The following is a 288358-nucleotide window of genomic DNA, read 5'->3' on the forward strand; positions in this document are numbered from 1 at the left end:
GTGGCTGACGATGTCAGCTCTTCCACAGACGAGCAGATGCTGGGTTGGTTGGACAGGTGGTGGGCAGAGGTTGGGCCCTTGTTGGACAGAGGTTGGGCAGATGCTGGGCAGGTGGTGGGCAAATGCTGGGTGGAGATCGGACAGATGTTGGGCAGAGGTTGGGCCATTGTTGGACAGGTTGGGCAGATGGTGGGCAGAGGTTGGGTAGTTGTTGGGCAGAGATTGGGCAGGTGTTGGGCAGGTGGTGGGCAGGTATTGGGCAGAGGTCGGACAGTTTTTGGGCAGGTGCTGGGCACAGGTCGGACAGATGTTAGACAGATGTTGGGCAGAGGTTGGGTAGTTGCACGGGAACACCTCCCTCGGCTGGTATAGTCCACGTCATGTACTGTAACTCGGGGACGTCCCTCCTTCCCTTCATCATCAATGCGCCCAATCCCGGCATCCACTCATTCCCAAACATCTGCCCCAAAGGACAGCAGCAGTTCATTAGTTACCCCGCACACCAGCACACACTTTGCATGTTATGAAGCGACCACCTCCCATTGTTCTGAACCTGTATCTATGGCCAACCTGCCTATTCTCACCCCAGGGATAATCCTCCCACGGCACGAGTCTACATTCCAGCGGTGACAAGTGAAGTGTTCAGGGTGCGGTGGTCTCGCCGAGGGCCTCAACAATTCCACTTTATATCCATCGACACTGCAATGACCATTGCAGTTCTCTTTGCTTGCTAGACCTACCTGTTAACGTATAATGAATTAGGCACCCTTGTCTCTGTAATGACTATTTGCAATGTTACATTTTTAGCAATGAGATCATCGATTCAAAGAGATCCATAGTTATACCGCACGGAAACAGGCGCTTCAGCCCAATTTGTCCATGCTGACCAAGAAGCCGCCTAAACTAGTCCATGTATCTGAATTTGGCTCATATACCTTTACAAATGGCGTTATCCGCTTGCCTGGCAGATTTCCTTCATTGCACCTGCCTCTATATCTCCTCTGGCAGCTGGTTGCAGATACCCCCCACCCTCTGTGTGGAAGCTTAGAGTCATGCCGCTTAGAAACAGATCCCTCTGCTCTCTCACCTTCAACCTAAAGCTTCCAGGTCTGGGTTCCTCTCCTCTACCGCCCTCCACCTCATTGTACAAACCCTACAACCCCACCCCACCGTCTCCAGGGAACAGTTCCAACCAATCCAGTCGCTCCTTACAACTCAAGTCCTCAGTCCGGGCTTCATCTCCGGCTGAATCATCTTCCCCCTTGGTGTATAGCGTGGCGACCACAAGCTCCAGGTGGATGAGGTAGATTTTAAACTTTAGGCTCTAAAGATACAGAGTGGAAAACAGGCCCTTCGGCCCAAAGAGTCAATTTATGGTTTACAGAGCCAATTAACCTACTGTTAATTGACCTAAGTAGGTCTTTGGAGTGTGGGAGGAAACCGGAGCACCCGGAGAAACCCCACGTGGTCACAGGGAGAAGGTACAAACTCCGTACAGGCAGCAGCCGTAGTCAGGATCAAACCCACGTCTCCAGCGCTTCAAGCCGGGACCTGCACACACCGGGTGAGTTGTAGTGACAGATTCAACTAAGGCCAGGGTGTCGAGAAAAACAGTAACCACAAAACCACGATATTGTCGCAACCCCCATTTGGTTAGCTCAGACCCCAGGGAAGGAATCTGCCATTTGGGGCCAAATCTACCAATGTTGTTGACTCCTGAGTCCAAGCACAATTCAGGATGGACAATAAATGCTGGCACAAGACCGGAAGACACAGGAACAGAATGAGGCCATTTGGCCCATCCAGCCTGCTGCCCCATTCAATCATAGCTGATGTACTTTTCCCTCTCAACCCCATTCTCCTGCATTGCAGCGAGCTCGCATCTTGTGAGTATAATCAATACAAAGAGGTGCAACATTGGACACTGTGCGTGTAGAGACTAACTGATGGTAACAACATTGTTTGTGTGCGAGATGGTGGAAGGGCTGTAGGAGACTGATGGACAGATGAGGGCACAAGGTGCAAAATGACTAGAGTCGACACAAATGAAGTGGTGGTGCATTTGAAGAGGGGATATGAGACAAGGGAATGCAGGGTCAGTGGTAGGTGGGAACAAAGAACTGCAGATGCTGGTTAATGCACTAAAAGAGCCTGAACAAGGGACTCGACCCAAAACATCACCTATCCATATTCTCCAGAGATGCTGCCCTGATCCGTTGAGTTACTCCAGCACTGTGTGGCCGTCAGTGATAGAGTACAGGAACAGAGCAACAGACTCTCAGGATGCAAATGCACAGATCATTGCAGGTCACAGGAGCAGGTCAGCGGGTTAGGGAAGGCACGCTGGGTTCTTGTCCTGAGTGGCAGAGGTTTATAGCTGGGAGGGTCATCCAGAGCTGTACAGATGTTCCTCGATTCGCAACAGGGTTGCATTTCTGGGAAACGTTTCATTGAAGCAGAATCTCACAAATCAGAACCAGGTTATGAGTACGTGCGGAGAGCTGTGTGCAGAGAGTGTATATTGTTCATTAGAGAAGGTCGGGGGCATGTACTCCAAAGAGGCAATGACAACGAGGGAAATGTTGTGAGCTGAGGGATTCCTGTGTGGAAACCCTGGTGACATTGAAGCAGTGTGTGGCTTGGGAACCAGCACCACAGGAATCACAGCTCTGGAGGGCGCAGAGCAGTTTTACGAGGATGTTGCCGGGGCTGGAGAGTTATAGTCGTGGGGAGAGAATATTAGGCTGACATCGTTTTCTTCAGAACAAAGGAGACAGAGGGGAGATTAAAATAAGATGTAAAATCACTGCAGGCCAAATCAGGGTGAAATAAGATGACATCACCCTCAGGAGAGCAACTCTAGTGATTGGAGGCTGTATGTTTGAATGAAATGATTGAGGAATTAGAGGCAGTTGAGGACTGTCCTTTTCCTCTCATTGAGTGGCCGGGGCTGGAACTCACTACATGAGGTTGGAGTAACGGGGAGGCCAACACACATCAGTAGGAGTGGCTGAGCTTGAGATGAGCTTCGCCCTAGGCTGGGGACAGGGGCAGAGTGAGGACAAACACCTCCCTCTCATCCGTACATTTGCAAGATTTCAATGGCCATAAACTCCAGATGGAGTAGATCTCAACCCAAACCATCACCCACTCCTTCTCCCCAGAGATGCTGCCTGTCCCACTGAGTTACTCCAACATTTTGTGCCTAACTCCAGGTGGATAACAGAACAGTTAACTCTCAGTAAATGATCTAATAAATCACATTCCTCTCATTAGTAAAAGCCTTCTGAAGACACCACCATCCAGAGTTCCCCCTCATCTACCAGTCACCCTGGCACGAAGTCGGCAGTGGAATGTTCCTCTCAGAATTCACATCATGGTGCCCTGTGTTATTCATTTCTAGCTGCTTTGTTGTTACATCCCACATCACCAATCGAAGCATTTCCCTCACTGATAATAGGCTAGCTGTACTTCCCTGTACTTCCCTATCTTCCCTCTCCATCCTTTCTTCCCTCCAACCCACAGGGTCATTTGCAGGACCGTGGAGGGTGAGAACTAATGTATTGACCGAGACACAAAGAGTGGTCGAGTTGTTGACAGTGTGGAGGGTAGTCTTAGGCTGGAGAGTGATATGGATGTGTTGGTGGAAAAGGCTGAGACATGGCAGGTGGAGTTTAAATCTTGCCACATGCAAGCTGATGCACTTTGGAAGTGCTAATGAGGCCAGGACAGACAGCATGCTTGCTGGGGCTCAGGGAGAACTGGGGAACAGAGGGACCTCTGTGTACATGCACGGGTCCTTAAAGGTGGCAGAACTGTCTGATGATGAGGTTAGGAAGGTACGTGGGATGCTGGCTTTCATTGGTCAAGACATTGAATACAGAGATTGGAAAGTGTTGCTCCAACTTTGTAAAACATTAGGCAGATCTCAACAGTTCTGGTCCCCGCACTGCAGGAAGGATGTGACTGCACTGGAGAGGGTGCAGAGGAGATTCACCAGGATGTTGCCTGGGATGGAATGTTTCTGAGGAGGGACTAGAGAGGTTGTTCTGTTCTCCCTGGAGCAGAGGAGGTTTAGAGGGGACATGATTGTTGTATTTAAAATGATGAGTGGTGTCGATAGGGTAAACTTCAGGGAAATTTTCCCCATAGCAGGGGTAGATAAAATTAGAAGATATTCATTTAGGACAAAGGAGAAGAGATTCAAAGATGATCTGAGGCTGATCACCCAGAGAGTGGCGAGTAGCTGGAACAGAGAACACAGAGCTCCAACAGAGAGAGTGGTGGGGGCAGAGCTGCTGATTGTGTTTACATGGCTAGTCCAACACTGGAATCACCCAGGTACAGAGGGCGACAGAGCAAGTACTGAGAGGTGGGGTTAATACAAGTGGGTGCCCACTGCTGGGTGTGGGTGTGGTGAGTCGCATGCAATCTCCCCACCAGAGACTCCTTCTCCTATACAGTGATAAAGTCATACAGCATGGAAACAGGCCCTTCGGCCCAACTTACCCACACCACCAACATGTCCCATCTACACTAGTCCCACCTGCCTGTGTTTGCTCCAATCCCCTCTAAACCTGTCCTATTCCTGTACCCGTTGCCATGACTCTTCTTTCAAAGTAATTTGGTAATTGCCATTTATTAGCTTCTAAGCTCACCAACCTGTTGAAGGCTATTTTCTAACTAACACTTTGTTCCTTCAGATCCTTATTCTCACTCAATTCCAGTTCTGTAACGTGTCCTGCAGGCTTTGTGCCTCTTCTTCTGGGAAGACACTCACAAGGTAATTGTTTAATTCCACTTCCATTTTGCTATTTCTCATCACTTCCTTCCTCCGTCATCATTGGCGAGAGGCCATAGCTTTAAGGTGGAGAGGGACTAAGTGTAAAGGAGATGTGTGGGGCAACTTTTTTACATAGTAGGTGGTGAGTGTCTGGAACGTGCTGCTGGGGTGATGCGGGGGACAGATACAATAGTGGTGTTTAAGCGACTTTTGGATAGGCACCTGGATATGCAGGGAATGGAGGGATATGGATTAGGTGCAGATACTGTAGATAAGAGATGTTTTTGTCATCATGAACAGCATAGACATGGTGGGCTGAAGGGTCTGCTCTCTGACAGCTCGTTCCATATACCCACCACCCACTGTATGAATGGAATGGAATGGAAGACTTTATTGTCACATGTGACAAGGCACAGTGAAATTCTTTACTTGCGTACCCAAGGTATACAAATAGTGGCCATCTACGGTGCTGACAAAGTTACAAAGTACGCCGACTCCTCCTTTGTTCTCTTCTTCCCCCTCCCCCACCGAAAATGTTGCCTCTTATGTTCTCTTCCTGTGCCAGCATAAACCATCGCCTCCTAGTTTTAGATTGCCTACACTCGGGAAAATACTGCGACCGTCCACCTTATCCATGCCCCTTATGACTATACGCTCCTTGCTCCCAGCCTATCCAGTCTCTCCTTACCACTCAAGCCCCCCCAGTTCTGGCAACATCGATGTGAATCTTTTGTGCACCCTCTCCACTCAACCATTTCCTCCATCTCAATGGGTGACCAGACAACAATGAATGGAGTTCAGCTTCAGATCATCAGCCGCACAGAATGAAGTATCTGGAGTGTTCCCTGTTCCAATTGACAACAACGTGACCGTTCCAGTCTGACCTGCAGGCAAGAACAAATAGAGAGTGGAGGCGTGTATCTCCACCCTCCTGTCCCCAACCTGAGCCTTCTGCCAATCAACCCTTCTTTATCCACCTATCACTTACCAGCTCTTGCTCCATCCTGTCCCCTCACTTCTCTCCACCAGCTATCTCCATTCATGAAGAAGGGTCCTGACCCAGAACATCATCTGTCCATTCCCTCCACAGGTGCTGCTGGACCCACTGAGCTCCCCCAGCAGTTAGTTTTTTTGCTCCAGATTCCAGCATCTGCAGTTCCTTTCTAGAAAAGTGTCTTTCTAACTCCTTTCTGCTTGGCTCCCATAGCACGCTCCACACCCTTTGAGAATTTTGTGTAAACACTTCATGTGCACATTTTGTGTTGGATGGTTGAAGAAATGGATAAGGAAACAGAGTGTGGGGCCCAAGAACATGGCCAGGTCCAGAAGGGTAGGAAGGAACAGATCCAATTTTTGTATAACTTTATATAACCTGTTTCAAATTAATAGACATTTCCAAATGAATGACAAATAAGTAATGATCAAAGCCATCAATACACAAAAGAATAGAGTGTTAATGAACAAGTCGTCATTACAGAAGGAAGGGACAGTTCTGGACCGTTGGTTGAGCTTATTAATAACTCCAGCCACCACACTCAGTCTCCTGGGGTGTGGACCATCCCTCAGATGCAGTGTTGGACTCTGCCAATGGAGACTCAATCCTGCACCAGCAACGGTCAACGCAGAGTGATCCATGAGGGGGAGCAGGGTGAAGGTTCTCTGCCAACCTTCTCCCACCGCTCCACCCTGCCTCCAACAGTAAATATTCATGACGAGACACAGGGAACTACACATCATATCTCGGTGAATCTCCTCCTGGCAAATGCCATCCTTGAGACGACATTCATCATCACCTTCAATGCCAACAGAGAGTCTCTTGGCAAAGGGATTGAATATCGAGGCCTCAGCCCTGGCACAATACTCTGGGCAGTGGTGACAATGCCCTCTGAGATGCTCTGGACTTGGACTACCTCCAACAGGGGGAAGGACAAGTGAACCAACATCTTCTCTTGGGTAGCATCTCAGTACTGTGGCCAATGGAATCAGTAGCTATGGCGACTCGATGGACAGCAGGGCTTTGGTGGCTGATGCCATGATGGGCTGAAGGGCCACACAGTAAGATCATGCTGGGCTGAAGAGCCTGTTACTGTGCTACACCATTCTGGTCCCAAATACCATCCAGAACTTCTCATCAAGAACTTCGCATTTCTCTGATGAGGGAGATGGTGGGGAGCGAGGTTCAGATAGTTGAGGTGCTCCACAGAATGGAGACAGACACTAAGCTGGCCAACTCACTGACCCCTGCAGGACAAAAAATGACCTCTTATGACCCCACACTGACCTCTCATTGACCCCAGCAGGTCAAGTAATGATTTCTTGTGGACCCCAACAACTCCACATTGATCTCTCATTGACACCAGCAGATCTAATAATGACCCTGCACTGACCCCATCGACCCCACATTGACCTCTCCCTGACCCGGGATGTCTCACCCATCAGGTGTTGAAATGGCCAGATCAATGGCAGATGGAATTTAATGTTGATAAGTGCGAGGTGATGCACCTAGGAAGAATTAATACGGTTAAGACCAATGCAATGGATGGTTGTGTCCAGAGGAATATTGAGGAACAGTGACCTTGGTGGTGGATAGAGTTGGAGAAGATATGAGAGACTGGTCCTAATCAGCTGGGGCAGGGGCAGAATGGGCAGGGCACCAAGTGAAGTGAAATTAAAAGTGTCGGAGTAACTGGGCGGGTCAGGCAGCATCTCAAGAGGACATGGATGGCGATGCTTTGGGTCAAGACCATTCATTGAAAGATAGAAACATAGGTGCAGGAGTAGGCCATTCTGTCCTTCGAATCAGCACAACCATTCAATATGATCATGGCTGATTGTCTAAAATCAGTACCTCATTCTTACATTTCCCCCATATCCCTTAATTCATTAAGCCCTAAGCGAAATTTAACTCTCTCTTGAAAACATCCAGTGAATTGGCCTCCACTGCCTTCTGTGACAGAGAATTCCACAGATTCACAAAGTTCTGGGTGAAGAAGTATTTCCTCATCTCAGTCCTAAATGGCCTACCCCTTATTCTTAAACTGTGACCCCTGGTTCTGGACTCCCCCAACATCAGAAACATTTTTTTCTGCATCTAGCCTGTCAAATCCTTTAAGAATTTTATACGTTTCTATAAGATCTCCTCTCATCCTTCTAAATTCCAGTGAAGACAAGCACAGTCGACCCATTCTTTCATCATATGTCAGTCCCGCCATCCCGGGAATTAACCTGGTGAACCTACGATGCACTCCCTCAATAGCAATAATGTCCTTCCTCAAATTAGAAGACCAAAATTGCACACAATACTCCAGATACAGTCTCACCAGGGCCCTGTACAACTGAAGTGGGATCTCCTTGCTCCTAAACTCAAATCCTCTTGCAATGAAGGCCAACATGCCATTAGCTTTCTTCACTGCCTGTTGTACCTGCATGCTTACTTTCAGTGCCTGATGTACAAGCACACCCAGATCTTGTTGCATCTCCCATAATCTGACACCATTCAGATAACAATCTGCCTTCCTGTTCTTGCCACCAAAGTGGATAACCTCACAGTTATCCACATTATACTGCATCTGCCATGCATCTGCCCACTCACCCAACCAATCCAAGTCACCCTGTAGCCTCATAGCATCCTCATCGCAGCTCACACTGCCACCCAGCTTTGTATCATCCACAAACTTGGAAATGTCACATTTAATTCCCTCGTCTAAATCGTTAATATATATTGTAAATAACTGGGGTCCCAGCACTGAGCATTGCGGCACTCCACTAGTCACTGCCTGCCATTCTGAAAAGGACCTGTTAATTCCTACTCTTTGCTTCCTGTCTGCCAACCAGTTCTCTATCCATGTCAATACCCTACCCCCAATTACATGTGCTCTAATTTTGCACACTAATCTCTTGTGTGGGACCTTGTCAAAGGCTTTTTGAAAGTCCAGATACACCACATCCACTGGCTCTCCCTTATCAATTCTACTTGTTACATCTTCAAAAAATTCCAGAAGATTAATCAAGCATGATTTCTCCATAATAAATCCATGCTGACTTTGACAGATCCTGTCACTGCTTTCCAAATGCGCTGCTATAACATGTTTAACAATTCGACTCAAGCATCCGATGCAAGGCTAACTGGTCTATAATTTCCCGTTTTCTTTCTCCCTTCTTTCTTAAAAAGTGGGGTTACATTGGCTACCCTCCAGCCCACGGGAAAGGATCCAGAGTCGAGAGAACATTGGAAAATGATCACCAATGCATCCATGATTTCTAGGGCCACTTCCTTGAGTACTCTGGGATGCAGGCCCTGGGGATTTATCTGCCTTCAGTCCCAACAGTTTACCTAACACCATTCCCCGACTAATGTGGATTCCCTTCAGTTCCTCCCTCCTACTAGAACCTCGGTCCCCTCGTATTTCCGAGAGATTGTTTGCGTCTTCCTTAGTGAAGACAGAACCAAAGTACTCGTTTAACTATTCTGCCATTTCCCATTATAAATTCACCTGTCGCTGATTGTAAGGGACCTACATTTGTCGTCACTAATCTTTTCTTTTTTACATATCTGAAGAAGCTTTTAGAGTCAGTCTTTATATTCCTCAGCCTCCTCGCGTGTGCGGTCTGTCAGTTCACCGCGGGTGGCCATTGAAACTGACAAGCGGTCGCGTCCATTGACAGTCGGGCGATGATACTGTGTTCAACCATGTAACTAACTGCTTTCACTATTTAAACGTATCGATTGAAAATCCATTTATTTTTGAAAATCCTGCGGGGAAAATATCATTGTTGTTGTGAATCTTGAGACTCTCTAACTCCCTTTTCCCATTTCACACAATGTTCTTTCTAGCGCGATGTTTCTGTAACGCGAGGATTCTAACCTGTGCGATCATCTTTCATGAGTACAGCGGAGAGTGAAAAGAGAAGAAAAAAAACGGTGCAGAACGGTGTTACATTGTAGAAAAAGTACAGATAGAAAACAAATACAAGGGCCGCAGCGAGGTAGATGCGAGATATACGCTGCCCCGATGGGAAGTTCGATCATTAGTCTGACAATAGCGGAGAAGAAGCTGTTCCTGGATCAGGTGGTACGCGCTTGTGTATCTTCTGCCCGATTGCAGAGGAGAGGTGAGGAGAGGAGAGGAGCGAATGACCGGGGTGTGAGCGGTCCCTGATTCTGTTGGCTTCTTTCCCGAGGCAGCGTGAAGTGTAGATGGAGTCGGTGGTGGGCAGTCTGGTCTGTGTGGTGGACTGGGCTACATCCACAACTCTGTGCGACTTCTTGTGGTCTTGGGTGGAGCAGCTGCCAGACCAAACTGTGATAGGATGCTCTCCACGGCGCATCTGTAGACATTGGCAAGTCATTGGAGACCTGCCAAACCTCCTTGATCTTCGGGAGAAGTGGCGACATTGATGCGCTTTCTTGGCCATGGTGTTAACCTGGTTGGAGCAGGACAAATTAAAACAGTACAGCACGGGAACAGGCCATTCTGCCCACAAAGTTGTGATGGTTACACCTAGGAATCAAGCCAATGTCCACAGTCATGTCTGGGATTGCTGACTGCCCATTGTCCAGAGGAGCTGGAGGGTCAGTGGACCAGTCTGCATGGGTGGAGGAACACAGATTCGGTGCTTCAGGTCGGGCCCCTTCTTCACACTGAAGGAATGGAAGGGGGGTCGCTGGTAGAAGTGAGGGCAAGTGATAGGTGGATTCAGGCAAGGAGGGGTTTGTTGGCAGGTGAGGCAGATGGGAGTGAGAAGGGTGGGGATAGTCACAAAGGCTGGAGATGATGAGGAGAGAAGTCTAACGGGTGTATATGATGGAATATGATAAGAAAGGAAGGCGGGGAGTGAAGTGGAGACGCAGGGGGAGGGATGGAAGGGTGAAGGGAAGGGGGGGGGGGGGGGGGGGGGGGGGAGGAGGTTTGAAGAAAACGGGGGACCCAGAGCAGGGAGATGTGGTTGATGAGTGGATGGAGGAAATGAAGGAGAGGAACGGAACCGGGTGTTAGGGCTGGGAAAAGAGATAACTGCAGGGGTTGGGAAGCTGGGTAAATAAGAAAGAGGGTGTCTGAAGTTAGAGAGTTCCATGTTCATACAGCTGGGTTGTAAACGACCCCAGCAGAAACTGAGATGCTGTCCTCGCAATTTGCGTGCGACCAGCGTCGAGGAAACTCCGACCTAATTCTGTGTCTATGGTTAGATTCCGGTGAACTGGGTCAGGGCATGGATGGGCTCCGGTACCTGGGCCCCGGTACCGGGGCTCTGGTAACTGGGCTCCGGTAACTGGGCTCCAGTGTACCGTCTTCCGGGTAATTTGGGACCGGGCTCCATTTATAGGGGCCAGGGTTGGTTTCCAATGTCCCGTATTTGGTATCACATGATAGGCATCTGTCGTCCAAAGTGTCTCGTCCATTGACCAATGTCCAGTTTGGGGCTTGAGTGTCCAGAGGCGAGGCTCCAAGGTCCACGAGTTGGGCCAGTGCCCAGAGTCTGGCCTGGTCAGACCTGGTCTCGTGTCAGTCTCCAATTACCCGGGTTTCTGAGCCTGAGTCCCACACCCCAAGTCTGAAGGTCGAGGCTTCAACGACTGGAGACTTCGCCCAACAAACGGGGTCCACTGTCCAGTGACAGAGTTCCGGGCCAGTGTCCGGAGTGTGAGTCCAGGATCTGGAGGCGGGAAGTCATCCTAAAGTGATGTCCACCAGTGTCCGGGCAAACCTTCGAGTCAGTAACCATTTCGAATCCTGCCCTGGGTTCTTATCCAGAGGGCGATATCCAGTGTCCAGCGCTAGCTGTCCAGAAGTGAAGTCTGCGACCCAGTGTCCAAGGTCAGTGTTTGGGGTCAGACTCACATTCTGGCCCAGTGTCCGGTGACTTGTATCCAGGGTCCAGTTTACTGTCTCCGGGCCATAATGCCCCAAATCCAGTAACCAGTACCGGGTCCTGCGTCTAGTCTCCAGTGTCCAGTTCTATATCCAGTGTCCGGTCAGCGCCCAATGCTGGATCCATTTTCCAGTGTCCGGCCTCCAGTGTCCAGCCTCCAGTGCCCAGTGCTGGATCCAGTGTCCGGGTGCAGAGTATGTTTTCCAGTCTCCAGAGTCGTCCGGGCTCCAGTATCCAGTGTCCAGTGAGTGTCCAGTCTGCGGGATCTGGTGTCCGGTTTCAGGGCTATAGTGTCCGGCCTCCAGAGTCCGGGCTCTGGCCGCTGCTCGGCTTGTGTCCGGTACGGCGCGGGTTAAGCCGGGGGCGGGGGGAACGTCAATCAGCGGCAGACGCCCCGGGACCGGATATTTAACCCGCGCCGCGGCTTCGGTGCCGAGTCTGTGCGGAGTGTCCGGGACACCGGGAACATCGCTGGGGACTGTGGCACCGGGAATATCACACCGGGAACGGGAGCATCACCGGGAGCGTAACCGGGAGCAAGAGCATTACCGGGAGCGGGCATCGCATTTGTCGGCCGGGGGGAGCGGCTGTGGACGGAGCCGGTGTCGCGCCGCGACCGCTCGCTGTCCGGGGCCATTCGGCCGCCGCCGGCCCGACTAGACACCGGCTGGCAGCGAGCGGCGGCGACGGCGTTGCCATGGAGATGGGCGGCGGGCCGAGGTGAGGCGGGAGCGGCGGCGGCGGCGGCGGGGACAGGCGGCGGCGACACAGAGCGCCGGGAGCAGCTAATCGTGCTCCGCAACCTCAGCACGTCCTGTGCGTCCCCGTCACTCACTCCACACTCGTGCTATTAAAAGTAGCCGCGTGTTGGCCCGGCTGCCTATTTATAAACCTGAGGGCTCGCCGACTGGCCGGGGCAAGTCATGGAGCCGCCGCACTGTTTACTGAGCTGCCTGTGTGTCTTGCTGCTCCGACATGGCTTGTGTCAACCATACCTGCACCTCCGGCCGGTGCCCAGTGACAGCCTGCCCGTGCTGGACATCATCGAGCAGCCGGACCCAGACAGCGACCCGAAGGACAGCGACCTGGACGAGCGCACGCTGCGGAAACGGCTGGGAAGTCACTTCGACCCGGGCTTCATGTCCATCACTCTGCCCGACGCCGACCCCTCGGCGCCCCGAGACCCCGGCGGCCGCCTCAAGCCGCTGGGCGCGTTGCCCAACGACATCAAGAGGCTGGATGTGTCCGAGACGCCTTACGGCAGGAGGATGAAGCTGGGCAAGAAGGCGCGGCGGAGGTTGCAACAGTGGCTCTGGTCGTATACCTACTGCCCGGTCGTGTACACTTGGAAAGACCTGGGAGGCCGCTTCTGGCCGCGCTTTGTCAAAGAGGGGAACTGCTATAACGAGAGGTCGTGCTCATTCCCGGAAGGAATGCTGTGTAAACCTGTCAAATCCATCAGCAAAACGTTCTTGAGATGGTATTGCCAGGGCTGGTCCAAACCGCGCTACTGCACATGGATACCTGTACAATACCCAGTCATTTCCGAGTGCAAGTGTACGTGCTGATGCGGCGAACTCATAAACATGGTCTATAGTATAACAGCGCCGTTAGTCAAATCTATTTTTATATATCGCATCCTAAAGAAGCCCCTGCTTTGTATCTATATAACACAGAGATTTAACGTTGGCGATCATCGTGGATTATTTGAGGGGCAGCGAACGGACCAGACTCAGACCAGCCCAGAGGAGAGGGAATAATGGTGCACCTCCCGGCGCTTCTGGACTCTCGATGCTGCCGAGATATTTTTTGTAATATAATTATTATTATAAAAAGTTGAGGTGAAGATATTACAGAGCTTAACTCAGCTTTCCAATACATAGAGTGTAGATGAGTAAAAACGTGTCCAGTTATTTATTTCTTTACCGTTTGTTGATAATAACCTAGGCGATATCGTGGCATTGGAGATGTTTACTTGAATATACTTTCTAAAAAACATATCAATGTAAATATAATGGTTCACTGTTTTTAGCAATAAAGTCTCATCTTTGAAACAAAGGTTTTGGAATGTGATCGGATCCGAAGTGGAGTGGATCCCGGAGCGATGGGGGCTGTGACCGTCTCAGTAACTCGGAGCGCGGCTGAGACGTCCCAGTCCCCCGTGGGAAACGCGCTCCGCTCCTCACCCCCGGCCTGGGGCGGCGAGTGTCGGGCAGGCAGGTGAGGCCGGATACTAGTGTGAACGGAGCGCGGGGTTTGCGTACTCCGCGCCCGTCACTTTCAACCATCGCCTGTGTAGTTGGGGATAGCAAGACTAGCAGGAGCTGGGCCGAGCGGCCACGGGGGTCGGTTTCAACCCAGACTGGCCACCGAAGCGACAAAAATTGCTTTAAACTTTGCTGCGGGGAAAGAAATTGCATCGCCGACACTGGAGAGATGGGTCTGGGCGAAGCTGAGGGCAAAAGCAGGTGAAAAAAATATCAGAATCGTGAAATATAAACAAATAAAAAAAGATGTTTTTAATTTGGAATGCGGCCAGTGAGATGGGGACACGTTGTCTGGGCATTTGCGCGGGCGCGCTCTCTCTCCCCCCTCGCTCACAAACAGAGATATTTATACAGCCAAACACAGTGGAAAGGAGAGGTGCGCTGACAGAACGGGCGATTGATAAGACGCCCAGTCAATGGTTTTAACGGACTAACTGTTCCTCGCATCCGCGTTGTAATTTGCTAATTAAAGTACACATTGAGACCAAGACGAGACGCTGCTGATTATATTCGCCACTCGCTGCGCGTTGCTTTTCACATTTATAAATACGATTATTTATTAAGAAGCCCTTGGACACGTCAAGACGCTGCGAGAGGGAGACGGAGTCGGCTGCTGTCTGGTATTTCTGGGCCTGTGTGCGGTTCTCTCATGTCTCGCAGCGTTCTAAAGCCCCGAGTTTGATCCCTGGGTACAGTTGCATGGAGACTTTCCGCCTGGCCTCGCAGCAGATGCTGTTGACTGCCTTGCAGGCGCCGCTCAGCCGCCCCCTCTCGACAGCACGGAATTTAGCACTAAGACCCTACACACACAGCCCATTAACCCTATCCTCCCCTCCCACATGCCTCTGCCTCGATTCATGAATGCTGCCTGTCTCACGCAGCGCAGAGTGTGAATGGCGAGGTCCCTTGTATGAACCACGCCACATTCCGCCGTGTCGCCACTGCCCGGTGGCGGGGAGCGATTAACGTTCACTGAGTGTGGGTGTGGGACAGGGCGGCGAGGCGGAGCGGGTATCAGCACCCGGTGTGACGGCTGTAGTGTGAGGGCAGCGGCTGCCCGCTCGGTGTGAGAGCACTCCGACCTAACCCCCGCACCGGGCAGCAAACATGAAACCATTTGGCAATGGGCGCCGTGCCAACTCTCCGCTTTTTAATTGTTATTCGTTCTTGGCATGGCGGTGGTAACTTATGAGTCAGGTCTACATGGGTGTCAGACAAGGGGGCAGTGGTTGAGGGGAGCACATCTTATATTGGAGAGAGGGAGTTTCACTCTATGTCTGATCCTGGGAGTGTGTGATGGGATGGTGTAGAGGGAGATACATTCTGTACCTAACTCCGTGCGTGTATATGTTGAGCTTTTCTCTATGTCCCTGCTCGCAGCGACTGCCACAGGTCGAGGCCGATATATTGTGTCTAATGCACTCCCCGGCCTGCGAGTGTGTGAATGGAAGTGTGGGATATTGCACACTATGTCGGGTGTGTGCAGGCCTGCCCCGGGAGTGTGTGAAGGACAGTGTGGGATATGGCCCAGGCCTGCCCCGGCTGTGTTTGAAGGAAGGCCGACATGGCATCTGCTTCAGTTTGCTCCTCTCTGATCCAAAGGACGCACACGTGCAAGGGGCTCGATGCTTTTACTGACAGGCATAATTCTAGCTTTGGTGGTGAAGTGATTGGTTATTGTTGAAATATGTGTTTGAAGCTTACACAATTCACCAATACTGCCCCCCCCCCCTTTCATTAATGCTCAGTTCTGACTTGCTTGTGACACAATATTCTCTTCAGTAAATTAAAAGATCCGGAAATATCTTGGAAAGTGTTCGTGCTCACGCGGTCAGTTGGCTTGGTGGGTTTGTTTTTGCTTGGTGTTCTCTGTAATTTGATGTGGGTGCCGTTCAGACCAGAACTGGGACTGACGGGGGGGGGGGGGGGGGGGGGGGGGGGGTGCGTGCATGGGACACGGAGTGCAGCTCTGCTCTGCTCGCTGCTGCGGGGTTGGACAAGGCAATGTCTCAGCGTTGATGCTCTTGGTTCCTACCTCACAGGACAACAGGTGATGAGGGGGTGTTGACAACAGCAACACCCGTGCCCACTGACACGTGGCCTTTGTACAGATCTTGGGGGGCGGGGGGGGGGGAGCTTTAGTCCCCAACCCCCCGTTACAGAATAGCTAAACGTGATCCCTACTGAAACTGTTGTGGGTAACACGACAAAGCAACTGCCTCTGAACCCTCAAATGTGGAGGGGAGAGCGGGTTCACACTGTCTGTGTTTGTGTTTCATTGACATATCCCCAGGGGTCTCGATCACACACACTCTCTCTTCTATGTAAACTGTGGTTCTATCTTGCCGACAATCTGCCAAAATACCATAAGTTCAAAGATGTAATAATGTAAACCAGCTTAATGCTGGAACCTTCCTCGGTAGTTGAAAGGCTGTAAGAATAAACGGCCTCAGCTTGGTGTGTTTGCAGACTGGCTCTGAGCTTGGGTTGGTGATCGCTGTTATTGCTGATCATTGTGGCCAATGTTGCCCACAATCAGCGCTCGCTGCGGTGGGAGAGGAGGGCGGGGGAGCGGCGGTGCATCCAGTATCTGCTACATGTGGCTTCTTTGACAGCTCCTCCTCCGCTGTGTGCTGTCTCCGTGATCCCGCAAGCTGCCAACTCGCCATGTCTTTGTGTGCTTTCGGTTCTTTATATTTTCAGTCATTTTACTTCAGAGATCCAGTTGTTGCGTTTGGCATGAAGACGGCAGTGGAGCAGCGGGAGTGCCCACCAGTCGCAGAGACCTCGGGGACGGAGGAAGCGTCCCCGGGGACATTAGACCCAACGGGAAGCCTTGGCGTGAAAAATGATGTCAATATTGACATTTGCCAAGAGCCAGCAAGGCGCTGAATCTGATCAGTAGGATTGAGATTACAAACTGGCAATTTAAAGTCCAAGGAGTGGGGGACGTTTCACAAAGGCTTTATATTAGAAGTAGTTCGGACCATTTGAATACTATATAATGGGAAGTCATTTGATCCACTGGAATTATAAAAATTGGGAAACAGATTGAGCTGCAGATCCGGCTCTGGAGTGGTGGGGAAGGGTCGGACCCACTGAAATACCATGCATACACATTCAAGTAATTTCCCAGTGACATTGCAAGGATTGCTGAGATATTGATGATATTCCAACAATGATGTAAGCGGGCTGTTAGCAGCTTAGGGTGATGTTGAGAGAAGCAGAGAGACTGCTCTGCAGCAACACATGCACATAATGCCAATTACCAGCCGGCAATCAGCACTGACATTTCTAAGGGCTGAGAACAGTTGCCAGGGCATTCAGTGCTTTCAAGTCATTAGAATTTGAATAGCAGAGCAGTCTGGCTGATGATTCAGAAAAACCCTCTAGAAAGTGGACTGTAGGTAGGGCTGTTCTGTAGCTCTCCCCACACAACACTAGTTTGGGAGCATCAGTCTGTGCCCCAGTCTGTCGCAGGAGGACCACATAACGTTCTGGCGCGGAGGTCGGTAGTGAGGGGACTTGAAATTCAGATGGGGAAGTCATGCATCACTTGGAAGAAGGAGCCTGAGGGGCAATGTTTCTGCACAGAGGGTGGTGGGTATGTCAAACGTGCTGCCAGAGGGAGTGGCTACAATTACAACGTTTAAAATACATTTCAACAGGTTCTTGTATAGGAAAGGATCAGAGGGTGGACAGACACAAGCAAAGCAACTCAGGTAGGCCATTGGGTTGACATGGACGAGGTGGGCTGAAGGGCCTTTTGCTGCACTGTGGGACTATCATAAGCTCAGCTCATGAGGAGAATGCTGCAATTTCCAGTTGTGGTGTCTGGGTGCAAATCACAGGCTGCATCATTCACCTTACTGGTGCATTCTGTAGGTGATTCATAATCATACAGCGTGGAAGCAGGCCCTTCAGCCAAACTTGCCCATACCAACCAACATGTCACATCGACACTAGTCCCACCCGCCTGTATTTAGCCCATATCTCTCTGAAGCTGTCCTATCCACGTACCTGTCTAAATATTTCTTAAATGTTGTGATAGTTACCTGTTTCAACTACTTCCTCCAGCAGCTCGTTCCATATACCTACCACCCTTCGTGTAAAAAAGTTACTCCTCAGGTTCCTATTAAATCTATCCCACCTCACCAAGAACGTATGTCCTCTGGTTCTCGATTTCCTTACTCTGGGCAAGAGACTGTGCATTTAACTGATCTATTCCTCTCATGATTTTGTGCACACCTATATGATTGCCCCTCATCCTCCTGTGCTCCAAGGAATAGTGTCCCAGCCTGCTCAAACTCTCCCTATAGCTCAGGCCCTCGAGTACTGGCAACATCCTCATAAATCTTCTCTGCACCCTTTCCAGCTTGACAGCATATTTCCTATAATATGGTGCCCAAAACTCATCACAATGCTCTAAATGTGGCTGAACCAACATTTTATATAACTGCAACATCACCTCCCAACTTCTGTACTCAATACTGACTGATGAAAGCCTTTTTAACCACCCTATCTACCTAGGACGCCACAAGGAACGATGTACCTATGTACCTAGAACCCTCTGCTCTGCCACACTCCCCACAGCTCTACCATTCACTGCTCATGTTAGACATCCCAAATTGCAACACCTCGCATTTATCTGTATTAAATGCCATTAACAATTCCTCAGCCCACTTGCCCAACCAATTAAGATCCAGCTGCAAATGTTGGCAACCATCTTCACTATCTACAATACCACCCACTTTATTGTCATCTGTAAACTTACTATTCATGCATGTTCTCATCCAAATCATTGATGTAGATGACAAATAACAATAGGTCCAGCACCAAACCTTGAGGCAAACCACTAGTCACAGACCTCCAGTCCGAAAAACAACCTTCCACCATCACCTCAGCTTCCTTCCATGAAGCTAAATTTCTACCCATTCAGCTCTCTCTCCTTGAATCCCATATGATCTAACCTTCCAGAGCAGCCTACCATGTGGAATCATTGAATGCTTTGCTGAAATCTATATATACAACCTGCCCTGATCAACCTTTTAGGTCACGTCCTCAAAAAACTCAATCAGATTCGAGAGACACGCTCTCCCACGTACAAAACCATGCTGATTATCTCCCATCAACCCTTGTCAATCTAAATGCATATTTTTATCCCTTAGAATACTCTCTAGTAACTTATTGACTGCAAATGTGAGGCTCATGGGCCTGTGGTTCCCAGGCTTTTCCCTGCAGCCCTTCTTGAAAAGATGCACATTTGCCACCCTCCTGTCTTCTGGCACCTCACCTGTATTTAATGATGACTCAGTAAATCTCGGCCAGTGTATTTGCAATTTCCTCTCTAGCTTCCTAGAGTGCCCTTGTTCTGCATGGGCCCCACACACAGCACACACCTGGACCACCATAGGAGGGGCTTTATCTCTGCCTCACAGGAGGTGGGCGTTTCAGCAATGCCTATGTCATTGGCTGTCACAGAGCGGAGGAGGAATTTTGGAGTCAATCCCACCACAGTCTGGAATTGGGTTTACCTACACAAGGTGAGAGCCAGAGTCATGGCTGGAGGGCATCGATTGCCAGGGGAGTTGGGCAGTTCCACGCTGCTGATTCTGGAGTGAAAATGGCAGATTGTGAAAGTCGTGTGCTAAGCAACTCCATCACTGGTCCCCGTTCCTGCTGTAATTAAATAGCTGGTCTGTGAGGCTGGGAGACATCCTACATCTGGTCGGCAATATGCATCAACAGTGACATGCTCACAATTACAGCAAAGTCGCAACTTACAAGTACCAGCAACGTGGATCCAAAAACGAGTCCATCTCAACAACATCGCTAAAATGATGGAACTATTTCATTACTCAGAAAATGAATCAAGTAGAATAAACAATTGGGCAACTGGGATATAAAGAGATGAAGAAAAACTAGTCACGGTGTTACAGCATAGAAAACGGGCCCTTCGGCCCATCAAGCCCTACTGACCATCAATTTACACTAATCCCACTAACCCCAGATCCCGCCCTTCAACTAAACACTGGGAGTAATTTCCAGTGGGCAATTGGCCCACTGACCAGCATGTCTGGGATGTCGGAGGAAGCCGGAGCACCCAGAGGAAACCCAAGCGTCACATGAAGAACGTGCAAACTCCACGCAGACAGCACCCTGGGTCAGGATTGAACCTGGGTCTCTGGAACCGTCAGGCAGCAGCGCTAGCTGCTTCACCACCCAAATACAAATGCTGGTGAGCAATACGGGAATGTGTGCCCTCTTGTTTTATAAACGTTGTACAAAAGGTAAGTGCCCCACCCAGGACAGTTCCTGGCTCTGGGGGAAGCCTTTTATTGCCACAGTCTGAGGGTTGCAGTCCATGTGGTTGTTAACTTATAAAACCATTATACAAGGAGCCAGCAATTCTCCTGGACATGGTTAAAGGTTAACATTTGGATTCCTCAATTATCCCCGTGCCCCCGGGCGTTAATAGACAATTCTGCAAGGCCACACAGCATCACTTGCACTGGTCATCTGAAATGAATCATTCACAGATCACACTCAGGTGAAGTGTCGGCGTGGTAATCCTGGAGACTCTTCCCCACAAGGGCAGCAGCTCACGGTACACAGGGAAAGAAAGAGAACTTTCAGGGGTATCAGCTACAAAGAGAAGTTTGATAGACTTGGATTGTTTTCTCTGGAATGCCTCAGGCTAAGGGGAGACCTGCTAGATATATATAACATTATGAGATGCATAGAAAGTGTGGACAGTCAGAATCTTTGTCGCAGGATGACAACATCAAAGACAAGAGAGCATAGTTTTAAGGTGAAGGGGAAAAGTTTGAAAGAGATGTGCGGGACAGGTTTTTTTTCACACAAAGTGGTGGGTGCCTGGAACACACTGCCAGGGGTAGTGGTGGAGGCAGATACGGCTCTTATATAGGCACATGGATATGCAGGGAATGGAGGGATATGGATATTGTGCAAGCAGAAGAGATTAGTTTAACTTGGCATCATGTTTGGCATGGACATTGTGGGCTGAAGGGCCTGTTCCTGTGCTGTACGTCACTTCCTATTACACCTTACAAGCCTTAGCCTGCCCAAGCACTTCACAGTAATAAATACTCCTGAAGTGTCACCACCATCCGGAAAGTGAGAGCTGCCTTTTTATTAATCAAAAAATGTATTCAATTTATTAAAAATGATACAGTACAATAAAACAAACCAGAACCCACCACCATAATACACAACAAACAAATGCATTCCACCCCCCGCGATGCCCAGTGGTCCCGGATATCCCCCAGGGTGCCCGTGGACAGCAGGGTGAGAGCTGCCTTGTCTACAGCAAGTTCCTGATGACTCTTGGATGCTCTGGCCTGGTGATGGGGATGCCCCCTTGGTGTGTTACACAAACAGTGCTGATATCTAATCTAGATCCTCAACGGTATGGGTGAAATTGCGCAAATATTAAAACTACCCAGTGGCTTGCAGCCACAACTTTACTCTGAGCCAGGGCCGGTGTGTCTGATGGACCCAGCTCGGCTCCAGTGTAATCGGGGAACGTGATGTCAGGCCCCACAGTTAGTGCTCAATAACCTGGACCTGAGGCCTGGGGAGCTGTGTTACTGAGTTGCTGGAGGCGGCAGCGGAGAGCGTGGCGACTCCAGAGGTTCACACAGGGAGAGCAGGAGGGAGACCAGGCAGCATACTCACCAGAAGAAGGATTAGAGATGGTCACATCATCTACCCTAGCTGTGTGAACCCTGTACCAGATACTAAACCCAGACAGTCCAGATCTCACAAGGTGAATCTCGTATTTCACATGACGTGGAGGCAGGCCATTTGGCTCATCAAGTCTATACCAGCTTCCAGTGCAATCGTAACCATCCCATTCCCCCACTGACCTCACCAGACCATCACCTTACCTCTGAATCATAATATCATAAGTGATATGGACAGAATTAGGCCATTCGGCCCATCAGGTCTACTCCGCCATTCAATCATGGCTGATCCATCTCTACCTCCTAACCCATTCTCCTGCCTTCTCCCCATAGCCCTTGACACCTGTACTAATCAAGAATCTCTTACCACCACCAACACATTTTACAGCATTCAACTAACCCATCCATTGGGACATGACAGGAAACTGGAGCACCCGGGGAAACACTCAGTCACAGAGAGAGCATGCAAATTCCCCACAGACAACGCAGGAAATCAGATTGAACCCAGGTCTGAGGTGCTCTTATCAAAGTCAGGAAGTCATGATGCATCTCTATAGGACTTTGGTTAGGCTGCATTTGGAATATCGCGTGCAGTTCTGGTCACCCCATTAAAGACGTCGAAGTTTTGGAGAGGGCACAGAGGAGGTTTACCAGAATCCTGCCTAGATTAGAGGGTTTCAGCTACCGAGAGAGGTTGGATAGACTTGGGTTATTTTCTCTGGAATGTCAAAGATTGAGGGGAGACTTGATAGAAGTGTATAAAATTATGATATGCTTAAACAGGGTAGGCTGTCAAAACCTTTCTCCCAGGTTGGAAATGTCTAACACTAAAGGACATTGCTATAAGGTGAGAGCAAGAAAGTTTAATGGAGATATGTGGTGCAAATCTTTTACATAGAGGGGTGGAGGCCTGGAACGCATTGCCTGTGGTAGTGATGGAGGCAGATATGATAGGGGCATTTTAAGAGGTTTTTGGACCAGGGAATAGAGGGATATGGATCACGCACAGGAAGATTATGTCAGTTCACATACATGATGTTCGGCACAAACATTGTGGGCTGAAGGGTCTCATAAGGTCATAAGGAATAGGAATAGAATTAGGCCATCAAGTCTACTCAGCCATTCAATCATGGCTGATCTATCTCTCCCTCCTAACCCCATTCTCCTGCCTTCTCCCCATAACCTCTGACACCTGTAGACAGGGTCTGTCCATGTGCTGTACTGTTCTATGTTCAAAGTGAGCTCCAGACCGATATAAATCATGTTGTTATAATCTTTAACTCACATATTTGCATGTGAATACACACACACATGCATGTGCACACACGGATACTTACACCAATTACACGCACATGTGCACACGGATACTTACACCAATTATAACTACTCACATTCAATCCCTCTGGCCCGCACTATTGATATGTCAGTGCTTGTACTACCCAATGCAGAGTCAAACCATATTCAATGTCGTGGTCCAGTCTTTACTTTACATTAACAACACTAATGCCTGTACTAACTCCAATCACTTGATATACAACTAACAATGTATAAGTCTCTGCCTGCATCTGCTCAAGGACTGGTCCTCACTGCCCTCTGGTGTAGAGAAAGTGAATGGTTCACTATCCTCTGCATGATGAAATATCTTCCCCACTCGGCCTTGAATGGCTGGCACCTTATTTTCAGGCACTGCCTCCTGGTTCTAGACTCCCCAGCCATTAATGTTACGTTTCTCAAGCCTCTGTCAGTTTAATCTCTGCTCATTTGACAAACCTACCATCCCAGGGCTGTCTGGTGAGCGATTAACTCCCCTGACTGCAAGTATCTCCTTCCTGAGGGAGGCAAATCCAGCCTTCACATAATTTCCCAGTGCAACCTAACCAGCAGCCTACAGTATATAATTAGAGCGTCCTCCGACCCCAGTCCCCCATTTTTATGTGTTATAATTTATTTAATAACTATTTGCATGCCATCTTATCAGAGGCCTTCTATACGCCGTCACACCAATGGAGAGGGGAAGGAGCAGTCAAAGGCTCTTCATTGGCAGAGGCTTATGTTTAGTGAGCAAGAGGAATCTGACCAAGTAACATGGGATCAAAGATCGGCAACTAAAACTGAAATGGAACAATGGGCGATCTTCAAAGAGCAGATGCTTGAGGGGCTGGCTGATATGATGAAGCACGGCAGGGAATATATAATCCATCCTGTGGGTATACGTCAAGTGAGAACCAAGCTGCCAGTCTGAGGAAAAAGCACAAGGGGGCTCCTTCCCCTCTCCATTGGTGTGTGGACCTATGTAAGGCCTTTGATAAGAGTCAGGACCCAGACAGGCTAGATGGTCAGCTTGTAGACACAGGATAGACAGAGTCAGGATGGCAGACACAGGCTAGACAGTCAGGATGGCAGACACAGGCTAGTGGAGTCAGGTCTACACACAGACCAGACGGAGTCAGGACCCTGAAACATAGGCTAGACGGAGTCAGAACCCAGAAACATAGGCTAGACAGAGTCGGGACTGCAGACAGTTTAGACAGAGTTAGGGCGGCAGATTACCTGCTTTGAAGAAGGATGTCTGTGAACCAAATGGTTTTATGGTGAACCTTTCCAGGTTAGGTTTATGAGACAAGACTTTTTTAAATCTTAGCGTATAGATTCCTGAGTGGTGCAGTGGGATGCAGATCAAGGGTTGGAACTCTAACTGTAGGCCTGGAACAGTGACCACAACATGTTCTCATTGATGGGGGCAATGGTAGGGAGTCTAGGCTGTGTGACATACTGGGCTACATCCACAACTTTCTACAATTTCCTAGTCTTGGACAGAGCTATTCCCAAACCAAGCTGTGATGCAACCTGATAGGATTCCTATGAGAGTGCATCTGTAGAGGTTGGTAAACATGGAGACATGCAGAAGTGACAATACCTGGGATCCGTGTGAACACAGACACATACCTGGGACCCATGTGCACATAATCATACACTTGGGACCAGTGTGTACATGGACACATACCTGGGAGCTATGTGTACATGGAGCCATTCCTGGGGCCTGTGTGTACATAGACACATACCTGAGACCCGTGTGTACATAGACACATACCTGAGACCCGTGTGTACATAGACACATACCTGAGACCCGTGTGTACATGGGGACATTCCTGGGGCCTGTGTGCACATGGACATACACCTGAGACTCATGTGTACACGGACATACACCTGGGACCAATGTGTACATGAACATACACCTGGGACCTGTGTGTACATGGACACATACCTTGGGTGCTTGCAGAGCCTGACACTGTTTGGTAGACACTAAGATACTTAGGAGTCCTGTGCACATGGTCTCTCATCTAGGATCCTATATTACAAAAGCTCCAAACCACGTGCCACCAGTTTAAGGAACAACATCTTCCTCACTGTTATCAGACGACTGAATATATGCTAAGGATGATTTTCTGATCTTCCAACCTACTTCCTTGTGGTCATCACACTTTTTTCCTGCACTTTATATATATAAGTGAAATTAGAGTGTGGCCATTGTGGTGTGGGTTTCTGATGATGCTGTCCACCTTTCTGAGGCAGCGACCCTTGTAGCTTTATAAAACTTTGGTTAGCGCATTTGGAGGGTTGCTCAGGCCTGAGAATTTTAAGTGGAAGCCTTGAGAAATGAAGAAATGATTTGGGGTAATTCGGGAACTGTGGACTAGTAATTTTACTGTGAAAAGTTGGAGGCATCTACCAATCTAAGCATAAAGAAATGACAAGGACTTGCTGGGAGGAAGGAATCTGGGAAACACAGGCACTCTGGAAGTTCGTCATGGTTATTATGCTGGGAATTCTCTGAAGAGATATGACAAGGCAAAATAGATGTCATACAGTGCCCTCCATAATGTTTGGGCCAGACCCATTATTTATTTATTTGCCTCTGTACTCCACAATTGGAGATTTGTAATAGAAAAAAATCACATGTGCTTAAAAATTTTAATAGCCAATTTTATGCACATTGTCAGATTTTAATAGCGAATTTTATACATTTTGGTTTCACCATGTAGAAATTACACCAATGTTTATACATAGTCCCCCCATTTCAGGGCACCATAATGTTTGGGACACAGCAATGTCATGCAAATGAAAATAGTCATGTTTAGTATTTTGTTGCATATCCTTTGCACGCAATGACTGCTTGAAGTCTGCGATTCATGGACATCACCAGTTGCTGGGAGTCTTCACTGATGACGTTCTGCCAGGCCTGTATTGGAGACATCTTCAGGTTATGCTTGTTTTGGGGTCTAGTCCCCTTCAGTTTTCTCTTCAGCATATAAAAGGCATGCTCAATTGGGTTCAGATTGGGTGATTGACTTGGCCACTCAAGAATTGACCATTTTTTGGCTTTGAAAAACTCATTTGTTGCTTTAGCAGTATGTTTGGGATCATTGTCTTGCTGTAGAATGAACCGCCGGCCAAAGAGTTTTGAGGCATTTGTTTGAACTTGAGCAGATAGGATGTGTCTATACACTTCAGAATTCATTATGCTACTACTATCAGCAGTTGTATCATCAATGAAGATAAGTGAGCCAGTACCTTCAGCAGCCATACATGCCCAGGCCATAATGCCCCCACCATCGTGTTTCACAGATGAGATGGTATGCTTTGGATCTTGGGCAGTTCCTTCTCTCCTCCATACTTTGCTCTTGCCAACACTCTGATATAAGTTAATCTTCGTATCATCTGTCCACAAGACCTTTTTCCAGAACTATGGTTACTCTTTTAAGTATTTCTTGGCAAACTGAAACCTGGCCATCTTATTTTTGCGGCTTGCAGTGTAGCCTCTGTATTTCTGTTCATGAAGTCTTTTGCGGACAATGGTCATTGACAAATCAACACCTGACTCCTGAAGAGTGTTGCTGATCTGTGGGACAGGTGTTTTGGGGATTTTTCTTTATTATAGAGAGAATTATTCTGTCATCAGCTGCGGAGGTTCTCCTTGGCCTGCCAGTCCCTTTTGCAATTATTAAGCTCTCTTTCTTCTTAATGATGTTCCAAACAGTTGATTTTGGAAAGCCTAATGTTTGGCTGATGTCTCTAACAGTTTTATTCTTGTTTCTCAGGCTCATAATGGCTTATTTGACTTTCATTGGCATCACTTTGGTGCTCATGTTGATAAACAGCAATAAAAGTTTCCTACGGTGATGGAAAGACTGGAGGTAAGACTAGGTGCTGAGAGCTCTCTTATACCTGCATGAAGGAGGCAATTAAACACACCTGAGCAATTACAAGCACCTGTGAAGCCATGTGTCCCAAACATTATGGTGCCCTGAAATCGGGAAGACTATGTATAAACACAGCTGTAATTTTTACATGGTGAAACCAAAATGTATAAAAATGGCCTTTAATAAAATCTGACAATGTGCACTTTAACCACATGTTAGTTTTTCTATTACAAATCTCTAATTGTGGAGTACAGAGGCAAATAAATAAATGATGGGTCTTTGTCCCAAACATTATGGAGGGCACAGTATATTTTGATTTTCATGAGGCATTTGACGTTGTCACATGGTAGGGTCCAGCAAAACCATGTGGAGATGGTAATCAAGCTGCTGAGTTACATCAAATTGAAACAAGATGTTAGAAGCAGAAAGGAAGAGCAGGGTGTTAGCGAGACTGGGGCATTGTAGGAGTTATTTCACAAGGATGGAACCCTGTTATCCGTCATTTAGTGAATGGCTGGACTCAGGTGCGAGAATCTCAGCATCAATGTCCGCAGCTGGGAGGGAGTGGAGGATAAAACTGACACCAGACACAAAGCCTGGAAAGGTTGCAGCCTCTGAGCTGGTTGTTTGGGGCTGTCTGCCAGCTCTGTGAGAATGCTTCAGTTAATCTCATAGCCCTGCTCTCTCTTCACTGTATGCTTTGTGCCTGCTTATCCAACTCTGCTCAGGAAGTCCGGGTGGAATCTCTTTCACCGACCTTCAGACGAGTATTACAGGTCACCTCTCCCTGTGGACACACACAACCAGGGGGGATAGGAGAAATGACTCAGTGCCACCTTTCACCACAAATCCATTCCTCTCACAACCAATCCCTCTTCTGAGTAACTCATTGACTGAGGCTTTGTGGGTGGAGAAGACCAGAGATTCACCAAACCTTTCTTCTCATCACTGTCCTGAAAGGCTGTCCCCCAATGTTAGGACGGTGACCCTTGTTTCAGATATGCCAGCTGGGGAAAGGGCAATTCCACAGTCCCTTGTGGCATGGAATGAGGCCATTCAGATAATCGAGTCAATGCTAGTTTACAGCGCATTCACATCAGTGCCATTCCCATGATTAGACAAAGTTACCAGCAACACTAAGTCATCAGGAACGCATTGCTTGGAGGATCTGGGACCTTTTTATTTTAGGGATCTGGGGTAAACCAGATTTTATTGCCTGATTATCTGGCTTCAAACTGAAGTTCTGCACAGGTGGGTGCAGGCAGCACAGGGGCAAGTCGGAGGGAGTTGGCGGGGTTCTCCTCCTGAACAACACTGGTGACCAGCTAGTTTCTGTGACAGTCTTGTAGTCAGCATTACTAATGACTATTAGTGACTGAATTAATTTCCACAGGTGTTATGATGAGTTAGATCTCGTATCCACTGAACTAACTTGGAAATGCAACTGTAACAGCCCGGCTGGAAGTATTCTACTCTTCAAACTATATCGGGATTTTCCCTTCAAATTCTTACAAAAGAGCGGATTTGCACAAGGAGACATGAAATAATCTTCCTGAGTGTGGGAGGATCCAGAGCCAGGGATTAAATTAAAATGTTGTGAATAACTCAAACAGGGATATGGGAAAATATCTTGGAGTGAATGCCTTTCTTGGTGAGAATGAGGGAGAGAAAAGGAGGAAGATTGAGCAGAGGTCTCTGGTCTGGGTGGACCCTGGAGTGACTGGATAGACACAGAACATAGAACAATACAGCACAGGAACTGTACCAAACGTGATGCTGAGCTGAAGTGATCTCATCTGCCTTCAGGTGATCCAAATCCCTCTATTTTCTACACTTCCATGTACCTATCTAAAAGTCTCTTAAACGCCACTATCGTATCTGCCTCCACCACCACCACCTCCAATGCGTTCCAGGCCCTCACCGCCCTTGTGTAAAAAACTTGCCCTGCACATTTCCATTAAACGTGCCTGTGTCCCCTCTCACCTTATAGCAATGTCCTGCAGTGTAATCATTATTATAGGCAATGTAATCATTACATAATATTTTTATTATTCATGTATTGATAAATTATTATTACATGACACGAATAATCCTATTGAAATCTTAAAGTGACAATTTGCGAGCCTGTTTCTCGCACAGTACTGACCACGTTTCACAGCAAACATTCTGCACTCTCCACACAAGCACGGGTACTGGGCGCCATCAAGTGGCAGCCCGCAGGATAGCAGGAAGTACGGGGGGTTTCTCAAAATTGTGGCCCCATAGTCTCCATGAAGAATGTTTTGGCTCTCTCATAGGAGCAGGATAGAATTAGTTTGACAAGGATGCCGGCATTAATAGAGTTTGGTGCCTCTCTATGTCAGGTTCTTGCCCACCAGGTTAATTCCCGGTACACAAAAATGCTGGGGAAACTCAGCGGGTGCAGCAGCATCTATGGAGCGAAGGACATAGGCAACGTTTCGGGCCGAAACTTTGCCAATTTCCTTCGCTCCATAGATGCTGCTGCACCCGCTGAGTTTCTCCAGCATTTTTGTGTCCCTTCGATTTTCCAGCATCTGCAGTTCCTTCTTAAACACAAAGGTTAATTCCCGGGATGGCGGGACTGACATATGAGGAAAGAATGGGTCGACTGGGCTTGTATTCACTGGAATTTAGAAGGATGAGAGGGAATCTTATAGAAACATATAAATTCTTAAGGGATTGGACAGGCTAGATGCAAGAAAAATGTTCCCGATGTTGGGAGTGTCCAGAACCATGGATCACAGTTTTAAGAATAAGGGGTAGGCCATTTGGGACTGAGATGAGGAAAAGCGTTTTCACCCAGAGTTGTGAATCTGTGGAATACTCTGCCATAGAAGGCAGTGAGGGTCAATTCACTGGATATTTTCAAGAGAGAGTTAGATTTAGATCTTAGGGTTATCAGAATCAAGGGATATGGGGGAAAAGCAGGAACGGGGTACTGATTTTGGATGATCTGCCATGATCATATTGAATGGCTGCGCTGAGTCGAAGGGCCGAATGGCCTACTCCTGCACCTATTTTCTATGTTTCCTATGTTGAAGAGTTGCCCTGGGTTTACAGCGTGTTGGAGTCTACATTGTGATCCCATCAGAACATAGAATAGTACAGCACAAGAACAGGCCCTCCGGCCCACAATGTCAGCGCTGACAATCGAAAACAAAGACTGCTGGTTGTCCTGCGTGCAGTAGATGGCTGAGAGGTTTGAGGTGAGACCCTGCAGCAGAGAGTTTTAGATTAATTCCCCAACCAGGGCTGTAGAGATAGGGAGGAATAATAAAACTTTACAGTCCCGACATGGGGGAGCTTTGCAGTGTCAGAGAGATGCAAAGAGTAAACAGCTGATGCAAGATCTGAGTGAGAGTGGTCAGGAAAGAAAAATAGAGCAAAGCTGGTGCATTTTTACTGCACAGAATCCCACCAGATAACTGGGGATGAGACATGGAGAGAGACCTGGGCACATGCAAGGGTGTCCTGAGGACGAGTAACATCATCACACCAGGAGCGGTAAGAGCCCAGACAGGGTGGTTGATGCCGGAGTGGGGAATAAGCCGAACTGTGAGGTTACAGACAGTGTGGGGGCAACCTTTTCTGCTGCTGTGGCTCAGTGAGGCTGGCTCTGAGCTGCCAGATCAGGTTTAAGTCTCTCCCATGTAACATCATTGTTGTGTCACACACGATGGAGGAAAGAATCGCTGAAAGATTAATGAGGAAATTAACAAGCAGAAGACAAAGTTGACTCGGAACACAAGAGGGAAGGAATGGAGTGACATTCAAACCAGTGCAGGCCGGTGGATTGGCATTAATTGGTGGGCCAAAGGGCCAGTGCTTGTGTTCTCTGTTCTAAAAGTTTCTATAAGTATTTAAAGATAATAAAGTGAGTGGGACAGACAGTATCTCTGAATAGAAGGAATGGGTGACATTTTGGGTCGAGACCCTTCTTCAGACTGAGAGTCAGGGGAGAGGGAGACACCGAGATAACATAGAAACATAGAAAATAGGTGCAGGAGTAGGCCATTCGGCCCTTCGAGCCTGCACCGCCGTTCAATATGATCATGGCTGATCATCCAACTCAGTATCCTGTACCTGCCTTCTCTCCATACCCCCTGTTCCCTTTAGCCACAAGGGCCACATCTAACTCCATCTTAAATATAGCCAATGAACTGGCCTCAACTACCTTCTGTGGCAGAGAGTTCCAGAGATTCACCACTCTCTGTGTGAAAAATGTTTTTCTCATCTTGGTCCTAAAGGATTTCCCCTTTATCCTTAAATTGTGACCCCTTGTCCTGGACTTCCCCAACATCGGGAACAATCTTCCTGCATCTAGCCTGTCCAACCCCTTAAGAATTTTGTAAGTTTCTATAAGATCCCCCCTCAATCTTCTAAATTCTAGATCTCGCCAAAATATTGGAGTACACACCTGGAACAGCGGATACAGTAGATGAGGTTCGAAGCAAGTGAACTTCTGCCTCACATGGAAAGACTGTTGGGGTCCTTGGACGGAATTGAAGCCACTGGGGTGTGAGCTCCCCAAGAGAAATACGAGGGGCTGTTCCTCCAATTTGTGCTAGGCCTCACTCTATTCCACATTTTTCCTGAGCCTCATCTCTGTTAATAATAATAATAATCATACCGTACTTTATTAGCCAAGTATTTTTTGCAACATACGAGGAATTAGATTTGCAGTACAGCCATATTAATAAAAAGCAACAGAACGCTCAAAATACATTTTAACATGAACATCCACCACAGTGACTCCTCCACATTCCTCACTTTGATGGAAGGCAAAAAAAAGTTCAATCTTTTCCCTTCATTGTTCTCCAGCAGTCAGGGGCTTCGAGCCTTCCGTTGACGGGATGATCTTGACCACTGTAGCCGGCAGCGGGCCTCCTCATCAGGGCGATCAAGCTCCTGCATCGGGAGGATCTCAGCTCCCCGCGCCGGGTCTGGGCTAGTCGACGTCGTCCAGTTTTGGAGCTCCCGACTAGGTCTCTTTCGAGACTGCAAGCTCCTTGATATTAAAGTCCACAGACCTCGGTTGGAGTGTCGATCCCAGGCAAGGAATCAGCTCCAATGGTAAGTTCACACCCCGCGGTGGGGCTCAAATTCCGAGAGGCTGCACGGTGCACATTAACTCCAGCCTCCCACACTGCCTTAATCCACTGAAATTCACGCACTACTGCAACAGCTTCCTGACAGGCACCATCTCTTTGGCCCTACACTCATTGCTGGAACAACTGGATAACAAAGACACCTACATCAGACTCCTCTTTATTAATTATAATTCTGCCTTCAACACCATGATCCCAACCAAACTTATTTCCAGACTATGAAGAAGGTTCTCAACCCCAAACATTACCTATTCCTTTTCTCCAGCGATGCTGTCTGACCCATTGAGTTACTCCAGGTTTCTGTGTGTATCTTCTTACTTCCAGATTCCTGGACCAAGAGGAGGGTGATGACTCCTGCCACTGGACCCTTGGCTTTTTAACCTTGAAACCACAACCAGTGAGGGAAGGTGATAATACCTCCTCTACAATAAACCTCAACACTGATGTCCTGCAAAGTTTGCAGATGCCACCACTGCAACCTCTCACTTCTGAGGTTTGAGGTCCTCACCTGCTTTAAAAGGGCATCAATTATACCGGTGCCCAAGAAGAGTAAGGTGACGTGCCTCAATGACTATCGACCTGTGGCACTAACGCCTGTGGTGATGAAGTGCTTTGAGAGATTGATCATGGCGCAAATCAACTCCTACCTCATCAAAAACATGAACCCACTGCAGTTCACTTACCGCCACAACAGATCAACGGTGGATGCGATTTTGCTGGCCCTCCACTCCACTCTGGACCACTTGAACAACAAAAACTCATATGTCAGGCTGTTATTCATTGATTACAGCTCGGCATTTAACACAATCATCCCCTCCAAGCTGGTTACCAAACTTGCAGAACTGGGTCTCTGCGCATCCCTCTGCAATTGGATCCTTGACTTCCTCATTCACAGACCACAGTCTGTTCGTATTGGTGGAAATGTGTCAGCCTCGATAACAATCAGCACGGGAGCACCTCAAGGCTGCGTGCTCAGCCCCCTGCTATACTCACTCTATACTCATGACTGCGTAGCCGGTCATAGTACGAATTCCATTATCAGGTTCGCTGATGACACCACTGTTGTGGGACGTATCACTGATGGGGATGAGTCAGAGTATAGAAGAGAGATCGAGCGACTGTCCTTATGGTATCAGCACAATAACCTGGCCCTCAACACCAGCAAAACCAAGGAACTGATTGTGGACTTTGGAAGGAGTAGGATGGGGACCCACAGTCCCATTTATATCAATGGGTCGATGGTTGAAAGGGTCAAGAGCTTCAAATTCCTGGGCGTGCACATCTCTGAAGATCTTTCCTGGTCTGAGAACACTGATGCAATTATTAAGAAAGCACATCAGCGCCTCTACTTCCTGAGAAGATTACTGAGAGTTGGTTTGTCAAGGATAACTCTCTCCAACTTCTACAGGTACACAGTAGAGAGCATGCTGACCGGTTGCATCGTGGCTTGGTTCGGCAACTTGTGCGCCCTGGAGAGGAAAAGACTACAAAAAGTAGTAAACACTGACCAGTCCATCATCGGCACTGACCTCCTTTCCATCGAGGGGATCTATCGCATTCACTGCCTCAAAAAGGCTGGCAGCATCATCAAGGACCCACACCATCCTGGCCACACACTCATCTCCCCGCTACCTTCAGGTAGAAGGTACAGGAGCCTGAAGAGTGCCATGACCAGGTTCAGGAATAGCTACTTCCCCACAGCCATTTGATTTGATTTGATTTGATTCCTTTATTGTCATGGAGAGGAAATAGCCATCAGGCTATTAAACCTGGCTCGGACAAAACTCTGAACATTAATAACCCTTTATCTGTTATTTGCCCTATCAGTTTATTTATTCATGTGTGTATATATTTATATTACGGTATATGGACACACTGATCTGTTCTGTAGTCATGCCTACTATGTTCTGTTGTGCTGAAGCAAAGCAAGAATTTCATTGTACTATCAGGGACACATGACAATAAACTCTCTTGAATCTTGCAGTGGGCTGGATCTTGAGCGATGACTGGCTGGAGTGAAGGAAGGAGATACAGAGCTTGGTTAAATCATGTCAAGGCAACAACCTCTCCTCAAAGTCAGTAAGATGAAGGATCTAGTTATTATCTTCAGGATAAAAAGTAGTGTACACGCCCCAGTCAGTATCAATGATACCGAAGTGCAGATGGTTGTGAGCAAGTTACTGGGCATAAATATCACTAACAATTTGTCCTGGACCAACCACACAGAAACTACAGCCAGGACAACACACTAAGGCCTTTATTTCCTCAGAAGACGACGGAGATTCGGCATGTCTCCAAACAATGCTTACCTATTTCTAGAGATGCATCGTAAAAAGCATCCTAACGGAATCCATCACTGCTTGGTTTGGGAACAGCACTATCCAAAACGGTAGAATTTGCAGAGTTGTGAATATAGCCTAGTTTATCACAGACCAGCCTCCCCACCATCGACTCCATCTACACTTCAACTGCCTCAGGAAAGCAGCCAACATAATCAAGGACTGTTTAGACCTCCTCCTGTCAGGCAGAAGGTAGAAAAGCTTAAAAGCACGTGCACCAGATTCAGGAACAGCCTCTTTCCCATTGATATCACTTGGACAGTTCTCCCTTAAGATAGGGTGTAGTTCCAATCTCCCAACCTACCTCATTGCATCCCTTGCACGTTTTTGTATCTGCTCGTTCGCTGCAACTGATGTTATAACGCTGTGAGACTATATTCTGCGCTCTGATTTTCTTTTCTTGCGCCGCCTGTTGTACGCGTGCATGGATTAATTGTAATTGTGTAGTATGATTTGATTGGATTGCAGGCAAACAAAGCTTTTTTATTGCATATCGGTGCACCTGAAATGAATAGACCGATACCACAAAACTATGCCCTCAGTCTATCCTTTGTCATTCCCATCCTGAGAACAAGACTCGGATTGTCTATCCTATCAATGCCTCTCATAACATTGTTAAGTTCTGTGTAGATGGAGCGGGAGAGGTGGGGTCGGGTGGACGATGCGGATCGGAGAGGAAAGGGAGCAGGGGAGAGAGAGAGCGGAGGAGAGAGGGAGCAGTGGGATGGGGAGCGGAGGGAAAAGGGACAATGGGAGAGGGAGCAGAGGATTCAGGGCGGGAGAGTTATGAGGGAGTGGAGGAGATGGGAGAGAGAGCAGAGGCGGTTGCGGGAGGGAGCAGGGTGAGGAGGGAAGGGGAGTGGCCGCGTGGGTTGAGGGGAGAAGGAGCCAGTGGGAGGAAGAGTGAGCGGAGTGGAGGAAAGGGAGCGGGTGGGGGCGGTAGGATGCAGCGGGGAGAGAGGGACCAGAGGAGAGGCAGCAGGGCGGGGGCGTTGGTGTCAGTGTTGGGAAAGCGGGCAGAGGGAGAGGGCGGGGGGCGAGAGCAGTGCCGCCCCCGCACGGGACGCCGCAGCCCACCCAGCGAGCAGGTCGCCCCCTCCCTCTCTCCCCTCTCCGCCCTGCGAATTCCTTTGGCGAATGTAAAATTAAAATAATAAACGCAGTTGGTGAACCGCCGGCGAGGAATCTGCAGCCGCCCCTCGGGATAATATTTGGACTGGGGGAGGAATTCCTCTGATCCGTGTTTACTTTCGGTTCCACACCGACTGTTGCGGCCAGACACAGGCGGGGAATCCGCTCCTGATCCGGGAAGGAGGGAACTAACCCGATCAGGGTGGGGTGGGGGAGAGGTCAGACCCGGGATAGGAGGGACAGACCTTGTATACAGGTGGCTGACATGGGACAAGGGATTGACTCGGGATGGAGCGGCCGGACCCGGCATAGTGGGACAGGCAGCCCATAAAGAAACAGGTGATATCTCAGATTGATGACCTGACTGGAAGCGTTACAGAGTCATATTCCACATGGCACGGAGGCCATTCAGCCCATCGAGCTACACTGGCTCACTACAAACACATAATTTCCCTTTTTCTCCCATTTATCCATTCTCTGCCGATCCACCCACACACGAGAAGCAATTGACCCACCAACCGACGGGATGAAACCTACCCGGATACAGGGGAGTGTGCAAACTCTACACATTCAGCACCGTAGGTCAGGACCAAAGTCAGGAGGCTGTAACAGTTAGACAGCTGGGGGTGTGGGTGAAGGACACAAAAGGGGTGATCTGGGGTAGGTAGGTGGACCCCAGGAGAGATTGCGGGGCTTATAGTGAGTGCAGCGACGGAAGCCAAGAGGTGGTGAACATGCAGAATTATTATCTGAAAAATGCAAAGTATTGAGGAGGAAAATGCGAGAGAAGATTTGTAAATCCTAATCAGTGGACTTGTTGAGATCAGACGACGGCAGGTCGGAATCAGAAGACGATGTGTCCTTTCTGCTGGGGTAAAGCCTCGCTGGAACAGCGTTGGATCGCAGGGGGCAGGAGAGAGGTTACAGTGAAGGCTGGGGTGCGATCAAGGTGTTGGTCCGCGTGGAGGCTCAGGTAGAGGTCTGTCAACAGCGAGCACAACCCATTATTGATAATAATTCCGATGAAAGCTTAACAACCTGAAGTATTACTTCTGCTTTCATCTCTGTCCGATGCTGACTGATCCACTAAATATTCCCAGCGCTTTTAGATTTTTTAGAGTATATTTTCTTTCAGTTCCAAGGCCAGCATTTCTTGCTATTTCCTAATTTGAGTCATGGTCACAGCACAGAAACACCCTCTTCAGCCCAGCATGTCCATGCCGACTTTTCTGCCCATCTTGCTTGCATTAGGTCTATATGTTTCTATGCCCTGCCTATTTAAGAGCTTATTTGAATGTCTCTTAAACATAATGATTGTATCTGACTCTAGTGACTCCTCCGGAATTCCAGATACTAAACACTCTGTGCAGAAAAACTTCCCCCTTTACCATAATTGGGATAAAGAATATTGTGATGAATTGCTGCAGTCCTTCAGTGTTTGAATCACCATTAGTAACTTTCTAAGACAGTGGCCATTGCCAGAATGTCTACATTTAAGTGTATATATCTTGAAAGAATGCTAACAAGTCACAGATTATTGCAACAATGAAACTGGCTCCTTGGCCCACCATGCCCATGTCCAATACACATCAATACTATCTCCTTTCTCCACATTTGGTCTGTAGCATTTGCAGCCCTGGCAATTCAAGTGCTTTTCTAGACACTTCACCTCCACTCAGGCAATGGTTTGCAACCACTTGCAGGGGCAAAATAATCCGCCTCAGATCCCCTCTTCTTACACCTTATCCTAAACCTGGGTTCTTTAATTTTAAACACCGCTGCTAAGAGGATAACCATTGACCCATACCTTTCATAATTTTATAAAGTTTTGTCAGCTGCCCCCTCAGCCTCCTTCACTCCAAGGAAAACAGAATTAACCTCTCCAGAAATTCCTTGTCCCAGGCAAGATCCTAATGAATCTCCTCTGCACCCTTTCCAGTGCAGTCACATCCTTCCTGCAGTGTGGTGACCCAGAATTGCTCACAGTATTCTTGCAGTGGCCTAACCAATGTTTTATAAAGTTATACTTTGACCTCTCTCTATAGTTATACCATATGACCTGGGTAATGAAGGTTGAATCCCGTATACTACTTCACTTTATCTGTTTGTGCTGCCACCTCCAGAATCCTTGGACTTGTACACCAAGGTCCCTTCGTTCCTTAGTACTTCCTCAGATCTTACCATCACTCCATATAGCCTTCCTTACAAAATACAGTGCCTTACAATGATCAGAGTTAAACTGTGCCTGCCATTGCTCGCTGCATCTTACCGAATGATCAATATCTTTCCACAACTAAGCTCCTCACTATCAAGAGTGATAGTCCCATCAAGGATAGTCCGAGGGTCACCAATGAGGTATATAGTAGTGCAGCACTGCTCTCTGGTTGAGGTAGGATGATTCAGTTGCCTGATAACAGCTGGAAAGAAACTGTCCCTGAATCTGGAGCTGTGCGTTTTCACACCTATATCTTTTGCCTGATGGGAAAAGGGAAAAGAGGGAGTGGCCAGGGTGCGACTCGTCCTTGATTATGTTGCTGGCCATGCCGAAGGAACGTGAGGTATAAATGGAATCCATAGAAAGGAGGTTGGTTTGTGTGATGGTCTGGGTTGCGTCCACAATTCGCTGTAATTTCTTGCGGTCTTGGATTGAGCTTTTCCAAAACTAAGCTGTGATGCATCCTCATAAAATGTTTTCTATGCTGCATCTGTAGAGGTTGCTGAGAGTTGTAGGGGACATGCCGAACTTCCTAAGCCATCTAAGGAAGTAGAAGAGTGGTGTGCTTTCTTCGTTGTTACTTCAATATGGGTGATCCAGGAGTAGTTGTTGGTGATATCAATCATCTCTACTTCGTCAGACCAATGCAAACTGGGGTATGTGTACAGCTTCGCTTCCTGAGGTCGATCACTATCTCCTTTGTTTTGCTGACATTGAGAGAAAGGTTGTTGTCTCGACACAAGTTTCCCCTGGGGTCTAACCCATTGTCTCCTGGGATCTAACCCATGGATCCCTTGGGATCAAACCATTGTCCCATGGCATCTAACCTGTGGATCCCTTGGGATTTAATCCATGAATACCTAGGGATTTAACCCATTGGACCAAACTCCTATGTGGGACCATGTCAAGCACCTTACTGAACTGCCCAGATTCACGCAGACTTCCTCGATCCTAAGAGATTAATTCTGCACCTTGGATATTTTCCCAATAATTTCCACACACACGCACTCTCTCTGTCTCACACACACACACACGCCATCCTCTGGAAATCTCTCCAAAGTGGCCTGCAAGTTGGTTGGTTTCCTTAGCAAAGGTTACATCCTGCATCCAGCCTTAAAGTCCTGTAAGTTTTTCAAGATCTCCTTTCATTCTTCTAAATCTGGAGAATATACAGTAGGCCTAGTCTAATCAATCACTCCTCACAGTGTGCTGTCCCTGGTACAAATAATAGAGATTATAGATGACACAACATGGAGCATATAATATTCCACATATGACATGATTTATAACGTTTTTCAATTATTCATTATGGTTTCTCTTCTTCTGAGGCAGTAATAGACTGGGATGGAAGAGTGTGGTGACTCTTTGCATGCTCTTCCTAGAGACGGATCTACTAACATCCGACAGAATTTCTCCACTCTTTTAAATCTGTTACTTGTAAGTAGAGAACTATATTCTGCACTCAGTATCTTCTCCTTTGCTCTAATGTACTTGAGTTTGACTTGATTGTATTTATGTATAGTATTAGATAGAATGCTAAACAAAGCTTTTAACTGTACCTCAGTATGTTACAATAATAAAATTAAACCTAGAGCCTTAGTGTAATTCAACACGGAAACAAGCCCTTGGGCCCAACCCATCTGGCAGTGGGCGGTAGTGGCACAGCTGCTGCCTAACAGCACCAGAGACCCGTGTTCAAACCTGACCACAGGTGCTGTCCATGTGGAGTTTGTACATTGTCTCTGTGACCACATGGGTTTTCTCAGGGTGCTCCGGTTTCATCCCACGTTCCAAAGATGTGCAGGTTTGTAGATTAATTGCCTTCTGGAAATTGTCCCTAGTGTGTAGGACATATCTAGTGTGAATGGTTGATCGATGATGACTCATTGTGCTGAATGGCCTATTTCCATGCTGTATCTTTAAGCTCATCCATACTGACCAAGATCAGTTTCACATAAAGATTAGAGTGTTGTGGTAACATGACTGCACCAGTCGCCCAAGTTTTAAACCACTGATCGAGAGACATGAATTCAAATGCCACCAAGGCAACTGAGGAACAAAACCCTGAGTGGCCTGACTGGAGTCTGGTACCAGTCGCAGTGTAAGCAGCTCGCTGCACTCACACAACGGCTCCAACAGATGGTCTGGTCCTGCCCCTTGCTCTGCAGCATTGAGCTGCCACTGTTATCCAGACATTCGCAATCTGTAACAATTACTACCCACTTACAAAATGAATATTGTTATCATTTAAACGATTAACATATACAGTTCTTTAAAGCATTGAACAGAAATCAAAAGTTGTATCTGCCTGACGTTCGCCTGGGAGGCACTGTCTGCCATTCAAGGCCCTGTTTTACCCGGTTTAACCCAGCACGGGCATCAGAGCAGAACATCCGTGCTGGGAAATGCCCAAAGATCAGGAGTCTTGTCAGAGTCCACGATGACCCATCAGCGCAGCACAGGGGAGAACTCCTGTGGGTTACTCCAGGAATGTGTATCGATAATACAAAGATTATTTGTGATACAGTTTGTATGACAGTATATAAAGCAAATTCATTGCAACAGAAATAAGATGGGATATAATTTGTAGGAAAGAACTGTAGATGCTGGTTTAAATCTAAAGACTCAGTCTGAAGAAGGGTTTTGATCCGAAACATCACCCATTCCTTCTCTCCAGAGATGCTGCCTGTCTCGCAGAGATGGCATATATATTGTATTGTGATGGAAGTGCATGTGATATGCAGAGAATATATGTGACAAATGTAGGCAGTTACAAATGTAGGCACAGTAGCTCAGGTACTCAAGTCCTGGCAATATCCTCTTAAAGCTTTTCTGTGCTCTTTCCAGCTTAATGGCATCTATCCTACAACAGTGGGATCAAAACAGAACACTATAATCTAAGTTCAGCCTCACCAACATTTTGTAACATAACATTCCAACTTCTATACTCAATTACCTGATTGATGAAGGCCTGTGTGCCAAACGTTTTCTTCACCACTCTACGCACTTGCAATGTCATTTTCAATGAACTATGTACATGTACTCCTTGATCCCTCTGCTCTACAATACTCCCCAAGTCCCTACCATCCACTGTGATGGTTCCGCCCTGGTATGAATACTCAAAATACAATACCTCACACTTACCTCAGAGAAATTTCATTAGCTATTTCTCAGCCCACTTGCCTAGCTGATCAAAATCCTTATAATTCTTGATAACCATCATCATTATTTACAATACCGCCTATTATAGTATAATCTTCAAATGTACTAATCATGCTTTGTACATTCTCATCCAAATTGTTGATATAGATGGCAAACAACATTGGCCCAGCACAGATCCCTGTTCTCATATCTGCTTCCACCGCATATGGCAATGAATTCCTGGAACCCACCACTCTCTATATGGAAAGCTTGCCTCACACATCTCCTTTAAACATTCTCCCTTCTCACCTTAAACTTACGGCCTCTAGTATTTTACATTTCCACCCTGGGAAAAGGACTTTGACCATCTATCTTATCTATGCCCCTCATCGTTTTATATATCCCTTAACCTCTGGTCCTCCAAGATTGGGAAGCACTTGGGAAAACAATCCAAGTTTGTCCAATACCTCCTTACAGCTAACACCCTCTAATCCAGGCAGTACTCTGGTAAACCTATTCTGCACCCTCCCCAAAGCCTCCACATCCAGGGTGGAAATGTAAGAGACTAGAGGGCATTTCTTTAAAGTGAGAGGTCAAAGTTTAAAGGAGAATTGCAGGACAAAATTGTTATACAGAGTTATGGGTGCATGGAATGTGCTGCCAGAGATGATGATGGCGGCAGATGGGACAGTATAGTTCAGCAGACTTTTAGATATGCAGGGAATGGAAGGATATGGATCATGTGCAGGCAGAGATGTGATGCCTGTTTAACTTGTCATCATGTTTGGCACAGACATTGTGGGCTGAAGGGCCTGTTCCTCTGCTATACTGTTCTATGTTCTGCATAGTCAGCATTCTCACTATTCCAAACCCAGACATGTGGCCCACCGAGTGGTAATGGGGCCAGCCCCTTGGACAGCTGAGATTTTGCAAGTGCAGACATAAGAAAATAAATGTCAGTTTGGGCAAATGCAAAATATAGCATTCTGTCAGTCGAATATGGGCGTTTATATACCCATAAAAAAATCACATCTAACTGGGAAAGCGGGACAGTAATGTCTACGAAAGGTTGTGAAACATTCCATGGCCATAAAAAAGGCAAACCCATAAACGGAGTTTATTTCTAAAGCAGGGAAGTTAGTTTAAACTCACAGAGAAAGTTGGTTAGATCACTCTGTGGCACAGTGAACATTTCTGATCACATCCCCTCAAGGACTGGAGGCACTGGAGAGGGGGCAGAACAGATTCATAAGGAAGATACCTGAATTTAATGAAAATACTTATCAGAGTATAACACTGAACAGGCTAGGGCTGATTTCTCCAGGAAAGGAAAGACAGATTAAACATAAGAGTACACTCTGCATGTTAGAAAGTGTAGTAATAAATATCGTCTGATGTACGGGAGGGAAAGCTGATTAAAGACAAAGGACAGGTTTGAAACTTCCCAAGTGCTTTGCAACCAATGAGAAGCTTCTGACATTGAGGCACTATTGTAATGCAGGGAAGATAATAGGCAATTTGTACAATGCCCGATGTGAACAGTCTACCGTAAAACCAGAAATTAATTGAATCATTTCATAACATATTTGAAAAGAGAAATAGAATTCTGGATGGCATGCTAAACATTTCCTGCATTTTCTTTTTTTATTGTTAAAGATTTATTGCATCTGCAGAATTTTGGTTTGACCAGATGTGATCTTAATTGATGGATAAATATTTGCTAAGACATTGAAGAACTCCACGGGAAATTGTGTCAGACACAATTGCCTTTAAATCCACAAGGGCATCAGTTTAACATCTCATCCAAGAGATGGCGCCACGACTGTTCTCCTCCATGTGTAAGAAGGAACTGCAGATGCTCGTTTAAACCAAAGATAGACACAAAAAGCTGGAGTAACTCAGCAGGACAGGCAGTATCTCTGGAGGGAAGGAATGGGTAATGTTTCAGACTGAAGAAGGGTCTCGACCCAAAACATCACCCATTCCTTCTTTCCAGAGATACTGCCTGTCCCGCTGAGTTACTCCAGCTTTTTGTGTCTATCTTCTGTTCTCCTTCATGTTGTCCCACCAAGGCAGTTGGAATCACTCCTCTAATAATACAGCACTCCCCACATCCTGCCCACAGCAGTGCCCAGCTCCCCAACAGACTGGCACTCTCTCAGTACTATCACATTAACAGTAAGGCACTCATTTAGCAATATCCCTCGCAATTCAGTGTTTCCTAAGTAGGGCTCTTAAAAATAGTGGTCAGGGGATATGGGGAGAAGGCAGGAACGGGGTACTGATTGGGGATGATCAGCCATGATCACATTGAATGGCGGTGCTGGCTCGAAGGGCCGAATGGCCTACTCCTGCACCTATTGTCTATTGTCTACATCCTGTGTAGAAGATGCGGCCATGTAACAGTGCTGATCTCCCGCATTGTCATTCCTACGGGGCAATCCAATTCTCCGTTAATACTGGTTCACTCGTGTTCATTTTGTGTTGACCATTCATTAAAGTTGTGTCAGTGGTGCCTTTCCAAGATGCCAGCTTTCTTACACTGCCCCTGCATCAATGAAACACTTTCTTTGTATGCCACTACAATATTGGATTAGATATCGTGCAGTCATCTAATTCAGAGGCCCAGCAGCAGCCACTGAGACAAGGCTGCCTCTCTGCATCTTATAATCTGTTGTGATTGTTGGGAGCTGAAGAGAATGTGGTGTTCAGTGAGGCAATAGATTCATTAATCCACAGCTTCCACTGGGCTGGGCAGTGTGCCCAGACAGGCAAGAAGGTGATGATGGAAGCCTCAGCTTCTGCATGGTCCATCACCTTAGGCTCTCTACCTTGGCCACGGCCCAGTAGCGTGGGGGATGGGAGCCAGTTGGCTTGTGATCAGTGGGAGGTGTTGAAGTTAGGTTCACAAGTGGTGGAGTGCTGTTGGGGCCTTTAGATTTATCGGTGTGGCCCAAGGCTCTGCTGATATGAGTGGGCTTGGCTTGCGGATGCAGAGGCAGGTGGTCTCTCTATCTATCTTGAGGTAAGCGTCCAAGTTTTGGGGAGTAGTCTCGGCCCCCTCTGTGTAGAGTCCAGAGAGCAGGCAGCGTCCTGTTCTCTGGTAGATGGATTTCCCAACAATGTTAGTAGAACAGACAATGAGGGCTCACTCTTGGAGAGGTAGTCTCCCTTTCTGTTTCTCAGTTGGGGTCCCAATACCTGACAGGTGGTCTTCCTCCTGCCTTTGAGTGGGATCATGTCCAGGGCGTACAGTCGGGCAGGTGGTATCCCATCTGAGTAGGTTCAAGTGGGTAGTGGTCCCATTCTCCACAACCTGGTCTCCTTGGGGTCAATTATTTTTGGTCCTAAAACGTGGGTATTATCTTCCTCCCCGTCTCTAGGGAGGGGGCGAAATCCACAAGCGACATCATTTACCACTGCGTGAGATCTCGCTCGGGCAGATGGTCTCACTCTCTCTGTGTTGGAGTCCTAATGTCGGGATTGAGTGGACTCTCTCTGATGCGGGTCCCAGTCGCGGGCAGGAGTCCTCTCCCTCTCTGGGTGTCGTGGTGTCCGCCAGGTGGTCTCTCTCTCTCGGGGGGTGGGCTCTCACATGCAGCGTGTTTCTGGCGGGGGACCCGGTCGCCGGCAGGTGGTCCCTCTGGTCCTGCGTGGTCTCGCCCCTCCGCGCAGCTGCGGCTGTGCTGTGTAAAGCCGCCCCATTTGCTGGCACCAGCCTTTCATATTCTGGGTTATTTGAGTTCCTCCCATCCTGATTCCTTTAAAGCTGTCAAACGTCGAGCCGCTGTTGCAGTCTCCGCCGCCCGCCGCTTGATCGGAGGATTTGCTATCGCTCCAGTGACTCCGCCAAGCCACAGCTGCCGTCCGGGAAACGCGAGCAACCGGCTCCTGTAACACGGTGAGTCTTTCCCTGCCGAGCGCTCTCACCGGCTACCGGTACCTGCAGCCAGACCGCCCTGCCTGCACCGAACCCCCTAGATCTCCAACCCGGCTCTTTCCAGCATCTGCTCTTTGTTTTAGTCGCTGCTGCTCCCCCCTCCCTGCTCTCCCCCTTCAGTCGCTGTTTCCTCTCCCCACGCTCTCTCAGCCCCCACTCTGCCCGGGACCCCGTCCTGCCGTGTGCAGTCTTTTGGGCGAGGTCAGAGGGGACACCTAAGCGGGGCAACCGCATTGAATGCCACCCTCAGGTCGGGGTCCGGACACTGGCCCTCGGTGCCCGTGTCCCAACAGTGACCCTCAGCCCGGCCACAGACCCTCCTTCGGTGCCTGGGATCCCGACACTGACCCTCGGTGCGCGGTCCGGACCTTTGACCCTCAGCCCGGGGTCCCTCTGTGCAGGGTCCCGACACTGATCCTCACTCGCACTGATCCCGTCGCAGCCCCTTTGCCAAGCTCGCAGTATGTGTGAGCGATCTTCCTGGTATATGTTGTTGCTCACACGGTGTTCCTGTGAAGTATTCTGTGAATTCCTGATCCGCCTCGCTCTGCTTCCATCGAGCGGAGCGAGAACTTGCAGGGTCTGTTCCCTCTGAACAATGCGCTCACCGCCCCGACTCTATGTTTCAACCAGAGCCTCTCCCCACTCCCCCGCATAACCCTCACAACTGTCCCTATTAGGCAAATAACTTAGTTTATTAATTCCTGAAAAAATACATATGTAAAGTGCCGCGAAAACGGTGATAATATCGCCAAAATGATTGAAACAAAGAATTGAAACTTTAGTGACTAACACGTCCATTCGCAAACAGTTGCACCGTTTTGTAAGCGCCCTCCGAGATTGTACCGCATTTGCCAGATTGCAATTCGCTCCACGGTGCACCTGTCACCCCCACCCCGCCGCGGTGCACCTGTGAATCCCCCCCCCCCGCAATGCACCTGTTCGCTCCCCCCCCCCCCCCCCCGCCGCGGTGCACCTGTGACCCCCCCCCGCAATGCACCTGTTCACTCCCCCCCATGCACCTGCCCCCCCCGTGATGCACCTGCCCCCCCCCCGTGATGCACCTGCCCCCCCCCCGTGATGCACCTGCCCCCCCCGTGATGCACCTGCCCCCCCTCCGTGATGCACCTGCCCCCCGTGATGCACCTGCCCCCCCCCGTGATGCACCTGCCCCCCCCCCCCGTGATGCACCTGCCCCCCCCCCCCGTGATGCACCTGCCCCCCCCCGTGATGCACCTGCCCCCCCCCGTGATGCACCTGCCCCCCCCCCGTGATGCACCTGCCCCCCCCCCCGTGATGCACCTGCCCCCCCCCCCGTGATGCACCTGCCCCCCCCCCCCCCCCCGTGATGCACCTGCCCGCCCCGTGATGCACCTGCCCGCCCCGTGATGCACCTCCTGTCCCTCCCATGGTGCACGTGCCCTGCTCCCCCATGGTGCGCTTGCCCCCCCTCCCTACCAGTGCACCAGCCCCCCTCCCTGTGCACCTGCCCCCCCTCGCTTGCAGTGCACTTGCTCTGCCCTCCCACCCCAATGAAGCACCTGCTCCCCTTCGCAGTGTACTTGCCCCCTCTGCACCCACCCCATTTGTCACCACTCAGACCACTTGTCCACCACCTCAGGGAACTATGTACCTGCTCTCTTAGGCCCCTGCTGTTCATTGTCCATATCAGTATATTTCCCCGATGTGGTATTACGAGCAGCAACTTTTTATGTGGCACCTTACCCAATTGTAACAGGAAATCCAAAGAAGTTACATCTGCTAGATCTCCTTTATCCATCCTGTTTGATACATCCTAATTTATCCCAAGGGCAAATAGGATTCAACAATAATTTCCGGCTTGCCAATCACATCCAGATCCTAAAACATAGAACAGTATCAGGCAATGACTTACAAAAAAAAGGAGCATAACCATCTATCTTTGACGTTGCTACTGCAAACTCCCTCATCAACACCCTGGGAGTTATCATTAATTGGAATCTCCGTTGGATTAGCCACATATTGTAGCCGAGAGCAGGTCAAGACTGGCTATTCTGCAGCAAGTAAATGATCTCCTGACACTCAAGCCTTCCCTTTATCCACAAGGCACAGGAAGAAGCATGATAAAATACTTCTCACTCGCCAGAATAAATGCAGCTCCAACAACATTCTTAGAACAATACAGCTCAGGAACAGCCCATTGGACTACAATTACTGCGCTGAACATGGTGCAAGTTAAACAAATCTCTGCCTGCACATGATGCATATCCCCCCACCCCCCACCCCCACCCCCATATCAATGTGGCTATCTGAAAACCTCTTATAAGTCACAATTGTGTCTGCTTCCACTGCCATCCCTGGCAGTACATTCAGGCACCTCCTAAACTCTTTTAAATCTCCCACCTCTGACCTAAAACCTATGCTCTCGAGTCTAACATTTCCACCTTGGGGAAAAAGGTTCTCACTGTCACCCTTTTAAATACTTCCATCACGTCTCCCCTCAGCCTCTGATGCTCCAGAGAAAATAATCCATGTTTGTCCAACCTCTACTTTTTGCTAATAACCTCTAATCCAGGCATCATCCTGGTAAACCACGTCTGCACCCTATCCGAAGCCTCCACATTCTTCCTGTAATGGGGTGACCAGAACTGCACACAAAGCTCCAAATGTGACCTAACACAATTTCATAACACTGTAACATGATTTCCTGATTCTTTTACTCAATGACCCGGCAGACGGAGGCAAACATACCAGACACCTTCTTGACAACTCTATCTACTTCTGATGCTACTTTCAGGAATCTATGGACTTGGATCCCAAGATCTTTTTGTATATCAATGTCGCTAAGGGTCCAGCCATTAACTATGTATATCCCCTTACATTTGATCTCCCATAGTACAACATCTCCCACCTTTCCTGAAAAATGAATAGAAAAGGCTCACTTATTTATTTGCACGTATCTACTTTCACATGCTATAATTCAAACCCCCTCCAATGTTTATACATTATTCAGTTAGCAGTGATCATAAATGTTAGTTCTTTGCTGCTTTGTGCTCCTCATTCTCCTTACATTCCAGCCCCATATTTCTCACCTATTCCTATCCGTGACTGAAAATTGCAAGGTACCCACTCAAGAGGCACCCCACTCAAACTGATTTATTCCTGCAGTGTAGTAAGTGGGAGTAGGAGCCTTGATGGATTTTCGTTTTCTTGCACTAAAGGCACTTCGAACAAATATAAGCCATCCATCCAATGCCATTGATTCAGCATTGGGTGGTGAGACTTTCTGCTGTGTCTGGTGCTCAACACATTGGGATTTTGCCAAGGTTATTAGACATGACTTTAAATAATCTGACCTGCCCTCCATCTCAATCATTTTGGTCTGTTCGCCTTGGAGAACTGTGTTTAATTTCAGCTGGTTTGGACACACACTTATGTCTGTTTAACTTCAGCAAGTCACACACATCTGGAACAACTTCATCTTTTTTTAAACAATTTTCTAAACTGCAGCTCAGGATTCAGAGGCAAGGAAGCAATCTCCTTATTAGTGTAACAGTAAAAGTAAGTTGCAGTAAACCTGAGGCAAGGTAGGCAGAGTCCTTGTGACTTGGAGAGGAGCATTGTGTGAGTGCTGAGGCAGGCGCAATAAAACAGAGCTGAGACCAGCACCTGCTTGACTCCGTCTCCAAATATCCACAAAGGTTCCACTGAATTTAATCGGAGAAGCAGAGAATTAAAAAGCCTAATAATTGCCACCTGGTCCAAGGTCCAACGCTGAGGAATGTAGCACGGTCCGAAGCACAGCACTGTCCACTTCCACCACCCTTTGTGTAAAAAAAGCTTGCTCTGCACATCTCCTTTAAACTTTGCTCCTCTCACCTTAGACTTCTGTCCTCTGATCTTGTGACATTCTCACCCTGGGGGAAAAAATTCTGATTGTATATCCTGTCGTCGCCTTTCACACAATTGCACACATTTGTGTCAGGACTTTTGGGAAAGTTGAGCCGCCTGTCCGGGGAGAGAAACGGGGGCAAGATTTCATTCAGCCGGGAGACTCTTCCTGGCAACTCCCCTGACCGAGGCTCGGCACTGCTCTTTCCTCCACCGCCGCTGCCCGGCTCGGCAACCGTTTCCCGCTTCTGAATGCGGCGACGATACTTTATTGTCACATGAACCCAACTAGGTGCAGTGAAAGTCTTTGTTTTTGCATACGAAGTACATAAAAAAAGTCGCCACAAAGGTACAAAAAGTACACATCCCTTCGCCGCCCCCCCCCCCCCTTAGTTCTCGGCCGGTCCTCTAGGCTCCGACCTGACCTCGGGGCTGGACCCGACCACCTCGCCTCCACCGTGGGGCGAGTCTCCTCCTTCGACCGGCGGCGGTGGCGGGCGAGTCGGGCCTATTCGCCAGGTGACCCGCAGAGTGCGCGCACTTCTATTCGCTTTTCACACCGTTGTCGCGTCCGCCCAGTGCCCGACTCGACGACAGAATGTTTCCTCTTGCCCTGGGTACGGTGCTCATGGTCTGCTCTCGCCCACAGGTCACGGGAGCAAGGATGGTGCGGATGGGCAACGTGCTGTTGCTGATGTTGGCCTGGGCCCTGGGCGTGTTCACGGCCCAGCTCAGCCCCCCCGACCCCTGCTATGACGACGCCGGCCAGCCGCGGCGCTGTGTGCCCGACTTCGTCAACGCGGGCTTCGGGCGCGAGGTGCGAGTGTCGAGCACGTGCGGCGCGCCTCTCGGCAGCGCGTGCCCGGCGGGAGCACGTCGTCTGTGCCGCGTGTGTGACGCGCACCCCGCCGCCTTCCTCACCGACCCGCACAACGCGCACAACCTCAGCTGCTGGCGCTCGGCCGAGGTGGGGCGGGCGGCCCACAACGTGTCGCTCAGCCTGGCGCTGCACAAGAAGTTCGAGGTGACCTACGTGAGCCTGCACTTCTGCTCGGCGCGCCCGGACTCCATGGCCATCCTCAAGTCCATGGACTACGGCCACACATGGGTGCCGCTGCAGTTCTACTCGTCGCAGTGCCGCCGCCTCTACCACACGTCCGCCGGCGCCACCGTCACCAAGCAGAACGAGCAAGAGGCCTTGTGCTCCGACGCCCTGGCCGCCCCGCAGCCGCTGCCCGGCGGCCTGGTGGCCTTCAGCACGCTGGACGGCCGGCCCTCGGCCCAGGACTTCGACAGCAGCCCGGTGCTGCAGGACTGGGTGACGGCCACCGACATCCGCGTAGAGTTCCACCGGGCCTCCGGCGCCGGCGCCGACGACGACACCTTTCAGTACGCCGTGGCCGACTTTCAGGTGGGCGGCCGCTGCCGCTGTAACGGGCACGCGTCGCGCTGCCTGAAGGACAAAGAGGGCCGGCTGGTGTGTGACTGCAGGCACCACACGGCCGGAGCAGACTGCGACCGCTGCAAACCCTTCCATTACGACCGGCCCTGGCAGAGGGCGACTGCTCGCGAACCCAACGAGTGCCTAGGTGAGTGCAGTGGTCGGGGCGGGATGAAGACTGATCAATACCCCGAGACAACACCAGCCTCCCCGCACTGATCAATGCCTGAGACATCACCACTCTCCCACACTGATCAACACCCCGGGATGCCAGCCTCCCCACACTGATCAATGCCTGAGACATCACCACTCTCCCACACTGATCAACACCCCCGGGATGCCAGCCTCCCCACACCGAGGCAACACCTGAGCCAACACCACTCTCCCCACACTGATCAAACCCCCGAGAAAACATAACCCTCTCCACACTTATCAACACCTGAGACAACATCAGCCTCACCCTGAGACAGCACCACCCTCCCCACCCTGACCAACGGACCGAGACAACAACACCCTCCCAACACCGATTAACCCCCCCCCCCCAGACAACACACCAGCCTCCCAACACAAAGGCAACACCCCGGGGTAACAGCCTCCCAACCCTGTCCCCTCACCCTGAGATGACAACATCATTCCCACACAGTTACACTGAGACAGTACCAGTCTTCCCCACACTGATCAACACTCTGAGACAACACCAGACTCCCAACACTGTCACACTGAGACAACACAGGTCTCCCAACACTGGCCCACCATGTTGAGACACCAAGAGTGCCCATCGATAGTTAGGGCTCTGCCCTGCTATGTAGTCAGTGGGCTGCACAGCCCGTCAGGCAGGCACTGCCCTTGTGGGATTCAGTTGGCATTGGGTGAAGTTCCATTCGTATAGACCTGCCAAAGTGGAACTGAGGCCATTAGAGGATCAGTTGTTAGGTTGGAATGATTGGTAGAAGCAAACGTGGGTAACAGGCAGCACTCTGATTGGCTGCATGAAGTTCATAAGCTTCCGGGATCTGTTCAAAAACTGAAATATTTGGTGTTTATTAAAAATGTTAGTAAATGAATATTGATATATCTCTCAACATTTATTGAAATGACTCCAGGGGCTTAGAATGAGGGAGTAAATGGGAAACTAGGACACATGGATTCATGTGTGGGAAATGTCATCTTTGGTGCCAAAAAATAGTTTTTAAAGAAGAAAGAACTAGTAACTGTAGAGAAGAAAAGTGCTTTGAAAATCTGAGCACATAAAATATTTGAATGCGTGCAGATGCTGAAAAAGGCTGCTGGAATATTGGTCTTTATGGCGGGAGTCTGGAATACAGAGAGCAGGGAATGATGATTTTTTTAAAACCAGGCCGTGTCCTTAGTTCATATGGGTTAATATAGGTTTTTCAGTTCTGGGTAGTACATCTGAGGGAAAAAAGAGGCGACAATGTAATATCGTAAGTCTGTGGACACCATAAAGCAGGATTTGAATGTGAGCGGTGAGGAGGATGGAGAGAGGCTCCAGTATCCTTTGAACATGGCAGATGCAATGTAATAGAATATTATACACTTTGGTGGCAAAGCAGGAAGGCAAATTATTATCAGAATGCTGAGAGATCAGGAGAAAAGAAGAGGGAAGTTGTAATGAGACTTGTGTGTCTGGCCCATTTGCTTAGTGAGACCTGTGTATTGGCCGAATAATTTTCTTCTGTACGAGTATGTTTCCCTTGTCCCAGCAGAAATAAATGAGCTATTTCTAAATCTTGGCAGAAAAAGCATGGAAGTATAATCTTGGTGTATGACCAAAACTAGGACATGGAGCACAGTCTTGTCTGACACTCCAGCCGAGTGCTGTCTTCCATATCCTCTCTTTCCATTTTATCATCCAGCTTTTCATTGTCAGGTTCAGCTAGAATCCCAAAAGAAATAGGTCCACGTGGTCTACACTATAGGTCTCACCTCCTCCAGCAGAGATTCCAAACACCGCTGTTCTACCTGCAGTTTGCAACATTTCCCCAATTGTTCCTTTGGGGGATGGGGTTAAAAGGCCTGCCCAATCTCCATAGGTCAACAGGTTTGTGATTGTGAGCACGTGATCAAGCAGTCCCTGCCCACAGAGAGTGTGATGGAACACTGTAAAAGGAGCTTTAATCTGTATCAAGCTGTGCTGTCCCTGCCCTGGCAATGTTTCATGTGGAATTTATACAAATAAAGGCTGTTCTTGCTCTGTGGCAAGAACAAATCTCAGTCCCTGTGGTAAACAGTCCACCTGGCCTTGAACAGTACCAGAAAAAACCCGGCATTGGCTGTGAGCTTTTGGAACATATTGAGGTCATGACAGGCCCTTTGAAACACTTTCCTCCCTCCTTTGTAAACAGCTCTCTTTACAACCTTCAGCATGACATTTTGCACACCTTTCATCGGATGCTTTGCAGGAGAGAGATGCTCGATTTAGTGTGAAATGAGAAATAATTCTCTTGCTGGGGGTGTTTGTTATCTTGTTCCTCTATACCGAGCGCTGGTCGTGGAGCACTGCAGGCACTGGTGCGGCTGGTAAATGCCTTGCCCACCAGGGCCTTGTACAGCTGGCCTCCACCAGGTGCAATCTGTCAGAGCAGCTTGTGATGCACAGGCAGGGTGTGTGAGCTCTCACACGCTAATACAAAGGGGCTGAGGGTGGGGGTGGGGGCATTCACTGGGCCTGTGCCACGGCAAGTTGTTGAAGATTTTTAGTGTTGCTGGTGGCAGATGCCATCCCATTGAGATGTTAATGAAGGTGTATTTAAAGGATGAAGTTTGCTGAATATCTCAAGAGTTTGATAGAGGTTTAGCTTGAGTCTTCACACTTTCTGCACACAATCCACCATCATCCCTTTGCACTGGCTCCAAATTTGCTGTGCTCCTGATTCTCACTTCCTTAATCTCATTAATTCCACTGATTATCAATGCATTTGCCGAGTTCTGGTCATGGCTTCTCTTGGTTCCAGCCTTGCCTTTGTCATGTTAAATATTTGCCTTTCAGTTCCAATCTACGTCACTCATGTCAGTAAATATGGGGAGGGGGTGGTAATGAATAGATTTGTGAAGGGGAAGAGTGTGGCGAAGGGGAGGGGTAAGGGTGACGTGGAGATGAGTGTAAGATAATGGTGAGGGAAAGTGAGGGGATGGTTGAGAGCTGTGAATTTGGGAAAATAGGGGAAAACAAGGAACAAAGGGGAAGATTTGGGGCAAAGAAGATGAAACATTGCTTTCCTCTGGATAAAGTGACAAGATGTGAAATTAAAATCAAACATTATGAAAATACTCAACGGGTGAGACAGCATCTATGGAGCAAAGGAATAGGCGACGTTTCGTGTCGAGAACCTTCTTCAGACTGATGTGGGGGAGGGGTGGGAAAAAGAAAGGAAGAGGCGGAGACAGTCGGCTGTGGGAGAGCTGGGAAGGGGCGGAGAAGGAGGGAGAAAGCAAGGACTACCTGAAATTGGAGGTCAATGTTCATACTGCCGGGGTGTAAACTGCCCAGGTGAAATATGAGGTGCTGCTCCTCCAATTTGAGGTGGGACTCACTCTGGCCATGGAGGCCCAGGACAGAAAGGTCGGATTCGGAATGGGAGGGGGAGTTGGTGCTGAGCCACCGGGAGATCAGGTTGGTTATTGCGAACTGAGCGGAGTTGTTGGGCGAAGCGATCGCCAAGCCTGCGCTTGGTCTCACCGATGTAGAACAGTTGACACCTGGAACAGTGAATGCAATAGATGAGGTTGGAGGAGGTGCAGGTGAACCTCTGCCTCACCAGTAAAGACTGCTTGGGTCCTTGGATGGAGTCAAGGGAGGTAAAGCGACAAGTGTAGCATTTCCTGCGGTTGCAAGGGAAAGTACCAGGGGAGGGGGGGGTTAGGGTGGGAAGGGACAAATTGACCAGGGAGCTACGGAGGGAACGGCCTCTGCGGAAAGCTGAAAGGGGAGGAGATGTGGCCAGTGGTGGGTCCCGTTGGAGGTGGCGAAAATGTTGGAGGATTATCTGTTGCATGTGATGGCTGGTAGGGTGGAAGGTGAGGACAAAGAGGACTCTGTCCTTGTTACGAGTGGGGGGATGGGGAGTGAGAGTGGAGCTACGGGATGGTGAGAGCCTCATCTATAGTCGAAGAGGGGAACCCCCGTTCCCTAAAGAATGAGGACATCTCCGATGCCCTGGTTTGGAACACGTCATCCTGGGTGCAGATGCGGTGTAGACGGAGGAATTGGGAGTAGGGGATAGAGTCCTTACAGGAAGCAGGGTGGGAAGATGTGTGGCCCAGATAGCCATGGGAGTCAGTGGGTTTGTAGTGGATGTCGGTCAGTAGTCTGTTACCTGCGATGGAGATGGTGAGGTATCGAAACGGTAGGGAGATGTCGGAAATGGTCCAGGTGAATTTGAGTGCCGGATGGAAGTTAATGGTGCAATGGATGAAGTCAGTGGGTTCTGCATGGGTGCAGGAGGTAGCACCATTGCAGTTGTCAATGTAGCGGAGGTAGAGTTCGGGGATAGGGCCACGGTACGCCTCGAACAAGGATTGTTCAACGTACCCTACAAAAAGGCATGCATAGCTGGGGCCCATGTGCGTGCCCTTGGATTTGGAGGAAATGGGAGGAGTCAAAGGAAAAGTTGTTGTGGGTAAGGTCCAGTTCTGCTAGGAATAGAAGGTATTGCTCTTCTAGCTGGCAGTTGGGAAGACTGAAGACAGGCAGCTCAGCGTGGGAATGGGAAAAGGAGTTGAAATGATGTGTAATTAGGAGCTTGATACAGCATTGTGACCACCCACTCTGACCTGACTGCCCTCTGCCTCCTCCATTGCTACAGTGAGGCCAAACACACACTGGAGGAACATATTCTGCAGTGGTATGAATGCTGAATATTACAATTTCAGGTAACCCAAAACTCTCATACACTGTTACTTGGAAATGATTCTTATTTTGATCTTTGATTGGAACTGATTGTGGATTCTTCTTTTTGATGTTCGATAACTTCATCATAGAACAGTGATTGATATTCTGAACAACAATCAAAGATGGAAGAGTGTAGTCTCATTATTACAGTAATCATTAATCTGATTGTTTATCATTGTTCAGGTCCTTGATTCTTATTCCGATAATCGATTATTAATCATTGTTGGTTGTTACTCTGAGCTTTGTTTTTGATGATTGATAATTGTCTGAGAATATACTTCATTTTACTGGTCATTGAGTGGTTACTGTGTGATGGTTGATTATTCCTTTAAGTTGGTTGAGTGTTACGTTAAGAACATTTATATTCTGATTAATTATTGTTACTGTCCTAGTGAATCCTTGCCAACCTTCCTCTATTTACAACTGCAACAATTTTTGTGTTATCTGCAAACTTACTAATCATCCAAATCATCCATATCACAAGCAATAGTGGTTCCAGTACTGATCCTTGCAGAATACCACTGGCCACAGTCTTCCAGTCGGAAAATCAGCCCTCCACCACTACCTTTGTCTGCTGTGAACAATTAAATTTTGTGTCCAACTTATGAACTCACCATGGATCTCATGTGACATTCTGGACTAGTGTACCATGAGATACCTTGTCAAATGCTTTCCTAAAGTCCAGAGGGTGGTGCAGACATGGAGTGAGCTGCCAGTGGAAGTTATGGAAGCACGTATAGTTATGACTTTAAAAACACACTTAGACAGGTATATGGAAAGGAAAGGTTTGGAGGAATATGGACCAGGTGCAGGCAAATGGGACTAGTTTGGTTAAGCAACTTGGTCGGCATGGACAAGTTGGGCCACAGGGCTTGTTTTCATGCTGTATTATTCAATAACTGCACTGGCCTCATCTTTGTCATTTCCTAAATCAAATTTGTGAGACAGGATCTCCCACACACAAAGCTGTGCTGACTGTCAAAATAAATGCACTCTTCCAGAAGTGTGGATCCTGTCTCCAAGAATCATTTGCTATAATTGCCCTACCATTGATGTGAGCCTCATTGCCCTATTATTTCCTGGATTAACTCTGTGGCCCTTCTTAAACGAAGAAACATCTTTTGTCTATTCCCCATGCTCCGGAGCCGTGGATGTGGCTAAAGAGGATACAAAGTTCTCTGTCAAAGCTCCAGCAATCTCTTCTTTTGCCTTCCTCAGTTTCATGTGATAGATTCTACCAGGTCCTGGGGACATTCACCTTAATGTTTTGCAAGACATCCAATATCTTCTTAATAACAACATGCCCTAGAATATCGACACATCCCCTCCCTGATCTAATCATCATCCATATCCTTCTTCTTAGTGAATGCCAATGTGAAGTATACCTCACCTACTTCTGGCTTCCGGATCCTTGTAGTCATGAGCCACCTCGCTTTCAATATACATGAAATACCTTGGGATTCTCCTTAATCATACTTGCAAATTTCATGGCCTCTTTTAGCGCCCTAATTCTATTTTAGTACTTTCCTGTTTTCCTTGGATTCCTCAAGAGCCCTGTCCAATTTTAGCTTTATTTGTTCCATTATTTGTGTGAAAAATTCCCTATCTTCTCTTGTCATTCAACTTTCCTGAACCTTGTCATCCATATCATTCGTCCTCACAGATCGAATCTTGCCATCTTTATCATCGATCTTGAACTCTAACCATCTAGCCTTTAAAGGATTGCCTAATACTGTTGTAATTTGCCTTTCCCAACATAACAGTAGAATTTGATAGCGCAAAAACACAAGGGAATACACAATCAAAAACTACAGATACTGGAAATCTAAAACATAAACAGAAAAATCTAGGTCAAGCAGCATCTGTGAAGGAGAAATAGAGTTAACATTTCATGTTGAAGACCTTTGTCAGAGCGGAAAATGAGAAAACAGGTTAATTTAAAGCTCAACTATGGTTGGACCTTGGATGACAACACCAACTGCAAATAAAGCTATCCATGAACTTGACTGGATTTGGTTAACCATCTGTGGCTCTAGTGAGTGGGTAAAACCCAATCTGGAGCTATAATGTGAATCCAGCTAACAAAATGGTGACAGAGTGAATGAAGCCTTTGAGGCTTTGCTGGGACAAATTGTCACAGGGGCAGTTCCTCTGCTTTCAGTGAAGTCATTGAACACATCCTCAAGATCCATTGAAGCAGGATTAGAAAGTTGGAGTCAAGGGGTCATGGTTTTAGAATATTTATTTAAAGATACTTTTGTTGATGAAGAGCGTCAGTCCAATACCCTCCAGTGAATGAAGAAAATAGATGGATTAGGGTTTCACACAATGTATGGCTGAGTTCACATCAGAAAGAGACTCATGACAGGTTATAGACACTGTTTCCCTGATTCCTGGTTCGTACAGAAATTGTATTAAAGGCAAATGGCAACTGAGAGCACAAGTTACCAGTGAAATATGTTTGACACAAAGCGATCTTCCAGGGACCTAAATGGATGTATTACTCTCTCTATGCCACTTGCAACTGCTACCACAGCAGTTTTGCCTAGGAATATAGAAGTACTCCAGCCTGTTCATCCACTTAAGATCAGCACAGACAGAGACTGGTTACAGACTGAAGACAAAGTGAAGATACATTTTTCTGAAGAAGGGTTTCGGCCTGAAACATTGCCTATTTCCTTCGCTCCATGGATGCTGCTGCACTGCACCCGCTGAGTTTCTCCAGCACTTTTGTCTACCTTTTCCAGCATCTGCAGTTCCTTCTTAAATACATTTTTCAGGTTGGTAATCAGTGACAAGTAGGGTATCACACATTATGTGCTAGGGCTAAACTATTTACAGACTATTACAAACTACCTAAATGAATGGATTGAATGTAGAGGATTAATATTAGCTGCTGATACAAACTTTGGAGAGGAGGTAAATTGTGAGTGGGACGCAAAGGGGCTGGATAGATTAAGTGAGTAAGTGAAATGATGCAGATAGAGAATAGTCCACGAAACAAGTGCATTATCTACTTTGTTACGCGGATGGGATAGATGAAGAAATTGCTAAATCTGGAAGATCTGGGCTTTGGGGAAAGTGGATAGGAGACAGTTGGATTCTTTGGAACAGAGCAGGCTGAGGAGCAACTTAATTTAGTTGGGATTGGAAATATTTAGAGGGATATGGACAAATGGGATTAGTGTTGATTGGCATCTTTGTCAGCATGGAAAGATGGACTGAAAGGCCTCTTTTGGTGCTGTATAACTCTACTAACTTATAGAAAATAGGTGCAGGAATAGGCCATTTGGCTCTTCGAGCCAGCACCGCCATTCAATATGATCATCCAAAACCAGTACCCCATTCCTGCTTTTCCCCCCATATCCCTTGATTCCATTGCTTTTCCCCCCATATCCCTAAGAGCTAAATCTAACTCTCTTGAAAGCATCCACTCTTCTCAGGCAAAGAATTCCACAGATTCTCAACTCTCTGGGTGAAAACGTTTTTCCTCAACTCAGTCCTAAATTGTCTACCCCGTAATCTTAAACTGTGACCCCTGGTTCTGGACTCTCCTAACATCGGGAACACTTTTGTTGCATCTAGCCTGTCCAATCCCTTAAGAATGTTATATGTTTCTATAAGATTCCCTCTCATTCTTCTAAATTCCACTGAATACAAGCCAAATGGACCCATATCAGTCCCGCCATTAATGGACCCATATCAGTCCCGGGAATTAACCTGGTGAACTTACGCTGCACTCCCTCAACAGCAAGAATGTCCTTCCTCAAATTAGGAGACAAAAACTGCACGCGATACTCCAGGTGTGGTCTCACGAGGGCCCTGCACAACTGCAGTAGGACCTCATTGCTCTTAAACTCAAATCCTTTCGCAATGAAGGCCAACATGCCATCATTGCTTTCGTCACTGCCTGCTGTACCTGCATGCTTATTTCCAGTGGCTGATGTACAAGGACACCCAGGTCTCGTTGAACCATCCCTTTTCCTAATCTGACACCATTCAGATAATAATCTATCTTCCTGTTCTTGCCACCAAAGTGCATAACTTCACAGTTATCCACATTATACTACATCTGCCATGCATCTGCCCACTCACCCACCCTGCAGCCTCATAACCTCGCAGCTCACTCAGCCACCCTGCCCTTACTATGCTTGTAGAATCCCTTTTGATTCTCCTTCACCTTATCTGCCAAAGTTATCTCATGTCCTCTTTTTGCCCTCCTGATCATCCTCTTAAGTGTCATCATCGGCGGTTACTCGAAACGAGTATGACTGTCCTCTTTTGGGAGGACGCCTCTGCGTGACATTGATTAACGTGGGGAGACTGGTACACCGACAGCCACCACACGGTTCTTGACAGATCTGAGTCAGGATCCAGTGGCATGGTCCAAGACGACCGGGGACCCTTTTTTGCTGCAGCCTTCATTTGCCTTCCCAGCCATTGTGATGCTCCACTAAAGTCAGCCATCATCCTGCGCCTGTTCCACCTTTGAGGTCTTGGTTTGATTGCTCTTTGTCAGGGACCTCCCCCTCGACCTTACCACCATGGGTGCCTTGCAGTACCATAGCTCCAGACGGCATTGCTCTCAGGATCTCAGGACCACACAAGCTTCTCCACCACGACATGGTGACAATCCACGGAGAATTGTATTGCTACATCATTTATACCCTTCAAGGGCTTGGCTTGATCCTGACTGCTGATAGCTAACATATAACTTATTCTTTTTCCTGTCAAGAATCCTAGAGTCACAGTTATAGTGCTATACAGCACAGAAACAGGCCCTTTGATCCAACTCATTTATGCTGACCAGATTGCCTAACTGAGCTCGTCCTTTTTGCCTGCTCCTTGCCCATATCTGTCCAAACCTTTCCGATCAATGTAGCTGTGTAAGAGTCTTGTAAATGGTGTAGTTGTACCCATCTCTAGCACCACCTCTAGCAGCTTGTTCCATTCACACACCTCCCTCTGTGAAAATGTTGCCACTTAGGTCCATTTTTAATCTTTCTCTGCTCACCTCAAACCCATATCTTCTAGTTTTAGACTCCCCTGCCGTTGCAAAAAGACTGTGGCGGTTCACCTCGTAATTGTAATTGTAATTAATTTATTAGCCAAGTATGTAAAAAACATACCGACCCTGTCTAATCCTCAATATCCTAAACCAGTTCCCTACTGCTGCCAGCCTTGACCTTCACTCTGAACACCTCATGCGCAGTGCTTTTTTTGTGATACCTCTAAAAAGTTAAACATTATTATTCTGTTTTTTAGCCAAGTGACACGTATGTTTATTAATCATGCATCCCGGCACCTTTCTTTGTACAAAAAAAGCACTGGTCTTATGATGCACATTTTTTGACTAAGGCATCGTCATCTATTCCTGCTTTACGCAGACATTAAACAAATGATTGGGGCCTCATTTTTGGCATTGATGTCCTGCCTCAGAGTTTTGGGAATTTTGTTTGTGCTATTTTATGATTTCAATTCCTCTTCCCTCCCTGCCACCCTCCAGCACAATCTCCTAAACCTTGACTGTTTTCTGGGTGTGCACAGTGCCAGATATTGACCATTGCTCTATGCCACAAAGGAATACACATTTCCATGCAGTTCTTGAAAAAACACTGTACGTCCTTAAACACCGTGGTTGATCAGAATTCTTACTACTCGGACAACTTATTACACCCACTTTAAAAGTAGACTTATTTTTCTTTTTTTTTAATCAATTGTTCTGAGACAGGGCAGATTGAAAGGAAGCGGTGGTTGTTAATGACTTCTGCAGCTGCTCAGATTACTATTGTGTTACTGCTTCAGAGTTTCAATTCAATGTCTTGAATGTTATTGTGAGTTGGGCTAGATTCATCAGTCAGTGGCACCTGGCACAACCCCCTTGTTCACACTGAGCCAGTGTTGTTCAAAGCACAATTTAGACCCCTCTTAAACCCCGCTTACATAGCAATGTAGGACTGCTCGAACTGCTTTGTTTAATTAAATAAACCTCCACCTCCTCCAGCACCGATATCTGCCAAGGATCTGGGGATAATTATGTTCGATAATCTTTGCCGCTGCTGTGGTTACGTCAGAGGGTAAGTGAGGAGGTACCACCGCACACTCTTTCTGGTCATCAGCCAGTCATCTCTGTGAAAGCTGGTGATTGATAGGTGAGAGGAGACTACGGTCAGCTGAACTGACAACCCAATGAGCAAATAGCTGGCAACTTGCAGTTGACACTTAGGAGACACGAAGAACTGCAGATGGTGGAGTCATTAAAATAAAAAGTGTTGGAGGAACTCAATGGGTCAGGTAGCATTTATGGAGAGAAATAGTCATGACATTTTGGGTTGGTACCCTTCGTCAGATGAATGGAGTAGAGGCATAACTTTCCCTATTAAATTTACAAGGCTTAGGAGGCAAGTTTTTTTTACACACAGAGCATTGAGTGCCAGCAAAAGTGATGGAAGCTGATCCAATAGTAATGTGCAAGCAGCATTTACAGCACACGAATAGGCAGGGAATGGAGGGATATGGATCACGTGCAGGCAGACTGGATCATTTAGATTGACATTATGGGACAAAGGGCCTGTGCTGTCCTATTCCGTTTGTTATGAAAATGTTCTAAATCCATCCTGACTGTCTCAATTTAATTGGTGAAGGTTAATGATGCGCTTTATAATGAATTATAACAATATTACCTTCCACTGAAGTTAAATAAACTGGCCTGCAGTTAAAACGTAAAACACTGAAGGCAAACACAAGGAACTGCAGATGCTGGAATCTTGCTACTCATGTCCCTGTGCCCCACATGGACCCAGCATCAATTTCTCCCCTTCCACGTATGTTCCTTCCTCTGGCTTCACAATTTCTCATCCTTATCTCACACCTTTTCTATTCTTATCTCACACCTTTTGTCTTTTTATCTCTGGCCTCCGACCAACCATCTGCCTTTCAAAAGCATCCTCACCTGTGTCCACCTATCAGGCTATGTTGTGCCCCTCCTCTTTCAGCTTCTGAGAAGCTTGCCTGGCCCATCTGTCTGGATGGAGATGAACGAGCAAAGTGGACATGGAAAACGTCAGTGGGAGATGGAAAATGCAGAAAATGTTGGAAATCTGACATTAAAAGATCAGGCGGGATCTTGCTCCGCAGTTGCTGCATGTCCTGCTGAATACTTTCCACATTCCGTTTGTTTTTGAATTTTTGCATCTCTGCTTTAATGCTCCATTTCCTTTTGCTTTATTTCGGAGGAGACTGCTGTAGCTACCTCTATCAGGCTGTACTTAGAGTCTGCCTGAGGGGTTCCCTTGCCACTTAGTAAGTTGACTCCCTCCTGTCACTTACCTCACTGGCCATTACCTGGATGCCCCTGTAAATTAATGTAGGCACACTCTCTTCCTCCCCTGTAGCCAATGCATCCCCATGGGTTGGTTACAATGCATGTTACTGCTTATGGTTTCTACTGGGAGTGTGTGATTCCTCTTAGAATGGTTACAATGCAGAAAGAGGCCATTCACCCCATTAAGTCCATCAGCTCTAGGTAAGATTTAAGGTGAGATGGGATAACTTTCAGGATAAATAAGGGTAAAGTTTTCTACACAGTGGTTGGTGAATATATTATCAAGCTACCAGAGGAGATGATGAAGTCAGGTGTAATTGTAAACTTTTGGGCAATACTTGAATAAGAAAGGCATAGCAGGATATGGGTCTAATGCAGGCTAATGGAATTATTGAATTAGTATAGATAGGCCCCACGGTTGGCATGGACAGGTGGGCTGAAGGGTCTGTTTCTGCCCTGTACAATTTTATGATCCAACTAGTCCCACTCCTCCGATCTTTTTCACAGGCCTAGGTATTATTTTCCCTCAGATACTCATCCAATTTTCTGCTGCACTCTGCAATTGAACCTTCTCCCTTGCACCCTCCTGCAGCGCTCTTCTAAAAATGTTATCCTATGTCACTTGTGGTTCTTTTGCCAATCACATACTTTCTATGTCCCATCATTCTTGACCGCTTTACCAAAGGGAACTTGTTCTCCAACTCTTCTTCACACCTTTCATAATTTTAAATAGTTCCATCAGATCTCCTCATAGCCTCATTCGTTCTAAGAAGAACTTGTCCTTTCATTTGGAATCTCATGCTGGGGTTGGAGAATTCCAAGAATTCACAGCCGTCTGGGAAGAAATTCCACCTAATCTTAGTTCTAAATGGTAACTCCTTATCATCAGACTGCCCATCTTACAAATTCTCCATTCTGAGGAAATAGCATCTCGGCACTAATTGTGTAATTCCCTTTTAGAACATTATACCAGTCATTCTTCTGACCTATAGTGAGCCTGTGCCAGTCCTCGCAGAATAACCTCACTTTTACCCTCATCACACTCCATCGGTCATCATTTTGTCCACCCCGACATCTTACCATCTTCTCACAACTTACCTTCCTATCTTTGTATTAGCAACAGATTTGTATACATCACAGTCAGTCCCTTTTTCTGTCATTTTATATCAATTATAAATAGCTGAGGCCCCACGACTGACCTCTGAGCCTCCCCATTCGTTCCCACTTACCAACATGAAAATGACTCGTTTATTTTTGTTCTCAGCTTTCTGTGTAACATATTACGTTTCCAAAGTGATATGCTCCCTTTAACACAGTAAACCTGTGCAGGAACCTTTTATATGGCCCCTAATCAAATGTCTTGTGGAAATCCAAAACACACTACATCCACTGGTTAGCTATTGGTTACATCCTCAAAGAAGTCTGTTAAATTTGATTTCTCTTTCATAAAATCACATTGATTATACCCACTATTGTCCCTTTCAATATTCTGAACTGTTGTTCAGCTGACTGGTTGATAGTTCCCAACTCCCTCCTTTCTTGAATGTTTATTAATCAACTGGAACCTTTCCAGAATATGCACATTTGCCAGCTGCCAATAAATGCATTGACTAACTCTGCAGCCAGCTCTTCCACAACCTTAGAATGCAGCTCCTAGGATCGAGAATGTTATATTGTCCTTAATGTAGCATTGGTCCTCTGGAAATAGAGTCACTGTGTCATCAAGCTGTACAGCACAGAAACATGCCCTTTGGCCCACCTTGTCCATTCTAGCCTAGTTGGCACTCTGTGCTAGTCCCATTTGTCTGCTTGTGTCCATTATCGCTCTAAACCCTTCCTATACATATATCTGTCCAAATATCATGAATGTCATAATTGTATCTGCTTCTAAAGCTTCTTCTACAGACATATCTTTGAGTCCAAGTCTATAACTCCCTGAGGCTTTGAGGCTTTTGGATGGGCACATGGATATGCAAGAAATGGAGAGATATGGATTATGTGCAGGCAGATAGAGTTGGTCTCAGCATTACGTTCGGCACAGGCATTGTGGGCCGAAGGGCCTGTTCCTCTGTACTATTTAATGTTCTATGTTTTGGTGGCTCATTCCAGATATGGACTACCTTCTAAGTGAAAAAGGGGTCCCTGAGGTTCCTCTTAAATATCTCCCCTTTCACCTTGGCCTATGTCCTCTAGTTTTAGAATCCTCTTCCCTGGGGGGAAAAAGTGTGAGCAGTCACTCGATTCATGCCCCCCATGATCTTGTACACCTTGGGTGCTACCTGATATAGTGAGTATTTCCAGCATTTTCATTTTTTTCTGTGAGGTTTTCAGCACCAGCAGTTTATTGCTTTTTGATTGGGTGATGACTGTTTGGAAGTGAGTCAGCACTTGGAGAGCACTCTATACAGCAGCCACAGAGCAGCTGTAGGAAAGGTTCCATAGGAGTGAGGGAGGAAGCTGGCTGAGGATTAGCACAATGGTCCCCTCTGTCTCAGGACACCAGTGGGAAGTGGGCCTGATCCATCCCAAACCACAAGTAATCCCATTCCACTGGCATACAAGTAGGAGGAGGAAGGGTCAGTGACTGCCGCATGTTGTCCTCGGGTCAATGCAAGAATCCTGTGATCTTTTAAAATTTCAGAATATAACTAGTTCATAATTTTTTTAAATATATTGTATAGAACATTTTAGTCACGTCATGTTATTGCAATTTCCTAATGTTAGCATGATTTTGGTTATCATTGCATCAACTTATAAGGAGAAATTGAGACAGTTTTCCCTGAAGGGAATGAAGCCGTATAAATGTTTATAAAATTATGGGAGGCACGTTAAGTAATCTGTTTCCCTGGTTAGCTGAGTGTAAAAACTAATAAACATTTGCTCTCAGTAGGATTGTTTGCTGTTTGTGAATCAGACAGTTACAGCAAGCAGTGAGGAAGCAAGTGTTATGGAGACACAAGAAACTGCAGATGGTGGAACCTTGAGAAAAAAAGGAGTACTGGCAGAACTCAGTGTGTCAGGCAGCATCTGTGGAGGGAATGGACAGATGACTTTTCAGGTCACGAATCTTCTTCAGACCCTGTTACAGGGTGTTGGATTGCAAGAGTAGAGAATTTTTCTTCAGGTTTACAAAGCTTTACTGAAACCACATTTGTTGTATCGTGGACAGTGTTGGAAGCAAGGCAGTGCCTTGATGAGTCACTGGATTGATGCTTGGAATAAGAGAGCTATTTTATAAGGAGAGATTGAGACGTTCAAAATTCTGAAAGGGCTTGAGAGGCGGGTGCAGGGAGGTGGTTCCCTTGATTGGAGACTCGAGAACAAAGGGGAAGAGTCTCAAGCTAAAGGGTCATGCATTCATGACTGAGGCATTTCTTTACTCGGAGGGTTTGTGTACTGGAGCCCAGAAGTTGCAGAGCTGAGCACGGGATCCAGGAATCAAGGTAAATTAGGTAAAATGCTCGATAATTTTCTGGACTGATAAACAGGCCTGGAAGGCTGTGAACTACTCCTACTCTGAATTATTACGTTGAAGATTTAAGGGTTCACATGGAGCTGAAATCTTGCACAGAGCAAGTTGTCTCTGACAGCAAGAGAGAAACAATGTGGAAAGAGGTGGGTGGGGGAGTGAGGTGATGTGGAGGAGAGGGGGAGAGAGATGAAAGAAAGCTGGAATGGGGAGAGAGAAAAAGAGGAAGAATGCAAAAGAAAGCAGGGATGGAAGAGAGAGGAGGAGAGGGGGGTGGGATAGCCATAGAATCATGCATTCAGCCCTTTAAATCCACGAGAACTCGTTAAAAAACAGTTTACACTTCTCCTCACATTCCCATCAGTTCTCCCCAGATTCTATCACACACTTGCACTGTAGGGGCACTTACAGTGGCCAATTAAACTACCATATTACACATATTTGCGATGTGGGAAGAAGCCAGAGCTCCTGGGTGAAGGGAGGCAATGTGGTCTCAGGGAAACTCCACAGAATTAATATGGGGGGATTAAGATTGAAACCCTGGAGCTAGAGCCGCAAGCTGCACCACAGAGTCAACTCTAATGAATGGGGGGAAAGAGGAAGGGTGTGTGTGGAAAAGAGGGAGGAAGAAAGGGGTGGACAAGGGAGAGAGGGGAGAGAAAAGAGACAGCAGGAGGGGGAGAGTAGAGTGAGAGGAAATTAAAGAGAGGGATGGCTGATTAAGAGGGGGGGGGGATCTGGAATGAGAGAGAGGAAGAGGGAAATGGAGATGTTCGTGCTTTTCATTGACTGACCTGATGTTGTGTGCTGCTTTTAAGATGTTTTGTTGTAAATTTCTGACGGTGAAATCAAGAGCAAGCATTTCTGGTATCTAAATTTCAGGGTTTATTTAAGATGATTGGTGATTAAAGATTGGCTTGATTTCCATGGAACTGGATAACCTTTGGGTGATCTAAGTGATATGTAAGATTATGAATGAAATTGAGAAAGTGCTGGAGATATATTATCCACTGAAGTTAAGTATCTTTGGTCCTGGACATGCTCTGAGTGTGATGCTGCTGATCCTGGTTGCAACATCCAGGCTGCAGAGCAGAGTGATTTTTTTGGGTGATCTTTTTACTGGAGGTAAAATGCTATTTCCTCTGTTTGGAGTTTGCATGTGCTTCGGGCAGTGCGTTACAAATGAGTTGGGGTACCGCTGAAAGATTTCTCTTTCATTACATCGCCCACAGTGAGAGGTGTGATCGGCACCTTTAGCATTTCAGGGTGAATCCTTGGGGCTTTTGCATCCCAGGGAGAGCCTGCAGCCTGAAGCAGCTCTGCACCAGTGACAGAGTAACAAAGCAGCTCGGTGTGTGCGGCAGTCACTCAGATGAAATCATTTGAAAGTGCACTGACAGACACCTTTGCTGAATGATGTTTGCTCTGTAGAGGATGGCACAGGTGCAGTGCTTCAACCTAGCTGATGAAAGTTTTAAACAGCAGAAAAAAAATCCATCTGCTATAAATCCCGTAAGCTCATTAAAGTCAGGTATGTGGAATGTAGCAGGCTGATAGCAAGGTGACGAGATGACAGTTGGGAAGTTGAATGCATCCCATTCAACATCTACTGAAGGTTTTTCCCAACTTTATGGCCTCATCCAGGATTCACTCAGGATTGCAAATCCTTCACTCTCAATACTCTTCTGCCACATCACAGAGCAATTGCTACTCTCCTGGTATTTTGACAAAACACTGGAAATAAGCAGAGTTCCCTCTCTGTCTCTGCCCCTCTCTCTCTGTCTCTGCCCCTCTCTCTCTGTCTCTGCCCCTCTCTCTCCGTCTCTGCCCCTCTCTCTCTATCTCTGACCCTCTCTCTCCGTCTCTGCCCCTCTCTCTCCGTCTCTGCCCCTCTCTCTCCGTCTCTGCCCCTCTCTCTCTATCTCTGTCCCCTCTCTCTCTGCCCTCTCTCTCTACCCCCCCTCTCCCTCTCTAGACGCGCCTGCGAGTTGGGGGCTATGCTTGAGTGGATAGGGCAGGGATGAGGTAAAAGGAGCGAATTAATAATATTAATATAAGGGGGGTGGTTAGTGTGTGTGTGTGGGGTGGTTAGTGTGTGTGTGCGTGGGGGGTGGTTAGTGTGTGTGGGTGATGCCGCAGGCCCCCCCCCCCCCCCGCAACAGCGCGTTGAGGGGACGGGACCCAACGGGTCCCACTTGGTCTAGTATAATACTAAAACTCTTCATCGTGTGTGTGTGTGTGTGTGTGTGTGAATCTGGTTAATTTTCCTATTTTCTTCCAAACGCTAGGCCACAGCCTTCCCATTTTCACACACTCTACTCACATTTTTCCCGTCGAGGTGATAAACATCTTCCCGTCACATTCCCACCTATATTTCCAAACTTTTTAACTGCTTAAAATTTAAAAAACAGCCCGAAAACTCATCCATTTCGGAAAAAAAACCCGAGTGACGTCACTATGCACTCGCAAGGCAGGACGGGACACTCCGGGAGGGAGGGGTACTCCAGCGCTCGTGTGGTGGCGGCTGCTGACTCCCAGTGGGGAGGGTGGTGCTGGAGTGAGGGCCGAGCCCAGGGCTTGGGATTGGGCCGTGACCGGGGCCGAAAAAGAAGCCTGCTGCTGCATGTAAGAATTCCATTGCTCCGTTTCTTTTTTCGGTATATATGGTAATAATACACTCTTGACTCTTGGCTAGAGTGCTATCATCTTTGATATTCACTGCGTCTCCTGCAGATGACTTAGATGATGGGGAGGTCAGTACCTGTGATGGCCGGGCAATGTCTACCACTTTCTGCAGTCTCCTTCACTCCTGGGTGTTTAAGTTGCTGCAACCAGTCAGTATCCTCTCTCCTGTACACCTTTAGAAGTTTCACAGAGTATTCAGCGGCAGATCAAATCTCCTCAATCTTCTAAGGAAGTACAGCGTTGATGAGCTTTTTTTTGTGATTGCATTAATGTGCTGGTCCCAGGCCAGATCTTCAGAGATGTGCATGCCCAGGAACTTGAAGCTATCAACTCTCTCCACTGCTGTTTCGCTAATGAAGATCGATTCATGGATCCTCGGCTTTCCCTTCCCGAAGTCAACAATCAGTTCCCTGGTCTCACTAATGTTGGGAGCAAGATTTCTGTTCTGGCACCCTTCAATCAGATTATCAATTTCCCTCCTGTACTCTGACTCGTCATAACCCGTTATTTGTTCAACAACGGTAGTATATTTAAAGTCAGCGTTGGAGCTGTGTCTGGCTACACAGTCATGGTATACAGAGAGTAGAGCAGAGGACTGAGCACACAGCCTTGAGGTGCTCCTGTGTTAATGATGTTAATGTATTGTGTCCAATTTTGAGATTGCACTAATAGGAAGGATGTGAAGGCTTTAGAGAGGGTGGAGATTTACTAAAAATGATTTGGTACTTGTTGGAAGAAGTGTCATGTACCAGGAACAGAGAATGAAGGTGATCGAGAAAATAATCCAAAGTGACACCAGGCAGACATTTCTTACACTGCAAATGGGTCATATTGGTGGCAATGATGGGGGGATGACTGGAGACAGACAAGTTTAGTTTAAAAGTGAACTAAGCATTTGAAACTAAATACTAACAGGGTGGGGGAGTAGGACCAGTATAGGTTCAACGAGATGAATGTTGAATTGCCTCATTCCAAGCTTTAACTATCTCATGAGCCTGTGCAATGCAGGCCAGGGAGCTGTTGGTGTTGGATCCAGCCACAGATTAGCAGCTGTTGACCTGTAGTCGGAGCAGCCTGACGTATGTCTACCGCAGCTGTGGTCACTGACCTCAACACGATCACCTACAGTTCCCAATAGAACATACAGCACAGGAACAGGCCCTTTGGCCCACATTGTCCATGCTGAAGATAATGCCAGGTTAAACTAATCTGCCTGCACATGAGATAAATATCCCTTCATTCTCTGCATGTGCCTATCCAAAGCCTTTTAAGCACCATTATCGTATCTGCCTCTACCACCACCTCTGCCAGTGCATCCCAGGCACCCACCACTGTGTAAAAATCCTACCCAGCACATCTCCTTTAACCTTGTCCCTCACACCTTTAAGCTGTGCCGTCTAGTCTTTTACATTTCCACCCTGGAAGAGGGGTTCTTACTGTCAACCATATCTATGCCTCTCATAATTCTATAAACTGTGACCTGTAGCCTAGACTGATGTCTGGCCAACCACAGAACCAGCCATACGTCATTCAGTTTGTTGAATCCTCTCCTGGAACATGGGAATAGCTGCTTGTGCAAACAGACATTCAACATTGGAAAAGAAAGACATTCCCTGCAAAACGTTGTTATTAGGGTAAACTTATGTAGGCAGCTTCCTCCTTGGCATCTTGAGAAGCATATTATTCCCAGTGAAGTCATCTGTTGTTGAACAGATTCGTTCTCGCATGAGTGATTTTGCCAGAAGTTGTATTTAATATAAACACAAAATGTTACACTTTTCATAGTATTACCTGAATAATCTCTGCCTCAGTGTAGCAGAAAACTAGAAACTAGTGCCAAGTATTCAACTAACATAATTTTCAATGAAATTTTGTAAAAATAAAACTCAAATTCAGTAATGCTTGATATGGGTTTATGATTAGTTGCAATGAATGATTGCCTTGCTGGCTAAGGAAGGTTTGGCTGAGGGTGAGAGTTTAGTGCAGGGGTCGGCAACCTTGTTCTGCATAGGGGCTGGGACGCATGTCTGTGAGCGGATGGCGGGCCACATCTATCACGTGTACACATGGATCCCGCCCCGGGTGGCACGCATCACTTCACTTGTTCACATAAGGTACACAAAAATGCTGGAGAAACTCAGCGGGTGAGGCAGCCTCATGCAATCCTTGCATGTTTCTCCAGCATTTTTGTCTACCTTCGATTTTTGCAGCATCTACAGTTCTTTCTTAAACGTGTTCACAGAAGGTGCACGGCCGTGCCGGCGGCTTTGCGCAGGATGCACTATAGCCAGAGCTCAGCTGCGTTTGGGGCGGGTGCTCGACCGCGCTCAGGCGGATGCTGGGCGGGCCGGATGAATACGGGAAACAAAATCTGCCTGTGGGCCGGATAATTTTGGGTTACGGGCCACATTCGGCCCGGGAGCCGTAGGTTGCAGACCCCTCGTTTAGTGAATGTAGCAGAAAGTCGAGCTCAGAGTTGTTGTCTCCATTTTTGTTTTGTTTTGGGCAGTGAGTTTTGGATCCTCACGAACATTGGAGTGGAAAAGATACTTTCCTCATTAGCCCTCAAGCATACTCCCAATTGCTTGAAATATTTGATTATTGCCAAGTGTGGTCTATTCGTAGACCTGACAATGTGGATGATTTTTAAATCCCTTCTCAGTTCAGACCATGCTCCACTAACATTTATGATTAAACTAAACGGAATGGTAGAGACACAGCCACAATGGAGACTTAATCCCCAAATCTTAAAAGAAAAGGTATGTAGTGAATACCTCGTAAAACAGATTAATATGTTTTTTGAGGCTAATGATAGCCCTGAAATCTCTGCCTCCCTTCTCTCCCTCATAGATTGAGCTTAATGATCTTCTTACCGCAACTACTGTACCTATTTCAATTAATCCCGATATATATCCCAAAAACCTTTTTCAAAAAAGTCGACTCCATTGTTACAAGTTTTATCTGGGATTATAAGAATCATAGAATAAGTAAAAAACATTTATGAAAGTCAAAGATAAATGGAGGTTTGGCTTTGCCAAATTTCTTGTTTTATTTTTGGGCAGTGGTACGGGCAAAATGAGGATTTACTAAGGAATACCAGTGCTTGACGAGTGATGAGATTTCATTAGGTTGGCACATTGGATAGTGGACTTTTGCAAGACACTTGAAGAAGTTATTCAGGGAAATTGATCAGGAAAGTAAATATACATCAGATCCAAGGGAAAATGTACATTGGATTAAAAATGTCATGATTGGAGAAAGCAAGGTTTGATTGTTGAGGCAACATTTAGTGCCTGAATGCCTGGAGAAGGAGTTCTACAGAGCTTAATAATCGCTTCCTAAGTTTTTATGGTACATGTAAATGGCATGAATTTGAATGCAGGGGCCGTGATTAACCAATGATACCAAAAATGGCAGCACAGGCACGAGCATTAACTATTGTCCCACAGTGCCACGTGCTCCATACACTCCCACACTGCTGTCCTTCCCAATATCTACACGTTCTCACGCATATGTCCATCTTGATCTCCACACTCCCACGCATTCTGAGCACCTCACTCCATTGGTATAATTCCCTGATTCTGCCCTTACACATTCCCTCCACAGTTCAAATGGGTTGACCCATCCGAAAACCCTAACACCCTTCACCCTTCTAAAATTCATCTTTAAGAATGTCATTTTCGGTCTCAGCTTTAACGTCCTCTACCGCACAGAAGGACCACAAAACCTTCCTGTTTAAAAAGGGCAATAATTAAAGGGACTGAGTTTGAGGGTAACACTGCAGTCTGTGATCGTTAACAGCAACCCTAGTCACCAATTGAACAGGTCAAAGGAGGGGAAAGCTTCGATTCCCCCTGCATTCAACACTGCTTTGAAGTTTGCAGCATTTTCCATATGAATGTGCTGCTGTTAATTGTAAGTTGATAGCTAGCTTTATTGGTGGATGGTGTGTGAGCCAACATTTGCCTCTGTTTATTGCTGGGCACCTGTTCTAAATGTGTACTGAGGGCATGCTCAGTTTAAGTGTGTGATTTTACAACCTACACAATGAGCATATGTATAATTTGAGTGAAATACCTGCAGTGATTTTTAAAGCCTTTTCACTCGTGCCTCACATGTGGAGTAGTTAGCATTTCCTTCGTACTAACTTAAAGGGAAATGGGAGTATTTTAATCTAGTTGTTGTTCATAATCCATCGCACATTTTTACTCACTAATATATTTTACTCAATAATATTATTGAGCCCAGAAGACAGTGCAGGGTCTGGTTCCAATCCGAATCAATCTTCGACCAAAATGCATGACTGTACACTTTGCTATGTTTTATTGCATATGTCATTTCTTTGCCCACTCTCCCAATCCGTCCAAGTCCTTCTGCGCACTCACTGTTTCCTTAACATTACCTGCCCCTCCACCTACCTTCGTATCATCTGCAAATTTGGCCACAAAATCATAAAGGTTTGGGAGGATCTATCTAATTATCTTTGCTTTGCCTGCCTGGTAATCTCATCCTGTGCCAAAGTTCAGAATGAGGTGTCAATGTGGCTGCAGTTTCTCACATTGGCCTCTTCGGTTATCTCAGAACCCACAAAATGATTGTATAACCAGGTCATCCTTGATCCTCAAGGACTGCCGAAGAAGAAGAACGCAGTGCAACCAGATTTCAGTCCTGATGGCATTGGTGGATGGTGTGCGAATCAAGTGGTTGCTTTGGCTGAGATGGTCTTGAGCATCTTGAATGTTTTTTCAAATTAACCTTTCACGGCAAATTTAGACCTGGACTTCCTAACCTCTGGAAACCCATCCATAAAACTCTCTGATTTGCAAGTTCTACTTCCTTGTGCAAGTTTTGCCATCTGCCCTCATGTTGCAAAATGCCAAATTTAAAAGCTGCAGAGTCATAGGATCGTACAGAACCAAGTTGGGCCCTTTGGTACGAAATGTCTATGCTTACTATTTTATGTATGTGCTGAATTATATTTACCTGCATGAGATCCATATCCTTCCTCTGGCAGCAAATTCTAGATAACAACAACTCTCTGAGAAAATACTGTTCCCTCAGATCCACTTTAAAACTCCTTTCTCACACCTTAAAACTATGCTCTTTTGGTTTTTATGCCCCCACCATGGAAAAAGATTTTTATTATCCACCACAAAGTGCTGGAGTAACTCAGCTGGTCGGGCAGCATCTCTGGAGGACATGAATAAAGATGGGATAACACATGAATAAACCTGAAACGTTGCCTATCCATATCCTCTGGAGATGCTACCTGATTCACCTAGTGTGTATAACGATTATGTGAATACAGAAAGTTAGCATGTGAATAATGAGGAAGGAAAAAAGATTGATGGTCTTGTTTGAAAGGCTGATAGCATACAAGAACATAAGGACATGAGAAATTGAAGAAGGAATATGTCCCATAGCCATTTGTGCCTGCTCCACCATTCACTAAGCCCGTCCTTGTACTCTCCCACAATAACCTTTTATTGTTTTATTAATAAAGGTAAAGGTAAGATATTACCCTTAATATCTAACAATTTATTCATCTTGGCCTTGAGTATATTCAGGATCTCAGACTTCATAGTCCTCTTGGGTAAAGAATTCAAAAGATACGCTGAGTGAAAAATCTTTTTTGTATCAATATTGTTTAGTCATTGTCTTATTTTGAGATTGTGACCCCTGGTTCTTCATCTCCTAGTCAGAGAAAACAACATCCCTGCATCTACCCTGTCTGCCTTAAGAATCTTATACTCCAACAAGAGCATCCCTCGTTCTTATAAACTCAATAGAGTGGAGGTCCAGCTATTGTAAGATAGGGTAATATCAATCTATCCTAATGGACAAAGACCCCCTTCGCAGAATCAATTTGGTGAATTTTCATTTTATTCCTATTTTTACAAGTGAAGTGAATCACTGCTTCACCTGGAAAGACTGTTTTCCTAACTGACTTGCATTGGACATTGCATTAACTAAATTCCACGTCGCAAATGTGACGTGGAAATGCATCACGTCACATTTGTTGGGATTAAATTCCGTCTAGCAATGCTCCACCCAGCTTTACACCTGATCTATATCTTACTATCTTACTATACCCTTGAACAACCTTCCCTGCTGTACACATCAGCTACAACTTTTGTGTTCTTTCTAAACCTACTAATGAAACCTCTGACATTCACATTCAATACATTAATAGCAATTAAAACCAACAACATTCACATAATCAACTCCTGTGGAACTCCATTGGCCACAGGCTTTCAATCAGAGGCATTGTTTCACCACCACTGTCTGCCTCCTATTACCAATACAATCAAAACTAATTTTGGACCCATTGAGCTAGTTTGCCTTGGAACCCATGTGGTTTAATCTTCTGCATATGATTCAGTGTCACTGTTGAGGCCTTAGAGCACCACTCCCTCCTGCCTGCATATCACTATACCAGACACGCTGGTGGCTCTGTCCTACTGGTGGAGCAGAGCATACCAGAGGTAATAATGGAAGTTTTTGGATGTGGGTTGAAAGGTATGATTCTGCAAATACAACTGAGTCAGGCTGTTGCTTGGCTGTTGTGAAGGTCAGATCTCCTGATACACGTTCCCAGATGTTCATGAGAAGAACTTTGCTAGTTTGACTGGGCTGGTCTCCAAATTCAGTAATATAAGTACTATGCTAAAGCACTCACAGGGTCTCACAGGGTCTCGTATGATCCCTGGGGTGGGTGGGGAGAGTTAGGCGTGGTGTCCCTGGAACAGACTTCCAACAATCCAAAGCAGTGCCATGATTAGCTGTTTGAAATTCTGCGAATGAGCTTTGTCTGCACTCGTGCAGTCTGGAAGCAGATGCTTGCGTGCTAAAGGATCAGAGGAGGCAGCCAAGGCAAAGCCAACCAGGCACAGAGAACTTATAAAATGGATTTGACAGAATCAGTCTCAATTCTAGAGTCCGACAGTAATCGTTTTCTCAGGAAACTCGTAAAATCTTCAAATAAATCCATTTTAACAGCCGACAGTTTTAGGAGCCCCCTCACCATGGACAGGCTCCTGTTGAGAGGTAGTTGCGCCAGCTCAATGTGCATTTTAACAGATGATAATCATGCGCAGGTCTTTGTGATGCTTGTAAAGTGGAAGCCAATGGTAGCTGTGAATAAGTGTTAGGAGTCCTAGTGTAGCTCGTTACAGCAGTTTGCTGGTTGGTTTCCTTAAGTATTATTACACATGGTACAGTCAACACTTTGATGTGACATTAGCAATTCCTGTTCATAAAGAGGAGGGCCAGGAATTGTAAGAATTGTATCAATTTACATTTTGGGAATCGAGTAGCCATATCAGGAGGTTAGAAGTAAGTTACAAATACCCACTTTCCACCCCATCATGCAGAGTCAGGGCAGGTTTGGGTTAGATTCAAACTAAATCTCTCTCTGTTCCATTAAAGTCTCAAAGAAAGAAGAACACGGCAGGGCACGGCACGGGGTGGCACGGCGGTGCTACGGTAGAGTTGCTGCCTTACATTTTGTAGCGCCGGAGACCTGGATTTGATCCTGACTACGGATATTGTCTGTACGGAGTTTGTACATTCTCCCTGTGACCGCATGGGTTTTTCCGGTTTCCTCCCATACTCCACAGACGTACAGGTTTGTAGGTTAATTGGCTTGGTATAAATATAAACTGTCCCGAGTGTGTGTAGGATAGTGTTAATGTGCGGGGATCACTGGTCGGTGCAGACTCGTTGGGCAGATGGGCCTGTTTCTGCGCTTTATCTTTAAAATTAAAACAAAAAAAACGCAACACCAGAGTCATTCAGTCTCTAGAGTGCATTCCGTCATTCTGGGATCAAGTCTTAATAACGGCCTAATGTCATACAGGTGCCTTTTCTGCATGTATCTTAATATATTTAGTTAACAAAAATCTATTATTCCCAGATTTAAACTAGCATCAATTGCAATTTATGGAAGAGTTCCAAATTTCTTCCATGTTGTGTGTATGGAAATGTCTTCACCCCTGTACTCTGGCTTTGAATTCTTGGACTGCCCCTGATCACAAACACACTGACTAGTTGGAATAATTTTGTCCAATTGCCCTGTTGTCATAGCGATGTACAGTGGAGAATCAGGCCCTTCAGCCCACAGCAACCAGGCTGACCTGTTTTGCCCATCTACACTAATCCTATTTGCCTTCACAAGGTCCATATCCTTCTATGCTATGATTATTTAAGTAGGGCTCTAAATGCCTCTTAGACATGATAATTATATCTGATTCCACTACCTCATTTTATGGGGTATTTCAAATATCAACCACTCTCCGTTTAAACAGCTTACGCCTCAGACACGGCTTAATACTACCTCTTACCTTAAAATTATACCATCTTGTATTTTATATCCCTAACATGGGTAAAAACTTCTACCTATTTACCCTATATACTCCTCAAAACCTTATACCTTAGATGGACACAAAATGCTGGAGTAACTCAGAGGGTCAGGCAGCATCTGTGGAGAAAATGGATAGGTGATGTTTTGGGCCAGGACCCTGCTTCAGACTGATTGTAGTAGCTGTAAAATATTTTTGATTGCTGGACATTATCTGTGTTAATTGCGTTTAAAAGCCTGTTAAGCTGCTGCAAGTAGGAATTTCATTGTTCCGTTGTCGGAACATATTACAATTGAACACTCTTGACTGACCTTCTTGATTCTTGGCAACCTGTAGAAAGAAAAGGCGAGATAACCTTTTGGGTCAATGAAATTTAACTAGACTGGAGAATATGAGCCTTTTAATATGATCACGGCTGATCATGCAAAATCAGCACCCCCTTCCTGCTTTTTCACCATATCCCTTGATTCCGTTAGCCCTAAGAGTTTAATCTAAAGGGCCTGTCCCACTTGCGTGTCCTAGGCACGCAAATTACGCAACCTCGTGGTCGCGTTGAGCCGCGACAGTCCCGCGAAGGTTGCGCGCGATTTCATGCGCACACACAGCCGTCTGGAGCGCGTGACATCATTTGAAGATGGACACAAAGCTGAAGTAACTCAGTGGAACCGGCAGCATCTCTGGAGAGAAGCAATGGGTGACGTTTCATGTCGAGACTCTTCTTCAGTCTGAAAAGAAGGGTCTTGACCCGAAACGTCACCCATTGCTTCTCTCCAGAGATGCTGCCGGTCCTGCTGAATACTCCTGCATTTTGTGTCCATCTTCAATTTTCTTGGCCCCGCTCTGGGAGTTGAAGTGGGGGCGGATCCGGACCGCAACGGCCATGAGCCCCAGGTCGAGTTCGGCGATCGTTTGCCTGCTTCTGCTGCTGTTGGAGGAGAGACGCTGCGTCGCACCAGGGTCTCGGGCCTGTTCCACTTTGGCGGTCAGTTCCGTGACAGGCCGTTGGCGCGCGAAGATTTTGTTCGCTACAAATATTTCGGAGCCCCGCGCGATGTCGCACACAACTACATACCCCTCCGCGCTTCTCAGTGGGACCGCGTAATAATTGAGTGTTGTTAACATAGTCGCGTAATTTGCGTGCCAAGGACATGTATGTGGGGGACACGCCCTTTACTCTCTCTTGAAAACATCCAGTGAATTGGCCTCCACTGCCTTCTGTGGTAGCGAATTCCACAGATTCACAACTCTCTGAGTGAAAAAGTTTTTCCTCATCTCAGTCCTAAATGGCCTACCCCGCGTGGGCCCAGTGGACGACATCGTCGGGAGCTCCCAGGGCACAGGTTGGTGACCTGTTTTACCGGAGCTCCCGCAACAACAACTTCGTCCGCCTGATTAGAGGGCGGCAGCTTCAACCGCCCCGGGCCGCGGAGTTTGAACCGGCCCGTTCGCGGAGCTCGGATTCAGCCGCGGGACTGACTTACTTACCATCACCTGGTGGGGTCACAACATCGGAAGGCTGGATCGCCTCAGTGCAGAGGGAGAACAAGGAGGAAAGAGACAAGGACTTTAAGACTTTTGCCTTCCATCACAGTGAGGAGGTGCCTGGTGGACTCACTTATTTTATTCTATGTATGACTGCAAGGCACGAAATTTTGTTCAGACTGAAAGGGCTGAATGACAATAAAGGATACTTATACTTATACTTATAAATCCATGCTGACTTTGACTAATCCTGTCACGGCTTTCCAAAAGCGCTGCTTCCTTTAATAATCGACTCGAGCATCTGGTCTATAATTCCCCATTTTCTCTCCCCCTCCTTTCTTAAAAAGTGGGGTTACATTGGCTACCCTCCAGTCCACAGGAACTGATCCAGAGTCTTCAGAATATTGGAAAATGATCACCAATGCATGGGTTAACATATGATGAACATTTGACGGCACTGGGCCTGTACTCGCTGGAGTTTAGACGAATGAGGGGTGGCCTCATTGAAACGTACCGAATAGTGAAGGCTTGGATAGATTGGATGGGGAAAGGATGTTCCACTAGTGGGAGAGTCTAGGACTAGAGGCTATAACCTCAGAATTAAAGGGTGTTCCTTTATGAAGATGATGAGGATTTTTTTTTAGTCAGAGGGTGGTGAATTTGTGGAATTCTTTGTCACAGAAGGCTGTGGAGGCCAAGACTATGGATATTTTTAAGGCAGAGATAGATAGATTCTTGATTTGTACAGGGGTCATGGCGAAACGCCAGGAGAATGGGGTTAGGAGGGAGCGATAGATCAGCCATGATTGAATGGTGGAGTAGACTTGATGGGCCGAATGGCCTAATTCTGCTCCCATCACTTATGACCTTATGAACACAGCCCAGTCCATAGGCTCGTCACTTCCTTCCATCCAGTCCATCTTCATAATGCATTGGATCTGGAAGGCTGGACGTATCGCCATGGATGCCTGCCACCCTGGTCATACTACCTCATCTCTCCTACCTTTTGGGAAAAGATGCCGGAGCTTGAAAGTTTGGATGTCCAAATTTAAGATCTACTTCCCCACTGACATCCAATTTACAGAACACAGAACGGTGCAGCACAGGAACAGGTCCTTCGGCCCGCAATATCCATGCCGAACCAGAGGCCAGGTTAAACTAATCTCCTCTGCCTGCATGTGCTTCATATCCACGTTCCTATCTAAAAGCTTCTTAAATATCCCTATCATATCTACTTCCACCACCCCTGGCAGCGTGTTCCAGGCAGCCACCACTCTCTGTGTAAACAAAAATGTTCCTGCACATCTACTTTAAATTTAGCCCCTCTCACCTTAAAGCTATGACTTCAAGTGTTTAATATTTACATCCATGGGAAAACAATCTGAACTCCGGAATCAATCACTTCTTTCACGTCCCCATCCCGGAGGTGCTGCACATACTCTTACTTTTCACTATGTTAACAACACTCAATTATTCTGTTATTGAACTTCAATTTTGCAATATTTTTTATTCCACTTCAATTGCGCACCATTCTCCTGTTTTACACTCATTATTGTAATTATTGTTGTATTATCATTACTGTATGGATACTGTTTACTCTTTGAGCTTCATGTGAACAAGGAATTTCATTGCACCCTGGTCGAAAAGACAATATACTAATCAGGATTTGAATCTGCCTAACTTTTGACAGGCTTACTTTTGCTGATCTTTTTCTCGTAACATACTTATCCAGGCTCATAAATAGTTTTTTGTGTTTTTTTGCCAGCTTTCCCTTATATTCCACTCACCATTTCCATATCAGTCTGTGGTTCTCTGCTAAATTCTAAAATGTTCCCAATCCTCAAACTTACAGCTATTTTATTTGGCAAGGTTATATGCCGTTTCCTTTGATCTTAATCTTTAACTGCTTGATAGTCACAGCCACACCAGTTTTTTTTTGTCCTATAGGGATCAATATTTCTTGTAAATCTTACAATAAATCTTAATATGTTACAATTTTTGGTTTATGCCATACCTTTTAATAGTTTCCAAATCTGTCATGGTTCATACTTCATACATTGTCTTATTCAAATTTAAGACCCGAGTTTCAGATTGAACTAAATTATTTATAGTCTTTATATAAATATTCTATCTTTTTATAAATGTCTCTTAAATACTAATCATCAATTAGCCCTTTCTATTATGGGAGCGGAGGTTCCAGATGTGAAAGGGGAGCGAGAGTTACTGATCAGGGAGAACATAATGTATGATACCCTGGAGGTATTGTCCATCGAGGCAGTGGAATTTAGGAGTAAACGAGGGATAATTAATTTGCTGCTGTTTTACAAGCCTCCCAATCGTCAACTTGAATTAGAGGAATAGATATGTATGCAAATGCAATGAGGACGAGCAAAAGAGAGATTTTATTACTCTCATTATTGATCTAGGTTGGTTTGTGCGAGGGACTTGGATGGGGTGGAATTTATTAAGTGCATCCAAGAAAGTTTTCTCAGAGTCCTCCTGATGAAGGGGCAGTACCCAGCCTTACCTTAGGAAATGAAACTGGACAAGTTATGGAAGTGACAGTAGGTAACACTTTAGAATAGGGACCATAATTCCATAAGTGTTAAGGTAATTGCAGAAGGCGTTAAGATTGGTTCTCAAATTAGGTCTTGCATTTGGCCATAAAGCCATGTGTCATAAGTGATAGGAACAGAATTAGGCCATTCGGTCCATCAAATTCTGGAATTTAGAATTTGGCAGAGAACCACAGACTGATATGGAAATGGTGAGTGGAATATAAGGGAAAGCTGGCAAAAAAACACAAAAAACTATTTATGAGCCTGGATAAGTATGTTACGAGAAAAAGATCAGCAAAAGTAAGCCTGTCAAAAGTTAGGCAGATTCAAATCCTGATTAGTATATTGTCTTTTCGACCAGGGTGCAATGAAATTCCTTGTTCACATGAAGCTCAAAGAGTAAACAGTATCCATACAGTAATGATAATACAACAATAATTACAATAATGAGTGTAAAACAGGAGAATGGTGCGCAATTGAAGTGGAATAAAAAATATTGCAAAATTGAAGTTCAATAACAGAATAATTGAGTGTTGTTCATAGCAAAAGGATTTGAGTAAAGGAGCAGGGAGGTTCTACTGCAGTTGTACAGGGCCTTGGTGAGACCACACCTGGAGTATTGCGTACAGTTTTGGTCTCCAAATCTGAGGAAGGACATTATAGCCATAGAGGGAGTGCAGAGAAGGTTCACCAGACTGATTCCTGGGATGTCAGGACTTTCATATGAAGAAAGACTGGATAGACTTGGCTTATACTCGCTAGAATTTAGGAGATTGAGAGGGGATCTTATAGAAACGTACAAAATTCTTATGGGGTTGGACAGGCTAGATGCAGGAAGATTGTTCCCGATGTTGGGGAAGTCCAGGACAAGGGGTCACAGCTTAAGGATAAGGGGGAAATCCTTTAGGACCGAGATGAGAAGAAACCTTTTCACACAGAGAGTGGTGAATCTCTGGAACTCTCTGCCACAGAGGGTAGTTGAGGCCAGTTCATTGGCTATATTTAAGAGGGAGTTAGATGTGGCCCTTGTGGCTAAAGGGATCAGGGGGTATGGAGAGAAGGCAGGTACGGGATACTGAGTTGGATGATCAGCCATGATCATATTGAATGGCGGTGCAGGCTCGAAGGGCCGAATGGCCTACTCCTGCACCTATTTTCTATGTATCTATGTATCAAGTCTACTCTGCCATTCAATCATAGCTGAGCTATCTTTCCCTCCGAACCCCATTCTCCTGCCACCTCCCCATAACTTCTGACACCCATACTAATCAAGAATCTATCTATCTAAAAATATCCATTGACTTGGCCTCCACAGTCTTCTGTGGAAAAGAATTCCACAGATTCACCACATTTATCATCTCTTTGAAGACTGCTTTAGCTGACAGTCAAGTCAATAGTCAAGTCAATAGTGCAAGGAAGAGCTTGGCGGAGGTAGAGGAGCTGTGGTGAGGAGGATGGGGTGAAGGGGTTAGCTGGAAGAGAAGTGGGGAAGGGACAAATCCTGGTAAGTGATAGGTGGACGAGGTGTTGTCCTGGGTCGGTTCCATTGCCTGAATGAGGCCACATGCAAACTGGAGGAACAACCCTGTGTTCACTTGGGTTGTTTGCAATAATGGTATGAACAATGAACAATTTTAGGTAACTAGCCTACAAACAACCCCCTTTTCCCACCTCCCCCTCCCCCTCCCCGTCCCACTCTTCCCTGTGCCCCACCTGGATTTGCATCCATTTCTCCCCTTCGTCCTCCACACGGACCCTTCCACCTGTACTCCTTCCTCTGACTTCACAATTGACAACTCTCTATCCTTATCTCCTTTGCATCTCTGGCCTTTGTCCAACAGTCTGCCAATCAAAACTCCTCTCACCCACATCCACCGATTGCTTGCCAGGCTTTGTCCTGCTGCCACCACTTCTCTTCCAGCTTTCTCACCCCTCCAACCCACAATCACTGATGAAGACTTGCAATAAAAAAGTTATTTTCTTGGCAAGACTTGTAAAGATAAAGGTGTTTTTAATTGCTATGTTATATTTTTATCACTGCGTTCAAAGTACTAAAAGCAAATGTTACGTTATTTGATAGTGTATCACTGCATGTGTCAATAGGAACATTCGCTTGTCAATTTCAAAGGCCACCTGCAGTGAAACTGAAGGACTGATTTCTTAAAACAATATTGTCAGATTACTGATGGATGAATACATGGAAAGTGATAGGATTTTATCTTGGATTGCTTTTTTTTTCTTCTGCTTTTCACTTTCCAAAGTGATTATTAAATGGTTCTATAATTCCTGATCAAAATCATATTACCTGTATAATCAATTTGGCCCTGTAATGCAAATAGTGTTCCCTAAACCGTGAATGGTGTTATATCCAATTTTGCATTATGCAAATGCACATTACTGCAGAACCACCTGTAACCAGAAGACAACTAGATGGGAGACGAGGAAAGATGAATTCACACTGAGAGTGGTAAGCATCTGCAACATTGCCTAGAAAGGTGGCAGAGTCAGACACTCTCATCAGAATTACTACTCGCCTGAGTTATTGAAGGGGCATGTTTGTGGGCTTATGGAAGAAGGTTTTAGGTTGGGTAGCTCTATTTTGACTGGCACTCACACCATGGTCTGAGTGACCTTATGTGTATGATTTTTACAAAATAATTGTATTTCATATTAATTTAAAAAAGAAACAAATTTAAATAGCTCTAGAATCAGGGGAAAACTGGGGTTGTGAAGTTACATCAGGTTAAAATGTGTAACATTTGATGTACATGTTTAACAGAATGCTTCTGAAAGAGTTATCTACAGAAATTGTGGATGTATTGGTGATCGTCTTTCCAAATGCACTGGAAATGTCCCAACGGACTGGGAAACAGTGAGTGCAGCATGGCATGGAGTAGAGTGAGGTCCACAACTGGTGGCAAACATCAGATGTCAGGAAAATGATGGAGTCCCATCACTGAGGAAGGGGCAGGCAAAGATCGAAAAGCAGAACATATTTGACAGAATGGCTTTATAAAAGAGACGTCTTTTTTCATTAGTTTTTTATTACTTTTTTGAGGATCTGACCAATGGTGTGGATACAGAGGAAGTAATTGAAAGAATTGGCTGATTTCTCCATGTCCCATCCTAGGCACCTAAACCCCAGTTAAATAGATTTATTCGGTCTTGGTATCACGAAAAATAGGTTTTACTCTGTCAGTGTGTCTGTTTTATTGATCACAGACCATTAACCTGCTGGGTGGTGCATTCCCTTTATTGCCTTTGCTGTAACTCAGGGCTCTTGTCCACTGACTACTCCCTCTTAATTTTTCACCCAGCCTCTCATATTATTTGTGGACACTTCTCCTGGTCTGCCTGCTCCCATTGTTCTGTTAACTCCAATAACAAAAACCAGGAGGTGATTATTCTCTCAGTGTGCGTTCTGGCCTGTGTTTGTGGATCAGAGCTGGTGAACAGAGTTGGGCTGCACAGCTAACATCTGGCTGTGATTTGTAAATAATCACCTTCTCCCCTCCAGTGCCTCGGTGCTGTTGACCCAAACTGCATATGCTCTCTGTGTTGCCCATGTAGTATTTCCCAGAGCGTGCAGGAACATCTGTTGCACAGATTAGAGCAAATGCATTAGGTTTCAGCAGGTTTTCTGATTCCTTGAGGTCAGTGACGAGCATGAGGAGCAGTGACTGGAAACAAAGTGATTGAGACTAAGTTTCTGGTCTCAGAGCAGTATAATTCCCATGTGCTTTGGGTGAGGGACATTACACTGCGGAGGTACTCTGGTAGTGGGGGGTGGTGCTTCCAATTTGCTACCAGAGTTGGCCAGCCCTTCCAGCCATAGAGTGAAGGATTGCAGACGACTTTCCCAGTGCATTGCATGAGGAAGTCTAGAGGTATCGTCAAGGATGCGTTCCACTATGGCCATTCCCTTTTCTCCCTTCTACCTTCTGGGATAAGGTGCAGGAGCTTGAAATCTCAGACATCCAGCCCTAAGAACGTAGTTGTATTTATTGTTTTATTTATTGTATTTACTCATAACTCTATGAGCTTCATGCTAACTAAGAATTTCATTGCATCCTGTGGTATATAACAATAAGATGAAGTAATAATAATCTGAATCCTATCTGAATCTGAGGGAAGGTTGGACAAGTTTAGGTTGTTTTCTCTGAAGCATTGGAGGTTGAGAGGTGATCTGATAAAAGTAGATTTAATTATGAGTTACATGGATAGGATGGTTGGAAATATTTTTTCTCTCCAGGATTTAAGATGAGAGGGGGAAGTGTAAAGGAGATATGTAAGGCAAATTCTTTGTACACAGAGTGGTGTGTGCCTGGAACGAGGTAGTGGAAGCATATATGAAAGCATTGCTTAAGAGATATTTAGACTGAGTTATGAGCTAGCAAAGAATTGAGGGATACAAATCATGTGCAAGCAGATGGGATTAGTTTAGATTGACATCGTGGTTGGTGCAGACATGGTGTGCCAAAGGGCCTGTTCCTCTGTTGTACAATGTTCTGTAACCCTCATAATGTTAAACCTCTATAAAGTCATTCAGTTTTCCAGTGAGAATAAACCCAGCCTGTACAAAGTCTCATGTGTTACCTGCAATGTATGTACATTGCATTGCTGAATGCGCACTTGGAGAAATGTACTTTGGGCATTGGTTGGATCACGATTTAGTCACATTTGTACAATATTGGTGAGACCACACTTATAGAAATGTGTACAGGGCACACTTGGGATCACAGAGTTATAGTCTTCAGCCCACCACATCCATGCTGATCTTTTTGCCATCCACACTAATCCCATTTGGTTGCATTAAACCTTTATCCTTCTTTGGTGTATCTATTTAAGTATCAGTCTAAATGCCTCCCAAGCTCCTTCTCCTTAATAATAGACACTCCACTAACCTCTGCCCCCTGACTCTTGAATTTCCATTCTTGTGCTGTACATGTACTATGTTCTATGTTCAGGGCATTGATAAAAATTACGAGTATTGTGTAATACATTCTTGAAACCAAGCTTGGAGTAACAGGCATAAGATATTGGTGAGGCCAGACTTGGAGTAATGTGCATAGAACATTACTGGGACCATATTTAGTTTAACATGTACAGGACATTGGTGAGACCACACTTTGAATAACACAGGCAAGGCAATGATGAGTTCACAAATGTAAATATGTGCACAGGCCATTTGTAAGATCACTTGGACTAAAGTGAACAATTTAACTGTTATTTAGAAAGGAGGAAATGCAGAGAAGGGTCACTGTGTTAATTCTTGCGATGAAGATGTAGCTGGGAATAGTACAGCTCCTTGATCCTTCTCCATTTTTAAATACAGTAATGGTTGATCTGACCATTGGTCTCAGCTCCACTTTCTTGCCTAATCCCCGAGATGCTTAATATTCACAAATCTGAAATTCTCAACCGTGTACATGTACAATTCCCTAAAAGGAATTTCTGTTGATCCAATACTGGGTCTTGGGCAAAATTCCAATAGTGTTAAGACAGCCTTCCTCATTATCCACAACACCAGGGAATAAAGTAAGGTGGTAGTGCGGTAGAGCCAGGTCTGTGTTCGTACAAAGTTGTGTTGAATGAGGATTCAGTGGGTATTCAGAACAGGTAGATTTTTGGGCATGTCACAGGCGTGAGATGGGGAGGTAAGATACTGGTGTTGTATAATTGTCATTTTAGATCATTGCCCATTTCACATTTCCAAAGTTGGATATCATTGGCCAATTCATACTTTCAGCTGAAGTGCTCGACCATGTAGCTGCCTACTGTCTGTGATACATTTTGTGTTTGTTTCCCTCAGCGTGTAGCTGCAATCTGCATGCTCGACGATGCCGGTTTAACATGGAACTTTACAAGCTCTCCGGCCGAAAGAGCGGCGGCGTTTGCCTAAATTGTCGGCACAATACTGCAGGACGACATTGCCACTACTGTAAGGAAGGATTCTATCGAGACCTCACCAAGGCTATTACTCACCGCAAAGCTTGCAGAGGTATGTGCAAATGTTCCAGTGAAATGAACAATCTAACCACGTGGATGTGGAGCAGAATGAAGGGACAGATAGCTATTAAAGATAAACACAAAACTCAGCAGGTCAAGCAGAATTTCTGGAGAAAATGGACTCGAAATGTCAGTTATCCATTTTCTTCAGAGATGCTGCCTGACCCGCTGAGTTACTCCAGCATTTTGTGTCTATCTTTGATATAAACCAACATCTGTACTTCCTTGTTATTAAAAATGGCTATTAATATTGATTGGAGAGTGATAAACTGTCACAACTCAGGCAGGCACGAGAACAGTTAGAGGGTGAGCTGGACAGTCACACAAAGGTATTTGTTGAAACAGATTGATAAACCACAGTGAGTTTCCCAATCCTTTTGTGTGGTTTTTAGTTAACTATGATTCAGGCATAATGAACAATGGAAAATTTCGATAGGTCAAGTAGCATCTGTGGAGGAAAACGTAGTACGTCAACATTTTGTGCTAGGTCTTGCATCAGCACATGTTGTTGACCTGCTGAGTTCTTCCAGTGTTCGGTTTGTAGCAGTCTCTTTTGTCTCCTCAAGGTAGACATGTTCTGCAGATTATATTCGATAATAAACAAGTTAGAAGAGTTGAGCATTCTGCTTGCTTATCGTACTCATTGTATGACTCACTATAAAACTCAACATAACAAAACTGTGACAAGTTCTAAACCGCCTGGACGTGGATATTTTAAATAGACATCTAGATCAAGACTATGGATTATGAAATGTTGCTATTTGTCTGCCAAGAAAGTGCAACATCGTTGAAGTAAGTTTTCAACTCGGAATCAGGCTGTTCATCACATAGTCGGAAGCACTATTGAAGTTGGGTGTTTGGGGACCTCGCTTTCTTATTCAAACAATTATGGATCTACTTTTGGTTCCACATCCCTCCACTCCCTTCATATTAATAGGCCTATCCAAAAGCCTGTTAAATGCCACTATCGTATCTGCCTCAAACACCATCACTGGCAGCACGTTCTAGGCACTCTCCACCCTCTGTATAAAAAAAACCAGGCTCCGCACATCCCCTTTAATTAAGCCCCCTTCGCCTTAAACCAAAGGTTCTGACTGTCTACCCCATTTATGCCTCTCATAACTTTATACATCTCTCAGTCCCCCTGCAACCTTTCGTATACCAGAGAAAACAATCCGTGTCTGTCCAACCTCAAAGGTTTCAAAGGTCTTTTATTGTCACATGTACCAATTAAGGTACCGTGATATTCAAATTACCATACAGCCATACTAAAAAAAAGCAACAAGACACACAACAACATAAAAGTTAACATAAACATCCACCACAGCGGATTCCCCACATTCCTCATTGTGATGGAAGGCAATAAAGTCTAATCTTCTTCCTTCTTTATTCTCCCGCGGTCGGGGCTGTCAAACCATCCGCAGAGACCATGGAACTCTGCCATGCCCCAGCAGCAGGCCTGGCTTGCCCTCCGCCAAACCAGTAGCCCCCCTGGAGAGGGAAGCTGCCAAGCCTAGCCCCTGTTCATCCCGGTGGACCAGAGAGGAGGGTGGTGGGAGTCGGCGACGGCAGTGGACGTAAGAACAAAAGGACAGTTGAAAGAACGTAGGGGCTTACCTCCCACACCCTCAAGGTCGGCTGCGGTAGGTGACATCAACAAGTTCCATTCTAAGCTACTCGCCCTCTTGAGTGGAAATATATCATTGTTCCATTGGAGTACCTTCACCAGTTGGACTTCAATGTCCATGAGGATGACTCAGCAACATCTTGGGTTGCCATTGCAAGTGACACTCATATACCAAATAAATGAATACGATAAAGATTAGGTGGAGTACAAAGATTAATTCAGAATGTTAGTGTTTATTCCTGCATCATCGAAGACATTATGCCATATCTATGTTGTAATAGCTCAAGTGCAATAACATTTTCTTAAGAGCTGAAATCTGCTCTATGTCTAGATTTAGAGTAGGACCTGATTAAGTTTAGGAAGTGTGTAGGAAAGAACAGATGCTGGTTTAAATTGAAGGTAGACACAAAATGCTGGAGTAATTCAGCGGGACAGGCAGCATCTCTGGAGAGAAGGAATGGGTGATGTTTCGGGTCGAGACCCTTCTTCAGACCTAATTAACTTCTGATTAAGTTTTGTTTAGTTTAGAGATAAAGAGTAACTGGCCCTTCGGCCCACCAAGTCCACGCCGACCAGCGATCCCCGCATATTAACATTATCCTACACGCACTAGGGACAATTTACATTTATACCAAGCCAATTAACCTACCAACTTGTACGTCTTTGGAGTGTGGGAGGAAACCAAAGATCTTGGAGAAAACTCACGCGGTTACGGGGAGAACATACAAACTCCGTATAGACAGCACCCGTAGTCGGGATCGAACCCGGGACTCTAGCGCTGTGAAGCAGTAACTCTACCGCTGCGCCACTGTGCCGCGCCATTAATTTAGTTTGTTATAAAATCATAGAATAAGTCATTTTCAGCACAGAAGGAGGTTATTTGGCCCATCATGTTCATGACACCAATGGTATCTGTTACACATTTTGTTGAATATTATTTTGTTATTCCTTTGTTATAAATTTTTATACATAAATAATGAAAGCCTTTATTTTCGTGTCCCAGCCTGTAATTCCCTCCCAAATAATACCCTTCCATCTTCACCCCACAAATTCCTTGTTTCGCCTCCTGCCTTTAGCCTCTCTTGATCTCCTCTCAATGTTAACCAAACGCTGTCAACGTTTGGGGTCAGCACAGGTTGTGCTGGAATTGTCCTTTCCCCAGGTTGCTTGTCACTGTTGGAAATTCTTATTAACCTTCACTGAACTTGTCTGATTAGAACAAAAACGTATTCCCATATCTTTTGTGTTAGTGATGTAACCCCAATGAGGTTTTGATATTCTCATTAAATTTTGTGTCTGTTCAAATAAACTGAACGTTTCTTAGACTTCCAACTCAGTATCTTGTTGCTATGTTTTCAAAGGACTTTTCAAAAATTTTCTTTATTTCCTTTACCTTTCATGATCTCTCAAAAATTTGCAGCCATATATTTGGATGGATGCATAAAAAACCCTCTTGGAGAAGATGACTTTAAATATCTCCATGTTAACACGAGTTAGTAGTAAACAAGCTTGATGAACTCTGACGTACTCTGACAACTCCTGTAGATACACTGATACCACATTACTGGTAATATTGAGGGAGGTTAGATGTTACATGAGGAAGAGGGCAGAGGAGACTGGGAAGTGAAGTGCAGGCTGGAATCTAATCGAGGGGCTCAGGGAGGGGGTCGGGTGTTCTAAGTAAACAAACAGATACCCGGGAGTGAGTTATAGGCTGGAATTTTGGCAGTGCTGTTTATTAGGAAATGCAGTACAGAACAGCCAACATGTTATGAGATCCATTTCATCATTTCCATCTGGCAACATTCCCTCTGTGCCGCAACACATTTTAGACAAACTAAATATTAAAGTCTATGCGAGCAGTTGTGCAAAACTATCAACTTATCTTTGAATCTTAAAAAAGTTGATAGTGGGAGGATGGCTCGTGTGGCAAGGAGTGCCCAAGCAACCACGTTCTTTCTCAGCCACACTTTACGTGATCTGTCACAACAAGGTGATGTTGGTAATAAGCAACGGTATTCAGCAAAGATGAACTTGGGGTAAAAAACCCGATGTCATGTTCCATGCAGCTCTATTCATATCATACTCAAGATGCAATCACGCAACACAGAAAAAGGGCCTTCAGCCCATCCAAGCCATGCCAACTGTAGCTTTGGGGAATAACGAAACAGAGGACAGAGGTTTTTAGATGAGAGGGAGCCGAGCAGCATCTTTTTCACACATGTAAAAGGTGGGTGTATGAAACAAGCTGCCAGATGAAGTAGTTGAGGCAGGTACGATGAAAACATTTAAGAGGCATTTGGACAGGTACATGGATCGGAAAGGTTCAGAGGGATATAGGCCAAACGCAGTCAGGTAGGGCTAGTGTAGATGGGATATTTTGGTCGGCATGGGGAAGTTAGAGCGAAGAGCCTGTTTACGTGCTCTGTTAACCACCTTTGTTATCTACAACTCCACAACATTAATGTCATCTGCAAACTTATGAATCAGGCCACCTATATTCTCATTCAACATTTCATTATCCTACAAACAATATAAGTTCCAGCACCAGTCTCTGTGGTACACAACTTGTTACAGATTTCCAATCTCTTGGCTCTAAGGAACTTGGAACCTGCCAGATCCCTGTGGCTTAACTTTAAGTCCACCATGACGCACTTTGTCAAATGTCTTACTGGTGTATGTAAGCCTCGTCTACAGCTCAGTCCTCATCATTTCCCTATTCACCTCCTTAAAAGAACTCAGACATAAAAATCACCTTTAATTCATTCTGTAGTGGTTAGACCACTATTGCTATGCGAACCCTCGGCATTCTGAGGTAGGGTCACGGGATATAGGGGTGTGCCCTAGTGACCTTCCCTCTCTCGCTCTCTCTTCCTCTCTCTTCATGAGAGTCTCCTGCCACCTCAGCAAGAGGTCAGCCCGAGCCCCAAGGCAACAGCTGCTCAGCGGCAACAATAACTATTATGTTAGAGTGCTAAATATGCATGTATATCCTACCTACAATGCCTGAATAAAGAAATCATTTATTCACGACGTTTGTGCCTCTACAATTCCATCATTAATGGTGAATTCATCCCCTCAGGGACCAGGTAAGGTGAATGGAATAGAAGCGTTTTGGGAGAACTTGGATAAACAGACTACAATTCTGTTTACCAGGTGTGTTATATCATATATACCACATTAGCACAGTGAAGGTCTGAGTGGATCACAGCAAACCGCCTGGAGGAGTGAACCTCTCGGGATTGTTGTAGCTTATAGTGGTCGTCAAGAAATGGTGGCTAATGATCTGGACAACAGATGGGGATGACTGTTGGGTGTCTCTGTACTTTTGTACCTAACTCTGTGTCTCTGTAAAGGGCCTTTCCCACTTTCCCGAGTTACTCACGAATTCTCCCGAGTTTTCCCCTTGATTCAAACTCGGAGAATTACAGTAATAGCCAGCCGTAGGTACTCGGGCCTATTTTGTTTACTCGTGGACATTTTCCAACATGCTGAAACAAACGTCCCGACTTACCTGATGCCCCAAGTACCAACGGCTGGCATTACGAGCCGCTACGAAATATCTACGGACTATTAAGGCCTCCTATGGACTCGCTACGGACTCCCACGGACTCGCTACGGACATTCTCCGAGTTTGAATCAAGGAAAAAATGCGGGAGAATTCGTGAGTAATTCGGGAAAGTGGGACATTCCTACAAATATCCAAGATCTTTGCACTGTTCAATTGTTTTTGCATCCAACTCCTTCATTCCAATAAAAGATATGCCTTTAATTGCCTAAGGCCTTGGCTTTGGAAACCCCCCTAAAGAAAAGCTCTACACTGGCCCCCTCCTATACTACCAATCCGAACCTCCGTTCTTTGAGTAATCATCTGGTCACGGTCCAGTCTCCAGTTCCCAGCCAGGTGCCAATTGTTGTTTGATTGATCCTGTCAAACATATTGGATGCTATAGTGTAACAAATTATAAAAAGATGTTTGGAAATTTACATAACTTTCATTAGAAATTGTACTTAGATCTTTTTAACACATGATTGTACCTGTCCAGGATGCACACCAGCCCCTGCAGCACCTACTGACCTTCTTGGCTAGACCCAGGAACAGACTGACAAGGAGGTCCTCCGACTAACTCATCCTATCACCCTATGTCACCAAAGATTAGGGGTGTGGAGCTGAGATGCACCCAGAATTTGAGGAACAACCTCTTACAATCCAAATTCGGATCTGCTACCTCTCATGGCCTGTACAGACATGGAATCTGAGCCACAGAAATGGCAGGTGCCCTGGGAGTATGTAAACCAAGTTAGAAATGTGTTGCACGCCACTGCCCCATGCCACACTCTTGCTGCTGGATGGCAGAATAAACTGCCAAAGTATCTCTAACAATTGATGAGGCATAGCATGGAGAGCATTTCTGAGACATGGCTCCTGTTGTACAGGACCTGAGAAGGTCCATTGAGTAACTCCAGATGACTGGGGTTAGCCCACTCACAAGATCTGCTGACACCCATTCTGATGATATGGCTTTGGCCCCGGGCAGCTGCACTGTGCACTTGCTCTTCCATCAATCAGTTTGTCCCTTCGTGCTGTGGCTGAAGCATTTCACTGTGAGTGACAGGGCTCATTGGTCCAAGGGCATGGAACATGGGTCATTTCCTATGCACGTCTAGTTCTGTGCATTAGTTGAACAGTAACGGTGTCAAAGATTACGGGGAGTAGGCAGGAGAATGGGATTGAGGGAAAGATAGATCAGCCATGATTGAATTGTGGAGTAGATGTTAGGGCTGAATGGCCTACCTCTGCTCCTATGACATAAACTTATGACATTGTTGTATTTTTGAAGTGTACACTTGGGGCTTCTTCCCCAACAAGACTCGGGGAAAGGACATTCAAGAGAATAAAGATTTTAAAAAGCCCAAGCTTGATAGTGAATGCAACCCAAAATCTGGCAGACAAAAGGGATTTACCAGTGAAGATTGTTGCTTCAAGCTTGTTGAACATGCTGTATCTCCAAGGCAAAGTAGTGTACACTTTGTTTAATATTTGGATCGCAGCCTCAGTGACAAACAACACCAAGGGCTGTGCCTCTTGGAATCATGTTTATTTGTAATACTGATTAAAGGGAAAGGCTGACATTTGAGATGCAGAGTTGGAATGGAATTCGTGGAAGGATTCTGGGTTGCAAACATTGATTCTAAAACTGGAACAACATCAAATCCTTGGTATTATTTATGGGACTAATTTAAGTGTTTTCTTAAATCTGTACTTTGTTCATACTTGAAAGTTCTACAATTTCTGTCCAAGAAATGGAGCAAACTAAACACTTCTGACTGACTGCAGGGTAACCTTTGAATCTCTCCTGGAGCTGAGATCCAGGGCAATGTGTGAGGCTGCCTAGACTGAACATACTGCCAACAATCAGCCCCTTCCAAAAAAATGTGCAACAACCCTTCGGTTCATCGTATCATCAGAGTTGTACATTTAACCAAGGTAGTGCCAGGACACAATGAGGAAAGAAACAGAAATGCAAAGGTGGAAAGCACCCCGTGACACCAAGAATGTTAAACATCGGACCCCTAGACACCCGGTATTAGACACCCAGACACCAGACATCCAAGCCCCAGACATCCAGAAACCCAGACATTACTGACCCAGATGCAGATAGTAGAGAATCAGATATGACCCCTGGAAGGTAGATATTAGGGACCCAGGCACCAGACATCTGAGTACCCAGACACTCAGATATTAGAGAAGCAAACATCAGACCCAACCACCAAACATCCATGTAGAGATCTCAGATGGCCAGATGCCCAACACCATACGTGAAGACACTCAGACATTCAAACAATCAGGCTGCACATAAAGCAGACAGATGTCAGACATCCTGGCACGCACAGACAGATGTCAGATATCCAACACACAGGCAGCCTTGCATATACTCTGGGTCTCAGCTCCAGGAGAAATGCAAAGGTTACCTACAATCAGAATTGTTCACTTTGCTACATTCCTTGGACTGAAATTGTAGAACTTTCAAGTAAGAACAAAGTGCACATTCAAGAAAAATTTAAATTGGCCCATAAATAATACTGACGATTTGATGTTGTTCCAGTTTTAGATTCAATGTTTGTAACCTAGATACTCAACATAGGCTACCTGAAAATTAAATACACAGTAGATGGCACAGGGTTGCAACAGTTAGTGCCTCGCCTGTGCTGTCCGTGTGGAGTATGCAGGTTCTCCTGGACATTGTGCAGGTCTCAGCTGCATTTTTCTGTTTCCTTCCACAGCCCCAGGTTCTGCTGGTCTGTTAATTAGCAGCTGTAAACTACCCTTGTGAAGAGTCAAGAGTCAAGAGAAAATTCACAAGGGAGTTAATAGGCATGTTAGAAAATAAGTTCCAGCAATTAAACCGCAGGAGATGCAACACCTGTCCTTATTCCTCCTCCCTCGACTCCATCCAGGTATCCCGACAGTCCTTTCAGGTGAGACAGAGGCTCACATGTACCTCGTCTAACCTTATCTACTGCATCAGTGTTCCCCGATATGAACTCCTATACATCGACGAGACCAAATGTAGACTCGGTGCCCGTTTCACTGAACATTTGCACCTGGTCCACTGAGGCCTACAGGATCTCCCAGTTGCCGACCATTTCAACTCCGCTTCCCATTCCCATACTGTAGCAATGTTACAACATTTTGAGATTTAAAAAATCAAGTCTACAATTTATCCCATCGGATAAAGCATTAAAAAAAGTTTAATTTGACACCTAATTCACTTTCATATCTTCAGTATTAAAAAAGTTATGGCCATTTTCATACTCGGAAATTAGCATCTTGTTCACTATTGCTTTTCCATTGATTTAACACAAAAGCTGTGATCGAGGACAGTCAAAAGCCCATAACTTTCTTAAAAACTTAGAGAACTGAATGAAATTTTCAGTTATTATAGATTGAAGCATTCTGAAACAAATATAACACATCTTACTTGGATAACCTGAAATTAAAACATATAATTAGTTAGTTACCTAATTGTGGTTAATTACAAAATTGACCGTTGTGACGGAAATAGTAATAAACACCCAGACTGCCTTAAAAATTCAAAAATGTGATATTCTCAAGATCAGAACTTTAATATTACTGTATTATATGCTGTAAATCTGTAACAGATAGGTAAATAAATTACAATTTCTAGCAATAGACCAAGCCTTTATGGAGAAGATCAGTTGCTAGCAGGTACATTGGCATATCATAATCAGTAGCATCATCATACTCCTCAGATTGTAACTAATAAGCAAGTCTGTACACCTTGCTTTTCCTCAACTTTTCAATTTTGGCATTGTAAACTACAAGTTTTTGCTCTTCAAACAACGCATGACATGCCTTTCTGTCCACTACTTTCCCATTAAGAATGTCCTGTAGATTCCATTACTTAAGAAAAGGATTTTTTTTAAAAATAGACTAAGTATCCAAATAACAAACTAATCCCATTCACACAAGAAATTCACAATGTAACATGATTTTTAAATCTCACTGTCATGAATTTATATGCCAGATGGAAGGAATTTAATGTTTAATTCCCATAAATTAATCTAGAAACATCAACTCAATATAATCAAAATTATTATATTTCTGCACAATACATGGGACTAAAACTGATATTTAGTATAAAAATATTGACTATGGATAGCCAATTACGCAAAATATAGACAATTTAAATGCTCTTATGACATGATTGTCCAAAAAAAAGAGCATTTAAATCATCTTGCGAGTGAGTTTTTCTGGAACGCGATCGATTGGAACGTTGCATTTGCCGTGTATTTGAACCCCATACCGTTTTGTATGGGGCCCAAATCACATTTTCGCATCGTAAAATTAGATTAAAGTCATCACAAGAAGCAAGTTTATATGTAAAATAGACGACTTACCCTTTGTTTTGTCCCGTTCTTGCGATCCGTCACGTTGTAGGCGTTGAGGGCGTTAGAAGTAGTTTTTTTGTTTTAGTGTAATTATTAAATTGTCTCACGATTTAAAGAAAAAAATCGGGAACGGAAGTCAGATCGATTATTCTTCAGCAGCTAGCAGCCTGAGGAAATCCGCCTCCGACAGGCAGGTGAAAACGGCATTATAATCCCCCCCCCCCCCTCAAAGGCGCCAAAGTCGCGCACACGGCCAGTGGCAGAACTGCAGCGCCGCTGAAGGGAAGTTTTGTAGCATCGCTACATACTGATCTTTCTGTCCTGGGAAGTCTCCATTGTCAGAGTGAGGCCGCAGACAAATCGGAGGATCAGCACCTCATATTTTGCTTGGGTAGCTTACAACCCAGTGGTATGAACATTGAATTATCTTATTTTAAGTAACTTCTACCTTCATTCCCATCCCCCCTTTGCCCCCTTCCTCCACCCTAGTAATTTAACCAGTTCCACAGTTCACTACATTGTATCCCTCTTGATTGTTCCCGATGTTGGGGAAGTCCAGAACAAGGGGTCACAGTTTAAGGATAAGGGGGAAATCTTTTAGGACCGAGATGAGGAAAACTTTTTTCACACAGAGAGTGGTGAATCTCTGGAATTCTCTGCCACAGAAGGTAGTTGAGGCCAGTTCATTGGCTATATTTAAGAGGGAGTTAGATGTGGCCCTTGTGGCTAAAGGGATCAGGGGGTATGAAGAGAAGGCAGGTACAGGATACTGAGTTGGATGATCAGCCATGATCATATTGAATGGCGGTGCAGGCTCGAAGGGCCGAATGGCCTACTCCTGCACCTATTTTCTATGTTTCTATGACACCTTCCCAAGCCAACAATGGACCTACCAGTGCACACCCTGCCCGCGGTCATTTGTGGCTGGCCCTGATTGGTTCTGGTCTTTCCAGCTTTTCACCCCAGGTGTGAGGCATTGCACTTAACAAAGCCAAATTTAAGAAGCAAGTATTTAGCAAATGGCAGGTCCCTAAGCTGCATTGATGTACATAGGGATCTTAGGATGCATGTCCATAGCTCCCTGAAAATGACCATACAAGTTGATAGAGTGGTAAGGTTGGCATATAGCGTGATTGACTTTAACGGTTGGGGCATTCAGTTTATGTCAGGAAATTATGTTGCAGCTTTATAAAATTAGTTAGACTACATCTGGTGTAATGCGTACAGTTCTGATCGTCCCATTCCAGGAAGGATGTGGAAGCTTTGGAGAGGGTGCAGAAGAGGTTAACCAGAATGTTGCCAAGATTAGAGAGTATTACTTGTAAGGAAAGTTTGGACCAACGTGGATTATTTTCTCTGAAACATCGAAGGTTGAGATGAGATTTGATAGAAGTATATAAAATGATGAGTGGTACATATATGGTAGTCAATCTTTTGCCAGGGTGAAAATATCAAATGCTAAAGAGAACAAGTTTAAGATGAAAGGTGGATTTAAAGGAGATTTATAAGGCAGGTTTTTTTTTAACGCAGATATTGCTGTGTGCCTGGAATCCACTGCCAAGGGTGGTGGTGGAAGCTGACATGATAGTGATGTTTCCAAGGCATTTGAAAAGGCACATGAACAGTCGTGGCATAGAAGGAAGGATACATACCATGTGCAGATGGATAGGATTAGTTTAAATATGGTCAGCACAGACATTGTGGACTGAATGGCATGTTTCTGTGCTGTATTATTCGATATTCTATTTCTACATATAGACCTTGCCATGATGCTAGAACACCGCAAAATTGAGTAAATGGAACAAAACTGTATGGTGCATGTGAGATCACCATTACTGCACCCTTGCTTCATCTTGTGTCCATCAAGTAAGCATGCATTTAATACACATGCGTACTTGATAGACAGCATGGACAGAGTTGGCCAAAGGACCTGCAGATTGGGTATATGACTCCATGACAGTTACGTCCACAAGATTTTCTTCATCGACCTTGTCTATTAACCCATCAGAAATGTTCATCCAGTTTCGTTGACCATAATCTGCCTTCAACAAGTCAGTGCATGCTCTCCTTTATAATTCTCCTTTACCATTGTCATTCAATCTTTACCTTTTGGAATCAGGCATGGGGAAGTAGGTGTCACATCTTCTGCTACAGCTGCTATATTCAGCTCCCAGTCAGAGTCGAGCAACCTGAGATAGGCATGAACTCAACAGGAAGTAAGCCAATGTTCAACTTACTGCCAGTTCAGTTCCGTTCAAACTGAGATTGTGAATGACATAATGAGCTATGGTGGAAGCAAGCACTTCCTACATTTGGTCATTTATTGCTACATTCAATGAATCCAGGTGACTACCACTAGCTGAGGTATTTGTGAAAGATAACCTGAATCATTCACAATCCAAGGCAGTCTAACGCATTCAAATCAGGTGACAACTCCATGATCCTGGAATTTAATTACCATGGAAATCAAGGGGTATTGCTTTAGTGTAGCATCACCATGATCTTATTGAATGGTGGAATAGGCAAATGGGACCAAATTACTTTCTCTAACTTTTATTCCTGATGGTGGATCTAGGGCAAACATAAGATTGCCCCTCTTGCCACTCCACCCATCTCCTGGTCCAAGCTTGGTCAAAATTTGAATTGTCTGAATATTTGTCCACCTTTAATGGATAGTTGAATGCGACATTGCATATTGCACGCTCAATGATGTCCATCCATGAGACAATTCCCAGTCCTATTGGTTTAGATTTCAGATGGGTGACCAGAGACATTATCTGTCTCACAGATAGAACCTAATGTCCAGGATATAGCACACGCTCTGTCACAAGCTTTGCAGCAGATGGAGCTAAACCCAGACGGAAATGATATCTTTGTGTTGACGTTAGAGGCCAAGTGAAATTGGAGGATAAACACTTTCCAAAGTGTCTGACAAGCCTGGAACAGCAGGCCAGCCGTGGCAAAGGCTCTGTGATGTCATCTGTTATAAAATATTTATGCTGCGGAGCAGTCTTGCCGTTTTGTTCAAGATCTGAAAGTATTCCCGGCAGAGTGAGACAAAACTCTCACTGATACAGTGATAATTTATCTTTAATATGGAGCAGCTGTGATTGCAGGAATGGCAGCTTTTCAGCAGAGGCCGAGACACAGCTCTCTGAAAAAGCAATCCATCTGTCCACACTGCTAGCTTTAACTGAGAACCATTCCTGCTTATAGTATTATATGCGAATAAGTGGTTGCAGCCTCCACTCTCCCAGCTCATCAGCCACATCAGTAAGCACAGACAATCAAGTGAAACTGCAGGAATTCAAAGCATAGCTACAAACACGTTCGATTAAACAATCATGGTCGATCATTCTTGTGATATTTTTGTAGAAATAGCAAAACTTTGGAAATTTTGTTGGAGATGAAATGGATAAAATTTGCATCAGGGAAGAATGAACAGGAGTGTTGGGGCAGAGCATTAAATATGTGACCCAAACTCATTCTCAGAGCATGGCAGGCTTCCTTTCCATATGCAGACCTGTATCAAATATTGACAAGGAACAGGGGCAAAGAACAGTCAGATAAGATTTACAGCACACAGAAGCTGTAGTGTGTACCACAGAATATGGGCAGCTGTTGTTAAGCTGACAACATCTCCCATACCCACAGTCTGTACTACCAAGGACAAGGATTTTGGGTGCATGGGAACGTCTCCATCTGCATGTTTTCCTCAGAAACGCACACAGTATAATTGTTCCTTCCACATCACTGGGGGCATTTTCCTAATAGCACTGTGGCATCATCTTCACCATGAGGACTGAAGCCATTCAAGAAAGCAGGTCACTCCGACCTTATCAAGAGCAATTAGTGGCAGGTAATAAATGCTGGCCAGTATCTAAATCCTGGAAAACTAATAAATAAATGAAAATTATGTAATTTTTAAAAGGTTTCTAATGTTGATATCTCAGCCTCTCCTGTTGAATTTTGAAGTTTTCATGGTCTTCAGGTTCACGGTTACTTTGACAATATTGTAAGCCATTTATTTTTATCTAATGTTTTCTTTGACTTTGTGTGCTCACCATAGCCTTCTGGGACAAGAAGTTCCAAAATGTCAAACCTTTGAGAGGAAAAATACTTTATCGTCATAGTTTTAAATGGGCATCTCTTAATTGTGAGACCATGGCCTCTGGTTCCAAACTCTCTCAGTATTTACCCAGTCAAGCTCTCTTTGAATCTGATATTTGTTAAAAGATCACCTCCCATTTTTCTAAACAACTTTCTGAGGAAGCTCCGCTCGCTCTTTCAACGTCTGCAGAAAGATGCTGCAGATGTTTTATCAATCGATGGTGGCCAGTGCCATCTACTTCACTGTCGTGTGCTGGGGGAGGCAAGATGAAGGCCACGGACGGCAACAGTAATAACAAGCTCATCAGAAAGGCTCCTGGGGATGGAGTTGGATTCACCGATGGTCTTGGAGGGGACGATGGTCCTCAAACTGCAGAGTATCTCGGACAATACAGCTCACCCCCTCCATGACACACTGGTCAATCATGACACACTGGTCAACCTGAGCAGCACCTTCAGCAACAGATTGGTTCCACCAAAAAACAGCACACAATGCCACAGGAGATCCTTTTTACCTGTGGCTATCAAACTGTACAACTCCTCGCCCTTCTGTCATGGATTAGACTGACTCCCCAATCTTTGCATATCCCCAATCCTGGACTTTCCACTCGTCACTTTACATGTATCTTGTTATGTATTATGACTGTTGGCTGACCAATTTCCCTCCTGGGATAAATAACGTTCTATCATATTGTATCGTATGAGATCACAGATCAGAATCAACCTGTTCAGCCTTTCCTCAGAAGATTATCCTCTCTTACCCAGGATCATCTCAGTGTACCTATCCTGAACTATCTCCAGTGATAATATATCTTGTCTTAAGGGAAAAACTGAATGCAGCACTCTCGATGTGGTATCACTTGTGCCGTGTACATTTATGGTATTGGTTTATTATTGTTATGTGCACTGAGATACAGTGAAAAGCGTTTGTTTTCCTACTATCTAATTAAATCAGAAAATACTATGCGTGAATACAATCAAACCACAACAGGTAGTGTAAAGAGAAAAATACCAAAATGCTGCATAATAGTGTTACAATTCCAGAAAGTCCAGTGTCCACAATGAGGTTGATTGGGGAAGATTGGGACTACATCCTATCTTGTTGTAGCTCTGCTCATAGAAGCAAAGATGATGATAGAGCTAGGAAGTGAATGATTATCATAGTGAATGGTGGCACATGCTATGAACGTGAATGACCTCCTCTGCCCCTATTTCTTCAGATTTCATAGTTTTAACTGGGAACTAGACTATCAACCACAAAACCAACAACAAACGTACAAACAAAATGGAAGTAGGCAGTGTTAGTGATAGCATATACATAAAACACATAATATAGAACAGTGCAGGAATAGGCACTTCAACCCACCATATCTGTACTGCACATGCCGCTAATCTAACCTAGGCCTTCCATGTGCACATGGTCCGTACATGGTCTTTCTTCCCTGTTTATTCATGCGACTGATCGTTGCTATCATATCTGCTTCTACTATCTCCCATGGCTGTGTGTACCAAGCATGTACTACTTTTAGATAAAACAAAATTTTCCTCGCACATCTGCTTTACATTTTTTCCCACTCATCTTAAAGCTATGCTCTCTAATATTTTACATTTGCAACGGAAAATGACTCTCGTAACTTTATAAATGTGACCAGTTCTCCGCTCAACCTCCGAAGCTCCAGAGTAAATAATCCAAGTTTGTCTAACCTCTCCATTTAGCTAAAACACTCTAGTCCAGCCAGCAATCTGGAAAACCTCCTGCACCGACTCTAAAGCCGACACATCCTTCTTGTAATAGGGTGCCCAGAACTGCACACAATAATCTAAATGTGGCCTCACCAAGGTTTTATAAAGCTGCAAAGTAATTTTCTGCCTTTTGCACTCATTGCCCTGACCAATGAAGGAAAGCACACTGTATGCCTTCTTTATCATCCTATCCATTTGTGTTACCCCTTTCAGGGTGCTATTACTTTTGCCCTGATATCCTTCTGTACATCAGTGCTTCTAAGGGTCCTATTGTTTATATATATTTTCCTCTTGCATTTGACCTCACATTCTCATGTGGTAAATTAGCCACCCTGCAAAACTCTGCAGGTTACAGACCTCCAGTCAGAAAAGCATCCCTCTACTGCCACCCTCTTTTTCCTGTGACAAAACTAATTTTAGGTCCAATTTACTAACTCATCATGCATTCCATTTGACTTAATCTTGTGGTCAATCTGCCAGGAGAGATCTTGTTCATTAATGATGTGAAGCTCATTTCAGGATAGAATATATTACCAAGTTTGTGAACAGCCTAGTTTAGTTTTAGACAGTAGCCAAGGTAAAGTAGCTTGTAATGGTGACAGCAAAGAAGCCTGCTAACCACTACCAACCGCTGTGCCATTCACTCACTTCTTACCTGTGAAGCCCTACTCACCAATTCCTGTTGCATCACAAGCCACTTTACCTGGCCAGCAGCTCCGAGTATTACGATGGGTGTGACTAAATGTAATTTGCCAATATTACCATGTCAAAAGGGAGAATGTTTGAAAATAAATGAGAATTTATGTATTTAATGCCCATAAAATCTAAATTAAAGCAATCTGGTTGGCCATGAAATAAGCTTTCGACGGTCATTTAATCGTGCACTCATCTGGAAAAGTGTTGTGAATTGTTCCTGCCCACACACTGTGGTTCTATGCTAGAGCTGGTTACCCTAATCCTGCTGTTTCCCTCAGTGCCTTCGATCTGCAGCAGCCTGCAAGTTGCTTTGAAATTCTGTTCAAAGGCAGTCTCATGTTGTTAATCATCCAACTGTGAGGTCATGTGCTCGTCAATGCAATGCACATATTTAGAAAGATAAAAGGATTGCCAGAGGTCTATGGAAAGTCATCAGCTGGCAAAGATGTTGGTAAAACATCTGTTAGGAGATGTGTACCTGCCACAGAAGATAGATGGCTCCAATGCCAGTCTCCATGCTTCACCCGTGGGTTAAAACAAAAGTTTTATTTGGCCAAACACCATAGTTTTGCAATTAGTTAACATTCTCTGTGGAATCTGACATCAATTTATGAATGTGATGATTTGTTTCAGCTATCATATAATCTTAAAAGTCTCAGTATATCTCTCTGATAATAATGTTTTTTCCCTCAATGGTGAGATGGAGACAGTGCTTCGGACTAATGAATTCCCCATCAGTATCGTAGACATCCTTTCCAGAGATATCCATGTGATTTGCACATATAAGTCCTGTGTTCCTGTTTTCCAAAGGAATTTATACTAACGTGAGGTGAATATTTAGATTGAATCCACTGGTGTTCAGAGCATCATTTAGTGAGTTGATACGTTTCAGATGGATTCATACATTTGGTTAAAAAAAGAGGGAAGCAGATGCACATAATGCATGCAGTAATGTACACACTGCACACAATGTACCTTACAGCATATGCAGAAGATAGACACAAAATGCTGGAGAAACTCAGCGGGACAGGCAGCATCTCTGGAGAGAAGGAATGGGTGACATTTCGGGTCGAGGGTCGAGGCATTTTGTGTCTATCTTCAGTTTAAACAAGCATCTGCTGTTCCTACACATTACAGCATATGCATGTTCACAGTCCACATACCCAGAAGTTGGAAAGTGAAACGAAAGAAAACCCTTTTTTTTGTAAGGGCATAAAGAGTGAGAGGATAACTAAGGAGAGAGGAGAACCATTTTGAGTGCAAATAGAGAACACACGAGTAAGAAGCAGAGGATGTGGTAATGTAAGGATGTGGAGACTGGAGAGGATGCAGAAGAGGTCAACCAGGGTGCTGCCCAGGATTAGGGAATAATACAAAGGTAGACAAAAATGCTGGAGAAACTCAGCTGGTGCGGCAGCATCTATGGAGAGAAGGAAATAGGCAACATTTCGGGCTTTTCTTGCACGGTTGGGGGAGGGAAGAAAAAAGGAAGAGGAGGAGCCAGAGGCCTGAGGGAGAGCTGAGAAGGGGACGAGACAGCGAGGGCTACCGGAAATTGGAGAATTCAATGTTCAGGCCACTGGGGTGCAGACTGCCCAAGGGGAATATGAGGTGCTGCTCCTCCAATTTCCGTTGGTGCTCACTCTGGCAATGGAGGAGGCCCAGGACAGAAAGGACATAATACTATAAGGACAGGGACGACCTGGTAGAAGTATATAAAATTATGAGAGGTATCTTTCTATCCCCTGCTTGTTCATATTTCTGATTAAATATCTCTTCAAAGCCCCTATGTGCCTGCTTCTACTGCCTCCCCTGGCAGCAGGTTCATGGCACCCACCACTCTGTGTACAAAAACTTGCATTGCACATCTCTTTAAAGTACAGAGGGATTTAAGTTCTCGCACAAAAAACACAAAAACATTATCCCGTTGTTGCAGCAAGTAATCAAGAATGCAAATTATATGTTGACCTTCATTGCTGAGAGCTTGACGTTTAAAAAGAGAAATATTGTTAATATTGTACAGTATGAATATGTCCATTCCTTATTGCCAAAGAATACAGCTCTGCAGAGTTTGTGATGGGAAATCCCTCTCATCCCAAGAATTAGTCTGGTGCATCTGGTGCATGGATGATCTCTAACGCTACTGCATTCTTTACCTAATAAGGGGAACAGAACTGCGCATGTGGTCTCACTGACATACTGTACTGTTGCTTTGCGGAGCAAGGGAGGAGATGGCTAGAGTTCTATCGGAGGTATTTACATCCTCAGCTAAAGCACAAGGGATCCAATGGCTAATTGGCCAAAATTGGCTTGCTGATGGGCCGAGTGTAGTGATGAAAGTAGACACAAAATGTTGGAGTAACTCAGTGGGACAGGAAGCATCTCTGGAAGGAAGGAATGGGTGACGTTTCGGGTCAGTGATGAAAGGACGCTTTTTGAATGGAGATCTGAAACCAATGGTATTCTGCAGGGATCAGTGCCAGGTCCTGTTTGTGGTACATTTTAATGACTTGGATGGGATTGCAGACAATATGATTAACAGCGTGACAGATGAGACAAAGATGGTGCTGTTGTGCATAACAAGGAAGGTTGTCTCAGGCTACTACAAGATACAGATTAGAATGGAAAGCATGGCAGAGTCTTTGATGAGAGAGTGTTCAGGGCGGTGTGGGTCTTTGATGATATCAGCTGCCTATTTGAGGTAGTACCTTCTGTAGATGGTGGGGAGGTCAGTACCCATGATAGACCAGGCAATGTCTATCACTCCAGCCTCCTTCATTCCTGGGCATCCATGCTACCGAACCAGGCGGAGATGCAATCAGTCAGTATGCTCTCTACCGTACTGCTGAAGAAGTTTAATAGAGTATTTGGTGACATACAAAATCTCCTCAATCTTTTCAGGAAGTAGAGGCGTTGATGAGCTTCTTTCATGATTGCATCAATGTGCTGGATCCAAGCAGATCTTCAGAGATGTGCATGCCCAGGAATTTGAAGCTGTTGGCTTTATCCACTGCCGTTCTGTCAATTAAGATAAGACCATATCGTGGACCACCTGTAAGATGAATGTTCAAACTCTAGCGAGGATTTTATCAGTAGTTAAGAGTAAAGGGATTCCTCTGTGATTATCACAGACTTGTATAGGTGAGTAACTGAGGTGTCCTTGAAGTTCTGGGGTGCTTTTTCCTTGTTCTGTAGCACCTGAAATAGCTGTCAGTTTCTCAATCAACAGTCACCCCTACTTCTTTGAAGATTTCTGCTTGTCGAGCATCTGCTCCTGGAGCTTTACTACATGATATTTGTGGCAGTGACTTTTGAACTTTTGACAGGCTGAGGGTTCAGCAAGAGCAAGGTTTTTTTGCAGTGGTAGCATGCGATCTATAGCTTCATCGTTAATTATAGATGGTCTGTTTATGACAGTGTTAAAATATAAATCCCTTCTCTCAAAGATCTCCTTTTCAGTGCTGAGTTTCCAGTCCATGTGCACCCAGCAGGCATAAACTACTAGTAGATGACACATGTACAGATTTTGGAAAAGCATAGAAATGTTTAAAGTCTTTCTGATCAGCATCCTTCTGTATTTCATCTGCCTTCTTATTGAGCCACAGATCTGGCACATTGTGGAGCTTTTTTTTGGACTCCTGCCATTGTTGGAAAAGGCATCCTTTTTAGAACTGGATGTCGGTTTGCTGTGGTATGTTCTGTGAAGTTTGTGCTTCTTGCCAAACAGAGACTTAATTTCCTCATCATTTTCAATGAATTGGTTGTTTGTTTCCATATCTTTAGTCCAAGTTTTCCCCAGGCAGTTATGTAGATGGTGTCTCTGAGTAGGACCCAGCCATCCTCCAATCGTTGGATTAAGGTTCAGATGAACCAGCTGGTCTTCAAGCTCTGCTGCAAACTTGGTTTCACTGCATCATCCTCGAGCTTGTGTACACTGAGTTGCAGAGACTGAGCTTGGAGATAATGGGCCTGTGATCTGTCTGGCACTGCACCACACACGGGCTTGGTCACTCTCACGACTTCCTGTGCAATGCTCCTGACAATAAGACAGTTAATTAACTGTCAATGCTCAAAGTACGGAAGCATTCAAGAAGTGTTATGATGATTTGGTTGACAAAAGATGGTATTGACTATGATTAGGTCATGTGTGTTGAACAATCTGAGTAGCAGCAGGCTATTACTGTTACACTTTCCAACTCTGTTTTTCGCCAGTGGTTCCCTTCCAGGCCTGTTAGTCTGTTCCAGCTCTTGCATTGAAGAATCCAAGAATTAGGAGTTTCTCTGACCTAGTTACATCAGTGACCCCTGAGTCCCGATCTTCACAGAACCATTTAAGCACTGACCAGAGAAGAATTGTGTTCATGCTTCAATGGGAGTTACAGAGCCATGAGCCCATCATTAATTCCATTATACTGCGAAGAAGTTTAGTCTTGATGGCAAAGCTCACGCCTGCCTCTACTCTCCTAACTACTATGGCTTCTCCAGACGAATGTAGACCCATTCCCACTCTGTCGGTCACCTCAAATCTAACCCAATTTGTTGTTGCATGACAGGACAGTATTCAGTAAGTGGCAGGGCTTAGGTGCATTGATGAATAAAGGAACCTTGGGGTGAAACTTCATTACACCCTGAGAGTGAAAGCACAAATAGATAGAGTGGTAAAGAAGGGTTTATGGAATGCTTTCCTTCATTGGTCAGGGCATTGAGTTTCAGATGAAATCATATTGCACCTTTATAAAACTTGGGTTAGACTGTATTTGGAGTATTGTGTGCAGTTCTGGGCACCCCATTATAGGAAGGATGTGGGAGCTTTGGAAAGAGTATAAGAGATTCTCCAGATTGTTGCCTCGATTAGAGCATTAGATTTTCGACAAATTTGGATTGTTTTTTCTGGATGTTTGGACGCTAAAGGCAACCTGATATACATTTATAAAATTATGAGAGGCATAGATAGGCATAGCTACTCAAAGTCTTTTTCCTAGATGGTATAAATTTAAGATGAGAGGAAGTAATTTTAAAGGACATTTATGAGGCACTTTTTTTACACAGAGAGTGGTGGGTATCTGGAACGTGCTGCCTGCGGAGGAGGTGGTAGCAGATACAATTGCAACATTTGAGAGACAGAGAGACACGTGAACGTGTCAGGGATGGAGGCAGATGAGATTAGTTTAAATTGGCATCATGTTTAGCACAGACATGGTGGGCCAAAGGGCCTTTTCTTGTGACTTTTTAGACTTTAAACTTTAGAGATTTAGCATGGACTTCAGCGCACCGAGCCTGCACCGACCAGCGATCACCCCGTACACTAACACTAGCCAACATACTAGGGACAATTTACAATTTTTACCAAAGCCAATTAAACTACAAACCTGTATGTATTTGGAGTGTGGGAGGAATTCGGAGCACTCAGAGAAAGCTCACGCAGTCACAGGGAGAACGTACAAACTCCGTACAGACAGCACCAGTAGCCAGGATTGAACCCGGGTATCTGGCACTGTAAGGCAGTGGCTCTACTGCTACTCAACTGTGCTGCCAATGTGCTTTATTGTTTTGTGTTTACTCCATGTTTGACCCCTGATGGACTGCTGGATGGGGCAGTGGAGAAAGAGCTTGAGTCTTGAAACTAACTGAAGTTTCTATCCTTTTACCACAAATATCAATGGATAGTTTAACTGTTCAGACTTTGACTGTTTTCACGTTTAGTTCTTTAATAATTTTACTTAGAAGCATATTTCGAGAAAGGTTCCATTGGACAGGTTTCCCTTGGTCAGTCACACTATCTGACTTCCCAAATGAATGTATTTGGCTGATTTTCAATAATTTGTGGCTTTCCTTTACTCCACAGCTTGTGATTGTCACCCTGTTGGAGCTGCGGGTAAAACATGCAATCAAACAACAGGACAGTGTCCTTGCAAGGATGGCGTGACTGGCATCACATGCAACCGATGTGCCAAGGGTTACCAGCAGAGCCGTTCTCCTGTTGCCCCTTGTATCAGTGAGTTTCACTTTTATTGCATTATTAAATCAGACCCCTTGTCTAGGTTAGAAATAAGTCAGAACGCTATATCCAGGACTCCAAGCAAGCTATAGGAACTATCACACTTTGTCTTCTTTTGCATACTGAGCTATTTTCAGAAGATAACAAACAATTATGAGGAGAATAGTCAGGATTTTATTATCTATATATGGGACTTCTTCGATTTTTTCCACACATTATATATATATTTTCTTAATTTCATAATGTAAGGCAATGATTTAAATGTATCAAGATACAGTCAAATTGGTGGTATGGTCAGAAAATGAGTGAAGAATCACTTCCAATTATTTTATGACCTTTTCTGTAGAAGGCTGAAGAAGAGCAAAGCATTAGATTTTGGGAGGTCTTAATTTTAAACTATCAAACCAGAGTCATAAACAAACAAAATTTGCACAACACTTATTTTATGAGCGTTATGTTTTGCTCAGTTCTCATTAATAAAATGAACAAATGAGTTGTAATTGGTGAACGCAGTGTAAAGGGGCTGTCCCACTTGGGTGCCCTAATTGGCGAGTTTCGAAGAGTTTGAAAAAATGACATGTTGAAGACCTCCTTCGACTATGTAGAAGACCTCCTTCGACTATGTTGAAGAGCGGCTTCGACTAGCTACGACTAACTTCGGGAAAATTGGACACGGAATAATGGAAAGTGAAGGACCTGTCCCACTTGAGCGACCTAATGCGCGAGTCCAGAAGAGTGTCTTCGACCTTCGAACTCGAGGGCACTCTCCTGGAAAGCCTCGAGCTGGATCGACCGGCCGCGTTGAAAGCAGGTTTTCACACACGCACGCACGCACACACGCACACACACACACACACATACACACACACACACACACACACACCGCGAAGGTGAGGGCCAGGGAAAGCGGACGAGCGCTCTCTGCGCGAGGAAGGTCAACGGCAGCCACAATGTATGCTAAGTCCTTTAGAGAGCGCGGAGGTTGGGGGGGGGGAGAACGGGAGAGAAGAAGAGAGAAGGGGTGAGGGGAGGAAGGGGGGGAGACCTCCGTCGATCTCCTTCGACCTCCCTTCGACTATGATGAAGACTCTCTACGACTACCTTCGACTATCCTCGATTACCTACGACGAACATGCCGACCTACTATGACTAAACCTACGAGTAAAAAAGTATCGATTTTTTCCATGGCGACCTTTTTTTACTCGCGGGCATTAGTTAACATATTGAAAACAAAGTTTCCTTCTCTGACCTCATTCCCTCACAACCCCAGTCACTGCCTGCAAGAACTCCTCTTCCCCCCCTGTTATCAGGCTTCAGGTCCTTCCATAAACGAGGGTACTGTCAGATTCTCCTCTACCTCATCTGTAGCTTTCCATTTGTTTTACCTATTGTACTTGAGTTTGGCTTGATTGTGTAACTGAGCAAAACATAACTCTCGTAAAATAAGTGTTGTGCAAATTTTGTTTGTTTATGACTCTGGTTTGATAGTTTAAAATGAAGACCTCCCAAAATCTAATGCTTTGCTCTACCTGTTGTACTTGAGTTTGGCTTGATCAGTGTTATCTGATTTGATTGGATAACATTCAAAACAAAGCCTTTAACTGTACCTCGTTACACATGACAATATTAAACCGAAACCTAAACCTAAGAATCTCCAATTTCCTCACTGTTGAATGACGCTTAGGCAGTTTTATTACATGCAATGCCCAGTGCAAGATTAGGCTGTACACAATGTTGAAACTAGGTAGACATAGCTCCAGATGGTGCTACTTTAATCTGCATGTTTAACCATAATACTATGACTAGCCATTGTTTCCAACAGTTTGAGTATCTTTATTTGTTGTTAATTAATCGTGGTCTACCTAGTATATTGGCTTTACCTCAACTCTGTAACTTGAAAGAATTCACGTCATTTTCACCCACTCCCAGCTGCCCGACATCCAGTTGTTGGCCCAACAGCTTTCCACATCATAGCTGTGCTTTGCAATTTCCTTCTCTGTTCTCGGTTTTTGTTTAATGGGCATGCTGACAGTCCCTCACCGTAGCACACTTCCCAATGGACTCCCATTTCTTTCCAACAATCAAAACCTCCTCAGCCTCAGCCAGCCTTGACTACGATTCAAAATCATCAAAAAATCAAAGCAACATGACATTCTTTTTCAAAAGTTTCCAACATTCCCAACATTCCTTGCACTTTCATTGCATTTCGAATTGTATGCCGAACTCTGCTGAACCGTTTCCATGCTTGGCGTTGTTCAAGGCCACAGCTGCACTTTGTATTTTGTCAAAAATTTCCGACAATACATTGGACATATTGCTCTCCTGACTGGCTCTGATTTGAGGCTGAAATGTCAAAGCATTACTTTACACTCGCTAAATCATTGCTTGCACTGAGAGGAACATTAATCTCTGAATGGTGAACTAATTAAGCAGCAACATCTCCACACAATTTTAATGACTCATCTCTACGCAGGGGCTGAGGCTTTTTCCCAATCCAAGAATACCCCTCCCCCCATTCACAGATTCAGAACCTTTTCTCCCAGTCCAATGACACTCCCCCCAGTGATACAATCTACCCAATCATAGGCTCCTTTCACGGCCTATGGATATTCTCCCAGTCGCCAACATGAGCCACCCATCTCCAGCCCTTGCCCCTGCCCTTGTTGCACTCCCCAAACAGCAACTCCAATCACCCACTGAATTAAAAAAAAAACACAAGAACACAAGGAAACTGGAGCAGGATGTGGCCACCAGCCCCCTCAAGCTGCGTGACAATTCAATATGATCTTGGCTAATTTAACTCTTCTGTGCCAATTCCTCATAACTGTCAATGCCTTGCTCTTTCAAAGATTTCTCTCACTCCACCGTAAATACCCACCTTAAATCCAGCCTGCACCACCCTTGGGTGAAGAGAATTCCAGAGATTTACCACCTTCTGAAGTTTCTAGACTCCTGGGTGTTTATTAACCGACCCCATGTGTATAGCCCTTGTGTATAGCAAATTCTCCTTGTTTGTCATTTCCCCACTGGTGAGCACATCTCAACATCTAGGTTGTCAATTTCCATTGAGATTTGATATTTCACACCTTGTCACCAAAGTCAACAGACCCAAACAATCTAGCCTCTCCTGGTAGGACAACCCTCCTTGCATCCCAGGAATTTCCTCCCTCAGCCTATTGAAACTTTCCTAGTCGCAGAATCAAAACACCACCTATGTAATCCCCAGCCGATGGAAACTGTCCCAGGCATGGAGTAATAGAGTTACACAGCACGGAAACAGGCCCTTCAGCTCAACTTGTCCACATCGACCAAGATGCCCCATCTACACTTGTCCCATTTGCCTGTATTTGGCCTATATCCCTCCTGACCTTTCCTATCCCTGTGGAATATAACCATTCTCTGAACCTCCTCCCACAGCCAATTGATGCATCATGCACCTTCTGAAAAACAACATAAAGTGTAGCAGGCACCTGCTGGTTCCAGGCACAGCTGGTTCTACTCAAGGGAACAACCAAGCATTGGGCTTTTCATTAACATTTGCAAGAGAAAGGATTTGTTTCAGATCGTGGCCAAACTGCCAAACAGACAGATTTATGAACAACAAAAGAATAATCATGTGCACTCCTCCAGTGTCTCAAACATTTGCTTCACACTCACCTGTCTCTCATTCACCCTGTCCACATTTGCACTCTGACCCTCACATTCACTCACGACATTCACTTTCACACTCCCACCCCATCCCTCAGCCCCGCATTTACTTGATCTATCTTGTTCATCTACTCACTAGCATGTCACAATAGACAATAGGTGCAGGAGTAGGCCATTCGGCCCTTCGAACCAGTACCGCCATTCAATGTGATCATGACTGATCATCCCCATCAGTACCCCTTTCCTGCCTTTTCCCCATATCCCCTGTCTCCGCTATCTTAAAGAGCCCTATCTAGCTCTCTCTTGAAAGTATCCAGAGAACCAGCTTCCACGGCCCTCTGAGGCAGAGAATTCCACAGACTCACAACTCTCTGTGTGAAAAAGTATTTCCTTATCTCCATTCTAAATGGCTTACCCCTTATTCTTAAACTGTGGCCCCTGGTTCTGGACTCCCCCAACATCTGGAACATGTTTCCTGCCTCTAGCGTGTCCAAACCCTTAATAATCTTATATGTTTCAATAAGATACCCTCTCATCCTTCTAAATTCCAGAGTATACAAGCCCAGCCGCTCCACTCTCTCAGCATATGACAGTCCCCCCATCCCAGGAATTAACCTTGTAAACCTCAGCTGCACTCCCTCAATAGCAAGAATGTCCTTCCTCAAATTAGGGGACCAAAACTGCACACAATACTCCAGGTGTGGTCTCACTAGGGCACTGTACAACTGCAGAAGGAGCTCTTTGCTCCTATACTCAAATCCTCTTGTTATGAAGGCCAACATGCTGTACTTGCATGTTTACTTTCATTGACTGATAAATAAGGACCCCCAGATCCCATTGTACTTCTCCTTTTCCCAACTTGACACAGTTTAGATAATAATCTGCCTTCCTGTTTTTGCTACTAAAGTGGGTAACCATACATTTATCCACATTAAACTGCATCTGCCATGCATCTGCCCACTCACCCAACCTGTCCAAGTCACCCTGCATTCTCATTGCATCCTCCTCACAGTTCACACTGCCACCCAGCTTTGTGTCTTCTGCAAATTTGCTAATGTTACTTTGAATCCCTTCATCCAAATCATTGATGTATATTGTAAATAGCTGCGGTCCCAGCACCGAACCTTGTGGCACCCCGCTAGTCACTACTTACCATCCCTACTCTTTGCTTCCTGTCTGCCAACCAATTTTCTAATCATGTCAGCATTCTACCCCCAATACCATGTGCCCTAATTTTGCCCACTAATGCGGGACCTTATCAAATGCTTTCTGAAAGTCCAAGTACACTACATCCACTGGCTCTCCCTTGTCCATTTTCCTAGTTCCTAGTTACATCCTCAAGAAATTCTAGAAGATTAACCAAGCATGATCTCCCCTTCGTAAATCCATGCTGACTTGGACCGATCCTGTTACTGCTATCCAAATGTGCCGCTGTTTCATCTTTTATGATTGATTCAAGTATCTTCCCCACCACCGATGGTCTATAATTCCCTGTTTTCTCTCTCCCGCCTTTCTTAAATAGTGGGGATAACATTAGTCACACCAGAAATAATTTCAAGATTTCAACCGTGGATTCTCTGCTATTTAATCTGTGATCTAACTCTTTGACCCTCACACCCTCATTCCCATTGTTCACACTCACATTCTGTTGTTCAGACTTGTTCTGTCACTTACTCTCATTTTTTAAATATTCCATATTCATGGTCCATCAGACTCACTCTCCGCCTCTCCTTTCACTTTCCTTCACCATCCCTATTGTCACTCATCCTACTCACTTACTTCCTCCCTCAGTGTGATCACTCCCTCCCTTCTTCACCCCAGTTTTTCTCTTGGAGTATTAGTCACCGGTGCTCAGATGTGTGAAATATAAGCATTATGGGACAGTCTACAGATTGAATCTAATTGGTGATTGAACTAATCACTGTGGTTTCTGGACATTTAACTGCCATGTCAGATTCAGAGGCTTTCAGTGAGTTGATTCCAAGTTGTTCTCACAGTTGTGCAGCTGAGCACTTCTTGACGTTCATTTTCACAGAGATCCCAACAGCATCGCCGAGGTGGGTGGCAAGCAGCACCGTGGAACCTGTGGGTGAGTGACACAGTTCAGTTGAAATTGTACCATTGAGTTATGTGAGGAGATATTCCTCAAGAGGGTGCTGGTGGTAAGAACAGGAAGGCAGATTATTATTTCAATGGTGTCAGATTAGGAGAAGGGGAGGTGCCACGAGACCTGGGTGTGCTTGTACATCAGTCACTGAAAGTATGCATGCAGGTTCAGCAGGCAGTGAAGATAGCTAATGGCTTGTAGGCCTTCATTGCGAGATGATTTGAGTTTATGAGCAAAGAGGTCCTACTGCAGTTGTACAGGGCCCCGGTGAGGCTGCACCTGGAGTATTGTGTGCAATTTTGGTCTAATTTGAGGAAGGACATTATTGCTATTGAGGGTAGACAACATGCTGGTGAAACTCAGCGGGTGAGGCAGCATCTATGCAGTGAAGGAAATATGCAACGTTTTGGGTGGAAACCCTTCTTCAGACTGATGTGTGGGGGGGGGGGAAGAAGAAGAAAGGAAGAGGAGAGCTAGTGGGCTGAGGGAGAGCTGAGAAGGGGAGGAGATAGTAAGGACTATCTGAAAATAGAGAAGTCAATGTTCATACCGCTGGGGTGCAGACTGCCCAAGCAAAATATGAGGTGCTGCTTCTCCAATTTACGGTGGTCCTCACTCTGGCCATGGAGGAGGCCCAGGACAGAATGGGAGGGGGAGTTGAAATGGTGAGCCACCGGGAGATTAGGTTGGTTATTGTGAACCGAGTGGAGGTGTTCGGCAAAGCGATCGCCAAGCCTACACTTGGTCTTACCGATGTAGAGCAGTTGACATCTAGAGCAGCGGACGCAATAGAGGAGGTTGAAGGAGGTACAGGTAAGGTACTCTGCCGTACCTGGAAAGACTGCTTGGGTCCTTGAATGGGGTCAAGGGGGGATGTAAAGCGACAAGTGTAGCATTTCTTGCGGTTGCAAGGGAAAGTCCCCGGAGAGGGGTTGGTTTGGGTGGGAAGGGACGAATTGACCAGGGCGTTACGGAGGGAGCTGTCTCTGGGAAAGCAGACAGGGGAGGAGATGGGAAAATGTGGCAAATGGTGGGATCACGTTGGAGGTGGCAAAAATGTCGGAGGATTATTTGTTGTATGTGACGGCTGGTGGGGTGGAAGGTCAGGACAAGGGGGACTCTGCCCTTGTTACGAGTGGGGGGGATGGGGAGTGAGAGCATAGTCACGGGGTATAGAAGAGCACTAGGTGAGAGCCTCATCTATAGTAGAAGAGGGGAACCCCCGTTCCCTGAAGAATGAGAACATCTCCGATGCCCTGGTGTGCAGATGCGGTGTAGATGGAGAAATTGGAAGTAGGGGATGGAGTCCTTACAGGAAGCAGGGTGGGAAGAAGTGTAGTCCAGATAGCCCTGGGAGTCAGTGGGTTTATAGTGGATGTCGGTCAGTAGTCTATCATCTGCGATGGAGATAGTGAGGTCAAGAAATGGTAGGGAAATGTCGGAAATGGTCCAGGTGCATTTGAGTGCAGGATGGAAGTTAGTGGTGAAATGGATGAAGTTAGTGAGTTGTATGTGGGTGCAGGAGTTATCACCAATGCAGTCATCGATGTAGCGGAGGTAGAGTTCAGGGATACGGCCACGATATGCCTTGAACAAGAATTGTTCGACGTACCCAACAAAGAGGCAGGCATAGCCCATGCCCGTGCCCATACCTACGCCTTGTATTTGGAGGAAATGGGAGGAGTCAAACTAAAGGTTATTAAGGGTAAGGACCAGCTCCGCTAGGCGGAGGAGAGTGTTAGTAGACGGGGATTGGTTGGTTCTGCGGTCGAGGAAGAACCGGAGGGCTTTGAGACCCTTCTGGTGGGGAATGGAGGTGTAGAGTGACTGGACATCCATGGTGAAGATGAGGGAATGGGGGGCCTAGAAAACGGAAGTCCTGGAGTAGATGAAGAGCGTGTGAGGTGTCTTGAACATAGATAGGGAGGGATTTGACCAGGGGGGATAGGATGGAGTCGAGGTATGTGGAAATAAGTTTGGTAGAACATGAACAGGCAGAAACAATGGATCTGCCAGGACAGTCAGGTTTGTGGATTTTGGGGAGAAGGTAAAATCGGGCTGGGGAACAATGAGGTTGGAGGCTTGGGAGGGCAAGGAGCCAGAGTTGATGAAGTTAGTGATGCTAGAGATAGTGGCCTAGTGCTCTTCTGTGGGGTTAAGGTCCAAGGATAAGTAGGAGGAGGTGTCTGAGAGTTGGCACGTGGCCTCAGCCTTGTAGTGACAGCGCGCCAGACTACCACAGCACCTCCCTTGTTGGCAGGTTTGATCACCCAGTCTGGGGTTGTTGCAGAGTGAGTGGAGGGCTGGACGTTCAAGGGGGGGAGAGCAGATTGCTATAGAGGGAGTGCACCGTAGGTTCACCAGGTTAATTCCCTGGATGGCGGGACTGAAGTATGATGAAAGAATATGTCAACTGGGCTTGTATTCAGTGGAATTTAGAAGAATGAGCGGGGATCTTATAGAAACATGTAAAATTCTTAGACGATTGGACAGGGTAGATGCAGGAAGAATGTTCCCGATGTTGGAGGAGTCCAGAACCAGGGGTCACAGTTTAAGAATAAGGATTAGGCCATTTAGGACTGAGATGAGGAAAATCTTTTTCACCCAGAGAGTTGTAAATCTGTGGAATTCTCTGCCACAGAAGGCAGTGGAGGCCAATTCATTGGATGTTTTCAAGAGAGTGTTAGATTTTGCTCTTAGGGTAGAGGGAATCAAGGGATATGGAGAAAAAGCCGGATCGGGGTACTGATTTTGGATGATCAGCCGTGATCAGAATGGTGGTGCTGGTTCAAAGGGCTGAATGACCTACTCCTGCACCTATTTTCTATGTTTCTATGTAAGATGTAACCTCTGTGATTCAGGTAATTGGTATTGAAAAATAAATCTTGGGCAACAGATTGTCAGGTTCGGCATAGATCAGAAGAATGATTTTACATCAATTTCATGAACAGATCAAATAATTCTGAAACCATAGTGCATAAGTGCATAAGGTATAGGATCAAAAGAAGGTATCTTTGGCCCATGCACCTGCCTTGTTATTTGATTAGAACAAGGCTAATTTTTTATCACTATGCTGCTCTAGCTCCATATTCCTTGATTCTCATAACATCCAACATTCTATCGGTCTCTGTCATCCACTAACTCTGTGGCGGAATCGATACAGCTCCCTTGCATAGACAATTCTAAAGATTCACTATTCTCCGGGTGATGGAATTGGCCCCTTATTTTAAAATTGTGACCCATTTCCATAGCCGCCACAACCAGGGAAATATCAACTCCACATCTACAATGTCAGATTCTGGAAGAATGTTGGATATTTCAATGAGATCACATCCTATTCTTCAAAACTCGAAAAAGATAGATCTGGTCTGCATCATTTTTCCTCACGGGCAAAGCTCTTGTCCCAGGTGAAATTATACACAGTGACTCATTGTTGTCCTTCCAATATTACAAATCCAACTTTCCTGAAGTAGGAAGATCAGACATAACACAATATTCCAGACCTGGCTTATTAAAGTCTTCTACAATTCAAGTAAGGTACCTTTTATTCTTGTACTCAAAACCTCTTGCAATAAAGGCCAACATAATAATAGCTGTCTTATTGCTTGCAGAATCCGTATTGTATTTTTCAGTGATTCATAGACCTGGACACCCAGTTCCCTTGGAACACCAAGACTTTTTAATCTCTTGCCATTTAAAAAATCCTTTGCCTTTGTACTTTTTCCACTAAATTGGATGATCGTAATTTTTTCCATAATTATATGCTCTCAGCCATTCGTCTAGCTGTCTATATCACCCTGAAGGCACTCTGCCTCTTCCTCACAACTCACTCAGCCACCCAGCTTGATTATTTTACTTGGATATATTATTACTTGGTTCTCAATCAGTGATACAGTTGGGGTTCCAACATCAGTCAGTTCCCACGGCACACCTCTGGTCACAGCCTCAGTACAAAAATGACCCTTTTACCCGTATCTTCTTTCCTGCCTTGTAATCAAGCTTTAATCTACATTAGTATATTACCACCATTACCCTGCACTCCAGCTTTGTCCAATAACATATGAGGCATCTTATTGAAGAGTTCATGAAAGTCCAAATGTACCACATCCACCACTTTTCTCTTCTGTGTTCTGATAATTACAACCTCAAAATACTCAAGCAGGTTTGTCGAACATGATTTGTTATCACAAATCCATATTAATCCCATTTAATTGTTTTTCTGTTTTAGTGTCCTGTTACCACTTCTTTATGAATAGGTTCCAGCATGTTCTTTATGACTGATATTTGGATAACTAGCCTGTTGTTTCTTGGTTTCCTACTGAAATAGTGGGATTATATTTTATAGAAACTTTCCATCCTTGAGAAACTATTCTAGAATTTATGGATTTTTTGAAAATGTTTTCCATTACAATTTCCTCAGGATGTCAGTCATCAGGTTACAGATTTATCACTTTTCAATCCATGAATTTCTCTAACATTACTTTTTCACAAATGCTAATTTCTTTAGTGATTCATTCAAGCAGTGAAGTATCACTCGAATCGAAGGAAGGGACTAATTGGTTTCTCTTACTCAAAATATAATTTCTGTCTTATGTGGTATGATGCAGCAATGGAACTATGCACTGTACACTGCTGTGTAATGTATGTGGTGTGATATCTAGTGATGTGTACATTTAGCATCAGGCATGATGCAAAGTACTTGGTATCTTCGGTGCTTTTTGCAAATGTTGATCATGAAGAAGAATCGATTCATCAGTTAAGTGATGATGGTGGTTCATAACCAGGAGATTTATTTTCCTATTGATGTGATGACATAAGACTTCAGGAGGTCAGATGTCAACATTGAGGACCCCCATGGCTACTCCCCCACCTGCATACCTTGTGCTGCCCTTTCTGGTCACTGGCCTGTCAATGGAATAGGACTGTGATGACAGAGTATGCCACGATGTCTGCAATGTGTGAGTTTATGAGTATGGCTATGCCAGGATGTTGCATGAGGAGTTTGTGAACAGCTCTCCGAATTTAAGTACATCTTCAGATGTCTGTAAGAAGATCTTTGCTATTTTGATTGACTGGGAAACACTTTACTATGTCTAGAATTCGCACCCAGATCAATGAAGGTATTCTATCTGGTTTTATTCTTTTTTTGTATTAACACAGCAGACATAATAAAACAGAGTGGCTTGCTGGGTCATTTAAGAAGGCTGTGTTCCTTATAATCAATGTTTTCTGGCACATTGTGCAGAACTCTGGACTGTATGGCCATGTGGCACCATATAAGGACTGCACATTGTGTGCTGCTGTACAGTGAGTGGACTATAATCTCTGAAGCTTTGAAATAACAGCCGGAGGAACTGAGCAGGTCACGCCTGATCCTGTTCCCTCCAGCAGTTTGTTTTTTTTTGTTCTGGATTCCAGCACTTGCAGTCTTTCATGCCATCCTACTTTGTAGCTCTGTTCACTTTATACTATAGTATATAAGAAACAAAAGCAAGAAGCCATCAACTCCTCAACCTGCAAGTTCACAGCTGACTCACCAGCAGCATTTCACACCCTATCTCCACATCCCTTGTTTGTCGAGTGTACAAAAATCTATCAACCCCCGCTCTGTACGAATTAATAACTGAGTCTCTATAACTTTCCAGGGTCGAAAGTTTTTAAAGTTTCACCACTGAGTGAAGAAATCTCTCCTCAAGCAGCAATTTACTCAGCTTCCTGCTCTCTCCCCATCTGTTCCCTTGGTCATGGCATTTTCTGTTGGACATTTGCATTCAGGTGTCTGAAGCGATATCTCTTCCCTTGATGACCAGTGTAGCCGGTAATTTAGTGTGCTGGTTCGTCTGATCATTCTCATTAAACCAATCTCCTGTATATCTTGCTCGCAAATTTTCTCTTCATTTGAGCCTCTGATGGGGTCATATAGAATCAGGACCTTCGGCCAACTGGTCATAGAGTTGTACAGCACAGAAATGGGCAACATCGGCCCACCTCATCTACCCATTCACCCTGCCTATCTGTTACAATCCCATTTGCCTGCATTAGTTCCATATCCCTCATTTAGGTACCTGTGCAGAAGCCTCTTTAGTGTTTCTACTGTTCCTGCCTCCAACAGCTGGGCATTATGAAACAGACTGCGACTAACTATCTTATCTATGCCACTGCTGATTTTATAAGCCACTATCATGTCACCTCTCAGCCTCCTTCGCTCCAGAGACAACAGCCCAAGTCTATCTAATCCCTCTATATAACTCATGTTGATAATTATGTACCCATTTAGACTAATAAAGACCAGCCCCTCCAACTACCTGCTGCCCACTCCTCAGGTGTGACCACCTCACTAAACTCACATCTACAATGATTTTAACATCCTGGATGAACCTGAGTGCCTCCAACTCCAGTTTCCTCATGCGGTCAGTCAGGAGCTGCAGATGGACGTACTTCACAAAGGCATAGTGACACGGGACACTGGTAGATTCCCTCATCTCCCATATCCTACAGGAGGAGCCTATGCCTGCCCAAATGGCCTTCCTGATTGCATTCAGTTTGAAGAATAAAGTTAAAAGGGTAAAGTTAAAAGACCTTGCCTGCTCTTACCTGTACCTCTTTTCAGCCTACTGAAAAGCCTCACAAACCAAAGCCTCAGCATGTACTACTCAAACACTAACTGCCTCTCTCCCTCACTGCCTCTCTCCCTCAGTCTCTCCCTCACTCACACTTTCCCTCAGTGTCTCCCTCACTACCTTTCTCCCTCACTGCCTCTCTCCCTCAGTCTCTCCCTCACTCACACTCTCCCTCAGTCTCTCCCTCACTCACACTCTCCCTCAGTGTCTCCCTCACTGCCTCTCTCCCTCAGTCTCTCCCTCACTCACACTCTCCCTCAGTGTCTCCCTCACTACCTTTCTCCCTCACTGCCTCTCCCTCACAGCCACTTCCACACACTGCCACTCCCACACGCTGTCTCACTCACTACCTCTCTCACAATGGCTACTTCAAGATGGCCTCTCTGCTAGAGCCCACACTTTCTGAAGTTCTGAATTCATTCACTATGCCTGTCAGGATCGGAAAGCATTTACGCCTCACCTTGCTCGGTATGAGCATTGAATTTTTCAACCTCAGGATACTTCAAGTGCTTCCTCTCTCCTGCCCTCTTCCCCTCATACCCTTCCGAAAATCTAAAACTCTTTCATTCCTCTCCCCGTTGTTTCCATATTTCCTCCTTTATCACTTATCACCTTCCACCTCCACCCTTCTCTCACCTGACTCCATCTTTTCATTATCTCATTATCTGTCGCGACCTAACCCTCACTAGCTATTGACTCCCTGCTCCACCCCTACACACCTAGCTCCATCTTCTTCCTCCTCACCTGATCCCATCTATCACCTGCCAGATTGCTCTCACCTCTTTACATCACTGTCTCTTCCTAACTCAGTCCAGATGCAGGGTCTCGACCCGTAACATTCACTCTCCCTTTGCCTCCACAGATGCTGCTTGACCCGCTGAGATTCTGCTACAGTTTTTGTTTTGCTCCAGTGTTCTTGTACTCTGTGCTTCTGTTTCTAAAACCCAGCCACTTTCAATGATTTATGCGCATGTACCCTAATGTCAACAAAAAAAGGAAATATATATAAGGTTTAGGAAGCTGAAAATAAGACAAGACCCTCGAGGAATATAAAGGAAATAGGAAAGAATTTAAACAAGAAATTAGGAGGGGCTAAAAAGGGGCGATGAAATGCCCTTGGCATGTAGGATTGTGAAGATTCCCAAGGCATTTTATAAATATATATATCAGGAACAAGAGGGTAGCCAGGGATAGGGTAGGTCCACTCAAAGACTAATGGAAGAAATTTATACCTGGAGCCAGAGGAAGGAATGAGGGTCTTAATGACTACTTTGTACCAATATTCAGCAGGGAGAAGGACATAGACAAAGCTGCAGAAAGCGTGAGGTATGTTGGTATTCACCGGAAATGTTGATATTAAGGAGCAGGAGGTATCTGGTGTGAACAGTAAAGGGATAGGAGATATATAGAGGGATATGGGCCAAACGTGGGGAAATGAATGGTTATCTTGGTCAGCTTGGATGAGTTGGGCCATAGGATCTGTTTCCGTGCTGTATCGCTCTATGACTCTATGGTGCCTTGAAAAACATTAAGGTGGATGTTTTCTGGGCCTGATGAACTCTATCCCAGGTTATTAAAGGAGGCAAGTGAGGAAATTGCTCGGACTAGTGTAGGCAGTCTAAAACCAGAGGGCATAAGTTTAGGTGAAAGGGGAAACATTTAAAGACCTGATGGACATTTTCTTTCATATAGAAAGTGGTGGGTATATGGAACGAGCTGCCAAAGTAGTGGAGGTGGGTATAATTACAGCATTTAAATGGCGTTTGGACTGTGCATGGATAGAAAATGGTCTAACTATAGGCAAGACTAGCTCAAGTAGACAACTTGGATGACATGAACAAGTTGGGCCGAAGGACCTGTTTCCATGCAGAATTATAATGATTCTATGGTCAGGCAAAGCATGCTGTCCTGAAGAATTCCTGCAAGGCTAGATTGATTGGTCTTCGACAACCACAGCCACTTTCTTTGCAGAGCAAGGCTGTGTTAAGGTCTTGTACCAAATGAACCTGGCAAAACCCAAACTGGGTGTCAAGACCAGTTACTGGTAAGCAGGAGATATTGTCAATGACAATGTGGCTGAATTTACTGATGACCAATAGACTGATTGGACAGTAATTAGCTTTACTGGCTTTCACTAATCATTGTATACTTATTCCAATAACTGTTAATTCTGTCCCTAATTACCATTTCTAAAATATTCATCACCACTGAGGTTCAGTTTACTTACTTACTTACTTTTCTGAACAAGGAAGAGACATTCCCAATTCTGCAGTGCTCAGACACCATAGATGTTAGGTAGCCTTGTGTAAATGCCTGTGCAATTTTCAGCCTAACCTCCCTCAGAGAATGTGTGATGGAAAGATACTAAGCTACACACACACACATATATATATATATATATATATATATATATATTGAAACATATCTGAATATAAGAAACTCAAAGTTTGTGGACAGATAAAATATACAAAATGCGAAACGAGATCTGGGGGTCCTTGTTCATCAGTCATTGAAAGTAAGCATGTAGGTAGAGCAGGCAGTAAAGAAAGCGAATGGCATGTTGGCCTTCATAACAAGAGGAGTTGAGTATAAGAGCAAAGAGGTCCTTCTGCAGTTGTACAGGGCCCTATTGAGACCACACCTGGAGTATTGTGTGCAGTTTTAGTCTCCTAATTTGCGGAAGGACATTCTTGCTATTGAGGGAGTGCATCGTAGGGCACGAGGTTAATTCGTGGGATGGCGGGACTGTCATATATTGATAGAATGGAGCGGCTGGGCTTGTATACTGGAATTTAGAAGGATGCGAGGGGTTCTTATTGAAACATATAAGATTATTAAGGGTTTGGACACAGTAGACGCAAGAAATATGTTCCCGATGTTGGGAGAGTCCAGAACCAGGGGCCACAGTTTACGAATAAGGGGTAACCAATTTAGAACCTAGATGAGGAAAAACTTTTTCACACAGAGGGTTGTGAATCTGTGGAATTCTCTGCCTCAGAAGGCAGTGGAGGCCAATTCTATGTATGCTATCAAAAGAGAGTTGGATAGAGATCTTAAAGATAGCTGAGTCAGGGCATATGGGGAAAAGGCAGGTACGGGGTACTAATTGTGGATGATCAGCCATGATCACAATGAATGGTGGAGCTGGCTCGAAGGGCCGAATGGCCTACCGCGCACCTATTATCTATTGTCTATTGAAACGGATGAGACCAAGATTGCTTTATAGTGGAGGCATTTACCCAACTCTTTAATCTGGGCAGGATGTGTCATGGCTCAGTGCAAGTGAAGCATCACCCCTTGCTCTCTGTACTCCAGACTCCTACCCTACATAGAGACTGTGGTAGGAGTCTGGAATACCGAGAGCAGGAGGTGATGTTTGACTTGCACTGGGCCTTGTCCACAGCTCATCCAGGGTAAAGTGTTTTGTTAGGGAGAGTGTATCTGAAGCTGGAGGGCAGTGCAGTGCAGAATGACCCCTATGTTTAGAGAGTGAGGGCAGATTGTGAGAACTTTGTTTGTATTCACTTGGGTACAGAAAACTGAGGGGTGCTATGTTGGCAGTATTGGGAATAAGATTTGATGGGATAATTAGAGTGTAACTATTTCCCAGGTAGAAAATCCAGAAAGTTCTAGTCGGGTAGGGGTGAAAGAGTTGGAAACCTAATTCCTCCCTCTCCAAAGGACTGTGGATGGTGGGATAATTGGAGTTTTAAAAATTGAAGTGTGCAAAGTTTTATTAGTCTCAGATATCAAGAGATATAGAGTTAAAGAAGGGAAGTGGAGCTGAGGTGCAGAATGGGCGGGTTCTGAGTTATAGACAGAGGAGGCTCCGGGGAGTGGCAGACTCCTTCAACTCCAGTGGAATATGTGAGGAGGTGATGGTGGACATACAACTGAAAACAAAAACACATTAAAAATAACAGAAGCCAATGCGATTCAGTGGGGATTATGAGGAAGAAGAAGAAAGCTTTTAAAGCATTCAAATGTTTGGTGGGCAGGAGAATTCAGAGAGTCTTAGAGTCAGGGAAAGTGGATGAAAACATTCAGAACGTGCCAAAATAAGCACTGAATGTGAGGTTACTGACAACATGCCAGAGTACTGGTTTGGAAAAAGAGAGAGTGGTGTCTCAGACGATGTACTGCAGCAATAGTAGAAAAAAAGAAAATTAGAATCCAATAGCTGTACATAAGTGGTTCCATATTAGGCAATGAGAATATCATTGATGAATGTTAGCTAAACTGCAAAGAGGTTCCTTGAATGACTTGGAATTATTTAAACTGCAGACCAATAAATCTATCCAAGAGTTTGCGGAAATGGCAGCATTTGATCCTGGTACTGTACACATTTCTTTGTGCCGCAGGATGAATCTTCAGGATTTCCATCTCCTAAAGTTAGTTCAGTGATTCTCAGTGTTCTTCTGACCATACGAGTTACAGCTGCTCCTCACTCCTTACAGTGAGAGAACCTGTGCAAGATTGGACCAGTGCAGGAACTGCTTTGCAGTTAATTTGAGATGAAGGAAAGGCTATAAGCTATGAATGTTGATATTTTTTCTAATGTTTAAGTGTGCCTAAATATTTCAGGGTATTTAGTATGTTTAAGATTTTAAAGGTATGCTTCATTGTTTTTGGTGTCATAAAACAGTAACATGCAGTGTGTTAAGAGCATTCTAAGCTGATAGCCATGTGGCATGAGTTATTTCAGCTATTTTGTGGGCAGGGCTTATTTTGATCCTTCCCATGTGATCCATTGGCATCAAGACGGTGTTGTTATGAAAGTTCAGGCCTCCTTCTCGTTCTTTCTTGAGCTTTTGGAGGTTTGTGCAGCTCTCACCATTAATCTAAAATTCAAAAACATATTGAACTGCTTTGAGTGAACCAATTATGCAGTTTAAAAAGCAAAAGAATATGAAAGATGACAAATTGAACCAGAAAACATGTTTATTTTATATTCATTCTGAGAACAACAGGTACAATGACAAGGCCATCACTTTCATCACGCAGACTGCAGCAGTTCAAAACCAGGCTTATTATTACCGACTCCTGGGCAATTAATGATGGGTAATTACCCATCATTAATTGCCCAGGAGTCGGTAATAATAAGCCTGGTCTTGAACTGCTGCAGTCTGCGTGATGAAAGTGATGCTGGGTACTTGACCCAAAACTTTGAATATCCATTTGCCTCCACAGAAGCTGCTTGCCCTGCTGGGTTCCTCCAGCAGTTTGTTTTTTGCTCCACATTCTAGCATCTGCAGTCTCCTATGTGTACGGGTGTACACTGGTGATGTGTTTCCAATAGGGATTGTGTGACTTGGAGGGCAACAGTCAGCCAGTGGTTTTCTTTGGATCATTTCCAATAAGAGAGAATCCAACCATCTACTACTGAAATTCAGTGGCATTACTGTTGCCGATTCCCCTATCGTCAGCATCCTGCGAGACACCACCATTGACCAGAAAGTCTACTGAAGTGGCCACATAACTACTGCAGCCACAAGTGCAGGCATGAGGCTGGATATCTTGCGGTGAGTGATTCAACTCTGGAGATCTGATAGACTTTCCACAATCTCCAAACCGCAAGGGGTGGCACAGTAAGCAACGGTAGAGTTACTGCCGTACAGCACCAGAGACCCGGATTCGATCCTGACTACAAGTACTGTCTGTACAAAGTTTGTATGTTCTCCCTTTGAGGCCAGTTCATTGGCTATATTTAAGAGGGAGTTAGATGTGGCCCCTGTGGCTAAAGGTATCAGGAGGTATGGAGAGAAGGCAGGTACAGGATACTGAGTTGGATGATCAGCCATGATCATATTGAATGGCGGTGCAGGCTCGAAGGGCCGAATGGTCAACTCCTGCACCTATTTTCTATGTTTCTATGATGGCGTAGGTTTTCTCTGGGTGCTCTGGTTTCCTGCCACACTCCAAAGACGTAGGTTACTTGGCTTTGGTAAGTTGTAAAATTGTCCCTAGCGTGTGTAGGTTGGTGTGCAGGGTGATTGCTGGTCGGCCTCGGTGGACTGAAGGGCCTGTTTCCGCGCTATATCTCTAAAGTCAGGAATGTGATGGTACTTTGTCCACTTGCCTGGATGAGTGCTTTGAAAAACATTCAAAAAGCAGCTATTTTGATTGATAACCCATGAATCATTACAAATATCGAATCACTCTGCCATTGCTGCTTCAGGGCTGTGTACAACCAACAGAAACTACAGTAATTACTTACTAGGGCTATTCCACCAACATCTGCCAAATCTGTGAAGTCTACAACCAAGAAAAGCAAGGTGCATGGGAACAGTTCCCCATGCAAGTTACTCCCCATTTTGACTAGACACCGCCTATCTAGTTGAATACATTATGGGACTAGCTTCACCAGATAATGGTATCAGTTCAAAAATAACCTTTCCAAAGGGTTCAACATCACCTTGCAAAAAATTAGGAATGGACTATAAATGCTAGACACATGTGCTCTTTTCCTACATAAAATAATTACAATTAAATTTGAAAAATTCAAGCACAGCAAAGTGCTCACTCCCATTTGAAGCTTTAATCTGAATTATTAATATTGATATCATAAACCTTAATTTTTTGGAAATGGTTTCAGTTTTGATTGTATTTCTTCTCAATTTCAAATACATGTATCAACATTTCACAGCTCCACTCCTTTAAAAAAAAAAGCTGTACTAATTACTTTCCATGAGTACCAATGCATGACAATTTGCAATCAGAAATATTCAGCTTCTCTCTTACACTTAATAATTAATCAGATAGAACTGGGCAAATGATGCCTTCAACTAAAGATATGTCAAAGTGTTATATAGTCACACAGCACAGAAAACAGGCCCTTTGGCCCAACATGCCCACACTAACCATCAATTACCCATCTACACTGATCCCATTTACCAACATTCAATCTATACCTCAGTAATTCAAGTGCTCATCATGATACTTCTTGAATGTTGTGGAAGTACTTGCTTCCACCACCCACTTAGACACTACTTTGCAGATTGCAACCACCTTTTGGTGAAAAGATTTTTTCCTCTGATCCCTTGTTTTATTTTTCTGCTAATTCCTTATTCCTCATTATAATTTGAACTGTTGGAGTCTGTGTGAGATCCACATTAAATTTGTTAATTATTTCCTTGTTACATAACTACAAAAGCTCTTACAATTTGTTTTCTGGCTTTCGAACTGGCTTAATCTTGTTTTTACTTTCTCGTTTCTTGTCAACGTCTTGATCCTTTGTTAATTCTGAACTTTTCCCAGTGCTCAAGCTTCCTGCTTTTTTTTATGCCTGTTCCTTTGATGTAATACTACCTTTGACTTCTCTTGATAGCCACATCTGGACCATTGTTTCTGTTGGGTGCTCTTTGCTATATATATTATTACGTAAACTATTGCAGGATTTCATTGTGGATCATTTGTCGAACAGGATCGTGTGCAGGTTTGTGGAGAGATTGTCCCAAATGTATAGTGAAAGAATCATTTTCTGATATGTTTTAGTGAAGGAGTCAATGAAGATTTGGAATTTGACCACTGTGTGTGCATCTATGAGGCATCTGATTAGGATGATTAGGGTGATCTTTGTTCTGGTATGGTGTTTAAAGGTTGTAAAAATGATCATACAAAAGTTGAACAGTTTGACATTTGTATTATAGATAATGCTGCTACTGTGGAAAGTTTATTGAAGGTGGGAAACAGTGTGGCAATGATAAAGAAGTGGAACAAAGTAAAGGCACTGGGAATGGGGTCTGTGGTGGACTTATTGGTTAGGATTATGGAATAGGTTACACATCATTATATATTATTAGTAGAATGTTTGGTCATTTCTGATGAAAGCCAGTTTTGGGAAAGGACGTAAGGATATAGAGACCAGTGTAGGTCACCTGCATTCCATCCTGTGCTGCCATTCAGTTTGATCATCACTTATGACTTACCAGGCCTCAAATCCATATCCTCGTGGCCATCGATGACATGCCTCAATAAGATTCCACCACCATTCTTTAAACTGCAAAGAATACAGACCCAACTTAAGCTATGATCGGAAACGTCACCCATTCCTTTTCTCCAGACATGCTGCCTGACACTGAGTTACTCCAGCATTTTGTACCTATCTTCAGGAAATTATACACTGGTTAACCTGAGATGTGGAGACAATGCTACAGTCAATTATAAAATATTCAGTGTCGATTTTAAACAGAAAACCATAGGAAGCGTGACAAGAACAGGCAGCGTGGATTTTTCAAAGGGAAATTATGATTGACCAATCTAATGCAGGGAAAGAACTATTATGGGCAGTTAAGGGGGGCTCTGGGAAAAAGTATTTTGTTGGTGTGTAACTTTGAGACTGAATTGACATGTAGTCCAGGGTAGTCTCCAATCATCTTCCCTTGCTTTTGGAAAACGATCTCACTCTGCCGAGGCCACGTAGCATCAGGTAAGCTGTGGCCATTCCACTTTAAAAAGCATCATGCACCGTGTCTTCCACTCATCAAAATGCTGGAGTGAAAACAAGTCCTCACCCTGAGGGACTGTTGAAGAAGAATATTTCACATCTCTAACTCCGAGACACAGCTGAGGACAGTGCAACTAACTCTCAGTGAGTGTGTGAGGAATGTATTGACACACCACTGCCACAGCTTCTTAGGCGTTTAATCTTGTGTAGATCAGCACCTGTTCAACATGTGTTGCATTTCTTAAAATTTCCTACACGCTTATTCGAGTTTCAGAGAAAGAGTTACCCAATTTCTGAGCATACCTTGGCCCAGACTATTGTTATTTTATGCCTACATTCCTAAGGTACACCTGCTCACCATATCTGACTGGAGAAAGCTGTGTGAATGACCACATTGTACTCTGTAGATGAAGTCAAACTGTTCACAAAGTACAAACAGTAAAAATGAAATTTTTGCTTTACGCTTGGCAGACAAGAAGAATTTCTCTTATTTAACGATGTGACCAGCACCCAAGAGTTTGAAATATTTAATCTTTTTTGTGGGAGAAGTGAATAATATTATTATGGGGGAGAGAACTATTTACGAGAAGTGATTCGTGAAAGATTTCCAGGCCAGGTAGACATGGCAGAGTACAATTCCTGAATGTATTTGAGATCGACAGTTTTCTTATAGTTTTGTGTGTAGTTTTATACACTGAGGCTGTGAGATTTATTATACTGTCATGTACACTATGCATGTGGTTTATTACCCAATATTGCACGTATAATGTATTGGACATAGGATGCACATGATTATATAGCATTGTTCAGTATGTCTTTGTGTCTGTGAGAAACAGGCAATATTTATACTGCATTGTGTGGTCATGGCAATTATAGAACTGTATTGCATTGGGAGCATATGAGGCTTATACTGTATTCTACAGTAAGTAATTATGCATCTGTGATTTATGATATATTTTTCAGAGGATGTAGTCTATTATACCTTGTATTATTGTGCATAACAGTAAGTTACTACTTTCATATATTGATCAGAATATATGTTAAAATAATAACACCGTATTGTGGGAGTTATGAAACTATTATAGAGGGCGTGTGCAAAACTTGTACTTTATAAGAATGATTCTATTTGTATCTTATTTTCGGAGAACATGTGGTCTATTATATCATGTTATTGTATGTTTGACCTATCAATGTGTGAAATTATTCTGTAATATATAAGAAATAAGCAAAATATATTATACTATAATGTATAGTTAATACAATATTTATTTTGTGTTGTAGAGAATATGTGAGGTTTATTATATTGTATTGTACAGAGGTTTATTGTACTATAATTTGCAAAGAATATAGGGATTATTATACCTTATTTTATTGAGTGTATGTGCGAGCGCATGCAAGCCTGTGTATGTAGGGATATCTCGTGGCTTCTTTTTACTCTCCTAATTTCCTACTTAAGTGTACTCCTATATCCAGATACTTTTCAAGGAAGTCTCGTGATCCTGGCTGCACTGACCAGGCAAAGCTCTTTTTGATTGGCACCGACCAAGCCGTTTAGTGCTGCTCAGACCAAGGACAGCCAAGGACACTGCACACTACACTGACCAGCACAGTCATGCTGCAGTACACTGGCCAGACACAGCCTGTTTGTGCTGCACCCACCACGACATTGACACCTCCAAGATCAAGGACATACAGTTAGAAGCAGAGTGAAGCTTTGCAGTGTGATCTTTCTTAAATTGTTGAAATGCACACCTCAAGGTTAGATTTTATCACAAGCTTTTTCAGCACTATTAGCCGTAAAATCAATTTAATTTAGTAAATTGCTATTGTGAGCATTTCCAGATCACTTCCATTGCAAAATTCAATCGGGTGCCCCTGGCCGTGATCTACAGGGGTGCATCTGGCATGTTTCCAATGTTAGACATGAACCCAATGATGTTAATCATCTTGCAGGCATGTCACCATCGGGCCATGAGCTCCATTGGGATGACAATTATAAGGCAGCACAACTCAAAGCAGGAAACTACAACAACTAGCTTTAAATCCTTCTTCAGGCTCTTTCCATGCATTGTAAAGTTTAATCTCACAGTTTGCTGCTCACTGTGACATTAGAGAAGCTGCTTCCACTCTGTATTTAAGAAGAAACATACAGGCAGCCCTCCCAGCAGTAAACCTTAGTTTGATACAGGTTTCAGAATTTCCTTGGAGTCAATGTCACATATCCTGAAAGCTCTCATTCTCCTTCATTCTTAGGGATTCACTTTGCCAGATATCAGCAGTCAGCCCACCAAGGTTGTGATCAATAGCATAAGTCAAGCAACATTAGTGCAGAGAATGGATGAATGCATCCAATAGGCTGCAGTCATTTGCCATTAGGAAGGGAATTATCTGAACGACTGCAACATGTTTTATCTGCCTTTGCATTGTTGGTGTGAGCAACATCATAACCTGTCCAATGTTAAATTCAGTCTTGCAAGAATTTGAATTATCAGCATAATTTTAATTTAAAATTAAATAATGAATAAACAGTTCAAATAGAACATTGCATGCACAATATTTAGGTATAAAGACAATGTTGTTATGTCCCTCCTATAAAGGCCTAGAACTACAATGCAATGCCTCCCTCACCATCCATCACTGTTGGCAACCAGACTGCTCTCTCAGCTTTCAGCTTCTGATCTATGCCAGATATGACTGACGCATTCGCACCCTGCATTCTTGCAGACGTCTCCATGAAGTCAGTTCGATACTCATGCATCCTAAGAGCGATGAACTCACAGATGGCATCTCTGCTGACATGGCAGCTCGTTGTTCTTGCACACGCTGCTCCCAGGAAGCACAGATCTATACTGTGCTTCGATCAGTGAGGCAGCATTAAGGCACTGGGAGCTTGTATGGCTTCTGCCTGTGTCTCCGCAGCAGGTGGCACCTGGCCAGTAGCTGCTGTTATCAATGCCCAGCATGTCACCCTGAATGGGAAGTGAGGTGTACCTGGCCATGCTAAACCACTCGCAGAAGGACGGATGTTGTTCCAGAGGTACACCCTCTCTTTATGTCTTGCCTAGGAAAGCACAAGGATGCTTGTGAGGTGTCATTGGGAGAATGGAGCAGCATGGATGTATAGTATAGTGTATTCATCAGACAAATCAAAAGAGAATGGATTGATGAGAAGAATAAAGTACATATACAGTATACAAGAGATATACAGTACAAAAACGGGCCTTTCGGTCAACACATCCACGATACTCCTTCCTAAAAGTACCTGTCCAATTGCTTTTTAAATATCATAATTATACTTGCATTTAAAACATTCGCTGGCAACTTTTTCCAGATCTCCTGTAACTTTCTCCCCTCACACCTTAAATATATAGTCTCTAATTTTAGATTCACACACTCGAGAGAAAGACATACAGCAGAATGTCGTTGGTGAGACTACAGTTGGCCTACTGCGTTCAGTTCTGTGCTATAGGAGGTATGTTAAGCTTCCATCAGCAATTGAAAAGAACCAGCCAAAGGGAAAAGGAGGTGGGGTGACGTTAATGAAGGAAAGCAGCAGACCAGTGTCGAGTGGTGATACAGAGGCAGTTGACGGTGATGTGGAATCCAGCTGGGTGAACAGCAGGTGATGGAAGACATGGGCAGGAGTGGTCTTTAGACTCCAAAATGTGACCTGTCGATAGGGTGGGAGCATCAATGGGGATCTGATTGTAGAAGCAGAATTTATGGAGTGTTTTTAGCCCAATACCTTGTGGAACCCCCCCCCCCCCCCCCCCCCCCCCCCTCCAGAAACAAGCTATTTCAGATTTAGTCTCATGTAGTGAAGGAGAGTTAATGAGAGATCTCGTGGTTAAGGATCATTGGGGCGATGACCATAATATAAAGGAATTCTAGGTACAGTTTGAGGATGAACAACAGAGGTTCAGAACCGACGCCTTCAGTTTAAATTCGGGCAACTCTAATGGAGCTATGGAAGTTGTACTGGACGACAAGTTAAGAGGCAGGTCAGTCGAGGAACAGTGGCAGATATTCACATGGCTGGTCTAGAATGCTTAGCAAAGGTTTATCCCAGTTAAAGACCAGACTAGATGCCTGTACTGAAGAAACTGTACCCTGGGACCATATCCCAGTATTCCTGGGATCCTACCTATGACCCATGCAAGCACACAACCACAGGATTCAATCCCAATATCAAAGGCATTGTATGCAAACATTCTTCAGATCCTAACCCATTACTGATGGGCTGCACCTCAGCAACTACACAATGCTTTAATTGTAATTGGGGAAGGATACAATGGAAAGCAGTCTGCTAACAGGAAGGAACAAAATTCATTGCCACATACAGCTGTGAAGGCCAAGAAATGGGGCATTTTTAAGGTGGAGATTGACAGATTCTTGATTGGTAAGGGTGTCAAGGGTTATGGAGAGAAGACAGGATAATGGGAAAGATAGACCAGCCATGATTGAATGGCTGAGTAGACTTGATGGGCCGAATGGACTAATTCTGCTCCTATGACATAAATGTATGAACAGTGGAACTGTCTCTGAAGCATTATGGATGCCAAATTGGATTCAGCTGAAAGATATGGTAGGGCCACATCACACACATCAGAAGCCTGCAGCCCTACAAGCAGTGAAAGAAGGAACTGTCAAGCAATCAATCACTTGCTCTCATATCACTTAATGCAGCATTGACCTTCTTAATGACAAATTATCAGCGACAAGTCCTGTAATTAATAGTGACGAAAGCTGAGCAAACATTGTGAAATGGCCATGAAAAGATCTGCACACCGTGCTAAAACCTCAAACAAAAGATGCAGTTATAGTGCCTAATGGACACCAGGAAACCAACTTTTTCAGAGGAGAAGAATAATAACAGCAAATTGTTTTTTTAAATGTTCACTGAGAATAATTATTGGCCAGTTGTTACTGCTAGCTGCAAAACAAGTGAGAAGAGCTACATCTGTTATCTGCTTTAATGGAGGATGATCAAGGTATTATTGACAACAGGGAGAAATAACCAGGAAAGGAATGATGTGGCAGGTGGAGATGTAGGAGTATGAGTGGAACAAAGTGAGCTCTGGGAATTTAGGGCAGTGTGTCATCGTGTGCAGAGCAGCAATGATACGGTGATATTCTCACCACTACTCCAGAAATTGAGGTATAAATTCAACCTCAGCGAAAGCCTATTATAAAGACAGAGATAACAGGATGCTCAGAAAATATCAACAGGACTGCATAATGTTAACATGGATTTCTGGAAGGGAAAGCATGTTTATCAAAGCTATAACACTTTTGAGAGTATTACTGGTAGAACAAATAGGAGGAACAGTGAATGAGGTGTGTTTCGATTTTCAGAATGTTGTTGTGAAGTCCCACGTGGTGTGTGAAGTTAAAGTTCAAGGTATTGAGACAAGAATTGGCATGGATTAAAAATAGATTGGCAGACAGGAAATAGAGTAGGAATAAATGGGGTATCTTTGATATGGCAAGCAGTGACGTAGTGGACGATTGTGGGAACCAATGCTTGGCCTCAGTTTTGGTTTAAGAAACAGAATGTGAGATTTCAAAGTTTGTCAGTGACAAACTGGGTGAAATTGAGAAATGTAAGAAAGATGCAGAGGTTTCTAAGACAACGTAGACAGATTGAGCTTCAATGGGAAAAGCAAATTGTGTTGATTAGGATGTATTGATGTATAAAGAAACTTGAGTGTTCTTGTAGTAGCCCCCCCTCGGTCATGACTGACCATGGGTGATGCATCCTAGTAGTTGGCTGAAGGTACACAAAATTGCTGGAGAAACTCAGCGGGTGCAGCAGCATCTATGGAGCGAAGGAAATAGGCGACGTTTCGGGCCAAAACCCTTCTTCAGACTGATGGGGGGTGGGGGGGAGAAGGAAGGAAAAGGGGAGGAGGAGGAGCCCGAGGGCGGGTGGATGGGAGGGTGGGAGGAGACAGCTAGAGGGTTGAGGAAGGGGAGGAGACAGCAAGGACTAGCAAAATTGGGAGAATTCAATGTTAATGCCATCCGGACGCAAGGTCCCCAGACGGAATATGAGGTGCTGTTCCTAGTAGTTGGCTGCTTGCTCCAAACCTCAGCTAGAGCAGCGTCGCTTGTGGCTGAAGAGACCAATGCGGGAGTGACAGTTTCTGTCGCAAAGGTCATATTTGCGTGTGGTCTCTGGTTTGTTGAAGTTGCTGCGCTCCTTTCTGCGTGCCCACTTGTCTGCCGCTGCTTTCAACAGTTTCTCCTCTCCCGTTTTGAGATGTTGGTTCAGGGTACCTCTCCACCTCGTGCGGTCAGCTGCAAGGCTCTCCCAGGACTCCACATCGATGTCGAGCGCCTTCATATCTCTCTTGCAGACATCCTTGTAACGTAGCTGGGGGCGGCCGATTTTTCTCCTCCCAGATATCAGCTCTCCATCGAAGATGTCTTTTGGAATACGGCCATCCTCCATGCTGTGGACATGGCCCAGCCACCGCAGTCTGCGCTGCCTGAGTAGAGTGTACATACTGGGAAGGCCAGCGCGAGACAGGATCTCTGCCTTGCCAGGATATGCCCAGTATACGGTGGATGCTTCTCAGGTGGAAGGTGTTCAGTCTTCTCTCCTGCCTGGCATATGTAGTCCATGTCTCACTGCCGTACTGTTGACACAGGCGTTGTAGACTGCTATCTTTGTATTCACTGTCAGCTTTGGGTTGGTCCACACTCGAGTTGTGAGGCGAGCGAGAGTTGTAGCTGCCTCCCCGATCCTCTTATCAATCTCTGTGTCCAAGGAGAGGTTGTCGGTGATGGTGGAGCCGAGGTACGTGAACTGATGGACGGAATCAAGTTCGTAGTCATCGATGATGATGACAGTTGGAACCTCTGTATCCTGCCCGACGTCGTCTTCTTCAGTGTTCTTGAGCTGGAGAAAGTGGTTAAAAAAGTAAATTAAATTGTTGTTGGCCTTAGGTCGACAAGATTTGAATGCAGGAATAGGGATGTCTTGCTATAATTATACAGGGCCTTGGTGATCTACATTTGTACTATTGTGTGAGATTTTGGTCTATTCGCCGAAGAAAAGATACATTTGCCAGCGGGTGTGAAGATTTACCAATGGATTCTTGGCTTGCAGAATCTGTCTTATGAGGAGAGTTTAAGTTGAGCTTCTCCAGCATTTTTGTGTACCTTAGAGTTTAAGTTAACTCAGTTTGCCTTCACTGAACTTCAGAAGAATGACATGGCATCTAATTGAAACAAAATTCTGACAGGGCTAGACAGACTGCAAGCCAGAAGGATATTTCGCCTGACTAAGGTATCTCAAATATAAGGTCACAGTGTCAGATTACAGTGCAAGATATTTACAATGAGATGAGAAATGATGTCATCAGAGGGCATAGAAACTGTAAAATTTGTTATCACAGAGGGTTGTAATGGCCAAACTACTGAATATTTCTAAGAAATAGATCAATAGATTTCTAGATACAACAGACATTCAACAGTATTGGGAATGATTTATTATTGTTACGTGTACCAAGATACAGTGAAACATTTTATTTGCATGCTATCCAGTCAAGTTATACCATTACATGTATACACCTTGATTATAAACACAAATTGCTGGAGTAACTCAGCGGGACGAGCAGCATTTCTAGAGAGAAGGAATGGGTGACGATTCGGGTTGAGACCCTTCTTCAGTCTCGACCCGAAATGTCACCCATTCCTTCTCTCCAGAGATACTGCCTGGCCCGCTGAGGTTTTGTCTATCTTTGATTTAAATCAGCATCTGCAGTTCTTTCCTACTCCTTGATTAGGTTGGCTGCTTTGCTGAGGCAACATGAAGTGCAGGTGAAGTCATGAAGCTGCACCACATGTAGATGCTTTTGATGGTGGGGAGGGCTGTGCCATAGATGGACAATACCACCATTGGTAATTCATTCAACCAAGCACAGTGGTGTCATTGGCAAATTTATAGATGTCTTTGGAGCGCTACCTAGCCACAAATCATGTGTGTAAAGGGAGTAGAGCAGGGGGCTAAGCACAACGCAAGGAGTTTCACCTGTGTTGATGGTCAGTGAGAAGATGTTGTTACTTATCCTCACTGATTGAGGTCTGACGTTTTGTCAGTCAAGGATCCAGTTGCAAAAGGGAGGTAGAGCAGTTGCCAAACCAAATCCAGACAGGATGCTTTCTATGTTGCATTTCTGCAAATTGGTAAGAGGTATTGAAGACATGCAAATTTCCTATTGAAGTTAAGGCATTGGTGTGCTTTCTTAGCCTTGGCATTGATGTGGTTGGACCAGGTCAAATTGTTGGTGATATGTACATCTAGGAACTTGAAGCTCTTGACTATCATCAGTACCATTGATGCAGACTGGGCTGTGTACTTTAACTTACTTCCTGAAGTTGATGACCAGCTCTTTGTGTTGCTGACATAGAGGGATGTTGATGTCTTGACATCATCTTACATCATCCCTCTCCTTTCACAACTCTGTGTTGTCATTGTTTGAGTTTGTACGATGGGAATGGAATCATGTTAAGGTTATTGATTAGTGGTTAATGATGAGAGGGCATTATTGACCTGTAATTTTGACTCCAGTATTCTCTCCCTTTTATCGTATATTATTTCATCATCACATTCCTTTTTCTAATTCACAGATTGTGAATCATACTGCAAACCTGTGAAAGGCAACTTGAAGATTAACATGAAAAAATACTGCAAGAAAGACTACGGTAATCTCAAATCTCCCACAAACTTTTACATCCTAAATTAAAACACTCAGCACAATGGCTGATCTCCACTTTCTCTGTGATCTGAGACTAAAGGAGTGTCATAAAGACACAAACGCATGCAACACGTAAAGAAGCCCCTCAGCTCAACTCATCCATGCCGACCAAGATCTCAGCTAGTCCCACCTGCCTGTGTTTGGCCCATATCCCTCTAAACCTTTCCTATCCACGTGGTTCATTACGTGATTTCTCCGTGTTTGGTTATGATTCAGGTGACACCCGCGGGATGTATACCAATCTGGTAATTCCCTCTGAGACTGAATGGAAAAACAACAGCTGATGCCTATCTGACATTCAATGAGTTTGTTCCTGATGTTTTACCTCAGCACCTCTTTTCTACATTTACACCATATCTTTTAATTCTTCCAGAATCCTACATCGATTCATTTCTGCCTTTAATATTGTCAGTAATTGAGCCTTCACTGCACTCTGGAGAAAATATTGAAGATTCACTTACATCAGGGAATTAAGTTTCATCCTTGTCATGAATAGCCGATCCCTAGCTTAGAACCTGTGCTTTCTGGTTCTAAATACTGCAGCCGGGGGAATTGTTAGTGGTGGGTGTGTGGAAAGCTGCAGAGGCGGGTCCAATTACAACATTTAAAAAGTGTTTGGACAGGTACATGAACAGCTCAGGTTGGCAACTTGGTCGGCATGGATGAGTTGTTCCGACAGACCTGTTTCTGTGCTGTATACTCTATAATATCAATTAGTTCCTGTGATTCCTCAGAGATAAAATAAAACAGAAAATTACAGAAACAATGAGCAGGCCAGACAGCATCTGTAAAAAGAGAAATAGTTTCAGGGCCAGGACCTTTCATCGCAATGGAATGAATATTGATGACACCGGGAATGCCTGTGATTACACCGGGGATGGATATGAATCAAGCGATTCCTCGTGGATGGACATGGGTTAGTTGTTAAGATTGCCCACAGATGGACCATGATCATTCCCGTGATTCTCTTGCGTTGGATATCAATAAGCAAATTCCTAGGTTTTATTTATCAAGAAGTAATTGGTAGATGGGAAAACTTGTGAGGATATTAGTGGTATGGGACTAAGCTCATCAATCTTCAAAAGTGCTTCACAGTCAGAGAGTCATAGAAGTACACAACGCAGAAACACAAAGGTTGGTGGATTTATGGAGCAAGCTGCCAGAGGAGGTAGTTGAGGCAGGACGTTTAAGAAACAATTCGACAGGTACATGGATAGGACAGGTTTTGGGGGATGTGGGCCAAATGCAGGCAGGTGGGACTTGTGTAGATGGGACATGTTGGTCGGTGTGGGCAAGTTTCCATACTGTATGACTGCATGAGAAACAGGACCTTTGGTCTAACTTGATCCTGCTGATAAAGATGCCCAATTGAAAGCATCCCATTTGCTTGTACCTGGTCCATAGTCTACCAATCCTTCCCTATCCAAGTACCTAACTGAATGTATTTTACAGTAAATATTGTAAGTGTACCCGCTTTATTACATTCTTCTATATACGCACTTCTCTCTGTGAAAAAGACATTCCTCAAGTCCTTTTAAAATCTTTCCCCAGTAACCTGTAGTATTAGACTCCTCTACCATGGGGAAAGAATGTGGCCATTCACCTCATGATGTTATAAACCTTTGCAAGGTCCCCCCGGCAGGTTCTATGCTCCAAGGAGAAAACACCTTATATAACTTCTCCTTATAACTCAAGACTGCAGATCTGGTAACATTTTCATAAATATTTTTCACCCTTTCCAGTTGAATGACGTCCTTCCTATAGCAGGGTAACCAGAACTCCCCACAAGACTCCAGATGTGGCCTTATCCAATACAGCTGTAACGTGACATTCCAACTCCTGTACTCAATACACTGACTTATAAAGGCGAGCATGCCAAACACCTTCTTCACCACCCTGTTGACCTGTGTCGCCACTTTCATGGCAACCCCCAGTCTCTCTGTTCATCAACACTCTCCAGTCCCCTAACATTCACTGTGTTAGTTATAAGCAAATCTGTGTTAGCAAAGTGGAAAACCTTGCATTTATCTGAATAAAACTCCATCAGCTATTTCTTGGCCCACTGGTCCAGTTGAGCAACAATCCATTGTGATCTTAGATGAGCCTCTTCATTTTCACTATACCACCAAATTTAGTTTAATCTGCAAAATCACCAACTATCCCACCTACATTCTTAACTAACTCATTAATATAGATAAACAACAGTGATCCTAGCTGTGATCTCTGCGGCACACACTGTTTGCAAGCCTACAGTCTGAAAAACAACCGTCAACCACCCTCTGTCTCCTCCTTCAAGCCATTTTTTAAATCCATTTGGATAGCTCACCCTGGATCCCATGTGATCTAACCTTCTGAACCAGCCTAGTGTGCCATACATTGTCAAAGGTCTTACTAAAGACCATGTGGTCTGCATGTACCACACTGCCATCACCACTCTTTTTAGTAATTTCCTTAAAAAACAAATTCACATTTATGACATGATTTCCCACACACAAAGCTGTGCTGATTATTCCCAATCAGACCTTGTCATTCCAAGTACCCTGTAGTCCCGTGTCTCAAACTCCCTCCAATAACTTTCCCATCACTGATGTTAAACTCACTGAAGGTTTTCCTTGCAGCCTTCCTTAGAGGCACACGATTTGCCTCCCTCGAACATTCCAGCAGCTCTCCCATGCTTATCGATGATACAAATGTCTCTGCCAGCAGACCCACAATTTCTTCTCTAGCTTTTCACAATGTCCCAGCGTACACTTGATCATTTCCCAAGGATTTATCTACCTCTATGTATTTGAATACATCCAGCACCTCCTGTTCTGCAATGTGGACTCTTCAAGACATCACTATGAACTTCCCCAAATTCCTTAGCATCCAAGTTTTTCTCCATGGCAAACACTGCTGAGAAATATTCATTTCACACCCTGGATGTGTACATTTCCAGAAGGCTGCTGACCCACTGTGAGAAGATATAGGCATATAACTCTTTTTGAAGTACCACTGTGTCAACTGACCCATGTGATTCCCTGGAATTAGAGAGCTGAATGTCAACCAGTCCCTTTGATTCATCATTGATGGGTATCGATCATTCCTGAGATTCCCTATAGATGGTTATGGATTAGGTGATTTCGCCTCTCTGGCATGGGGGCCAGAACTGCACACAATATTCCAAGTGCAATCTAACCAACATAATATTGTACATAACGTCCCAACTCTCGTATTCATTCCCACGCACCAAGAAGGCAAGCATATCATATACCTTCTTCACCAATCTGTCTATCTGTGTTGCCATTTTAATGGAACTATGTACTTGTATGCCACATTTTTTCTGAAGTTGTTTTTAGATGTTGGTGAAACGTGTTATTAGTTGCTTAATGTCTTGACAATCTGACTGAGTCACATCTGACAGCTGACTTTTTTTTACCTTTCCCAGCCATTCAGGTTAATGTTCTGGATATGGACACAGTGAGTGAATGGGCAAAGTTTACTGTGAATATCATATCAGTTTATAAGAGCAGAGACGAGAGGATCAAACGGGCAGACCAATCTTTGTGGATCAATATGAAGGACTTGGCTTGCAAGTGCCCAAAAATTCAAATGAGCAAGAACTACCTGGTGATGGGGAACTTCGACAGCACGTCTGAGAGGCTTGGAGGTCTCCTGGCTGATAAAAACAGTCTTGTCATTCAGTGGCGAGATGTGTGGACAAGAAGACTTCGAAAATTCCAGCGCAAAGAGAAAAAAGGGAAATGTGGGAAAGCATGATTGATCAATTTTGGAAAAGCTTTAAGAAGCATCATGGGCTACAATTCCAACATACTTTGGGTTCAAAATACGCTTTTCAGTCATTGCTGAAAGGAGATTTAGACTGTGATGAGGAGACAGGAGGGTGTAAATGACACGATATTCACCACTTGTTACACAAACTTGGCTGAATATGCTTTGCAAATTGAACGTTTCTTTTTTAAATGTGCCCATGACTCCTTTCTACAGGCAAAGGTCAGGCTGCCATAGAAGGGTTGTTCTCCGATCCCAGAGCCATTAGTATCTGACAGAAGGACATTTCCTCCATGTCCTGCCCATTGTCCCCACCCCCTCACCCCAAATGAAGTACACAGTATCAGTTTTTTTGCCTGTTATGACTAACATTCGAGACAAAATGTGGTAGTGTATGTGAGGCCGACAGCTGTGCTGAACATAGAGTATAAATATGGACTGGTTCCAAGATTTTTACAGCCAGATTGTTGGCATGCAGCAAGTTAATTGTTAACATTGTGTATTTTGAGCTGTGATTTGAAAATATCCAGTTTCAATTCGATTTTGCAAAATGCATCAGTATTGTACAACTTTTAGTCCATTATGCAACCCTTCTGTTTAAAAAGCTTATGACATTTCCATGGCCATTGGTCACTTTGTCAGATAATCTGTAAAGATAATCCATCTCTAAACCAACCTCCCAAAATGCTCAAATTACAACGATATCAGCCTTGTCTCAGTAGCACACACATCAACTCGGAGTATTTTATTTAAATGATTTTAATTTAAAATATTCAAGTATCTCTCTATGGATTTGAACGTATCACCCTTAAAGTGCAGAATCAACAAAAGAGCAAATGATTTTCAGTGAACTGGTCCTTAAGTACCAAGGTCACATGTACCTAGGTACGGTGAAATTTCTTTTTTGCATCCAGTTCAGTCAAAATTCTTACTCTACATAGGCACAATCATACTTAAATACAATAGTGTCAAAATAGTAGATTACACAAGTCGCCATGTTTCCGGCCCTACCTTGTTTCTTTTCTATGTTTTGTGCAAGGGATGACCTCTGCAAAATGTTGTCAAACACGGCTTCATACACAGTACTACAGACCCTGAAGGTTTAACGCAGGCAGGGCCTTTCGTCTATATTTTCTTGACCCTAATCCCAAAGGTGAGAGCAGAGGCACAGTGGAGAGAGACCTCGGGCTGGGGATCGTGTGGGTACATGTGACAATATAGTGCCATTGAAGCTTCCCAAAGAAATCAGTACCCCAAGAGCCAAACTAGAGCATTGGATGAGGAGGAGCAGGTCATTTCAATGTACTTCTAAATAACACACCTGTATTCTTCAAGGTCATGTTCATTTCTTGCATCCTCAGCATAACACGTTATCAAAATGCACTACAGCAGTTCAGTGCGGTTACTGCAGAGTATATCATGAATAGCAACTCACACACAATCCTAACACTATCTCACTATTACATTTTCGCTACCTATGAATAATTGAAGTTCTCTTCTGAAATAGTAGGCAGTAGGGCCTACCAAGCATGTTCTTCAATTCAGTAATATCATGGCCTCCCTGATTTTGTCTTGAACTCTTTGGTGCATGTTTCACATATTTTTTCTCTGCCTTGAATATGTTCAAGAAACCCACCCATTTCTAGGTATTTTCCAGAGATTCACCACAGAGAAGAAATTCCTCATCTCCAACTTAAATTGGTGATGCCTTATTCTGAAGAATTGCCTCCGAGTTGTATATTTCACCAAGCGGAGATTTGTCCTCTTGGGATTCTGAGTGGATGATTTCCCCCATGGTGGAAGATAGAGGTGGAACGGCAGTGCAGACTCGATGGGTCGAATGGCCTACCTCTGCTCCTATGTCCTACCTCTGCTCCTATGTCCTACATTTATGATATATGTGAAAGGTTTGGACGAAAATGCAAATAGGTTGGTTAGCAAGTTTGCAGACAACGCCAAAATTGATAGAGATTCAGACAATGATGAAGGCTGTCAAAGGATACAGTAAAATATAAATCAATTACAGATATGAGCGGAGACTTGGTAGATGGAGTTGAATCCAAGCAAGTGTGAGGTGTTGCACTTTGGGAGGTCGATTGTAAGGGGAAAGTATACAGTTAATAGCAAGACCTTAAACATCATTGCTGTATAAAGAGACTTTGGGATTCAAGTCCTCAGAATGCAGAAAGTGGCAATACAAGTAGTTTTAATGTTAACAAAGGCATAGTATGTTTGCCTTCATTGGTTGGGGCATTGAGTATAAGAGTCAATATTGTTCTAATACAAGAAGATAGACACAAAGTGCTAGAGTAACTCAGCAGGTCAGGCAGCATTTCTGGAGAGAAAGGATTGATGACATTTCGGATGGGAACTTATCTTCAAACTGAGGAAGAGTTCCAACCTGAAACGTTACCCATCCTTTCTTTCCAGAGATGCTGCCTGACCTGTTGAGTTACTCCAGCACTTTATGTCTAACTTTGGTATAAACCAGCACCTGCAGTTCCTCCCTACTCAAATTGTTCTAATATGACCCACAGTACCACTTTAATAATGCTCTTTAAATAATGTACCATTCCCATCGACAGAGTCCTTCTGACTGTGGAACATGTGTTCCTTTCTGACAATGGAGCAGCTCCTCCAGTCTGTTGATGTGTTAGTGCAGTGATCCTCCTGCAGTGTCCTTCTGACGACTGAGTGACGGACTGCGGACTGTATAGTCATTTCTCAGTACTGCCCCTCTGACAGCGATCAGTCCCTCAGTATGGCAGTGGATTGACAACCCACATACCTAAAGTGATGCTTGAACACAGATATGAGTGGTAGCTACTGAGGCATAGCTGACACACGCAGTGCAGGTGCATTCACTCTGGATTCTTTTGTTCCTTCCTCTGGAAATATTTCACAATTATTTTAATGCTGCCCAGGTTTTTTTAATTTGTTTGCACTTGTGCTGAAGGCTGCATGACAGAGAATGTTCATTATGTCTCCCATATATTCAGCGCCCTTGCAGAGGATAAACCTGTGTCATAACCCTACACATACAGGTTGGGGTTAGCTCAAAGGTCAAACACATCCCTAAGATATTAATTTTCTACTGGTTTTACCGATTAAAAAGGCAAAACTCTGGGATATTATAAACTGTATTAGTGCTGCTTTAATATAAATGGGTTGCATTTTTTGTTACTTGCAGCTGATCGCTGATGTTGTATCCTAAAACTATGATATACTGAGAGCATTTGACCAGACACTATAAAATCAGAGTCATACAGCACGGAAACAAAACATTCAGCTTACTTGACCATGTTGGCTAAGATGCAAGCGAGTTCCCATTTCCCTGAATTCGGCCCATAGCTCTCTAAATATCCATGTACCTGTCCAAATTTCTTTTAAATGTTGTTTTTTGTACCTGCCTCAACTACTCTTCAGGCAGATGTTCCATATACCCACCTTCATAAAGAGGAATTGTTCTTTCTCTAATCTTTGACTATCCACTCTGGGATTTAATTAATGATAGTCATCTGGTTCAGGATGATAAGATGTACAATCTTACCACCATCTCAGTAGATATACACCAACAAGACTGTGCAGCGACATGCGAGTTGTTCCAAAACCCCAATAGTGAAGGTGTTAACTTTGGGTCCATGGGTTTTTTTATGGCCTGCCATCATATTCATTGACCAGGTTATTTGTTAATGAGTAAGAACTGTATGTAGATGTTCTGTCCAAATGGTTTGGCTTTGCCAGTAACCTGAATTATGTCCTTGAATCAAAATTTGAGATAATGTAATTGTGTAGGACTCTTATCCTTTCCACCTGTTATGCAAAAGTAAAGAACGGGATTTTATCTTTTGCTTGACCAGGAAAATAGAATACAACGTGCTGAATAAAATCAATCCTTGCCATTACCATGGAAGTCACACTGTGCACTATTAGCAATGCCAACGTTGTCCTAATGTGCATATTGGCAAATCCATGGAGATCATGCATGGAGGGCATGTAATGCCACAGAGATCCGAGTTTGGTCAATTGATATTGCCCTGAAGGCCCAGGAGAGTGTGATTCGAACGGCTAAGAAGGTCACAGGGTACACTATCAACATTACCAAAGGCGTTGTGATGTGCATGATTGGCATGTAATTTCACCTGGGAATCCACATCTCGATTTCAGAGCAAATATTTTAGCATTTTGTATTTCCATATCTGGAATTTGGGTTTTACACTGAGCAGTCCTCAAATATTCCCAGTTAACATTAAGAAAATTAAAGGCTTGTGAGACCACCAGGAAACCAGTTTATGGCTTCAATGTGTGCTTTTTTAACAGTATTGCAAGAACTGAAATGTGTAAATGTGCATGAAAATATTTTAGCTTATTTATGATATTTTTTATTGTTTATATAAAAAATAAAACTTCACCAAATTGTCTCCGTCAAGCTTTGGTTGTGCACGATTACTATAGTAAAATCTAGTAATTCATAGACTCATACATCTGTACAGCAGGGACCTTTGCTCCACATTGTCTATGCTGACGAAGTTGGTGTACTGGGCTAGCCCCGTTTGCATTTGGCCCATTGCTCTCTAAACCATTCCTATCCCTATATCTGGCCAAATCTCTGTTAAAAGTCATAATTATATTCACTTCGGTACCTTCAGTTCTCTAGCAGTTCATTCCAAATATGGACCACCCTCTAAGTGAAAGGTTGCCCCTGAGGATCTTAAGCCTATGCCCTCTAGTTTTAGAATCCTCTGACCTGGAAAAAAGACAGAGGACTCATTTTATCCATGCCCCTTGTATCATATGCCCCTTGATCTTATGCATCTCAATTAAATCACCTCTCAGCCTCCTATGCTTCAAAGAAAAAAGTCCCAGCCTTTTCAACTTTTTCCACTATCTCAAGGCCACAAGCCCAGGTAACATCTTGGTACATTTCTTCTGCATCCTTTCCAATTTAATAACATCCTTCCAATAGCTGCGTGACTACACACAGAATTCCAAGTGTGGTCCCACCAATGACCAGTACAGCTGCATCATGATGTCCTAACTTTTGCATTCAGTATTCATCCCAATGAAGACAAGTGTGATGATTCACGCTTTCTTCGTCTCCCTGTCCAAATGACTTTCCACTTTCAGGAAACTGTGCACCTGCACTCCCAGATCTCTCTATTCTCCAGAGGTCTACCATTAACTATGTAAGTCCAGCAATACTGACATACCAAAGTCACCTTACACTTGTCCGAGTTAAATTCTATTTTCTATTCCTTGGCCCACCTTACCAACTGATCTAGATTTTGTTACAAACTTACTGTGGATATAGAGGTTTGCTTTAAAAAAACATCCATAATAAAACAGGAGCTGGAGGCAAACATATATTGGAAAGACCAGACCTGGAAAGAAGCTACAAAAACTTTGAAAGTTGAAAAAATAGATACAACGATAAGGAAAAAAATATGATATTTTTTGATCAAGATAAAAATGAATCAAAGATTAATCACACTCATAAGCAAAAAATAGACCATTCGCAGGCAGATATGCAGTTTAAATTGGCATCATAGGATGATATTGTAGGCTGATTAGATAGGAATTGATATTGTAGGCTGAAGGTCGTGATCCTATGTTCTGTGTTTGTATGCTCTCTCCATTTCTGGATGAGGGATGGAAGCAGAAATATTAAATGATATTCAAGAAATGATTAATATACATGAAATATTTATCATTGGGAATTTCAACTAAGCCAATGTTAACTGGGCTGAAGAGATAGGTGAAGGAGCCAGGGAATGAGATAACAACAAGCAGATGACGGAAATATTACGCCAATATATCACATGATGAGAAGCATAGAGCATTTAAAATTTAGCAATCATTAACTAATCAGATACAAAATGGATAAAACCCAGAGTCTGGGTCAATAGCACCACACAATTTAAAAAAATAGATAACACACACATTATTTAGTCATTCATTACAAAGTTGCTGTGCAAGCTTAGAGAATAATCAGTTCAATACCTATTAAGAGTTAAGAGTGATGGAACACGTAAGGAATTACGGTGAAGTCATCTTAACATCGATGGAGAGAGTAGAACATCTAGAAATAAACAATACAATAATGAATAGTTGTAAAGGAATTTCTAACAAACAGCCTTTTTTTAAAGTTTGCACAGGGAATAGTTAAAGGAAATATAGAACACCAGATTTACAAAGAACACCTGGTTGAATGGTGGCACAACAACAACCACTTGTCAATGTCAATAATACCAATGGATGAATCTTTGACCAGATAGGGGAAGGTGGGGACCACTTGCCAGTTTTTATTTGGGGTCAGCAGTGGAGAAAGTTAGCAGCCTCAAATTCCTGAGCATTAACATTCTTGATGACCTGTTGTGAGCCCAGTGCATGGATGTATTAATGAAGAAGAAGCATCAACAGCTCTACTTTTGGCGTGTCACCAAGTACTGTAGAAAGTATTTTGACTGGTTGCATCATGGCCAGGTGCAGCAATACCAACACACAAGAATGCAAGGGGCTGCAGAGAATGGTCCATCACGGGCACAGCCCTCCCCTCCGTTGAAAGCATCTACATGAGGCGCTCCCTCAAGAAGGCAGCATCTATCTTCAAAGATCTTCACCATTGGGCCTTGCTCTCTTCCTGCTGTTACCATTGAGCAGGAAGTACAGAAGCCTGAAATCTCACACCACCAGGTTGAGGAAGAGCTACTTTCTACAAATCTACAAACTTGTTAAACAGCCCGCCTACATTTCATCCATATCATTTATATGTGTCACAAACAACGGAGGTGCATCACTGATCATTGCAAAACACCATTAGTCCCACGCCTCCAATCAGAGAAACACTCCTCCACTATTACCCTCTGTCTTCTATGACTAAACCAATTTTGATCCTCATCTACCAAGTCACCGTGGATCCCATGTATAGTAATCTTCTGCATCAGTGTACCATGAGGGACATTGCCAAATGCCTTGATAAAGTCCTTGTTGACACTATCCACTACCCCATCCTCATCAATCATCTTCATCAGCTCCTCAAAAAACTCAATCAAGTTGTAAACTTACACAAAGCCCTTCTGATTTTCCATAATAAGCCCATGCTTTTCTAATTGCAAGTTAATCCTACCCCTAAGAATCTTCACAGTAGCTTCCCTTCTACAGATGTTAAGCTCTTCAGCCTACAATACACTGGATTGCCTTTCTTAAACAAAGGAACAACATTGGCCATTCTTTAGTCCTCCAGGATCTCGCCTGTGGCTATAGAGAATACAAAGATCTTCATGAAGGTCCGAGCAATTCTCTCTTGCTTCGATCAATAATCTGGGATAGATTCCATATGGCCCTGGTGACTTATCTAACATAAAGCTTTTTAGAGACCCAACACCACCTCCTCCTTGATCTCATTTAGTAACTTACCCACTTCTTTACACCCCACACATAAACTGCTTTCTTTGTCTTTTCTGAAGAAGGGTCTCGACCCGAAACGTCACGCACTCCTTCTCTCCAGAGATGCTGCCTGTTCCGCTATGTTACTCCAGCATTTTGTGTCTACCTTCGGTTTAAACCAGCATCTGAGGTTCATTCCTACACATTCGTTGTCTTTGAGTGGTCCTAGTCTTTCCTTAGCTGCCCTCTTGTTTGTAAAATGTATAAAATGCTGTAATCCTCACAAAGGCCTCCTTTGGTCCTCTTGACTCATGTTTTGAGTTCTCTCCGACTTTCTTTATATTCTTCAAGGACCCTGTCTGAATTCAACTTCCAGAACTTTCAATATGCTTACTTTTCCTTTTTAACTGAATTCATCATCCAAGGTTCCTGAATGTTGCTATCCCAGTCCTTAATTCTGATCTGCCAGTCTTTAATCACCCCACATGCAAGGCTGAGAAATTTGGGACTCTATATGAAGGTATTGGATGCAGCTATTATTCTGTTTAAATATGATCTATATCATATTAAGTGTGTAAAGTTATCAAGATATATGAATGAAAAGTTAATAAGTGGAATAATATGATAGATCATTCACAAATGATGGATCCAGTTCAAGGGCCAATGTTCTTCTGCAGAATGAATACAAACAGCAACATCTGACTAGAAATTCATGATAACATTCTGGACAACAGAAATTGCCACCTTGTCATTTAAGCATGCCCTCTTCTCTCCTTTGACAAGCCACTTGAACATTGCAGTTTCTGTAGGTGAGCTTCAGTTGACCTCATCTGACTCACTTTCCAACTTGCTTCATGGGAGAAAAATGTGAAGAAAGTCTAAGCATGTACTGCAAATAATTCTCCAAATCTCTAAGATCACCAAAGTCCATAGAATGACAACTTAGTATTTTCAGAGAAAGGAACAAATTAATTAATTTTATGATTTGCTATAATATGAATGAGTGCAGAAAGATTATCTTTGACATGTTAGCCCTTTAATGCTGAATCTTAAATGCTATGGTGCTATAAGTACAGCTTAATACAATATTATACAATTATCTGCTAGATAATAATCTGCACAATCTATCTGCAGATTAGTCGCACCTCTTCCAGGTTGCATCAGTGGTCTTAGTTCCTGATCCAGGTAATTAGCCTTTTGCCTCAGAGGACACCAATCCATCCATTTTTGGGGAGTTAGTAATTAGCCCTGAGAATACACAGGGTGATGGGTGATCATAAACATTCTTCTATTGCAAGTGTCTCTGCATTGACTAGGGTGAAATATGAAACAATTAGAGTGCATGGCACAGTGCCAACAACATCATGATTGAAAGATATCCATATATTCCGTTACATTTAAGAATCCATTGCATCTCATGGTGGCAGTTTTGGATTTTTAAAGGAATAGTTGTGCAGAACATATTTCCTTGAACCCACATTAGAAGACATTTTGCAGCCAGTCTGTAGAATGGAATTCTACCCCCAGGGATTGTAGCCGTTATAGAGTTCACCAGAACAACTGATTGTATGCGGTATTATTTTCATTCTCTAATTTGCAAACCCTGATGCTGGGTGCTGCTGCCTGACCTGCATATTCCCCACACTGAGAATGAGTCCGTTCCAAAATCATTGTGAAATACAGCAGAGAGTAAAGTGGTCGACATACGATTCAATTTTAATCTACACTGATCATGAAAGTACTTCATTTGCAGAGTGCTGTTGATCTGGTACTTACCACTTCTTCTTCTTCTTGCGTATGGCGTGCACAGCCTAAAGTTGTACGACAACTTGTTCTATTTGATCTTATTTGATTGTGCACGCCAGGTTGATTGCATTGGTTGAAACAGGGCGGACCACATGAAGGTTGCAATCTCCCACCCGTACTTACCACTGCAATGACGTGAATAAAAATTTAAACACTAGAAACATTTATTTTGAAATCTGCACATTTTATAGTCACAGAATCATAGAGTTATATGGCACAAAAACATGCCTCAGCCCAACCTATCCATGGCGACTAAGATGCTTATCGTAGTCACTCCCATCTGCCCGCATTTGGTCCGACACTTTGAAACTTTTTCTATGCATGTACCTGTCCATATTATAAAAGTATATACCTCTACAGATTGCTATGGCGGCTCATTGCATATACCTACCACCTTCAGTGTGATAAAGATTTTACATTCCCCAATCCTGGGATAAAAACTGTGACCAGCCACTTTTTCTATGCCACTCGTAATTTGATGTACTGCTACAATATCACTCATAATCCCTCATCAAACATAGTCCCTCAACCTCCTCGGCTCCAGGGAAGAAAGTCTATCAGGCCTCACACTATTACTCAAGCCCTCCAGTCCCAGTAATAACCTGATGAATCATTATTGCACCTCTCCATCTTAATATGCTTCCTATAGTTGGGTGACAAGAACTGTGCATAATACTCCACGAATGGTCTTACCAACCACTTGGCCAGTTCCAACATGATGTCTCAACTCTTGTACACAATTCCCTGACCAATGAAGACATGAGTTAACAGTGTTTAATTGTCATATGTACCAGAATCTGAGCAATGAAATTCTTATTTGCTCTAGCTGTACAGGCACATTAAATGCAACATAGAAAATAAATATATACAAAATATATATATAAGCAAGCATGCCGAATGCCTTCTTCAATACCCTGTCCACCCGTATCTCCACTTTCGTTGAACTATGTACCTGTATCCTATATATCGCTCCTGCTTTATTCTCCAGAAACCTGCCATTTACTGTTTAAGTCCTGCCCTTCTTCTTCTACTACTTGTGTACGGGGTGCACAGCCGAAAGTTGTAGGACAACTTGTTCTATTTGATCTTATTTGATTGTGCACGCCGGGTTGATTGCATTCGTCAAAACAGAGCCGACCACGTGAAGGTTGCAATCTCCCACCCCAAGTCCTGCCCTGATTTAACATAAAAATGTAACACCTCACTTTTGTCCCAGTTAAATTCTATCTGCTGATCCTTGGCCCACTTCTCCAGTTCATCTAGATCCTGTGGTAATCTTCGATAAGACCATACGATACAAGAACAGAATTAGACCATTCGGCCCATTGCGTCTGTTCCGCCATTCGATCATGGCTGATCTATCTTTCCCTCTCAGCCCCAATCTCTTGCCTTCTCCCCGTAATCTTTGACTCCCTTACTAATCAAGAATCTATCAATCCCTGCTTTCAAGCAAACGTATTTGGACCCATAGCAGCAGTGGCTCAGAGTAGCAATCCTGAGACCTGTAGAAGCAATTGAAGAATCAGATCTCACTCCCTACCTCGGCAGCTGTGGAATTTAAATTGGGTTAATAAAATGGAATTATTAAAAAAAATACAAGTAAGCCGTCCTAAAGCCGTCCTCAGACCCACCGACGTGACCCACTTTTTGTGTGTTCTGAAATGCCTCGCAAGTCATACAATTGCAAGGAACCTGGGGACAAGCATGAAATGAACAAAATAAATGACCATTCTCTGCTGCTGCTGCTGCTGCTGCTGCACTCATTCCCTTCCAGGGCAGTTCTCCTGAACGCCCAATCCCCTGCATTCACACCTCCTGCACGGAGTCACCATTCACCTCCAGCTGTGTATCCTTTACAATAAACTACAAACAAGAGTGCCCGAAACTAGACTTTTCCTTGGCTGTTATGTGGAACAAAGGGAAGTGAAACTGGAATCAAAGCTGGAAGCAATGTGCAGAATAACTAAAAACACGGCCTTAAGAAGTTAGAGAGCAGGTTTGAGGTCAGAGCTGGTGGTTTCCTGGAAAAGATTTTCTTGAGTTTCCCCATTGGTGTTTTGAAGTGACATGTGTACTAATCACACAAGCACATGCACTTCATTGTTTGGAGGTCAGAGGAAGGAGCATTAATATCAAACAGGTGAGGTGCTGGAGTTAGGCAAGTGGAATGTGATGGAATTCTGCAATCACATCAAAAACACAGCAGTCACAAATCAGGATCAAAGAGGCAAATTATTTTATTTTGAAAAGGTCATATTTTACTGGCAGAAGTGTGAAAAACCATGAAATTGATTTAGCAAAACCCTGCCTGGAGACTAGGAAAAACACTCTGGAGCAGCCTACATTCTTGCAGAAGGTCACAGATGAAAGTGTAATGAAAATGCCACATAAGGGAGTCAGACACAAATAACATGTAGCTTGCAACCTGGAATAACCACAGCTAATGACAGAGAATCACAGAGTAAGCATTCAAACAGGCCCTTCAGCCCACATGTCTCTGATAACAATCAAGCACCCAATTATATGAATTCTCTCACATTTCCATCAACACCCACCAGTTTCAACCACTCTCCTACACAAAGAGCCAATTTACAGAGGGCAATTAATTCGCCGTTCCACATCTTTGGATTGTGGGGGAAACCCAGGGCACCTGGAGGAAACTCACAGAGTGACATCCATCACCAGAGGACAGGGTAGAGTGAGGCTCTGGGAGAACTGTGCCATCTGTAAGAGACTCCACACCCAGGCGCGTGGCTTTACTAGATAATGAAAGAGTAGGTAGTTGGTATGTGAATTTGCAGAAAATATTTGATGATGTGCCTGTTACTTTTCTTCTTTGGCATTCTCTTAGGATCCTTGCTCTCGCCCGTGTTGTCATGTGTTGGCGAGGTCATTGGAGTGAACGGCAGGCAGAGGGGGCAGGCGGAGAGGTGATTTGAGCGGCGTTGTGGTGTCTCTGTCACTCGCACAGAGCTTCTCCATTCACAGTGAGTAGTCCCGAGCTTCTCCAAACCATCCTGGAGGGTCACTCCCTTCTTTGTGTGGTCATGGCTGAAGAGTCTCAAGTCCTCGGTGGGGTTATTGAATTCATCGAACATAGAACAATACAGCACAGGAACGGACCCATCAGGCCCGCAATATACATCCCAAACAAGAAGGGTCTCGACCCAAAATGTCACCTATTCCTTTTCACCAGAGATGCTGTCTGACCCACTGAGTTATTCTAGCATTTTGTGTCTATCTTCAGAGTAAACCAGCATCTGCCGTTTCTTCCTTCCCAAACATGATGCCATGTTAAACTAATCTCCTCTGCCTCCATATCCCTACTTTCCCTGCATATCCATGTGCCTATCTAAAAGCCTCTTACACACCACTATCATATCTTCCACCACCACTGCTTCTGGCTGCTCTTTCTAGGCACCCACCACTTTCTGTGTAAAAATAAACTTGTCCTGCACATCTCTTTAAAATATTGTCTCTCTCACCTCTTCACCATAGAAACATAGAAAATAGGTGCAGGAGTAGGCCATTCAGCCCATCGAGCCAGCACCGCCATTCAATATGACCATGGCTGATCATCCAAAATCAGTACCCCGTGGCCGTTCGTGTTTTCTCCCGATATCCCTCAATTCCATTAGCCCAGAGCTATATCTAACTCTCTCTTGAATACATCTCCCATATCAGATCTCCCCTCAACCTCTGATGTTCCAAAGTAAAGAATCACGTTTGTCACTCTCTCCTTCCAGGCAGCATTCGAGACTACTCCGCTATTCAGTCATGGCTGATCTATCTTTCCCTCTCAACCCCATTCTCCTGTCTTCACCGCATATCCCCTGACACCCTTACAAATCAAGAATCTGTCAATCTCCACCTTAAAAATATCAATTGACTCCACAGCCTTCTGAGGCAATGAATTCCATAGATTCACCACCCTCTGACTAAAGAAATGTCTTCTCATTTCCTTTCCAAAGGTTTGTCCTTTTATTCTGAGCCTACGGCCTCTGGTCCTAGACTCTCCTACTAGTGGAAGTGCCTGTCTAAGTATCTTTAAATGTTGTAATTGTACCGGCTCTACCTTTACTTTCCTTTGGCAGTTTATTCCACATACACTCTCTTTGTGAAAAAGCTGCCGCTAAATAGCTTTTAAATCTCACCTAATCCTGTGCCCTCTACTTTTAGATTCTAGATCACCTCTCAGCCTCCTGTGCTCCAGGGAAGACTCAGCCGATTCAGCCTCTCCAGATAATTCAAACTTCTAGATCCGGTGACAACCTTATAATTCTTCTTTGTACCCTTTCCATTTTAATTACAACCTTTCTTTAGCAAGATGACTAGAACTGCACACAGTACTCTAAATGTGGTCTTACCAATGTCTTGCACGGACGTAACATGATGTCCCAACTCCTGTATTCAATATCCTGAGTAATGAAAGTTTCCTGGAATAATTTTCTCTGCTCTCAGATACACAGGCACACACAGACACACACACACACAGGCACAAACACACACACACACACACACACACACACACACACACACACACACACAGATACACACAGACACACAGGCACAAACACACACACGCGCACACACACACAGATACACATATGGAAACATAGACTGACACATCACAGACGCACACAGACACACATAGATATACACACAGTCACACAGGCGCAGACACACACACACATGCTCACACACACAAACAACCACATATACATGTACACACACACACACACACACAGATACACAGACAGGCACTTTATTACATTTCTATACAAATTGTATGGACACTAAAAGAAAGGAATGAAAAGCTTTTAAATGGTTGCAATATTGAAGCAATGAGGCAGCATGATTGCACAATGAGTGGAGGGCTTCTGGCTCACAGCTCTGTAACCCTGTGTTCACTCCTGAATTCAGGTGCTGTCTGTGTGGTGTTTGCGTGTCCTCTCTGTGATCATGTGGGGTTTACACAGTAAATTGTCTCTGGTGTGTAAGTGGGTGGTAGAGGGGCAAGGGTGGGTGGAGTTGATGGAGATGAGGGGAGAATACTGGAGGAATGGGATTATGCTGTAAACCAGCATAAATGATGGGATGGAACGGCCTCCTTCTCTGTTTTAAGAAATATACGATATGGAAACAGATACTTGATCATTCCATTGTTCCCTTCTTGAAAAGTAATTGCTCTGTAAAAAACAATTGCATAATATCAAAGACTATGGGAAGAAAGTTTCAATTCTGACAGTTAGATAGTGTCTGAATAAACTACACAAAGGTAAACCAATGAGGAGATGTTGTATCAATATCCCAGAGCTCCATGACAGAGAGGCAAATCAGATCCACAAACTCAACCTCTTCCTCCTGTGTTGCAGTTGCTCAATGATTCTAAATGTTCCAATGATAGGTGTCTGCATGTTCTGGCCCAGCTGGGAGTGTTTAGGTCTGCAGCCATGAACCACATTTTTTGTAAACCACAATGAATACCTGTGGCCTTGATTCATTAATGAACAGTGATTTTTCTGCTTCCTTTCAACATGCCAAGGTATTTTTTGTAAGGAGCTGCCCTTTCTTCAGGAAACCCTTTAAGGCCCACACCTTTCAGTGCTGGTTAGAATCCACCTTATACAATAACAAGGACTCACATATTGCTTCAACTTGTGTGCAATGGCATCAGTTCAACAACACAGCAGCTGAAGTCTAACTGCAGATTCAGCCCCCTGCTGTTTATGTAAATACTCAGGGCTGCAGATACTGCAAAGAAGAATTTAGGATTTATTACAGTCTAATAATGATGGTTTGTTACTGGCTGCCTGTTAAAGAATATTCTCTGCTAATTGGACTTCTGTCATGTTCCCTGCAGGAAGGGAACATAGACTGACACATCACAGACGCACACAGACACACATAGATATACACATAGTAATGAACCCCTCGCTCATTACGCTCTACCTTCTACTGGTGTGGTCACTGAAGTGGGAAAATAAATCGATACTACAGGCGGCTGTAACTGTGTAGCCGAGGAGACAGTAGTTTGGCAATCACTTCAGTAGAAACCAGCAGCAGCTATTGGGTTGAAAAACAGTGTCATTGCAATAATTCTCAGAACTGGAGCTAGTCTGTGAGAACACCAAGGCTATGATCAGGAGTTATAGAATTAGTACAATCGTAGGTAGATAGAATCAGGGTTAGAACTGGGACTGGTTGGATGTTGAAGATTCATGTCGTCCAGCAGAAGTCAAGGAAGTATGTTCTGTAAAATAATTAATGAGGCTAGGTCGGCGAGTGAGCAGCAGAGAGGAGGAGCAACGTGGGCGATTGATAAACCAGTAATGGCGGCTCAGTGGCGTAGCGTTAGTGTTGCTGCCTTACAGCACTGGAGACCTGGGTTCAATCCTGACTACGGGTGCTGTAGGTGTTGAGTTTGTACGTTCTCCCTGTGACGGCGTGGGGTTTTTCCGGGTGCTCTGGTTTCCTCTCACGTTCCACAGTCGTGCGGGTTTGTAAGTTCATTGGCTTCTGTCAGTTGTCCCTAGCGTGCAGGATGGAACTAGTGTCTGCGTGATCGTTGGTTGGCACAGACTCGGTGTGCTGAACGGCCATTTTCAACGCTGTATTTCTAAACTAAACTAAACTCACATCTTTAATGTCCTGGAGAATCTGCCCCTCGGGGTTGTGGAAGGTTGTTTTTCACAGACTGGAGGCCTGTGACTAGTGGTGTGCCTCACGGATCAGTGCTAAGCCCAGTGCAGTTTGTCATCTGTATCAATGATTTGCATGAGAACCTACAGGGCACGATTAATACGTTTGCAGATGACATTAAAATATGTGGTAGCATAGACAGTGAAGATGGATAACTAAAATTACAACAGAATTTTGATCAGCTGATCAAGTGGGCTGAGGAATGGCTAATGAAGTTTAACTCCGATAAATGTGAGGTGTTGCATTTTGGGAAGTCAAACCAGGACAGGATCTTCGTAACGAACAGTAGGGCCCTGGGAAGTGTTGTAGAGCAGAGGGATTCAGGAGTATAAGTATATAGTTCCCTCAATGTGGAATTGAGTGTAGAAGTTGTGATGCTCTGTTAAATTATACAAGATATTGGCGAGGCTGCACTTGGAGTTTTGACTTCAGATTTGGTCGCCCAGCTGTAGGAAGGATGCCATTGAGCTGGGAAGAATGCTGATAACCTTTATGGGGATGTGAGCAGGACGTGAGGGCCTGAGAAGTTGGAAGGGAGAGAGGAGGCTGGGCTATGGGGAGATGCTAGGTCTTTATTCCTTGAGAGCAGGAGGCCGAGGAGTAATCTCATAGAGGTGTACAAAATCACAGGGGAATAGATAGGATGAATGCACAGAATCTTTCTCCGAGGGTAAAGGAATACAAGAGGGCATAGGTTTAAAATGAAAGGGGCAAAATTGAATAAGAGATGAATGGAACTGATATGTGAAAAATGAATTTCTTGGATATACTTAAACATGTTACTGTAAACGTATGCCCTCTATCTTAAGATATCTCTGCATTAGAAAATTATTCTTACTATCTCCCCATCTATTCTTTTTAATAATTGTGTAATCTATAGATTAGTCCTCATTTACTGAATTGAATTGAATACTTTATTGTCCATGTGACAAGACACATGGAAATTCTTTGTTTTCATACCCAAGGTAAGGTCATAGGTGATAGGAGTAGAATTACGCCATTCGGCCCATTAAGCCTACTCCGTCATTCAATCATGGCTGATCTATCTTTCCTAACTACATTTTCCTGCCTTCTCCCCATAATCCCTGACACCTGTACTAATCAAGAATCTATCTATCTCCACCTTAAACATGTCCATTGATCTGGGGTCCACAGACTTCTGTCCCATCACCTCCTTTCTACAGTGAGGTGACCCTTGGAAAGGCAGGGAGTCGCGAGGAAGAATGAACACGATTTTGTACAGGGGAGATCATTATGCCAAATCTAAGGCAGCTGGGTAATTGATGGTGGTAGGCAAACATAAAGGCAGAAGGTGCAAGGTATGGGAAGGCAGAGTGAAGGCGGAGCTGACTAGGTGGATGACAAGCAGGAACACAAAGGCTGCCATTGGATGAAGGATGAGGAAAGGCTGGCGGGAGAAATGGTGAATCATAGGTGGATGGAAAGTGGAGTGGGAGAGATAGGGGGCATGAGAGGGAGGACAAACGCAGGAGGACTGGAGAAGGATAGGAGGGGGAGATGAAATGAGATTTACACAAAATTGGAACATTTAATGCTTGTACCAATGAATTGTAGATTACCTGGGCAGAATATATGTATTGTTCCTGTAGTTTGGAAGTGACATGAACATTCTGTAGTTCAATGGTGCTTATTGTCACATATACCGAGCTACAGGGAAATTCCTTTTTTGCAAACAGTTCAGTTCAGTTACTACGCGTAAGCACAATCTTAGTTAAGTACGTGTATAGGAATCGTACACTGAGATAGTGTACAAGAGTTGCCATGGTTGGCACCAGTTTTTAAGATTCAAGTATGGAAGTTGTTATAAATGTAGAGTTCTTGTCTTGGCCACAAAGGCCCGTTGTCCTGGTGGCGTTGCAGGATCGGGCTGGCCAAGCAAAGTTGTTGTCTCCTTCCCAACTGCTCCACGCTTCATGCCGCTGCAGGCCGTGTGTGATCCGCATGCTCGGTCTCTTGGAGTGGCACCCGATCTAGTTGAGCCCCACGCTGCTGCAAGGCCTCAGGTGGCCCGCTCCCCGAGTCCTCAATCTGGACGCATCGACCTGCGAAACATCATCCCTCATCTCACCCCGCCAGCACTCAGTCCTCAAATCCCGGGGGCACCTCCTGCAGCCGACCTTGTGAGTAAGACCCCACTCCATTTAGTGACACCTTTGTTTCCCTGCATCCGCCACCGCACCAACTCAAATCTTGAAATGATAAGCAGTGGAAGAATATGGGTGGAAGGGGAAGAGGACAGCAACACAGAGGAGATGTAGGTGAAGGATCCTTCTATGACAGCAGGGGGAAACCACATTTACTAAAGAAAGAGGCATCCTTTTATCTCCTAGAATGGAAAGCCTCATCTTGAGAGCGGGTGCCGCAGAGATGGAGAAAGATGGAGAGCAGGGAATAGTGTCTATGCAAGAGACTGGGTGGGTGGAGATGTAGTCAACTTCATTCTAGTTACATTTATTGTCACATGCACCAATTGGTACAGTGAGATTTGAGTTACCATAGAGCCATACAAATAAAAGAACACAATACACAATAGGATTTAACATAAACACCCCCCATACAGCGGAATCAACGTTTCCTACTGTGAGGGAAGGCAATAAAGTTCAGTCATCTTCCTCTTTGTTCACCCGTGGTCGGGGCCTTTGAACCCTCCGCAGTCGGCGCTACGGGCGGCCCGATGTTTCAGGCCCTCTCGCCAGGATGTTGAAACTCCGACGTCGGAACGGAAGAACTGTCTCAGCGGCTTGGAGTTTCCGAATCGGCCACTTCTTACCGGAGACCGCGGCTCCCAAAGTCCACAGGCCGAGCTGGACGGAGCTCCAACACTGGCGACCCTCGGCAAAGGATCGCAGGACTCCGTGATATTAAAGTCACTGGAAGCTCCACAAACCACAGCTCCACGATGTTTAAGTCAGCTGGCCCAACACTCCGGAGCACCGCACAGCGATCCCCGGTAAGGCATCGCCCGCTCCGCAATGGAATTTAGTGCTGCGCCGCTACTGAAGCTCTGGCCGGTCTCCGGTAGGAAAGGTCGCGCCAATCCAGATGGTAGGCCGCGAGGGGGGGGGGGGGGGTGAAGATGTGACTCGGAGAAAAGACACATCTCTGACTAGGAAGTAACTGAGAAAACGCTTCCCCCTCTTCCCTCCCCCCCCCCCCCCCATCCCCCACATAAAAAAGACTAAGAAACCTCATAAATCATACTTTTAACACACTAAAAAATAACAAATGGGTTAAATGACGGACAGACTGCTGGCGAGGCTGCCACGCGGGGCACCACCCGATGACATAGTCTGGATAACTGTGGGAATCAGTGACTTTCTAATAGACATCAGTCTGAAGAAGGGTTTCGGCCCGTAACGTTGCCTATTTCCTTCGCTCCATAGATGCTGCTGCACCCGCTGAGTTTCTCCAGCACTTTTGTCTACCTTCGATTTTCCAGCATCTGCAGTTCCTTCTTAAACAATCCGTTGATAGTCTGTCCACCGGGATGGGGACAGGGAGATTAAGAAAGGGGAGAGAGGTGTCAAGAGATAGCCCAAATGAATTTGAAGGCAAGGTGGAAATGAATGGAAAAGTTAATGTAATCAACGAGTTCTGCACTGGTGGAGGAGGCAGCCCCGATGCAGTCAATGATGTAGCAGAGGAAGAGTTGGGGGATGTTGCCAGTGTATGTTTGGAACAAAGACTGTTTGATGTAACCAAGAAAAAGAAAGGCATAGCTGGGGCCCATCTTTCTTTCGTGTCCATCATCTATGTTTCAAATGTTCGGCCAGGCTCTTGCACAGTGGACAGCCTTCTCGTTTGCCACCACTAGATCTTCCAGGCAGCATTGTTCACCAAGAAGTGGGCATCTTAGTAGGTGTGGCATGGATTGTACAGATGTTCCACATTCACATTCTGTGTCTGCCGCATCTGCATAGCCCCATTTGCTCATATTGGTCTTGCATCGGCCCATCCCTGTACAAAGCCGATTGAGGGACTTCCAGGTCTTCCAGTCACACCTGTTACCAAGTGGTAGCTGCTCCTTGGTTGGGATTGGCATCTTTACGTGGTGGTGGTTTTCACTGCATTTCTTTTCCCACAAGGCTAGTCTGGTTGCTTGAGGAGTCTGTGACAGCAGCTGGACTGTGTGAAGGAAGATCTTCCTCGACTTCAGCCGTTTTGGGGCTGGGTGATGGGAGTGACAGGAATGGCGGGTGTCCCCAACTTGCCCACTACATTCAGTTCTACTGGCAACTGATCTGCGGATTCCTGGTGGAGCAATGTCGGCCAAGACATGCAAGCTATCCACATCTGTTGGTTTTAGTGCCCAAAGCCACACCTTTAACGTGAAGAAAGTGAGAGGAACCAAAAGAAAAGTTGTTGAGAATGAAGACAAGTACCGCTTGGTGGAGGAGGGTGTTAGTAGAGGAAAATTGATTGGGTCTGTGTTGAAGGAAGAGCCGGGGGACCTTTAGACCTTCCTGGTGGGGGATGGATATGTAAAGGGACAGGACATCCATTGTAAAGATGAGGCAATTGGTGCCTAGAAATTGCAAGGTATTGGAGTGCATGTGAAATGTCATGGATGTAGGTTGGAAGGGACCGGACAAATAAAATGTTTTTGCACTCTCTCTAGCTTAAGCACATCCTTCCTATCATCTGGCATTCAAGACAGCACACAATATTCCATGTGCAATCAGACCAATGTCTAGTACAACTAGAAAATAATGTTCACCAATTGTGCTGCCAGCTTCAGAGATCTTTGGACATGGACTTTGAGGTTCCTTAATACTTTCCAGGGCCTTGCCATTCATAGGGCCTTGGCATCTTGTTCTGCACAGACATTGTAGGCTGTAGAGCTAATACAAACTTAAAGCACACGGCATTGGGGGTTCAGTATTGATGTGGATAGAGAACTGGCTGGCAAACAGGAAGCAAAGAGTAGGAGTAAACGGGTCCTTTTCACAATGGCAGGCAGTGACTAGTGGGGTACCGCAAGGCTCAGTGCTGGGACCCCAGCTATTTACAATATATATTAATGATCTGGATGAGGGAATTGAAGGCAATATCTCCAAGTTTGCGGATGACACTAAGCTGGGGGGCAGTGTTAGCTGTGAGGAGGATGCTAGGAGACTGCAAGGTGACTTGGATAGGCTGGGTGAGTGGGCAAATGTTTGGCAGATGCAGTATAATGTGGATAAATGTGAGGCTATCCATTTTGGTGGCAAAAACAGGAAAGCAGACTATTATCTAAATGGTGGCCGACTAGGAAAAGGGGAGATGCAGCGAGACCTGGGTGTCATGGTACACCAGTCATTGAAAGTAGGCATGCAGGTGCAGCAGGCAGTGAAGAAAGCAAATGGTATGTTAGCTTTCATAGCAAAAGGATTTGAGTATAGGAGCAGGGAGGTTCTACTGCAGTTGTACAGGGTCTTGGTGAGACCACACCTGGAGTATTGCGTACAGTTTTGGTCTCCAAATCTGAGGAAGGACATTATTGCCCTAGAGAGAGTGCAGTGAAGGTTCACCAGGCTGATTCCTGGGATGTCAGGACTGTCTTATGAAGAAAGACTGGATAGACTTGGTTTATACTCTCTAGAATTTAGGAGATTGAGAGGGGATCTTATAGAAACTTATAAAATTCTTAAGGGGTTGGACAGGCTAGATGCAGGAAGATTGCTCCCGGTGTTGGGGAAGTCCAGGACAAGGGGTCACAGCTTAAGGATAAGGGGGAAATCCTTAAAACCGAGATGAGAAGAACTTTTTTCACACAGAGAGTGGTGAATCTCTGGAACTCTCTGCCACAGAGGGTAGTCGAGGCCAGTTCATTGGCTATATTTAAGAGGGAGTTAGATGTGGCCCTTGTGGCTAAGGGGATCAGAGGGTATGGAGAGAAGGCAGTTACGGGATACTGAGTTGGATGATCAGCCATGATCATATTGAATGGCGGTGCAGGCTCGAAGGGCCGAATGGCCTACTCCTGCACCTAATTTCTGTTTCTATGTTTCTTGTGCTGCCCTGTTCCATGCTCTATGTTCATGGTATGGCCTGCTCTTGTTAGACCTCCAAAATGCATCACATGTACACCACCAACATTCTGCATGGAAGCATAAATTTAACATCAAATTATCAATGGATGATTTGCACGTAAAATAACCAGTTATTGGTTTGCACTTGAAATCACCGTTGCACGATTTGCGCCTAAAATCATTGATGCATAATTTACACATAAAACGTGACCAAAGGATATCATCTTCTTGTGGAGGCTGTTTGTTGGCCAATAGTGTCCTCTGGTGGACAAGTCGGGTTACTACATATTTGTGCAGCATCTTGGTGAAATGTGGACATCTATCTCCAGGCTTTTCCCCAGAGCTGCAGCTGTGCCTTTGAGATACACTCCATGTCTTGTTCGTTACATTTCCCCCATCTTTTCTGTATTTATGATTGGGCAGGGTGGAGGGGAGGGGAGGGGTGTGACGGCTGAGAATGGTGGAGTGGAGTGCAGAGAAGAGGGTGCAGAGTGGAGGGGGAAAGATAAGTGTGAATGAGTAGTTAGAGTGGAGGTAGATAGAGTGGATGGGGACATAATAGCAAGGGGAGAATGGAGGGGGTGGAGTGGATTGGGATAAAATGGAGGGGGATAAAATGGAGGGGAATAGAGAGTGGAGGGGATAGAGTGGAGAGGGACCGAGTAGAGGGCATAGAGATGAATGGGATAGGGTGGAGGGAAATCGAAAGGAGAGGGTCGAAAGGATGGGAATAGGGTGGAGGGGTAGAGAAAGGGGATGCAGAAAAGCAGAGAAAAGTTTCTGAGAAGAGTTTATTCAAGGAGTGGAGGGGCCAGAGAGAATGGAGGCTCAGAGTGGAATGGGCTCTGAGATGAGTGAGCTCAGGGATGATGGGCCCTGAGGTCAGGGACGACTGGTTTGAGGGGCTGTGAGTGTTGAGTAGATGGAATGGAAGTAGAGCGGTGTGAAAGGGGGGGGGGGGGGGAGGAGTAGGCAGAGAGTAGGGAACAGAGAGGAGGGTGTTCGGAGAGAAAAGATGAGTGTGTGAGATGAGATTGTTGCAAGTAGTGGGGAGAGGAGGAGGTGGGAAGAGCAGCGAGATGTTATGGTGAGGAGAGGGGAGAGAGAGAGAAGAGGGCAAATTTCCTCAGTCTCCTCAGGAAGCAGTCGCATCAAGGTGGTTGGTCCACGACTGGTCATTGGTGATATTAACGGCAAGAACTTGAAGCTCTCAGCCATTTCCACATCGGCACCATTGATGCTGACTGGGGCATGTACGCCACCATGCTTCCACAATGACTAGTCAATAACTAGCTCCTTTGTCTTGCTGACATTGAGGGGGAGGTTGTTATCCTGGCACAATGTCACTAAGTTCTCTATCTCCTTCCTGCACTCTGTCTCCTCGTTGGTCATGAGTCGGCCCGCAACAGTGGTGTTGTCTGCAAACATAGATGGAATTAGATCCAAAATGTAGTCATACCCCACACACCCCCACACACCCACAATTCGGACTGTTTATACTGCTTAACTCTGGGAGGAGGTACCGCAGCATGAAGAGCGGGACAACCAGGTTCTGCAACAGCTTCATCCCCCAGGCCATAAGATTACTGAACAATCAACAAAACCGAGGCTCGAACTTTTTAAATATCGACACTTTAAAAAAAACTTTTTATATATATTTATTTTACAGAACCATGCACATGAGGCATTTTTATGGACGCACCTAGCACTTTTACTTTTACTATTTACCAGATTGGAGAGTCAAATGCAACGAAATTTCATTCAAGGTGCACTGTGTCTAGGTGTATATCTGAATGACAATAAAGTTTTCATTCATTCATTCATACTGTGTATAGAAAGTATAGTGGAGGACTGAGAAAGTATCGAAGACAAACACAAAATGCTGGAGTAACTCAGCGGGACAGGCAGCATCTCTGGAGAGAAGGTATGAGTGACGTTTCGGGTCAAGACCCTTCTTCAGATTGAGAATGTATCCTTGTGGGGCACCATGGTTTAGAATTATTGTGGAGGTGGTGTTGTCACCTCTACTTCCTGAGGAAATTGAGCTTGTCTCCAATGACTATTACAAACATCTACATGTATCATCTAAAACATACTGTTAATTTCCATCACAGATTAGATGTCTCTGGAACTGATGCACTATAATACTAGGACATTTACTTGTACTTGAATGTAAATTGATTGTATCTATGTGTGACCTATCTGATCTGTTTTGACAGCATGCAAAACAAAGCTTTTCACTGTACCTCGGTACATGTATGAATAATAAACCCAAGCCTAATTTGACAATTTCCCTGTTGTGGTTTAACTCTCTAAAGGTCTCTCTTTCATTCCAAGTGAGGGTTGGCTTATCTCAAACTATGGGTATCTTTCCAATGGCTGAGTTTGTCCCATAAAGTTGAAAGTTTCCTTGGGACCTCTTCCTCCCAAGGTGTCCAGTTTGAGGTTGGAATGAAAGGTGTCTCTATTCCAAATCGCTAAAGTGGTGCATTAAATTGATTTCCTGATTCAACTTCAGCAATTCCATCGGCATTTGTTCTTTATGGGGTTTTAGGTTTAGTTTTTATTCAGATTCAGATTCAGATTCAGATTCAGAAAACTTTATTGTCTGTCGTAGCAGAAAATCTTCTTTAATGTGGCTCAACATACAACCAGGACAATGTACTGATAAGCAGTCATACAACACAGATTTCTGCGAGCACACACAGTGTGTATAGATCTTAAAAGCAAGTATAAAGATTAGAAACTGTAAAAATAGACAAGATAAAAGTTGTGGATACGTGTAAAGTGACAGTGCGTCAGGGTTAATTTGTCCCTTGTTCATTTTTTATTTAAGCTATTTATGGCAATGGGTATGATTGAGTTTTTGTGGATGTTTTTCTTGGATTGGGGGACTTTATATCGGCGGCCTGATGGCAGAAGTTGGAAGGACTTGTGCAGGGGGTGGGTGGGATCCTGTGTAATGAGGTTGGCTTTCCTTTTAACTGCCTGGGTGTGGAGTACTGATGATTGATTTTGAGTTTTGCCAGTTATTTTGCTTGCTTGATTGATGATCCGGGAAAGCTTTGATTATTATTGTCACATGTACAGTGTAAAGCTTTGTATTGCATGCTGACCAATCAAATCAAATCAGATGATACTATACATAAATACAATGAAGCCAAACTAAACTCCAGCAAAGGGGAAGACATTCCCAGCATTGTAGCACACCATTCCCAGAGACAAAGTCCAATGTCTACAATGGGGCAGAGGTTATTCAGACAGTACCCTGGCTTATGGAAAGACCATTCAGGAGCCTGCAAAAAGCTTTCTTTCTGGTGGTAGTTGTTTTCCAGTTTCTGTACCTCCTACCCAACAGGACTAAGGAGAAGACGGAGTGACTGGGGTAAGACAAGCCTACGATTATGTTGGCTGCATTTTCAAGGCATAGGGAAGTGTAGATGAGATGAATGGTGGGGAGTCTGCTCTGGACTGTGCTACATCCACAATTCTCTACAATTTCCTGTGATCTTGAGCAGAGCTGTTCGCAAACCAAGTTGTGATGCATCCCGACAGTATGTTTTCTATGGTGCATCTGTAAATGTTTGTAAGAGTAATTTGAAATGCCAAATTTCCTCAGACTCCTGAGGAAGTAGAAGTGCCGATGTGCATTCTTAGCTGTCATTTAAAGTTGGTCCACAGCAGATCATTGGTCATATTAATGCAGTTGGTACAAAGGCAAGGCCCCTTTTTAGTATCCTCACATGAGTTTTAATGGGAATAAATGTTTGTTAAAGATTAACAACGGTTTTTCCAAACTGGCCTCTGCCTCTCTTAACTTGGGGTGCACTTTAGTTTAAAGACTGCATCCACATTCCTGACTTTTTGTTGGGGCTGTATCTCCATCCAGTTAATATTTCGCCTGGACAGCTTAAAGCCCAGCGGTATATTGATTTCTCTAACTTCAAGTAACCCTTGCTTTCCCCCTCTCTCTGTTCCTCCCCCAGCCTAGTTTTCCAAATAGTTTCACTGTCCTCCTGATTAAATTTTATTGATTGTGTGCCTCGTTGTCACCTTCAACCTCAACTAACAATGAACCATTCTACATTTCCTTGATCATCATATGCTTCTATCTGTTGTTTTCACACCCTACCCTTCCATGTCTCCCTCTCCACTGATTCTCAGTCTGAAGAAGGGTCTCGACCCAAAATGTCAACCATTCCTTCTGTCCTGCTGAGTTACTCCAGCATTGTGTGTCCATCTTTAATGTGGTCTGTATCTACTTTAAAGTATCTAGTGGAACTGTTCGTATGTACTTTCTGGTCTTGATAAAATCCTTTAGTGGTCCTGGAGTTTCTCTTTGTCTTGAAGTGACTGGTTGAAGTTTATTTCAGGTACCCAGACACCAGCATATGGCAATTAAATGTTGAACATTGGTCGCAGTGTTGGGAGTTGTTTGGGGGCATTTATTTATGCCAATTGGGAAGTTTCAGTTTTTGGTTTTGGTTCCAACTTCTCTACGATGGCAGACCTCCTGGTTAACTATCAAATTGTATATTTATTGGGACACCTTTTAAAGATCTTGGCCAGTTTATGACTGATTATCGAAGATAGACACAAAAAGCTGGTGTAACTCAATGGGACAGGCAGCATCTCTGGAGAGAAGGAATGGATGACGTTTTGGGTCGAGACCCTTCTTTAGACTCAACCCGAAATGTCACCCATTCCTTCTCTCCAGAAATGCTGCCGGTCCTGTTGAGTTACTCCAGCTTTTTCGGTTTAAACCAGCATTTGCAATTCCTTCCTACACATTGACTGATTATCTCTGTCTTATGGTTGGGAAGATAGCAAGAAATTAAAAATTGGTTTAGTGATATACATTCTGCTTAGTTTGGTGATCCGAGATGTACATAGAAACTAGTGTATCTCGGTAAAGCAGGCATTGAAGGACTTCCTTTGAAGTAGTGAACAATTTGTGGTTAATTAGCAGTAGGACATTAACCACCCTGATCTTGCAGAACTTCATCTGTAGCTAACAATGCAGATATGCCTGTAACGGCCTCTGCAATGTATTCTGCACATAAGGCTGCTAAAGAAGAACTTCTTCTTGTGTATGGCATGCACAGCCTAAAGTTGTCAGACAACTTGTTCTATTTGATCTTATTTGATTGTGCACGCCAGGTTGATTGCATTCGTCGAAACATGAAGGTTGCAATCTCCCACCCCCTAAAGAAGATGAGAGCCCATGGTATCAGAGGGAAGAGGGATAGCAGGTTGGCTGGATGGCAGAGTGGCAATAAAGGGGTCTTTATCTGGTTTGCAGATGATACGAAGATAGGTGGAGGGGCAGGTAGTGTAGAGAAAGCAGGGACTCTGTAGAAGGACTTGGACAGTAGGCTGAGAAATAGCAGATGAAATACAGCGTAGCAAAGTGTGGAGTCAAGCATTTTGGTGGTGGGAATAAATCCTATTTTCTAAATGAGGAGAGAATTGTGAAATTGGAGGTGCAAAGGTACTTGGGAATGTTGGTGCAGGATTCCTCAACACTTAATTTGCAAGTCAAATCGGTAGCAAGGAAGGCAAATGGAATGTTAGCATTTATTTCAAGGACTAGAATATAAAAACAGGGATGTAATACTAAGGCTTTATAAGGCACTGGTCAGACTGCATTTGGAGTATTGGAAGCAGTTTTGGGCCCCATAACTGGGGATGGATGTGCTGGCATTGAGAGGGTCCATTAGAGGTTTACGAGAATTATTTCAGGAATGATTGGGTTAACATATGAGGATTTGAAGGCACTGTACCTACTGGAGTTTAGAAGGATAAGGGGGGGGGGGGCCTCATTAAAACTTACCAAATAGTGAAAGGCCTGGATCCAGTGAATGTGGAGAGAATGTTTCCACTTGTGGGAGAGTCTAGGACCAGAGGCCATAGCCTCAGAATAGAAGGGCGTACCTTTAGAAAGATGAGGAAGAATTTCTTTAGAGAGTGGTGAATCTGTGAAATTCATGGCCACAGACGGCTCTGTAGATCAAGTCAATGGATATTTTAAAGGTACAGATTGACAGATTCTTGATTAGTACACGTGTCAGGGATTATGGGGAGAAGATAGAATAGGGTTGAGAGGGAAAGATAGATCAGCCGTGATTGAATGATGGAGTAAACTTAATGGGCCGAATGGCTGTTTCTGTTTGTGTATAGGGTTTCTACATCCATGGTAAAGAGTATGGGTGATACAGTGAGGGAGTTTACTATTTGTGGGGTGATGTGGTAGGTGTCTTTGATATACTGGGGTGTTGCTGTATCATTGGATTAAGGTAGTAGTTAATGTATTCTGACACCCCATAGGATTCACTACTACATGATGGGCTTACGTGGAGGTATTTCTTTGGGGTTAGGGTGTAATTTTGTGGGCAGTGGGACACATTCCCTCTGGTGCTCACTGGTCTCATTGCTTGAGATGTGCTATCACCATTTATTGCCACTTTGTTCAGGCCCACAATTGCATTACCCTCGTCCAAAACTACTTGCCATGTCCTTTGCCCTTCTGTAGATTATTTTTGGAGTCAGTCTATGTTTTTGGTTTTGACCAACATGTGGTTGAGACCATTGGACTCCTGGGTCTGTAATGCCTCGATCCATTTCCTCTCTGCCCTCTTCCTCTGACAGGTTGACCAATTCATGTTTGTTTCCAGGGCCAGGATCTCAAGCAACTGGACCCGTGCTGTTGGATGCGTCTGATGATAGGTTTGGACTGCTCTCCCCTTGTTGTATCACTGAGGTTATGGTTAGTTTATAACATGTTATTACTAACTACATTTTAGTTGGAGGCTGAGACACAGAAAATCACTCTACAGCTTTGGAAACACTGAGTTTTTCTGTTTGTAGTTTGCATCCATTTCCATGAATCTTTCAATAGCTTTTCAGGGCAAGGTGCTACAATCAAACAAATCACTCCGATTGGTTCTTTTTCATGCGATACATCAGAAAAGATAGTTTACAACACATTACTAACTACATTTTAGTTAAGAGTCCGATGTATGGCCAATCACTCCACAGCTTTGGAAACGCTGAATTATTCGATTTGAGTAAGCAGCATTCGCCTCCATGTATCTTGCAATAACTTTTCAGGGCAAGGTGCTTGTTGTCAGAAATTATGAGGAAGAGGAGTATGTTATAGTCTGTGTAACACCAGAGCTTGCATGGTGGCAAAAGCAGGATGGGGTAAAATGGCCAACATAGGATGTTGGGAGGGTAATAATTGTTAATGTATTTAGCTTTCATGGTACAGCTAGCTTAGGTGGGGTAAAGATTGAGGGGTTGTAAATAATTTAAGGTAATAAAACAAATATACTCTGAATGGCAGGCTTCCTGATCTATTGAGGGTGTATAGTTGTTTGCAGTTTTGTTTAGGTTATTATCCGTTGCAACCCTAACATTACAGCTGATTGACATCTATGGGAGAGAGATTTTCAGGAAGTGTGGGTTAGAGAATTCTGGGGAAAGACAAAGATGAAAGGTTACAAAGACATTGATTAATGATGACTTATTTCAAATCCACATCACCATTGTGTCATGAGAATATAAAATGCTGTAGGTACTGTGAATCTTTGAAACACTTTGGGTTCCTCAGTTTTTCCTGATGCACACTGTTAAGATCTTCAATAAACCGACATGCTAGACTCACCACTGATCTACGAGCTGTTTTATTTTGTGTTTTTCTATGTAAATAAAGGCAAATACAGGGTATGGATGTAGCATAAAATTCCCTCCTACAATTGTCGTAGTGAGCAGGACTACACAGGACAACCTTCAACAATGTGGCTCCGAAATGCATGAGTATTTTTAATTTTACCATCCATAGTTTGAGTAGATTCCGTGTAGCTGTTGGGCAACCATAAGTTGTAGTATCAAAAGGACAAAGTGGAGAAAAATAAATAAAAAGGAAAAACATGGTGACTTTACTAGACAAGATCGGTGAAGAAATAAGACGGCAGGTACTAACGCAGTGAGGCAGACACAAGGGCAACATGTTGGTGACAAACTTAAAGGTGGTTTAAAAATATAAAATATCAGTAGGATACTCAATGTACTGAGGATGGCCACTGGTAAGAAAGGTCCTGACATCAAATGGGGGTGCAAGAAATCCATAGTACAAACTATAGTTGACTAATAAAAAGTATTTGGGTAAAGGATAGCATCCCTCGCTGAGGAAAAAGCAGTCAGGATTCCTGTCTCCAGGAAAGCAAATGTGTAAGTGCTTGAAGTTCAGCATGTGTCTGGCAAAATGCAAATGAGGGTCCATGCTGTACTGTGCTGGTCAATAACGCCAGACCCAATCTTACAAAAAGGAGATTTTAGGGAACTCTCAGGGAAGACAAACAGTCAAGAGAGAAAGTAGATTGCAGGGAGACATAAATTTGGGCATTTACAAAAATCCAAACTCCCAGATTTGACTAAATTCTTCCATTTGCACTGTCATATTAAGAGAGGGTACTAAAAGCAGTAATAACGAACCATGGGGACAGAATGAGCAAAATAAAAGATACAGATTGACCACTTTACCCACTTGGTAAAGATATTTCCAAGCCAAGATAGTACAATTGAAGAAATAATATATAGACTGATCAGATAACTTTTTTTTCCACAGGTGAAAGGGGCTATTTAAAAAAACTTTAATCAGTTATAAGTCGAGAAATAAAGCATAAAATGTTCATGTTTATGTTCTCTGCCTAGAGGGGGAAAATGTGAATCAGAATATGCAAAAATCTAGTGCAAATTGGCATTTTTAAAGCTTTAATTGCGAATAACTTGTGAAATATAGGATGAAATCTTCAGTGAAGCTGATCACTGCTAGCCGAGCCATTGTGACATCATCAGTTGAAGCTGGTGCATGCAAGATTGTCATTGTTCCTCACCGTAATTTTGGACGTGACAATAAAGTTGACTTGACCTAGACAAAAAGATACATTTTCAGTCATTGCTAATTATGTTCATTTGCAATCCTTTGAGTATTTTAAATCGATTTTCTCAGCCACAGTAGTCATCATAATATTTTCCATATGTCCATGCTAAAAAATATCAGTTAAGAATGGGTTTTGAGAGTTAATTCATTTACAATTGCAGTTTATGAATTAATAGATTGAAAATACTTAGGGCAGCACAGAGGTCAAGACGGTGTCTGGCATTGTGAGGCAGCAGCTCTACCAGCTGCACCACTCTGTTCAGCTATTTAATAGTGCTTTTTTTATTAAGGGCTGTTTCATGAAACAACTTCTGTATTGGAAACTCAAAATTGGTCTGTTTGCAGCCAGCTGCATTCATTAACACTAACTTTGCAATAACTTTTCTGGGCAAGGTTTCAGTATCAAAACAGCTGATACCAATCAACAGTATCATGGACTACATCCAGTAAGGTTGTTTACATTGAGCTACTACTGTATGCTTTTTATTTAATAGCTGTTGAATGAAACACCACTATTCTGCATTATAACCATCAAATTGGACTGCACTAAATAGCAGTAATTTCTTTAACTTTTCAGAAGGCATTATAATCAAACAACCAATGCCAATGGACTCTATCATGAACTATTTCATCTTACGCCCATTTAGAACACCCTGGAAAACTTTATCTATACCCAGCGTGATCTCATATACATATAAGATCACGCCTCAGCCTCCTATGCTCAAAGGTAAAAGGGCCCAGCTTATCCTACCTCTCCATCTAACTGCAAGCCCACGTAAAGTATTGGTGAATCTGTATTGCACCCTGTCCAACTGAATGATATCCTTCCTGGAGCTGGGCAACCAGAACTGCAACACAGTACTGCAAGTGTGATCAGATGCAGGAGGCATCTGAAATACAGTTAGTTAGAAAGTGTTATAAACTAACATTTCTGATGCATCTCATGAAGCTGATTTGATTGGAGTCACTTATTTGATTGTAGAACCTTGTCCTGAAAAGTTGTTGCTAGATTCATGGAAGTGAATGCTGCTTACTGCCAACAGCCTAATTCAGTGTTATCAAATCTAGAGATATTTACCATACATTGGGCTCTAACTAAAATGTAATTGATAATAATGTGTTGTAAACTAACTTTTCTGATGTATTTCATGATCATGAAGCTGAATCGATTAGTAATTTATTTGAATGTAGTACAACCAAATTTACTGTTACCAAATTTTCATCTGATGGTACCATCAATTTCTTCGACTCCATTCAAGGACCCAAGCAGTCGTTCCAGGTGCGACAAAGGTTCACCTGTATCTCCTCCAACCTCATCTACTGCATCCGCTGCTCTAGATGTCAGCTGATTTACATCGGGGAGACTAAGCGGAGGTTGGGCGATCGTTTCGCCGAACACCTCCGCTCAGTCCACAATAACCAACCTGACCTCCCGGTGGCTCAGCACTTCAACTCCCCCTCCCATTCCCAATCCGACCTCTGTCCTGGGTCTCCTCCATTGCCAGAGTGAGCAACAGCGGAAATTGGAGGAACAGCACCTCATATTCCGCCTGGGGACCTTGCGTCCGGATGGCATTAACATTGAATTCTCCCAATTTTGCTAGTCCTTGCTGTCTCCTCCCCTTCCTTAACCCTCTAGCTGTCTCCTCCCATCCGCTCGCCCTCGGGCTCCTCCTCCTCCCCTTTTTCCTTCCTTCTCCCCCCCACCCCCCATCAGTCTGAGAAGGGTTTCGGCCCGAAACGTCGCCTATTTCCTTCGCTCCATAGATGCTGCTGCACCCGCTGAGTTTCTCCAGCAATTTTGTGTACCTACCATCAATTTCTTGTCTCCAATAGTGATGTCTTGTAAGACCCTGGGTTATTACCAGGTAGAGTACACTTCCGACCATTTAGCAGGGATAGAAACATAATATTTTCCCAGCGATATATCAGCACTCGTAAAAGCAGCATTATATCAATTATTATATCAACCGTTATAATGTGTCAACAACCAGACTCTTATCATATTCATTATTACTGGACAGGCTCAGTGATTTCCTCTTTGATTAAATCTGTCCAATCTGTTGCTCCTTGGTTCTTCATCAATTAGAGCATGGTCTGGAGCATTGCTTACAGTTATCCAAGCTCCCTGTTTATATTGTCCAATATTATGCACCTGGTATAGGATAAAAGTCTTGATCTTCAGCTGGTGTGGAACATGGAGAACTCCACTAATATATGTTACGAGTATCTTAGCATGTGATCCACATGATTCTGGTCAGTGATCTTAGGTGACAGTCAGGTTGCATGTCTTGACTCCATTGTTTCAATTTCCAATTGGGAACTTGGTGCTTGGCTAACTGGAATGCCATTCCACTTAACACGTTGGAATAAACACCACACTGTTCCCTATGCTCTTCCTGAGGAATCTTACTCACTCTAACGTTCTATTTATTGCCCCCGCATATGGTTTGAGCATTTTAACTTCCTTAAGATATACTTGCACTGTTCCCCCGTCAGCCTTACTCAATATCATGGCATCAATATAGCTGCTGTATTCCCTGTATCATCTCTATCTTCTCTCTCAGCTCTGAATTATTCTGCTACATCTATCATATCAGGTGTGGATAGCCATGTTGCATATCCCACTGGCCCTCTTTGAATTCTACATGTTTTATCCCTTCCTGCCCCCTCCCTCCCACCAATAACTGCTTTCTTAACAAATATTAGAATACTTCCCTTGTAGGTGTAGAGTACCATTCCAGAATGTCCAACCCTATAAGGTTAAGCATTACCCAAATGTGCCAGGAATGGGGAACAAAGGTTACTTTTCCTTCTTTCGGGGTCATCACTAACCCATGACCCACAGAATACTATTTCAACCCAGTCCAATTTTTCCATTTAGTAGTCCCCCTCATGTCCACTAGGGCACATGTTTCTCTTGCCACTATATGGTCCCTCCCACCGGGGCTGGAGAACAGCCCCCTTTCGGAAGGATTTTAACCATTACCCGATCTCCGTTCAGCGACATTTTATCTTCACTGCTTACTTTCTCCTTTTCACAATATTTGATCCTCTACTGATCGATCACCTCATTCTTAAGTTCATGCAAGTTCATGCAATCTTTTTACTAACTCTTGGATGTACCCGATAACACTTTCCCTTTCCATTACAAACCTCTGCTCCTCCGGTTTTCACAACTTCGTAAGATTCATAGCTCACCCTGTCAGCTCACAGGTATTAACACTCTCCCTCTAGCTAGGGTTGCTCTGAACTTCATCAGAATAACCAGGAGTACATTAACCCATTCTTGTATGACCTCTGTTCAAGGGTTTAAGTATGGTGAGGAATGTGAATGGCTGTTTCACTCCTAACAAGGCATTTTATTTCTCAACTTATTACTGATTAAAGTTTAAAAAATCGAAAGACTTTAAAAGAACATAGTATATATATATATATATATATATATATATATATATATATCCACAAAAAGTGAAGACTGTGCAAAACAATTAGAAAAAAAGTCCAATGTAGTGGTCCGTAGTGTACCATTGCTAAGGCAGAATTAGGGTTTGTCCAGGTCAGTTCAAGAAATCCGTGTCATACAGCACAGAAACAGGCCCTTCTGCTCAACTTCCCCGTGATGACCACGGTGCATTGTCAACACTAGTGCCACCGGACTGCATTTGGTCCATATTCCTTTAAACCTTTCCTATCCATGCACCTGTACAAATGTATTTTAAATTGTTATAGTACCTACCCTCAACTACCTCCGCAGGTAGCTCGTTCCATATATGCACCTGTGTGAAAATGTTGCCCCCTCAGGTTCCTATTGAATCTTTTCCCTCTCAACTTAAATCTTGTTCTCGATTCCCCTACTCTGGGTAAAAGACTGTCCATTCACACTATCAATTACCCTCATAGAGGTTAACAAGATCATGAGGTCACCCCCAGTCTTCTGCGCTGCAAGCAATAGAAGTCCTCGCCTACTCAACCTCTCCCTAAAGCACAGGCTCCTCAAGTGCTGGCAACATCCTTGTAAAGTTTCTCTGCACTCTTTCCAGTATAACATGGTTCTTATTGCAGGATGCACAAAGATGAACATAATGATCTAAATGTGATCCAGCCAACATGTAACATAACATCCTAACAAGATTTCGGAACCTAGTAGATATGAGTCTTCTGTACCTTCTGCCCAATGGTAGCAACGAGAAAGCAGCATGGACTGGACAGTGGGGATCCTTGAAGGATGACATGTGTGCATCTAGCTCCAAAATATATACTAGAAGTTGGCCATCGATATAAATTATTGCAATTCAATTCAAACTGTGTGCAATGCTCAATTAGAATCCTCAAACATTTACACAGATTTGGATAATCTCAGGTAAACTATGTTTCGAAAATCAGTGCACCCAAGAGGGAATAAATTCACTGCGTTTCATTGAATAAACACTGTTTTTGGAAGATTATCCTTCTGTCTCTGTTCATAAGAACATAGAACAGGATTATTTCCCTTCAGTTTGAGTCTCATATTTTCCATAACAATATGTGTAGATATTTCTGCACACTGAAGGTGCTGGCATTTACTGATCATTCTCATTAATACTACGGCAGTCTTCATTGTTCACATTTCATCCCAGCCCGAAACGTTGCCTATTTCCTTCGCTCCATAGATGCTGCTGCACCCGCTGAGTTTCTCCAGCATTTTTGTGTACCTTCGATTTTCCAGCATCTGCAGTTCCTTCTTAAATAAATACTTAGGCAGTGGCTTCTTGGTGGGAAATATAATTGACAGCATATAAGTATCAGTCACTAACATTTTCTAAGAGAACAATGCCCGTGCCATTTAATGGTATCACAACTCCCAGCATCAATAGCCCTGAGTGGCCACATTTCTTGAAACTTAACTGCACTAGCCACATTAATACCATGGTTTCAAGACAAGTCAGAAGTTGGGTATCCCAAAGAGTACTCAGTTCCCGTTTCCTCAAACCTTTCCCTCCATCTATAATTCATGGGTCAGGGACATGCAGTTTCTCAGGCAGTATCACACTGCTGGATTAATTCAGCTTCAACAATTCTGAAGGATTTTCAAACAGTGAAGCAGCCCTCTTAACTTGCACCCCATCCACCATCTTATATATTAACTCTCTGCACAACACAGTGGCTACAATGTGTACCAGCTATTAAAATGCAAATCCATACCTTGCACCTTATGGGAACACTACCACCAGATTTCCCTCCAAGAAACACACCATCTTATCTTGGAATTAGGCTGTGGGCCGAGCATCAAAAATGAGTCTAGAAATCAACTTTCATGACCCATGTCTCGGAACTACATGAAATTTTGCACAGATTTAGATTTAATATAATTGAGAAGGAAGTCATTACTCATCAGTGCCAAAAGTTGCACATTAAGTAATTAAACTCATTAAAAAATGAGATCGAAAAAGTAAGCGCCATCTAGTGCCCAATGCCCATATTACACCATGGGGAGTAATCTCTTTGTTGCAGTTAGGCTGTGGGTCGAGGAGCTTTATTCAGCAGTTTCGTGACCCAAGTCACCAAACTATATGAAATTTTCACATATTGTGTAATTTTTTTAATATAAATTACCCCTGAAACTCGTTATGAACAAGACTTGCACATTTTTTATTAAATTAGAGAAAAAAATGAAACATTTCGGGTAATTTTTAGTCCAATCAAAGCAGGTTTAACATTGAGTTGTCTACCAGTTGGCCAACACGCGGTGCCCCTGCAGATGCGTTTTACTGGAGATTCCGATTTGTTGTTCTGTGGAATAAATGTCGTGGAAACTTGCAGCAAGGTAATTGTATTTAGTGAGAAAAGCATTAAAAAGTCTGAAGAAAGTGCTGCTAAGTGGATTGAAGTAGTAGAAAGCCTTGAAAGCAAGTCGCTGATGTGCTGGAACACAAAGATTAAGAGCCAGGAATCAACTCTAACTGAAAGGTAAGATCTAAAGTCTGAATTTATGAAAATCTATCTGTATGGAGTTTCATTAATTTAATTGCACCCTTTTATAATGTGAATAAATTCATTCATTCACTTACTTCATTCATTCATTCATGAAATTGAGGGCCTAAACTATGTTTCCATTACACAGTCAATTAAACATTTTCACTAATGCCAGCTTGTTGTAGAGTAATAAGTCTTTAACAGCTAATCTCGGAGCTGCCTGTGATAATTTACCGGGAAAAAGTGCTCCAATCGCGGGGCCTAGGTACTCGCGGTAAAGTGAAGCCGCGGTCTCAATTAATAAGCGGCCGATTCGCGAACGCGGATCATCTCCGCGGGCGGGGGGGAATCTGTACATAGTGCCGTCTGTAGCGGCCGTTTTCAGACCCCGACAACGGGAGAAAAACGGAGGGATATCGATCGCTATTTATAGGCTTCCATTGCAGTGAGAAATGGTCAGAAATGGTTGATTTTTCTGTAGAAATGAATTGGTGATATGTGAACTTGAACTAGTTTTTCTATGGTAACAGTGTTATTCTCATTAACATTAAGAGGTTTAAATGTTATGAATTGAAATCCATGCAGACTTAATGATTATGATTTTTTTTTTTCTGTAGCCTCTACTGAAACTTGAAATAACTTATCAATTGTAGTAAATTACAGTGTAAGTCTCATTGACATTAAATAGAGGTTGACACTTTATGAATTGAAGTCCATGCAGACCTAGGTACTATGAGATGTTTCTTTATCTAGCTATTCTGCACCCTCTGCTCCTGCACTTGAACTTGAAGTCTTATCTATGGCTGTAAATTACATGTCAGTCTCATTGACATTAAGAAGAGATTGACATTTTATGAATCGAAGTCCATGCAGACCTAAGTAATGAGATTTTTTTTTCCTGCAGCTTCTGCCCCTCCACTCTTCAGAGCCTGTCCACACAAAACACTTTTTCAGTACTTTAATGAACACTAATTTGATAATTTGCAGACTTGCCATCCCATCTACCTGGACATGCATACATGTTTAATTTCCTCATTGATATGTCGATATTGTCTTACATAATATGAAACATGAAAAGAAGTAAAATACACCCTGACACATATTATCTTCTATTATTAGGAGGCAGCAGTGTATCCCGGGTTATCATGCAGAGTGCTTCTGCAACATAACAACAATAAATTGAGCGATAGCAATGTCTAGAAGGAAGAAAAGTAATGATAGGACTCAAACAACAAATCTTTTTACTTATGGTCATATGATGTTACTTTGAAAAATGAAAAGATATATTTGAGGATGTTGATTTATTTTACTTTTCATTCCTTTTGTTTTCTTTTTCCTCTTTCAATTGAGTTCAAGACGCTGAAAAGCCTGAAGCAGGTGAATCACCTCAAGAGGCAGTTCCTGATGGTGAAGCAGATGAGCCGGCCCCAAAGAGACTGCTTCGATCCATGACAAGTCATAGTCAACAAACAGCAACTGTCGAGCACACTGACCGTAGGCATGTCCTACCAGCGCATTGCATCATTTGTAAATGTTCAAAGTACACAAAATAAATAAATTGTGGAAAAAAATGATTATATAAAGTTTTATTTTAATGTGGATCGTTTCACTGTTTATTTGGTCAAATTATTTAAACAATGAGTGAATTACTTATGATAATGGCGTGCCGGTGAATGACTGCGACAATCCACCCACCGATCCACACATACATACATACGCACACTTCCATGCATGCAAACACACATAAATCCGCACACATACATCCATACATGTACACATCCAAACATACATGCACACATACATCCATCCACACAGCCACAGATACATGTTTGAAAGGCACACACAAACTAGAGATGCAACACTTTTAGGGTTATTTTAGGTTAAAGGTAATAGCCCTCATTTGCAAAGGCACCATCTGGGGGGGGGGGGGGGGGGGGGGGGGCGATAACAAAAAAATAAGCCCATTGTAGCTTAAAATGAATATTCATCGAGTAAACATCAGAGCATTCAATTCTTGGCCAGGATGTGACATTTACATCAGAAATAAGACAGGTCTCTTACAGGTCTGGCACTGCCCCAGTCCCACTATGGCCGTCACCCCCACTCTCCCCACTTTGGCAGTCAGCGGGGTTCAGTAAATGGGAAAACCTAGAGGATTTGTCCTGACCCTTTAATTAGGCAGGTTCATGAGCCCTTAAAACCTGGGGCATCTGCTGCAGTCTCATTTAATTTCCTATTAAAGCGACTGGAACATGCCTGCCTGGCACTGCCTGTCCCACTATAGCCGTTACCCTCACTCTCCCCACTTTGGCAGTAAGCGGGGTTCAGTAAATGGGGAAACCTAGAGGATCTGTCCTGACCCTTTAATTAGGCTGGTTCATGAGCCCTTAAAACCTGGGACATCTGCTGCAGTCTCATTTAATTTCCTATTAAAGCGACTGGAACATGCCTGCCTGGCACTGCCCGTCCCACTATAGCCGTCACCCCCACTCTGCACACTGGCAGTCAGTGGGGTTCAGTAAAGGAAGGAACCCACAAGAACTGCCCTAACCCATTAATTAGGCTGGTTCAGGAGCAGGACATCTGCGACAGTGTCATTAAAAAAACACACTCAAAATTATATTCATCATATTATGATTATTCATATTTACAGGTTACATATATATATATTGGTATAATAATATATAGTTTAAATGGACTGCAACACGGAAATAGGCTGCCCATGGTGTAATACGCGCATTGGCCACTAGATGGCGCTTATTTTCCCGATCTCATTTTCTAATTAGTTTAATTAATTAATGTGCAACTTTCAGCAATGACGAGTTATGACATCCTTCTCAATTATATTTCATCCAAATCTGTGGAAAATCTCATGTAGTTTGGTGACTTGGGTCACGAAATCCTATTTCTAGACACATTTTTGATGCTCGACCCACAGCCTAAGTCTCTTTAAACCATATATATATATTATATAACTTGCGAATATGATTGTAATCATATATAATTATGTATTATCATATAAAATAATATAATGAATATAATTATGATTTTTTTTAAAAAAATGAGACTGCCGCCATGTGCAGAGTGGGGGTCACGGCTAAAGTGGGACTGGGGCAGTGCCAGGCTGGGGGAAGGCTAAGGCATCTTCCACTGATAGGAAAATGCCTAACCCTAACCCGCCCCCCTTCCAGAACTGCCCACGGCTGGAGCTGGAGCCGCTTTGGGACCGGCTGCGGGCTCCGTACGTGTGGACCCGCAGCGTGTCCACCTCGGCCAGCATGCCGTTCTGGTGGTGGTGATGGTGGGGAGCAGCACTGCCCTGCATGCCGCCCGGCCCGCCTTCAGCACCCCCATGGCGCCGGCTCCGTCAGACCGCCCGCACGCTTTCTGCAACACCGGCAGCCTGACAGCCCAACTGACCCCTCGCAGCACCCACCGGAGGCCTGGCCCAACACTCACCACCCGCCAGATGCCCAGCCCGATCGACTGCTCTCACCACCCACCGGAGGCCCGGCCCGACCAACCGCTCTCACCACCCACCGGAGGCCCGATCGATCCTCCACAGCATCCATCAGCCTACCGACAAGCCCGACCGACAGACTGACCCTAATCCTAACCCTAGCTCTACATTTGTTATTTATCATTTTTATTTAAGTTAACATTATAAAGATAAATCAATTGAAAAACAAAATTATCAGCAAGGTGAGCATTACCTTTATCCTTGGAAACAATTACGTTTTGATGTAATGAGGAGGCAGCCATGATCCCAGGGTCCTCGCTGCTTAGCGACCATAAAACAAAGCGCGGGATTGGTCAATTTGCGTCCGACCTCAATGTCAAACGTGCATCGATTGGGCAATTACTACTTAGAAAATTTGAGGTTTTTCTCATATTTCTTAAAAATGTGCAGGTTTTGGTCTTGACGAGTTTCAGGTATGATTTATTTAATATTTTTACACAATATGTTAAAAATTTAGGTAGTTCCGCGAGTTGGGTCACGAACCTGAACGAAAAGCTCCCCGGCCCACAGCCTTAATCACTGAACCAGTAAAAAAAACACAAGAATGGGAGAGAGAATCACGACATCATTATTAACAATGCTCAGAAATCCACGGTATTACCAACCAAAAATATAATCATGTGATAAGATTTTTCTTTTTCCCCCTGAGTATTTTGGTTAGCTTTGTTAACTGGAAATGGGAAAAACACAATGACCAGTATTTAAAGAGACTAATGAATTCAATGAAAATTTATTCAGTCAAAAGATGACAGTGAGGCTTTGTACTGCAAATCATCAAGCAAAACATTTACATTAATTACACTGTCAGCTTGTATACACAGCTATAAAAAAAAGTTCAGTGAAAATTTCACAGTAGTTCCCAGTGTAGTCTTATAGTTCACTTAAAAATGCTGCAGCATAATCTGACCACTCACGGTCAAACATAATTCTGTACAAAAATTGCTAATTTATAAACCCTCAATATTACAGAAAACAAAATCTCCAGAATAGTAGTTCAGTAGACTCAGAGCAGAATAGCAATGTCTGAGTGAATATTTACAAAGCTTCCAAATACTTGCTGCAGAGTCTGACCAAACAATGCAGACATCTGTCTAATCCGTTTCTGTTGTTCGGACAATGACAGATGATCGGACCTTTTGGTCACTGTCTTTGTCCTTATCTTTGTCTTTGCCTTTTTTGGACTTTTTCTTTTTGTGTTTGTGTTTTTGAGTTTTGTCCAGCTCTAATACAACACCGAGATGCTTCTTGTGCTTTTTGTGTTTCTTGTGCTTTTTGTGCTTCTTTTTCTCCTTTTTTCGCTTTTTCTTCTTACTATCCTGTGTGTCCTCTGAGCTGGCACTGCTGCTGTGACTGCGTGTCTGACTCTCACTTGGGCTGTGGCTGCAACTAGGGCTGCTTTGGGTGTGAATTTTAGGGACACTACTCCTGGAGCCCACAGACACACCTTTGACCTCTGTCAGTTCATTTGTGATCTGTTTTGTATCCTTTCCATCCTTTACTGTATGCTCTGCTTCAATTTCACTGTCACTTTCACTATAATCCGGTTCAAAGGCAGCCTCGTCTGTTTCTCTGGCCAGATCCAAGGAGTGCCGGGAGAGTCGGTTCGAACGGCAGAGAGAACCTGGCATCCGGGGGCGACCATGATCCCTGTCACCCCGCCCGACACAAAGCTCCTGCTCATTCTTTTCAGTTGATATTTCAGTTTGATGGGCCAACTTATTCCCACTTACTTGCCTGTCCTTGCTGCTCCGTGTTTCAAAGGCAGGTTTTTCCTTGCCTCGGCTGGAGGAGACCGATTTTACTTCTTCAATACCAGACCTCGATTCCGATCCACTTCTTGGGGTCGTTTGTGGTTTCCTGTCTTTCTCAGGATGGTGATCGATTTTCCTGGGTTCGGTACTGCCTCTTCTGCTTTCTGTCTGTTGTTCTCTTCCCTTTTGTCCATGTGTCAGCTCTTCACCCTTATTGGGGGAATCTCGCCTCCTTGTATCGCGGCCCCGCTCCTCCCTCTGCTTGGTGAGTGGGATGTGCCTGTTGATGCCGTCTGTCTTACTGTCAACGTTAGGAATCAAATCTTTGTTTGAGGCACCACGGTTATTTGGCTCTAATTTTTCAACCTGCCGCTCTTTTGCAGCTGAAGCAAGATGCTTTCCATTTGCTGCCTCAATATCCCGCTCTGCAACCGCTGGCTTGTCAAGCTGAATAGCTGCTTTCTTCTTGTCCAAAACCTCTCTGTCCATCGTACTTTGCTCCTTATCTTTGATCTTTGCAACTTTCTCATTCAGCATCACACTTTTTCCAGGTGTTACAGCATCCTGCTGAGGCTCCTCCACATTTAGATCCTTAATGTTTTTTTGAGGTTTCTCAGCAGGAACAGCATCTTTATCAGTTTGCTTTGTTGGGTTTGTAGGCTTCACACCTTGCCCAGAATTGGCAAGTTTTACAAGGTTTAGTGCTGCTGCTGCTGCTGCTGCTGCTGCTGCTGCCGCCGCCCTTCCTTCATCTTCATCTGTCTCATAGTCCTCCTTCTCCCACTTGGATCGAGGGACTTGGACAATGACAATTTCATCTTCAGCTGGGGGTCTGGTATCACTGTTGTACTCCTCCATAGTCTTAATCACCGTCTTCTTTGCATCCAACTTCTCTTCAGCTCTTCTCATGGGGCTCCCTCCTGCAGAACTGGTGCTGGGAGTGGTAAATAAAAAGTATAATTATCCCTTTACTGTCTGTAATGCTACCCATCACATTAACAGTTAGAATTCCCACATATGGCTACTTAAAGACCCCTCCAGTTCAAGAGAAGCATGGCACACACCCATAGATTGACCTTACTTCGTCTTCCCACAGAAAACCCCAACGCAGAAAGGAAATTGAATGTTGGCACTGTGGTTTCAGACTCCACCTAAACTCTCAGGATGTATTTGGTTTACTATTGAAAGAAAAGCCCTTGGAAACCTTCTTTAGAAATCGGGATGTGCAGGACTAGAGAATCCACCATGATCTTCAAGGCCAGGCTTAATGTATTCATCACATATTTCCATTTCGCCAACATTTATAAAGGCAGATTCAACACACACGTGATGTGGGAAGATTCAATTTTGCAGCTGTAAACAGTTAGCACTCGGAGTGAATGCTCCAAGGTGGTGCTTAAAAAGCAAGCATATACTAATGGAACTGCCAGATGGGAGCAGCCGTGTGAAGGTGCAAGTGCTCTGTGGAGAGTACGTGCAAGCAAGACAGAGTCTGAAGAAGGGTCTCAACTCAAAACGTTAGCCATTATTTTTATACAGAGATGCTACCTGTTCCGCTGAGTTACTCCAGCATTTTGTCTTTCTTTGGTGTAAGCCAGCATCTACAGTTCCTTCCAACACAGAATATTTAGGCGTGGAAACGTTGCAATAGTACCCATCTCAACTACCTCTGGCAGCTCGTTCCATACACCCACCACCTTTTTGTGAAAAAGTTACCCCTTTAATAGGTTCCTATTAAATCTTTCCCTCCTCACCTTAAACATATGTCCTCTGGTTCTCGATTTCCCTACTCTGGGCAAGAGTCTGTACGTTTACCCGATCTATTCCTCATGATTTTGTATCCCTCTATTACATCACCGCTCATCTTCCTGCACTCCAAGGAAGAGTCCTAACCTGCTCAACCTCTCCCTGGAGCTCAGGACCTTGAGTCCTAGCAACATGCTCGGAAATCTTCTCTGCACCCTTTCCAGCTTAACAACATCTTTCCTATACAATGGTGCCCAAAACTGAACACAATACTCCAAATGCGGCCTCACCAATGTCTTATACAAATGCAACATAGCATCCCAACTTCTATACTCAATACTCTGATTGATGAAGGCCAATGTTCCAAAAGCCTTTTTGACCACCCTTCCTACCTGTATTCCCAGATCCCTCTGCTCTACAACACTCCCCAGAGCCCTACGGTTCACTGTGTAGGTTCTGTTAGTGCTCCCAAAAGACAACACCTTACCTCACAGATTAAATATAACACCTCATAGCAACCGGCAGGGTTAGCGCCATGAGCTTGCCGAGGGAAGGCAGTGACATTGAACATGAGGTCAGTTTGTGCAACTTTGGACGATGAAGTGTGTGGCACTCTTAAACTGAAGATTACTTTTCTTAGCAAATCTAATTTCAGTTAAAAAGTATGCTAACTATTAACAGAAATTCACACTTTATAGGGAGAAATAGAGCACATTTTCCACCCTGCTTTACAACTAAATCTACAACTGCAATACTTCACATTCCCAATAATTGCGGGGTAATTTAAAACATCAACATTACTCATGATGGTCGTGCAAATTTGCAGGGTTTGTCACAATGTGACTGCAATAACGAAATACATGATCAAAAAATGGGCCCTACTAAGCTCCCAAAAAAACAGTCACTGCCCTACTAAGCTCCCCAAAAAAACAGATTACATGATATTAACAAATGCAAGCATGATAAAAAAAAAAAACCATGAAGCATGCTAACCTTGTATAATCTACCAGGACTGAACCAGTCATCTCATTCCCCGCCACTTTCCTCCTCGCCTTGGTTTTCACTTTGTCCGATTTGGATTTTCCGCCATTGACCTCCGATAACTCAGGTGCCTCCTCCGGAGCAGCTGGAGATTCTCCACTTACAATCTTCTTTCCACTCTCCCTATTTATTTTGATCTTCCTCACTGGAAGATTTGCTGGAGTGACCGTCTCATTTTCAAAAGATGATTCTACAAAATCTCTGGCTGCTTTCTCAGTACCAGACGTGGTCTTTGGTTTCGCTGAAGGTTTTGCAGCCTCGGATATTTCTACTTTTGATGATTTAGTTGGAGGTGTTCCAAGCTCTCTGTCTGCCACTTTTTCATCACTTTTCCTCTTACGCTTGTCAGCCTTTGCCTCTGGCTGCCTTGGCTTCTCATCTGCTTTGACTGTCCGTTTCAGTTTTTCATCCCGGTTGACTGCTTTATCGTGCTTCTCATGTTTTGTCTCCTCCCTGGGATAATCCTTTCTTTGCTTTTCCTCCTTTGCTGGTTTTGTTTCTTTGTACTCTCTGCCCAGTTTGAGCTGCAGCTTCCTGGGCAGAAAAAACTTCTCGCTTTTGGGTAGTGGCTGGACTTTCACACACTCGACCTTGGCAGGACATTCCTCCCTGTTTTTTTTAATGCTGAGCTCACTATGAGGTGACTTATCCCGCTCTTTCTCTGGCGGCTTCTCTTGCGCTGCTTTGGCACTTTTACCAGAGGACTCTTTCTTGGGCATGCTGCTCTCTGCTTTCCGCTTCACTTTTTCCATTTTATTAGATTTAGATTTTTCTTTCCTGTCTTTGTCAGACATGGATTTATAAGCAACTGATTCCCCTTCCATAGGCTCATCCCTCACTGGTGTGGCATCGTCTCTGCTGGGTGGCAGAAACAAGGCAGCTCCTTTGCTATCGTCACCTACCGTTTCCACAGCCTTCTTTGCATCTCGACAAGACTCCGGATTACTGACTGGATCGGTTTCATCCTTTTTCTTCTTCCTGTGTTTTTTGTGCTTTGTACCTTTCGAGTCAGGACGAAGGTTTGTTACTTCTTTTTCCTTTGACCCTCTCAGTTCCTTTACACCATGAGTCTCTCTGTAAGGGAACTTTTCTGGATAATTGCAGGCACCACCTACATTACGGCCCCGAGGTAACTGCTCTGTTGGATATTCGTCCCTGCGGCCCCGACCATGAGGTGAAATGTCACGCCTGGTGCCAGGTGGGACAAAGCGCTCAGGAGACAAATGGTCCTTATTTGTGGGAGAACGAGGTCGTGGTTGATTACCACCATTGTAACCTTTATAATATTCATACCATGCTCGGCATCGCCTCTCCCATTCTCTGTAGCGCTCTCTTTCGTAAGAATCTCTTGGATCACGAGGTCTATCATATAGTTCTCTGTAGTCAAACGGTGGTGGTGGTTCTCTGTAACGATCATAAAACTCACGCTCATTTTCACCTTGTGGAACACTCCTTTTGTAAGGAGAATGGGGCTTGTAATTTGGAGATCGGGAACGAGACCGATATCCTCTGTAAGATGGTGACCTAGATCTGGACCTATGAAACCCACGAGATCTGGATCTTGATCGATAACCCCTACTCTTTCCACCGCCTCTTCGATATGAAGGTGATCTTGAGTAGGAACGACTTGGGGATCGACTGACTGATCTTGAATAAGATCGTGAGGAATGAGATCTCGACTTGGAATACGAGTAGGAGCTGCCACTGAATGATGATCCACTGTATGAACGTGACCGGGACCTGAGCAGAAAGTGAAGGCAGGTTAAGTATTAAATGTAGCAGCTTAAAATGAATAACCAAGGCAGCAACAATCTCAAGGTGAATCTTCAAGGAGGTAGCCCATTAACAGTGGTAAACTTATATCAATGAATTTCATGATGCCACTTTTAATTTTCTCGAGATATGCCAATTTAGTTACGGCTTAGGTTTTGAAAAATTGAAGCTAAACCTGACTGAGATGGAAGAAGGGTCTCGACCCGAAACATCACCCATTCCTTCTTTTCAGAGATGCTGCCTGTCCCTCTGAGTTGCTCCAGTTTTTTGTGTCTATCTGACTGAGATGGATATGGGTGTAAGAGCGGTTAGCAAATTGGACTGAAGTTTTTTGTTTGGAGATACAGTGTGGAAACAAGCCCTTTGGCCCACGCCAACCAATGATCCCCTCACACTAACACTATCATATACACTCTCGGGACAATTTATAATTTTACTGGCGCCAATTAACATACAAATCTGTACATCTTTGGAGTGTGGAAGAAAACCCACGCAGGTCACGGGGAGAATGTACAAACTCTGCGCAGACAGCACCCGTAGTCAGAATTGAACCCGGGTCTCTGGCACTGTAAGGCAGCAACTCTACTCCTGCGCCACCTTGCCACCCACCTGAAATGGTAGTCTTAAATGAACAAGACAAAAGCAAGAGTCCAGAGATATTTCAACAACACAAAAGATGCATATCAAAAAATGAATTCCATTGATGGCTGATAAGACCAGTTATTTAGTCTGGTTTCTGTAACTAAAACTAATTAAATTTGCATGTGTAGAAAGCACTGGCACTGTGGCCAGTCACCTATTGTGGCGAGCACTTCTGCAGGCATGCAAACATTGTGACTAACATGTATGGCTATGTTTCATACAGAGAGTGGTGAATCTCTGGAATTCTCTGCCACAGAAGGTTGTTGAGGCCAGTTCATTGGCTATATTTAAGAGGGAGTTAGATGTGGCCCTTGTGGCTAAAGGGATCAGGGGGTATGGAGAGAAGGCATGTACAGGATACGGAGTTGGATGATCAGCCATGATCATATTGAATGGCGGTGCAGGCTCGAAGGGCCAAATGGCCTACTTCTGCACCTATTTTCTATGACATGCTCCAATACCGAAGCTCTTAGTATTTTCTCGCCATAACACTGACACGTAGTTACTTCACCATACAGTAGCTTCTGCTATATGTGCTAACCAATGTTAAAACAGCAGTTATAAAACTGCAATTGAAAATATCCTAATTAGATCTTTTCAACTCCACAAACATCGTCAGTAAAATTCTAAAGCACGAGAGCATTGGCATCGCTATTAGCAGAGAAGTGATCATGAGACAAGACTGATGAGGTGGAGAGTCAGCGACACCAGAGAAAGAATTAAATTAGGGAATGGAACTTAAAAAAAATCTGAGGTAGGGGAGGCAAATGTATCGCAGAGCCTGAACGCCTCATGTACTTACACTGCCCGATTTAAACTGCTCAAAAATCAGAAAGTAGCAGCAAGATGGAGCCAACTATTGACATTGCTCCGATTACTAAAGCCATGCCTGGTATTTCTCAGTTGCAAAGTTCTGATGCATGATAAATGGAGAGGGCAGCAGAATATCTATTTCCCAAAAGATACATATACTGGGGAAGGAAATCGAAGTGACATGGGACTCTAATTTCTTTTGAGAATGTCATTTTGCTATGCTTGTGTTTCCACTAGCTGTTTGATTGGTTTATGCCTATGTTTGAAGGCCAAACGAATATTAGAAACAAACTTTCATTTTGTAACCTGCTGCATGATGGGCTTAAAACTGTTCATTGATTCCATTACAACCAATTACCTGGAGTAGGAACGTCTGCGCTCCTTTTGGATTTTTCTGTACTCCATTAGCTCTTTAGCAAAATCATTGGTGAACTCATCAAGCTTTGACTTTTTCTTCTCTCTGAAATAGCAAAGTGAAACAAAAAATCAATAAATAATTGAGAGCCTTCAAATATTTCACTCAGCAATCACACACGTGATCTTTATCAGGAAGGAGGATTGGGTAGCATTTGGATACAAGAATACACACGCAAAGGGAACACACTCAGAATACAAAGGGAACCAAGGGAGGAGACCGTCAGGGTTCTGACAGAGATTTTTGCATCTTTGTTGGACTAAGGTGTGGTAACAGAAGACAGAAAGAGCAAGGGCAATAGAGAAAGCTGAGAGCTCTCTTCTACCTGCATTAAGGAGGCAATAAAACACACAAGAACAATTACAAACGCCTGTGAAGCCACGTGTCCCCCAAACATCATGGTGCCCTGAATGGGGGGAGGAAACTATGTATAAACACAGGCTGTAATTTCTACATGGTGAAACCAAAATGTATAAAAATGGCCTTTAATAAAATCTGACAATGTGCACTTTAACCACGTGATTTTTTTCCTATTACAAATCTCAAATTGTGGAGTACAGAGGCAAATAAATAAATGATGGGTCTTTGTCCCAAACATTATGGAGGATACTGTAATACAATAAAGGGGCTGTCCCACTTGGGCGACCAAATCTGCGAGTTTAGAAGAGTGTCTTTGACCTTCAAACTCGCAGCATGGTCAACACGTGGTCCTAGGAGGTCCTATGAGGTCGCTGAAACTCTCCTTCATGCTCGAGGGAAGTTCCCGAATACTCGTGGCCTCAGCTATGTCACGGAAAATTTTTCCGCTAGTGAAAATTGGTCGGCATGGTTCTTTTTGACCCGTAGTGCAGTGGAGTCGCTATTTAGTTACAAGGCAGTCGAGGGCAGCCGTAGGCAATCTCCTTCGCTGCCTGGGCATTTTGATTGGCTCATTTGAGTTTTCAGGACCATAGAAAACCGACCGGTAGGTAAAATTCCCGCCAAACTTCATTATACTTCTTAAAAGTGTCTCCACTCCTTCTCCCCCTCTCCAGGACTTACCGTACACTGTGGCAGCCGTTTACCTTCCTCTTCATCGCGCAGACAGCGCTCCCCCGCTTTCCCTGGACCCCCGCCTTCGCTGTGTCTGTGTGTGTCCTGTTGTGTGTGCCGGTGTGTGTGCCGGTGTCTGTGCGTGTGTGTGTGATCGGTCAATCTAGCTCGCGGTTTCAACGTAGTCGGTTGATCGAGCTCGCGGTTTCAACACGGACGGTCGATCCAGCTCGAGGCTTCCCAGGCGAGTGCCCTCGAGCTTGAAGGGCGAACGCACTCTTCTTAACTCGCGGATTAGGTCGCCCAAGTGGGACAGCCCCTTAACTGGCAGTCTTCGACAATGACAGTTGTTTAAAGATACAGTCGGACAGATCAACTGGAGCAGTGACAGAAGGAGATTTATTGGGTCAAGTGCAAGATATTGCACTTTGGGAGATCAAATTATTTTAGGAGATATTGAATAAATGGCAGGAACTTTAGGAACACGAATGTAGAGAGACCTTTGGCATAATGTCCAGAACTTACTAAAAGTGATGCCATAGGTGGAGATGGAAGAATGAATGAATAAGTTTATTGGCCAAGTATTCACATACCAGGAATTTGCCTTGGTGCTCCGCCCGCAAGTGACAACAACATATAGTGACAATTAGGAATGGCACATAAAACATTAATAATAAAACATTATTGATTAAACATGTGAATTAAATAAAATTCCAGAGCAAAAGGAGGCTACAGATATTTGTTTATTGAGTAGAGCTACTACCTGTGGAAAAAAGCTGTTTTTATGTCTGGCTGTGGCAGCTTTGACAGTCTGGAGTCTCATTCCAGAGGGAAGTGATTCAAAGAGTTTGTGGCCAGGGTGAGAGGGGTCAGAGATGATCTTGCCCGCTCGCTTCCTGCCCCTGGCAGTGTACAGTTCATCAATAGCCAAAACCTTCTCAGCTGACGTTACAGACATTGAAATCAATGCTCATTCACTTACTCATCTTTTAGCCGTCGCTGCTCCCGGTAGAATTCTTCCCTGGACAGTGGAGGCACTTGTGTTACGGTTGGTATGACATTGGCAGGAGCTGCTGGAGTAGCAGGCGGTACCCAAGGGGCAGATATTGTGGCTTGTGCTGGAGGGAATCCTGGGGGAGGGACACTAAATCCTGTAGGTGGGGGTTGGCCTGGGGGAAACTGTGGAGGAAATTGAGGGGGAGGCACCCCTGGTGGAAGAGGAACTGGGTGAGGTGGAGGAGGGTAGAGAGTTGGGGGAGGCACATAGACAGGGGGAGGGTTGGTAATTCCCTGTGTTCGACTTCTTGGAATCCGATCACTATGATGCCCTCTGTTGGATGGTCTAATGAAGCAGATTTAAAAACAAGTGGTGAGATAACAGATCTGCAGATTCACAAGCACTCAAAAGTGACGGTTAATACTTTTAGCAGATACCATAAATAGAGATGCATCAATGAACATTTTTATAGCATCCTCAAATAAATGTCTACATACTATGGAAAATCTGGAATGGAGAGTGTGAGGAACACCAGCTTCTAGAGATTCATATTGGCTACTCAAATGCAAAAAGTAAACTGGAAGCAATTTCTTGGATAAATGACACCATTCTACAAATACTAAAATTGCTTTTAAATTGCACTAAAACCCGTCAAAGCTAAATGGTAAACAGATTTATTGAAAGAAAACAATACTATTTAATTAGAATCAAATGTGCTGGCGATATATACTGGACTTGTGGAGGAACATGTCTTTCTTGGAAGATAAGATGCTGGAGTAACTCAGCGGGACAGGCAGCATCTCTGTAGAGGAATGGGGAAGAAGGGTCTCGACCCGAAATGTCACCCATTCCTTTTCTCCAGAGATGCTGCCTGTCCCGCAGATACTCCAGCATATTGTGTCTACCCTCGGTATAAACCAGCATCTGCAGTTCTTTCCTTGGAGGTGGTGCAAGTTTTCTTTCAGTTGTATTCAAGTGACAAGGATTGTCTTGTGAAGATAGGTCAATTGGCATGGGGCTACACTCCCTAGAGTTTAGGAAAATTAGATTTGATTCATAGAAGGATTGACTTGACTAATCTTTTGGAATTTGAGGATGTAAAAAGTAGAATGGATAAGGGAAAGCCAGTGGATGTGGTGTATGAGGACTTTCAAAAAGTATTTGACAAGGTCCCACACAAGAAATTAGTGTGCACATGGTATCCTGGTTAGCAGACAGGAAGCAAAGAGTAGGAATTAACGGGTCCCCAGTTGTTTACAATATATATTAACGAATTAGACAAGGGAATTAAATGTAAAATCTCTAAGTTTGCAGATGACACAAAGCTGGATGGCAGTTGAGCTGTGAGGAGGATGCTATGAGGCTGCAGAGTGACTTAAGACAGGTTGGGTGAGTGGGCAGAAGCATGGCAGATGCAGTATAATGTGGATACATATGAGGTTATCCATTTTGGTGGCAAGAACACAAAGGCAGATTATTATCTGAATTGTGCCAGATAAGGAGAAGGGGAGGTGCAACAAGACCTGGGTGTGCTTGTACATCAGTCACTGAAAGTAAGCATGCAGGTACAGCAGGTAGTGAAGAAAGCCAATGGCATGTTGGCCTTCATTGCGAGAGGATTTGAGTTTAGGAGCAAGGAGGTCCTACTGCACTTGTACAGGGCCCTGGTGAGACCGCACCTGGAGTATCGTGTGCAATTTTGGTCTCCTAATTTGAAGAAGAACATTATTGCTATTGAGGGTGTGCAGAGTAGATTCACCAGATTAATTCCCAGGATGGCGGGACTGACGTATGATGAAAGAATGGGTCGACTGGGCTTGTATTCGCTGGAATTTAGAAGGATGAGAGGAGATCTTAGAGAAACATAAAATTCTTAGATGTTTAAGAATAAGGGGTAGGCCATTTAGGACTGAGATGAGGAAAAACTTTTTCACCCAGAGAGTTGTGAATCTGTGGTATTCTCTGCCACAGAAGGCAGTTGAGGCTAATTCACTGGATGTTTTCAAGAGCGTTAGATTTCGCTCTTAGGGCCAAGGGAATTAAGGGATATGGGGATAAGGCCGGAACGGGGTACTGATTTTGGATGATCAGCTATGATCATATTGAATGGCGATGCTGGCTCGAGGGACTGAACGGCTTACTCTTGCACCTATTTTCTATGTTTCTATGGTACTTGGGAGAGAAAAGCAGTTACAGGGATCTTCTAATATCGGTTTTCACAGGTGTGGTTTAACTTGCTGAGCATTTCCAACATTTCCTGTTGTTATTTCCAATTTCCAGAATCTGCAGTTTTCTGATTTCAATTATTTTAATAATTAACATTGTGTATGCAGCTTGGCCAGGTGACAATAGGCTGCATAAATTCATAAATTGTGGGCTACAGTTCAGTCTTACCCCACAATTTAAGTAGGTGCAATAAACATTACAAAAGTTTGGCACTTCGAAATATCAATGGCATACATACGCCTTTGGCATCTTGGAGTGACTGATCCCAGTTTGTGTATAAAAGAAAGATATATACTAGTGGAGCATGCATGCTGGGACTAGCCATGATGAGAGTAAGTGCACGGCTTTGGCTCAGGAAGCTTCAGCGTAGAGGGTAACAGCAGGATATGGTGCATTCTGTGTTTTTCATTTATTCTTAAATATTCCTTTATCTAGTGCCTTAGCGGTGACAGATAGGGCAGTTGTATGCTCTTCCTTCAGGATGTGGGAAGTCAGAGAGATTTCTAGTGAGCACTATACCTGCAGGAGATGCATCCAGCTGCAGCTCCTTACAGATCACACTAGTGAACAGGAGCAGCAGCTGGACAACCTCAGGATCATCTGGGAGACTGAGAAAGTCATAGATAAGAATTACAGTGAAGTAGTCACCCCTAGGTTGCAGGAGAAAGTAGATGTGTGACCACCAGGAAAGGGAGGAAGCAGTGAGTGCAGGGGTCCCTGTGACCGTTCCCCACGACAACAGATATGCCTTTTTTTCATTGGGAGTTATGACCAGCCAGGAGAGAGCACTCAAATCTTTGGCGCTGACCTGGATTTGAGTCACAGCAGGGGAATGTGAAGTCAGGCAGAGTAACAGTGATAGAAGACTTGTTAGTTAGGGGAACAGGCAGAAGACTCTATGGCAATAAACAAGACTACAGGATGGTATATTGTCTCCCTGGTGCCAGGGTCTAGGATGTCTTCGAGCGGCTGCAGAATATTCTAAAGGGAGAGTGCGTGCAACTGGAAGTCGTTATGCATGCTGGCACAAATTAAATACTGGGAAAAGGGATAAGGTCCTGTACAGCGAACAGTTAGGCAAAAGGTTAAAAAGCAGGACCTTGAGGGTTATAATCTTCAGATTGCTCCCAGTGCCGTGTGCCATGGAGGGCAACAACTGCAAGATAGTACAGGTGAATATATGGCTGAAGAGTTGGTGCAGGCGGCACAGATTCAGTTATTTGGACTCTTGAAGAGCAAAGGACTTTGCAGAATAGATGTGTCGCCAAAGCTAAAATAACGATAGATTTAATGGAATAAGAAGGAACTGCAGTTGCTGGTTTACAAAAAAAGACAAAATACTGGAGTAACTCAACAGGTTAGGCAGCTTCTCCAGCACTGAAGAGTGTGGATATAACAGTTCTTACTTACAGTTCCCAGCCTGATCTGTTTCCCGGTGGTCGAACACCACTTGTCCTCATTGGCTGACCTAAAAATAAAAATAATGCGATGCTTAACTAGATTTTACAACTGGAAGTCAATCTGACAACCATTTCCAAAGTGACAAACCTGTTGTAGGTATGGATTGTCCATGTGAAGCAGGATGACCAAGAACAGGAACCTGATAACCCTGAAAAAAGAACACCACAATCAAGCTTAATGGTACATGACCGACAGATATGTGACCAGTACCGACGAAAGTAGCAGTTATTGGTTGTCCCTAAAGTTGCTTAAAATTTAAAATGATAATCCAATAGTTTCAACCCCAAACCAACTTTTAATTCTAGATTGCTTAATTAAATTCCCCAAGCTGCTGCAGGTAGAGTGGTTACAATTACAACATTTAAAAGGCAATTGTACAGGTATTTAGATAGGAAAAATCACATAGGGATGTGGGACTAATGCAGATAAATGTGATTAGTGTAGTGCATAATGTAGTGATTCTATATTGCACTCTGTATTCTATGACTATGATTCAACTGTTCTGCTGAGAGATAAATGCGTCTCAGTAGAGTACCAATTTTGTAACTTGCCCTGGAGGTTTATATTTTGAACCAAGTATAGGCCAACTGCACTGTTCCTCAATGATTCACATAGAAGAGAGTCCTAGTGATTTCAATTCCAACTGTATGAATTTCTAACATACTTCCTCTCTCCAATGGGAGTTTTGTGAGATCCTGTCACCTTTGTGATTCCTGCTGCTTTCTGGCTGCCTTTGTTCCAACTTTCTGCCTGCCCAAAAATCCCCCTCGCCTGTGTCGGCCTATTAACTGCCACACTTTGTCCTGCCACTCCACTTATCCCTGACCAAGGCCCTTCTTCCCCGATTGCTCAGTTTGGCCGGGCGGCCAGCTCTATGAAGAGTGCTGGTGGTTCCAGTTCTTCCATTTAAGAATGATGGAGGCCACTGCGTTCTTCGGGACCTGCAATGCTGCAGAAATTGTTTTATATCCGTTCCCAGATCTGTGTCTCGACACAATCCCGTCTCGGAGGTCTACGGACAAATCCTTCGTCTTAATGGCTTGGATTTTGCTCTGAAATGCACTGTCAACTGTGGGACCTTATATAGACAGGCGTGTGCCTTTCCAAATCATGTCCAATCAATGTAATTTACCACTAGTGGACTCCAATCAAGTTGTAGAAACATCTCAAGATAATCAATGGAAACAGGATGAACCTAAGCTCAATTTTGAGCATTGTAGTAAAGGGTCTGAATACTTATGTAAATGTGATATTTCACTTATTTATTTTTAATTACTTTGCAAAAATTTCTAAACACCTGTTTCCGCTTCTTCATTCTGGGGTATTGTGTGTAGATTGATGATAAAAAAAAAAGAGAATGTAATCAATTTTAAAATAAGGCTGTAACGTAACAAAGTGTGGTAAAAGTGAAGGGGTCTGAATACTTTCTGAATTCACTGAATCAACCGTCAAATATTAAGGGTGGCACAGTTGATCGCGCTGCTGCCTCACAGTGCCAGAGATCCATGTTTGCCACAACAGGTAAACAGAAGATGCAATCTCACTGGCTGTCAACTCTGCACTGAACTACTTGGACAATAAATACACATAGCCAGGCTGTTGTTCATAGATTGCTCGGCATTTAACACTATCATCCCCTCCAAGCTGGTTACCAAGCTCATAAAACTGGGCCCCCTCTTTAACTGGATCCTTGACTTCCTCATCAACCTATCTGAACAGACCCAGGAGATTTATCTACCTTCATATCTTCTTCCTTTCCATTTATAATCCTTTCTCTGGTTTAATTGTTCTCACCTTTTCTATCCTTATCTCACTATTTGGGGGTCTTGGACTGAAACGTTAACCCTGTCTCTCTTGCCCGATCCAAGTGTTTCCAGCATTTTCTGTTCTATTTTAACCGTTGTAACTTCTTTGGCATAATTGTTTTCCTGCTGGTTTACCTTCTGTGTCCCCTGAAACTACACTCCTTCTTAGCCTTGTTATCCCATGGTATTTGGATGCCTAGTGTGTGGTGCTATGTGTAATCCTCAAACAGAATGGGAAAACTGGCCTCTTCAGATAGATTTTGCCCCTTAAAAAGCTCACTGAAGCATTCTGTTGTTGTGGCTGGCTGTGTAATATCGAGCATTGATAGTACTTTGTAAACCTTTGGTTGTTAACTACTTTATCAGTAAGACATGCAAAACAAAATTTAACTATAACATAGACAAGATCAATAACTTACCTTATGTGCCGAGGTGCTGCTTGTAGGCATGGATGGGTTGGCAGTCGTTATTCCAGAGGTAACGGTCACAGTGGATTTGCCAATTTCCCTAACCGGAAGTAATAACATACACTGGCTTAAAAAAAAATCTAATTTTATCTTCCAGATTTATTAGTTATCTGGGAAGATGCAAACATCTATTCAAATTCATTCACCAAAGTGAATTTCCTAAATTCAAATAATAAATTTCCTACCTCAGTTCACTCATCACAAAAGGCAATAAATAGATCATTTGTGTAATAAAAAAAATGCAGACATATTCTGCAGCCAATACACATTAAAGAGTTGGTTAAAACATTGGAATAGGCATGGAAATCTATAGACAAAAGCTAGTGAATGGGATTGGTATCGATAAATACTTTGTCAGCATGAATCTGGTGGACCAAAGGGTCTGTTTCTACATTGCATGATTCAACAATTGCAATGGTGCTTTGGGATGGTAATGTATTTGGGACGTGATGTGGATATTGCTAGCATAGGGAACATTTATTGGTCATCACCCAAGGCTCTTAAATTGAATGGATTATTCCTCCTTTGCCAAATGGAAGTGAAGAATCAACCACATTGTTGCTGACTTGGGAGTAATAAATTAGTGAATAAGATAGGTTTTATTAAGAAAATGGCAATCCAGCAGTTACACAACCTTGAAACCTACCTTTTCTTCAAGAAACAGGCATTTTGGCTACTCACTGTACCTACCAACACTAATACCATTTATTTGCATTAGACTCATAGCATTCTATGTCAGGTAATTCAAAGTATTTGTCAAGTAATCAGCATGGCTTGATGAGCTGGTAACTGTGCCTCATTAGTTTAAATTTTATTTTGAAGAGGTAACAAAGAGGACTGGTCTTTGATGAGGTCCCACATAGCAGGCTGGCAGGGAAAGTTTGATCACATGGGATCCAAGGTGAGCCAGCCAAATGGATACAAAATTGGCTTGGTGGTAGGAGTTGAGGGTGGTAGTGGAGGGCTGCACTTCGGATTGGATGCCTATGACCACAGGGATTGGCGATGCATTCACCGTTGTTTGTCATTTATATATTAACCATTTGGATGAGGACGTTGGTGGTATAATTAACAACATTTGGAGATGACCTGGCCAGGACATACACAGTGAATGGCAGAACATCAGGGAGTGTTGTAGAACAAAAAGACCTAGGAATACAAGTCTGAAGAAGGGTCTCGACCCGAAACGTCGCCTATTCCTTCGCTCCATAGATGCTGCCTCATCCGATGAGTTTCTCCAGCATTTTTGTCTACCTAGGAATACAAGTATATAGTTTCTTTAAAATGGTGACATTGGTAAACAGGGTGGTGGCTCACTTAACCTAATTTTATGCGTCTTTGCGTAAAGGAGTTGAGACGTCACATTATAGTTGTACGGAACTATGGTCACGCTGCAATTGGAGTGTTGTATGCAGTTTTTTGCCACGCAACAGGAAGGTTCTGATTAAGCTAGAGGGGACTGAGAAAATATTCACAAGGGTGTTGGGGAGACTGGAAGACTTGAGTGGAAAATAAAAACTGGATAGGCTGGGATTGTATTCCTTGGGAGTGAAGGAGGCTGAGGTACCTGTGTACCCTCTCCAGCATAATCACATGCTTCCTATAATATGACCAAAACTGCAGACAATACACCATAGACAGCCTAACCAATGTTTACAAAGGTTGCAATATGTTGTCCCAGTTTTTGTAGTCTATGCTGCAACCAATGATGGCACGTATCCAGATTCCTACATTACCTGATTCACCTGTGTTGCTACCTTTAGGGATCTCTAGATTTGTACCCCAAAGTCCATCTGTTTATCTACACTCCAAGGCCCTACCATTTACTGTGTTCATTCTACCCTTGTTTGATTTCCCAAAATCAACCACCTCACACTTGTCAGGATTAAATTCTATTTGCTATTACCTCACTCTGGCTGACCCAAAAGCCGCAGTCTTTTAGAAAACCTTCCCTGCTATCTATAACATCACATATATTGGTATCATACCTTCTATATTCACATCCAAGTTTTTAATGCACATGACAAACATCAATGGTCGCAGCACTGATCTTTGTGATGCAATACTGCTTGCTCACACTCGTCCCATCATAATAGCACCACACTATCACCTTCTGCCTCCTACTTCCAATCAACCTGGGTGCAAATTTGCCACCCTGCCCTGAATCCCATGGGATCTAACCTTTCCAATTAGTTTATGATATAGAAACCTGGCAGGGGCCTTACTGAAGTCTACGTGGACAACATCTATCACATTGCTCTCATCGATATGCTTAGTGACTTTCTCAAAAAGAAATCAAATTGACAGGATTTCCTACAAAGCCATACCGATTAGCCCTATTTAATCCCTGCCTTCGGAAGTGAAGATAAATGCCTGGTTACTCTTTCTCTTACTATTTTTATAAAACGCCATGGGTTTCCCCTTAATCTTTTTTTGTTGATGATATTTCATGGCCCCTTTCTAACCTCCTAATTTCCTTAATAATTACTGTCCTGCACTGTTATATTCCTCAAAGGACTCTCACGTTTCCCGTTATATGTTTAGTTACATATAACTCCCCAAATCTCCCCCATTGTACCAACAATCACCCCATATGCTGTATATTGCTTTACCTGCGAGCATCTGCTCCCAATCTACTTACAACCGGTCATGCCTTCTTATTGAAATTGGCCCTTGTTGTCTCAGACAGGTCTCATAACCCAATCTTGCAAAGTGAATACAGACACTCCCCGACTTACGTAAGGGTTATGTTCTGTAAATCTTTACGCAAGTCAGATTTTACACAAGTCGGCATCACCTTGGAACTAGGTAGAAACAAAAAACTGCAGTTGTGAGCCGCAACAGCCGCATCAACCGGATGGTGCGCCTGCTGGTGAAGAGCTTGCTGATGCAGACCAGTGGCATCGGCGCCTAGTTTTCAGATGAAACTACACAAAGTTCTGGAGTAACTCAGCAGGCCAGGCAGCATGCCTGGAGGACATGGATGACTGATGTTTCGGGTCGGGACCCTTCTTCACACAAACTAAGTCTGCTGAATTATTCCATGTAGGAGAGGCACATGAACAGTGGACTGATGGGTACTCCTGTACAGAAATTCTTATTCATTTATACAGTCTGCTAAACAGTTTTCTCAGATGCTTTTCAATACAAGGATAAAACTTACAGAATATCTCCTTCCTCATGTTTTGAAGGTAACTGATGAAGGTGAACAGCTACTGTTGATACGTCTGGAGCAGGGATACTGGCAGCAGAGGAATCTCGGTTTCCTTTTGCAGGAGAAGCAGCACGTACTGGGGCGGAAGCTGCACTCGGAAGGGAGATAGCAACAGAAACCTGCCCAGTTGCAGAAGCACTAGTCAGTGGGAGATCTGCCGACTTTGAGATGGCTGTTCTAGTTAAGGGCAAAACAGTCTGAGGGTTGATGGAATGCAATGGCCTCAGACTGGGCAGCTGATTTTGAACTGGAAGAGAAGGTAGCCGTGGCTGCTGCTGGGTCAGCTGCTGGGTCAGCTGCTGTTTACGAGATCTTTTTGTGTAGCCGGTTTCATTTTTGAAGTTGTTAACAGCCTGCAAAAGCAAAGAATTCTATTGATATGATTGAACAGAAACTCCATCCGCTTCAAGTTATTGCTTGGTTGATCCAAATAGTCAAATTTATAGAATTTTGTTTATCAGCAACTTACTGATTTAGTTCACATAATCGTTTGCCAAATCAAATTTGTAGAGATTACTGTATTAATACATAAACCATAGAACAGAACAACGCAAGAACAGGCTCATTGGCCCACAATGTCTGTTCCGAACATATCAAGTGATGCCGAACTTTATGTCACTTACCTACCTGCACATAGCCTACATTCCTCCATATCCATATACCTATCAAAAGTAATTTTAAATGCCACTGACATATCTGCTTCAACTACCACCCCCAGCAGCACGTTCCAGGCACTCATGAACCCATGTAAAAACTTGTCCCGCATATCTGCTTTAAACTGCCCATCTCACCTCTAGTATTTGCTTTTTCCATCCTGGGAAAAAGATTGTGTCTACTCTATCTATGCCTCTCATAATTATATACTTCTATCAGGTCTCCCTACAACTTCTGGTGTTCCAGGGAAAATAATCCAAGTCTGTCCAAGCTCGCCCAACCAATACCCCCACGAACGGTACCTTTCTGGTAAACCTCCTCTGCATTCTTTTCTAAGCCTCCACATCCTTCCTGTAATGGGGAAAACTAGAATTACACACAATATTCCACATACAGTGCCCTCCATAATGTTTGGGACAGACCCATCATTTATTTATTTGCCTCTGTACTCCACAATTTGAGATTTGTAATAGAAAAAAAAGCACATTGTCAGATTTTAATAAAGGCCATTTTTATACATTTTGGATTCACCATGCACAAATTCATCGGCGGTCACTCGAAACGAGTATGACTGTCCTCTCTTCTCCATAGGGTCGTCTACTTGTGGGTCTGCAGATGTCTGTAGAGGCCGATCCGCAATCCACACACCTTGGAGCAACGTGGGCAGTGGAGACCGATGGTGCGTGACTTTGTTTAACGTGGGGAGACTGGTGCACAGACAGCCACCACACGGTCCTTGACAGATCTGCGTCAGGATCCAGTGGTATGGAGTCCAAGACGACCGGAGACCCTATTCTACTGCAGCCTTCCTCTGCCTTCAAAACCGTTGTTACGCTCCTCTGAGGTCAGCCATCACCCTCCGCCTGTTCTACCGTTGAGGTCTTGGTTGGATTGCTCTTTGTCAGAGACCTCCCCCTCGACCGTACCGCCATGAATGGCCCTACCAGAAGCATAGGTCCAGAAGGCATCGCTCTCAGGATCACACAAGCTTCTCCACCACGACAAGGTGACAATCCACAGTAGTGTTTATACATAGTCCCCCTATTTCAGGGCACTGTAATGTTTGGGACACAGCAATGTCATGTAAATGAAAGTAGTCATGTTTAGTATTGTGTTGCATATCCTTTGCATGCAATGACTGCTTGAAGTCTGTGATTCATGGACATCACCAGTTGCTGGGTGTCTTCTCTGGTGATGCTCTGCCAGGCCTGTTTTGCAGCCATCTTTAGCTTATGCTTCTTTTGGGGGCTAGTTCCCTTTAGTTCTCTTCAGCAAATAAAAGGCATGCTCAACTGGGTTCAGATCGGGTAATGAACTTGGCCACTCAAGAATTGAAAATTTTTTGGCTTTGAGAAACTCCTTTTGTTGCTTTAGCAGTATGTTTGCGATCATTGTCTTGCTGTAGAATGAACCGCCGGCCAATGAGTTTTGAGGCATTGTTTGAACTTGAGCAGATAGGATGCGTCTATACACTTCAGAATTCATAATGCTACTGTCATCAGCAGTTGTATCATCAACGAAGATAAGTGAGCCAGTACCTCCAGCAACCATACATGCCCAGGCCATAACACCCCACCAGTGTTTCACAGATGGCATGCTTTGGATCTTGGGGAGTTCCTTCTCTCCTCCATACTTTGCTCTTGCCATCACTCTGATATGTTAATCTTCGTCTCATCTGTCCACAAGACCCTTTTCCAGAACTGTGGTTGCTCTTTTAAGAACTTCTTGGCAAACTGTAACCTGACCATCCTATTTTTGCAGCTAACCAATGGTTTGCATCTTGCAGTGTAGCCTCTCTATTTCTGTTCTTGAAGTATTATACAGACAGTGGTCATTGACAAATCCACACCTGACTCCTGAGAGTGTTTCTGATCTGCCGGACAAGTGTTTGGGGATTTTTCTTTATTATAGAGAGAATTCTTCTGTCATCAGCTGTGGTGGTCTTGGCCTGCCAGTCGTTTTGCAATTAGTAAGCTCACCAGTGCTCTCTTCTTAATGTTCCAAACAGTTGATTTTGGTAAGCCTGTTTGGCTGATGTCTCTAACAGTTTTATTCTTGTTTCTCAGTCTCATAATGGCTTCTTTGACTTTCATTGGCACAACATTGGTCTGCATGGTGATAAACAGCAATAAACATTTCCGAAGATCATGGAAAAACTGGAGGAAAGACTGGGTGCTGAGAGCGCTCTTATACCTGCATTAAGGAGGCAACACACCTGAGCAATTACAAACGCTTGTGAAGTCAAGTGTCCCAAACACCATGGTGCCCTGAAATGGGGGCACAATGTATAAGCATTGCTGTAATTTCGACATGATGAAACCAAAATTTATAAAAATGACCTAATAAAATCTGACAATGTGCACTTTAACCACATGTGATTTTTTTCTATTACATCTCAAAGTACAGAGGCAAATAAATAAATTATGGGTCTTTGTCCCAAACATTATGGAGGGCACTGTACCACCTAGCCAAAGTCCGATAAAGCTGCATCATGACTTTCTAACTGTTATACTTAATGGTTGACCTATGAAGGCAAGCATACCATATGCGTTCTTTACCACTCTATTTACTTGTGTTGTCACTCTCAGGGAGTTATGGATTTGGAGCCCAAGATCCCTCTGTACATCAATACTATCAAGGCTCATGCTTTTAATTGTAAATTTCCTCCATACATTTGACCTCCCAAAGTGCAACATTAAACACTTGCTCAGATTAAATTCCATCTGACACTTCAATGCCCATTTATGCAGCTGATCAAATATATACAAGCAGTATACAAGCCTTCCTCAATGTCCGAGACCACAGCAATCTTGGTGTCATCTGCAAACTTACTAACCAAACAGTCTACATTTACATCCAAGTCATTTATATACATCACAAACAGAAGCATTCCCTTGTGAAACTCCACTGGTCGATGACCTCCAACCTGAATATTCTCTTTCCACTGTAACCCTGTCTTCTATCAGCAAGCCAGTTCCAAATCAATACAACCAAGTCACTATTAACACTGTACAACTTAATCTTCTGGATCAGCCTACCATGGGACGTAGACAAAATCTATTGCTCACCTTTGTCACCTCCTGAAAAAACACGAGCATGTTTTCAAAAAATGTCTTTAATCCGACTTGCCAAAGACATTTCATGGCCCCTTTTAAATCGCCCACTTGAGGTGTTTCTTCCTTTCATTATATTCCTCAAAAACCCTCTCTGATTCCAATCTCTTAAACCTTGATGTGTTCCCTTTTTCTTTTTGACCAACTTTACAACCTCTTTTCTCATCCAAAATTCCCTTACTTTGCCATCCTTATATCCCTCCTCCTTATTGGAACAGGCAGTCCTATACACCAATTAACTGGCCTTTAAACAACTCCCACATGTCAGATGTGAGCTTACCCCAAAAAAATTGCTCTGTGTAGCCTCCTGATCTCCTGCCTAATAACATCATAGGTTGCCTGAGCACCTTCCCGCAAAGTCCAATGTTGTCACTATTCAAAACAATCTTAAACCTTATACAGTTGTGATCACTACCACCAAAATGCTCTTCCACTGATAGACCTAGCTTGGATCATTACTCAACACAAGGTCGAGTATGTTCCTTTCTCAGGTTAGACGATCCACATACTTTTTCAAGAAATCCTCTTGCCTACACCTCTCAAATTTTGCTGCCTCTAAGTCGTTGGCACTGAGCAAGTCCCAGTTCATATTGGGAAAGTTAAAATCATCCACTAAGACAGGGGTCGGCAATCTTTGTTCTGCCTTGGGGCCGGGACGCATGCCTGTGAGCGGATGGCGGGCCACATATATCACATGTACACATGGATCCCGCCCCGGATGGCAGGCATCAAATCACGTGTTCACTGAAGGTAGACAAAAATGCTGGATAAACTCAGCGGGTGAGGCAGCCTCATGCAATGGCTGCATGTCTCACCCGCTGAGTTTCTCCAGCATTTTTGTCTACCTTCCATTTTTCCAGCATCTGCAGTTCTTTCTTAAACGTGTTCACACAAGGTACGCGGTCGTGCAGGCGGCTTTGCGCAGGATGCTGTACAGCCAGAGGTCGGCCGCACTCGGGGCGGGCTGGATGATTACGGGGAAAAGAAATCCACCTGCGGGCCGGATGATTTCGGGTTACGGGCCGTAGGTTGCCGACCCCTGCACGAAGACAACCCTGTTGCTTTGTCACCTTTCGGTAATATGTCTGCATATCTATTCCTCTATCTCCAGCTTGCTATTTGGGACCGATGGAACAATCCGATTATAGTGTTTTTTATACCTTTCTCGTTTCTAAGCTCCTTAGAAAGCTCTCATAGTGCCTTAGGGGACAAACCCTCCAGTATGTCCTCTCTGAGTGCCGCCTTGACAGTTTCCACTATGGCCACAACCACATAGTCCCAAGCATTAATCCAGGCTCTATGTTTCTCTGCTTTCTCCACAATGCTCCTTGTATTGAAATAAACACACTTCAGCTCATCAGCGTCACCATATTCTTTCAGCTCTCCCTGTCTGTACTTCCTTGGAGACACAGGTCCTAACCCGTACTACTCTGGTTCGCACCCTCCTGCCTAAATCTAAATACATTACGTTGAGGATGATGGATCAATCCACTTTGTTGTATACATGTTTAAATTAGTGACATTAGATTTTGAATTGAAGCATTATGCAAGAAACTCAAGCATACCTGTCTTAAGAATTTATTTGCAATTAGAGCATCTGGAGAAACATCTGTTTGGTGGCAGGTAGGGCAAGTATGTTCCTCAGATTCCAGTAGTGATGTTCTAATACCTGCATATCATAGAAAGAGAAAAATAACCAATTTGTAAGCAATAAAATGCAAAAAATCACTGCAGATCTGATGTACAAAACGTGCCCACTAATTTACTGTTCATGGCACAAGTAGTTATGGGAGCAGATGATACAACACATTGAGCCACGAAGATAATTGGTAGATATAAGATTAGGCCTGCACAGTGGCCCAACTGGTTTTACCACGTGGATTTTCTCTGGGAGCTGCAATTTCTTCCCACATTCCACACGTACAAGATTGTAGATTAATTGGCTGCAGTAAATTATAATTTGTCCCTGGTGTGTAACATAGTGCTAGCGTACAGAGTGATCAATGGCTGGCGCGGAATCTGTGGGCCGAAGGGCCTGCTCCATGCTGTATCTTTCTGAATAATCTGAAGCCTTTTGACCTCAAATCCCACCTATTAGAAATAGAGCTCATTTTCCATACAGCACAGAAATATCTGTACGTTGAAAATGCTTCATGAGAGAGAAGACACGATAGCTACGACGAGGTTAGATGCATCCCTCTTAAATTATAACAATCAGGTCTGGTTCTTGATTCCCCTACTCTGGGTTAAAAGTACAAAATCCAAATTGGGGCACGGCCAACTTTTAAGGTATAAGACAAGAACTCGCTCAGGTTGATTAGAAGTTGTTTAAAGGAAAAGGGACATCAGGAAAGTTTTAAAGAGTATGCTAACAGGAGTCCAGGACATGCATGTTCCTGTTAAAAGTTAAGGGCAAGGCAGGTGAACGTAAGGAAAATTGGATGACAAGGGAAATTGAGGCTCTGGTCAAGAGGAAGAAGGAGGCATGGAACAGGTATAAGCAGATGGGATCAAGTGTATCCCTGGAGGAGTTTCCTGAACTGAGGAGTAAGCTTAAAAAGGAAATCAGGTGGGCAAAAAGTGGACAGGATATTGCTCTGGCAAATAGCATTAAAGATAATCCCAAGAGATTGTATAAGTATATACAAAAGGAAAAAGGGTAACCAATGAAGAGAATAGAACCCTTGAGGAATCAATGCCGTCAACTCTGTTTAGAGCCACAGTAGATGGGCAAGGTCCTCAACGAGTATTTCTCCTATGTTTTTACTGTGAAGACATGAGGATTGGGGAACCTGGGACAGCCAATGGAAACGTCTTGAGAGCAGTCAGTATTAGTCAAGGAGGTGCTGAAGGTCCTGATGCATATGACAAATCTCCTGGGCCTGATCACATATATCCAAGGACACTGTAGGAAGCTCGACGGGAGATTGCAGGTGCAGTCAGCATGGATTTATACATGTGTAGGAAAGAACTGCAGATGCTGGTTTAAATTGAAGGTAGACACAAAATGCTAGAATAACTGATCCAGAGATGCTGCCTGCATGTTAGTTGTGTCTCACAAATCTGATTTGAGTTATTTTGTTGTGACCAAAAAGGTTGATGAGGGGAGAGCTGTAGATGGATATATGGATTTCAGCAAGACATTCAACAAGGTTCCACAATGATAGGCTGATCAGGAAGGTTTAATCGCATGGGATCCAAGGAGAAAGAGGTAAAAGGATAGAAAATTAGCTTAATGGAAAGGAGTGGAAGATGATGGTGGAAGGACGTTTTTCAGACTGGAGGTTTGTGACTAGTGATGTGCCTCAGGGTTCGGTGCTGGGCCCATTGCTGTTTGTCATCTATATCAATGATTTGGATGAGAACATACATGGCATGATTAGCAAGTTTGCAGATGACAATAAAGTGGCTGATATTGTAGACAGTGAAGATGGTTGTCAAAAATTGCAGCTGGATCATGATTGATTGGGCACGTGGGCCGAGGAATGGTGGATGGAATTTAATACAGAGAAATGAGCCATTGCATTTTGGGAGGTCTAACATGGGCAGCACCTACACAGTGAATGGTAGGGGTCTGGGGAGTACTGTGGAACAGAGAGATCTAGGAGTGCAGGTGCATAGTTCCCTGGCAGTGGCATCACAGGTGGATAGGGTGGTCATGAAGTATAGAAGGTGGGAGATGAGGTTCGGAGGTTGTGAAGAATTACTAGGATGTTGCCAGGACTCAAGGGATTGAGCTATAGGGTGAGGTTGACAGGCTAGGGCTTTATTGCTTGGAGCGCAGGAGGATGAGGGGTGATCTTAGAGGAATGCAAAATCATGGGATGAATAGCTTGGGTAAACGCAGTCTTTTGCCCAGAGTAGGGGAATCGAGAACGAGAGGACATAAGTTGAAGGTGAGGGGGGCTGGGGCTGGTGGGGTATGGAACAAGCTGTAGAGACAGGAACTATTGCAATGTTTAAGAAACATTTGGACAGGTCCTTGGATAGGGAATGTGGGGCATGTGATCAGTGAACTGTCCTCCCTACGAGATTGTTGGCTTGGGCAAGTTGGGCCGAAGGGTCTGTTTCCACGCTGTATTACTCCATACAGGCAGATAGGCTTCGTTTAGATACAAATACAAAAGTCAAGAAGACGCAAATACTCGAAATCACTTGCATTCATCACAATAACTGTTTCCACAGCATGGTATGACAACAGCATCCGTCATGAGATCTTTGCAGATAAGGCACAACAGTTCATCGGGAATTGGATCTTCCTCTTCCGATGATGATGAAGGCTCCTCTGGCAAGAATGGTGGTTTTTCCTTCTTGCCTTGTGCATATGCCTCTCTAGAATATACAAGATATGTTAGTTAAGTACCAAGACAGCAAAGGTGAATATCTAAAATAGAGTTAGCAGTGCTGAAAGCTAAAGTGAAAAGGTTCACTTTTCGTATATTGACCGTGCCCTTGGATTATTAAATTGTCTCCATTCATAATCATACATAATTTCACTGTTGGTGTCCTGCAAGAAATACAAAGTATTGACGAGTTTGAAACTCTCCCCTGGATGAGCATTTGAAAAACAGGTTAATGCTCTCTCTGTTAAAAGTGATTCTTCCACAAGCCCCCCACATATACTATTAAGAGAAATCTGTGCTTCATGATTCTTGATCTATCCATAGATTTCATCTACCTAATTAATCCATCTATCTATCTACCTAATTAATCCATCTATCTATCTACCTAATTAATCCATCTATCTACCTAATTAATCCATCTATCTACCTAATTAATCCATCTATCTACCTACCTAATTAATCCATCTATCTACCTAATTAATCCATCTACCTATCTACCTACCTACCTACCTACCTACCTACCTACCTATCTATCTATCTATCTTCTATCTATACATGACTAAAACTCTGATCTTGTGCTCTCCCGGTTTGCGTGGTTTTTCTATGTACGCAATAGCGCCACGATTGTTTGCTAGCTTACTCACCCCGTTCTCCTGTGCAACAAGTTTCGTTCCGATCAATGGTATATTGTAAAAGTTATTAAGGTTTAAAAATCGTAAAACCTGTGCATGCGCAGTCAGTCCCACAACGCAGATTGGTCTCTCCTGTCAGGTCATGAAGGGGCGTCGCATTGATTGGCCGCATCCGATGTAAATCGGCTGGAGGTTGCCATGGTGAAGGAGTGGCGTTGCCGCTCAAGGAGCTGCGGCCGCACAGTACCTGGTGGGGAGGGTGGTGCCGCGGGCCAAGCCCTGGGACTGGGCTGGAACCAAGGACGAGCCTGGGTCCGGGATGAGCCCGGAGATGAAGTCGGGGCCTGGACTGGAGCCCAGGTGGCGGCCGAGCTGAGGGTTGGAGTTGTACCCAAGCCCGAGGCCTGGGTCAAGGTGTACCAGCGCCTAGGGGGCCGCCTGGCTACCGCCATCCTGCAGCATAGCCTCCGCTTCCTGCTCTGCGGGCAGCTCTGGCTCGGCCGCCCGCCACCCTCACCCTACCCCGGCACAGCGAGCCTGGCTCCGTCGAGGCCCACATCCGCGAGTGTTTCGGCCACCTACAGCCAGGGCCGGGCACGAGAACCAGGCCAAGTTCCAGGCCCTGCTCTACGACCGGGGTAGGTGCTGGGACAGGGAATGGGAGTGAGGGGAGGAGGATGAGAGAAATGGGGAGGAGAAAGATGGGATGGTAGAGGGAGAGAACGGGGGGGGAGCGCCGAACCCCGCTGTCGAGGGACACCACGGGTGCCGGGAAGGGCAGCACTCCAGCAGCTCCTAACCGACCTCAACACAGAGAGGGAGCCCACAGCACGGGGGGGGAGACGGGACGGAGGGAGGTGGGAGAGGGGGATAAGGGAGGGGGGGGGGGATGAGGGAGGGATAGAGAAGAGGGAGGGGGGGGGGATGAGGGAGGGATAGGGAAGAGATGGATGGGAGGGGGGGGGGTGGGGAAGAGGGAAGGAGTGGGGTAGAGGGGTGGTGGAGTGCAGCGGGGTAGGGAGAGGGGTAGAAGGGGCCTGGGGCGATGGACAAGGTGGGATGGAGGGGGGGGGGGGGAGTAGAGGGAGATGTGAACAGGGAGAGGTGGATTTGATGGGAGAGGGATAGGCGTGAGTGGTGGGAATATTGCGTTGAGGGAATGGGTGAGCGGTGGAATATTGCGTTGGGGAACGGGTAGCTTTGGGGGACCAGGCCTCCCATGTGACAGGGACCCAACAGATCCCACTTAGTCTAGTACATCTAATCTGAGGAAAACACTTAGTCTTACAATTGAAATTCGTAATCCTAGGATTCATTTAAGTAAATATAATAATAAGGAATTATAGATGCTGGTTTACCAAAGAAAGACAAAAAATGCTGAAGTAACTCAGCGTTAGCGTGCAAGTCTGAAGGGTCCCGACCTGAAACGCCACCTAGCCATGTTACCCAGAAAGGCTGCTTAACCCACAGTTACACCAGCATTCTGGGTCTTTCAAGTAAACAATACTTCCATGCACCCTTTATAAGACCTTCACATTGTTCCTACAGCTTGGTGATCAGAACTGGGCACAACTGTCCTGTTTAGCCTACCAATGCTTTAACTTCCCAGCTTCTTTATGAATCTAGGATCCCCTATGCCCTGCTAATCATGGTCAAGTCTCACTCTTCCTGCATGCTTAGAATTACATTATTTAGGCTACATTGTCTCATTCTTCCTGCCATAATACAGCATTTCATTATATTAAATTTCCACTCGTCAGCCATTCTGCAATAGGCTTAGTTTCATTGTTTAACATTATTTTAATTTTACTCTTTACTCTCAATAATAAAAGACGTTATCCAGCAATTTTCCATCTATCATGCTTAAATACAAGGGTGGGCTGACACTTCATTATATGACAAATTTGATTATCTAACATTCTTCAAACTTAGTGGGTGACAGTAAACAGAAGTTATACTGTGCACAACGGCAAAAAGCAATGGTCCTAGTACTAACTCTGGAAATATCCAGACAATACTTTATTATGGAGTAAAAGCAACCAATCTATAATCATGCTGTCCATCCTTTGATTGGATGCACCTCAATTTTGCTTACTTGCATTTTCTGCAGGACTTTAATACAAATCTTGCAAAAATCATATGCATCATCTGACTGCATTCGCTTCACCAACCTCCTGTTACTTAAAAAGTAATAAATTATGGCAGTCAGTCATCATTTTCCAATCAAATCTGTGCATCCTTTGCACCGTCAACCAACATCTCAAGATGCCAATTAATATTTCCCCCAGATTTTTGATTCAAGAAGTTTTTCCATAAAAGTGGATGAGCTGTTAGGCTTGTTGTACAGGATCTTGGTGAGACCACACCTGGAGTATTGCGTACAGTTTTGGTCTCCAAATCTGAGGAAGGACATTATTGCCATAGAGGGAGTGCAGAGAAGGTTCACCAGACTGATTCCTGGGATGTCAGGACTGTCTTATGAAGAAAGACTGGATAGACTTGGTTTATACTCTCTAGAATTTAGGAGATTGAGAGGGGATCTTATAGAAACTTACAAAATTCTTAAGGGGTTGGACAGGCTAGATGCAGGAAGATTGCTCCCGATGTTGGGGAAGTCCAGGACAAGGGGTCACAGCTTAAGGATAATGGGGAAATCCTTTAAAACCGAGATGAGAAGAACTTTTTTCACACAGAGAGTGGTGAAACTCTGGAACTCCCTGCCACAGAGGGTAGTCGAGGCCAGTTCATTGGCTATATTTAAGAGGGAGTTAGATGTGGCCCTTGTGGCTAAGGGGATCAGAGGGTATGGAGAGAAGGCAGGTACGGGATACTGAGTTGGATGATCAGCCATGATCATATTGAATGGCGGTGCAGGCTCGAAGGGCCGAATGGCCTACTCCTGCACCTAATTTCTATGTTTCTATGTTTCTAAATAGCTGCCCATATCCTGACATCCCGTATTCAACGCTGTTACATTTGCTAGTTCCTAGTGATGACTAGAAGATTGTGGCAAGCCCTTCCTCAAACTTCAGCCTCGGCACTCTCTTGGATGCAACCCTTCTAAACCAGGGGACTTGTTCACTCCGAGCACAGCCAGTTTTACTAGGACATCATTCTTTCCCCCAAACATTAACTCTACTAAAATTCTGGTAACTTCTTTTCATGAAAATGTGAACGACAATAGGCCACTTGGCCCAATTAGCTTGCCCCACCATTCAATAACATGGCTGATTTACCCCAGAACTCATCTCCTATTCTGTGCCATCTTTCAAAAATGTACCTCTTTCAACAGCCCCAGTAATCCAGGATACACAACTGCCTGGGATAGAAAATTACAGACCGTTACCTTGTAACTACATCCCCTTAATCTAGGTTCTCCCACAGTACAAACGTCCCAAAATCTACCCTTGCGTCTCTGCTCAGGATCTTAAGTTTCAGTAAGATTACTCATTCTTCAAAATTCCGAAGAAATTGTCAATGACTTGGCTGCCACAGCCGTCTGTGGCACTGTATTCTACAGAATCACCACCCTCCTCTAACTCAAGAAATTCCTCCTCATCTCCTTTCTAAAGGTACGTCCTTTTATTCTGAGGCTATGCCCTCTGGTCCTACTCTACCGCTAGTGTAACCATCCTCTCCGCATCCACTCTATCCAGGCCACTCATCATACGTTAACCCAATCATCCCAGGGATTATTCTCAAAAACCTCCTGAGTATCCTCTCCAACACTACAACGTCAATATGGGTCCCAAAACTGATCACAATACTCTAAATGCAGTCTGAACAGTGCCGTATAAAGCCTCATCATTACGTCCCTGTTTTGATACTCTAGTGCGCTCGAAATAAATGCTAACATTGCATTTGCCTTCCTTACTATTGATTTAACTTGCAAATTAACTTTTTGGGAATCCTGCACCAGTACACCCAAGTCCCTTTGCACCTCTGGCAGTGCGGCACAGTGGTAGAGTTGGTGCCTTACAGAGCCGGAGACCCTTGTGTATTGGATAGTGTTAGTGCACAGGGATCGCAGGTCGGCGAGAACCCGATGGTCCGAAGAACCTGTTTCCACACTGCATCTAAATTCTACAAGGAAGCAGCTCTCAAAGAGCCTGATGCAGTGTCTCCAAGTTCCCACATTCCCCTATTTATGAACCCTATTTTTCTGTCTACTTTACATTCTCAGTTTACTGGAGAGCAATACTTCCTTTAATTTCTAAGTATTGTTCAAATCTACATTTAGTTTGAAATCTGAATTGATTTAACTTTTTTTTTTAAAGTAACTTTTCACCCATTTCCCACACTGACTGAATTCTCAACCTTTGTACTTTGTTGGAGATACATTCAGTTATAGTTGCATCCGTCTGTGCTACCACTCTGTATCCAAATCCTAGCATGTTTAAAAATCTCACCTCAAGTTTTGAATGTGAAAACTCAAGACATAATATGGCTAGTTCAAAAAAAAGTTAGTGTTTAATTACATTGTCCGAATGCATTCGGGCAAAGTAATTAAAGTTAGAAATGAATTAAGTAGGACATTTTGAAGTGGATGTTTACAAACGTAACAATTTAAACCCGTTTCATCACATTATTTAAAAGCCAATTACATAAATAAGACCTAGACCTATCAATACTAGAACTGCAGCTTGGAAATGCTGATGTTACAGTACTTACGCATCAATTGTAGGTATGGCATATTTCCCAGTGTTGGTGAGCATTGCACCCCTCATATTTGGGTCATCAACTTCTACCATGAAACTGCGGGGAATGCCCGTGCTCTTCTTAATCCTTGGCACAGCTTCAAAATTTTTGTCCTAAATATTTTTTTACAGATAAATTGCAGTTTATTTTTTTATTATATGAATCTTTCCCACACATACAGCAATGTTAGTAGATAGACAAAGTACTGGAGTAACTCAGCAGGACAGGCAACATCTCTAGATAGAAGGAATGGGTGACATTATGGTTCTAGATCCTGAGTTCAGTCTCGACCTGAAACGTCACCCAATCCTGCTACCCATAGATGTGCCGCTGAGGTACTCCAGCATTTTGAGTCTATCGTCAGTGTAAACCAGCATCTGCAGTTCCTTCTTACACAGCAATGTTAGTCATTTTGTTGCCATTGCAAAGGACTTGAGTCCCAGAAAACATTCTAAGCTTCCATCTTATCATGGAAATTTGTCTATTGTTACAAAAACCCAGTTGTGCAAATACAATGAGCACAAATAAGAGTGCATTAAAAACTGATTAGCAGAGCTGCCAAGTTTTGTCAGAGCATTTCAGTATTCTAGTACCTGAAAATCAGTATGTTTACACGGTGCCATTTTGCGGAAAAAATTGTTATTTTATGTGCAGTCATACGCATGTAAGAGTACAAGAATGCATAACTTTGCTACCAATTGACGTGTCTTCTACGCACCTTACTTGACAGTGCATTCATTGCCATCTCTTTGTATACTGCTGTTTGAATGACTGCTTCTTGCTTTTAGCACCAGGTGATGATGTAGAAGCCATTTTGGAAGCCTCCCTCTCCCCTCCTTCCTTTCTCCTTCCCTCTCTTATTCCCTCCCTCCCTCCCTCTCTCCACCCCTCCCTCTCCCCCTTGAGCCCACCCACCGTTCCGTAAAATCAAGGCCAATCCCAATGTAACTGGTAACATTTCACCACTAGGCTTATCCAGAATTCTACCACTGCCTGACAAATAATCAAACGCTCAACTTCTACTGAGAAAGAGAATTCCAAAGACTCATTGTTATACGAGAATTTTCCTGAACAGTCTGCGACCAATAGCGCTGTGGCCATAGCACTCTGTGTAAAGCCCATAGCGTTCCAGCTGGTAGCGCTATATTTAGAATCCACAGCGCTTCGTTTAAATTCCCACATGTTAAACTGACAGCGCTCTGTTTAAACCTGGAGCGGGACAGGCAGCGACTCTGGAGAGAAGGAATGGGTGACGTTTCTGGTCGAGACCCTTCTTCAGACTGAACTGAACTCCGTATTTAAAATCCGCATTTAACAACACAAAATCGTACATCAGTATTCTCATCGCATTTCCATACAAAATACGGAAAATCCGTACTACTTGACAACTCTGGATTAGCTTCTGACCGTACAAATTCAGATTTTACTTTGCATGGCAAGTTGATTGGACAATGTGTAAACATTTAAAGGATATTACTTGTCAAATTCCAACTCTAACAGTGGGCCAAAAGGAAATCCATTAATTTCAGCAGTAAACACTCAGCAACTCAATTGCCTAATGCTGTTAGATGTGACCAGTATTCCAACTGGACTGACACTGCTTTGGAAATAACCTCAAAGCAACACAATCAGTATGCTGCAATGTTGCTCTTCTCTTCATTGAGATAATTTTCTGGAAGCATTTCTCACAGGAGCACTGAATATTCTGGCAGTTTAATTATTGGTGCAGAGCCACCTCAAAAGCTAGAGATCCTGCAGCAAACCAATCAAAACATTCTTTATTTCTCCACAGGTGCTGCCTGATATGCTGAATATCTCCACAACGTCCATTTTTCTTTCCCCAGGTGTCCACCTAGTTTTTTAATATTGTTTTTTGCCTTTAACACAGTACCATCACAACAATGTTAAAAAGCTGAACTAGTTTTACCCACCCCATTAGTTGGGCAATTTTTAATGTAATGGCCTGGTTTTCCACAACGAAAACAAGTATATGTTGGTGGAGGAGGACCCAAAGGTTTCTTCATGTAGCTGGGAAAGAAAATGTAACATAATTAATACACAATGTCCTTTACTACGAATGGATTATAAAGCAGTATTAAATGTTATCAAATTTCATCTTTCCAACTCACTTCACTGGATCATATTCTTGACCAGACTGAGTCATCATGGCCTTAATTTTATCTTCCTCGGAGGCATTAGCTTCAGCCAGATTGGCCGTCTGTTTGACAGGTGTGTGTTATAAAAAAAAGTAGTTACCCAGAATTTTCTATACACTCCAGATCACACCCTGTAATGAACAGCAAGATGCCCAGTATTTATCGCAACTATGTTATCAAGAACACCGTTGATCCAGCTTGCCAATGATCCAAGGAAAAGGAAGTTGACTCGGACACGGGAAATGGTGGAAGAATCAAGGGGTTGGGGGGGGGGGGGGGGGTAGGAGTTCCTCAACCCTGGTACTGCTGTTAATTATAATACTTTCAATCGTATGCAATTGAAACACCAACGAAATTAGCAACATCTCCATCACATCATGGAGGTTACAGAAATCACATTTTTGCTATTCCCAGGGTAAACACCTCCAAAATGAAAAATAAATGTAATAAAAATGATAACCGTGCAAAACAATTAAAACAAATACTTTTGTTAATATTTACGTGGATTATCTGGTGGTTTCTGGGATAGTCTGAACTAGGTTCATGGTTCAAAGTACTCTGACACATGTTACAGGAAAACGACTTCACCCAAGTTGGGCCAAGTATGTCGATGTCATTCTTACTTCAGAATAAGTCCATCGCCTGAGTAATAGGATCAACAAATGTTCAATAAGCTAACATTTATGAAAAAGAAATCAAAATTGAGAAAGTTGTTGTTTGGCAACAGGAGGGGATATGTTCTTCCACCATTTACATGACTTTAATTAAAACAGTGATATGCCTACAATTCAAGTACAAGAACTATAAAACAATTATTTGATGCTCCAATATCTGGCTCTTTGGGTTCCATTCTGTTCAACTTGCACACAGCGCTTAGGGCACCACCTCAGACAAGCAGTAAATATTCACATGTACAGTAAAACCCTTGGTAAGATCAAGTCTGCTGACAATTCATTCGAATTAATATTTTCATCCTTGCAAAGTCCACTGGTGTGGACGATGTTGGTTTCTGAGCCTCAATCTTCTTTGGACATTCTGGATTAAGAGTAAATTTAAATATTCAAACTCATATTTCAATGCCGCTGCACGTCAATGCCTAGGAAGCTGTAAACATAACTGCAAATAAATTCCACTGTGGTGGGGTGGGGGGGAAGACAGATTCCACTGTGGAGGGACTCAACATTTGAATAGCACTCAATTGTTTTTTTTCAATGAGCTATCAACTGTGATGCTACCAAGGGGAACACTGCAATTTCTAGTGTAGGAAGGGATAAAGAGGAAGAGAGATGGTGCCAGACTTAGAATGTGGGCTTACGAACTGAATTCAAAATTCTGGTAAAGCCGAAATGGACTATGATTTTCAAAAGAAACAAAACAGGATCAAAGGAGAGCAGTAAATGAGGATGTCATTATCATTGTGGTCATTAGAGATTTTATTATTTTCCAGTGTGATTTTATTGCAAAAAAAAACCCCATCCTATTCACTCCAAACACTTATTATCATCCAACACATTTGGAATGACCCATATATCCTCTAGAAATGTCCACCTAAGACTACAACACATTGGACACTTTGGACAGGCAAGGCCATTGTTTAGTTTCCATGATGGCCATTACGCTGTTAGAATTATCCCTTTATATAGTGACTCGAGAACAATATACTTCCTTAAACATGGTGCACTCTGATATCCCAATCGCCCAGATTGAGAGATCCCATTATAAAAACTTGGGACATCTCGCTCACTAAAACACAACCATTGCCTGTCTCTACCATTCCTAAAGGTATCACCATTACCATTGTTGTTGGCCAAATCACGGATGGTGATGAGTCAGTGTGCAAAAGATAGAACACCTAGTTGAGTGATGCCACACAACTTAGCCTCACTCAATGTAACAAATCTAAGAAACTTATCGCTGACTAAGAAAGAGGTATTGGGAGACCACGTTTCAGGTGGTTGACAGTGAAGAGTAAGCAACTTCAAGTTATTGGGTGTTAACATCTCAGATAATCTGTCCTGGTCCTAGCGCAAAGTTGTAATTACAAATAAGGCGGGTCAGCATTTTTCCTTTCTTACAATTTTAAAGAGATTTGGCATGTCATCAAATACTCTACAGATGGATGTTATGCATCTGCAAGCATGATTTTTATTGTATTTGTGTAGATGACAATAAACAAATGGTTTATTGGGGCAGCACAATGGTGTAGCAGCAGGGTTGTTGCCTCACAGCGCCAGAGACCTGGGTTCAATCCTGACTCTGGGTGCAGTCTGTGTGGAGTTTGTACATTCTCCTTGTGACTGCATGGGTTTTCTCCGGGTGACACATTCTAAAAATGTACAGGTATGTAGGCTAATTGACATCTGTAAATTGCCCCTGTAATATATAGGATGTAATATAGTAGGATAACATAGAACTAGCGGAAGGGTGATCGCTAGTTTGCATGCACTTGATGGGCCAAATGACTTGTTTTCACGCTGTATACCTAAAGTAAGCTCTAAACCAAGAACAAAAGGAAAAAGTGCAGAGATGATTTATGAGGATGTTTCCATGACGCGAGGGTCTGAGCTATAGGGAGAAGTTGGGCAGGCATGGGCTTTCCTTTTGGAGCACAGGTGTGTAAGGGGTGATCTAAAGGGGCTGTCCCACTTGGGCGACCTAATCTGCGAGTTTAGAAGAGTGTCTTCGACCTTCAAACTCGCAGCATGGTCGACACGTGGTCCTAGGAGGTCGCTGGAATTTTCCTTCATGCTCGAGGGAAGTTCCCGAATACTCATGGCCTCAGCTTGGTCACAGAAAATTTTTAAGCATGTTGAAAAATTTTCCACAAGTAAAATTTGGTGGGCATGGTTTTTTTGAACTCGTGGTGGAGTGGGGTCGCTATTTAGTTAGAGGCAGTCGAGGGCAGCCATAGGCAATCTCCTTCGCTGACCGGGCATTTTGATTGGCTCATTGGAGTTTTCAGCATGAAGGAAAACCTACCGGTAGTTAAAATGCCCGCTAAACTTAATTATACTTCTTAAAAGTGTCTCCACTCCTTCTCTCTCCTTCTACCCCTCCCCCCGCGCTGTCTAAAGGACTCACCGTTACTGAGCAGCCTTTTACCTTCTTCATCGCGGGTGTGAATTTCAGACAGCGCTCCCCAACTTTCCCTGGCACTGTGTGTGTGTGTGTGTGTGTGTGTGTGTGTGTGTGTGTGGTCGGTCGATCCAGCGCGCGGTTTCAACGCGCACGCTCGATCCAGCTCGACGCTTTCCAGGCGAGTGCCCTCGAGCTTGAAGGTTGAACACACTCTTCTTAACTTGTGGATTAGGTCACCCAAGTGGGACAGCCCCTTTACTGAGGTGCATAATATCATGTGAATAGTCTTTTACCCAGAGCAGGGGAATCGAAAACCAGAGAACATGGGTTTAAGGTGAGAGGGTAAAGATTTAGTAGGAACCCAAGGAGCACAAATACTTCAAGTACTAGTAACAACATTTGGACAGATACATGGATAGGAAAGGTTTAGAGGGATGTGGGCCAAACGTGAATGTAGTGTAGATAGGACATCTTGGTCAGCATGGGCAAGTTGGGCTGAAGGGCGTGTTTCATGCTGTATGTCTCTATGAAAAGACTAAATAGCATTACCAAGAATTGTTTGGTTAGCTATTTATTAATGTTTAATGAACTTCACATAACACAACACGCTGCACCAACTATGAAATCGGATAACCTGGTGACACAAGAATCAAAGGCCATCTCAGCCATTCCTCCAGATTTTCCCTAAAAAGTTGCTCAAATCCAATTCCCTTTTGAAAGCTTTATTGCGGCTCATTTCTACACTATTTTAGTCAGCGCATGAAAAAGTTATCTTAATGTTTCTCTTGTTCTTTTGACAAAATAAGGCACAAGGTTATGAATTCACTGGGCAGCACAATCTTGGTTTGCAACACGTTTACACATAACCTGGGTATCTCATTAGGATGTAAAAGATCACGAGTTTGGAAAGCTGTTGGTCTAACCAAAGGTTATCCCTTTATCCTAGATTATGGTGAAAGGGCATTATTCTGACTGCAGATCTATGACCAGTTAGGTTCTTTTAGGCATTTATGCTGATATCTTTCATTATGATCAACTTGGATGTAAACTGCAGATGGATTGGTTAGTAAGTTTGCAAACAACACCAAATTTGGGATTGCGGACACTAAGGAAGGTTGTCAAAGGATTCAACAGGATACAAATCAGTTACAGAATTGGGTGGAAAAAAAATGCAAATTGAGTTTAATCCCAGCATGTTCGGAGGTTGAATATAAGGTGAAAGTATAGTTACTCGCAAGATCCTCAACACCATTGATGAACAAAGGGATCTTGGGCTCCATAGCTACCTGTAAGTGGCAACACAAGTAAATGGAGCAGTAAAAAAAAAAAAAATAAAAAAAAAAAAAAAAAAGGCTTTATCAGTTGGGGCATTGAATACAAGAATCAGGAAATCATGTTGCAGCTTTATAGGACTTTGGTTAGGCTACATTTGCAGTATTGTGTGCCGTACTGGTCACACCATTGCAGGAAGGATGGATGCTTTGGAGACGGAGCAGAAGAGGTTTACCAAAATTCAGCCTGGAATAGAGGACTATTAACTATAGTGGACAAACTTGTTAGAAGGAACTTCAGATGCTGATTTATACTGAAGATAGACACAAAATGCTGGAGTAACTGAACTCATCAAGCAGCGTCTCTGGAGGACGGAGATAAAAATAAATGGCACTATGAATGCAAATCTTTTTACATCTCCTAAATTCACATCTCTTTAATTGGATAATACAACACTACTCCAATGGGTTTTTTAAGCAAATCAAGTCAAGCTATTTCATCCCACCTCCTTGGTGTCTACCTGCCACTAAAGTTTTACACGCAATAGTTAAACATTATATTTAAAACAGAAGTATTGTCACTGCTAAGCAACTACCTTTCTTCAGAAATCTTAACCTTCAGGACTTTCCTTGGAAAAGTTTTCTATATCGTTGTCAAGATTCAGTGACCAGTAAGGATTCCTGCAATGTATTACTTGACCAAAGGGGCGTCTGTTAATCTGTATAAATATTATTTACCCATCCTTCAGTGACTCCAGACAAGTTCAAGACAGTAAATTAAATTCATCTTTCAGATTTTCATCCCTCTATCCAGTTCAAACAGTACTCCCATAGTAATAGCTAACATTTGTTTAGATATAAACAATCAAGAAAGTTAAAACCATAGTATTAAACAATTACACCAAACTATAATTATTTATATTGGATACTGCAATGCAAAAACTTGGGAGTGCAATATAGAAATCAAACCAGGAGGGTATCACAACAAAGGAATAAAGGTAATTGTCATTAGGAAACATCAATATGTAGAATTAGGAAAAGATGATTTCAATTTTCTAAACCATAGATAATTTCTAAGGAGAAAAGGCAATATCCATGCTAGTTATTGGTGCTGCAGAATACAGGTGTCATATCAATAAGGGGAAAATTAAGTCAATTGATCTTTTGTTAAGTTTGTGATCCAAATGGCATGGGGTCTTCAACAAGTTGAGACTAAAAAGTGTTAAAATGTGTTAAGATACATAATTATTAAACAGCAAGTGTACATCACAATAGATTATTTGTATTATCTGGTGATATTTATCAAATTTGGAATGCAAGTTTCATGGGGGGGGGGGGGGGGGTTCAGAGGTTGATGGAGAAGTGGGCAAGTGTTCAGTTTAACATTTGTTAGAACCTAAAGTCTTGCTCAATGAGGAATCGATAATCTGTGCAATTTTATTCCAAATTATTGCACCTTTGACTCCAAATGCCATCTGAGCATAATCCAGTACTAATATTGCAATGACATTTACTGCTTATCCAATAGCACTCAAGTCATCTGGAAATATGCCTGGATAGAAAATAGGTTATTTCTTGGATTTTCGCACTTGATGTACCATTGCGCAGATTTGAGTTGATTTTCCTGTTAACCATTTGAGTATTAAAAGGGGATAAGCAGGGCGCTGGCCAAGACTAGGATGATTTCTTGATAGTTGCTCGGATTTAAGCCAGTCCCTAGGCTTCAGAGGCAATGCTAACTCAAAAGGAAATGTTCCAAGTCTTCTTGGCAAATAGGTGCAACGCATGAAGTTGGATGAGAAAATAAAATATTCACACGTCATGCCAATGTAATTGAGAGGGAGGAGCACTTCATGTTGTTGAATGTATGTTATTTGTCATAAAATAACCCTTAATTTGTAATACTGAGGACAAATGCAATGTTTTGAACCACCTTTTCATTTTAGGAACAATTCATTTCAAAAACAATATAAAACCAAACACAATTTCAATGTACAAATCAAAGTGCTTGAACAGGAAATTCCCATTGGACACTTAATAGCACGTTTCAAGTCTTGCATGCCAAAAGCCCCAAAGACAAGAAAATCTCACTGCTCACCCATTTTCAACAGGTATTTAGTATTTTAATTCTAGTTCTGACATGCAGCAAATGATCCTATCAAGGTTTTACTGTACTGCTCACACAAACAAATTTGTTTGAACCCAAACAGCAACTTTACTTATAAAACATGAATGTCACTGTCAACAATAGATAATGGTGAATGGATATATGGCTCTCCAGGTCCCCAAATGGGAATATGCTTAATGCACACTTGGTTTAAATTCAGATATCTCTACACACCAGAGAGCTAAATAAGAAAAACATATGTAAGCACACAGCCATTTCTGGGGTATGCACACCTTTAACCCTATGCCATAAGCATCTGCTAACATGATAATACTAGTCTCTTCTTATGAATCAACCATGCAAAGAGTACGCAATAAACAAATGATCTTCATATAGGTTTACACAGTCTGTGTTCAAACAAATGAGAACCCATATACATCCTCTCCAACATCTGGTCTCAAGAGAAAATTTATTTTATTTTATTTGGTTTACATTTACATGTTCAAAACTAACTTGGGTCAGTACAACACGGGATTGTCATACACTTGTTAAATTGACTTATTTGAGTGCATTGACATTGCTATAAAAATCAGAAAATTTACACACAGTACATCACAGAAGCTTTCAATCCTTGGATGTGTTGCCGAAATTACAGTCCTTTTATTTACAACCGTACACGGATTTGATGGTGCGAAAGGCAAGAACCTTCATACCAATATCCAGTGATATGGGCTTTTTCATTCTTCTACCACCTCCTTTGCTGGCAAAGAGTTCAAACCCAAAGGTGAAATAACCGACTTATTATTCACCACATTTCAAGATAAGAAAAAAACATTTTGCTAAGGTTTTATCTGCTGTATTTTCAAAACTAACCATCGTAGGCAAGAATTACGGTAGCCGGGTCAGGCTATCAAGAGACTCCCATTTCATTACCCCCATGTTACTCGTTCTTTACAGGATATTCAGCATATATTAATGCTATTAACATTTACACTCAATTACAGTAACTTGTGCGACAAAATAAATGCATTTGAACATGTAACATAATGCAAAATAATACAAGGCATTGTAGTAAATTTACTAATGCAACAATTACAGATTAGAGGATTGCTTAATACAATTAAATTTTAAAGTACTGAATTTGGAGGAAAAGAAAATTGACCACTAACAACAACAAAATAAAACATTTTCTACCTTTGTAAGCTGGGCCAGTGAGATAGAGGTTCCAGAGTCATCAATCTGTTAATGGAAGAATTAAATACAGACATTCACATTTAAAACATAAGGCACATATTTTTAACCCAAACAGATAGCTTGTTTACTAATAATGTTCCATTTGCAAACTCACCTTTTTGCATGTGTGTGTGCCTGCGTGTGTGTGCGCGCACACGAGAAAAAAGAAAATTCACACTACATAGCAATGCACTTTAATAGAAGAATAGGGATGTTATTACAAGAGCTTGACCCTTAAATTAGTATGTGAATTTGTACAGTTGCTTCAGCAAAGAAAATAATTTGAAGAATTTAAATGTGGCATGCAGAACATTTGTACTGGCTCTCTTTGACATATTTAGCATCAAACCTACTGTTCGGTTCTACAATTACAAGGAAGCGCAAAAAGCATCAAGAGTGTCTTGAGGACACGTTTAAACTGCTTAGGTTATGACACAATCCTTGCAGTTGTAAGGAATATTCTGATCAAAACTAAAAATGAAGTGTTACTGAAGCTATAACTCAAATTGTTCCAATTTTTACGGGTCTGATAGGACCGATTGTACAAGGTAGACAAAAATGCTGGAGAAACTCAGCGGGTGAGGCAGCATCTATGGAACGAAGGAAATGTTTCGGGTCGAGACCCTTCTTCAGACTGGTTGGACAAAACCAGTTTTACACATGCAGGGGCTTTAGCTTTTACATATGTTTGTTACAAATGTCAGCTGAAAGTAGAATGCAATGAGCAGCCTTGGCAATCCAAGTCATAGTCATACAACATGGAAACAGGCCCGTTGGCTCAACTCGTCCAAGATGCCCCATATAAGATAGTCCCATCTATCCGTGTTTGACCCTTTTCCTTCTAAATCTTTCCTAATCATCTTTCTATCTAAATGTACCTGCCTCAACTGCTTCCTCTTGCAGCTTTTCCACATACCCGCCCACCCTGTGTGGATAGTTCCTATTAAATCTTTCCCCTCATACCTTAAACCTATTCCCCTAGTTCTTTCTACCCATACCCTTGGAAAAGCCATAGTGCATTCACTATGTTTTTAGATCCAAATGCACAACTTAATGTTGAACTGATGTCCAATAATAGTATCTGCAAAGAATAACAGTACATTCCAGGTGCACCGCATTCCTTGTACTCTATAACATTGACCAACTACAATACCTACAGTCTGTATTACAAGCACCAAATCAAGCAAAATATACCCATGATAGAATTTTGAAGCTAAGATAGGAAAAGCTGGAGGATATTCAAGTCAAGCAGCAACATTGAACAGAGAAATTGATTATAATTTCAAGTCATTAACTAGTACTGATGAAAAGTTAGAAATAAAACAAGTTGCAAAGAATTGAGGACAAAGTTAAGAGAAAACAATGGACAAAACTGTGAAAGGACGGGGATGAAGAAAGGCCGAATATCACTCTCCCGCCTTCCCCATGGTTCTTTGCACACTTCCTCCCTTAGTAACAATTTTTGAATTAGAAATAAAATTCTGATGAGACGACTTGACCCACATTCTTTCACTGTGTTTTACTATTCACAAATACGGTCTAATTATTTACCCCATGATTGGTTTATTGCTTTTCATGGGGAAAATAAATATGGATATCCATATTTATTCAAAAATCATGAGTGAAATTCTTAATTTCATATATGATATATGATATGCCTCTACAGCATGGAGTAATCACCTGGAAGATACAATAAATGTGGACAAATCTATGAATGGAAAAGGGCACAGCAACAATGCCACCAGTAAGTATATGGGAAATTGCTGGATTTAATTTCATTTTTATTTATGTCACACATTCTAACCTGTTTATAAAATGTTTTAATTTTACATCAAAAAGCTTAGCAGTATTTGGAAAGCAGATACAGGTGGAATACTATAGAGTGAGAAGCTGTGAAGGCAAAACTCTTCACCTGGAAACATTTCTCAGTTTAAAATGTTGCATTAAGACATTAACTAGTATGGTGATTTAAAAAAATCCAAATCACAACCTTCCTCCCTACTCCACAACCCACTGGTGAAATTAAACAGTATGGACAGCAAAACAAATTGACAAAATAGGTCACCAACAATTTCAGAATATCAGCTAATTACTTAGCCTCAAGTGTCCAAAGCTTCTGCTGGTCAAAAAACAGGCTTGTCATTTACATAAATGTTTTGGGTAAAAGATGCCCTTGGAAAGTGGCTATTTTCTTGTTCGGAAACAGCAGCAAATATGGAATTATTTGCTTGTATCACACACAAATGCCTCAATAATAGGGATTGCTCCATTTGAAAATTTAGTGACAAACTGAAGGAGATTTGCAGATACACTTAACATTTGTTTAGTATCTGAACAGCAACGAGTATGATTGTGTGAATCAGAAATTAAAGCATGAAGGATTGAAACATTTCATGCTAACAGGAAGGGGAGTAGGCAGACGATGCAGGTCAATACAGAATTAAAAATGAAGCCATACTGCTTGACAGAAAGGGAGAGAATGACATTTATGTTAGAATAGTCAAGATATCAAATAGAATAGAGCAATAAATTATTGATTTTCTCTGGATGTGCTTTATTTTATTTGTGTGCCACATCAAGTATTTACAGGCTGGTAGGTTATTTGGGCATTGTGAATTGCCGAATGAGTGAAGTTCATGAAAGGATAAAGTAGGATTAGTAGAAATGGGTACTTGACAGAGCCATACAACATGGAAATAGCCCAACTCGTCCATGCAACGATGATACCACATCAAAGCTAATTCCATTTGCCAGCTTTTGGTCTATATCCCTCTATACCGTTCCAATCTACATACCTGTCCAAATAATTTAAATGCTCTTAATGTACCTGTCCCAACTACTTGGTCAACAAAGACCTCTGGACATGATCAAAGGCATATTTCCATGCTGATATCTGAAGCATATACAAAGCCAGATCTTAAAATACGTTAAAATCACGTTTCTCCTTTTTGCAGAAAAAATACAGATGACATCACACACAAAGAAATAAAACATTATTGCACACAGTTTGGAATTATAGCGAGTGCATACTAAAAGGACAAAGAAAAGTGTAGGAAGATACGAGTTTACAATTACAAAGAAATGTTTTCTCCTGAGATCTCTGAATATGAATGATTAATGAGATGAAGCTTTTCCCAGGGAGGATAATAATATTAGGTCAAGAAAAATAGCAAGCTTGAAAAATGTGCTTAACGACATTAAGGATATAGAATCTGGAATTTTGCCACAAACCCATGTTTGAGGACATTTGCGACTTGATTTCAATGAATCCTCAGCTCAACACTATAAACTGCTTCTTTATGGCCTCATAAAAATCATGACACAAAATGCAAGACTTTTAGTAAATACAAAATGATCGGCAACAACAATACTTCCCACTTAAATAATATCTATGTTACAAAATTTCTGGAGCAAATGACTTAAGACCAGGGAAAAGACATTGGAACTATTCATTAGTATGGACATTTGACTTTTTTGAAAGCACTATTATTTATCCTGCACTTTACAACAAAATCGGGGTGCATTAATCTAAATGCACTAGAGTGCATCCCAAAATCCATTTTTGTTGAATTTGAATTCATTCAGAACAGAGGCACAATTTAATTTAATTATCTGCTCATGCATTAGACATGACACTTCAATTAGCTTTGACAGTTCAAGCCCACTTGCTGCTTCACAAATAATTTATCCATTGATGTTCCTCAGCCTGGCCAACTATGGTCTTGCAAATTTCAATCACATTGCCCAACACAAGATCAATATAATTGAAATGTCTCCAAATGTTATTGTTGTTTCCAAATGTATGTCATGTTCCAAGATATTTGCATATGTACAGATAACTAATAGTTTAGCACATCTTCCCTGGACAGAACTGCTCTTTAGTATTAATTGCTTATCAGTTATGAGTGCCTGTTCACATCCAAAAAATGCTGCATTCCTCACTTTAAACACATGTATTTGTTGAAGCATTATTTTCCATCAATACCATGAAAATGCTAATGTTCATCAATTACATGTATGTAACATTACAATAGTTCATATGCTGTCTACCATCTCTGTAAAATGTTAGCAACAACTTATTACCAAATCGGCTGCCTCAGCGGACTGTTCCCGTACTGTTGGACTCCTCTCATAGGCTGTGACCCAGATGGTCCATACCTTCCACTCCAACAGCCTCTGCATCCAACACATAATTCTCTGACATTTCCGCCACTTCTTATCCCAACACCTTTCTGCTTTCCAGAGTCCACTCCGTCAGCAACTCCTTGGTTCACTCGTCCCTTCCAACCTAAACCACCTACTACCCTGAAGCTTTCCCTTGAAACCGCAGAGGTACTACGCTGTCCCTATACCTCTTCCATCGCCTCCATCCATGAACCTCAGCAGTTCTTCCAGATGCACCTCCCCTGAGCTCATCATCTACTGCATTTGGTGTTCTAGTTTTTACTTCGACAAGACCAAATGTAAACTATGTAGTCTCGCTGAACAACTGCACTCAGTCCTCAAAGGTTTGCTGGATCTCCCGGTTGCTAGCCATTTTGCCCATGGTCTCCTCCATTGCCAGTTTGAGGCCACACATTAAATGAAGGAATAGCATCTCATTGTCCGCTTGAGTAGCCTACAAACCTAATGGTATGAACTTTGAATTATTCAATTTCAGTTAACTAGCGTACAAACAAACCTCCCCACTTTTGTTTTCCCTTCCCCCTCTCTTCCTTGTGCTACACCCTAGGGTCACAAACATTTCTCCCCTTCCAATTAAACCTTCCTCTGACTTCACAGTTTGTACAACTTCTATCCATATCTCACACTGCCTTTTCATCGCTGGCTTTTGTTCAACCTTCCGAGGATGAAATACCCTCCCTTCACGTATTCTCCTATCGTTTGCTAGGCCTTGTACTCTCCCCTCCGTACTACGTCTTAGTACGGTCAGTAACTCCTCAGCCATAATACGGACTGTCCTCAACACATCTCCATTAACTGTACCAAGTTCCTTGAACCATGTCTTCCTCCACAGTAAAAACAGAAAAAAAAACTAATTGAAGATCCGCACAAAGACAACCTCTTTGCTTTCCTCAGGGCATATTCTCTCTCGTTACCCTCTTTCCCATAATGTACTTATAAAACATCCTGATCCTACATTTGATCCAGATATAAAGAAATTCAGCCCCACTGCACGTCTGTGATAACTATGACTCACAAACAATAATTTCCTCCACTTTTTCAATGCTTGTCCAGGGATCCTGCTCTATAAACCCCCTCTAATGGCAGAATAACAAATCCAGTTGAAGTCTGGAAGTATCTGTACATTAAATCTACACCCAATGAAGTCACCAGGCCACAAGATCCTCCAACATAGATAGGTTGCTGAAGAGGTTGAAGGACAAAATATATATTTGGAAAGACAAGTTGACTAAGAGTGTCTCATTAATTAGATTCATTTTAATTTAAGTAACCAAGTGAGCCATAAGTAACCAGAAGAAACCAGAGCACCTGAAGGAAGCCCATGCGGTCAGTCAGAACGTGCAGCGTCCACACAATAGACGGCGCTCGAGGTCAGGATCATACCCGCATCTCTGGCGCCTTGAGGCAGTAGCTCTACTAGATGCACCACTGTGCAGCTTGCTGCCTATTAAAAATAAAGTGGCAATGGCAGTAGAGCTGCTGCTTCAGGCTCCAAACCTCTAGAGCTTTGTGCAGTTTGCACATTCTCCCTTTGCCCATGCACATTTCTTTGGAGTGTTCTGGTTTCCTGCCAAATGCTAAAGACATGAATGTTGGTAAATTAATTGGCACTATAAATTGTCCCAAGCATTTAGGATATGGTAGAATCTAAGCAATTAATGGGATTGTGGAGACAATAAATGTGATTAGTATGGGAGTAGTGTAAATCTATGTTTGATGTGTTGGCACAGACTGTAAGTCAAGAAGCCTGTTTCCATGCTCTACATCAAAAATCACCTAATATTCACTGGCATTCACATTATCTATAGCTGATCTATAGTTGTACAAGGATACAACATGGAAATAGGTTCTTCCACCTACCAAGCCTATCAATCATTTACGTCCTACCCTAACACATTTTATTCCTCCCACATTTCAACTATACTCCTTCCATGGATTCTACCACTTATTTATAGACAATAGGTGCAGAAGTAGGCCATTCGGCCCTTCGAGCCAGCACCAGCAATCAATGTGATCATGACTGATCATCCACAATCAGTACCCCGTTCCTGCCTTCACCCCATATCCCCTGACCGCTATCTTTAAGAGCCTTATCTAGCTCTCTTGAAAGTATCCAGAGAACCGGCCTCCACCACCCTCTGAGGCAGACGATAGGAACGATTTAAGTGGCCAATTAACCTACCAACCAGCATATCTTTGGGATGGGGGAGGAAACACGCATGTCACTAGGTGAATGCACAAACTCCTCAAGGACTGAGCAGCTCAGAATTGGTTCTGGGTTACTGGAACGGAGAAGCAAGCATTTCTGTTAGCGGTGTCACCCAATACAAACTGGTTAAATACTTCTTTCAATCAAATGAAATTGGAAATTGCCAAGTACGGTTCTAATAAGAGTATCCTGGAGGCATAAACTCAAGACCAACAGTTTCACAATAAATATAAGTTATAGTCCATAGGTTATGGACACCACTACACAGGAACAAACACCCATATTATTAATTTCAAAAGTTCAATGTACGTACATATAGACGTTCATTTCTACTAATGACAGAACTGGTTTCCCTCTCACTCCACTGAATAATTCCTTACGGTGCTTTTGATACCATTCATTACAATACTGTGGAGGCACGATTACCAGAGTTATTTTTATGCATTTTCTGACATGGCCAAAATTGACTATGGACATAAGTATAAACAGACCCTCTCTTCAATACTGGGTACAATCTGTAGAGTACTGACCTTGCTGTGCCCCCCTGCCGATCAAGAGTCACTTTGTACATCTGTTCCCTATGATCACCATTGACAAAATGAAAATCTTGTGCCGTTTCTAAATGTCAGCAGCATCAGATATTTCTAACACTTTACCAGAACTAAGCGCATCACTAGCTGTTAATGGATTTTGTGCATCAATGCTGTAGTTTTGCTTGCCAGGCACCTGAATGTGGATAAATGTTAAGCAAAGATCTGGCCATTTTAAAACGCTACCCTAGTCATTTAAAAATTAGTTGGTCATCAAGTAACTATTTCAATAAAAACTCTTTTAGTGCTATTACAAGCCATTTAAATATTTAAAACATGCTAATATGCAGTTTTGAATCTACAAGTTACTGAATCAGGAACAAGTTTCTGAGAAGGGCTTTAACTCAGATGAGCATTTTTAATATTCAAGAGCCTGCAATACCAAGAATATGAGAACCGTCTCACTTCCATTGAAACCCATCTACCTTATCTATTCCTTCCATAGTTCTCCCATTAAATACATTGTATAGCCCTCTACTACTGCTCAACACTGACCTCATTCAGCTTTCCCTGCAGTCTGGCAACTAGGTCTGACACCTCTTTCTCTTGCCTTCCCCTGTTGCTTCCGTGAGCAAAAGGATAAAACTTGACAAAACAGAATAAAGAAAGACTGTGAATTTGTGGCACTAAAAATACTAAAAGTAAAAGAACAAGACAATCATTGGAAAAAGAATAAACAAACAAATATCAAGCTAATGGGTTAAACATTACAGCATACAGATTTTGGAAAATTAACATACTAAATTTACATTATGATGACAGCATCATCAAAACCAGGGCATGTCCAGAAATGAATGTAACCAAACTATAGTAACCCTAGAAAACATTAGAGGGCAGGTAGTTCTGCTAAAATCGTGTTTCTATAATGCAAATTGCATATAATATGACTGATCAATTAGGAAACATTAACTTTGTAACGTGGGCAAATTGGTTATATGCAACTTTGATTGGGAATTAGAACCACTTAAAAGTTCCTTTGGAAATTGACAAGCAGAAAAAATGCTGTCTTAGGGAACAAAACATCAATGTTAGAAGAAAAACATGTAAAGCCCCCACAGAAATCAGACCTCATTGTCTCTTAAGAACACGGCTGCCGGTTTAATCACAGAAAGGCATTGATTCGATTGACACCTGTGCAATGCACTTGCAGCCCATTCTTAGTCACGTGTGTGACCAAAAGGAGGAAAAATTGTGGAATACCTCTCTTCTAATTCTGAAAACATTACAGGTATATTGTTTTGTACTGCATATATGATTCATATTTTTTCCGGTTTACCAAGTGAAAATTGTGTATGTTATGCTGACGATGTTTGTTTAGGGTCAGAGGTAAAATAGTAGTGGTAATGTGTGTGACATCACACGGAAGCATTGTACAAACTGTGAATTTTAAGCAGCTAGAATGTTCATATCTTTTGCAGACATGCATTATAGTTCTGTAGGTAGGAAAACAACAATGAATAAGAATAATCTCTTACAATAATTTTTTAATGTATCACAAAGTGTGTATCATTTTGGTTCACTTTCCAAAGAATGGGCCTTGTACTCCATTACATATAACATACCGCTTTTGGTATTTTTAGGTTGTAGTGCCAAAATTAAACTTAGCTATCTCAATTTTGTTTTTAATGCAGGAATACATAACTTCTAGCCAATCAAACTCTCTAGCCCCAAACCCCCATCAAAATAATTTTTTTCTACAATACTAGGTTTCTTATGAACATATCTATTGTATTATAAACCAGATTTCTGTGTGGAGCTTGGATGATTTCCCTGTAACATATCCCCCAGATTCTCACACATCCCAATGATATGCAGGATGGTAAATTACTCAGCCAATGGAAATTGTCCATTGTGTGGTGAGTGTGGAATCTAGGGGGAGCAGATAAGAACATGGGATGAATTTAAATAAATAGCACCTATGTGGGAATAATGTAAATGGCTGGCCAATGATTAGTGTAAACTGGGTGGACGAAAGGGCCAGTTTCCATGCTCTCTCTTTTTATGACTGAGAACCAGTGATTTGAAGCATTCACATGAGGAATTATGGAACTGTATTTAAACAAAAGTATTGTTTTAATGAAATGTGTAGGTGGATAGTAAATACATTCTGGGCAAGATTCATAACTGTGCACATGACAACTATATACAACAGCTACCCCAATGTCAATTTCAAATGCAACACTTCATCCCCCAAAATGCCATCTTCCAACTTATAATAGCTATACACTTAAACCCTTCCAATCATGTATCTCCAATCAAAATTAATATCACTCCTGGTTCAATTCAAACATAACTGGCCACCACTTGTATTCATATTTGGTAATACCCCATTCCACAGTTGGATCATTCTTCCATTTACATGTTTCACCACATCCAATTACCCCAAGCAACTGCTCCACTACCTTTCCAGAACACACTCCATGATAAAGTGCTACAATACTGGCCACATAGCAAGTTTTGATTAACTGAAATTTTCCTCGTCAACATAATTTTCAGTTCTGATTCTAAACTCAATTACTCAAGACAATTCATTGCCTCACCCTGGAGATGATGAACCAGCCAACTTGTCATCTTGGTGTCTTATTCAAACCCAGGACGAGTTTTAAATAATGTCAACTTTATGACATCACTTAGCTCTTCCCTCAGTTGCTGCTGAAAATCTACTTGTAACATCGACTCCCACATTTTTCTCTCCACTTTGGCTCCTGTGTGTGGAATTTGTACATTCACCCTGTGACCAATGGATTTTCCCTGGGTGCTTTGGGTTCTCACCACATCCCAAAGACATGCAAACTAGGGAGTTTAATTGGTCATTGGAAATTGTCCCTCATGTGTAGATAGATGAAGGGTAGAATCGGGAGGGGGGTTACCTGTTTGGACAGGAGATGTGGAGAGAATAAAAATGGGATTAATGTAGATTAGTGTAAATGGGTGGTTGATGATCATCAGGGGTTCTGCTGACCGAATTGCCTGTGGCCATGTTATACCTCTCTACAACTCTATGCCACTTGAGATCAAGATGATTTGACCAAGGGCAGCAAACCTAAAATTTTGACTGTTTCTTTTTTTGTAGATGCTGCCTGAACTGTTAACTTTTTTCAGCATTTTCTGTTTTTATGCCCAGTCAGATAGTGCATCGATTTTAATATTCTCATCCTTGCATTTAAATCTAAGACTTGTTCTCTATTATTTCTTAAGTTTTACCACTTAAGTTTTGGCCACAAGCAACCTGATTTTCAGTTACTTCACAATTTGCAGTTCCAACTAGCTGGGTCCTTATCTTCAGAAATTATTTTCCTAACCTCTGCATGCTTCTCTTTGCCATCCCCTTCAGCTTTATGTTAGGATAGCATACCTTTGATACCTTTGTGGCAGATTTTGACATTGTGCCTATGAAGCTTCCCACACATGAAAACTAAATAAAATACTATTACAAGACCACAATATGATATATTGTATATCACAAGTAAGAGACTTGCTGGTCATTCATCACATTGTCATTTGGGGAATAACATTAAAGGGGATATTGGCATTCAAGTAAACCACTTGTGAAGCACTTCCAGCAACTGCAGATATAAGAAACTTGAGCAAAAAAAAGTGCTGGAGGAACTTAGTGGGCAAGACAGCATCTGTGGCGTCTGACAGAGTACAGGAGAGAAAGCTGGAAAAGTGATTTAGAAGTGGGGCAAAGCCTAGCAAGTGATGTCCTTCCAGTTTGCGTGTGGTATCACTCTGGCAGTGGTGGAGGACAAATTCAGACCTGGGTTGGGCTAAATCAGTGGTTCTTAACCTGGGGGTCGGGACTTTACCAGGGGACATGAAGGGGTCATAAATAACATATCCATTTTTTTAGCCCATTTTTAGGAACCTAACAAAGGCACATACCACATACAGTATTGTGTTCGTGTATGCACGTACGTATGCTAAAAAAGATTAAGAACCATTGGGCTAAATGAATCTACTCTCAACTCACGAACATCAAAAACATGAAGATTTCCATGTTCTCGATGGTAATGTGTGAAGTATACAGCTTTCTTGCTTTTAAAATCCATGGGTTTCATCAGTTAAATCCACAACCTATCTAACAAATGTGTTATAAAACTACTGCACTACCCATTTTGAAGGCCAAGAATTAAACAATATTGTTTAGAAATATTATGGCAAAAATCAGATTTGTGCTCAGTTTGTGCAATGATTATGGAATTCCCAAATCCTCTTCCCCAAAGTAGACTTCAGAAAATCATTAGCTCTAAGTTAAAAACTACTAAAAAATATCTTTATTCTTTTTACATTCATGAAGTGCTAAATATTTTTGCAAATGGCCACAGAGCTAAGCCTTGTTCATATAGCCAGTAATACAAAAAATCATCATTTTTCAAATCTACTGTTATATTTAATCAAAGCAGAAAAACTATTTTCTTTTAGTTACTTCACTGAACTAACAACCAATAAAGCAATAGAAAACAACTTTAAATTGTCTCAGTTAAGTTGCTTCTAACAATTTAAAGTAAGTCCTCAAAGAATAATAACTTTGCAGTTTACATTTCACAACACTTGCATGTTCGGATATTGAAAATAAAATCAAGTACTCAATAGCTACATTTATTCAACAACTTAATTCTATGTGTGTCTGACTACAGAATTTCAGTGCTTTTTAAAAAAAACAAATCAATATTTGATAAAATGGCTCAAACAAAAACTTGTCGAAATTGCAGAAGAAAACAGCCAGATCTGTATTTTAAATTGACAAGTCAGGAGATTTCTGTGGTGTAACGGTATGAAATAAAATACATAATGTATGAAACATCGGCTTGTTACTAATACATATATAAAATTAACAACTGTTTTAAGAACACCACAAAATCCTACTAACTTCTACTTGTAAAGTTGGGAACAGGAAGGGGAGGGGTGGGAATCAAAACAACAAAGACATTATTTAACATATATATTCTAGATGTGGCAAATTTTGTTTATTTGAGCTCAAATATAATATATACTGATATGAAAGTTATAGGAAAGTTGTTACTGCACAAATTCAGCATTTCATTTACAATCACAGTCATCTAGCATGCTTTTCATGTGACTTATGATAGTGTAAAGCAACCCTTTAAACCATTAAATCATACCTAATAAAGCATTAAAAACATTAGTGATACAATGTGAAATGGAAGATAATACACCAGACATTCTTTATTTGAAGGAAAATGCACATAAAACCCTATACACATAATGCTAAAAGACAGACATTGCAGGAACACTTTCATGTTCTCCACAGCAAACTGTTAAACCAGTCTCTAAAAATCATACACTGATCTGTTACAGACTGCACCCTAAAGTTAAGTTCCAGTTTCAATATGAAATACAGTGCTTTACCTTGCACTATCAGGTCACACACATAATTAATCTGTAGGTAGGGCAACTATCACTAAGTGTTGCCCAACAGCATTAAAATATTACGAATGTACTTTGCTTTACAAAACATGACCTTGCCAGGTATGTATACCTGCTTTAGGCATTTAAGCACTCAAAAACATTAATGACTTATGAATAGCATTTATTAAAAACAGCAACTTAGATTTAACCAATAGAAAGGTTCAGATTGTATTTTTGTTTTACATACTGCTTTCGATGTCCCACTTGCTGGTTCAGAACGATCTCTGGAAAGCAAAGATGTTTCAAGTTGTTACAGTAATGAAATTTTCATTCCATAAATAAAATTATATCAAAAATAAGCATGGGGAAAGCAAGATGTTTTGACATAGCATACAATAGCAAACTGAACTAGATTAACTGTACAATGTAATGACAATATCACAACAGTGGGCATGTGAAGGAAGATTTGAGAGTTTTGATAGTTCCTCACGAATGACTAAATGGAAATTTACAATTTGTCCTCATTGGAAAAAAAAAATTTCCTTGGTTTACGGCAATCGCTGAATAAGAGTAATCTTGCTGCCTAACCGCTTGTTTGAAGCTACCCACAAGAGAATAAATGGATGGCAGATAGCATATCTCCAAAACAAACCTTTGTTAGATGGTAGCACATCTGACAGAGCCCACGGCGTGCGTCTCAGTGCCACAGACCCAGGTTCAATCCTGACCTTTGGTGATGCCTGTGTGAAGTTTGCACTTGGTCTCTGTGAGCCCATGGGTTTCCTCAGTGTTCTGATTTCTCCCACACCCCAAAGCTGTGCAGGTTGGTAACTAAACTGCCCAGTGTAAATCCTTCAGTGTGTAGGTGGTGTAATAATCTGAGGATGGGGGGGGGGGGTTGATGTATGGTTATCCCAGCCATCAATCATGGCTCCTTCCAGAATTTTCTGCCTTTGTTTAATATTTCAACCATTTATCAGAATTTGGCTTTTGTATTATCATTTATAGACTTTAATTGGGACTGAAAATGCATGTAGGAGGCATGATCAAATGACACAAAGATTGGCAGAGTTGTTGACAATATGGAAGATGAGTACAGTGATATCGATGTGTCAATGAAATGGACTGAGAAATGGCAGATGGAGTTTCATCTAGATAGAAAAGATAGACAAAAGTGCTGGAGTAACTAAGCGACTCGGACAGCATTGCTGTGGAAAAAGGACGGGTGATGTTTCGAGTCGGGACCTTTCTTCAGGCTGAAAGTACTGGGGTGGGCGGGGTGAAGAACTGGAGTCGAGAAAAGACCAGGGCCAATCAAGGCTGGCCACAAATGACCTCATGCAGGTGCCTGGTAAGCCCATCATTGGCTAAGGAAGGTGTGATCCCAAGATGGAAAGCAAGGGAATCCTCAATTCCTCAGTCTCTGCCACAACTGCTCCCAAGATGAGGTGTTCCAGGACATCCAAGATTTTCTCATTCTTCAGGGAACGTGGCCACTCCCCCTTCTGTCATAGATCAGGCTCTCACGTGACTCCTTAGTGTCCCATACTTCTGCTCTCGCCCCCCCCCCCACCGATGCAACATTCAGAGTTCCCCTGGTCCTCACCTTTCACCCCACCAACCTCAGCATCCAACACATTGTCCTCCAATATTTCCACCACCTCCAAAGGAATCCCACCATTAATCACATCTTCCCATCTCCACTCTTTTCTGCCTTCCACAGGCACTGCTCCCTCCTCAATTCCTTGGTTCACTTATCCCTTTCCACCCAAACCACTGCCTCCCCAGGTACTTTCCCCAGCAACCGGAAGAGATGCAACATCTGTCCTTGTATCTCCTCCATCAACTCCACCCAGGGACCCTGACAATCCTTTCAGCTTAGACAGAGGTTCACATGCACCTCCTCTAATCTTATCTGCCGTGTGCAGCATTCCTGATGTGGTCATCATGTTGTAGGTAGGATGTGACAGTAATGGATTGGGTGTAGAGGTATTGCCAAGGATAGAATGTTGATTATTCAGAGAGACTGGGCCTGCTCCCCTCAGCGTGAAGGAGGTTAACTGGGGACATGATTGAAGTCAGGTTTAGATACAGTAAACTACAGGAAAGTATTCCGTAGATAAGGCACAGATGAGGGTCAGAAGAGATTTAGATAGCATCTGAGACATTTCCCCACACAGAGAGTTATGCATACTTGGAATGCACTGCCGAAGTGTGGTGGAAGCAGAGTCTTTGAAGTATCCAGATGAGTACTTAAATCTCCCAGATGTAGGACGCTATGAACCAAGAGCTGATTGGCATGGATGTGCTGAGCCGATTGGTTCCTTTCCCTGCTGAAAGTTGACAGAATTCCAGCAACCAAAACAAATACAAACTAACCAATTTTGCCCAATGCACCTCACAGCCACAAGCCAAAGCTCATTCTAGTCACTGCTTTGAAATGTGTTAACGAGATTCAAGCAGCTTCTAATCTCAGAGATGCACAGTACTTCAAGTGCAAGAGAAAATGAATGCTCTTCAACATTTGCCTTCTCAAATATCCCAAATTTCACACAATTCCCTAAACATCCTTCATGTACCTTCCTGTTTTGATTACCATTCCCCCAAAATCCATCAACACTATTTACTTCAATTTCTGTGTTAGCAAGTATCACATTCTCATCATTTATAAGCAAAGAAATGTAAGCTTAACTTCCCACACCGGCCAAGATGTCCTATCTGCACTAGTCCGACCTGCCTACAATTGGTACATATCCCTCTAAACCTGTCCCATCCATGTACCTGTCTAAATATTTCTTACACTATGCGATAGTACTTGCCTCAACTACCTCCCCCGGCAGCTCGTTCCATGCACCCATCAACTTATGTGTGAAAAAGTTACCCCTCAGGTTCCTGTTAAATCTCACCCCTTCCCCTTCCTCCCCTTCCCCCCCCCCCCACATCTTAAACCAATGTCCTCAATTCAGCTACTCTGGGCAAGAGACTCTGCGCATCTACTCGATCTATTCCTCTCATGATTTTTTTATACCTCTAAAATCACCCCTCATCCTCCTGCGCTCCAACAAATTGGCTTCCGTAAATTGCCCCCTGTGTGTTCGAGAGAACTAGTGTGATCAACTGGACTTGGGCCCAGTTCTAATCTGATCAACCTCTCCCTATAGCTGAGGCCCTCGAATCCTGGCAACATCCTCGTAAATCTTCTCTGCACCCTTTCTAACATCATTCCTATAGCATGGTGCCCAAAACTGAGCACAATACTCTAAATGCAGCCTCATCAACATCTTATACAACTGCAACATAACTTCCCAACTTCTATCCTCAATACTAAATGCCAATGAGCCAAAAGCATTTTTGACCACCCTATCTACCTGTAATGCCACTTTCAATGAACTTTGTACCTGTACTCCTAGATCCCTCTGCTCTACAACACTCCCTAGAGCCCTACCCTTTACTGTGTAATATGCCCTGCCCATGTTAGTGCTCCCAAAATGCAACACCTCACATTTATCTGCATTAAATACCATCAATTGTTCCTCAGCCCACCTGCCCAACTGAGCAGGATCCTGCTGCAATTTTTGACAACAATCATCACTATCTACAATATCACCCACTTTTGTGTCATCGACAAACTTGCTAATTGTGCCATGTATATTCTCATCCAAATCATCTATCGGTGTTGGTACTTTCTGCTTTGTCTTGAAACAAAAGCCCTCCTCCAATACAAGAGAAATAAGTGACATGTTCACAGCACCACTTGGAGCCTCACTTTAGAATTAATGAAGTGTAATCAGAGAAATGTGGTTAATGCAACAACTTGGTCATAGCCAATCACAAAACACTTTATAACAAGAGATTTATCTAACATCTGCAGCTCTTTCTTAAACATTTCAAGAAAATCAACTTTTACTTTTAATGACCATATTTAATAACAAGCTGTCACAATATTCATCAAAATACATTATCAAATGATGTTTTACAAAATAGAAAAACCTTATATCCAAAATTTAAAGGTGTCTTTCACATCATTCTATTCACTTTCACAAGTCACCGTCAAGCCTCCATTATCATATAAATATACATTTTTAATCTCTTAAGCATTCAGTATACTACTATGTAAATTTAAAAAATAAATTCCAAGACTACATTCAACTGAAATAATCCTATTCTTAAACCATTTGAATTTGCTTCACTGTGAAAGGGCAATAGGTTAAGCGTTAAAATAAAATTGCAAACTTACATGACAAATGATTTGCCAGCAGATTTCACACCTCCGATGGGAATTCTTTTTATAATGACAGATGAATTCTTGGGTATTAAAGCATTATCATCTGTATATTCTGTAAAGAATTAACGGTGTCAGAATAAAAACAAGAACATTCTATTCCCAGGGATAATTTATATAATTGAAGATTTTATTCACTTTGATTTATGAATTAATCCATAACTACAAGGATAACGGATGTTTTTCCCCCACTCAACAGCTTTTGGATTAGATACCTTGGTACTTTTGATCAATGGTGAGCAAATCTATTTATTTTTATTTATTCAGAGATCTAGCATGGAAACTGGGCCCAAGTCCAAGGCAACCAGTGATTACACTAGTTCGCTCCTACACAGAGGCAATTTACAGAGGCCAATTAACCTACAAGCCTGCACATCTTTGGAGTTGGGTCGTAACCGGAGCACTCGAAGAAAACTCAGGGTCACAGGGAAAACATAAAGCCTACATGCAAAGCACCCCAACACAAAAGTCATGGGAAAGGGAAGGGGAGCTAAAATAATTAGCAACCAGGAGATCCATTAGGCCTCAATGCAAGTGTTCGGCAAAACAGTCGCCGAGTCCACTATTGGCCTCCCTGATATAAAGGAGGCTACATTAGGAACATCAAACGGAGTATATAAGGTTAGAGACGGTGCACATAAACCTTTGTCAGATTATACAGGATTTTGTGCATTATATATTATTGGGCATTTTGGCATATATTACTTTGTTCAGAAGTTAGACACTTTAACAGGTTTAGGACACAAACCCTGAAGCATTTCACTAGAAAGTTCCATTTGATTTAATCCGAGTGCTGATTCACCTTGAATAAGTACACAGAACTATGAGCATTTGATTAGAGTGAAACAGTAGCTTAGTAATGTGGAAACACTGTTCATGCAACAGCGGGTAGATACACAATTATCCTGCCATAAATTTAGTATTCTTCTATCATTTTTTAAATTATTTGTTTTTTATCCTTAAACCCTTGGGGCTAACAGACTGGCTTCAAATTCTGAATAGATGCAATGATAATTGAAATAGATATTTTCTGTACTTAATTAAATACTGATTTCCTAATCACAAGTCATTGGATGGCAGTTTGCTTGATGTCCAACTAGGATAACATTTGATAAGACTTCATAAAACATTGGATAAGACTTCATAAGACGTTGGAGGGTTGCAAACTAGAAAGCAAAGCTCCTTGCCATGTTATTTCTCAATCCCCAATTAGTTTTTTGTTAAAGGTTTTCGAAGTGAAACTATGTAAAAATATTTCTGAATTTAATTCAATTTAAACAGCCAGCAAACAATTGTTTCCACAATGTGCAGAGATGTTTGCAGATTATGCTGCTGAAGTCCTAAAGGCTTCAATCGAACAGCAAAGGCCTGCATCCAAATCAGATAAGGAGGGACAAGGACAAAACAAGGGCAGACATGTCAAACAAGCAAAATACTTTGACATAACTAAAAATTCAATTTTATAAATGGCTTGTGAACCCAGATTGAATAGAGGCAAATATAAACCCAGTATTTAAAAGAGGGAATAAAAGTCAGGGAAGTCTAAAATAAGTAGTACTTTAAATGTAGTAACAGAAGACATACTGCAGGATTGGACAAAGCCTGAATGGGTTCTGAATTTTTTTAATTTGAGTCCACATCCGCAAACAATCAAGTAATGGATACAATTGTTAATGGAAAACCAGGAGAGATGGTGCATTTAGACTTTGGACAAGGTCCCACATAAGAATGCAAAATTGAAGACAATAAATTTAGAACTTTAAATATATAGGCATGGATTAAGAGTTGGATGATAGACTGAAAATGCAGAATAAACAGGTTTTCTTCAGGTGGCAGACAGTGATTATTGGGGGACCAGAGTTCAGTGTTCAGGCCCCAACTGTTCAAAATATATATCAATAATTTGAATGAGGGGCCGAAATGCCTACTGCATTTGGTGCTCCCAATGGGGCCTCCTGTACACACTTGTGTTCTATCTGCAAAGGTCTGCTGGATTTTCCAGCTGCCACCCATTTTAATTTGAATTCCCATACTGACCATAGACAATAGGTGAAGGAGTAGGCCATTCAATGTGATCATAGCTGATCATCCCCAATCAGTACCCCGTTCCTGCATTCTCCCCATATCCCCCAACTCTATCTTTAAGAGCCTTATCTAGCTCTCTCTTGAAAGTATCCAGAGAACTGGCCTCCACCGCCCTCTGAGGCAGAGAATTCCACAGACTCACAACTCTGCGTGAAAAAGTGGGTCCTCATCTCCGTTCTAAATGGCTTACCCCTTATTCTTAAACTGTGGCCCCTGGTTCTGGACTCCCCCAACATTGGGAACATGTTTCCTACCTCTAGCGTGTCCAATCCCTTAATAATCATATACGTTTCAAGAAAATCCCCTCATCCTTTTAAATTCCAGAGTATACAAGCCCAGCCGCTCCATTCTCTCAGCATATGACAGTCCCGCCATCCCTGGAATTAACCTTGTAAACCTACACTGCACCCCCTCAATAGCAAGAATGTCCTTCCTCAAATTAGGGGACCAAAACTGCACACAATACTCCAGGTGTGGTCTCACTAGGGCCCTGTACAACTGTAGAAGGACCTCTTTGCTCATATACTGAGGACAGCACCACATATAGTGCTTAGGGAGCTTACTACTCTTGGCATTGTCGTGTTAGAAGCACTGCAGCTTTAAAACACATACCCTTTCTCCCTACAGATTTGTAAAGTCAATAGTTAAAATAATCTTTTATCTTCGACACAATCCATGGGGAAAAATCCTATAATTGGACTGTTTTAAAACAAAATCCACAATTTTAAAAGGGAAACTTGTTGAAATTTGTATGAATTATAAAGTTTCTACAATCTTTTGAAATGAGATATGCAAATCATAATAACCAGACTAATTTGTCTACCCGTTGATTGGCATGATGCAAAATAATTAATTGCCGATCTTGACGTATTCCTTAGCTGCAACTTATTTGAGGAAACACGATTCATACAATGCTAATGCCCAAATAATAAAATATATATTTTAAGTTAATTTGTTTATATTTATGTAAGCTCTATCAATGTAATATCAGTCCCAAGATGCTTCCCAGGAAAGTTATCAAGCCAAAACTGATAACTTGAAAATAAATTTGTACGGGTGACAAGATGGATCAGGTACAGGCTTCAACAAAATGTCTCAAAAGTGGGAGTTTTGTGGACAGAGGGAAATCCTAACTTTAGGTGTAGATGCCTGCATAGGAAGGGTAAGTGAAGCAGATGCAGCACAAAACGACAGAGTACTTATTGGATTGCTCATCTGAAGGAATTGAGCCAAGAACAGGTTCCAAATGTTAAAAATGAGATGAGACAAGAAAAGGTAATTAGAAAGTGGAAAAATAGAACTTATGAAAATTGGGACACGATTAGTGGGGGTTATGGAAGCTAGTTTGGTGAGTGGGAAAGGAGGCCAACCAATCAGTTTTAAGGTCAACAGGCATAAAGGTTGTGAACAGCCTGATACACAAGGTAGAAGGAATCAGCTACATAGACCATACTTTGTGGCTTTAGACTTGACACAGAAATGCAACCCAAAATATTTTATTTTTGAGACACAACCCTTCAGCCCAGAGTCCTCACTGACCATTGATCAAACATTCACACAACTTCTATGTTATCACGCTTTCTCAACCACTCCCTACATACTAGGGGCAATTTAGAGTGTAATTAGCCTACAAACCCACACATCTTTGGGATGTGGGAGAGCACCCAGAAGAAACCCATGCACTCAAAGGGAAAACATGCAAACTCCACATGTACAGCACTCAGTCAAGATCAAACTCTGGTCTCCTGTGTTGAGGCAGTAGAGCTCTATCACCGCGCCATTCTAACACCCATACTTAAACTCTCAAATTGCATTCGATTTCAGGAAGTGGAGGCTTTACCGTGGATGCAAGATGCTGCCTGGAGGGTATAGATTGCAAGGTTGGGATAACCTCGGATGGTATTCTCTGGAAAGGAGGCTGAGGGGAGGTAAAGATAGGGTAGACAAGTCACGAGTCCAACGTGGAAATGTCAAACACTAAGGTGAGAGGGAAGCAGTTTAAATGAGATGGGAGGGGCAAGCTTTTATTCTACAGAGTGGTAGGTGCATGGAACATTCTGTAAGGCAGGGGTCGGCAACCTTGTTCTGCATAGGGGCCGGGACGCATGTCTGTGATCGGATGGCAGGCCACATCTATCACGTGTACACATGGATCCCGCCCCCATCCTGCCCCGGATGGCAAACATCAAATCACGTGTTCACAGGTAGACAAAAATGCTGAAGAAACGCAGCGGGTGAGGCAGCCTCATGCAATCCTTGCATGTCTCACCCGCTGAGTTTCTCCAGCATTCTTGTCTACCTTCGATTTTTCTAGCATCTTTCTTAAACGTGTTCACAGGTGTGCGGCCGTGTCGGCGGCTTTGCGCAGGATACAGTACAGCCAGAGCTCGGCCGCTGCTGCTCGGGGTGCTCGGTGAGCCCAGCCACTGCTCGGGGAGCACGGCAGACCGGATGCTTACGGGGGGGGGGAAATCGCCTGCGGACCGGATGATTTCGGGTTACGGCCGCATTCGGCCCGGGGACGGCAGGTTGCCGACCCCTGCTGTAAGGGGTGGTGGAAGTACATGCAATGGCATTATTTGTGGCCTTTAGACAGGCACATAAATGTACTGGAAATGGAGGGATGTGGATTACATAAAGGCAGAATGAATTGACTTCTACTTACAGTAACCCTTGGTTTCCCTCTCTCCCCATCCCTCCTCCATCCTAGTTCTCCGTCCAATCTGACTGTCCTCCTGATTAAATTTTATCTTTGTATGCTTCATTGTCACCTTTCCCTAGCTAACAATGATCTATTTTACATTTTTCTTGAACTTCGTCCTTTTTGATGTCTCGTTTTAAGGAAATTGCAGGGAAAAATTATGTGATGTGAAATGTTTTGGAATAAAATGCTGGAATCAGTTGAAAAATATCTTAAAGTCTTCAATTACAAAGGCAGATTAATCATCTGGAAAGGAAAGATTTTTTTGATTAACCATTTTTTTTTTAATGGAAAGAGGATTGATGAATTCAGTCGGTTTCAAGTGGAGTATGAACGTTTTTTAATCAGGTTAGCAGACTTATTAAAAAAAAATGCATTTTATTTTACAGCTGAGATTGCTAGCAGTGGTACTCAACAAGGCTCAGAACCCATTCTTATTATTCTTCACTCTTTACAACAACAATTCGGACCCAAACATTGGCGAGGGAAGCGATAATGAAATTTGCAACAATACATAAATTGTTGACACGAACGAAAAAAGCATTTACGTTCACAGAACAATGTGGTTAGATGGCGATGAGATTTGTGAGAATGTCATCAAAGCTTACCTTAATGTGTTTTATCTTAAGAGAAATGTGTTAAGTTAACGAGGGGAGCAACTTTACCCCTGACCAGACTCACCACACGCTGTGAAAGGAACTCTCCCCCCAATTGGTCCCTTGAACAAGTATTGTCATTCAATAAGATCACAACTGATTCAACTTGTCCCGGTGTGCTCCCGTTTTTCCCACCATCTCTCCACCTGTCGTCACCCTCCACCCCCCACCCATTCAGTAATTCAGAATGAAGGAGATTTGGAAGCCTTGGGCAAATTGCTTTCTTTATTTTTTATTTTTTTGAGCGTGAGAAATTCTATGTCCCACCAGCCTTCTTTCAAAATTTAGCAACTCAAAATGGGGGTGCGTTTTCATTGCCGGGAAATACGGTACTTTATTAAGAGATTTGGCTTTTGAAGACTTTATAAAAGTCGACTGACAGCTTACGTAGAGAACAATCTGCGCATGCACAGTTTAAGATTTTTAAAAAACCGACTGACTGCCTACCCTGAGTAATTACTCACGGCACGTGCCTGGCTGGGACTTCTGCTTTTTGGGATTTAGATAACTTGGTTGCAAACATAGTTGGGTAGGTTAGCAGGTTTGCAGATGACACCAAGATTGCTGGGGTCTCGGACTAAGCAAAGAACGTCAATAATACAGGGGGATATAGATCACCTACTATAGGGGATAGAGATCACCTCCATCTACGGGTGGAAAAATGGCCGTTCAAGTTTAATCCAAGCAAGTGTGAGGCGTTGCCATTTGGGAGGTCAAATGGCATGGGGAAAATGTACAATTAATGGCATGACCCTTAACAGCACTGATGTACAGAGAGATCAATGAATCCAAGTCCTTAACTCCATAAAAGCAACAAAAGTATAGAGTGGTAAAAGTGGCATGTGATATGCTTGCTTTTATAGGACAGGGAATTGAATATAAGAGTCTGGAAGTCATGATGCAACTTGAAAGGACCTTGGTCAGGCCACATTTGGAATATTGTGTGCAGTTTTGGTTACCCCATTACAGGAAAGGTGCAAGGGCTTTGGAAAGGGTGCACAGGTTTATCAGAATGATTCCTGCAATGGTAGATATTACCCTACAGGGAGAGATTGAACAAACTTATATTGTTTTCTCTGGAACAAGAGAGTCCTTTTTCACTGGATGAAAAAATCAAATACTAGGGGGTATAGTTTGAAGGTAAGAGGGACAAAGTTTAAAGAGACAGGCAGGGCAAAACAGAGGATTACGGGTGCCTGTAACGCACTGATGCGGATGGTGGTTGTAGCAGATACGTTAGTGCCATTTCAAAGACTTTTGTATAGGCACATGGATATGCTGGGAATAGAGGGATACGAGTTACGTGCAGGTAGATAAATGACGGCCTTCGCAACATGTTCGGCACAAGCATTGTGGGCCAAAGGGCCTATTCTTGTGTTGTTCTGTTCTATGTTCTACAAAAGTCAAAGCACCTACAATTGGAAATAGAGTTGTAGGAACAATGCGAGTTACCCCCATCCAATCTCCATGTACTTCACTACTGGAAAAGCATGGTAAAGAAACATTGACCATGCTATGCCTCGATATGTAGTTTAACAAGTGCAATGGACAGGGATCATACAGTGAAAGTGAACTTAGTTTGGGTGCGCTTTTCCCACATTAACAGTCAGAAGGCTTCTTCCTTTCAGATTTTCCACAACTCAACTTAGATTTGGAATTTTAGCCAGTCAGTCGAATAACAAACCAATCCTACTAATATGTCATTAAAACTACAGGTGATCAATCTCCATACAATGTTTTACCAACCTGACCAGCAGGCCGCATGGAATTTGAAAACACAGAATTGTGTAAAATTATGCAGCAATTAAATATAATTTATGATTTCATCTAATATGTGCTATCTAGCTTTTAGTCTTTAAACTGTTTTATGAGGATTTAAAGCAAATTCGACAACATGCCTTCCATACGTTTTGTTGTTTCTTAATTTAGTATATTGTCTTTGACTGTCATCATCTGACAGATTATAGGCTGGTACAGTGTGGCCTCCAGTTACGAGCTCTTCCTCGGGTCACCAAAAAGCTTACCACAGTTCTCTAATTAAACCCATCGAGGCCAGAAGAACAGATTGAGAATGACGAAAGGCAAAGAACAGCTTTCATATTAAAAACAATGGACAAAGAACAAAGGTGAACATTTTAAAACTGTGCAGAAAATTCGACGGATCAAATCAAAATTACAAACGTAATACCCAGCATATATTTACATCTTTCAATTTCCTGTGTCCCGGACATGCACTACTTCAAACCTGTAAGCAAGATTTCCTAATGAAATCAGACAAATCCAGCAATCCGCGCCATCTTGTCTACCACAGAACATGGTTAGAGAAAATAAAAAAGGACAACCTAAAACAGTTTAAAAAGTCAGTTCATTTACCTTCCTTAGTCTGTGCATTGGTGATTTGTAAATCGCAGTCTGCTGCCTTCAGCTTCTCCCGGGTCATGATAGTCTTCTTTAGATCGCTCAAAGAAATATGAAGCCCATCGAAAGTGACCGTGTCATAGTTCAGTTTAGAAGAAAATTTGTAATGTATACACGACATTTCTGTTTTTTTTAATGGGACAAGTCTTACCCACAAAAAAATATCCTTTTAAAATTGCAAAAACAAAACAAAAAAAATCTCTTTTCTCACAATTTAATTCCCATATCTGAAATTCAAGTATTTAGACTTTGTTGTATTATAGCATTTTTTTTTAAAGCACTAAATCTGGACCGTAACTCAATAAGCAACTAGCTTCTTTTTAACTTCACAATGCACAAAAAAATCATATACTGGCTGTTTTACTCACTAATAAACCGGGTAGTTCAAAAGTCAATGGTATATTTTAAACGTCCATGAAATTGAATGAAGTCCAAAGGATTTAACTCGCAGGGAAATAGTTCGCAGGTCTTGAGATTGCTGTCCCTCCTGCTTTTTTATTGCAAAGCCGCAATGCAGCAAGTCTGGGCGCAGTCTTTTTTTTAAATCTAAGACAATAATGTCCACTGCTCCTGCTCCTCGTGGGAAAGTCCGGACGGCGTCTATCCGGGGCGCTCCTTACCGCGGGCACACGCCGGGGTCGAGGCGCCTATCTCAGGTCGGGCGGACTCTGCTCCTGCGACGGTCAGCCAGGCCTCAGTCGATCCCTTCTCAGCCGTCAGTTGGATCCATGGCATAAGCAAAGGCCATGAAGTAGATGGGGGGTGGGAGCACGAATGGGAACTAAAGGGGGAGGGATGGTGGAGGGAGGGGGGAAGGGGCGCTGGGGCAGGGCCGGGACAGGAGACAACGCTGCGGCTCGGGTGGCAGACCAGGGCCGCACCCGGCTCAGCAGCCGGCGGAAGTGCAGACCGGCATCCTCACATACATCGTCGTGACGTTGGCCCAGTCCGGCCCGCAAAGCGTATTCAAACAACGGGGAAACGAAGCAGCGGAAGGCCGTGGGGGGCGGTGAAGGTTCCGTAGCCGCTCGGCGGTGAGCCGACACCTTCAAACCGACACCACCTCCAAAACAATGGCGTCTCCAACGCAATAACGCCAGGGGTCTCCTGCAGCCCAACGCAGGGGCAGTGACGTCACAATCGCCGCCAAAAGGCGCCAGGCGGCGGACGTTGCGCGAGCCTTTCTCCCCTCCACTCCCCGCCCCTCCTCCTCCCAGGCCCTCCTCCTCACCGCCCCTCCTCCTCCCAGCCCCTCCTCCTCCCAGCCCCTCCTCTCCCAGGCCCTCCTCTCCCCGCCCCTCCTCCTCCCCGCCCCTCCTCCCCCTCGCCACTCCCAGGTTCCCATCCTCCCGCCACTCCCGGCCTCTCCCCGCCTCTCCCCGCCCCTCCCCTCTCGGCCTCTCCCGCACTGCGGCCGCGCGCTCCTTCAGGTGCATAAGGCCGCGGGCGCGCTCACGCTTCCAGCGCGGGTTGATGCCACATGACAGGGCGAACTGTCGGCTCCGAGCAGTGAACGTGTGAACCGGAAAACGCGGGAGGTGTTTTTGGTCAGTGAGTGGTACAGCCCGGGAAGGGCCATACGCGTTTATGCCAACCAAATCGTCTACCAGAACTGCGTTTGACCCGTATCTTTCTAAGCTTTTCCCATCTATGTACCTGGTTTATTTAATGTTTGAGTTGAGTTTATTGTCACGTGTACCGAGATACAGTTTACATTTTTTGTTGCGTGCTAATCACTCAGAAGGACAATACATGATTACAATCGAGCCATTCACAGTGTACAGATAGTTGAATAACGTTCAGTGCAAGATAAAGTCAGTAAAGTCCGATCAAAGATAGTTCGTGGAGGAGGGAAAGAGAAAAAAGGGTCCCATCCCGAAAAGTCATCAATCCAGCAGTTTGTCTTTTTTAGAGTTGCATCAATGAGAAACTGTTTTAAACCTTGAAATTCAGAAGATGTGATGTAAGATCAGAAAACAAGACACAAAGTGCTGGAGTGACTCGGCAGCATCTGCATGGAGGGTAAAGATGGGTGATGTTTCGGGTTGGGACACTTCTGAAGAATGTTTATGATCTGTGATATGGACCATTCCTATTCTTCAGGAATGCTGCCTGACCTGCTAGATTGCCCCCCCCCCCCCCCAACTATCCACTCCGCAGGTACCTTCCAACACCTATACCTCTTCCCTCGACTCTGTCCAGGGACCCCGGCAGTCCTTTCAGATAAGGCAGAGTTTCACTTGCACCTCCTCCAACCTCATCTACTGTATCCGCTGTTCTAGGTATAGACTCCCTATATATCGGTGAGATCGTTTCGCTGAACACCTTTGCTAAGTCCGCCTTGGCCTATGCGATCTCCTGGTTGCCAAACACTTTAATTACAATACAATACAATACAAATTTACACTTTAATTCCCATTCCCATACTGACCTTTCTGTCCTGGGACCCCATTGTGATTGAGGCCAAATGCAAATTGGAGGAACAGCACCTCATATTTCACTTGGGCAGCTTACAACCTAGCGGTATGAATGTTGATTTCTCTAGTAACCCTTGCATCCCCTCTTTCCATACCTCTCCCACCCTGTCGCTGTACTAGTTTCATTATCGTTCTGTTGAGTTACACTGTCTGTATAACTTGTTATCACCTTCCCCACAGTCAACAATGGACCATTGTGGGCTCCACCTTTCCTTGGTCATTGTTGCTTTTTGCATATCATTCATTAATTTGTTCTATATATCTTCTATATCTCTTGTTTCCCTTTCCCTGATTCAGTCTGAAGAAAGTTCTCGGCCTGAAACATCACCTATTCTTTTTCTCCAGAGATAATGCTAGACATGCTGAGTTACTCCAGCTTTTTGTGGGTGGATGCAGGTGTGAGGAGGTTTTGATCGGCAGATGTTTGGACAGCCAGAGATGAAAAGACAAAAGATGTCAGATAAGGATAGAAGAAATGGGAATTTTGCCCAACCAATCAAGATTCTGCTGCAATCCTGCTACCCTCAAGCTCTGTGCCGAACAACTGGCACCAGTCTACACAGACATTTTCAATCAGTCCCTGCAAACCTGCACTGTCCCCGCCAGTCTCCACTATTGTTCCTGTACCCAAAAAGCCAAGGATTACTGGTCTTAATAACTACAGGTCTGTCGCACTGACCTCTATAATCATGAAGACCCTTGAAAGACTTGTGCTGGCCCACCTGAAAAATATCACAAACCCCCTGCAGTTTGCATACCGGGCCAATATTTGACGCAGTCAACCTAGCTAGACCTGCACTTCATCCTCCTGATGAGGTGCTGAGACCACTAGAGGACCTATGCAAGGATTTTGTTTGTGGATTTTAACTCTGCATTCAACACCATGTGCCAGAGCTACTACACTCCAAACTCTCACAGTTGACTGTGCCTCTGAACCCCTCTGTCAGTGGATCACCAACTTCCTGACAGACAGGCTGGGAAAGCACATCTCAGACCCGCTGACCCTCAGCATAGGAGCACCACAAGTCTGCATACTCTCCCCTCTCCTTAACTCTACGCCAAACGGCTGCACCTCCACAGACTTCTCTGTCAAGCATCTCATGTTTGTGGATGACACAACCCTGATTGGACTGATCCAGGATGAGGAGGAATCTGTCTACAGACAGGAAGTGATACAGCTGGCGTCCTGATGCCATCGCAACAACCTGGAGCTCAATGCTCTTAAGACAGTTGAATTAACTGTAGACTTTAGGAGAGCTCCCCCTCCCCTCCCCTCACTCACCATCAATAACATCCCAGTCACATCTATGGAGTAATTTAAGTTCCTTGGAACCATCATCTCCAGGGATCTTAAATGGGAGGCCACCATCGACTCCACAGTCAAAAAGACCCAACAGAGGATGTACTTCCTGTGGCACCTGAGAAAACAATCTGCCACGGGCAATGATGGTCCAGTTTTATACTGCCATCATAGAGTCTGTCCTCACCTTCTCCATCATGGTCTGGTTTGGCTCAGCTACCAAGCATGACATCCAGAGTCTGCAGCGCATCGTTCGATCAGCCGAGAAGGTTGTGGCTGCAACCTTCCCCTCATCGACGAACTGTACACTGCAAGGGCCAGGAAGTGAGCGGGTAAGATCATCTCTGACCCCTCACATGCTGGCCACAAAAACTGAAGCACTTCCCTCTGGAAGGCGACTCCGGACAGTCAAAACCGCCACAGCCAGATATAAAAACTTTTTTTTCCATGCAGTAGCTCTATTCAACAGCGAAAAAGTCTGAAGCCTCCTTTTGTTCTGGTATTTTATTTTATTTTTCACATGTTCAAATTATAATGTTTTATTTTTAATTGTCTACTGTATATCGTGTTATCCTTGCGAGCAAAGCACCAAGGCAAATTCCTTGTATGTATTCTTGTCTAATAAAATGTATTCAATTCAATTCAGTTCAGTTCAATTCTACATTGTCATCCAAATCGTTGATATAGCTGACAAACAGCAATGGGCCCTGCACCGACCCCTGAGGCATATGAATAATCACAGGCCTCTAGTCTGGAAAAACAACCTTCCACCACCCCCCTCTGCTTCCTTCCATGAAGCCAATTTTCCATCCAGCGGGCTAGCTCTCCTTGGATCCTATGTATCTAACATTCCAGAGCAACTTACCATGCATAACCTTGACAAATGGCTTGCTGAAATCCATGAATGCTATGGATTCATCAACCTTTTTGGTTACATCTTCAAAAACTCTTATCGGATTTGTGAGATACGATCTCCCACGTACAAACCCTTGCTGACTATTCCTAATCAGCCTCTGTCCATCTAAATACATTATCCTTCAGAATACTCTTTTATAACTTTCCGACCAGTGATATTAGACTCACTGGCCTATAGTTCTCAAGCTTTTCCCTGCAGCCCTTCTTAAATAGATGCACAACATTTGCCACCCTCCACTCTAACCGTACCTCATCCGCATTTAATGATGACATAAATCTCAGCCAGGGCACCTGCAATTTCCTCTCTAGCTTCTCAAAGTGTCCTAGGATATATCTCAATCTTCCATGGAAGTAGATGCGTTGGTGGGATTTCTTTATGACTGCATAAATGTGCTGGGTCTAGGACATCTTCAAAGATATGCATGCCCAGGAACTTGAAGATGTTAAATCACTCAACCACTGACCTGTCGATAAAGGCAGGCTTGTGGATTCTCAGCCTTGCTCTTCTAAAGTCACCAATCACTTCCATGGTATTACTGACCTTGAGATCAAGGTTGTTGTCCTGGCACCATTCAATCAGCCAGTCAATCTCCGTCATACACTGATTCATCATTACCTGTAATTCGTCCAACAAAGGTGGTTTTGTTGGCGAATTTAAAGGTGGAGCTAGAAATGTGTTCGGCTACACAGTCACGGATAAAGCATGAATATAACAGGGGATTGACCACACAGCCTTGAGGTGTTCCTGTGCTGATGGTTATCTCGAGGAGGAAATGTTGTTGCCAATTTGTACCAATTGTGTTAATAAGAATAAGATTGTGGAATAAGAAAGGTCCACACTCCATAAAGAAATGTTATTTTTACACCATTTGATCTTTGTGCTTATTATAATAATGTGCTGTTTTACACATCATATGATCTTTTAGCAGATAACGCTGCATGTACCACAGAAATTGCATCATCTGGCACAACGCCCTTCAACAACATTTCAGAAAATACTCAATCCAAGAGATCTGCAAAAAATGACAATTTAAATGGCAGAAAATTGCCCCTATTTCTTGTTCAAACACACTTGAACCCTTAATTCTTGCTTCTGGCAAGGTAATTGTCAGAAATTCTTCAGTGGGAATACTCTGATTGTGCTGTCACAGCTATTTCAAGTTCTTGGTGATTAAAGAAATATTCATGGATTTGGTAATGGGTCATATGGGATGATGACCACTTCACCGTGCAACGAGTCCTGTAATCTCACACTTGGAGTGTGGCGCGCACCACGAGTAGAGATTCATTTGTTGTGGTGCCACTTAAAATAGTTGATCAGCTCATTTCCTCACAAATCAAATTTAATGACCCCTATTGTTCAGAATGCAGAGATCACAGTTATAACCAGCATCTTGGCCCACATGTGTGCTACAAAATGACTTGTCACCTTTACCAAATATAATGCTCCTGAAACGATTAGACACGCAAGACACTTCCTTTTGCAAGTTTCCTTTGCAGATTCATATCAAGCCCTTGACTGAGTTAATGGTCTAGAAGCAAAGACATTTGCAGAAGTAGCCAGCTTGTAGTGGCTACTCTGTAGTGACAAACACAGCCTTGATGGACTGATGTTTGATGACATCTGCTTATAATCATGGTCACTCCTCTGACCTGAATATCCAATATTTCTCCTTGGGTATCATAGATTACCTCCCATATGTTTGCTTTGGCATACACTGTCACATCCTCCACTTCCACCTGTTCCTCAGGTTCATCCTCTTCCATGGAAGAGTTAAGAGCAGCCACCATCCTTATCGTGCCATTCTTGCTCTTTCTTCCTAGTCCTGATCATTGTTGGTTCCAGGATCACCATTGCTGGTTCCGGATATGAATGATTCTCACCTCATCTTGAGGAAGGTCTTTATGTGTCTATTGCAAATAATCGGTCTATTGACACAATTTTGCTGACAGAAGAGCCGCCAAACATTGTTACTCATCAATTTTGGGTACTTTGCGTATATCTTTTTGATATGGGCAACTCTTTATATTGATTGATTATTGATTGATTATACCTTTAATAATTCTTTACAGGAAATTACAGTGCCACGACAGCTTCAAGACAGACATAACACCACACATTTCCTCAAATAGCTTCCATACTTAACACGTTAAAATACAAGTTAAAATACAATGAATGAAAAAAAAGTGCAGTTATTTATGCGCATTATATAACCTTATAGCAGCTGGTGTACAAGACTTCCTATGTCTCTCAGTTTTGCACATTGGTGCAATCAGTCTCTGACTGAAGATGCTGCTCTTGATCTCCTTCAGGGCATGGAGTGGGTGAGTGGGGTTGGTCATTATTGAACCCAGTTTGTTCAGAGTTCTGGCCTCTGCCACCTGCTGGACCGTTCGTTGCTCAGCCCCGACCACTGAGCCGGCCTTCCTGATCAGCATGTCCAGTCTGTTTTTGTCCGCTATACGGGCGCCATCTCCCCAACAGGCCACAGCAAAAAACAGAGCACTGGCCACCACTGAATGGTAGACACTGCACAGCAGGGGTTGGCAGATATTAAATGACCTCAGCCTCCTTAAAAAATAGAGTCGACTTTGTCCCTTCCTGTACACCGCCTCCATATGACTCTTCCAGTCCAGCTCACTGTCAAGCTGCACACCAAGGTACCTGTGGTTAGCGACCACCTCCACCTCAGTGCCCTTAATGGTGATTGGTGTTGGTTGAGTCCTCCTCCTCCCCCTCCTGAAGTCCACAACTATCTCCTTGGTTTTTGTGGTGTTAAGATGGAGGTTATTGTGTGCACTCCACTCCACAAAGTTGCTTATTATGTCTCTATACTCCTCCTCATTGCCCCCTTTGATGAGGCTGACAACAGCTGTGTCATCCGAAAATTTCTGCAAAAAGCAGCTGTTGGTGTTATATTGGAGATCCGCGGTGTAGATGGTAAACAGGAATACTAGACCAAGTGGGTCCCTGTCACACAGGAGGGCTGGTCCCCAAATGCAAAATTCCACCACTCACCCATAGCCCCCAACTGCGCAGGCGTGACTGACGGGTTCCCATTGTGACGCCAGAGATCCCTGTTGTGACGCGAGTCACGGCAACCCTCCCCAACTGCGCCTCGCCATCCCTCTTCCTACCCTTATCCTCCATTCCCCCTCATCCTCCAACACTCCCTCCCCCTCCTCTTCACCCTCCATTTTCTCTCCCCTCTCCTCCCCTGCTGCACTCCCTCCCTCACCTCTCCCTCGCCTTTCCCCTACCCTCAGTCACTCCCTCCCTCCATAACCTCTCTCCCCTCCCTACCCGCTTCCTCTCCCTCTATCTCCCTGCTCCCCACTCCTCACCTCTCCCTTATCCCACTCCCCCACTAAACACAATGTTTAAATAACATTTCTCCTCCTCCCCTCTCCCACTCTCCCCCTCTCCTTACAACAATGTAACAAATCTCTCATTGTACTGGGTGGAACACTGTTGATGGGCAGTTTATGTAAATGAGATCCCATTGTGACGTCATATGCTGGTAACTACCAGTGGAACGCTGCTGAGGGGCAGTTTATGTAAATGAGATCTCATTGTGATGTCATAGCTGCTAACTGCCGCTGCAACTTCATCTTCACACTGGATTTTGTAAAGATATTGTGAATAATTTGTAAAATATAACATAAATCAGAACAAAGCTTGATAAAAAACATACCACAAGACAATTGTGAGTAAGGTGGTCCACAAATTGTAGCACTATCGTGTAGTGCTATCTTTTGGCGTAGTTCGGGGAGCACATATGCACGCACTAACGCACGCACGCAGACACACAGAATCACAAACAAGATGATAGTTTTAGTAAAACATACTAGACCAAGTGGGACCAGTTGGGCCCCGTCCCCAATGCGGGGGGGGGGGGGGGGCACAGCGTCACAAGGGAGGGCTGGTCCCCGAATGACGTGGCGGAGCTTACCCCGGAGACAGGCTCCCCCCGGAGCCAATCACCTCCATCACCCATTCCCCCAACGTAACCCATTCGCCCAACACAATATTCCACCACTCACCCATAGCCCCCAACTGCGCAGGTGCGGCTCATTTCCCCTCACACCCACAACACTCCCTCCCCTCCTCTTCACCCTCCCTCTTGTCTCCTCTCACCTCTTCCACTCCCTCCTTCTCTCCCTCCCTCTCCTTTCCCCTACCCTCAGTCACTCCCTAACCTCAGCCACTCCCTCCCACCCTCCATAACCCCTCTCCCCTCCCTACCTCACCGACCCGTTGGGCCCCGTTTCCCCAACGCAATATTCCACCACTCACCTGTTTCCCCAATGCAGCCTGTTTTCCACCACTCACCCGTTCCCCTAAGCAATCCATTCCCCCAACGCAATCAATTCTTCCCACGTGGGGGGGGAGAGGTTGTCAGCGCTTCCCGGCTCGACTTTTGGGTTGGCGTTGGCGCTCCCTTGAGCCAATCAATCCTTCCCACATATGCCTAGGAGGCAGTACCGCTATTCAATGTAATCATGGCTGATCATCACTAATCGGTACCTCGTTCCTGCCTTCTCCCCATATCCCCTGACTCCGCTATCTTTAAGAGCCCTATCTAGATCTCTCTAGGAAGTATCCAGAGAACCAGCCTCCACTTCCCACTGAGGCAGAGAATTCCACAGACTGTGTGAAGAAGTGTTTCCTCGTCTCCGTTCGAAATGGCGTACCCCTTATTCTTAAACTGTGGCCCCCGGTTCTGGACTCCCCCAATATCGGGAACATGTTTCCTGCCTCTAACATGTCCAAACCCTTAATAATCTTATATGTTTCAATAAGATCCCCTCTCGTCCTCCTAAACTCCAGAGTATGCAAGCCCAGCCGTTCCATTCTCTCTATGACTGTTTTACCTCAAGCTTACACTGATGAATTCTGTAACTTTGATCTTTTCAACCTAAACATAGGTTACTAATCCTTGTACAAATGATTAAAGTGCACAATTTAATTAAATGATAATCTGTAGTTTGTTTACAGGACTTATTTTCAGAAAATTCAAATAATGAATCCTAAGCAACATGCAAAAAAATATAAACACTCCTGTGAAAAAGGAATGAATTACTTTCGCTCAACATATGACATCACCATCTGACAAGATGAATTATTGGTAACAACAACTGTAATCTAAACTTGAATTATTTTGAAGATTAGAAGAAAACAAGAATTTCATGAGGAAAAATATTAAAGATTAACTAAAATCGACTAATTATATTAACATTTGTGCATTGTTATCATGCAGTTTTAAAATGACAAACGTAGGGACAATAATATTCTCAGATTTTGAGAGATGTGTGCATCTAAGATGCCTACAGCAATAAAACATGATCACACAGAAACTTATTGGGAGGCACTCGATGACTCCCTTGAGCATTCGATCAAGGAGAGCTCCTCTAGTACCGGTAGTATATTAGAACAACTGATTGAGTGAGAATCTGCTCATGGGAGGAATCTTTGCATGACATCGATGGTTGGCACAGCTGGTAGAGCTGCTGCCTCATTTTACCAGAGACTCAAGTTCAATCCTGACCTTGAATGCTTTTTTTAATTTATTTTTTTATTTGTTTATTTTATTAAAAGTTAATACAATACAAAACAATACAGTGGCACCTAATTTTAGGTGCCAACTATGTCATACCGTAATCCATTCTATGTACAACCTCTAGTTTTATGTTATGAGAAGGAAGTAAGCAAGACAAGAAAAATAAAACAATAGAAAGGGGAAAGAGTGGAAAAATGGATGGTAGTGAGTAGAAAAATGTGAAGTGTGTATATAAAAAAGAAAAATAAAAAAAGAAAAGAAAAGGTGGAAAGTAGAAATAGAAGAGAAGGCCCCTTAAAAGAGAATTTTTCAAATCTATATTCGGAGATGTAGATCTATCCACGTCATGAACTGAAATCAGCAATCCTTATGGTACCGCTGCATCTCATGATTCCAAAAAGTCGATGAAAGGAGACCAACTCCTTAAGAATTGGTCATATTTATCTACTGACCTTGAATGCTGTCTGCAACTTTTGTTTGTTCTCCGTGACTGCATGGGTTTCCTCCCACATTCAAACGATGTGCGAGTTTCTAGGTTAATAAGCCATGGTAAATTGCCCCAAGTGTGTAGGGAGTAAATGCGAACGTGGGATAACATAGAACTAGTATGAACAGGTGAATGATGATCAGTGATAACTCGGCAGTATCTTTCAATCAATCTTTGGAAGGAGTAGGAGGGGGGCCCACAGCCCCATTTATATCAAGGGTTGAAAGGGTCAAGAGCTTCAAATTCCTGGGTGTGCACATCTCTGAAGATCTTTCCTGGTCCGAGAACACTAATGCAATTATCAAGAAACCTCATCAGCGCCTCTACTTCCTGAGAAGATTACGGAGAGTTGGTTTGTCAAGGAAGACTCTCTCTAACTTCTACAGGTGCACAGTAGAGAGCATGCTGACCGGTTGCATCGTGGCTTGGTTCGGCAATTTGCGCGCCCTGAAGAGGAAAAGACTACAAAAAGTAGTAAACACTGCCCAGTCCATCATCGGCTCTGACCGTCCTTCCATCGAAGGGGATTTATCGCAGTCGCTGCCTCAAAAAGGCTGGCAAAGACCCACACCATCCAGGCCACACACTCATCTCCCTGCTACCTTCAGGTAGAAGGTACAGGAGCCTGAAGACTGCAACAGCCAGGTTCAGGAATAGCTACTTCCCCACAGCCATCAGGCTATTAAACCTGGCTCGGACAAAACTCTGATTATTATGAACCCATTTTCTGTTATTTGCACTTTATCAGTTTATTTATTCATGTGTGTATATATTTATATTATGGTATATGGACACACTTATCTGTTTTGTGGTAAATGCCTACTATGTTCTGCGTGCTTAAGCAAAGCAAGAATTTCATTGTCCTATACAGGGACACATGACAATAAACTCACTTGAACTTGAACTTGATCTTAACAGCTGAAGTTGAAAGATGTTTCAGCCAGCATCCGAGGTTGACTAGGTTCAAAAGGTTTATTGTGGATTAATATGTGGAATCTTTCCCACTATCAAGATATATATATATTACTGACCCATCATGCCTTTCAGAATAAATCCTCCTGTACCAAGGACCAAAGGAAGAAGAAAGCCAAAGGCACACATAGTTACCTTAGAAGGAATATGGTGTTAGTAAAAGAAAAGATAAGGTCCACCTCAACATAGTTAGGTCATGCCACCCGCTTGATCTGGGAAATGTAACCCTTGTATATAGATGATGCAGTTAGCTGAAAAATGGTATAAAAAATAGAAAAATGTAGGTTATTTTCAGAGTTAAGGTGTTTAAAGGAACAATGTTAAGGCACAGAATGCCTATGGCATTAACATGTGACTTGTTCGTCTGCAATTCATTGGTATGCTTTTCTAGTATTGTAAGAATGGCATTTCAGTTTTGCAAATCCTTTGTAAATTTTAGACTTTGTAACCTTTGCAGAATTTTATACTACTTTAGAGATACAGTGCGGAAACATGCTCAAGTCCGCACCGACCGGGGACAATTATACCAAAACCAATTAACTTACAAACCTGTATGTCTTTGGAATGTGTGAGCACGCAGAGAAAACCCATGTTGTCACAGGGAGAAGGCAAACCTCTGTACAGACAGCACCCATAGTCAGGATTGAACCTGGGTCTCTGGCGCTGTAAGGCAGCAACTCTACCACTGCGCCACTGTGCCACCCAAATTTCATCTTATTATTTAAAAAAATACATGCATGTTTAGCTTTGTTTACTCAAAGCATCTCCTCAGATGAGAGGGGGAACCCAATGCTCAAAGTAGTGATTATTGACAGCTAAACTCATTCGGGAAATGAGACAAATACGTTAAATAAATGAATCTTTGAATCTAGTCTCCGTATAGTCAGGCAGCTTCTAGATGCTTATAACAGATAGGGCTTAAAGTATTGACAGGCTTTGGACTCCAGAATGGACTCAATTTCGCAAATATTCCTTGACATTTAGAATGGTGCAGTTTCCTGTTGTTTCTTTGTCTGTGTCCCCTTGTACTAACAAATCAATTGTAATCAAATTATCTCTCAAGGTTATGATGGGTTAATGAGCAATTGTACTGACCTGAAACTAATTGCTGACTATCGATGCAATCCAGATCTATAATAAGCTTGGTTAAATTGTCAAAAGTTAGTAGTGTGGTGATTACCTGGCATTTTACCTTTGTTATTGTCAGATTCGGTTCTATTTAAACTTGAACCATTCAAACTAGTGAGTTAAAGAGACACTGAGTCAGGGTCATAGAATCACGCAGCAAATAAACGGCATTCAGCCCAATTTGTTCTCGCCGACCAAGAAGCCCCATCCAAGCTAGTCCACATTTGACCTATATTCCAAAAAACCTTCCTCCACCCATAGCTGTAAATGATCTACATCCTTTGACAGCCTTCTTCACTCTCCACAATTCTACCAAACTCTGTGTCGTCTGCAAACTTACTAACCAACCCATCAAGTCATAGATATTAATAACAGAGGCCCCAGCACTGAACCCAGCAGAACACCACTGCACACAATCCTCCAGGCAGGCTGACATCCTTGTACCACTACTCTGTCTTCTATGAGGAAGCCAGTTCTGAATCTAAACTACCAAGTCACCATGGGTCTCATGTATCCTAAAGTTCTGGATGAGCCTACCTGTCCATTATCCCTCTAAAACTCTCCTATCCATTTACCTGGCCAAATATTTAAAAATGTTAAGGGCCTGTCACACAGGCGATTTTTTAGGTGACAACAGGCAACTAGGCTGTCGCCACATGGTCATGATTCTATTTCAAATTTTATGTCGAAGGGGGGTCCAGTCGCCAGTTTATCGGCGACCTGCTACGACTATGACAGTCGCCGGCAGTCGCCTAAAAATTGTCTGTGGGACAGGCCCTTTATTGTACCTCTCCTACTCTAAGTATTGCCCTGTTGTGACATGCCAAATACATGTCTTGTATTTCACACTTCACACTTGTCAGAGTTAAATTCCATTAGCCAATTCCATTAAATTCCATTAGCCAGACCTTCCCAATTGATCTAGATCCTGGTGTAAAGTTGGATATCGTTCCTCATCTTTCACCCTAAGAGAAACATACTGCCCATGTACTCCTACTTTCTTACATTTGAAAGCCACCCACTTGCCAGTCATCCCCTTACCTGCAAACAGATGCCCCAAATGACCTCTAAGCTCCTGCCTAATACCTCCACAATTGGTCTTGCAGCAATTTAAGACCTTAACTTGTGGACTAGTCCTGCATTTCTCCATTACTGCTATAAAACCAATGTAATTATGGTCACTGGTCCTAAAGTGCTCCCCACTGACACATAATCACTTGTGCCGCCTCATTTCCTAAGAGGAGGTCTAGTGTTGCATACTCTTATAGAGGTCTTTGTATATTGATAAAGGAAGCTTTTTTTGACAAATTGAACAAATTCCAATTCCCATTAATCAACATAAGAAAAACTCCTACAAATACTGCCCTATTGTTGTTACAGCTACCTGCAACTTCCCTGCACATCTACTCTTCTAATTCCAGCAGACTATTTGGGGACCTAAAATTCACTTCCATCAAAGTAATCATCCCCTGGAACATAGAACAGTACAGCAAAAGAACAGGCCTTCTGCCCACAATGTCTTTGCTGAACACAATGCCAAGATGATCACTACTTGCATATAACCCATACCCCCTCCATTCCCTGCATATCGATATGCTGAACTAAGTCTTTTAAATGCCACTAACATATTTGTTTCAACCACCATCCCCAGAAGCGTATTTCAGGCACTCACTGCCCTCTGTCTTAAAAAAATTGCCCTGCACATCTGCTTTCTCCACAATACGCGCATTGAAATAACCACATTTCAGCCAATCAACGTCACCATATTCCTTCACCTTTCCCCGTCTTTCCACTTATGACTTACTTGTCCTAACCCTCTACCTTCTCATCACTTCTTCCAATTTCTACTCTGGTTCTCATCCCCTGCCTCTTTAGTTTAACCACCCCCGAGTAGCACTAATTAACCTCCCTGCAAGGATACTGGTCCCCCTCTATCTCGGATGCCACCCGTCCCTCTTGCACAAGTCACCTCTTTCCCAGAAGAGATCCCAATGGTCTACAAACCTGAATCCCTGCCCCCTGCACCAACTCATGAGCCACAGATTCAACTATCCCATCTTCCTATTTCTCCCCGTAATGTTCTGCGACAGCTTAGGTACATCCTGCACCCTGACGCCAGCGAGGCACACACCATCTTGGAGTCTCATTTGCTGCCACAGAATCTCTTGTCTGTGTCCCTAAATAAAGAGTCTCCTATGGCTATGGCTGCCTGATGTTTCCCTTACTCACTGCCTCAGAGACAGGCCTGACACTGCAGGCCAGACCACTGCTGCTATTGCTACTCTCCCCTCACCATGACAGTATCCAAAGGAGCATACCTGCTGTCGAGAGGTCTGATTTCAGGGGATTCCTACCCTTTCTGCCTACTCTCTTTCCTGGTGGTCACCCATCTACTTCCTGCCTGTACCTTAGGCATGACCACCTCACTGTAACTCTTATACATGATGTTCTCACATCTTTCACCCATAATCCTGAGGTCATCCAGATGCAGCTCCAATTACTCAAAAACTGACCTTAAAGAGTTGCAGCTGAAACCAGGTATAGTCTTCAGGGGCACTGAAGATGCTGTGTACAACCGCAATGCGCCTGCGTGCGTACGCGGGCCGATAGGCCATTAGCGCGCGAAGATTTCGGTCACCAGCCCCGCACAACTCCATACCCCTCCGCGCTTCTAAGTGGGACCGGCCCCGCGCGACCATACGGTGTCCGTAAGCCTCAAACGACCACGGGATCGCGTAATTTGCGAGCCAAGGTCGCGTAAGTGGGACCGACCCTCAGTAGTGTTTGTACCTGTGTTTACACAAAACACTCTTGCCACTCATGTGACCCCCTGAGGTGATATTTCTTCCCTTGTTTCAGGGGTGTCCCCATCAGACTCCGTCCCTCAGCCCCGGACACAGCCTCCCAGATCACCTGTCCCTGACAGAATTTGACTCAGTTGGCAATGTCCAGCAGCGGAAGAACCCTAATTGTGGTCCTCCTTCACAGATCCTTCCGGTTAACAGCACTAATGTTCAGTGCATCCCTCAGCATGTACTACTGCAGTGTTAAATGAGCCTGTCAGCAACATTCCTTTACGGACATCTCGCTGTGCTTGGAGACCAATTTGGTAGCAGTTGTCAAAGAGCATGAGCATGCTTTTAGTGCGGTTTACTCTAAATGCCAATTCAAACTGGTCACAGATGCTGGTCACTGGTCACTGCCTGAGGAAGGGTCTCGACCCGAAACGTTGCCTATTTCCTTCGCTCCATAGATGCTGCCTCACCCTCTGAGTTTTTCGAGCATTTTTGTCTACCTTCGATTTTCCAGCATCTGCAGTTCCTTGTTAAACACAGATGCTGATTAATCTGTGAACCTACCATGGATCTGAACCGAAGATGGCGACATCATCCATGTGCTGGAAATTTTTTGATCAGTACAGCATAGATTTGGTCTGGGTGGATCACCTGTCCCAGACATAATTGACTCAGTTGGCAATGGCGTCGGACAGGATCTTATAGTCTATGATTAGCAGTGAGAAGGATGTCCAATTCTTGATGTCATTGTTCTGCCCCTTTTGCTTATACCAGTCAGAAACAGCATCGTACCCTTCCAACAGTTCTGGGCCCATCCACTCCCACAGTGCTGAGGCCAACTCAACCAGTACGTCATAGAGTGATCCTATAAACCTTTTGGAACAAGTGCGAGCAATCATCCTGATTCATGGAACATACTCTGGATTAGAAGATTCTGAGGCAAAGAACACAGCTTAAGAATGAAGTACCTCTTCATGTTTTCCTTGGTTGCTTCCACCAGTGCATCAGGGTTTTTAAAAAGGTTCCGTTCCCCAACTTGCTTAGTCCCTCTTTAGTTCCTTGATGTTTTCTGGAATCAACAATTTGACATTTAACTTCCATGTCCCCTACCTGCCTTCTGCTCCTGTACATGACAGACAGCCCGAACAAGGCATAACTGCAATTTCCTCTCTTGCTTTTCTCAATAACCTGGGATTTATCATATGAATCAGTGTCGCCAGACTGGAATGCCTGAGATCTTGTCCTCAAAAGATTGTGGACATCCTAGTTCATCCAAAGCTGCTGGTCAGGGAACATTCAGATTGTGTCTCTTGGGAATACACTCCTCCACAAATCTTAAGGTGCATGAGCGATGATGTTGGCGATCTCCTTGCAACTTATTCAAAGTATAAGCGGAGGTTGGGCGATCGTTTCGCCAAACACCTCCGCTCAGTCCGCAATAACCTTCCTGAACTCCCGGTGGCTCAGCACTTCAACTCCCCCTCCCATTCCCAATCCGACCTCTCTGTCCTGGGTCTCCTCCATTGCCAGAGTGAGCAACACCGGAAATTGGAGGAACAGCACCTCATATTCCGCCTGGGTTGCTTGCGTCCGGATGGCATGAACGTTGAATTCTCCCAGTTTTGCTAGCCCTTGCTGTCTCCTCCCCTTCCTTAACCCTCGAGCTGTCTCCTCCCATCCCCCCCGCCCTCGGGCTCCTCCCCCTCCCTTTTTCCTTCCTTCTCCCCCCCACCCCCCATCAGTCTGAAGAAGGGTTTCGGCCCGAAACGTCGCCTATTTCCTTCGCTCCATAGATGCTGCTGCACCCGCTGAGTTTCTCCAGCATTTTTGTGTACCTTCCTTGCAACTTATTCCTGGTCTTCGAAGGAGGAGGTGTGGCGATCTCAGGCTTCTTCCTTTAGTTCACCCTTGACTCGAGAGGAGGTGCCGACGGTACAGGTTTCTTACTGATGGCTCAGTTTTGAGCAGGAAGAGGTGATGTCTCTGGCTTATCCTGGTGGCCAGTCTTTACCCCTGTGTGTGTGTGTGTGGGGGGGGGGGGGGGGGGTGGTGCAGTCCCTCATTGTCTGTGGGCAGGAAGAGGTTCCGGCATTTCAGGCTTGCCCCAGCCATTCAAACCCGAAACGTCACCCATTCGTTCTCTCCAGAGATGCTGCCTGTTGTGTTGAGTTACTCCAGCATTTTGTGTCTATCTTCCATTTAAATCAGCATTTCTTTCCTGGCAGACCAGATTAGACCACACGGTGGCGCTGGTGGTCTCGGATTTGTCCCAGTGACTGTCTTCCTCAAACCTGCAATAGGAACACAGCTAGCAGGGAGGCGCTCCACTCCCTCCTCCCTTCTACCCCTTTGTTCGCCAGTATGATATCTTAAAACATTTGACAAGGCCGGGTAAATTGGACAACTTGCAAGATCACCAACAAATGAAATCTGCATCAAAAAAGCATGTGTTAGACCTGGATAAATTGTCCTTGGGATATGGATGAAGGTTGCCAATGAGTGGCCATGTATTATGTTTCTAGAATTCATATTTTTACAATGAAAATAAAATACGTGTTCTCGATGAAAATCTGAGCAAACTCTGCAAGATTCGACATGGGCATGTCGGGCCGAATGGGCATGTTTCCATGCTCTTTGACTCTGCACGACTATTCTGTCAAGGTAAAGTGGAATTATAATGGAATTATAATCTGATGACAGCTATTTAGTGTCAGTTAAAAGTTAAATGTTTGATGAATTTTCCTAAGAATCACTCTAGCTCCCACTGAAGTGATCTGCCACTTTATTCTTTACTCTTTTGTCATGAAAGACATGATCCATATTCTAATTTAGTTGTGCATTTCTAAACCTCCTATTTTATTGAGTTTCAATCAATTGCTAACTGGCCCAAGGCTCTGCCGCTTTCACTTTATAAAGCAACATTGTGCTGAGCATCATTTTCTGTGGGATATGTTTGTGTTCCTTATTTAGCACAGCTGTCAGTTCTTTGAAACTCATTACTCTTGGATCTGAGGTCAGCGGTTCACTGCTTGAATCTCTCAATCCTAATTTTCATCAAGTGGTACACTGGGCACAGTTGAATGAGATAAAAGCAGTTTATTAGAGCACAGCCGCAAGCTATCAACTCGGTATAATGGCTTCACTCTTACACGCAGGCAGAGCAGGATATAAATAAAACAAGTGCACCCATCCATCCAAAGTGCTTCCTGCGGTAAAATTCTTTAAAATCTTAAAGATTTTTTACTGCAGAGACTCTCAATAAAGAAACTGATAGGGCAATGAGTTGTGATTTAAAAAATATTTTGCTATTTTACATGAGGAAAACTAAGAAGGGCTTCAATGTCATGATAGATTGTCATGTCATGTCATGAATGTCAATGTCCGTTCAGTGCCATCCCCGAGTATACAAGTGAAAAAAAATCTTGGCAGTGAACAGGTTAAAGAGACGTGCAGGGCATGTTTTTTTATACAGAGGGTGGTAAGTGCCTGGAACGTGTTGCCGGGGGTAGTGGTTGAAGCAGCTATGTTAATGACATTTAAATAACTTCCGCATAGACTTTGTGGGCCGAAGGGCCTGTTCCTATGCTGTACTTTCTATGTTTAGAGGACATAGCTTTAAGGTAAGAAGGGCAAGATTTTAATAGGAAGCTGGGGGGTATCTTTTTCACTTACCGGGTGTTGAGTATATGGAACAGGCTGCCAGAGGTGGTAGTTGAGGAAGGTACTATAACAGTATTTAAAAGACAACTGGACAGGTACATGGATACATAAGCTTTAGGATTGTTTTGAGCAAGGCGGCAGGGTGGCGCAGGTACATGGTTAGGAGAGGTTTAGAGGGATATGGGCCAAAGGCAGATAAATGGGAATGTTGGAATGGATAAGTTTGGCCAAAGGGCCTGTTTCTGTTCTGTGCATATGCATTGCAGCATATCTCTATTCCTCTACACTATCCTGTAACATCTGTTGTATCTTCCATGACCGTGTTTGCCCCTCCTCCAATGTGTACCTGACACTCTCTGTTTGAATGCTGCCTTTGCACAGTTCCTTGACATCTTCCTGCACTCAAATGAATACACAGCCACATCTAGCAACATTCACAAACCATAAAAAAAACAAGCACTAACCCATTGTCTTTGAGGGGTCTTTCGATGCCCTGGTCCATCACAATCTCTCCAATTGGTCCTCACAATGATCTGGCACTAAATTCTGGTTGACTTTTAGTCTCCTTCTCATAAGAAACAGAAGAGACAACTAAAACAATCTTATCATTTAAAGTCTATGGTCCATGAAGAGCAGTTTAAAACCTTAGATAAAGTCTTGAGCTAGATGTAACCAAAGTATTCAAGAATTCTCCATGACTCCTTGGGTTCACTCTACTCTTCACCCACCCTTCCCCTTCAAAGTCACTTTCCCCTGTAAATGCAGGAGGTGCAATATCTGTCCCTACACCTGCTTGTTCACCTCCATTCAGGGACCATGGAGATGATCAACTCCATAGGTTTTAGCCAAAAATAGACACAAAATGCTGGACTTTTGAAGAAGGTTCTCGACCCGAAACGTTATCCATTCCTTCTCTCCAGAGATGTTTCCTGTCCCGCTGAGTTACTCCAGCATTTTATATCTATCATCGGTGTAACCAGCATCTGCAGCCCCTTTCTATCCATAAGCTTTAGGATTGTTTTGAACAAGGCGGCAGGGTGGCGCAGCAGTAGAGTTGCTGCTATACAGCGCCAGAGACCCAGGTTCGATCCTGCATATGGGTGCTGTCTGTGCCATTCCCCAGCCCACTTGCCCAGCTGATTTAGATCTTGCTGTAATGTTTGATAACCATCTTCGCTATCTTCGATATCTTCGCTATCTACAATACAACCCACTTTAGTGTCGTCTGCAAACTTACTAATCGTGCCTTCTACATTCTCATCCAAATTATTGGTATAAGCCACAAACACCGATGGGACCAACAGCAATTGCTGAAGCATGCCAAGCCTCACCAGTCACAGTCTAAAAACAATCTTCCACCCTCTGCTTCCTTCCATTAAGGCATTTTTCGATTCAATCAGATAGCTCTCCCTGGATCCCAGGCCATCTAACATTCCACAGCAGCCTCCCATGCAGTAGCTTATCACATGTCTTGCTAAAATCCGTGTAGTCAACATCTATGGTTCTGTCCTCAACCTTTTTGATTACTTCTTTGGTCTATGGGACGCAGCCCAGACCATCACACAAATCAACCTGACTTTGGTGCCTTCCCACATAGTGCGAAACTTTGATTCTGCTGTGTGGGGATGTTTTATGTTAAATTCTATAGTGTGTGTTCTTTATACCCTTTCTGGCTTAATCCCTCCCTTCACCACCTCCGGTTTAAATTCCAGTTGGAATATTTTGGAGGACCCAAGAACCAAGAACCTCCCTTCTATTGACTCAATTTTTTACCTCATGGTGCCTCAGCAAGGCCAGCAGCATAATCAAGAACGAGTTGTACCCTGGCATCTCCCCTGTCCCATCAGGCAATAGGTATAGAAGTGCGAATAGTGCACACCTCCAGATTTAGAGTCAGTTTCTTCCCAGCTGTTATCAGGCAATTGAATCATCCAACCACAACCAGAGAGCAGTGCTGAACTACTATCTACCTCATTGGTAACCCTCAGACTATCCTTGATTAGGCTTTGCTGGCTTTACCTTGCACTAAACATTATTCCCTTATCATGTATCTATACACTATCAATGGCTCCATTGTAATCATGATCTGTCTTTCTGCTGATTGGTTAGCACGCAACAAAATATTTTCATTGTACCTCGGTACACAAGGCAATAAACTAAACTGAAGTTCTTCAAAAATCTCAATCAAATTTGTGAAACACAATCTCCCATGCACAAAACCATGCTGGTTATCCCTAATCAACCTCTTTCTATCCAAATGTATATATATCTTATCCCCCAGAATATTCTCTGGTAACTTGCCTACAGCAGATGTTAGGCTCACTGATCTATAGTTCCCAGACTTTTCCTTGCAGCTCTTCCTAAATAGAGGCACAATATTAGCAACTCTTCAGTCTTCCGGCACCTCATTCATATCTAATGATGATTCATGTATCTCAGCCAGGGTACATGCAAGTTCTGCTTTAGCTTCATAAGTTCATATGTCATAGGAGCAGAAATAGGCCATTCGGCCATCGAGTCTACTCCGCCATTCAATCATTGCTGATCTATCTTTCCCTCTCCTGCCTTCTCCACAAAACCCTTGACACCTTTACTAATTAAGAATATGTCAATCTCCACCTTTAAAATACTCAATGACCTGGCCTCCACAGCCGTCTGTGGCAATGAATTCCACAGATTCGCCACCCTCTGACTAAAGAAATTCCTCCTCGCCTCCTTTCTCTGGTCCTAGACTCTTCACAATTTGATAAATTTCAATTAAGTCCCTCCTCACCCTTCTAAACTCCAGTGAGTACTGGCCCAGTGCCGTCAAATGCTCATCATACATTAACCCAATCATCCCTGGGATCCGTATACAATATACAGCACTGATACCCTACACTGCTCTCTGAAATGCAACAGTGATATTTCACATTGGGCTCTGATGCCCAGCACTGATATCCTACATTGAGCTCTGATATACTGTACAATACTGATACATGGAAACATAGAAAATAGGTGCAGGAGTAGGTCATTCGGCACTTCAAGCCAGCATCGCCATTCAATATGATCATGGTTGATCACAAAAAATCACTACCCCGTTCCTGCTTTTTCCCCATATCCCTTGATTCCGTTAGCCCTAAGAGCTAAATCTAACTCTCTCTTGAAAACATCCAGTGAATTGGCCTCCACTGCCTGTGGCAGAGAATTCCACAGATTCACAACTCTCTGGGCGAAAATATTTTTCCTCATCTCAGACCTAATTGGCCTACCCCCTATTCTTAAACTGTGACCCCTGGTTCTGGACTCCCCCAACATGGGGAATATTTTTCCTGCATCTAGCCTGTACAATCCCTTAAGAATTGTAGATGTTTCTATAATTCTTCTAAATTTCATTCTTCATGAGAATTTCTCATTCTTCTAATTTCCAATGAAGACAAGCCCAGCCGACACATTCTTTCATCATTTGTCAGTCCCGCCATCCCTGGAATTAACCTGGTGAACCTACGCGGCACTCCTTCAATAGCAAGAATGTCCTTCCTCAAATTAGGAGACCAAAACTGCACGTAATACTCCAGGGTCCAATAGCAAGAATGTCCTTAATTTAGTTCAACAAAGAAACTGACAAGTTACTAAAGAACTGTACAACTGCAGTATGACCTCCTTGCTTCTAAACTCAAATCCTCTCACAATGAAGGCCACATACCATTAGCTTTCTTCACTGCTTGCTGTACCAACATGCTTACTTTCAGTGACTGATGTACAAGGACACCCTGGTTCTTGCCACCAAAGTGGATAACTACACATTTATACACATTATATTGCATCTGCCATGCATCTGCCCATTCACCCAACATATCCATGTTACCTTGAAGCCTCATAACATCCCCTTTGCTGCTCACACTGCTACCCAGCTTTGTGTCATCTGCAAACTTGTAGATGCCTGGAAACTTGGAGATACACCACGCAGCTCTCTGATATTCATCACTGATACCCCATTCTGGGCTCTGATACCAAATTCTGTTACCCCATGCTGGACTCTGTATTGAACAATAACATCCCAAATAAGATTCTAAAACTCAGTACTGATATCACATACTGGCCACCGATATACAACACTAGACCACAAACTGGGCTCCAATCTGGAACATTGTTATCCCACAGTTGGCTCTGATATGCAAACCTGTTACCCTACACTGGACTCTGATCCCAATTGTGGGTGTTGATATCCAGCAATGGGATCTGATTCCGTGAACTAATATCCAGCCCAAAGCACGGACACCCAGTAATAGACTATGATATACTGCATTAATACCCAGTCCTAGGCTCTTTGCTGTTCCCTAGGATTTTGCCTTGTATCAACGATGGGCCCTGATATCTGGCATAAATCTGGTGTTAATCAATCCTGATTCGCAGCAATGGACACAGATAACCAGCTTTGCACATATGTACCCAAAGTTTGTCATAGATATGCTTCAATGATACCCAATAATACACTCGGCTACCTGACACTGATGCAACCGGTTGGCACTGATCCCCAATATGGATGCCAAACGGAACAGGAGGGCTGATATTCAACACGTACCCAGCACGTGGCACTGCTGCGAAAAATGAAGTTTAAGTGCTGATACATAACACCAGTTGGTGTTACCAAGCACCAATGCCCAGCAATGGGCACTGATGCCCAGTAATATGCAACAAGAATACACAATGAGCACTGATACAGTGTGACAGAAACAGGCCCTTAGCTACCATCCCCATGCTGACAAACAAGTCCCTAACTGGGCAAATCCCCTTTAATAAAGTCAGAGTTTGTGCAGCACAAAGGCCGGCCCTTCAACCCAACTCATCCTTTTATCAGCACTTAGTCCAAAGCCTGCATTGCCTTGGCAAATCAAGTGCAAAGATGGCCAACAAGGGCTATGATGTCTAACAGTAATATCCAAGAATGACCACTGATGGCGGAAACCGGTAACCAACGCAACTAATACTCATACGCAACATGGATACCAATACCCAGCGATGTGTAGTGGAACCCAAACATTGATTTGATACCCATCACTGACACCTGACATTGGGCAATTATACCCAACATTCATACATAACAATGAAAATCGGTGTCTATGAATGATACCCAACAATGGACACTGATACTGTATCTAACAATGGGAAGATATCTAGCAATGGACACTGATATCTAACACTGATACCTAATGATGGGCACGGATCACTAACAATAGATACTGACATCTAATGATGGGTATAGATATCTAACAATGGGCATAGATATATAACAATAGGCACTGATGTCTAATGATGGACAGATACCTAACGCAGGACATTAATCTCTTACTATGGGCACTGATATTTAACAATGTATAGTTATATAACAAATGGCAGATATCTAACAATTGGCAGATATTTAACAATGGGCACTGACATCTAATGATGGGCACTGACATCTAATGATGGGCACTGATGTCTAACAATGGATAGATATCTAATAAAGGTTGGATTTGTAACAATAGACACTAGTTTCTAACAATGGGCACAGGTATCTAACAATGGACAGATATCTAATGATGGGCACTAATATTTAGCAATAGGCAACATTCTAATAATCAGCAGATATCCAACAATGGGCAACAATATCTAACAATGCGCAATGATATCTAACAATGAGCAGATGTATAATAATGGGTGAATATCTAATGGCAGGTTAACAGTATCAAAACTGCCTGACAAATAATGAGTGATGCCAAAAGTTGAACGACCTATGTTTTTATTCCTCTTGATTGTTTTACATAAATCATCGAGGTTCATAATCTAATTCAGTGCTCCTAAACTATTCGATTTGCAACTGTGCTCATATTTTTCAAAATGTTAATGATAATTAAGCATTAAAGTGATAGGAACATATCAATCCGTTTGATAAAAACTAGACGCTGCTCTGTAAGGGAGGTCTGTCAGTAAACCGGTGCGTTCATAAAGGGACATGCAGAAGTTGAGAAGGGTGGTGCTATCCGCTGGGAGTTTGCTGGAACCTTTTCCAGGGCGTTTTCAATAGAAACATTTTCATGACACTAGGTTGGCAGGGAATGGTCCGGGGCTGCACAGTCAGACGGGGGTAGTGCGCCTATTGGCAGCGTTGGACTGAGCACTCCCCTTCCAGTCCTTGGAAATACAGTTGCGAACCTGCAGGAATTTAGCATTCCTTTCGGAAGTCAAGTTTGTTGCCACAATTGCTTTCGAAGAGTCTCTGGCCATCGTGTACATTGATATCTCAGTTGAGGGGGGCGAGCTGTAGCCTTTGCCCCCGATTGGAGAAGGGTCCCTCGATCGAGGTTCTGTGGATTGGGAGCTTGATCTCCGCCGAAACCGGTACCTGTAGCTGGGAATGCGGGCAAGCACGGACTTCTTCACCACTTGGCTCCGAGACTTCACCCTCACCTGTCTATTCTTCTCGATGTACATGTGCACTGCTAACACGCCCACTGTCTCAGCAATGATGAATGACAGCGCCCCAAAATAGAACGACCATCCGTAGGAATAATTGTTTTTTTTGGAATCACTCTGTCCGGGATCTGCGTTAGCCGATATGTACACAATGATTCCTATTATGTTACTTAAACCTAAGGAAGAGGAAAGGATAGGTTATAATTACATGCTGCGATAGAGCAGTGCAAGACTGCCACTAAATCACATTTTTGCAAGGTGGACAAAACATTTCTCAGGTGCCTGATCACAGGGTAAAATAATTTACAGCGAGTGGGCCCCTTATCTCTCACTTTGTAGCTCTGCACCCAAGTACTTGGTATTTCCCCAGAGGAAAGAGACTCAGACTATCTACCCTGTCTCTGACTGACATAATTTTATATAGTTCGATCTGGCTTTCCCTCAGCCTCCACTAAGGTGAAACCAATCCAATTTTGCCCAACCTCTCCTTATAGGTAATACACTCTAATCCAGGCAACATCCTGATATACCTTTAATGTACCCTCTCCAAAGTTTGTAATGGTGACCAGAAATACACACAATACTTCAAATGTGGCCTGACTAATTTTTTAATAAATCTGCAACATGACTTCCTGACTCTTTCACTCAGTTCATTAAAAGCCAGATTATTGATTTTTTGTTATATTCTGCCCACTGAGAGATAACTGCTAAGAAATAGGATCATACCTACATAGTACTGGAAACCCTTGCTGCAGCTCAAGCCTATTCCTATTTACGTTGTGCAGAATCCCACTGCCATCACAAAGTGACATGTGTACTTTGTGCACACCCTCCCTGCTCATGGTCAGGCACCTGGGGCGTGTGGTGTTTGACCGTGGCCCTGACAGAACTGTCCACAGCATGGCTGACAGTGCAGATATTTGGTGTGATGTGGGCAGTGTTATCCATCCCAACTCAGGAGCCAGTCTAGTGGGGGGAAAACATCCGGAGACAGGATAGAAGGTCATAGAGTTAAACAACGCTGATAGAGGTCTTATAGAGTGTTAAAAGTTGTATTTTCCCTGACTCAACCACTTTTAAGATCCTTTTTAATCTTTCCTCTCCCACTTTAAACCTATGCCTTCTTTTAGCTTCCCACACCCTGGAGAATGACTCTCTCCACGTTATCAATGCTCTTTCGTGATTTTACAAACCTCCATAGAGTCACCTCTCAGCCTTCTTCACTAAAAGGAAAACAGCCCAAGCATATCCAATCTCCTCTTATAAGCCCTCAGTCCCAACATCATCGCTGTGTATGTTTCTTTCAACCTCTGTAGCTTAATTGCATCCTTCCTAATGTGTGGCATCCAGAACTATGCACAGTGTCATTGGTTTGGTCTTACCAATGTCTTGTAACATGACACACAGTTGAAGCATGACGAACCAAGGCTGATACTCATTATCTCCTCCTATGAAGGCAAACATGCCGAATGACCTTCCATAAGTAAGTCTCTCTCACTTTTCAGAATTCTATGAAATCGCCATGGGAAAGTGAAAATTAACATGGATCTAACTGGTGTCCCTGCATCAGCCTCAGTGTGTAAGCTCACAACAACCTACAGTGAAAGAGCAAAGTGAGGCCTGGCTTTACAATTGGCATGGTTGCAACGAGGGAGCACTCTGTTCCCCATCACTGGCAAAGCTGAACATGGTGACAATGTCAGCTTCACATGTGCAAGATGCACAAGTCACAATGGTTGATGTCTCTGTGCATGTTTGCTGGGAGAGTGAACGGGTTAAATTTCCCAAACCATGGGAAAACCTATACAGGTCACGGGGAAAACATACAAACTCTATACGGACAGGCACCCGTAGTCATGATCGAACCCTGGTCTCTGACATTGAAAGGCAGCAACACTACCACTGCGCCACTGTGCCACTCCACATATTGAAATGCATGGCTCTCCTGGATGCACTTGAAAATTTCCACCCATCTAATTCTTTCACATAAGGTGATCACGATTAATGTTGTGGAAGCTGAGGTCTCTAGATAACCCTATTCCTCTTACAACCAAAGATCATAGAGCAGAGCCCGCTCTATAATCTTTGCTTACAACACTTGGTAACTTGCCTACATATCAGCTCCTTATTCTCCCTCTGCGTGTTGAGAGGCCAGTAGTCGTCTTCTTCTTATGTATGGCGTGCACAGCCTAAAGTTGTAGGACAACTTATTCTATTTGATCTTATTTGATTGTGCACACCAGGTTGATTGCATTCGTCGAAACAGCGTGAACCACGTGAAGGTTGCAATCTCCCATCCCCGGCCAGTAGTTTATTCCGGGAATATTATCTTTCATTTGATTTATTTTCTATTTAATTTCTAAGGTCTACCTGCAGGGCCTTATATGACATGTCTTCCTAGATATCAGTCCTTACTCCTACAGAGATGTCTCTTTAATCAACAAAATGTCATCATGCTGATCAATCCTCTCGATTTATTTACCTTTCTAGTCAGGCTCCTGGCATATAAGTAGATGCAGTTATCGCATGTGTTTTACCGTGCCCATGTCTGCTTAGCTAACTGCACTGACCAAGTATTTTCTTCTATGTTTGAATTTTGCCCTCAACTGTGTATTTATAGTATTTCAGTGTGAAATGACGTAGTATCCCTTTATGTGTAAGGACTGGGCCAGACCAAGTGGCGCAGAGTTTGACACACTGTTCCTGTGTATGAAAGAACAGATTCCGTTCCAGAGTCCCAAAGTCTGTCCCAGCATCCCAGAGTGTGTGTGAAGGGATATAATATTTGTGTGAGGAGAAGCATCCATTGAACTGCTCCACAATGCCAATGTACTACACCTGCTCCTAGTCCAGCACTGTACCATGTAGTCACATTTTGCAGGTTGGATGGGATGCTGCTATGTACTCATCACCAGGGCGGTATGGTGGCGCAGTTGTAGAGACCTGGGTTCGATCCTGACCACAGATGCTTGTCTGTACGGAGTTTGTGCATTCTCCACGTGGCCTGCGTGGGTTTTCTCCAGGGTTTCTGGTTTCCTCCCACACTCCACAGGCGCACACGTTTGTAGGTTAATTGGCTTGGTAAATTTATAAATTGTCCCTAGTGTGTGTAGAATAGTGTTCGTGTGCAGGGATCGCTGGACTGAGCAGACTAGGTGGGCCAAAGGGCCTGTTTCCACGCTGTATCTCTAAACTAAACTAGACTAGAAGAATGTGTAGGAAAGAACTGCAGATTCTGGTTTAAATCGAAGAAAGACACATATTGCTGGAGTAACTCAGCGGGACAGGCAGCATCTCTGGGGAGAAGGAATGTGTGACGTTTCGGGTTGAGACCCTTCTTCAGAATAATGTTTGGAAATTGGAGTTTAACTCTGCACTGATGATTGGCTGATTCTTCAGAAATCATTTCAGAAAACCGTTTCAGTTAAAAAAATAACAAACCTGCAGCAACGAAAAGAATCCCAGAGCTGAGGACAATGCTGTGTTTGCTTTTGTAGAATTCACCAGCTGCTACACAGATCCCTCCCAGGAAGAGTAGTCCCACACTGAGTATCGGGAAGAGGCTGGAAGCTCGGATGATTCCTGCAGAAAGAATGAGCGGTCACCATGAGTGTGTGGGCAGCACATACCTCTCACATCAAGCTCTATCCTTAATCCTACATTGGGGACTTTATCAAATGTCTTACTATAATTCATGTGTACAACATCCACTGCCCTAGTGTACACGGCCATGGGTTCATCCGCCTTACCCGTCAGGCCTCTCGCATTAAAAGAAGTGCAATTCAATCCTACAGTCCTTCCTCACTCCCTGTCATGCCTATTCTACCCACTGAACTTTCTTTCATCACAATTCATACTGATTTCCAGCTTCAAACCTGCCTTGGATCCCACCCTCCTGAAAATCTAGTTTAAACCCACTCGTGCAGCATTAGCAAACTGGCCTTCCAGCAAAGTGGTTCTCTTCTACTGGTTTCCTCCGCTCCAAAAAAAATCCCAACAGTCCAAAAATTCAAATCCCTGCCCCCTGCAGCAACTCCTCAGCCATGCATTCTTTCTAGCCCTATCTTTCTGTTCCAACTTTCACTAGAACATGGCACTGGGAGTAATCCAGAGATTAATACCCTGGAGGTCCTGCTTTTTAACCTTTTGCCTATAATCCTATAATCATTTTGCAGAACCTCATCCCTTTTTCTATCAATGTCATTTGTGCCATCATGCACAACCACTTCCGGCAGCTCACTCTCCCTCTTGAGAATGTCATATAGCTGCTACAAGACATCCTGAACCCTGGGGCCAGGGAGGCAACACAACATCCTGGACTCCAAGCCAGACAGGCCCGGTGCTACTGCCATGCCTGCTGGTGCAGCTCAAACCTGACGTGTCATCTCTCCAACAGCATCCTAAACTGCATAGCTACCTTGAAGGGGAATGACCAGGGGTTACCTGCACTCTCTGCCTACTACACTTCCTTGAGGTCACCCACCTACTCTCTTCCAGGTGTGCCCTTAGATGTGTCCACCTCGCTATAAGTATTATCCAAGATGCTCTCATTCTCCCAGATGATCCTCAGGCCCTCCAGCTACATCTGCCAGGAGCCGCACCTGGACGCAATTTCCCCAGCTGTAGTCATCAGGGATACCAGCAGTTTCCCTGACTTCCCACATGCTGCCGGAGGTACACTGCACCATTCTACCAGTCACCGCTACTGCACTGAAACAAGAAAGAAAAGGCACAAAAATCAAACATAACAGACTGCACAACAGGTACAACTCATTATACCTTTACCTCATACCCGCGTCTCCTCAGGCTCCTCGCCAAAGACTTGTCCTATAAAATCATGAGAGGAATAGATTGGATGGACGCACAGAGTCTCTTGCCCAGAGTGAGGGAATCGAGAACCAGCGGGCATAGGTTTAACGTGAAGGGGGAAAGATTTTATAGGTATCTGAGGGGTACATTTTTCACGCAAAGGGTGGTGGGTGTATGGAATGAGGTAGTTGAGGCAGGGACTATTGCGATATTTAAGATGCAATTGGACAGGTACATGAATAGTACAGATTTAGAGGGATACTGGACTAAGTGGGACCCATTGGGTCCCAGTCACACGGGAGGCCTGGTCCCCCAACACAACCTGTTCCCCAACGCAATATTCCACCACTCACCCGCTCCCCCAATGCAACCCGTTCACCCAACGCAATATTCCACCACTCACCCATAGCCCCTAACTGTGCAGGCGCGGCTCATTTCTCCTCATCCCCCAGCACTCCCTCCCCTCCTCTTCATGTGTGGGAAGGGAAGAGGGTAGGGTTGGGGAGGAGGGGAGGAGAGGAGGGGAGGGACAGGGGGTGTGTGTGGCAAGGGGGGGGTGTGGGGTGGGAGGGGAGGCGGGGAGGGAGGTGTGTGTGTGGGCGGGGGAGTGTGGAAGGGGGGAGAGGGTGGTGTGGGGGGAGGGGGTGAGTGGGGTGTGGGGTTGGGATATAGGGTACCGTTTTAACGCAAATTTAAAAAAAACGCAAACCGGAAGAGGACAAGATTAGGGTTTTAGTAATAGTATAGATGAGCCAAACGCAGGCAAATGGGATTAGTGCAGATGGGACATGTTGGTTGGTTGGTGTGGGGAAGCTGGGCCAAAAGTAGGTATGTTGCAAAACTTACCTTCAGCGGCGCTGCAGTTCTGCCGCTGCCCGTGTGCGCGACTTTGGCGCCTCTGAGAGGGGGGCGGTTTAAAACTTGATTTTCTCTAGGCTGTTGAAATCGATGTTGTTCAGCCTACTTAGTTGCTGACGAAAAATCGCTGCGAAATTCGTTCGCTGCAGGTATTTTTAAACTAAATTGGGTTATTTAATTGTCATAGTAGATTAAAAATCATCCTCTAAAGCCACGAACCCCGACAATGGGACGGATCTCATGTAGGGGACAAGGCAAGGTAGGTTGTTTATTTTACATTAAAAATGGCTTCTTAAGATCCCTTTATACAAAATGTTATGTTGCGAGTAGCTGACTTGGGGGCCCATTCAATCCCACAGTATCTTTCATGCCATATGGACTTCAAATCCACCGCAATGGCAGCGTTCCAAACCAGCGCATTCCACAGAATCCCACTCGCAAGCTGATTTAAAAGGCTATTCATTTACAGCAATTGAACACTAAATTCCTTCCATTTGGCCTATAAATTAATGTCAATGAGATTTAAAAATCATGTTTTATTGTGAATTCTTGTGTGAATGTTCTTTGGACACTTAGGCTATTTAAATATGTTAATCTTTCCTTAAGAAATGGATAGATGTTTAGATCTGGTAATTGAATTTTGGAATTAGCTACAATTGGGTAACTAACTAATTATATGCTTTAATTTTAGGTCATCCAAGTAAGATTGTTTAATATTTGTTTCAGAATGCTTCAATCTATAATAACTGAAAATTTCTTTCAGTTCTCTTAATTTTTAATGGGCTTTAGACTGTTCTTGATCACAGCTTTTGTGTTAAGTCAATGGAAAATCAATAGGGAACAAGATGCTAATTTCCGAGTATGAAAATGGCCATAACGTTTTTAATACTGAAGATATGAAAGTGAATTAGGTGTCAAATTAAACTTCTTTTTATGCTTTACCTGATGGGATAAACTGCAGACTTGATTTTTAAAATCTCAAAATCTTGTAACATTGCTACCAAAAGGCCTGTTTCCACACCATGACCATGACTTAACCTCTGCACAGCCTCTCTCCCTACATGGCCACTCCAAATGTGCCACTTCACTACACCTTGCCTTCTTTTTATTAGCTGCTCAATCAGCCAATTTGGATGATCCAACCTATCCACGGACTTGCTTTCAAGGCTTCCACACTGCTCCAACCTGATATTGGCTCATTTGCAGCCTTTCTCCATTTAAACAATACAGGCGATCCCTGCGTATGATGTGGGGGTTGCCATCCTAGAAAATAGTCAGCATTGCTGTTCTACGTAACGTTAAACATCATCTGCATATGCATTAAGGAACGTGAGCTGCAAAGAACTGATACTGCTTTTATTTATTTACTTCTCTGCACATGCATTCCAAGAAAGCAAATCTTATTCCATGTCCCAGTTCAGTTAGAATATGGAACATAAAACAGTACAACACAAGAAAAGGCCTTCGGCCCACAATGTTTGTGCTGAACATAATGCCAAGACCATCTCTTTAATTACCTGCACGTAATCCATTTCCTTCCTTTCCATGCATATCTATATGCCGATCAAAATCCTCTTAAATGCCATAACTACCAGCCCTGGCAGCGCGTTCCAGGCGCCCACCACCTACTGTTGCCCCACGTCTCACCTCTTAACTTTGCCTCTCTTATCTTCAAGTTTTGCCGTCCAGTGTTTGATTTTTACATCCTGGGAAAAAGGTTCTGACTGTCTACCCTCTCTATGCCTCTGATGATTTTATGTACTTCTATCAGGTCTTCCCACAGCCTTCCCTGTAGCTACTGCCCCCTAATCCAGGCAACCTCCTCTGCGCCCTTTCCAAAGCCAGCGCATCCTTCCTGTAACGGAGCGACCAGAAATGCACGCTAGATTCCAAATGTGGGCGAACCAAAGTCCTATAAAGCTACATCATGTCATCCTGACCCTTATACTCAATGCCCCGACCTATGAGGGCAGCCATTCCATGGGCAGCACATGGGCGGCACAATGGCAAAGGGTTCAAACCTGACAATGGGTGCTGTCTGCGCGGAATTTGTACGTTCCCCTGTGACAGGGAATCAATCATCGGTGTGGACTTGGTGGGCCGCAGGGCCTGTTTCCAAACAAAACTATACATCTTCTTTACCACTTTATCTACGTGCGTTGCCAATTTCAGGGAGCCACGGCCTTGGGCCCCAAAGATGCCTCTGTACATCAATGCTGTGGGGGAGGTCATCCCATTAATTGTATATTTTCCCCCGATTGGCCTCCCAAACCGTCAGGCCCAGAGTAATCAAACGTTAACCCAATCATCCCCGGGATCATTCTCGTAAACCTCCTCTGGACCCTCTCCAATGCCAGCTCATCCTTCCTCAGATATGGGGGCAAAAACTGTTCACAATATTCCAAATGTGGCCAGACCTGCACCGTATAAATCCTCAGCATTACATCTTTGCTTTCATACTCTAATCTAAATTGATGTTAGCATTGCATTTCCCTTCCGTACAACCAACTCAATCTGCAAATTTGCCTTTTGGGCATCCTGACACTGCCAAGTCTAATTTCTGAATCCTCTCCCCATTTAGACAGTAGTCTGCGCATGATGGTACACTTCGCCATACTGTATTCCATTGGCCACTTCTTTGCCCACTCTCCCAACCTGTCCAAGTCATTCTGCAGATGGCCTTCTACCCCAACACTATCAGCACCTCCACCTATCTTCATATTATCCCCAAACTTGCGCACCAAGCCATCTATTCCATCATCATGATCATGAAAATATAACATGAAAAGTTGCACACTCAACACTGACCCGTGCACACAACTTGGCACTGACAGCCAACCAGAAAAGGCCCCATCTTTGCCTTCTGCCCATCAGCCAGTCTTTAGTTTAGTTTAGTTTAGAGATACAGCGTGGAAACAGGCCCTTCAGCCCACGGGGTCTGCACTGACCAGTGATCCCGCACACTAACACAATCCTACACATACTAGGGACAATTTACAATTATATCAAGCCAATTAACATAAGTCTTTGGAGTGTGGGAGGAAACCAGAGATCCCGGAGAAAACCCACGCAGAACATGACTTGGAATTTGTATGGGGAGAATTTGTATACAAATTCCGTACAGACAAGCACCCGTAGTCAGGATCAAACCCAGGTCTCTGGCGCTGTAAGGCAGCAATTCTTCCACTGCACCACCATGCCACCTTATCCATGCTTCTATCCACGCTAGTACCTTGCCTCTAATACGATCACTCCCTTATTTAGCAGCCTCACGTGTGGCACCTTATCAAAGACCTTCTGAAAATCCGTGTACAACATTCACTGACTCTCCTTTGTCTATCCTGCTTGTTATTTCCTCAAAGGATTCCAACAGATTTGTCACGCAAGATCTCCCCTTAACAAAAACCATGCTGACTTTTGCCTATTTAATCATGTGTTTCTAAATACCCCCAAAACCCATCCTTACTAATGGACTCTTACCAATCTTATCAATCATTGTATTCAAGCTAAATGACCTATAATTTATTATCTTGTGCCTCACTTCCTTTTTAATTAGTGGAGTTACATTTGCAATTTTCCAGTCTTCTGGAACCGTTCCTGACTCTAGTGATTCTTGAAAGATCACTTCTAATACATCCGCAACTGCAACAGCTACCTCTTTCAGAACCCTGGGGTTTACCAGCTAGAGTGTGGTCCTGACCTCCCATCTACCTCACTGGAGACATATGAACTATCTTTAATCGCACTTTATCTTGCACTAAAAGTTGCACACTTTGTCCTTTATCTGTGCACGGTGGATGGCTTGATTGTAATCATGTGTGGTCTTTTCTTTTACTGACTCTCTTGAATTTCTGGCACATTGCTGTGAAGACTGACGCAAAAACCTTATCCAGATAATCCGCCATTTTTTTTGTTTCCATTACTACTTGTTCAGCACCATTTTCCAGAGGTCCTATGTCCACTCTTGCCTCCCTTTCGCTCTTTATGCATCTGAAATACTTTTGGTATCCTCTTTTATATTATTGGATAGCTTTCCATATTTCATCTTTTCTCCCCTTATTGCTTTTTTAGTTGCCATTTGTTGTTTTTTAAAAGCTGCCTCATCCTCTAGCTGCCCACTAATCTTTGCCAAGTTATAATCCTTCTCTTTTGCTTTTATGCTACATTTGACTTCCTTTGTCAGCCACAGTGACCTTATTCACCCCTTAGTATGTTTCTTCCTCTTTGGAATGAAAAGATCGTGCGTCTTCCAAATTACTCCCAGAAACCCTTGTCATTGCAGCTCCACCGTCATTCCTGCTAGAATGCAAGAGGAGTTTAGAAGAGTTTAGAAATGCACTGAGTTTGGAGGAATTTAAAAAATGCACTGTAGATTTGGTACAGAGGGCACGATCTCCACTGTGTGACAACTCCAAGAGAAATGCAGAGAGCAGCAATGCCCATGATACTGTCTCTTTTTGCACTGGTCTGCCATTGAGAGACACCGTGGAGCAATCTTCCCAAATCTGGTCACACACACAAATTCAGTGCCATGTCTATAAATTATGGCACGGAAGATGTAATTTTAATCAGTGGATCTGTCACAGGCCTGAATTCGGTACAGAGTGGTGTAAAACATGGCTGATTGGGACAGCAAAGTGGTGCAGTGGGACAGTTGCAGCCTTACAGCGCAAGAGACCCAGGTCCAATACTGATTACGAGTGTTGCCTGTATGGAGTTTGTACGTCCTCCCTGTGACCACATGATTTTCCTCTGGGTGTTCCAGTTTCCTCCCATATTCCAAAGATGTGTAGGTTTATAAATAAATTGGGTTCTGTAAACGATCCCTTGTGTGTAGGATAGAACTAGTGTATGAGTGATTGCTGGTTGGCATGGACTCGGTAGGTTGAAGGTCCTGTTTCCACACTGAATCTTGACACTAAAAAAAACATCATCCCAACATTACTAAACTTTACTCACCACAGCACTGTCGCTCACTTACAATGAACGCCTCATGCAGAAGACAATCTAGAGGACAAATGGGAAACTGCCCAAAAAAGATTACCCCTGTAGCAGAAACAACGTCGATCTCACGACAGAACCAACATCACCAGCGCTCCAGAGTCAGTGTCACTTCTGCTCCAGAACCATCATCAACCCTTCTCGAGAACCAACTTCACCACCGCTTTGTAACCAATGTGAAACCTGCTTTGGGACCAAAGAAAGGCAGAGCCCACAATGGTCCATTGTTGGCTGTGGGCTAGGTGATAATGAATTATACAGACTGTGAAACTCAACAGGACAACAGTGAAACTAGTACAATGACTAGGGTGGGAGAGGGGCAGAGAGAGAAGGGATATCAGGATTACTTGAAATTAGATAAATTAATATTCATACTGCCCAAGCGAAATATGAGGTGCTGTTCCTCCAACTTGCATTTGGCCTCCCTTTGACAATGGAGGAGGCTCAGGCTCACATTTAAGGCACTTTCCTCATCATCCCTCTTGGTTACTTCAAAAAATCCAATCAAATTAATGAGACACGGTCTCCCACGCACAAAACATAATGTCTTTCCCTAATCAACCACTACATTTCAAAATAAATGTATGTCTTATCCTACAGAATCCTCTCCAGTAACTTTAGATGTTAGGCTTACTGGACTAGAATTTCGAGGTTATTCTTTGTGGCCCTTGTTAATTAGAGGCACAACATTGGCCACCTTCTAATTTTCCAGCATCCGTATCTAACGATGATTCACACATCTTAGCCAGGGCTCCTGCAATGTCTTCTCAAGCTCCACATAGTGTCCTTGGATATACTCGATCAGGCCTGGGAGATTTATCTATCTACATACAATTTACAATGTTCAGCTACAATGCAGACTGTCCTCAAGTCATTGCCATTCCATTTCCCAAGTTCTCTAGTCTTCATGTTTTTTTTTCTGCAGTATAAACAAAGAGAAGTCTTCACTGAGGAACTTGTCCATCTTCTGCGGCACCATTAGATTCTCCTTCATCTTCTCAACCTGAGCTATCTCAAGGCCCTATCTTGCCCTTCTGATTATCTTCTCACGTATGCTCCTCAATCCACTAAAAGACCCCATGGATTTACATGATCCCTGCTACCAATACCTGACCCATGCTCCCTCTGTTTCCTGACCAGAGTCTCAATTTTTTTCATCTTCCCAGGTTCCTTATTACGATCTAACTTGCCCTGCACTCTAACAGGGACATGCATACCCTTAACTCTCACCATCATATTTTTAAAAGCCTCCCATGTCCACACATCCCTTTGCCCGCAAACAAACTACTACAATCAACTTTTTCCATGTTCCATGTTCCTGTCTAATATTGTCAAAGTTGTTGACCTTGCTCCAGTTTACATTTGTTTCCATTACTACTTGTTCAGCACCATTTTCCAGAGGTCCTATGTCCACTCTTGCCTCCCTTTTGTTCTTTATGCATCTGAAATACTTTTGGTATCCTCTTTTATATTATTGGATAGCTTTCCATATTTCATCTTTTCTCCCCTTATTGCTTTTTTAGTTGCCATTTGTTGGTTTTTAAAAGCTGCCTCATCCTCTAGCTGCCCACTAATCTTTGCCAAGTTATAGTCCTTCTCTTTTGCTTTTATGCTACATTTGACTTCCTTTGTCAGCCACAGTGGCCTTATTCACCCCTTAGTATGTTTCTTCCTTTTTGGAATGAAAAGATCGTGCATCTTCCAAATTACTCCCAGAAACCCTTGTCATTGCACCAAGGACTTTACCTTGAGGATCCAATTGTAAACAACAGTTCTGGTTAGTTTAGTGTAGAGATACAGCGTGGATTAGGCTCACCAAGTCTACGCTTACAGCGATCACCCGTATGGTAGTTTTATGCTACACACTAGGGACAATGTTTTACAGAAGCCAATTAACCTGCAAACCTGTATGCATTTGAAATGTGAGAGGAAATCGAGCATCAGGAGAAACCCACATGGTCACAGGGAAAACTTATACATTCCATACAGACAGCACCGTAATCAGGATCAAACCTGGGTCTCCAGTAAGGGCAGCAGCTCTACCGCTGCGCCACTGTAATAAAACTGTGGTTGCTGGTCCCAAAATGTTCACCCACTAACTCTTCAGTCACTTGCCCTGCCCCATGCTTTGAGAGTAGTTCAAGATTTGTCCTCTCCTTATACGGACCTGT

The 288358-nt window shown here is 43.8% G+C and overlaps 4 protein-coding genes across 10 annotated transcripts in view; 2 read left to right on the top strand and 2 right to left on the bottom strand.

Moving 5' to 3' along the window:
• Positions 1 to 12063: 12063 nt before the first annotated feature.
• nog (noggin) lies at positions 12064 to 13711 on the top strand. The gene has a single exon (XM_033040727.1). The coding sequence runs from the start codon at positions 12577 to 12579 to the stop codon at positions 13219 to 13221; it is 645 nt and encodes a 214-aa protein (XP_032896618.1). The 5' UTR covers positions 12064 to 12576; the 3' UTR covers positions 13222 to 13711.
• A 30643-nt stretch (positions 13712 to 44354) lies between these two features.
• Positions 44355 to 146706, top strand: ntn3 (netrin 3). Its single transcript, XM_033040728.1, has 7 exons — positions 44355 to 44683; positions 49242 to 50181; positions 86636 to 86824; positions 108768 to 108917; positions 114604 to 114657; positions 138379 to 138453; positions 141934 to 146706. The coding sequence occupies exons 2-7, from the start codon at positions 49257 to 49259 to the stop codon at positions 142263 to 142265; spliced, it is 1725 nt and encodes a 574-aa protein (XP_032896619.1). The 5' UTR covers positions 44355 to 44683; positions 49242 to 49256; the 3' UTR covers positions 142266 to 146706.
• Positions 146707 to 183322: 36616 nt separating this feature from the next.
• rbbp6 (RB binding protein 6, ubiquitin ligase) lies at positions 183323 to 250910 on the bottom strand. Of its 7 annotated transcripts, XM_033040729.1 has the most exons (18): positions 249745 to 250910; positions 241885 to 241984; positions 237895 to 237931; positions 232770 to 232859; positions 225252 to 225296; positions 217575 to 217663; positions 217377 to 217473; positions 215419 to 215558; positions 209932 to 210104; positions 207338 to 207441; positions 201955 to 202358; positions 198744 to 198831; positions 196607 to 196667; positions 196469 to 196526; positions 192818 to 193177; positions 190747 to 190848; positions 187113 to 188900; positions 183323 to 185307 (listed from the first exon to the last, which is right to left on the bottom strand). In XM_033040729.1, exons 1-18 carry the CDS (start codon positions 249908 to 249910, stop codon positions 183714 to 183716), a joined length of 5496 nt encoding a protein of 1831 aa, XP_032896620.1. In that variant the 5' UTR covers positions 249911 to 250910; the 3' UTR covers positions 183323 to 183713. The 7 variants fall into 7 exon arrangements, with proteins under 7 accessions (XP_032896620.1, XP_032896621.1, XP_032896622.1 ...); XM_033040730.1 differs by lacking the exon at positions 232770 to 232859; XM_033040731.1 differs by lacking the exons at positions 183323 to 185307; positions 187113 to 188900; positions 190747 to 190848; ... (8 more) ...; positions 217377 to 217473; positions 217575 to 217663 and adding an exon at positions 224508 to 224812 and having other exon boundaries at positions 249745 to 250908.
• A 23921-nt stretch (positions 250911 to 274831) lies between these two features.
• Positions 274832 to 288358, bottom strand: part of cacng3 (calcium voltage-gated channel auxiliary subunit gamma 3) — a 26368-nt gene continuing 12841 nt past the window's right edge. The window contains exons 3-4 of the mRNA XM_033040737.1: positions 278961 to 279101; positions 274832 to 275695 (exon numbers count right to left, since the gene is read on the bottom strand). Of these exons, the coding sequence (XP_032896628.1) occupies positions 275181 to 275695; positions 278961 to 279101 (656 nt within the window). The 3' untranslated portion in view covers positions 274832 to 275180. The remainder of the gene's footprint in view (positions 275696 to 278960; positions 279102 to 288358) is intronic.

The sequence above is a fragment of the Amblyraja radiata genome, chromosome 22, assembly GCF_010909765.2.
Source record: "Amblyraja radiata isolate CabotCenter1 chromosome 22, sAmbRad1.1.pri, whole genome shotgun sequence".
In the NCBI taxonomy this organism is placed as follows: Eukaryota; Metazoa; Chordata; class Chondrichthyes; order Rajiformes; family Rajidae; genus Amblyraja; species Amblyraja radiata.

What these genes read in the sequence shown, in the direction of transcription:
- nog (XM_033040727.1), top strand. Translation starts at nt 12,577, where the DNA reads ATGGAGCCGCCGCACTGTTTACTGAGCTGCCTGTGTGTCTTGCTGCTC.
- rbbp6 (XM_033040729.1), bottom strand. Translation starts at nt 249,910, where the DNA reads ATGTCGTGTATACATTACAAATTTTCTTCTAAACTGAACTATGACACG. An exon ending in CATGAGGAAGGAGATATTCT is followed by an intron (nt 198,832 to 201,954) that starts GTAAGTTTTATC and finishes ACTTCCGGTTAG; the next exon opens with GGAAATTGGCAAATCCACTG. An exon ending in CAGCGACGGCTAAAAGATGA is followed by an intron (nt 190,849 to 192,817) that starts GTAAGTGAATGA and finishes TTGCTATTTCAG; the next exon opens with AGAGAAGAAAAAGTCAAAGC.
- ntn3 (XM_033040728.1), top strand. Translation starts at nt 49,257, where the DNA reads ATGGTGCGGATGGGCAACGTGCTGTTGCTGATGTTGGCCTGGGCCCTG. An exon ending in CGAACCCAACGAGTGCCTAG is followed by an intron (nt 50,182 to 86,635) that starts GTGAGTGCAGTG and finishes TGTTTCCCTCAG; the next exon opens with CGTGTAGCTGCAATCTGCAT. An exon ending in ATACTGCAAGAAAGACTACG is followed by an intron (nt 138,454 to 141,933) that starts GTAATCTCAAAT and finishes TACCTTTCCCAG; the next exon opens with CCATTCAGGTTAATGTTCTG.